The sequence below is a fragment of the Eulemur rufifrons genome, chromosome 6 (genome assembly GCF_041146395.1).
Source record: "Eulemur rufifrons isolate Redbay chromosome 6, OSU_ERuf_1, whole genome shotgun sequence".
NCBI classification, from domain to species: Eukaryota; Metazoa; Chordata; class Mammalia; order Primates; family Lemuridae; genus Eulemur; species Eulemur rufifrons.
Window position 1 is genome coordinate 20,622,820 of NC_090988.1, and position 288,358 is coordinate 20,911,177.

Here is a 288,358-nt window from a genome sequence, read left to right on the forward strand (position 1 = left end):
ATACATACTCTCCCAGAGGTTCCCAGAAGGACTGAACTCCAGTTGGCCCACATTAATTCACCCTGTTTTGGCTTTCTTTCCTTCTCTTTCTCACATCCCCATTCCCTCACCAGTGCTAAGTGGGATCCAAAGTAAAATACTCACACTCCAATTTTAGACACCACAAAAATTATATAATCAAGCAGTACTAATTTGTAAATCAGTAGAGGAGGAGAAGTGGGATGACAAAATACTATCAATTCAGAAGGCAGCAAGAATGGAGAGAAAAAGAAACAGACCTTTTAAGAATAAATAAAAAGCATAAAATGATAAGGTAATTGTTGGAGAAATAAAAACAGACAAAAATCAGAAAAATAGATAATGCTTGAACAGTAAGATTAATCAGCTTGATTTAATGGACACATACAATATACTGCACCCAATACCTACTGCTCTTACCTAAGGTTCAGTACTTGTCCCTGAGGCTGAATCAGTAAGAATGAAGAATGAAGACAAGTGGTTTGAGGAAAAGGAAAGAGAAATTTATTAATTTGCTGGCAAATAAGGAGGGTGACAGACTAGCATCTCAAAGACTGCCATCCTGCCTTTAAGCAGAGATACAGAGCTTTTTTAAGCAGGGTGGGTTTCTGTGGTTGGGCACAGATCTATGTGACCAGTGTCACATGTTGTGGCTTTGGGCTCTTGTTCAATTATAGTTGGTGGTTTTGGTGGACCTTGTGTTTCCAATGAACGTGATCGTGTGACCTTCGTCCAGACAATTCTGTAGAGCCATCTCCTGTGGTTTAAGATGCTAGAAAACAAACAGAAAAGAACATTTTTCTGCCCCTTTGATTACTGGCCTCAGGCAGGAATGCAGGTTTTAATTCCCAAAAAGATTGAGAGTTTTAAAAAAGCAAATCATAAAACATTTTGTCCTTTTTCAGACCTTTACCTCTGTTACACTGCTATGGTCTGAATGTCTGCATCCCCCGCACCAAATGCATATGTTGAAATCCTAACTCTCAGCATGATGGTAGTAGGAGGTGGGGATTTTGGAAGGTGATGAGGTCATGAGGGATGAGCCCTCATGAATGGGATTAGTGCTATTATAAAGTAGGCCCAAGGGAGCTCATTCTCCCCTTCTGTCATTTGAGGACACAGTGAGAAGGCATCATCTAGGAACAAGGAAATGGGCCCTCACCAGACACCAAATCTGCTGGTGCCCTGATCTTGTACTTTACATCCTCCAGAACTGTGGGAAACAAATCTGTTGTTTAGAAGCCATCCAGTTTATGGTATTTTGTTACAGCAACCTAAGGAGACTAAGACACCTACACATCTGTTTCAAGAACACATCAGCCATTAATAAATTACTATACATTAGCCTATAAAGCAAGCCTCAAAATATTTCAAAGGACTAAAACGAGATAGGGTATATATATATTTTTTGAGACAGAGTCTTGCTCTGTTGCCTGGGATAGAGTGTCATGGCAACAGCCTAGCTCACAGCAACCTCAAACTCCTGGGCTCAAGCCATCCTTTTGCTTTAGTCTCCAGAGTAACTGGGACTACAAGCACATACCACCGTGCCCAGCTAATTTTTTCAATTTTTGGTAGAGACAGGGTCTTGCTCTTGCTCAGTCCGGTCTTGAACTCTTGACCTCAAGTGATCTTCCCTCCTCCCAGACTGCTAGGATTATAGGCATGAGCCATGGTACCTGGCCTAGACCTAGGCAGTCTAACTCAAGAGCCTGGGTTTGTTTGTTTTTTTTAGTAGCTACACAAAATCAAGGTGAATTTATCCTAGGAATACAAGGTGATTTAACAGTCAAAGCAAAATAATATAAATCATCCTATTTACATATTAAAGTAGAAATACCTTCTAAACCATTCAATAGATACAGAAAAACAAAAGTTCAAATTCAGTATCTATTTACAATAAAAACAATTCTTGCAAAACTGGGAATAGAATATGACTTATTTAATCTGATAAAGATTATCTACAAGGCCAGGCATGGTAGCTCATGCCTGTAATCCTAGCACTCTAGGAGGCTGAGCCTGGAGGATCACTTGAGCTCAGGAGTTTGAGACCAGCCTGAGCAAGAGTGAAACCCCACCTTTACTAAACATAGAAAAATGAGCTGGTCGTGATGATGTACACTTGTATTCTATTCAGGGCAATGGAGTGAGACTCTGTCTGAGTTGGGGGGTGGGGAAGATGATCTACAGAAACCTCAACAAACATCATACTTAATGATGACCCATTTAAAAGCTTTCCCTTCAACTTGAGGACAGAGACAAGAATGCCAGTACTTATCAATTTTATTCAACAGTCTACTGGAGATACTGGACAGTACAGTAGGTGAAAGAGAAAAGAAAAATAGCTCAGAGCAAAATATCAGGCCCAGAGAGACTTGAGTATGGAAGGTCAGTCACACTCCAGCAACCCACACCCATGGTCGGGGCAATTGTTTAAAGTCATTTTATTCTTAATTAGTTGCCTCACCCATTATCTTCACATTCCTGGAATTTGTGACACAAAGAACAATGTATAGCCAATCAGTAGTTTATGTTATTTTAATGTAAATTATTGCTAAGCAATTTAGAAAGGATCTCTTCTTTTCCTTTAAAAACCTACTTGCAACTGCTGCTAATCCGAGTGTATAGTCAGGGCAACTTGAATCTGTATTCCTGGGTTGCAGTCCTCAAACTTGGCTCAAATAAACTGTCTACTTAAATTAAATTTGCCTCGGTTTTTTCCTTTAGGTCAGCAAAAATCAGAAAAAATATAAGAAAATGTAAGTATTGAAAAGCAAAAAGACAAAACTGTTATTACTAGCAGATAAAATGATAATATATATAGAAAATGTAAAATAATCCACAAAGAAATTACTAGAATGAACACAAAAGTTTAGCAAAATTCCCAAATACAAAATCAATATAAAAAATTAAAGTCATTTCTAAGCGGCAACAGTTATGAAATGAAATTTAAAACAGACTTTGACCACAATGGCATTAAAAAATATGAAGTACCTAGTAATAAATCCAGCAAAATATGTATAAGACATTAATGGAGAAAATAAAATTTTATCGAAAGACATTAAAGAAGACCTAAATAAATGGAGAAATATGCCACTTCATGTATTGGAGGACTCAACATGGTAAAGATGTCATTTCTCTCCAAATTGATTTATAGACTCAGTAAAATCCCAATTAAAATCCCAATAGTTTTTTTTGTGGAACTTGACAAGCTGGCTCTAAAATTTATATGGCAATGCTAAGGGCCAAGAAGAGCAACTCTTAAAGAAGAAAAATAAGGTGGAAGAACTTGCTCTACCATATATAAATACTTATTATAAAGCTATAGTAATTAAGACAGAGTAGTATTAGCAGTAGGATTGACAAATAGACTGATAGAACAGAGAGCCCATAAACAGATCCACACCTTTATGACCCTTTGATATATGACAGAGGTGATGCTTTAGATCAGTGAGGGGGGAAAGACAGACTTTCCAATAAATTTTGCTGAGATAGTTAAGTATCTGTAGGGAGAGACAAGGAATTAGAACCCCACCTCACACTACATAAAAATCAATTCGAGTCAATTAACAAACTAAATATGAAGGGTAAAACTCTAAAGATTTAGAAGGTAACATAGGAGAATATCCTCATGACTTTGGGGATAGAGAAGGATTTCTTAAACCAGATACAAAAGCCATTAATTGTAAATAAAAGATTCATAAATTTTCACGTTACTATTAAGGGTGTCTGTTCAGCCAAAGACACTTTAAGAGAGTGAAGAGACAATCTGCAGAGTGGGAAGAGATACTACAACATATAAAACTGACAAAGGACTGGGCCTCAGAATTTATAAAGAACTTTTGTGAATCAAAATGAATATAAAGCAAGCAGAACATCTGAACAGATCTTTTATAAGAAAGGAAATCCAAATGGCGAATAAACCTATGAAAAGATGCTTAATCTCATCAGTGAAATGCAAATTAAACCACAACGAGATACTTTCACACAACCATCAAAAACTGGCAAAGATAGCATCTGACCAGCACCATGGAACTTGACCAACAGATAGTCTCATGTATTTCTAACGGTGTAGAAATTGGTGCACCGTTATGGAAAACAGGCTGGCACTAACTGGTAGTTTGTCCCTTCCCTATGCCCAGCAATCACACGCCTCAATACATATCCAGAGAAAATCTGGCGCACATACACACATGTTTTGAGCAGCATTGTTCCAAACAGCCCCCAACCAGAAACAACCTCAAAGTCCAGCAACATTAGACAGCAATGACAATGAACAAATTATGGCTACAGGCATCAACATGGATGATTCTCCAAATGATGTAGCATGAAAGGAAGAATGCCACAAAGAAGAGCTACTTTTTCATTTCATTTATACCAATCCCAAAACACACTCAAATAAACTATATTATTCAAGGATGCATCAATAAGTAGAAAAACTGTAAAGAAAAACAAAGAGGCCGGGCACGGTGGCTCAGGCCTGCAATCCTAGCACTTTGGGAGGCCAATACCCCGAGGATTGTTTGAGGCCAGGAGTTCGAGATCAGCCTGAGCAATATAGGGAGACCCTATCTCTTCAAAAAATTAAAAAAAGAAAATTAGCCAGACATGGTTGAGTGCTCTTGTAGTCCCAGCTACCCACTCACTCGGGAGGCTGAGGGAGGAGGACCACTTGAGCCCAGGAGTTTGAAGTTGCTGTGGGCTGTGGTGATGCCACTGCACTCCAGCCTGGGCAACAGAGTGAGACCTTGTTTCAATAAAAAAAAAAAAGAGAAGAAAAAAACAAACAATGAAATGATTGCTTTAGACATGAGGATGAAACGCTTGCCTCTGGGTGAGGAGAGGGCGAGTCGTGCTCAGGCCAGAGGACGCAGGAGGAAGGAGGGTGCGTCTAAGATCCTGCAGTGTTAACAGGTGTCAGTTTTATATTAACCTTTAGACTAATGTTTAATGAACTTTTCTATACATAAAATATATCTCACAATTTTAAAAACATCCTGCAAGTCCAGCTACAATCATTCAAAACAAGCACAAATTTACGATCAAGGTTACCTGGTAATATAGGTCCTCCCAGGTTACCTCTCTGAGGCAGGACCCAGAGTGTTTCTTTTCACTCCGTTTTACCCGGTTCAACCCCTCAACAGTATTAAAGAATACACAGCTATCTCAACGAAAATGGGGCAAGGACGAGGGGGATGTTATAGAAACTGCTGCTCAAGCTTTCCCTCCACGCTTCTCTCTCCAATGCTGGAAGTCCTTCTGTGCTTCAGATAACATCAAGGTCTACTTTAGATCAGAGGGCCCCAGGACGCTGCAGAGATGACACAGACTCCTGCAGGCAGCCATCTCTCTTTTGACACTCCATGCCTTCTGCTTATCTCCAAGAAAGACACGTACCCCCAGGTACGCCACAGCAATTAGGAGTCTGCTCCCTTCACCTCTTCCTGCTGCCGTGGGGGGCGGGGGGTTCACTTATGTTGCTGGGAAGCATCTACTGAGCCTTCCCCTTGTTCTCTGCTCAAACCACGCCTTGTGCCAGCTGTGAGTCCCTAGGTCGGAATTCCAAGGCAGAGCCAAATTAAGAAACTCCTGGAGTTAGAGGAACCGGCAATTTGGGAGTCTTTCATGTGCTTGGTAATTAATAATAAATAAACAAAATTACAACCAAAATGATAACTCATCAAGTTTGATGTGGTCCCACAGAGTCTGGTCTAGATTTTAATGAATACATATGGTGAGTCCAGGGATGATTAATCGGAGCCTTAATTGCAAGGAGATAGGGAACCCTTTCTTGGAGTCCACAACCTCTCGGCCTCCCTCTTTTGTTAAGAGCCGTGGCTACCTGTGGGATAAAAAGGAAGCTGTTCCATCAGACCATGTGGGGGGGGGGGTCGGGGGAGTTTCACAGCCCACCCTCTCATAGAGCTTTGGGTTAAAAATCCATAGCCACAGTGATACTGATTCAGCCAGAAACTCCAGTTATCCAGTTACCTGGTTATCAACACTCACGTGTCTCAAATTTTTAAGCTGGCTACTGAATCCAGTGCTTGGGTTACAGAAAGCATTGAGAAGGATGCCAAAGACAGGAGGGAGAGGGAGGGTATAAGGTGGCAACCTGCTTGGCTAAAGGCAGAAGAGAGACAGGAGAAAAGAAATATTGAGGAGGGGATAGTTGAGGACCACTTGGACAAGGGATTCCTGAGCCTCAGTCCGGACCACTTTCCACGAGCCAGCCACAGGGCGTCCAGCCCCAGCCCACCCACCATGCATGGTTTGTGAACTGCAGGGAGAGAGCATCGGGGTAGCAGGGCCTTTAGCAAAGCTAGGTAGCAGCAGCCTTGCTGTGGCAGGTGGCCAGTCGCTGGAGATCAGCGTGTGCCCGGCAGATGTGATGCCAAAGCCCAGGAAGGCTGGAAATCAGAGTGGAGCCTTCCCAACACCCAGCTGGCAAATGCTGGAACCGTGAGTGGCTTCTGTGCTATTCCAATCATTTTGCTTTGTTTCCTTTCCTCCTTGGTTGATGCTCCTTTGTCACGTATTTACTTACAAAACTTACTGGAATCTGATTTAGGGCTATCTGCTCTGTTCTATTGATTTTTCCTTGCTTCCTACTAATTACCGTAATGGTGCAGTACCTATTTAGGACATCTGTCCTATCTCTACTAATGCTGTACAAATATGAGGATAATGGATTGCACTCTTTACTCCCTCTGTTTATTACCTATGTAAAAAGCAAATAGTTTTATGCTCTGAATAAAAGACGTTAGGACTAAGATCGGATCTTGCCAATTTCTTCCTCCTTTAGTGTTTTGTTTAGTTTTTGAAAAAGCATGGGGTCAGGTGGGTAAAAGAAAATGCTTATTAAATTGGAAAAAGAGCAGTGAAGGCTGTACATGGGCTTTTTACAAAATTGAGGATAGATGTAATAACCTCATGGAAATCAGATCCTGTAAAGGAAACCAAGCTTCAGGAGTAAAAAGTTGTGATTGTCAGTCTTCAATCTCTTGTCAGGAAACTTTTGAAGGGAACTAATAATCTGTATGGGGGAAATAAATTCATCCATTCAATTCTAATTTCTTTCTTCCCTTTTATTTTCCTCTCTCATTTCCCCTCCATGGGCAACATTCTGAGGTGTTTAGTGTATATTCTTGTTTCTATGTGTATCTGTGCACAATGTGCACTGCTGTTGTGCATGCATGTATTTTTATTTGCATCATTTGCAGTATGCTTTGAAGGCCCACTCACATTGCTGTGCACGTGTGTGGTTCATTCCTTCTTGCCGCTGCTTAGTTCTCTCTGATTTGTACTCCTTCATTTACAACCCACTCCCCCGTGATGGACACCCAGATTGCTTCCTACTCCCCAACACAATGATTCCATAGACATCCACATCTCCGTATAGACTGGTGCGAGGATTTCTATGGGGTGTTTTTCCCAGGAGCAGAACTGCTGAGTCATTTAATTTCAGTAAGAACCACCAGATTGTCCCCCGCAAGGCTATCCCCACCAGCAGAGCACGGGGTTTCCCATATCACCGCAACCCCTCCCACCAATTCTTAGAATGATCTACTTTACTTGTTTTCGCTAGTCTAATGAGAGTAAACGAAGTTGTACGCTTTTTAAAATTTTGCCTTTCTCTGATGAGTTTGATTACATCTAAACATGCATATCAGTGAGGTAAGCTAAGTGATGTAACAGCCCCCAAATCCCAGTGGCTTAACAAAATAAATGCTTATTTTTTGTTCACATCACAGATAAGGGTGATGGGGGGCGAGGGAGGGGAACTGCTCCAGGAGGTCATCCAGGCACTCAGACTTCTACCGTGTGGCTCTGCCATCAGCCAGGCCCCCAGAGCCCTCCAGTGGATTCTCCGCATCCAGCCAGGAGGGGAGGCGAGAGAGCCTGCATAGGAGAGTAGAAGGAGAGGCTCAAGGGCCCAGCTTAAGTAGGGCCATACACTGATCCATCCACATTCCTGGGGTCAGAACTCCATCACACGGCCTGAGGCTAGAGAGCTGAGAAATACAATCTACCTGTGTGCTAAAAAAAAAAAAAAAAAAAGTAAATTGGTGAAGAATTTAGACAATCTCTGCCACAAAATGCTCACTAAGGCTTCTGTAAATTTCCTGACCATATCCTTACTCCTTTTTGTCTCTGGACTTCTTCCTGTTGTTGTTGATTTGCAGTAGTTTCTTGTATATTCTAGAAGATACCAGTCTCCTGTTGGTTTTATCCGTCATAAATATTTCTTCCAATCTGTCTGCCTGATCACTTTGGATATGATGTTTTTAATCAATCAGGAACCTGATTCGTATGTAACCTGATTAATCAATTTTTAGCCTTATGGTTTTTGTTTTTGAAATTGTGTTTTTTATTTGTTTACACTCTTAACCTCTGGTTCCTCTTGAGTGTCCTCTGTATGGGGCGCAGGAATCTTTAGTCACGGTAACCTCCTGTGTCAATTTCCCATCGGTCCCCAGTTGGCAGAGAAGTTGCTTGTTTAGGCACCGGTAGGAAGGTTCTCCTGAGGACAAGACTCACCCTGAACCCAATTTCCCCACCTCCGCTTCTCTGTTTCAGCATCCAGTTTCCCCTTATCCTGTAGCACCTAGCCTAGAAAAACTCAGTTCCCCAGAGCTCTTACGGAAATGTACAAAACTGCTCAGGAAGCCTTTTCAACTGGCTGAAGAGAGGCAGGAGCCAGCTCACGGGGTGCGTGTCTATTAAAATGGTTGCAACATTAAAGTTTGTCAAACTGGAACTTTCTCAAATGCACTGGAATTTCTAATCACTCCCGTGTTATATCTTGACTTTGACCTCTTGCTCACACTCTCTGTCCCCTTGCTGGAAAAGCCCTCCCTCCCTTTAGTTGGCTAAACCCTTTTGTCTTTAAAACTCAGCTTGGGCGTTAATTCCAGGAAGTCTTCTCTGACCTCCCTCTGCCACACCCCCAGAGCTAGTTTAGCATACCTCTCTGCCTGCCCAATTCCATGAACATCTCTCTCACTAAACTTAGCACATTGTATGCAGTGGCCTTTGGTCCACCACAAGGTACATCGGTTGGAAGAGCCTGAGCTGACTCATCTTTTTGTTCCCATCTCTTGCATGGGACCCAACACACACATTGGCCTTAATTGCTATTGAGCGGATCTAATGAGCTCACTAGGCTCCATCCTGTGTACTCAGCCCTGCTGCCCCAGCTTCATGGGCCTTGGGGAGGTTTTAACTACAGCAGAGAGGGCTCGGAGAATTCCCCTCCAGGGCCGGCTGGTGTGCCTCTCCCCTGGTCTGTCATCCAGGCTACTTGAGCCTTGCTGGACCCTGGGCCAGCAGATCTGGGTTCGCTTTCCTGGGCCTTAGCTTCTGCCTATTGTACGAGGTTCAGTGAAGGTTGGGGTGCTCTGTGCTGGCTGCGGCCCTTCTCTTCCTGATTCCCCCCATTCGGTGGGCAGGATATACGGGAACAGGAACTCAGGCCGCAGGCAAAGGAGCAGTCAGCAGACAAGCAAGGAAGGAGGGAAGAGTCCTCCCGCCCCGCTGGCCCTGCAGCCCGCCAAGCTCAAGGCTCGGCTGCCCCCTTGTGCCCAGAGAGCGAAGGACGGCAAAGGAAACAATCCAAGGCAGGACGGGTCTGGTCTGCTGTCTTTGTGCCTCCTTCTCCGAAGGGCACGTCCACAACCAGAGACAGACCTCGGGGGAAGTAATGGGCAGTGACTAGCCCATTCCCAGGGGACAAGGCAGGTTGTCCTGCTGAATGCGTGAGTGCCTGGGACGCTCCTCTGGAAGCGAAAAGGGAAGAGCTTGAAAATCTACAAGGGGGTTCTCCAAGGGAGTCCTCCAGACAGGGTGTGGGACAGGCAGGGGAGCAGCTGCTGTCTGTCTGTAGATTCTGTTTCCAGAAGCTTCTCTGCTCCACTTTTGGAGAGCTCTGGTCCAGAAGGAGGGAGACTGGTGGGCTCGGCGCCCCTGCCCCAGGTGTTCCCTGCTCTCACGTCACCGTGTGTCTGTGAGAGTCCCAGCCCCTGATGTCCACCCCACCGCAGACTTGTGCACACGGCCCTCCCCGAACCCCTCTGTCACAGTTACTCTCCGTGGGGTCACCCTGTTGACTTCCTTCTTAGGGCTTCCCACACTCAGAAAGTATCCCCACCCTTATCCATCCACTCTTTCGTGTGCCTCACCTGCCCTTCCCAACTGGAAAGAGAGCAGGGCCTCGTCTGAGTGGTTCTCTGTGTCCCCAGGGTACAGAACAGGGCCTGGCACACAGCAGGCGCTCAGCACCCGTTTGCTGACCGAGGTCCCCAAACACACCCCAGGTCCACCCATGGCTCCCACACGGCTTCTTCTACCTGAAACGCCTTCGACACCCCAGCCTACGCCCACCTCACCGTCTGCTCTGCGACATGGTACTTACTGTCAGTCCTAACTCAGGTTAGAGCCTCCCTTACCTCCCCCCAAATAGGCATTTCTTTCTGTGTGCCCTCACCTGCTATAACACAGCTGCTGTTACTCTCTGCCAGCTCAGCAAGGGCAAGAATTGTGTCGTATTTACCCTCACATTCCTAGTGCCTGGCAGATGGCAGATGCTCCGTGAATATTTATTGGGGAACTCCGATTACCCCTGGAGGGGCTCTTGGAGCCCAGAGCCGGAGCTGCCTTCCTCACTTTGTCTCCGTCTGCTCTGGTGTAGGGAGCCCACCCTCCAGCCAAGCGAAACAGCACATCATTCACCCAGCATCTTCCTAAGGCCATGTTTTCAGCAGTACTGTTTCCTCCAGCGGAAATGCCTTTCCAACCATCAACCTCCCTTAAGATGCATCTTGGCTGCCACTTCTTCCATGAAGCTGTCCTTGGTTCCCTAGCAGGAACTAATCCCTCCCTCTTCTGTGTTTCCTGTCATTGCTTTGTATTAGAATTAGCAAATTCGACCTTGTGGTAGAGTCCCATGAATACTCAAAGGGGCTTAATAAAAGCATGTTGCTTGTTATTTCAGTGAATTGTAAATTCTTCATGGTCACTAGCCACAATCTAGACATGTCAGGATCACCCTATGTCCCCCGTTGAGGCCAGTAGCAATACCTATTCATAGGGGGCCCACAATGTGTGTGCTTGTTGTCTTGAGGATCAAAGGGGCCAATAGCCTCCCAATGTGAATGTCCGTGTCACTAACACCAGGACCTTAGAAGAACCTGCCCCAAGACACACACCCTAATTCTGGGTGGCCCAGGCTGGCCCAACCAACTTCATACAATGCCGTCCTGCCTAGAGCACCTGCCCTGAAAACCCTCCCACGTGCCTGCCCGCCTGTCCTTTGCCTTACACATTCCCTTTCCATCACAGCCGTCTGGCTACACACTCCTGTGTACACTTGGAGCTCTCCTTGCATGGGGAGTTAACGCTTAGCCTCTGGTGCCATCTGCTGCAAGCTTCTCCTGGTAGCCAACTCCTGATCTGATCCCAGCCCCCGGATTCAACCTCACCCATCACCCATGTGGTGACACCACTGATCCATCTAGCCCACCTCCTCTACCTGAGTCACCACACACATACACATGCACACACTCATATGTGCACACATGAATATACACAGACACACACACACACATATGAGGATTAGGCAAAGAGAGAGTTCTTGACATGACCAACATATTGCACCTTGTAGCATGGGGTAAAGGATAAAAATGAAACCACTGATATCTGCACTAAAGGAGGGAAGAGAGGCAGAATAGGCCCATGGGGTAGAATGTGGTCAAGGGCTTACGTGTTGCAACCATGTTTGACGTGAGGACTGGCCCTGGGCAAAGGTTCTGACACCCAGCGCAGTGCCCAGCTTTACGTAGCACTCAGCAAATATTTGTTGAATGAGTGGATCCTTTGCTTGCCCACCTGCCACCCCTATGGCAGTCACCCTGGGCAGTCCTCTGCCTGCCTGGAGCACTGGCCTGCTCTACTACACCAGGCTCTAATGCATTAACAGTGCCTCCTAAGGACAGTCCCCTGATCTTTGTATCCAAATGTCTTCAATGTTTCTTTTCTTTTCTTTTCTTTTCTTTTTGAGACAAGAATCTCGCTCTGTTGCCCGGGCTAGAGTGCCATGGCGTCAGCCTAGCTCACAGTAACCTCAAACTCCTGGGCTTAAGCGATTCTCCTGCCTCAGCCTCCCGAGTAGCTGGGACTACAGGCATGCGCCACCATGCCTGGCTGATTTTTTCTATATATACTTTTAGCTGTCCAGATCATTTCTTTCTATTTTTTTTAGTAGAGATGGGGTCTCGCTCTTGCTCAGGCTGGTCTCGAATTTCTGACTTTGATTGATCCTCCCACCTCGGCCTCCCAGAGTGCTAGGATTACAGGCGTGAGCCACCACGCCCGGCCTTCAATGTTTCTTGAAGTTCAGCAAACATAGTATGTTATTTCCCCTCTGGGTCTTGGCGGGTGAGATTTCCTGCTCTGCCCCACACACCCCCAGCCCCCTGTTCCTTCATCTGGCCCACTCTAGCTGTCATTTGTATCTCACTGGTGGGCTGCTACTTCTTTCCAAAAGTCTTCCCCAAGTGCTCCCTCCCTGCCCCAGACTGGGTTCGGTGGGTTGTGTTGGACCAAGAAAGAGGACAGCTTCTCCAGCTCTCCTTAGAACTACTTGTCCCATACATATAAATAAAGTCAGCCGGAACGCTTGCATACCACATCCCACCTGTAGTTATTTACCAAGTGCGTGAATAGTACACCTTCAGGGTCTCACAATAACCCTGGGGAGGAGTATTATTGTGATTTCCATTTCAGAGATGAGGAAACTGAGGCTCTGAGATGATAATGACCCACGCAAGGTCACAGAGCAAGTGAGCCAGTGAGCCAAAGATGAACATCCTTGTCTCCTGACACCAGAGCCTGTGTTCTTTTCATTCCACAGGGTGGGGCTGTAGTATCAGCAGGGGTGAGGACGGAGGGGGTGAATGAGCTCAGAAGTTGTATGGTGCCAAATTGCCTAAAATAGGAGATCGTGGGGGGCTCTACCCTCTTCTCCCCATGCAACACTGCGGAGCCCTCAAAATTAAGGGAAACACAGCTTTAATTCTCTGGTCCGGTTCTTTTTCCCTCACCCTGGGCCATTAGTGGAGTGTATCATAAACCTCTGTTTGAGCTAAACATTCCTATCTACCTGGCAATCATGTATAATAAGCCTCTAAAAGCATTTGCTAGTAAGGGTTCTAAGGAAAACTAAGTGGAGAGGAAAGCAAATGAGGTGGCAGAATGACAGTTGGGAGTCCCCCCTGCACGCCCCCAGCTCCTTCCCAGCCTGCCGCATCAGTCCCTTCTCTGGGCCACCAGGAAGAACATCCCTAGGTCATCTGAGTGGTCATCAAAGCTGCCCACTGAGCCTTCTCCAGCTCCTCAGTTTCCTGCAGGGCCACACACAGAAATTTCTCTTCCAGGAGCAGCACAGAGAACCTCTTGTCCCCCGCCATGTATCATGCTGGTCTCAAAGCCCCCGCTCAGCATCGTAGGGCCCCTGAGTCAGAGCAGGGTCCCAGGTGGCACAAGGCATCTCTCCAGGTGCTCAGGGTGAGGCGGGTAAGCTCGAGACACTGGGAGGAAAGGAAGCAGTCCGCCAGGGGCAGGACTGCGGGTTCCAGAGGCTGTTCTGCCCGAATGTCACATTTGAGCACCTGGCTGACGGTTCCCTTTAACTGCTCTTCCCTCTCAGCCCACTTGTCTCTGGAACGGAGGAAAGAGAAAAGTGGCCAGCCGGGTCATGCTGCCTCGTGGGACACATGTAACACTCCTGGCCATTCTCTGCCTCTCATACACACACTCCCAGGATATCAGAATATCAGGTCACCCGTTTTAGAGATGAAGAAACTGAGTCCCAGAGACAGAAGCAGCAATGACACCAGCTACTGGCAAGGTCAAGCCTACGGCCAGGTGACCCTGTGGTCAGTGCTCTTTCCACTTGGGGGCTCTCTCTCTGCAACGCATTCCTAGTGGTTAACCCTTCTTCCTCTGCCTGCTCCGTGGTCTAGAACAACTCAGGTAAGTGCAAGAAGAAATGGAATGTCCGCCTGGAATCAGCAGAACAGAACTGCAAAATGAGCTCAGTAGACTTTGTGGAGAACATCCAGTCTCACACTACCTTTGCCTCCCAGTGTCCCCAGCCACCAGTCCCCATTCACTCAGCCACCACGTTGTCACACACATTCTTCCCTCACTTGTGCCTGTGCTCAGGATACGAGGCTTATTCTTAGTAAGCTGTGAATAAAGACTAGCACTTAAAGGGTTACTCTTTCCAGTTCTTCTATAGTATTTTATAAAAATCATAGTCGTAAGCAAAAGGAATAAGGATTTAATGAACAACTTCCTGGTCTTCCCTAACTGAGGGTGGGGGATATTTGGGAGTGAAGATGCTACGGCGGACCTTGCTGTGCTCTGAAATTACACAGGTAAGGAAACTCTACTACACTTGCACGTAGGATTGGTCTAAATTCCATCCCCAACTCCAACCCCAGGGGTGGTTTCTCTGTGTTTCGCTGCTCCCAGTAGTGAAAGGTCACCGCATAAGACTCAGAAAGATTCCACAGGTTTGGAGTCAAAAGTCTGGAGGTTGTCATTGGAACAACAGGGACGCTGGCCAGGCAGGATAGGAGCCTGCCACAGACAACCGGCTGCCTCGTCCCGCCCGTTTGACATATGCTTGGTGTCAGGCTTTGGCATTTGGGACAGTTTCTTTCTGGCTCCAGGCCTGTCTCTAGCCATCTATTCTGTTCCCCCCTTTGCCCTTTAGAGGACTCACTCTTCCTCCTTTCTTCCTGCTGCTCCATGGACCCCTTCCTTCCTTAGTCTCTGTCTTCCTCGCCATGTCCACATGGGCGCCATTGGCAACTCTTGGTTCCGAGAGCTAAGCGAAGCTCCAGCATCCCGGAAGTGTTCCCTTTGAGCTTCACATGCATATTTCACCACTGGAGACCAGTCAAATGTCCCCAGAATCTTCTTCAGGTACTTTTTCAGCTCCGGGCGGTTCCTGTCCACATAGTCAGAGGCCGTGGTCTCCTGGACAGACTCACAGAGAGCTGCTAACGGAGGGCCCAGAGTCAAAGTCAGTCAGGTGTTTCCTGTCAGCCCACCTGTGTTAGAACAGGAGCATCTAAACTGTCAGTACCAAAGCATGGCTCTGAGGTCCACATTGCCCAAAAGGCTCTACTTTCTCTAAATCACTTACAGAGACTTGATTGTTTTGGCTGTAGGGAATTAACAGTTTGGGAATGCAGACTCTAAGATTCAGGATTTTGTGTGAACCAACGTCCTTTGGTGCCACTGCGCACAGTGCCCAGCACTGAGCATGACATGACGGTTTGGGCAGGAGGGGAGTGTTAGAAGCAGGAGAGTATGGCTGGGGGGACAATAAGCACAGAACCAGCTTTGTCATTTCAACTACAAGTTGACCACTGTAAACAAATTGTTCAGAGGTATCTGGTCACATTCCTGAGGACACTGGCTTTCCTATTCCAAGGACTCATCTCTGAAGTGCTCTATGACCTCTTTGAGATCATCTGTGAGATAGTCTCAAACATTTATTAAGCACCAGCTGTATTCCTAGAACGTTTCTCAGCAGTGTGAGGACTAAAAGGAGAATATTGGGCCTGCTCACAGAACCTTTGGTCTCTTATTCCTTACCTTGCCTTCTCTCCAGCCAGGGAGAGACTGGGTTGGCACAAAATAGCAGTATGGTTTGGACCCTGGCAAAGGGCTTCTGAGATAAACAACAAGGCAGTGAGGAGAGAAAACCAGCTGGACCCAGGGTTCCTGTTGTAATTTTTCTCCCAGCCCAGTCTCTAATCTATTGTTCAGTAAGAAGTACCTCTCTCACCTGGACCCATCTGCCTAAGCTAGAAGCTTTCACCATATGATCCCTGAGCTATAACCAGTTCTTAAATATCTTCAGATGGCAGAGCACCTGGAAGTCTTAGTCCTTTTTGTAGAGCACCAGGAAATAGCCGTCTCTTAAATTCTCATACACAAATTATGAACAATTTTGCAAGCAGGAAACATGCCACTGCCGAAGTCAGATACATATGCAATATAAAATCAGAATCACACACCTGCAGATCCAGGAAAAAACGAGCTATTGAATGTAGCGTGCTCATTTGCTCCTCGGTTCTGCCATTACTCTTGTTACTGAAAGCTGAACACTTGTCCTCAAGGCCACATCAGAAGAATGAGAACAAATGGTTTGAGGAGAAGAAAAGAGAAGTTTATTACTTTGCTGGCAAAGGAGGAAAATGGTAGACTCTTGTCTCAAAAAAATCCAAATTTTTCCCGAGCATAAGCAGAAATACAGAGCTTTTACAGGGAGGGCCCTCAGTTCTAGGTTATTGTCCTTGACCATTCTAAGGATGCTAATTGTCCCATCTCTGCCAAAGACAAAGCCTGTGACCCACCCCCACCACCTAGGAGGCCAGTGCCTGGCCTGGGATGGCTGAGCTGTCTCCTGTAACACAAAGAACAAAAGTCATTCCCCTGTCCCTCCCCGACCACCTGCCCGAGGCAGGGTTGCAGGCCAGGCCCATGTTCCCAAAAAGAGTGGGGGAAGTTTTAAAGAGATAGAAAATATTGTTGCCTTTCTTTTTTAAGGCCATTCCCTCTGTTACATATTCCCCACTCTCAATTTTACACTTCCATCTCTACGGGAGGAGGGGCGACTACTCTATTACCCTCTTCATTTGCTCCCTGTTTACTTGTTTTATCCATAGGGTACAGTGGCAGATAAGTTGAGGCAGGCATCAAAGTTTTAAGAAAATTTTATGGCAGAAAATTTTTAATTGGGAAAATTCTATCCATTGACTTATGTTTTTTTTTTTTTTTTTTCTTGTGTGAATCATGCAAAGATACCCATTATTTGATTTTTAGTGGTGTAGTCTGCCCAGTACTGCTCTTTCCCTTGGGGACACAGTGGTAATTCAGGCAGAACAGTGGCAGCCACCCTGCATTTGGAGGGAGGCTTCCTACTCTTGTGACACCCTTGCAGTTTCCTTTCCCCGGGGATAGGGAGAAGGTAAGCTCATACAGGACCATTTAAGGGCGCAGCTCTTAGACTTTATGGGAGCAGAAAATCTTGACCTCAGAAGCCTCAGAGACTTTGAGGGCCTCCCACCATGTACCATACATCAGGCATAACTAAAATCTTCCTGTAGGGCAGTTCCATACCCTCTGAAGGTCCAAAGTTTCTGTCAGTCTCCTAGTGGCCCTCCCCAATCCCCCTTCCTAAACCTGCCCCGGGACTGAGGGAGATTAGCACCTGATTTTAAGTTTGCATGCCACCCTGCCCTCCCACAAGCCCCCCTATCCCCAATCATTGTTGAAGGAGACCAGCATCTGGTTTGAAAGTGGCATTGCAATGCTTCCACGGGACATGGAGGGATTCATCTCACAAGCGATTACCTCCAAACTTGAAGTAGTCCAGGTAGGCTGTAGGCTCAAAATTCACCTGCAAGATGTCAGGTGTGTGGACTACTGGAGAGTAGTGGAGGGCAGTGAGTTTGTCCAGGAAGGAGCAAACCATCTGATCCCCTGGGCCCTCCTTGCCCGAGCTCAGGCTTAGTAACCTTCCCTCCACCCCCAGCTCCACCCCTAAACACCTGGATGAAGAATTGAACCTTCCTCTCCTAAGTATTCACCTGTCACAACCACCTCTCCCTCCTTCCAGTTCCTTCTCCAGCACAGACACCCCCACTCCCTCCCCCAGCCCCCAGGTTTTTCAGTGGCTTGGCTTATACAGAGGGGTTTCCAGTCTCTCCTGCCCCACTCTGTTGCAGTCTCTTCCGAGGGTTTTCAAACAATTTAAGCCCCATACCTAATTTTTAAACAAAATTGCCTGTGAACCCCCAGTAGCTATGAGTGATGATAACATGAAGATGCCTGGTTTTTAATCTTTAGCATTTTCTGAACCACACTCCCCCCGGCACAGCACTCTGGCTTCCGCCTCAGACCACTGAGTGGAGGCTGATGGTATTTCATAAAGTAGGGAACACGAGAAGAAGAGCATGTTTAGTTGAAGGGTGCAGAGGATGAAATGATGAGAAGTGATGAGTTTAATTGTGAGTATGCTTGGCTTGATGCTGAAAAATCAAATCTAACCCAGATACAGGCTAAAACTTGCAGAGAGCTCTGAGATGGAGCTACAGATGCTGTGAGATAAGTGTGCAAGAAATATTTGCTCTATAACTGCCCTGAATTTCTTCTTCAAGTTCCCATTCAAATGGGTAGCAGACATTAAATCTCAGTCATTTAGAGTCTCCCTTCACTGACGTGGGGGTGGGGGTACGTGGTGCCAGGCACGAGGGCTGGCATTTGTCCACATTGCTGACACCTGTTAATATGACACGTATAGTTTGGTCCCAGATCACACATTTTTAAAGGTTCTAACATCCCCTTTACCCAATCTCTAATATTTCTCTGTCTCTCCCCTATTTCCATTCCTCACTGTTATGGATTGAATCGTGCCTTCCTCTCCCTCTCCCAAATTCATATATTAAAGCCCTAAACCCCAAGATGACTAATGTATTTGGAGAGAGACCCTTTTTTAAAGGTAATTAAGGTCAAATGAGGTCATAAGGGTAGTGCCCTAATCCAACAGGACCGGTGCCCTTATAGAAGAGAGAGGTACTTGGGATGCACACACAAAGAAAAGGCCATGTGAGGACACAGCAGGAAGGCGGCCACCTGCAAGCCAAGGAGAGCAGCCTCAGGAGAAACCAACCCTGCCAGCACCTTGATCTTGGACTTCCAGCCTTTAGGTCAGTGACAAAATAAACATCTGTTGTTGAAGCCACCCAGTCTGTGGTCTTTCGTTATGGCAGCCCTAGCAAGCTCATGCACCCGCTTGGGAAATCATTCTCCCACTCTTCCTGATGCTCTGGGCTGTGAAACAACCATCAAACCATTTCTTTAGCTCCGGCACTATGTTGAGAGTAGGCACAGTCTGGCGTCTTGATACTTTCTAGGCCATACCCAGGAAAAGGGCAACAGATTTCTTTTGCTCACATGTTCCTAAATAAATGAGAATATCAATTACACAAAAATTTAATTAATAATAAAAATGTATTTAATTCATTCATTCAACTCTATCATATAAAAATAGAAAATATACCTTCTTTCCAAGCTGCCCATGGAATATTCACAAAAACTGACTGTGAAAGAAATTCTAAAAATTCTTCCAAAAAATAAAAAAATAAAATAAAAAAAAAAATAAAAATTCTTCCAAAGTAGAAATAATACAAAATATTCTTTAATGAAAGTAAAACAAAATGAATATTAATTGCAACCCTCCCCCCCAAAAAAGAAAACCAAAGAGACTCTACCACCTAGAAATTCTAAATTTTTTTCTTAAGCACTCTTGGATCAAAGAAGAAACAAAAAATATTAGAACCTATCCAGTATAAAAAATTCCTATACATAGAATGTACAGGACACAAATAAAGAAAAGGAAAATTCATGACCTTAAGTATTGATATTAATAAACATGAAAATTAATAAATAAGCATCCAAATCAAGAAGTTAAAAAAAAGGAATAAAGAAAGAATAACAAATACATTCAAAGAAAGCACAAGGACAAAATTGATAAAGATAAAACCAATGCTAATAAGTGAATGAGTAGTGAGTACAGAAGCCAGATTGTGGTGCTGGGGCGAGCTGGAGCTGAGAGGGGGCTGGGGAAGTGCAGACAGAGAATGCAAGCAACACTTCCAAAAGCTGGGCTGTGAACGGGAAGACATAGGGCAGCAGCTAAAAGTGGCTGAGCCTGTGATCGAGAGAAACACTAAATATTTTGACAGGAGAGGAAAAGGCGGTGACGGGTGACAATACATGTCAAATTTACAACGAATGAGTAGGAAACTGAGAGTTCACAGCTGAAAATGGTGTTTTCCCTGAAAATAATGAGGATGGAGGTACAAGTGTTGGAGATTCGTGGTGAAAACCTATGGCAAATGGAAGGCAAAGACTGTGGAAATACAGAATTATTAGGGTATTGTTGAAACTGTAGATAACTTGGCAGGAACTCGGGCTGCCCAGAAGTGTGATTTTCTCCAGCATGCTTAGTAGCCTGGGTGCAGGAGAAGAGAAGATGTTGGGTTGACGTAAGGTTGGGATTTTCCTGGCAAGTGGAACAGAAGTTAAATGGGCAACAAAGGTAGAAGAGATGGCCATCTATTCATTTATTCAAAATACATTCATGAAGCACCTATTCTGTAAGATGACAGGTTAATGTATAGGATCACAGAGTCTGCAGCTAACCTGCCTAGATGTAAAATCTAGCTCTACCATTTATACGATGTGTTCTTGAACAAGTTATTTAGTCTCTTTGTGCCTCAGTTTTTTTTTTTAATCTGTGAAAACATGAGGATAATAACCTACCTCTTAGATTTACTGAGAGGATTAAATGTGCTAATTCAAACAAAGAATTTAGAATAGAAATTTTGCTTCTGGTCATTACAGAGTATAATTGCTGGAATTGCATTTCACCATAAACAACTACAAAGCTGGACAAAACATGACACCATTGTTTGCAAGCCTGGACAATAGGCAGTGCAGGACCATAGTCCCTAAGAATGTAAGCTCCACGGTCACCAGCTCCCTGCCTGCGGACAACTTCCTGACTGCAGCACAGGAAGGCAAAACCCAAGCAGAGCCCAGCAGTCCCCCTGAGCTAAGGGGCAAAGACCAGCATTTGGAACTGCTCAAACACTGGGAGCTGTGGGGTGGATACCAGGGAGTAGGGAGTTACACAGGGGAGGACACAAAAGTCGATGTGTGAAGGTGCGTTCGTTTGCTAGGGCTGCTGTAACAGAGCCCCACAGACTGGGTGGCTTAAACAACCAAAATTCAGTGTCTCACAGTTCTGGAGGCTAGGAGTCTGAAATCAAGGTGTCGGCAGGGTTGGTTCCTTTTGAGGGCTGTGAGAGAGAATCTGCTCTATGCTTCTCCCCTCGCTTCTGATGGTTTTCTGGGAATTGTTGGCATTCCTTGGCGTGGAGATCTCTGATATCTGCCTTCATCTTCAGTTGGCGTTCTCCCTGTGTACGTGTCTCTATGTCCAAATTTCCCCTTTTTATAAGGAAACTAGTAGTATTGGATTAGGGCCCAACCTCAGGACCTCATTTTTAACTTAATTATCTTTGTAAAGATCCTATTTCCAAATAAAGGTCACATTCTGAAGTATCAAGGGTTAGGATTTCAACATATCTTTTTAGGGGAACACGATTCAACCCATAACAGGGGGTTCCCCATGGGGTGATTTGATCAAGAACTGAGCTGCACATGTACAGGTTGAGACTCTGTAGGACACTGGCTGTTGTAGAGTTGAGAGCAGAATGGAAATCCTCGAGGTGGAACAGTGCTGAGAGTTGTAGTTCCAGGCAGAGTGGAGAGATCTCATTATCTCAGCATGTGTGATCTCAGCATTCAGCAGAGACCTCCCCCACCCCCGCCAGAAAAAGATATGCTTTGGGAATAAGGATCATGTTCTAGAACAAAGAATATTTAGATCCACCCTAACAAAGCCTAAAACAGGGTCAAGGAAAGCCTCTAATAACTCCCTGCCAAAACAAAATGTGACACTCTTTAAAAGAGAATAACATAATCCAGACTCCTCACAATGTATTACTTGCAATACCTAGCCTACAATAAAAAATTACTAGGTATGTCAAGAAACAGGAAAATGTACCTATAAAAATAAAAATTATCAATGGAAACAGAGTCTGAGATGATCTAGACGTTGAAATTAGCAAACCAGGACTTTAAAGCAACTATCATGTATGTGTTCAAAAAGTTTTTTAAAAATATGTAATCTTAGTGAGCAGCAAACAAGGAACCTCAGCAGAGAAACGAAAACTTTTTTAAAGGGAATTCTGGACTGAAAATACAATGTCTGAAATGAAGAATTCACTGGATGGTTTTAACAGTAGATTGGAGATGGCACAAGTAAGAGTCCATGAACTTGAAGACAAAGCCATAGAAATTATCCAATCCAAAGAAGAAAAAGATAAAAGATTGAAACAAAATGAACAGAGCCTCAGCAACCTGTGGGACAATATAAAGCTGTCTGATATCTTTGTAATTAGAATCCCTGAAGGAAAGGAGAGAGAGAATGGGGCAGAAAAATGTATGAAGAAAAAATGGTCAAAACTTCCCCAAATTTGGTGAAACACATCAGCCCCAAGCAAAAGAAGTTCACACTCAGGCACGTCATAGTTAAACATCTGAAAATTGTGAAATCAGCCAGAGAAAAATGACATATTACATATAGAAAAACAATGACACAAATAGTTTTGGGGTTCTCATCAGAAACAGTGAAAGTCAGGAGATAATGGAGGACATCTTTAAAGCTCTAAACAAAATAAAACAAAACAAACAAAAAAGCTGTCAACTTAGAATTCCATATCCAGCAAGAAAAACAAAACAAAACAACAACAACAAAACCTTCATAAATGATAATGAAATGAAAACCTTTTCAGATAAATGAAAGCTGAGCAAATCTGTTACCAATAAACTTGCACTACAAGTAATAATAATAATAAAAGCTTTTTAGGCTAAATGATAATAATACCAGCTGGAAACTCAGATCTACAGGAAAGAATGAAGAACCCTAGAAATGGCTTATATTGCAAGTTCTAACTTTCCTTACCTGAACTTGCCTTCTACTTCCTTGATCACCTTTTCTTCCTCTGCAGCCTTAAATACATCCATTAGGAAATTTCTGTGTCCCAAGTCCTTAGAGATCCCAGAGGGCCACAGGAAGAATGGAGTGCTTGGGCCCAACAAAATTTTGCCTGCTCAAGTTACTTGTTTTCCTGCTCAGCAGCAAATTTATGAAGATTCTGAATCCACATTGTAGAGGAAAATTCAGCCCAGGTGAGCCAGACTAACAAGGTTATGATAAAGAATATTATGAGAGAAAGGAATTTTTTTTTAATGATCTCTGAAAGCTCTTCAAAATAGACTTCTGTGGAAGGCTTGGGCAAAGGAAAACTGGCTGAAAATGTCCCAGAACATTTTCCATGATGGGAGTCCAAGAGAAACTACTGGGGTGGAAGAAGCTATTTTTTATTTACTTCCAAAACAAAGTGCAATAAAAATTTTTATTTGAGTGTGTTTTATACCTTAAGTGGTAGTATAGTTGTACATGCATATAATGTATAAACAAATATTGAGGTACATATTCAAGATAATAATGAAAAGGGTACACAAACAAAAAAAGTTGGGAGATGACTGAGCCCAGAGGAATTGCAACTCTGCTGGCAGAAAATGTTTTCTAGGGACTCATACTGTTGGTGTATCCCACAGAAAATATGGTTTTAAAATACAGATTCTCAGGTACCATGCCCACAGTTTCTGATTCAGAAGGTCTGCATTAGGGAACCTGTTATGTGAATATATTTTTAAACAAGCAGAACTCCATGCTGTGCACCAAAACTCCATGAGCTTTGGTGCACATCTGGTGTGGGAGCCATGCAAATACAACGTATGGGGACTGACCCTCTCCTAACATGCTCCAAAGGATGCAAGATAAAGAAGGAATCTTGTGAACAAGTGGGAGGATTGTACAGATGTTCTGCCCAGCTGGGAGAGGCTGGACAAGGGACTAAAACAAGAGATACAATTAGCTGATCTCCGAAGTTCCTTTCAGCTGTCACATCAAGGACCCTGTAGAAGGGAGCAAGGCCACTGTTGATCTTATAGCTCCTGAGTGTCTCAGAGAAGTCAATAATGTCACCACTATATTGACCTCAAGTTGTGTCAACCAGATGACTCTGCTCCGTGAGGTCTCCTCAGACCACTTCCTCCTTTTCACCCCCACTACCCAACCCCATTTTCAGGCCCTCATCATCTCACAACTGAATAGTTAATAATAATCACTCCTTTCTACAGCAAGTCAACAGCATGGGGAAAATGAGACTTAAGAGAAATAACAAACTGATGCAGTGAGTGAGCCTGGTTTGGCTCCTAATTCATACAAATCAACTTTAAGAAGTTATGTTTGAGGCAATCAGGAAAATATGAATATGAACTGAATGATGATATCAAGGAATGGTTTCTAATTTTTAAAAGTGTATGAATGGCATTGAGGTTATATAAGAAAAATTTATTTTTAAAAATGCACACATTGAAGTATGTAGGGGTGAAATGACGTGATGTCTGGGATTTCCTTTAAAATACTTCAACAGAGATGAAGAAAAGAAAAGAGAAGTGACAGACACAAAAGGAAGGAAAGAAAGAATAGACGAAGCAAGTGTGGCAAAATCTTAACAATATTGAATCTGGGTGATGGGTATTATGTGGAGTTTATCCATTTTATCTCTCTGCTTTTATGTATCTTTGAAATTTTTTAATGAAAGTACATTTTCAACAAAGAACTAAAACAATGTCTGGAGTACAATGAGCAGTATGTAAGTATTGATATTTGTTGTCATAACTATTATGTGGCAAGCACAATTGATAACACCAAGGATATGGTAGCAAACAAAGCCAACAGAGTCCTGGCTCTGGCACAGCCCACATGTAGGGAGAATGGGACATGGACCATGACATGAAAACAAACAAACAACAAAAAAAGATAGTATCAGATGGCAGTAAATGCTATGAAAAACAATCTTTAGATGGGATGATGTCTTAGTCCATTTTCTGTTGCTGTGACTAAATACCACAGATTGGGTAGGTTATAAAAGAGTAAAGATTTATTTAGCTCATGGTTCTGGAGGCTGTGAAGTCCAAGAGCATGGCGCCAGCATCTGGTGAGGGCCTTCCTGTTGCATCATAGGATGGTGGGAGGCATCATATGGCAAGTCAGATCAAGCCAGCCAGAGAGAACTCTTTTTTATAATGAAACCACTGCTGAGATAACAAACCCACTCCCTTGATAACAGCCTAATCCATTCATGAAGGCGGAGGAATTGTTTCCAACACTTGAACTCTAAACCATAGCACATTCGTATAGACACATTCAAACCATAGCAGATGGTTAGGTAAGACCCCACGGAGAGGCAATATTTGAGCTGAGACCTGAATTATATGTGAAGGAGGTAGCTATGCAAAGACATGGTGGGTAGAGAGGGTGCAGAGAGTTCTTGGCAGAAGAAATAGCACATACAAAGGCCTGTCGTTTTCTGGGAACAGATGGATCAAAGTGAGGCTGGGAACAGGGGTGGAAGGAAAATAGAAGGAGATGGGTCGGAGAGGTAAACAGTGGCAAGATTATCCAGGGCCTTTGCTGGCAGCAAAAAGAGAGATACAGCTGGTTAGAAAAATGTAGCCCCATGATAGTCAGTAATAAAACATTTAAGAAAACTCTTGTCTGCAATAACTTGAAAGGTAGACCAAGCCAAGTATATGCTAAGCCTATACCTCTACGGGAAACAGTGGGGCAAGAACCAGAATAACAATAACATTAGTAAAAACAGATTTGACAATCGTGTCTAGGAAAGAACTGTAGGTATGGTTACTGGCATAAGGGGTAGATTGGAAGCAAATAGAACCAAAACCTGTTTTTGAAGAAATTGAATTGCCAAAAACCCATGAACCTGGCCTAATAGAGCCTTTGACTGTTGGAGGTTAAAACCACGCTCAGTCTCCCAAACTTGCCCATGTAGAAATCAGGCTGGTCATGAAAGCTTTGCAGTCCCGAGGGAGATCAGGACTCACTTCAGATGTGGCCAGGGCAGATAACAACAGTTAAGGAATAATCTCCTAGAGGCACACCCTAAAGCAACCAAAGTAGATGAGACACCAGTGGGGAGGATGTAGCTAGACAAGGTAAGAGGGTCAATGGACCATTCAGAGACTGTCTAATATCCAGAGCTGCAGCAGAGGAAGATGAAGGAGTCAGCCAAGAGATGGAGAAGAGCAGCTGGTGAGGTAGGGAAACCGGAAGTGTTTTCAAAAGGAGCCAGGAATGTAGAAAGCTGCGAGGAGATCAAGTAAGATGAAGCCACCCGTGGTACTGTGAAATATATGTTTGGCCTTCATCCCTGTCTCTTGGCGTACTACTTCCCAAATCCTTGGAATCTTCAAGGTGATAATGTCTTTTTGTGTGCTAAGGGGTTGACTGGGTGGGGACAACCCCCAGGTAGCTTCTGGATGGGGCTGGTCACAGGAAAGACAAGCCAGGGTTAGAGTTGGGACTTTCAGGCCCACCTCTCTAACCTCCAGGGAGAGGGGCTGAAGGTTGAGTCGATCACCAATGGCCAATGATTTAATCAATCGTGCCTTCATAAAAACCCAGGGGGACAAAGTTTGGAGGGCTTCAGGTTAGTTCAACACATAAAGGCTCCTGGAGGGTAGTGTGCCTGGGGACAGCATGGAAGCTCCATGCTCCTTCCCACATGCCTTGCCCTATGCATCTGTTTATCTACATCCTTTATAATATCCTTTATAATAAACCAGTAAACATAAGTGTTTCCCTGAGCTCTGTGAACTGCTCTTGTGAATTAGTAGAACCTGAGGAAGGGAATCCCAATTTATAACTGGTTGGTCAGGAGCACAGGTCGAATAACCTGGGCTTGCAATTGGCATCAGAAGTAGGGGGCAGTCTTGTGGGACTGAGCCCTCACCCATGGGATCTGACGCTATCTCCAGGTAGGTAGTGTTGGAATTCAGTTGAATTAGAAGGCACTCAGCTGGTGTCGGCTGCTGGAGGATAGCTTGCTTGGGGTGTCAGGAAAACCCCACACACCTGGTGTCAGAAGTCTCGTGTGACTGTGTTGTGAGAGGATAGCAGGAAGAAACTGAATGTGTTAATCCTATATTCTCAGATCAGCAAAGTAGCCATTGTATTTTGCAAGATGGAGCCACTAGTGACCTTGACAAGACAATTTTATTGGAGTCAAAGATAAAATTCAGATCGGAAACTGTTGTAAGCATAATGGAAGAAGACGGTGTCTATAAACAGTTGTCTCTATACTTTTGCTGTTCGAAGGAAAAGAGCAATATAGGTGGTAGCTGCAGGGGGCCAAGGGGCCAAGGAAAAGTTTGCTAAAATGAGAGATATGAGGGGAAAAATCAGTTGGGAGGGAGAAGAGGTAAGTGAAGGAGCAAAGAGCTGGGAAAGACAGAAAGGGTAAGACCCAGAGCCCAAGAGGAGGAGTTGACCTCTGATAGGATGACAGACACATCATCCACTAGAGACAGGAAGCCCACGTCACTCTGGGTCTCATTTTATGGGGCTTGTTGGCGGTAGGGATTTCGGATGGCTCCTGTCCCCTGAAGGCAAGCAGAGACCCAGGCAGGCAGGCAGGATGTGGGAGACCCGCGCTGGCGCTGTGACCTCTGTGTTATGTTGTTTTTGGTGCTCATTGTCTTGTTTTGTCCTTGAGACTTCAGAGAAATGTAACGTAAACGTTCCAGACTGGTCTCAGCTGTGCTGTGGAGAATACAGGGAAAGGTCACGTGCCCTTGCTTGGGATGGGGGTTAAGGATGCTACTGGGCAGGAGAGTTCTGAGAATGACCAGGCCAGTGGATGGAGCTCAAGAGGGCCCGTCTCCCACCTCCACTGCCCTCTGAGATGCCTTACCTTGCCCGTCAGACCAACTGCCATGCATGCATTTCCTCTTTCTCTCCACCCAGTGTCACTAGAGGCTCATTTATGCTGAAGACCACACTGATCAGCGTGGAAGAAGGAAAAAAGCAAAAGGCTGTTTCTTTAAAAAGGACTGACAGGTGATACAGAGCCAGGGGTATGTTCTTCTGTGAGGATCTTTACAGTTGGACAGAATCCTAGAGTCCTAGAAGTTTAGTGTTGGGAGGGGTCTTCCAAACCACATAGTTGCATCCATTTGAATGACAGGAGGTGCCCAGAGGCGAAGACAGAGGCAAATGGCCTGTCCCAAGATAATATCCAATCAAATCATCTGTAGACCCAAGAGTCCAAAGATTGGCTGGTCTACCAGCTCTCAGAGAACCAAGGTGTCTGTGGAGGGTTTAGGGCAAACATCAGGCTCACTCGGTGCGTTAGGACAGTTTTATTTAAAGGCAGGAACTGACTTCAGCAACTTTCCATTGTGGATTTTCTAGGCTCTCTGAAGATTCAGGACCTCAGGAAGTAAGGGTTTGTCCCTTCGTCGCTCAACCTCTTACTGTCACCTCTCAGGCACTCGGAGACCCAGAGCTGGGGGCTCTCTGGGCTCCTTCTACAACCCTTCCTTGGCCTGCCTGACCCTTTACCGGTAGCAAAGCTTCTGAGGAGTTGGACTGTACCTAAGGTTGATCTTCCTTCAGCGTGAGATGAGGCTTCATGGATCCCTGGGGTTGGGGCTGGCTGGCAGCAGCTGCTTCCGATTAAGCCTTTTAGGGCTGGGAGGAGTTGGATTTGACATGGCCAGTTGGTCGGTAGGAGCAAAGGGATCAAGATAGAAGTATTGACTCAGGAGGACTTCTGGAATGGCCAACTGAACTTCCCCCAAGTAGTTTAAAGCGTTTCTTCTCTGGCATAAATCTGGACCACACTCTCCCCTTACTCAGCCCTACCCCAACCCCGTAGAGCAGGGGACCCAACAGCACCAAGGTGGCTTTCAAGGGGATGCACAATCCCAGTTGCTTTCCAGCCGGCCTGAGCAGCAGAGGCACCTGCGGCCAGTGCCCGCTAGGTGGGGACAGAGCCCCGGCGATGCCAGCGGCAGCTGCGCTCACCCCAAATCCCCTTGCTCCTTCCTGGGTCCCGCTGCGTGGGCTCCTGGCCTGGAAATAAATGTCTAGGACACCAGCTCCCCTTCCAGGCCAGCCTGAGCCTGCCCCCACTTGTAAGTCCTGCTTTTACAGCACCGTAGTGTTTAGAAAGCTGATTCATGCGCCTTACTCTAGTCAGCTTTGCAATTGTCCTGAGGGTGGAGGGGCCAGGGACGGCTGTCCATGTTTTAGAGCGGAGGAGAGAGGGCCTCAGGGAGGCTTTGAGATGCAGTCAAGGTCACACAGTCACGGCAGAACCTTGACCGAGTCCCAGGTTCCTTCTGCCAAACCCCAGCTGCCTCCTCCTCAGTGACGCCCAGCACGGCCACCACCGAGCTATTTAGAATCCAAGTGGAGCCTGGGTGCTTGCGTCCCTGGGTCCATATGCCGCACCCTGAAGGTGCCCATCTGGTCTTCAGAATGCAGCTGTGCCCCAGGGCCAGGGCCCAGCCCTGCCTCAGGGGACTTGCGGGTGCTCAGAGAAGCAGGCAGGGACGGAAGCATGGCTGTAGGTACTCCTGCACCCCAGAGTGGGAGACCACATGGGAGCCGGCAGCTGGCCTCCACCCTCCAGCCTGCCCCAGGTGTGTGAGTGGTAGAGGCAAGTGGGGAGTTGGCGGTGAAGGTTTGACTTAGGTCTAACCTGGTAAAGGCTACTGACAATGAAGGAAAGGCTCTAGGCCCAAATTCTGGCCAAGCACGTGAATAAAGCAGAGAAAGCTGAGAGATGGCAGTTTTGATTTAACACGTGGAAGGGCTTCCCTCCTCATGGCCAGGGGTGGAAGCTGTGGGAACACACACCTGGACAGAGATTGTCAAACCTGGCCAGGTGGTGGCAGGGGAGGAGGCCACCTCCTTGACAGGCAGTGTGGCTGAGACACCAACTACCAGCTGCGAAGCCACAGCCTCAGTTTACTCATCTGTAGAATGAGGCCCATGCTCAGCACCGCACCCCCCAGGACTTGTGTTCTGCGAGTCCTGTGAGTGGAAGAGCCCCCTGGTTGGTGATCTGCCGTGTTGCGTCCTCCCTCGCTGTTGAGGAGTCAGAACGAGAGAAGGAGCCCCGTTGGGTCTGGGAGCAGGTATGAATGAAGGCAGTGATTTCTCAATGCTGTCTGGCCCGGGGACTCATCAGGGTGGCAGGTTTGGGGGCTCTGTGCCAGGCTGCGTCTCTGCACCTTGCCTCTCTGGGAGACGCAGGAGAACCCGGTGCAGCCCGCCGATGTACAGTTGGGAGTGGGCTGAAAGCAGCGTGGCTTTGCTATTAATGTAGTCAGTAAATAAATGAAGGAGGGCTTAAGCTTAGTGTACAGCAATCAGTTTAGAACTACAGGGTAATTAGCGCTGCAGGGGGCTGCAGGGCTGTGGAGTCAGGTTTAAATGAGCGAGTTCACTTTCACTGAGGCACCCCCTGGGGAGCAGAAAATGCAGCCAGAGAGGAGCCTGCCCTCCTGCCAGCCCATGAGGTGCAGGGGCTGGAAGTGGGTACTTGGGCGGAGCCTGGAACCGGCAGAGAGCTGGGGGACAGCCCTTCTCCCGTCGGTGTCTGCATGCACACTCCTCCAGCCTGGCAGTGCCCGGGCTGTCCCCACTCTAGGAAGTGCCACCGTCCTGTGCCTGCTGCTCCTTCTTCTGGCACGTGGCAAGCACAGTTCAGGTGGCTGTATGAACTGATACACGCACAGATGTGGGGACGCAGAGGCTCCCTGCCGAGCCTCTCACACGCTTGCACACGTGTCCGTGCATGTCCTGTGGAGGCGCCTGGGTGGGCGGGTGGTGTGTTCCTACTTGCCAGGTTTCACTCGCCCCTGACAAGGGCAGCCTCAGGCCCAGAGTGCTAAATGTTTCTCCCCTTCCCTCTTTCTCCCTCTCTTTCTTTCATCCGTTTATTCAACAAAGATTTACTGGGTGCCTACCGCATGCCAGACAGCTAGGGTCTGGGAATACGAAGATAGACACACAATTCCTGACCTCAAGGAACTTAAAGTATGGGAATGGTGACAGTTAAGAAAATGGGTAATTGAAGGGTACGACAGAGACTGCACAGAAGGGGCACCTCGTTCAGCCTCGGCAGGCCAGGGAAGGTTTCCCGAGAGAGGTTTGAGCTGAAACGTGAATGAGGAGAAGTTAGAGAGCCGGACAGAGGGGCGAGCGTGCACCTGTGCAGCTCCCAGAAGAGGAAACCACACGTGCAAAGGCCCACAGGGGAACAGAGCTCTGTGTTCCAGAACCATCTGTGGCCCAGTGGTTACAGCAGAGTTGAGGGTGGTCGGGGGCTCGAGAGTGATCCTGAGATGAGGCAGGGGCGGTGAGCAGGGGCTCTGTCACTGAAGGTCTTGTAAGCCTCGTTAAGAAGTTTGAATCTATCCAAAGAGTCGTGAAGAACTACCGGGGACTCTCCCCTGCTGCTAGTTGCAGAGCAGAGGACGGAACCAAGGGAGGGGCTGGCCAGAGGCAGAGCATCCGAGGTCAGTAACCTTCCTGGTGTCAGGGCAGCTAGGTGGGAAGGCCTGGCAGTGCTGGGTGGATGGAGATGGCCTTGGACTTGGCTTGCCACTTCCCTCTCCCCACCTGCCACAACTCGCTTGAGCTGCTAGCAAGGCTCTGCTGGCTCTGCGCCTCCACTTCCCACCGCTGGGCTGGCGGGAGGGAAGTCCCTCCAGAAACACGGGGAGGAGAGCTGCGAAGGCTGATGGGACCCAAGAGCTACCTGAACCTGAGCAGCCTCGGCCAAGAGCACCTGACAAGGGAGGCCACGCCTCGTGGGGAGCCCCCACTTAATGTTCCTGGGGCACGTCCTGTAGCCCCCCAGCGCATCACACCTTCCCAGCCCCTGCCCTGGCTGCCCGTCCCCTCCCCTGACCCCAGAAGCGTGCCCTGGTGGCGAGCCCTGTCCTGAAAGAGACTGCCCACCGTTGCCAGGGCCAGGGGGCGCAGGCGGCTGCTTGCCCTGGGGAGGGAGGCGGGGGTGGAGTCAGGCCCCGGGAGCATTCTCAGGCTGGCTGGGCCAGGGCCCCTTTCTCTCCATGAGATCATATCTGGGTCAAAGAGCACGTAAAGCCGGCAGGGCTGGCGGTCACACAAAGCCCATTCAGCCCAGCCCCTATTCACTCACCTCCTCTCCCCCAGAGCCCGGGCCGCCGCGACCCCAGCGCAGCGCCTAAGCCCCGGCTTTGATGTCCAAGAACAGAAAACGGCGATTAAATGTTGTTTTAAAGAGGGAGTGCTCGCTGCCCTCCCATCTGTCAGGAGAAAGCTGAGGCCTGAGGGAGGGGAAGGGGCTGGGGGATGGGTGGAGGGCAGCGTGTGTGTGTGTGTGTGTGTGTGTGTGTGTGTCTAGGGTGCGGGCGGAGAGAGAGGGTCGGATGGTGGCAGGGAGCGGAGGCAGCCACTCAGAATCAAAACAAATAGAATTTTGGGCAAGGATTGTTTTCCAAGACGAGAAATATGAGGAGAGGGACCATGACGGGGGACAGAGAAGCAAAAGAAAGCTTCAAGAGAAATGACAGGGGAGGTGAGGAAGGAGAGGAGACGAGTGGAAAGGAGAAGATTGGGGGAGAGGAAGAAAGACAGATGAGGAGGGAGAAATGAGGGGAGAAACAGAGAAGAGCAGAGAGTAAGGAGAGGAGACAGTGCAGAGAACCCAACTTCCTGCTGCTGGAGGCCAGTCTGCTGGTCTGTTCCTCTTCCTAGGAAAGTTGTCCTCGAAGTTAAGTGTAGCTGCAGGCGGTTCTCAGCTCAGCACCCCCCGGTTAGACAGACCCGGGTCTTGGGCCTTGTCCTCCGCCACCCCCGGCTGGCAGGCAGACCGGGCAGACTGCATGCGGGTGGGGACAGCACGCGGGTGATGGTTCCCAGGGACTCCCACTAATGCGGGAGGACAGCCCTGATGCTTGGCACAGGTTTGCCACACTGGAGTGACCCACTGCTGTGTCATGGCTTGTGTTCCCTAGATCTTGGTGAGGAGATGGACCATTTTGGTCAGAGACAGGCAGCTGGGATGGCCACAGGCAGAGGCGCTGAGCACCATGTCTAAGGTGGGGTGGAACCGTGGCTACGGATGCTCCATCCCCAGCCAGAGGGAGAGAGGGCTGCGGAAGAGGTGTTGGCCCAGGGACAGGGAGATGAGACCAGGGTTGGCAGGTACTGTGCCATGGAGCGTGGAAACCCTTTATTCTGTCCTTCTGTTCAGGATGACGCCAAGCTTGTGCCCCTGCCTCCCACCTGTGTCCTCCCTGCACAAGGCCAGCAGCTCCAACCTCCTTTCTCAACAGCTGTTGGCTGCCACAGACCCAGGGACCTTAATCTGGTGGGAAGCTTCTTGTTGAGAAATGTCTGAAGTTTGCTTAGTTGCTAGGAATAAGTTGAGTGTCTCTGTAAAGAGTTAAGAATAAACCTTGGGAGTCCAGGTCTTAGGAGATGTGGGTGTAAGTTCTCACCAGCTGTGTGACCCCGAGTGAGTTATCCCAACATGGCAAGTGGGTTCCGGCCCAGCGGCCTGCTAGCACGCCAGCTCCACGAGGGTAGGGGTCTGTCTGTTTTGCCCCTTGCTGTACTCCCACTGCCGACAGCAGTAACTGCTACGAGGTGGTCTGGATGAGTACATGGGCGAACACCCACTTGGCACGTCGTACCAAGAATCAAATGGTAATAATGTATTCAACAATTTTTTAAACTACGAAGTATTGGAAAAAATATGTTATTGAGTAGGTTTGTGCCTTGTAAATGTGGCCTAAAAGTGCCACATAAATAAGGCTGAATGTGTGTAACACAGAGCTTTCTCTTGCCCTGTCCTCAGACAGAAATGTCAGTTCCTCCACCACAACGCCCACCGAAGAAAAGGCAGAAAAGACAGAATACCTTAAAAAACAAAAGGGGGGACGCTTCAAGCCAGAGACAACTGAATTAACTTTATTCTCTTCTAACTGCAGATTCAAGGTATACAACTGAACATTGCTATTTTTCTTATGAGACTTATAAATAAAAATACAAAAAATGTTCACTACAAAAAAATCTACTGTTAGTAGGATGTAAAAAATATTCTCTTTGCTATAGAAGGCACAAACTTCACTTAGTGACACATGGAGAGAGAAAAAAACCTGCAGCAGTAAATTCATTTTTTTCTTTTTTTTTTTTTCTTTTTTTTAAATCTTGTCAGAAACACTGAAATTACAAAGAAACGCATCAATCTACACGAAACAAAGGCAGATGCGGAAAGCTGCAACCAGGACCGCACAACTTCGAGTGAACTGCTTCGGAACTAGAACAGATAGGACTGCCAAGCACGACTTTGGGGAGCAGGCTGGGGAGGGGCAGGAGGGGGGCACGAGGAGGGAGAGCGGGAGAGAGAAAGTGGAACGGACAGAAATGGGGGGAGGGGAGGGCAGGGCAGGGGGGAGAGGGAGAGAGAAGGAAAGGGGTGGTGGGGGGGGAGAGATTGATTTGTACAAAAAAGTAACCAGTAAAATTGAAGAAACAAAATTGGGCAACCTCCTAAAATTAGGCTAAGAGGAGGTGCTGAGGTAGACATCAACTAGAACATCGATGAATTAAAAACACTATTCTGTAATACAGAGCAATCCGACTGGCACTTGTGCTGTCACGACATAAGACAAGCCACAAAAACAAACAAATAACAAAACAAAACATAATACCCAAACCAAAAGGCTTAGTTTTGCTTGGTCCAGCAGGGCAGCAGGGCCCTCAGTGCTATAATTTACATACATATATATATATTTATCTTTATATATATGGGTCGGATGTCATGGTGCACCACCACGGCTTCTTAACCTTACGAAGATCATGCATAACACTATGTGAACAAATACTATGATACACACCGGGAGGCTGGTACCCTGTCTGCGAAGTGAGATGCCAAGGGCCCAGGGGGCTGCAGCTGCTGGCTGCCAGGCCTGCGCCCCCCCTTCTCCCCACCCCTTCCACCTGACCCAGCCTCCCTGGTTTTCCTGTGCCTCTCCTGGCCATCTCTGCCTTCTTGCTCTACCCATCCGTGCCACCGCACAGGACTAGTCCGGCTTTCTGTCCTTCCACGGAAATACCCAGGTAAGTGCCGCCACTCCAGCCAAGCCAGCAGAAGCTCCAGGAAGCGGGATCAGGTGGGAGGGGGCGAGAGGACTATAGAATAGGCCTAGGAAACATGATCAACAGACACCACTCTTCTTCTGCTTTTCTGTCTTACATCCTGGTGCTCCTCGTTTTCATCCTAGTCCGGCTTGCCAGGGAATTGGCCAAAAATCGGCACCCCGCCCCCAACCCCTCATGGACAGAGTCCAAAGGCCACCACAGCTCTGCTCACTTCCCCATACGGAGGTGAGCCGATGGCCCTCTCCCACCCACAGCAGTTGTACATAGCATCCAGAAAGGTACCATACACTTGTGAAAAATTGCAGCAGTTTTTTTTTTTTCTTTTTTCTTTTTTCTAAACACGGAAAAACTGTTCAGGCACAAAGATTAAACAAGCCCGCGTTGCATCCCTGGATTGTACTGAATCACTGGGTTCCCCAGCCCCCCTACCCACCCCTGTGCCCCAGATCTGCCTTCCCCATAATTCATGGCCTCCTCCTCCTCCAAAGCAGCCCAAAGCAGCAATGATATTTACTATTTTATATCTCTCTCTTGCTATATATATATATATCTCTATATATATTTGTCTATCCTATATACACATAGGATTTTAATGCTTTGAATGAGTGAAGGAGTGAACAGGGAAAGAGCACGAGTGAGGGGGCAATGTCACCGAAAGCATTAAGGGACGCACTTGTAGGAGCTGGACATGGGGAAGGGACTATTAACCAACGTGGACTTCCCAGGCTAGAGAAGCTTCGCTGTGCTGGATAAGGCAGTCGCAGGGAGGGTGGCCAGCGTCCCACAGCTAAAGGCAGCGAGGTGGCTGGAAGGAGCCAGATGGCAAAAGAGGGGAGTGACAATATTGAGCTCTCACCTGGGGAGAAAGCCACCTCCACCCTCCCACTGGCCCCACCCCTTTTACTCCAAAAACATCTAAAGCCTTCAGATACTTTTTCGCCTGCCCTCTGGCCATTGGGCCTTGCAAAAAAGGCCTTGGCAACTTTAGAATCTGTTTGCCTTTGTGGGTAGGAAGTTGGGGAAGAGGCATGTTAGACTGCATTTCAGAGTTTGCACGGAGAGCGGAGGGGACAGCACAGCCAGGTACAGAGGTATCCCCGTGCAGGTGACCTCAGAAGCCACACTCCCCTGAGCTCTCCCTCCCTCCCTCCCCGCATCTGCAGAGCCCCCAGGCTCGGGTGGGGCAGGCAGGGGCTGACTTAGTACCATCTAATGCTGCAACACCAGATTACGACAATACTGCATGATGTAACGCACACACGAAGCACACACGCATACACACGTACAGAGGGATATTTTGGTGGTGGCGGTGGTGGGTGAATATTTTTTGTCTTTTTTGTTTTTTTCCCTATTCACATTACAAAAGGAAAGGGCAAGGTTCTGCAGAACTGACGAAGGAACTAACAAATGTTACAAAAATATTACAATTTGTAAAGATCAGCTCAACCCTCTCAGCTTTTATGAATGGGGAGGAGGGACCCAGGCTGAGTGGGGAGGGCAGGGGAATGAGGGGGCCAGCTAGTGCTATGGAATAGCTTGATTTTTCTTTTCCTTCCCCACCCAGGTTGAATGACATCTTGCCGTTAAAAATACTGTTTTCTGGGATTGGCAGATCCCCTGAGGGCCAGCGAGTCCTCCCTTCTTCCCAGAGGAGGGGGAGGAAGCCATAGTGCATAACGATTCCTTACGGACTGCCCCTCCCCCACTCGGTTTCACTCCTTTCACATTATAGACATGGCAACTGTTCTAGTCACATGTTTCAAGTTTAACTTTTTTTTCCTTTCCAAGACACTACGTCGTTATTATAGTTGCAAAATAGCATCCTCCCTCTGTCATCATCCCTAATCGACAGTCCAGTGACACAGTCCCCCAATTCACATCCCCCCCAACATACAATTTTTAAGGCCTTCAGATTTGGTGGGTGAGATTGAAGGGGAGGGCAGGAGGGACAGGGCCGAGGGACAGGGGGGAAGTCACAGCAGCACCCATCCCTCCAGCTCCCCTCACTCCTCACAATCCTTCTCCCCAAAACCGCTTCCCTAAACCACTTTTTAAAACCTAAGATCGAAACGCAGCCACAACTTTCTCAGCGAGAGAAAGGAAAGAAACAAACAAAAAAAATAATAAAAACTCTTACACATAAAGCATGAGATGAAACGGAGGGCGCCCGTCCCAAAGCAAACACAGATATTGCAAATGTGCTTTCCAAAATTCAGGGGGAGGGTGGGGGAGCTTGGGGCAAGGACGGGGGAAGAGCAGCAGAGGCAGGCAGGGAACAAAGGAACGACTGGACAAACGTAAGAGGTAGCTTTTAGAAAAATAACACCCCCACCCAACACAACAGAATACAGGCTGATCGCCCCCTACCAGCTGTGAAGAGAGACCAGTTTTGGCAGTGACAATGCACAGCGCTGGGGCCGCACAGTTGCAAGGATCCGAGTAGCACATGCCCTCAAACTTGAACGACCAGCCTCATGGAAGAAAGGTGGCATTTTCTCCAGAGTGTTTTGGGCTGATCCGATGCTGGGCACAGGTGACTCCATGCCCCGGGCAGAGCCAACGGTGACTCCCGAGTGCCCCATGGGGACACTGAGGCCCCATGCACTATCCCTTCCCTGCCCACCTGCTCTGCCCTCCCGGCCCTCACATTCAGATCCTGAGTGTCAACTCCTCCTACACAGCTCCTTCTAGTCTCCAGGGGCACAGGGCGGCCCTGGCCAGCTGAAGTCTGTAAAAACTACTATTAACTTATACAAGAAACAGAATAGGACGCCCTCCCCATTCCTTTCACCCCCAACCAAAAAAGAGATACAGAGGTTAAAAAAGCTCATGAGGTCACAAAAAACTGAGGTAATTCAAGTACAATGTGCTAAAAGGGGACACAGAAAAGAAGCAAAACATAACACAAGGCCAAAGCGCTTTCAACTCCTCCTCCTCCTCCTCTTCCCTGCGGGCTGAGGGGCCCCGTGAGTCCGGAATTCCATGCTATTCTCTGGACCTGGGTTTTCCCCGCTGAGCTCACCCTGTCTGGGGTCCCCAGGGTGACTCAACATCCTGGGGCTCCCCTGGCCAGCTAGCCCTCCCCTGGGCAGGATGTCCCCTTCTCCAGGTGTAGGGCCCATCTGGAGACAGACATCCCCAACTGTCCCTTGGACCAGGAGCCCCTTCGTGGATTCCTTCTCCCAGGGACTGACGTAGGGCTGTGGGGGTTTCTGTTTGGAAGGATATTATATATTTAGCTGTTATGTTCTTCCATTTTGGAAGCAGCTCAGCAGGAATCTTGCCCATGACTGGGCTTGCCTAGGGCGGGGTGTACGATTTATTTAGTTTCGTGTCCTCAGAAGGCTAAGGGTGGGAGGGGCTCTGGAGTCCGACCCAGCTTTCCCACTGGGAAACTGGAGGGGGCCGCAGGGCTGGGAGCCCCCAGGACTTGGAGGACAGGAGCCAAGGGAAGGCTGGGAGCAAAGAGCTGGGGCAGAGAGCAGGAGCCATGAGGCTCTCGGCGGCCACAAGGGCACACCGAATGTGGCAGAGCAGAGGAAAGCAGCAGAGGGACTGAGCGGTGGGAAGAGAAAGACAGCCCTTCCCCCCGGAGTCTGCCCCCAGCGAACCAGAGCTGCCATGAGAGTGCCAACCGGTGACCCAGCCCGGCCGTCTGTAGGGGAGGCCCCTCCTGCTCCCCTCCGGTCACCTTCTGAGGGGGCAGGGGGAGGAGGGCGGGCAGGCAGAGGCTGGCTCTGGCCAGAGGATCTCTCGCCCACTGCCTAGCCCCCATCGCTGGACGTAAAAGGAGGGTTTGGGTAGAGGGAGGAGAAAAACATGCCACCATCTGAGTGAACAAAACCACCCCCACCCCAGAAAATCAGGCAAACCTCCAGCCAGGAAAGGAGGGTGGAGACCCCCAGGGAAGGGGCAGTGGCTTGGCATCCAGGTCGCCTGGAGCCCCAGAGAGAATCCAAGGCCAAACAGCTATCAGGTTTCCTTCTTTTTTTTTTTTTTCTTTTCCTTTTTTTTTCCCCCCACAGTCCTTCCTCGACTCCATCTCGCTCTAACTCTTCTTCCTTTGCTCCCCGTCCCTGCTCCAGGCCGGGCGCCCTTCACACATAGCACAGGTAGAGGTAAGTCTTCTCTATCCTCCAGTCGGGCGGGATCTCCTCGGGCTTGTGGCCCTTCATGTGCTTCTGCATGGAGGACAGGCTGGGGCAGTACTCCGTGCAGATGGTGCACTGGTAGGGCGAGGCGCCATTGTGCGTCCGCAGGTGCTTGATCATGGCCGAGTAGTCCCGGGAGCGCTGGTGGCACAGTTTACACTCAAAGGGCTTCTCACCTGGGGGAGGGGATAGCAGACAGTGAGGACAGGGAGGGGCACCACCCAAGGTGGCAGCCACCAGTCCCATGTGGCTGCTAACGAGGCCGGCACACTTTGATTTCATTGTAACTAATTTAAATAGCCACATGTAGCTAGTGGCTACCCAATTGTCCAGCGCAGCCCTAGCCCCTTGTCTTATCGTTGTTAATTCTCCCAAAGTCACGGTCTTCGCCCTTCCTAATTAAGGAATGAATGCCTGGGGGTGGGGGGCAAGGTCCCAGAAGCCCTTGGGGATGGCTCTTGAGGCCATAGTTCCATCCAGAGGGAGCAGATAGATGGAGACCTTTCAGGGATACAGATGGTGGGGATTGGGGTACCGGTAAATCCAAGGAACCTGGTCCTACCAACATGCTGCCTCTGGGGGTAGCTATCCACCCTGCTTAAGTGCTAGGACTTGCCCTGGACCCTTCCCCCCCCCCCATCCCCATCAGGGAGGCCCGAGGGACAAAGAACCTGAGAGTTTACAGCCACACCCTCGCCTGCTACCCCAACCTCCCCCCGGCTAGAGTGCCCTGGAGCTGAGCAGAGGATGTAAGGGAACCTTGTTCCAATACAGTAATTAACTGGCCAGCCATCTCGCCATCGATACTCCTCTGCACAGAGGCCCCAGCAAATAATGAAGTAATGAACAGCCAAAGTGATCTAACTATCGACCAGCTATTTACAATAGTCACTGCCAATGCATTTAATGATCCAACCACCAGGTCATATCCTCGACAAGGGGCCAGGGAAACCCCAGGGCTCTGGGAAATCCTCTGGGTCACAAAAGTTGTCTGCAATGAACACCCCATCCTCTCCTGGTGGGCCCAAGCTGGAGGCGAGAAAACAGAGCTGACAACACACAGCTCACTGCTCCCTCTGTCCGGCCCTCCCCTCCCACGGCAGCCAGCAGGACCTGCCTGAGGTCACCTCTCCCCTTTCCTCTGGACAGGACAGCCGTCTCCCCTGCTCAGGGGAGGCTCCTAGCTCACCAGGCTCCAGCACCTCTCATCCTCAGGAGGCCTTTCCAGTGTCTGCCTTCCCCCAACCAGCAGTGTGCTGGTAGTACGTGTTCAACAACTGACTCTCCAGAAAGCCCTGATTTGTAGCATTTGCCGACTGCCGTGTTGTGAATACTCCTACCGTGGCCAATGTTAAGTAACCCGGGTGATGTCACTGAACTTGAAGTTAGGACGAAATGTGCAAAATCAGCTTTCCCAAGCAAGTACAGGCCAGTTCCAAGACTCTACTGCCCGCAACATGGGAAATTCTGGAAGTCCCTTCCACTTGTTCTGTCCTCAGACCCCAGGGAAAACAGTTGCTCACATTTCTTTTATGTAAAAAAAATAATGTGAAGGCACTCTGAGACAGTCAAACATTATACATATGCAGGGGTTATTAAATATATCTGCTCCTCTAATCTCAGAACGAAACTCGATCTAACTTTACAATTTCCTGACCATCATGATAACCTAATTCAATGCACCCTAATTCTTACTCTAACCCTCGAGTAACATGCAAACCACCCTAACCTATACTTTCAGCTCATCAGGCCAACTTGACCCTAATTCAGTACTCACAAATAGTCATGAACTTGCACTTCTTCTCTGAACTATTGGGTATGGCTGCCTGGAGGGCTGGTCTGGGCTCACGGGAGAGTGTGCTGTGATTGATTAGCAATGTCTGCCTTGGCCTTGAGAAGCAGGTGGTAGCACTCAGGCCTTAATAGAACCTCTTCTACTCTGTGGTTCAGCCTTGGACCGTCCTCACTTGGGCTCCTCTGGAAGACCGACCCCCTGCACCCCACCCCACCGCACCCCACCCAGGTCCCAGAGCCAGCTGAGGTGCCCTCCCTGGCCCTCAGTACCTGTGTGCACCCTATAGTGCGTCTCCAGCTGGTGCTTGAGGCTGAACTTCTTGCCGCAGCCATTGCACTCGTAGGGTTTCTCGCCTGTGTGGATGCGTTTGTGGCTCTTAAGTGTGCTCTCGTCCCGGAAGCAGCTGCCACAGAACTCACACTCGTATGGGTGATCACCTGTGGACACAAGGGGCTGGATCAGGCCCTTGCCTCTCCCTGCCCCCTCTTCAGGGGACAGTAGGACACATTTGGTGCTTCAGGAGGATGACACTGCCTGTATCCACCACCTTCAAAGATGACTTAAGGGTCCACAGCCTCTGCGGGTCCCTGCAGCATAAACAGGTAGTACATGCACTCACACATGTCCCGACTTTACCGTGGCCCAGTGCCCATCTGTAGGCAAGGGCCAGTCCAGGGAAGAGAGCCCATGTGGTTCAGGAATGAACAGTAAGCAGTCCCCGGAAAGCAGCCCCCCATGAGGATAGAGCAGCCTTGGGACCTTACCCTCCTGATTCTCAAACTGCCTCTTCTCTCCTTCCTCTAGGTCAAGGGTAAATTCCAGCTTGACTCACCTACCTTCACAAAAAAAAATCTTTCCAATTTAGGGAACTTCTCATTGTCCCCCAAATATCTTCTGCTCTTTCCTTCCTCCACTGTTTTACACACTGTTTCCTCTGCTTGATTTCCTCTTTTCTCCCTGTTGAACTCGTAATCATACTTCAAAGCCCTGCTGAAATGTCACTCCTGTTTGGAAGTATCCCTTTACTCCCCCAGGTGGAATGAGTTACACTTCTTTCTCTGTCCTCACCAAAGAGAAGAAATGTCTAGCATTTTGTTCTTTTATTAGTAGCAGCAGTATTTTTACGGCACTTTCACATTCAGATGGCCCACATTTGCTGAGTGCTCACGACTCTGCTAAGAACTCCACACAGATCACATCACGTGATCATGGGAACAATCTTAAGGAAAGATACTACTCTCATTTTACAGATGAGAAAAATGAGATGCTTCAAGATGCTTCAACATCATCTCCAAGGTCAAACAGTGAGTAAGTAGTTAAGCTGGGATTCAAGTTCTGGTCTGGTTCCAGACTCTGGACCCTATATATTTATCAGATTGCTAATTGACACACTATACTCCATCTACTGGCATGCCGACCACACCCCTAGAATGAAAGCACCTCAAGGGTAAGAACTAAGCCTTATCCTTCCTTATAGCCTCAGTGCATCGCACAGTGATGGCCCAGATGGATACTCAGGAAATGTTGGGTGCAGGAAACTTGGGGAGAATTGCCTTTTCTTGGTCTGGAATCTAGGCCCATCAGCCTCCTTTTTGGGCATCTTGCTCTTAAATCCCCAGAGTGGGAGAAGTTGGGGTGTGTATTTACCCATCTTGCATTTTACACCCAAAGTGGGGGGCTTGGGGGATGAAAGGTGAAGACTCCAGCTACTTATTTATTACAGGAGTGAAGGCGCAGACAATAAAGATAGATTGATCACCCCAGACTTTGTTCATGAATATTTAAATATCGCTGATTCGTCTTGTCACTGTAATTACAATTTCTCTGGGCTGCATCTCCAACAACCACAGTTTATGGTAAAGAATGGCCCACTGTATTTCACTTGTCCCTCTGCAGATGTGCGGGGCTGCCAACCGTGTAATGTCCTCTGCATTTCATACATTTTCTTCAGCTGCTGAAGGTTTAAGTCATCCACAATGACCTACGTTTTTTCATTATCCCCATGTCAAACTGCGCTCGTGCCTGGGCATAAATTGTCCTTCTCGTTATAGACTCACATGCCTGCGCCCTCACTTCCTCTTTAAAATGATATTTTACTCTCTCCTCTCTCTCCCCTCCTCAGGCCGCTAACCAAACCTCCCCCTGCCCCCAAGGCAAGCCCCTGTACCCACATAAATTCTCATCTCTTCTGATGGCTTTGAAGGGTTTTGAAGGCTCTGTGGGGAGTGGATGTGCTGGGGTGTGTTCACTGGCTACTCCCTCATGGGTGAAGATTTGCAAGAAGCACAGAAGGCACGGGGGTGGGGCGGGACCTCCAGCGAGGAATCAGACTGGAGAGGCTCAGAGAGCAGAGCCATCCCCCGACCCCAGTGCACCCCAATCCATGGGGCACTGCCCTGGCTCACAGGCACGGCCAGTGAGTCCCGCACATGCAGATCTGGGGATGGACCGAGTCCTGGGGTTCTCTGCTGGGGAAATCCGCACCTGCCCGTCCTCACTGCCGGAGCCAGGGGGACTGCCTGGCCACCCAGCCCCATTAGAGCCAGGCGGAGTGGAGGTCCGTGCAGAGCTGGTACTAATTAGCTGTGTGTCTAACAGAGTGTGGGTCGGTCTGCGTGTGCATGTGCCCGAATGCCACTCTCTCTCCATGTGTCTGCACTCGTAGCCCCGGCTGGTCTGACATCCAACTCCCCCTCCTGACCAGATCAGCAACGATTACGACTTTAATCAAAGATTCAGTATCCTCATTAAGATATAAATAAATAAATAAAGCCAGGGCCACGTGAGACTTCAGCCGGAGCCGGTAATTAAAACGTACATCGGCAGCCGCCCAGCCGGGAGGGGAGGGCGGCGAGGGGGGGAGGTTGCCTGTGCCTTTCACCTCCAGGGGAGGGCCCTGAGAGTTTAAAAAACAAAGGGTTAAGACAGAGGGGTTTGTTTGATCAGTTTTTTATGAATTTAATTAGGAAGCGGATCACATGTTAAATGAGTTTAAATAGGAAATCTCCTGTGTCTGCCCAGGGAAAGGAATAAAAAGAACTTAGAAGAAAAAAGAAAGAAAGTCGCCAACCCACCCGGAGTTTTAGGCATGGTGAGCACCTGGCCTGAAACCCTCACCCCCGAGGGTTAATCGTGTCAGCGTTGCCATAATGTACACAAAACTGGCTGCAGAACTCAAAATCCAATTTGTGGTATGTTGATTAACTCTGTAGCCTCTTTAATGAGCTTGACATTAAGTGCAGGACAAACGAGACTAATTAGAGCCCCCTCCGGCCTGCACGGTGCACCTGTGACCCCCCAACCCCCAATCTGTCCTTACTTGGCGCTTTCCCTGGCTCTGGCCAAGCCCGGTATAGTCCTCCCCACCCTGGCCCCATCCCATCGGCTCCTCAGGCCCCTCCCTCCGGGCCCCTCCCTTCGGCACAGCTGAGAGTTTATTATATGATGAGCCGTGTGAATCAGGGATCCGTCAATGCCAAGAGCGCGGCTGGACTAACCTACCAAACACAGCTGCCGATGCTAAACACCCGGCCCCAGCAGCAAATGGGCCAAGAACAACGGAATATTAATGAGCCATTGTGTGGGGGGTGTGCACAGCCTGTGTATGGCTCGTGTGCACAGTGCCTCGCTGGTGTGAAAACCGATGGGTGTTGGTGTGTGTGCAGGGGCGGCGCACATGCTCCCTGTTGCCTAGAATAAGCGAGAGCTTCTCTCTGGCTCTGGAAATAGCCCCTCCCCACGGATCTGAGCCATGACTGACACGAGGGCATGTGACATTTACATATCTGAGCTCTTAGAAGGGAGCACAGGCAGAGCAGGGTGTATCCTGGGTGGATTTAGCAGGGTTGGGATTATTCAAGTCCAATGAAGCCAACTGATTTGACCCTGCCCTCTGGGACCTCACCCTGTCCCGTCCCAGCAGTTTTGAGTAGTTCTGAGCAAACCTGGTGGTGCTAAGGCAGGGGCACTGCCCTGGGCAGAACGGCGTCTGGAAGGGAGAGCCCAGGCAGGCTGCTTGGTGAGGATGCTACTGCCGGCAGACAGGCCAGCCCAGTCCACGGTAAGTGCAGCCCTTCCCTTGTTCACAGAGCCGGCCACCCATGCAAGGCCTGGCTGTACACTCAGTCTCTGAGCTGTGACGAGGCTCTCAAGAATGAGGAGAGAGAGGGGGGCCTACCATCCCTCTCTAAGGCACACAGAGGCTTTTATACTTTTATACCCTCTCCAACAGACACGAACACATACTCTGTTACATGCCCAGAGAGAGACCTGCCTTCCACAAACACAGCACAGAGCACACACAGGCAGAGACACCTCCAGACTCAGACATGGACACTCCTTTATCCTCAACAGTCAGCACAGCCTCAGTTTTGTCTTAGGGAAATGAAGGAATTTAAGTCATCCATTCCCCTACTAGGGGAAGACCTGGGGCTGCTGCAGGGAAGCAAATAGTTCTGGCCCCCAGGGACCAAGTGTCCCATCCCCCCAAACCTAGAGGGTGGTGGCAGGGAGTGGCCAGGACCTGGGCACCTGGCCAAGCCTCCTTGACTGATAACCCCTCTCTCACCCTAGCGTCTGAAACTGGCTGAGCAGGGGTATTTCACGGCTCATTGCTTGAATGTCCTCACTGTCTTCCCTCAACAAGGTTAAGGCCCAAGTGCAGGCCTCCCATTATTGCGGAGAAAGTGGGACCACTTCTTCAACACGCCCTTGAAAGCCCACAGCTGACCTCAGCAATGTGTGTGGACGGAGGGGTGGGGCAAGAGACCCAGCAGGTCCGTTTTTCTCAACATGCATTCTGGGTCCACCTGCATCCGAATCCCCTGGGAATACTTACTACCAATGCTGGGTCTGGACCCCATCCTGGACTCACAGGATCAAAGCTTCTGAGGATGAGACCCAGGAAGCTGCATTTTTAATGAGTGTCCTCTGTGCTGAGCATGGAAAGATTGCGAACCGCTGAGCCACAGGAGGGGATCGGGAGAAGAACTGTCAACATGTACCAGCACTACAGGAAGCCCCTCCGTGTTCAACCCTTGAGCAGAGAAGAGCTGGGGGCTGACTCAGCCTGGCACCCCCACATTGGAGGTAAATCAGATACTGGCTCCCAGAGCCCCCGATCCCCCCATCACCTGGACTGGCCTACCTGTGTGTGAGCGCAGGTGGCGTTTGAGGGCCGTGTGGCTGGGGAAGGTGCGGTTGCACTCGCTGCAGATGTAGCTGCGCACGCCCGCGTGGACCTCCATGTGCTGCTGCAGCGCACTCTGCGCCTGGAACCGCTTCCCACACAGCAGACAGAAGACAGCCATGTCTGTGCCTGCGGGAGACAGGAGAGGGGAGGCCTCAGGAGGGTGGAATCACGAGGCTGGTTCTCTGTTCACGCAGAGCACAGGCCAGCTTCGGGACTGACACCTCCAGGGCCTCATGTTCAGGGCCAAACCCAGAGGCAGCCTGGGCTAGGCAATGCCGACTGAGCACCCAGTAGGTGGTCCTGGTGCTGGACAAAATTGGCGTACGTCCTGCCCTTCTGGAACCTGAAGTCTAGTGGGAGAAAGACATTAATCAAACACATCACAACAGCAAGTGTAAACGTGCAACTGTCCGGGCGCCATGTGAGAGAAGGCAGGGTACTAAGGGCACGAATCAGAGGGACTTTGCAGAGTCTGGGGCAGGAGATGGGGAGCCAGCGTGGGCCCTGTGAGGCGTAACAGTAACACAGATAACATGGCCAGCGACTGTTCCAATATAACTAATACAAATAACTAATACAAATCCACAACTCCCTTCAGATGAGGAAACGGAGGCACACAGAGATTAAGTAACTCGTCCAAAGTTCCTAAGTGGCAGAGCTAGGATTCATACCCAGGCAGCCTGGATTTTAATCCTCTCCCAAGGCCAGCTATAGACGCTGTTCTTTTAACCAATTTTCCATTCACTGCAGCTCGAATCTGAAGGATCCATGTGTTCAATAAATATTATTTGGTACCTTCTACAAGTAGGACTCTCCTTTTGGCACTGGGGATATAGCCATGGAAGACCGAACAGAGTCCCTGCCTTTATCATCGAAGGGGGGATCCAGAAGACGGAAGAGTGTCTGTGAACACTCTGGGCTGGAAAGAAATGTGGCGGGTGGGGGGTCAGACAGAGGAAGGGCACCGCGTGGCTGGGGAGGCTAAGAGGAAGGCAGGCAGGGGCCAGGTCATGTGGGGTCTGCAAAACCATGTCAAGAGCTGTAGGTTTCATCCTAAGCCCAATGGGCAACTGTCAAAGGATTTTAAGCTAGTGAGTGATGTGTGATTTTCATTCCATTCTGTCCAGCTGTCCCCTGTGCTGATCAGCAGCATAGATGCCCCACAGGACCCCACAAATACAGGCTGCTCTGTTACCCGTCCCCTTCCAGCGCTGCTCTGGAGCCATAGCCTTTCTGGCTGCAGCACCCCATGAGGAAGTCGCTAACCTCTCGTGTGAGTCCTCACTGGCAGCTCGCTGACCACCATCGAGGACTCGGTTTCCCTAAATACGTCAGCCCCACCACAGGCTCATCTGTGTGCCTCTCTGTGCTGGCATCTGGGAATGTCCCCTATGTGAGGGACACAAGGGAAGGTGGACAGGCCTGGTGCCCGTCAACCCAGTCCGGAGTGTAGGGAGGGCCAGAGCTTTGACTGCTGGAAGCCGGGCCGCTCGGTGTGCAATTAGGGTGGAGGGCGGGGTGGAGAGAAGGGAAGGCATGAAGGATCTCGCTGCCTTCCTGGCCTACTGATGGAGATGGCAAGTGAGAGGTCTGGTCCCCGCCACCCCAGTCCTGCTCACGGCCAGCTTTGGATGGCACCTAGGGAAGGCACGGCCTGCCTCTCGCTTCCTCCACTCCTCTGCCCCTCACACCCGCCCGGTCCCCTCCCTTTGCAGACACTGACGTCCAGGCCCCTGGAGTCACGCCCTTCCCACCTGCAGTCGGGAAGGCTGAATCCGAGATGCTTCACCTGTCTTGTCAGCTCATTTAAAACTTGCAACCCTACAAGGCAGGCACTCCTATCCCCCTCTTACAAATGGGAAAACAGAGAGATTACATAACCTGCCTAAAGTCACACAGTTAGAGGCAGAGTTGGGATCTGCTTTGGTCTGTCTGATTTCAGAAACCACGGGACCGGGCCCAATTTTACCTCTGGGCCAGACACCTGTCTGTGCTTCCCTGAGAAGAGGCCCAGCAGGGACAGTACAGAGCACCAGTGCACCCAGCAATGGCTCAGGAAGCCTGGGCCAGGGGGAATGGATGGGAAGCTGGGGCTGGGTCACAAGGCACAGCTCTCTGAGGCCTTCCACCCCCTGCTGGGTGCCAACAAGATCTCTGGGAGGTATCGAGTGGGTGCTCGGCTCCCCTTGATGGAGGGGAACACACCAAGGGATGTGGTCTGCCCGCCTGGGCACATGCAGCACCCCAGGGCTGACGGGGAGAGTCCCTCAAGGTCTCGCCCCACTGGGCCAGCATGCACAGGAGTGGAGGCCAACTGCAACACGATCTGTGCACGGCAGTCCCCTCTGCTTCAACTTGAGGCCCCCAGCACTGATCCCCTCCCTGACCTTAACCCCCACCCCACGGAGAGCCCTAATTAGGCCAGGTGTTCAAACAGCTGCCTTAAATCAGTAAGAGGGAGCCAGCTGCCTGGGCAAGCCATGCCCTGTAAGAGCCAAGGCTTCCCCTTCCATGCGTCCACAGCACGGAAGGAACCTGGGTCAGAGGGAACGTGAATGGCACCCCTGCTAGGAACCCTACAGCACTCTGCCTTCCTGGTCTTCCCAAGGCCCCTCGAGGCTGCCCCACTACGCTGTCCCTACTTCTCAAGATGGCCTGAACCCACCTCATGTCCATTCAGCTGACTCACTGAACCGCTACCACATACGGCACTGAGCTAGGTGACCGGAGCCTGCTGAGACCGAGCACAGAAACTGGCTCCCAGACTAGCGGGGGATGCCGACAAGTCAGCAACCATCCAGAGGACAAGTCAGGGTGACTCCTAGAGAGCTCCAGAGAAGATTGTGAGTTAGGGTTTGAGAAAAAGAGAATCTGGGAAGCCGAGGACCAGAAGGTGGGCCACAATGGCCAGGCTAAGGCGACGCTGCAGGCACATTTCAGAGCAGGCAAGGACAGAGGACAGGCCCCTACCTGCTCTGGAGACAAGCTATAGAGGTGCTGGGGGTTGGGTCACACACGCTAGGTAGGACAGACTGACCCCATGCTACAGGCAGTGCAGTGCCATGAAAGGACAAGGGGTTGCTATGGTCCTAATGTTGGTGTTCCCTCACCCCCAATTCCTATGTTGAAATCCTAACCCCCAAGGTGATGGTGTTAGGAGGTGAGGCCTCTGGGAGTTGATTAGGTCATGAGGGTAAAGCCCTCATGAATGGGATTAGTGTCCTTACAAAAGAGACCCCAGAGAGCTTGCTAGCCCCTTCCACTACGTGAGGACACAGTGAGAAGTCAGCCGTCTGCAACCTGGAAGAGGACCCACACCAGAACCCCACCATGCTGGCACCCTGATCTCACATCTCCCGGCCTCCGAAACTGTGAGAAATAAATGTCTGTTGTTTAGAAACCACCCAGTCCCAGTCTATGGTGATGTGTCACAGCAGCCCAAACTGACTAAGACGGGTGGTGCTAGCGTGATCCAACCTGTATTTGAAGGCAGTGCCTCTGGGCACGAACACAGTGGCAAGTGGCTGGGAGCAGGGAGAGGGCTGATGGCTTCTGTGCTGTCACCAGGGAAGGGTGGCGACCAGACCAGGGCAGAGACTGTGAGGACAGGGGATGGGGTGGAGAGCCAAAATCTGGGAAGGCGAGACGACAGGACTCGGGCTTGGGCTAGAATGGGGAGAGTGTTCCACATAACGTCCCAGATGGCCGGGTCTGCACCTGGCCCACAGGCTGCAAGTCACACGCTCACCACCTGCAAAGGAAATGTGACGATGCCCCTACAATGGTCTATCTCCCTTTCCTGGGACATGCCACAGGTGCAGGGGCTCTCCCTGGTCACTTATCCACCCACCAGGGCTCACAGGGAAAGACCAAGGCTCTGAGGCTCTGCATCCACCTAATCCATTCTGCTTGGACACCAACAGCTGTGATGATGGAAAAGTATTGAAAAAAAAAAAAGAAGAAGAAGAAGAAGAAGAAGAAGAAAGAAAAAGAGGAAAGGGCGGGGGAGAAGTGGATGAGACACAAGCAAAGCCATTGGTGCATGTAAGTTAAAAATCTAGAGACTAGATTTGAGTTATTAAACAATTTGCTGCCGTTTCTGCCTAGCTGATTGTTCGCATGTATGATGAGTCAGGGCAGATTCTATTACACTGGGAGATTAAGCAAATAAATGCTAGCTTTTGGAAACACATTAAAATGTGGGACTATGGAAATAAAATTATCTAGAAAATTGTATTAGCAATTCATTAGCTGTAGTGAGATGTGTGGCAGGGCAAGGGGGCCCAGCAGCACTGGAACACTCTGCTCCCTTCAACGCCTGAGTTCTGCCTCCGCTATGGAGACACGTCAGGCTCGGTACCACCGGGGAGAAAGAGGAGTTCCAACCAGGTGAACAAGACCTTCGGAGATCACACGGTCAGCATGACGCAAGGGAAGAAAAAGAAGCATTGGGTCCCGGCTCTGCCACTTACTTGCCTTGTGACCCTGAGCAAGTCATTCAACTTCTCTGGATCCGAATTTGTTCCTCATTTGCCATGCTGCTTGCAGTTGTTGAGAACATCTCATGAGATACCCATGTAAAGAAGCTTTATTACTATCAAGTGATCACAGAGCCAATGCCTGCCCAAACAATGCCTTTGTCTGAATTAGAAAATCGTTTCTCTTCCTCTGGGCAGACACAGACCCTCACCTGGGCATACATTTTTGGAGAGCAAAGAGAGGGCTGCATTTCAGCCTCCATTTCCTCCTCAGCCGGGCATCCTCGTGCAGTGAACAACCTGGATCATGAATCACGGCAGCCCTGCACTATAATAAGCCCAAGTTGTTTTATTCACTCTGGGCTGCTGCTTCCAGGAAGCTGGTCCTAGCGAGGGTATCTTGGATGAGTTACACAACTTAGGACAACAAGAACACCATCTTCCTCTGAGCTCTCACTTTTGCAGCATGTAAAATCCTTTATTGCATTCATTTTTGCCATTCAGCTCTGCCTACTAGATTGTAAGCCTCCAAAGCAGAAACTATTCTATTCATCTTTCTATCCACCAACACATAGCATAGGGCCTGGTATCCAGTAGGAACTCAACAACTGCATGTTGCATTAAAAGATAAAAAAAAAGGAACTGTGGGACAATCTCAAAGGGTGGGGAGGGGCTTGGGGGAGTCATGGTACAGACAGAAAGCTAGGGCTGGGGAAAGCTCAGACCAAAGTCCACAAATGAAGCCACTACTGAGAGCATCCAACAAGATTCTCCTTGGAAATTAGTGATGCCAAGTGACCCAAGCAGCTGATTTCACTGGGGCTTCTTGTGTCCATGTGATGGGCTGGACAGGACTCCTTAGTTTCCCCTCCATGTCTGAGCTTTGCTTTGCTGCCCAGAAGCAAAGACCCAGACCACTGAAGGACCAGTTTTACTACATGATACAGTGAAACCGTCAGAAGACCCAGTTCTGGCCCAGGGGTGCAGCCCTTCATGGATCTGTTTTTCTGGGCAAAGCAGCTGCTGTCCTTGACCTCAGTGTCTTCATCTAGGAAACAGAATTCATGACCAACCTGCCCTTTCCAACACCAACTTCACAGTGCAGTTATGAGGCCACTGACAAATGTTTTTGAGTCTGTAAATCCTAGAAATGCATTGTTGTCTACCAATCTGTAAATTTCAACGTAAATCAGATATATAAATCAGCCTTGGCCCAAGAAAATAATTTCTCAGGTCAAAGAATTAGCACCTACTCTGCTCTTCTGAAAAATGAATGAGGAGCTCAGTCTTCGTCTGGACTCCCAGGGTTTCTGCCCAAAGGGAATTTGAACTAGGAAGAGGGAATGCATGTGGCAAGGATGAACTAGGAGTATGATTCTAGGCTATGTGGGCAGGGCCCATGCAAATATTATACCTGGGGCTACATTTGCATCGATTCTATCTCTGGAGAAGGTGACCCACACCAGACCCCCAACAGCAGTACAGCCAGTTTGGGCTGCAGGGCAGGTACGACTGAAAGACTTCCAATTTAAAACAAGTTTAATTTTAGCAAAAAATGGGAGAAAGCCAGGCCAGGGTGGAACAGCAGGCAGGAGGGGTGACAGAGATCTAGGGTGTTCATTTCACCCAGGTGACGACGGGGTCTGAAATTATGAGACACAAAAACCCTCATGTTTACACCTGTGCCATTTCCATACCAATTAGCTCTTTAATAGAAAGGAAGTAACAGGATCAGAGGGGTACACAGCTGGAGAAGATGTTCAGGTGCTACACCTTCTTGGAGCAAGGCTCTTATTATCTCCCGCTATAAGCAGTTTCTTAATCAAAGGAGCAGAGGGATCTAAATATACTCCGCTTTTTTTGGTAAGCAGGCTGGGACTGCTACGTGTGCACACGGACCACCATGGGCTTCTTACGTCCACTCCCACCCAACATCACCCAACAAAGGAAGAGCTGCCTCCTCTGCCACCCCGAGCAACTTCTCCCCCACAGAAAGAAATACCAAACTTAGGAGGGTGTGAAAACCTTGATTTAAACTAGGCACATGCCCCACCCACCACCCCACCCCCAAATCCCTCAGATATGTCTTTCTGCTCCCTCTGACATCCTAGCGGGATTGCTCTTTTCTAAGACATCATCTTCAGCCATGGGCAGCCTTCGTGACCACAGACCCAAAGCATCACTTAAACTGCTGCCTTTTCCAATCCCCTGTCCTCTCCTTCCTTTCCCCCAGGTCTGAAGAAGGTAGCAGAGCTGCATTATCCACTCTGCCAAGGGAAAGCAAAGACAGAGACCAGGAGCACAGGGCTGACTCACACCCCGGGCAGGAAAGGCTCTGTCTGCATCTTAAGAGGATAGAGGAGGCTGGTGGTGGAGTGAGATGAGGAGCAGAGAGAAAGGAACAAAAGCCCACCCAGGACATCTGCAGTGGTCTCTCCCTTTTGTCATTTCAAGGGATCTACTGGACAAAGGCCCAAGAGCCCCCTCTTTAGTTCCCGTCTGGTTTTCTCTTGGGTGTGAGTTGCAGGATCATTTGGGATGAGCTCCTGAACTCCCAGCCTTCCTCAGAAGCATAGCCATGTGGGCAATGAAGGCCCTGCCGGCCCAGCTTAAGGATGTGTCAACCCCCTGACCCCTGGGAATGTCAACTGCTGCCCAGTGGGAGACAAGCCCCACCATCCCCTTTCCTGCCTAAGACCCCTCTCCCAGTAGGGGTAGAATAGGCTGAGAAAACATCTTGGAAGGCTTACCTCAAACTAAATTAGCTTCAAGCTTGTGCATGGGTGGTTGTCTCCTGCAGAGAGTCACTCACTGCTGAGGCACTCAGTGACATCTTCTCAAACCAAACCAAGAGCCAAAAACCCCTAGTATCTATCCTTACTATCAATTTCAGCCTCGTCAATTTTAGGTCTCCTTATCCAGCACTTTCTACCTGTTTGTCCTTTCTTTCTTATCTTAGAATCATGGAAGACATTTATTCATCTATATAACCTTCCATTTCCACAAGGAAAAGGGGGAATATTATGGCCTCAATATCATTGGTCAAGGGAGCAGAAGTGTCCTCAATGAATAACAAAAAAGAGGAGGAGTTTGAGCAGCGGATTCAGATTTGTTTTAAAACTTGAGCAATGGATGGGTGAGTGATTAGATTTTCAAAATACACACACACACACACACACACACACACACACACAACTTTCAGTCTCTGGGGACCGTGGCTGCATCTTCAGGCAGCAGCAGCTAGCAGAGCTGGCTCTGGGAAAACCATGTATTTGTTCAGCAGTGGGCTGCAGACACAAGTGCATTTCATTACTCGGCACCTCCAGCTACAGTAAACAAATTTGTCAGCTCGCTAGCTCATTAAGGTGCGCCCTGGACACAGGGGATTTATTGAGACCTTCACAATAAAAGTAACATGAATGGATTTACTAATTTTGTCAATCAGTCCAACAAATGAGCCAAAGAGGGGGAGACACTGAGGGAGGGGGACAAGAAAAGGGGTGGAAAGGAAAGGAAAGAAGGTTTACCAGAAAAGGAGGAGGGAAGTTTGGTTTGCAAGAGAGAGAATAAACAGGTGAAGATGGGACCCGATCTGCACTTTGCTGCCTGGCTACAACCTCCTCACGCTCAATCCACCTCATATGCCAGGGCCGCCCAGTCAAGGGTGCAGGGGCCTCTGGCAGAAAAGGGGCCAAGGGCAAAGTAAATTGCAAGATGCCCAATCAAGTCCTGGTTAACGGGCAGTGCCACACCAATGGGAATGTGCTCCTCCTTTCCTCCCAACTTCGCAGCAGAGGGTGAACTAATGAATCAGAGGTCAGAAACCTCATTCGGGGAAGCAGCAGCCTCCAGCCACATCAGCAGATTAGCCGCTCTGCCGGCACCTCCCACCTGAGCCCGAAGCCCCTTCCTCTTGGCTTCAGTCCAGTCGCTGGACCCTTGAGGACATTCCACGATGAATTAGAACAACTACCCTAAGAACAGGGGAGAAAGGGAAAGGGAGTATGTGAGAGAGAGAGAGAGAGTGTGTGTGTGTGTGTGTGTGTGGTGGGGAGGTTTGGGGTGGAAAGTAAATCCGGAGAGGTATGCAGCCCTCTGGTCTGTAACTTTCAAAACGACAGCAGGACTGGGGCAAAGGTCACGGGGTTCGAGGCCTTAAGCACCTCCGCCAGCTGTGGCGGTGAAGCCCGGAGCCTGCAGGACGCCTGCCCGTATAAATCAGCGGTAAGCAGCACCCGCTGGGGGTGAGGACAATGGGCCCGCACGGGGGTGGGAGGCAGGACAATGGGACCCGGCCAGTGCGCAGGCCCGGAACAAATGTGCCCTGGCACCACGGGGGGCCCCCATTTGTGAAACTAATTGGCCCACGATTGAAAAATCTGACCAACTTCAGCAGCCCTGAGAGAAGGGCAGACGCAGTAGCCTAACCTAGCCCAGCCCAGGGGGTCTGACGCGGGAGCCTCTCTGGGGGCTTCCCGAGTTGGCAGAGAGCCTGTGAGATGGGACCAGTCTGGGAGAAGGACAGACTGTGGGGTGGGGCAGGGGGGATCACGCTCCCTTGAGGACCCTGTGCCCAGCTTCTACCCCAAGACCCAGAGAAGAACTCTCTGCCTCAGTTTCTCTGCACTGCTTGTTTGTAGGGATACAGCTCACGGGACAGAGACAGACACCTGTTCACTCTCTGGGTTCCTGAAGCCAAAGGGCTCTGTGCTTTCTTCCCTTGGGGGCAGGCGGGTCGCAAATGAACATAAAGCTGCAGTCAGTTCCTTCCTAAGTCCATCCTCCCTGGCATGTGTTTCGCATGAGGACTGTAAGAATCTTGGGTCCCCAGGTCTCTAACTCACCTGGTCTTGGGGGCTTCTGGAAAAGGAAGTGTGTGGAGGGAAGTCAGGATGGTGTGGGAAGGAGCGGGCCAGGATCATCATCCCAGCCTCATCCCTGTGCCTTCCCCTTTCCAGGGCTTTTCACTGCAGACTCCCCGTTGAAGAGGAACGGACAAGTGGAAAGCCCTAGAGACTTCAGCCAGAAGGCCTGTCCTCAAGTCCTGGCTCAGTGACTAACTCACTGTGCACTCTTCGGTAAGTTACTAGACCTCTCTGAGCCTCATCATTTCCTCATTGGTAAAATGAAGGGAGAAGTAAATGATTCTTAAAGGGTTTTCTTTCCACTCTAATACTCAGTGGTTTCAGGCCTACTGAAGAGCATGCTGGCAGACTGGACGGTCCTCTCTCCCACTGAGATGGACTTCAGGTTTTCTCTTTCAAAGTCTGACTTTACAGCCTTGTTTCATTTAAAGAGATTCTTTAGGCTTCTCTGGGAACCACATTCTAAGGCTGATAGAGGGACAGTCCCAGGCAAGGCAAAGCAAGGATCCAACACTGGCTGAGGACCTGCTAGGTGCCAATCTAGGGCCAACCTTTCTCCGGCAGCCCTGGAAGGTGGGGATTTCTAGGAAGATGGAGAAAGCAAGACTTGAGAAAACCTGCTAGGTCCTTCTTCTAAAGCCTACCAGCTGGCTGCTTGGGCCCTCCTAGAACTGGCCAAACACTGAGAGAGGCAGTTCTTGAGTAGCTGGTCTGAGGGGACCTAAAGCCTCTCTGTGCCAGGTGTGGGGGATGATGGGGTGGGGATGGGGGCACAGTGGCTTTCAGTGTCATGCCCTCAGTGATAGAGAAGACCTGTGTGCAACCCCACATAGAGGGCAAGTCAGAGAACTAGACCCTCTGAAGCCAGTGGTCTCATTTCCTTAGTGTGGTGCCCAACACATAGTAGGCACTTAAATTCTGGGCAGCATGTCCTGAGATTAACAGAGGGTGTGGAGCTTTCACCTGAAGATGAGACCCAGTTTCCTTAGTTGTACAACAAACTGTCCCTGGGTCTCTTTCATCTCTTGTATTCTTCAAGTGTATATACTACCTTTTCCATAGAGAGCCACTCTCTCCAGTTCCAGGCATTCCCCAAGTCACCCTGAGGCCCCTGGGGAGAAACTAGGGCCGAGGAGTGGGGTCTTTGGGGAAAAAAACAAACAAACCTCAACTGGGCTCATATGTAAACTTTCCAGTAGACACCAATGTATTACCGAGATGGGGAGGTGGAGGCCCAGACAGAAGAGGGGACAGAGAGGAGAGACCGAGGCAAGACAAAGGCCCAGAGAGACAGAATGGAGTGGGCAGGGGAGCAGGGGTTGGGTGAGACAGAAATTCAAAATAAAATGAAATACGGATTGTTTCAGAGACATTTAAATGTCTCGCAAACACTGGGCAACGAAAAGAAAAACTACCCCGTATAAATAAACAAAACAACACAAAAAGAGAGGATGTATTCATTTTACTGACATTTTAATGGCTTCTCTCCTTCCCCCCCCAGAAGATGATTACAAATTAAGCAGCATTTAAATGCTTTTTACTGTCAACAATTAAAAGGAGGGCTGTGGGCCTGAGAGCGTGGCGGCCATTCATTCCCACGGTAACCGGCTATCAGGCACTGCGAGGCCTTCCCTACTGTACCACACACAATGGCCAAAGAGGGGAAAGTGAGGATCCTGTTAATTTTGCAGGACATTCAAAAGCAAATTAAAATATAAAAAGCTCCTGGCACAGAGATAGACACTAACAGCAAGAGCAGAGCAGGTCGAGCTCATGGAGTTAAAGTCTGAGCAACAGAAGAGTTTAAGTGCAGTCTGATTACACCTCTTTCAGGGCTCCTTGCATTGGTTTCATGCACTTATTGTGCGTGCATGTGTGTGTGTGTGTGTGTGTGTGTATGCATGTGCACATGTGCATGCGTGCATAGTGCAGGCAGGACCAAGGGCAGAGGCTGCTTCGCTCTCCTAGGGACAGAGGAATAAGCAATTCAGTGAGCCCAAGAGCTCTGAGCCAGACCCCAGAACCAGCCAGGGCGTGGGGAGAGGATACACCAGCTGCCCTAACCTGGGCTTCAACCAGAGGGCTGAACCCCTAACCTTCACCTCCCCAGTATCTGCACCGCGGCCTTCTCCGCTGGACCACAGGTAGAAACCAGATGATCCTGATTTCACTCTGTTCGGAGGAAAAGATCTCATGCCAGGTGGACCAAAAGAACACATTTAATTCTTCAAAAATTCATTTTTTTTCCACTGTTCGAACTATCGTTACCAATTCATGCCCAATGCCTTGCCTGCCCCGGCCCAATACCACCCATAGACACGTCTTTCTGAAAGGCTAAAACACCGTCTGTGTTGGGTCCCAGTACATTCTGGTGCTAGAATTCTCTTTTAGCCAACTCAGTATGGTGTCTAGGAATCCATATCCTCCCAGGTACCTTTTAAAATAAGGGAATAATGAAAACTCAACCCCAGAATAAAGGGAAGGAAAAGAAAAAGGTTAAAAAAAGGAAAGAAGTAGGAGGTGGAGGGAGCATGGGATGTGGCTACCAATTTCCTTTCCAGTTCTCCGGAGAGCGAGACGGGGAGTGCGGAAGTGAGCTGGCTACCAGGTGGAGGGCGAGAGGCTGGGTTTAGAAGCAGCCGGGTACATTTCTGTGCTGTAAAGTTTAATATGCAGGAGGGATGACAGAGAAATAAAAAAGACACGTCCCCTTTAAAAGGAAATATAATTTACAGTGTGCAGCCAGGCGGCCCATAGTTTCAATCTCGTTTACTATAGAGAAAACTCTGCTAGCTGTTCTCTATCCCACAAATCCGATTTAATCAGACAAGCCAGCCAGCGTGGCTTGGAGTAAAAACGGATAATTAGTAAACAGAGAGCTACTCCAGTGCTTCATTGGCATTCGAGTTGGGCTACTGTGTCGCATTTAAAATGCAGTCTGATGAAGTTTACAAAATCAAACCATTTGTTACTCCTATTGAAGAGGCTTCAGGCCACTTGCAATTAAATTGGAATTAGTGCTCAGAATGAGACACAGCAAATTCATACTAAAAAGGGATCTGACTTTGAGACATTTGACTTCACTTCAACAGTTTTGTGTGTGTGGGTGTGGGTGTGGGTGTGGGTGTTACTAAAAGACTCCTCACTCACCCCGACTCTGCAGGGCTCCCCGACTCAGTGAGCCTGCCCCCCACAACGTGCTCCTCTCTGGGCTGGCTGCAGGGGTGGGGGCACTGGGGGAGGGGAGGGACAGCTGACACCAGGGCGCCTGCCGGGCCCTGTATTCACACCAGGAAGATACTGTACTAGGGAAAATGTGTCCACAAAGGACCATATGGCTCCCTTCTGCATGGAGCCCTTGGACAAGGGGGTGGAAGGGGGCGGGGGAAGCTGCCAGAAGGCACACTTCTAGGGGGCACTGGCCCCACCCACCTCAGACAGCAGGCTGGCGGCCCGGGAGAGGGGGGCACCTTTCCCGTTGGCTGGGCTCGTGATGCCCTGTGCTCATCAGCACGCCCCCAGCCCCACGCACTGCCCCTCCAGGTAAAAAAGGGGGCAAACTCTTGTCCAGGCAGGGCTTCTTAAACTGGAGCCCATGGAACCCCCAAGCTGTCCACGGATAGAATACAGGAGGTCGGTGAACTTGGAGGGAAAAAATGACATCTTTATTTTCACCAACCTCCAACTGAAATCCAGCAGCTCCTTCGACTGGGAATATAAGCAACAAACCAGTCGTATCAGCGATACTTGTAACTACTTGGTCACTGACAGATATTGCAGAAATTTTCACACTACATTGGAAATGTTGCAGTTATCTCAAAATATCACTTATGCAAACCACTCCTGCAAAAATATGGTGGTTACTCAATCACAGCTTGCTCTTGTCAGTTAATGAGATAACAAAGAATCACACATATTGCTATATGGCTTTTTAAAAAATATTTTGATATATGTATTTCAAGTTTCCATCCTAATCCTATGTGTTACTTTACGCATTTATAGACATTACTCTGAGAAAGGACTCAGAGGCTTCACCAGACTTGTCCAAGGAGTCCACGGCACAGAAAGGTTAAGAATCCCTTGTCTAGGGGCTGGGGGGAAGAGGAGTGGGGAGTTATTGTTTAATGGGTGCAGAGTTTCAGTTTTACAGGATGATAGAAGAGTTCTAGAGAATGGAGCGTGGCCACGGTTGTGCAATAGTGTGCATGTATTTAATGCCACTGAACTGCGCTGTTAAAAATGGCAAATTTTATGTTATATATATTTTACCAAAATTAAAAAATAGAAAATGAATCCCTGGTCTGAAGCTAACTGTTCACTTCTAACCCTTCTGCTGCCTGGAAGTATCTAGACCAAAACCCAGTTTTGTTCCTTCTAACTTTTTCACCTGCAAGGGAGGACAGAACCGCATTCTCAGCCTCCCAGGAAGCGGGGAGCGGGGGTCCCGCAGGAGGGCCCGGCTCAGTCCCCGGCTCCGACACCCATGAGACTCAGTGAGCCTACGTTTGAGGTTTGCTGCCCACCAGCATGAAAGCTGCTGGAGAGCAGCGCCCTCCCTTCTCCTGTACACCGCAGCATCTCCTGGCCCTGACAGGTGTTCAATTTTTACTGGATGGAGAGAAGGTCAAACAGGTGGATGAAGGACCAAACAAATGAATTTGATCTCTCTGGACTTCAACTCATCTGTGAAATAAAGGGGGTCGCTTTGTGATCCTACAGTCCTACGGGGCTCCACCTACTCAACAGCCTCCCCCATCTACTGGGCACACAGTCCCCGCAGCATGTGGAGCCTAGGAGGTAGACAGTGGGTGTGTGCACACAGGTCGGGGACACCTGATGTGGAACCCTGGGGGTGACAGGCCACTGCCCTCGCAGGGCCCAGGACTTTCCTGTGGATGTCTGGGATGGCCCTGCCCCAGCCACTAAACATGAGTCCTCCCTACTGCTGTCCTTGGAGGAGTCCAGTGGGTTCACCAGGCCTTCTCCACATCCACATTGAGAGGAGATAGGCTGGTGGTGATAATGGCGGGCCAGACAACGGTAAATTATAGGCCTACTGAGTAGGCAAGCCGGGAGAGGGGCCAGAGAGGCCTGAGGGCTTTTATGTGGCATGTGACAGTTTTGTTTTTTTTTTTAATTTTTAAAATTTTCTTTGCTGTGAGACAGGGTCTCTCTTGCTCTGTTGCCCAGGTTAGAGTGCAGTGGTGTGATCATAGCTCACTACAACCTCAAACTCCTGGCCTCAAGCGATCCTCCAGCCTCAGCCACCCAACATGCTGGGATTATAGGCATGAGCCACCACACCCGGTGGCAATGGTTTTTAAAGCCTGGAGAGGAGACTGTCCTTTTTGCTATTCTATTCAGAGAGGGTGGGAGAGAAATCTGATTATGGCCAAGAAAAACTAAAACAGGAGACCACACTGTTCACCAGCCCTTCCCATTACCTCCAAATCTGGAACTACCCTCCTCCTCCCCAGCAGGTTGCCCTCCTGAGTCACTAAATCTGTCCCATGGAAAGGAGACAGAGTGTCTGGTGGGCACCTGCCTGGGCATTGAGCCACATGAGGTGGTGGGCATGCTCCTCGGACAAGCAGTGGGCAACGTGGTCCTCCCCTCCCTCACCCGCGCACGCTCAGACACCCACCCCCCGACATTCTGAAGGAAGGTCTGGAAAGAAACCCCAGCAGCTGACACTAAAAGGGAAATGCAAAGTGAAATGTCACTTAGTGGTTAGGGGTTCTTCTTTCCTCCTGTGGGTTTTGTTTCCTAAGTAGCTCCCCTTTCAGTGCCTTCTCTGCAGTTTCCGGGCTGTCCCCTGACAGGACTGGAGCCTGGGGTTGGCCCCAGAGCAGATGAAGACCCTAAAGCTGGCGCTCCCATGCCAACGGTCAGGCTGCCCAGCACCCTGGCCATCAACTGCCGTCTGGAGAAACACCTTTCTTTGTTCCTCCCATCCAAGACCAGCATCGCTTGATTGCCAAATCTTCCTGTTCCTTCCTTCTTCCTTCCAAGGATCGTCCATTTCCCTCTATTTCCCCTGGCAGACAGTGTGGAGAGCGGCTTTAACACCCCTCACTCAGTTACTCGCTCATTCACACACCCTGCATTTCTTGGGTTCCAATTCTGTGCAGTCATCACACCCTGAGGATATAGTGCTAAGAAAACATTCCTTACCCCCAAGCAACTTGCAGTCTGAGAGGTGCAGAGCAAAGAGCCTGGCTATCAAGCAAGACCAAACCTGAGTTTAAATTCTGGCTCTACCATTTATTTGCTAGCTACACAATCAAATACACATTACCTACCATCCCTGGGTCATAGTTTCCTCATCTGGATTAGAGCTGTAATACCCACTATGCAAGGTTGCTGGGAGGATCAGAGATAATACATGAAAAGTGTCTATCACAGTGACACATGGTAGGGGGTCGAGAACTGGATTGAGTATGGTTTAGAACACGGACCCAGTGGGCTGGGTGAGGGGTGTAGGGTGCAGGTACGTAAGTCAGCGGACTGTGGTGTTTTAACTCAGGTACTGATAGGGTTTGAATGTGTCCCTAAAGTTCATGTGTTAGAAATTTCATCCCCAATGCAGTGGTGCTGGGAGGTGGGGCATAATGAGGTGTTTGGGTCATGGGGCCTCTGCCCTCACGAGCGGATTAATGCCATTCTCCCGGAAATGGGTTCCTTATAAAAGGACGAGTTTTGCCCCCTCTTGCATATTCATTCTCATTCTCTCTCTCTCTCTCTGTCTCTCTCCCCCTCTTGCCTTCTATCATGAGATGATGCCGCAAGAAGGCCCTCACAAGATGCTGGCACCTTCATCTTGGGACTTCCCAGCCTCCAGAACTGCAAGGAAATAAATTTCTGTTCCCATATTACCCACTCTCAGGTACTCTGTTACAGCAGCACAAATGGACTAAGACAGGTACCATGAACTGTACTTAGGCCACCTCCAGGAGGTGCTTATAGAGAACACTCCATGCCTTGCATCACCAGAAGAGCTGCACCTCTAAAGTGTTAAATGCAAACCTCCTTCTCACCCTTCAAGTTCTCCCATCCAGTTACTCCCACCAGGACTATTCTTTGATCTTCTAACATCTCCCTAGCTTACCTTTCCTTCCCTTCTTTCTCATTTAGTCCACACTTCAGGGCCCCTGGTCCAACTACCCACTGACCCCCTGGCCAATTCCTGAACCCCCTTGTCAGCTGCCCTTCCACTGCACTCAGCCTGCCACACCCTGACCTTGGATCAGTCTAACTGATCCTCTCCCCACTCCCAGAGCTGCCTACACATACTGCCTCTGCCTCCCACGTGCTCACTGACTCCTCTGCCCACTGTAATCTCATTCCTGCTTCCCCCATTCCACTAAGACCAAAGCTGTTCTCCTTTGATAAACAATGACTCCCGTGTCACTAAATCCAACAGACATTTTCTAGTCTTCCTCTTAGGCAGCTTCTCAGCAGCATTTAAAACTGACTACTTTTTCCTTTTTGAAACTTCTTCCTTTAGCTTCCATGACACCACACCCTCCTGCTCTCCCTCCTATTTCTTCCAGGGACTCCTTCTCACTCTCCAGCATGGCTCAGGATTGTTCTAGAGGGGCAGAATATGTTGGGGTTCCTGTGGATTCTATTCCGGGCTCTCCTGTCATTCAATACACTCTTGTTATGTAAACTCACCCACCTTCAGGGCTTCAGCGATCATCTATATGTTGATGACTCCAAAATGCACATGTCTGGTGAGTCTCTCTCTTCTGAGTTCCAGACACAGCTGTATGCCCAAATGGCTCCTGGGTACCCCTGGCCCCCAACCTTTGGATGTCACTGTGCCTCGCTATGGAACATCAAATTGTTCATTATCCCTACAATGACAGCCAAAGAGCTGTTTCTCCTCTGTTCCCTATTTCAGTAAAGAACTCCACCATCACCCGATTACCCAAGGAAGAAAAGCGGGCATCGTCCTGCAATCCTCTCTCTCTCACCTCTAATAACAGGTCGATTATACGATTTGTTTAGTCTTCTAGTTGTTTAGTCTTCTAGTATCTTTTTGTCCATTTTTTTAATCCACCCCCATTACAACAACACTGGTTCAAACTACCGTACTTCCTGCCCAGAGGTTGGCAATATCATCCTAACTCATCTCCCTGCCTTTAGTTTAACCCCTCAAACCCAGTCACAGCCGTGCAAAGGAACTTTTCTACTAATCTGACGTCACTCCCCTGAGTTAAGAGACCCTTTAATGGCTCCCTATTGTCCCCAGACAAAGGCAAAATGACTTAAAATGGTTTTCAGGGGCCTTTCACCATTCAATGCCCATTTACGGCTCCAACCTCAGGACTCAGCTCTCCTCCCCACTCCCACCCCCAGGTCCGTGAACTTGTCTGGACGTTGGCCCATGCCGACTGTCAGCCTGGCACTCTTCCCTTTGTCCCCATTACCCCCACCTCGACTTCTCATCCTTCAGATGACAGCTTAGATGACACCAACTCCAGGAGGCCTCCCCAACTCTGTCCAAGTGGAAGGTCCCTCATGTGTGCTCTTATAACATCCTAGGCCCCCAATACAACAACATTTATCCTCTATATGACTTGTTGACTTTCTTATCTGTCTTCCCAGGAAGCATGAGACCCATGAGGACAGGGACTCTGTTTCTCTGTTGTGCTCACCACTGTATTCCCAGAGTCTGATATACTACTGGGTACACTATGGGTGTTCAGTAAATATTTACTGAATGGGTTAATGTACAAATGAACACATTAAAAAAATAACCAATTAGTATCTGTGTGGGCTTGAGCCAGAGTCTCTGGAAAGTTATAATTTCCAGAGCCCAAGTCATTAATATTTGACTCTTACCAACCTCAAGTAAACACACCTTCTTACCCTCCCCAGCCACCTACTCCCCAGCCCAGATTCCCTGTGCGTTGCAGGCGTCTGAGCCTCTGTGTTCCGTGTCTGTTGGGCATACACTCACATTTATAGGTATCACGAGTAGCACATAGGCTTTCATGTGCTTGGTTTCTCCTCCCAGCCAGAACCCTCTACACCCAGGCAACGGGCTCCCCCAAAATCGCACTCTTAGTAGGTTCTCACCCCTCTCGGATGGTGGTATGTATGATACACTGTTCTGAGATTCGATCTGCATAGCAGATGGGAATCCCTTAAAATAGGGCTGCTAATGGAAATGCCAAAAGTCATGTCACTAACACACACAGAAACTGTGACCTCCAACACCATCCTGCTCGGAAAATAAAGATTGATTTGTGTTTTGAAAGAGTTGAGCAGGCTTTTGTCAGATTTGAGTTGCTCTCCACCCTGGCCAAAGGCCCCAGATTTTTGTGCATCTAGAGATGACCTGTCAGCAGTAAACACAGAGCCAGGTGTCCCTGAAAGCAAATGTGACAATGCAGGCAGCCCCCGGGGCCAAGGATCCCCGGTGCTGGCCATATCCATTCAGCTTCCCTCCTCTGCCCAGACTCTTGGCTCACTCCTACCTCCTGATCCCTCCACCTCTCAAGTTCAAAGAATGGGTAAAAACGAGAAGAATAAGCAGTGCTTATGCAATCATCTTATGCCTCTTTCCTAACTTTTCTTGAGGGTGGGGGGTTGGAGACTTTCAGGCCAGTACAAGAGGCCTGAGAATTAGATAACACAGACGGCACTTTCTATTCATCCAGGTTAGAGTAACTGCGGGTTTGGAGGATTTGGACAAAGGTCATTGAAAGGAGTGGATTTGAAGAACCTTCAAAAGGTTCCCATATGAGCCTAGAGGGAAGTTCTGTGAGGTTTTCAAAGCCTCTGGGATCAGTGGGAACGGCAAGAATGAAAGACTCGGTCATTCCAAAGACACTTACGTCAAGAATGGTTCTACACTCCCCTCACCAGGACTCACTGGCTTCACTGGTATTTTCTCTGCAGGGAACAGCAGGGTCAACCCTAGACGGAGACCATGTGGTCACAGCTATTTTTCATAACATGGGTCTCCTCGGAGCACGTACCCGTCCTTTATTCCCGCGGCTCCTCCATTCTCCAAACGCCCCCAGGACATCCGTTCCACCCGCCCTTCTCTTTTCCTCCCTCCCCTGTGTCATTCTCAAGAAACGGCCCTGAGGAGAATTCAAGATCTCAAATTTGAGTGGGAGAGAAACGGCCCCCAACCCACCCAACTCTGGCACGGTGGCAGCCCGAGTCTTCAGTCTCCCGACGCACTCACAGGTGGTGGAAAACCAGGTGCTGAGAGAGAATCCCCGCAACGTTTTCTAACTCAACTGCATCTAGGCCTGAGGTGCCTTCACCTACCTCCACTGCCATTTGCCTAACATGCACTTAATTTTAAATCGTAAGACATGGCAACTGAGGCAATCTCTGAACAGGCAGGATCTGGCTTGATCCTCCAACGGAGAAGGCCCCGCGCTGCGAGGTGGGCCGGGCTGCATGAGCAGTCGCACTCAGACTGCACAGGAAGGCTGCCTCGGGATGCGGGGACGGAGCCTTCATATTAATTAACATCTTCATAGGAAGAAAAGTCTCTCCAGGGAGTACCTGTTGGATTATTCCCATTCACTCAGTGATACTGCTGCCTGGCTGCTCCCTACCCTCACTCCTGAGGAGCCCAGACGGATTCTGTAAAGGAAAAGGACACAGTACGGCCTCTCAGTGGACGCGGCGGGGTCGGAGGGGAGAGGACAGGCTGTTCTGTGGCACATCGCCCTCTGTGCTAGAAGAACTGCCACAAAGTGTGTGATGCTCATGTATATTCTGCATCCTGTGAATGCCGGCAAATCTCCAACCAGGGCAACCGGGGAAGACAGCCCCCTGGAAATTTTTACGACACACCGTCCTGCTTCAAAGCTCGATGATCTGTGTTGTGTCCCGAGTATAAAGGACCTGCACGACCCTAAACTCGAGGCTGTGGAGAGTGTCCCTGGCCCCTGCTCATTCAGTCCTCATAACCGACCCCAGATGGCAGCCGAGTGAGGATATTTACTTATGTGCAAATTAATCCATTAATTCATTAATGGGGGGGTGGATGCTACCCCAAGGCAATAGAAAAAATAAGAATGTTGCTAGAACTTTCCTTTGCTAGAACTTTCCTCCGCTTACATCTATTAGGCACCTCCTATGAACCAGCCCCTATGCTAGGTGAGGTCTGGGGATACGCTGATGACGCAGACGGTCGCAGGACCGGCCCTGGGAGGGCTCCGGTCTACTGAAGGAGACGAGGTTCAATGATGACTACAGCACTTACAAACTCTCAGCGTTGGAACCTAAGGCTGAGACAGGATCGGGCTCCAGGGCAAAAGCCTCCCTACGCCCGTGCCGCTCAGCATTCACACCCATCCACCCTCCCGTGAGACTGGGAGGCCAGAACACGACACATTTACACACACTCACATGCGTGCATGTGCACACGCCGTCCCCGTCCCAACACCCACCGTGGCGGGCTGAATGGCTGCTATTCAGGGCCAGGGGCCTGGGCTACGTCATTGTAGAACAGCAGGCAAGCAGTTGCTCCGACTTCCTTGTACTGGAAGCCCGCTTCTGCCTGAGCTGATTTATTCCAAGGACCATCTGGGCCAGAGAACAATGTGCTCTCCTATCTGAATGACCGGCCGTATTAGTCATACCCTCTTAACTCGACCCCTCCGTCCCCTAATCTTCACACTATCCTTCATTCCCTTTGACGGAGGCCAAGGACCGGGCTCCCTTTCTCACCTCTCCCTAGGCCGGAGAGGTTCGTCCGGGACAAAGAGCTCTGGCCTCATGCCTGTGGGTCCAGCAGTCAAACCCGGACAGGCGATGTGAAAGGGACCTGCCGCGTCCCCCCGGCCCTCCCGGCCCCACGGCCTTGTCTGGACATGGGGGTGAGCTCACCCTCACAGTCTCACCCCAGGCTCTCCAGGGCTCCCAGGCTCCAGGCTCAAGGCAGTTTGGGGCCAAAAAGCTCTCCTTAAACTAGCCCACACCACCCTGACAGCCATGTGCTGCCAGCACTTCCGAGGGCGGCTTGTATGATGCCGTCATGTTCTTCCTCACGGTTGCCTTAAATTGTCCTCTGACTGTTTAACAAGGAGCATATCTTTTTTTTTTTCTTTTAAAGCCACAGTTCCCCCAGAGCAGGGGAGAAAAATGACCTACTTTTATCTCCCTCACAGCCCAGGACATAGGCAGGCCCAGAGTCACAGCTTGATTTTGTAGTAAGAATGAATGACTCCAACACAGAAACCCTAAATCTTCCCACTGGAATAAAGAGCCTAAGACGCTGCTCCACCCCACCCCCCTGCACCCTACCTGAAGGCCCGGCATCTCTGCGATGGGAACAAGCCGGCCACCTGCTCGGACCCCGCGCGCGCGCGCACACAGTGCAGGCCCCTGACAGCATCACACTCCTGCTCAGAAAATTCCTTTTTGGAATTTAACGTGGATGCTACAACTCGCTGCTTATGCTGATGCTTGTGAACTGCAGTGTTCTGTTTTGTTTGTTTGTTTTTTGGTTTGTTTGGGTTTTTTTGTTTTTGTGTTTAACGAGAAAGGGTGATGAAAAAGGGAATTCCTGCCCATGGGGATGTGCTGGTGGTCAACGCTTCCTTCCCCACCCTGTTGTGGGAACACAACGCACACACACGCACATGCATGCACACGTGCAGGCACTCACACGCGTGCGCACCCACACGCCCACACGCACGGCTCCCACTTTATGTCTTGCCTCGTGCCAAGACAGAATTGATGGTGATGAGCAAAGAAGACAGGAAAAAATTCAAGTGGACGATTAGCTGGGTAGGGTTTATGGCAACAGGCAACAAACTCACTCATTGCATGTTTTGCAGAATATAAAAGCGCTGAAACATTTTAATTTTAAATTCTTATCATTGAATTTACTGCTTTTCTCTCGCAATGATTTGTGTTGCTTTTTAATTTTTACAGTCTCTACAGAAGCCAGATGCTACTGCCTAAGGACAAAATAATAAAAACCTACTGCAGTCATGAGTTACAGAACAAAAAAGAAACAAGCAGTTGACAGAAGTTAATATCTCAATTTAACAGTGCTGCTTTGCTAATGATCCTTTGATATGTGTTTATTTAGAAAGGTCTGATCTTGACCTTGAAGGCAAACTCAACCACAAAGTCTTTATGAGAAAAGAAAAAGACTTTATTTATAGATTGGCTTTATGTCAATCACTTCGGCAGCTGGTCCCAAAGTGCCAAGCCACCGGAGGGGAGGCGTAGAGGGAGAGCGGCACACACGTCCCAAGTGGAGTGTTCATCTCGGGGTCAGCATGGGAGAGGTGAAGTGGAAGAGGGGTTTCAGGGCTCGTAAGGCCCAAATGGAGCAGGGGCCAGGGGCCCAGTTCTCTGCTTCCTTCGGAAGGAATCAGGGTGCTTGGATTCCCTCGACAATGAGACAGAACCAAGCGTAAATAAACCTCAGGAAAGAGACACACATGCAAAGGGATGGTATATGGGGAAACAGGACCAACAAGAAGCGTTCACCTGGGCTTTCAGGAAGGTCCGTTGTAGCAGGACAGGTCCTTCTCTAAGAACTTTCTAAGAACAAGCTGGAAGACTGACCATCCAATCCCCCTGGAAGCAGGAGGGCAGACCTGTAATCCCTTAAGGCCTCACCAGATCTGACATTGTTCTTTAGCCTCTCAACCTCTTCTCTCCTACCCCAGGGCCAGAGCCCTGTTCCAGGGAGAGCCCTGGGATTTGAGAATGCCAGGAGCTGGGCAGGGAGGCGGCTCCTCACCCCGGAGAGCCCCATCTGTCTGCAGGAATCCCTGCACCAGGCCATGCCTGAGGCTCCTCTGGCGAGAAGCCCTCTGCACCTGAGCTCCCAGGTTTCCTGCCTTCTCCTTCCAGGAGGCCTAAGGAGCTGGCTGGAGGAGGCGCTTCTCTGCTGAGCAGTGCCTTTGCCCCCCTCTCCACCCTGCTACGTTTTGCCCTTGACCCAGAAGGCTTCGTGCCCCACCATCTGCCCCAGGTGGACTCTACTCTCATGGTCTCGGTGACCACCATGAAACCAGTAACTCAGAGGCCTCCAGCCTGGACTTCACTTCTGAGCGCAAAATCCATAGATCCAACTGCCCCCTGGATGTTCCGCAGGCATCTTATATTCAATGTGTCCAGGCCTGAGACCTGCATATTCGCCTCTCAAACCTGCTCCTCTTCCTGGATCTCCATCTCAGTTGCTAGCACTAACACCCTCCTGGTCACCCACGCTAGGTGCCCGGGCATCACCTGGAAGGCCTCTGTGTCCCCTCACCTGCACATCCCAATACGGCTAATTCTCTGTCATCTAAGTACTCCCCTTTGTGCCCCTTCCTCCTCATTCCAGACAGGCACCGGCTTGGCCCAAGCCACCAGCATCCCTCACCAGGATTGCCACAAAAGCTAAACAAGCTCGCCTCCCTCTGATCTACCCTGCACACCACCACCAGGTGTGGCCTCGCGGAAATTTATCTGATCTCGTAACTTCCTTCTTAAAGGCTTCCGGGAGCTCCATGTCACCTGTGGATAAAATTGAGGCTCCCAAACATGGCCTAACAAGATATCTATGGCCTGGGCCTTCCTGCACCTCCCACCCCCTCTGCCACAGTCTTTCTCAGACAGGACACTTAAGCTACGGCACCACCGTTCCCAAACACACACAGTTTCGTTTCTTCTGCCTCTCTCCCTTCATCCTGGCTCATTTCTACTTCTGCTTTAGAATTTGATGGTGTCTTCTCTAGAAAGCCTTATCTGTCCCCTGGGTGCCCACTGTGCACCCTTCCTCTAGGTCCAACAGTATCCCATGTACAAATGTCTCCATCCCTGCACTCTGCATTCTGCATCGTAATTGCCCATTTATGTGTCTGTCTTCCCTACAATTCTTGAGTCCCTTGAATCAGGAGACTGGGTTTAGTCATCTTTCTAAATCCAGCATTTAAGCACATAGTAGATTATGCAAGAAATGTTGAATCGATGAGTGGCAAGCTATCTTGGTTCCTCTGAAAATAATAGGGCGTCGGGGGTCACTGAGTGACATGCCAACTCAGTGAGAATCTGGCAGGGGAGGCTTCTTGTTTCCCCCCATCTCCAGCCTTCCGAAAGCCGAGAGAAATGTGTGTGTGTGTGTGTGTGTGTGTGTGTGTGCTGTGGCGGCCTTCAGTGTAGATGTTTTTAGGCTGATATCACTAAGTCTGCCAGTCTGAGCCCCAAAGCAGCTGGGTGGCCGTTCCCCTGCAAAAGGTCATCAGGCTCCAAATGCCAGGCTAGAGCAGTAGTCCCTGTCACACAGCCTACCTCTGACCAAAGATAAGAGCCAAGTCAGCGTCCCTGTTGACTCTGACAGCAATTCATAGCCTGGTGACGGTGGGACAAGGGAGAAGGAGGCCCACCAGCCAGTCTGAGCACAAGGCCAGCACAGGCAAGACTAGGATCACAGGAGACAAATGTCCCAGCCCAACCCCCCCCCACCCCCCCACCCCCCCACACCCCCTGGCTCTGCTAGGAAATAATCAGCACCCAGATCAGGGACGTTTGTGCGTTTGTCCCTGCCCACCGGATACACCAAAGCTTCAGACTTCACAGGTGCCGTGTGCCAGAGAGGGGGAGCAAGGGAAGAGAGGGAGGGAGGGTCTCTGTCTGTCTCCTCACAGCCTGGCAGCCCCATGGAAAGGTTCCCCGGGCTGGAGGGCCTGTTCTCACTCAAGATAAGAGGGAAGAAGTGGTAACAATGGAAACCACAACCTTATCTCGGCCTCCTTCATCAGGGCTCCCACATCCCAGCCCGGGCTGCTCTGTTCTCGGGCTTCCCTTACCAAAAGCCCTTCCATTCTGGGCAGGGACCACGGGCAGCACACCGGCTACTGAGTCCAGCCTCCTGCCTCTGACTATTCCAGATGGGAGCAGCCACCCTTTCTTAAGAAGTATTCACAGATAATGCTTGAATCTTAGAGCCAACATCTACTACTTTTAAGATTTGTAATCACAAAACAATTCAAATTAAACTTTCAAAGTACAAAAAAAAAAAGAGAAAAAAATGTAAAATGATAAGGGCATGTGTATGTGCTCGCTTACGATAGAGGCAGCTCTAGAGATGGACACTCATCAGTCTCTCCTACCATCATCTTTTCAGCTCTGGAAGTTCTCACCAATGTCTAACCTAAGTTGGTGCTGTTGCTTCTACTTCTTCTTTTCTTCCTTTTTTTTTTCTTTTTCCAAAGCTCTCTGCCTCTCATTATAGGGTAAAGATAAGTGGACTCTTTGTCTTAGTTTCTATTCTCTTCCCTAGCACACCAGGCAGCCTCTAGGTAGAATCAATACCCTCTACCAGAGAGACACCATATCTTTCCCCTGCCTTTCTTGGTAAGAGCCAATTCTGAGGGCAGAGTGCAGTCGCTCATGCCTGTAATCCTAGCACTTTGGGAGGCCAAGGCAGGAGGATCACTTAGGGCTAGAGTTTCAAGACTAGCCTTAGCAATATAGCATAAAAATGTAAAAATTAGCCAGGCATGGTGGTGCACGCCTGTAATCCCAGCTACTCGGGAGGCTAGACAGGAGGATCACTTGAGCCCCGGAGTTTGAGGTTGTAGTGAGCTATGATGATGTCACTGCATTACAGACTGGGCAACAGAGCAAGACCCTCTGTCTCTTAAAAAAAAAAAAAAAAAAAAAAAAGCCAATTCTGAGATGCAGGCCAGGTGACTCTTCTCAGTCCCCCAGAGTGAGGAGCCTAAGCCTCATCCTCAACCAGAGTACACAGCAGAGGAGGGAACAACAGAACCCCGGGCCCTTCAAGAGAAGCAAGTGACTTCTAAACAAGTTATTTTACTGCAGGCAGCCAGCGGAGGTCCAGACTGAGTTATGCGTCCTTTGTGTTGAACAACTACTAGTTATCAGGTAAGTCATAAAGCAACATTCATAAAATTAGATTCACCACTTGTTTTTATAGCACTCATTAAGGGACATAAAAGACAATTCTTTTCAGCATTTTGGTGCTGAATTATAAATTCAATTAACTGGACACAGTTACCCTCATAGATCCAGAAATCCTTATATCAAAGAGGCAACTCCCAAGTAGGAGCAGAAAAGAAGAGGAAAGCCCTTCCTCCGAGATCCAGGCTCCCACGCCAACCGGGGAGTCTCTGCAGTCCCCGCTCACGCCTGCTGCTCCCCTTCACTCTGCCTTTTTCTCTGCTCTGGGAAAGGAAAAGAATTTTGAAGTTAGGGGACCAAAAAACCCCTGCAGGCTTTGAATCCTTCAGCAAGATATAGAACCTCTCTTCAGCTTCAGTTTACTCTGGGGGTAGTAGTAGCCACAGGGCTGTTGTAAGAGTTAAATGCGACATAAATAATATAACTAGCTGAGCACCTGGTAAGCACACAAGGTAGATGGTTATTAATAACATTTTTGTAAAACTTAAATTCAGTCCAAGTCCCACCTCCCCCACTAAATCTTTCTTAGTGGTTTCATAGCACTTATCGGACATCTAATGTGTACCAGGCCCTGAGTTAGGTCCTGGGGTGGTGAGATGAATACACCACTGTCCCCTTACTAAGGGGGTCAGGGGATGAGACTACATTCTGTGTCCTTGTTCACACATTCCTCCTCTAAATTCCTCTCCATGCACCGCCCGGGCTGGCATCTGATTATACAGAGACCTTTCGGTGGTCTCTGGCTGATTTATATATGTCTATATACAGTGTCTGCCCTGCAAATTTATGTTAGAATTGTGGGAAAAGACAAAGCGAAACGTGAGCACTGGTAGCAGAAAGCTCTGAGTTCCAGCCCAGCTTCACAACTTAAAGAGGCAGAGCAGTGAAGGAGTTTAAGTGTGAACTCTACAGTTATTCACTGTGGATCAAATCCTACTCCGCCACTTACTACTGCTGTGTGACCTTGGGCAAGTTACTTAACTCCTCTGTGCCTGTTTCATCCTCTGTAAAACCAGGATAACAACGATACCTGTCTCATACGAGTTTTAGGTGGATTCAAGGAGATGAGATGTTTAAAATACTTAGTACTACTCAGCTTAAAGCAAATATTCCATAAATATTAGCTATGATGGTTAATAGATATATGCTCCAGGGAAGGCTGCTCACGTCTGGCCCTAGTCTTCCTCATTGGACACGAGAATGTTCACCTCGAAAAGCTGATCCGAGGACTAAATAAAATAGTCTAAGGCAAGCACCAGCCCAGTGCATGGCCCTCGGTGACTTCGGTGAGAATTCAGTCAACGCTGGTTTCTCCTCTCAGGAGCAAGAAGCAGATCTCACACAATTTTCACACCTTCCTCACAGTGGTGACCCATCAGTCCAAATTAGCATTCACTAATTTAACTCGAATGGGAATGGAGGGAATAGAAAGCAACGAGGATTTCTAAAGCTATTCTTTGAAAGACAATTCTTTGTATTGCATTTTTAAATGAAGGGGTGGTGGGATGGGGAGGACAGACAACAGGGGTGTGGGAACACGAGTTCCCTGCAAGCCTGCAGACAACTAACTCCAGGCGAATAATGTCTCTGTCCAGGTTCCCACTGTGGTCCCACGAGCAGAGAGCAACGGGCAGAGCATCTCATCGAGGCCTCGCTTCACCAAAAGCCTGGGTGAGACTTAAGAGGGACACAGTGGAGCAGCACCCTAGACTGAGGTGTCCTGGTCAGTCACAGCTCTAGAAGGTTCCCTGTGGGCATAAAGAGGACACAAGAGAGACTAGGTTCCACGGCTGGGCCACTCCTGAGCTACAGCAGGAAGAAATTAAATCAACCGGTTAGAAGGACACCCAGACCATCAGAGTGACGAGGGTTTGGGGCGGGGTACTGGCATTTTCTATCACTCAGAGGACAGGGAGCCTCCCCCTCTGCAGATTTTTAGGAAAGGGACATACAGCAATTCCTCTGGGACATGTGAGCACAGATTGTCCACTCAGAGGCAGGGGGAGATGAGCCGGTGGTCTCTCAGGGGCGCTTCTAGCCCAAGGAATCTACCAGTGGTTCCCAAGCCTCCAGTATCCAGGACTGAAAAACAGTGACGGTGACGTTACATTTATCTGCACTTGGCATCCGAAGCGTCAGGAAACAACTCTGCATGCTAAGGGGGCACTAGGAATAAGGAGGGTGAGATCCCAGTGCCTGGCCCTGTCACCGTGCAGCTGTGCGGACACGCGCCGAGTCACTTCACCTGCCGAGGTGTCTTCATCTGTAACAGGAAAAAGTCAGACCAAAGAATACCCAAGTCTCTTTCTAAATTTTTACGGCTCCGTTACGGGAGAAGGACGACCTTTTTCCTTCCTGCTTTTGCGAGCAGGGTCTACACCAGACAGCGAGTGGAAGGGAACTCCAGGGAACTTTGAAGATGTCTGGGGGAGGGGGAGAGGCACAACAAAACCCCTCACTTTCTTTCTTTCTTTCTTTTTTTTTTTTTTTTGAAAGTCACTCCCAGCTTCTTGGGACACAAAAGTATCTGTTAAGGTAAGTTAAACCTTCTCAAGATGAATTTTCCTGCTACTTTTAATTAAAAGTTCTTTAGAATTAAAAGAACACTATTCAGAAAAGGTTTAAAAAAAAATTTCATTGACACTCCCCCCCCCCACCCCCTCCCCCTTTTCCCAAGGAAAAGAAAAAGCTGTTTTGTGCACAGCTCACCCGGCCCACACTGTACAAAAGGAGGTGGGCTGGCGGCAAGACACATGAGATGACCCCTTGACCCCGGACCGCTGACAAGTCCTCAATGGCATAAATACCAGATAATCAATCACATGCCAGGAGGGCGAGTCCCCCTGCCCTCGCCCCGGCGTTGGGGTTTATGAGAGATGCACTGTAAATAGACACTGGCTTCTTAAAAGAGGCCCCCTCGGCATTCCAGGGACCGTTGTAATCTTGAGCCAGGCCTGGCCAGACCTGGACCATCTCGTTTTACAGCTTTCATCGCAAGCTTATAAAGCGCTTTGCCCTTCCAATCCCTGGCCGCAGGCTGGACTTCCTGGTATGAAATGAAGTCAAACCTCCCCCCGACCCCCACCCCCATCCAAACGGGGACTCTGAAAATCACTGCAGAGAAGTCCAGGGTGGAGGACAAGTAGCGAGGGGGCCACGGGAGGGAATGGCAGGGGTGGGGCCTGTGGGGCAGGAGCCAGCCAGGACCTGGGGAGGTGATAAAGCGGCAATAGAGATGACACTGGTGACAATGATGATGACTGTGATAACAGCGCTTAATATTCGCTTAACACTTAGTGCCATACACCCTTCTAAGCACATGGCATATATCCTGTTATCTATCCTCAAAAATACCTCTGGGAGGTAGGCATTATTACTGTCATGCCCATTTTACAGATGAGGAAGCTGGGGCTCAGAGTACAAATAACCTGTCCCCAGGCCACAAAGGCAGTAAATGACAGGGAGCATGAGATTTAAACTCAGGGAAATGACTCAGGTCTAGATACACCTCCACTGCACCCCACAAATCTATGTATTTCTGCCTGGAAGGGAAAGAGGTTGGAAATCAGTATTTTTAGTCACAAAGCAGCTGAGTAGACGGAGGCATTAAAGACAGCGGTGAATGTGGGTGTAAATATCAATGTATCATCTGAACAGAGTCAAATCTCCAAGATAGCCAGAAACTCAGCTAGTTTCAGAGGAGAAAGAGATTTTAGATCCAAGCCACAAATTGGTGCAAGATTCTCATCTCTGTCCTTTAACCCACCTTGGACCCCATGAGCCCTGGCAGTGAACACCAGGCCTAGAACGTCTCTAAGGCAACGATGGCCTTTGAAACCTTTGCTCTTGCTCTGAAGAAGTTTAACCAAGATCCTAAACTTGCCCCGGCAAACACAGAAGTGGGGGTGGGGAGAGGAAGACAGAATCTCTTGGTAACTAATTTTGATAATGCTTTTGTTTCAGGCTCAAAGGTTAAATATGGCCACACTAATCCACTTCTTCCAAAATCAAAGCACAAGAGAGATTTTTCTGTAGCTTAGCAAGAGGGCTTTTTCTCATTGCTGGAGAAATGGTACTGACCCAGCCCACTGAGTGGGGCGCCTGGCTGTTGGAGACACAGACACTTATGTTCATTTGGACAGAACATCCCAGCTCCTGGCTGCAGGGTCAGAGTTATTTATTAAGACCAAAGTGAAAGGAATGCAAAGAGGCACTTTAAAAATTTAATAGTCCCTCTTTTCTACCCCACCTGCTTTTGAATTAATGCTTCCTGAAATGTCCTAGACAGGAGACGGGAGGAGTAAATGCTTGGGAGCCCCATGCTCAGAAACTATACGAACCTCACACACACACACACACACACATACACACAGCACTGTAAGAGAAACCATTAATAATCAAACTGTACAGTGCAGAGTGTTTGCAGAGGGCAAAGTACTCCCATACATATTATTTCATTTGCTCTTCACAGCAGGCCCATTAGGCAAGTGGCTTTTTTGACCCTCTTCTACCAATGAGGAAAGCAAGCCTCTAAAAGGATAAGTGACTCTCTCGGAGTCCTGCTCCTAATAAGCAGCAGCACCGGGGCTAGAAATGTCTTTGTTCCTGGGACTGTGTCCCTGTGACTGCAGCAGACATACAGAAAGGCGTCCTCCATGAAGCAATATGGGACACCCCTGACAAACATGAGACCCATGACAGGGAGGCAAGAGGAATTCCGGGTCAGAAACGTCTCTCTTGCACCCATTTGCCCGAGGCTTACCCCCAGGTGGGGGCGCTCCTGAACTGGCAGGTGAGGGAGGGGTGAATGGTGGACAACTGGGGAAGCTGCCTGGGGGGCCCGAAATTGAGGAGACCCCTCCCTGCCTACAGCTCTGACCGAGAGCTAACTCCCCTCCTCCTTAACGGAATCCCCCTCCCTAGTTGGGGGAACAGTCACCACCCCGAGGCAGAGAGGAGATCTCCCGAGGGAGGCAGTCGCCTTGCAAGAAATGATTGTCCAAGTGTCAACAACCTGCTGCTTCCCAGAGCCTCGGGGTCAGAGGCCAGGAGGGAGCACAATGGCTTTCTGGAGCTGAAGGGTCCGGGCAGAGGGGCCTCTGGGGATCTCCGGAATGCGGGAGGCTCTGAATCCAGCACTGGAGTCTCCCGTCTTGCCCTTTTATAGCCTTCCTCCCTCTGCAAATCCCAGACACCACTAACCTCGAAAACAGGAGCTCAAGAAAGGAAGGGGATTAGTAACCGCCTGCATACCCATGCACACACACAAAGCCTTCGTCCACGGGAGATGGCGAGCAAACCCTTCACCGTGCTCACAAAGTACGTTTGCCCTAAAGCAGTTTGAGCACCTCCTCCTCCTGCCTTCGCCCATCGGGTTGGACGCCCACCCTGTCTGCCCCCATGGTGCGTGCCACTCTGGGCACGCCTCTGTCCCTGCCCTCTTCTCGTCTGCCTGCTCCTGGAGGGCGGGAGAGGCAAGTTATCTTTGGATGTGGGCACCTGCAGCGGATGGTGCTCAGATCACGTTGGAGGAATGAGGCAAGGAATCTGAGTTTGGGGAATCTCTTCCTCCTGAAACTTTCTGCACACCTGGGGTTATGTATCTAGAATCGTTTGCACACGGGATCTGTCTCACCAGCCCCTTCAGATGACACCGAGTTGAAACTTCTAGGATGCTTCTGCTCCTAACTTCTGCCCACCACCTGACACTGAATACTTAATTACCGAATGGACCAGCCTGCTTCCCTCATTATTTCTCTATTGTTCAAAACATTAGAGTGGTTAACTTGCTCTTGTACGGCATCCGATGTACGTGCAGGGGCAGAGCACGGGAGGGGCAAGAAAAGAAGCCACGGGAAGAAAAGGGCCTGGAAGAGCGGGGATGGGCATGTGGGAGTACATCAGCGTCGCAGGACACCCTGAAGCCAGGAGGAGACATCACGACGACCACTTACAAAGACGCTAACTTGGTCTAAGATCATTTTGGTCCTCACTCACGCCTTTCCTTGAGGTGCACAGGGCAGGTACGGTGTCTTAAACGTTTCAGACAAGGAACGTGAGACTTGCAAAAGTGAATGATTTGTCCAAGGACACACAGCAGGCAAGTGATGAACACAAATGTGAATCCGGACAAGAACAGATCTTTCACTCCTGCGTCTGATCAGGAAGCTCCCTTTTCTGGTTTTGGTTAGCCACACAACAAATATTTATCAAGTAATATCTGTACTAACACAGTAGAAGGGTCAAGGGACCCAAGGATGGTTCAGACATCACCCTAACTCACAGCCTAGCAAGATGGCCAAGGGCTGCAACTGGGCTGTCTAGGAGGGAGCGGGTGTGGGAAGGGTGTCACAGTGAAGGACATGGCTGAGCTGAGAAGACATACGCCAGGCAGACAAGGCACGCGAGAGTGTGGGAGTTAGAGGGAGATGCATGGAGGAGAAAAACTGCAAGGACAGTCTGGGAAACTCTAAGTAGCTCAGTGTAAGTGCGTCGTAGTAGGGGATGGCAAAAGATGAGGCCCAAGACTCTGACTGGGACCAACTTTCTGGGCCATTGGTGGAGTTTCATCTCATCCTATCCAGAGATTTTCAGCCTTGGTTACACATGACAGTCTCCTGGGAGAGAAACTTACCATGTCTGGGCCCCACGCTAGAGATTTTGATTCAACCAGGTTGAGATGGGAGCCGTTGCTTGATATATTTTTTAATAAAGTTCCTTGAAATGATTTCAAGTGGCTGGGGTAAGAAGACAATTAGGATCCTTTGAAGGATAAGAGTTGGAGATGCAAGAGCAGGTGTGCATTTTAGATGCTAGGGCCATCTTTACCTTGGATATAGTACATGAAGCCACGTCCCAAAACTCTGGGCTGTCTCTATCAACTCTGCATCCACCTCTCCACTGCCACCAACATCTGAGAGAAGTGGGGCAGTCTTTCAAAGACAACAGTGCATGCCACCATCCTTGAGTTTTAAGTCATGAACCTCTCACCTGGGGTCCTTTCCCAGTGCCAGCTGCCTTCCAAGCTGCAGCCCGTCTAACCGAGGGCCTCTGAGAGATCAGGCAGAGAAGTGACATGCAGAAGTGCTGTGTGCAGGAGCCATGGCTTTCTGTCCACAGCAGAAAGGATTTCAGGCAGACAAAGGGATGGGGAACAATACAAACATCGCCCCTCAATTCCTAGAGCATGTGTCACATTCAAATTGCTTTGTTTTGTGAATTTTCTTTTTAGCTATGTGTGTGTTTTCCTCCCTAGCACAGTTAGCTTTCTGAAGGCAGGGTCTGGGCATGACTTTTCTACTTTGAAAAAGTGCATGAAGTGCTTAGAACAGCACAGCTGGTAGGCAAAGCGGGGTCTGAGAACTCCAGGGCTTCAGCACAGGGCTTGTTCTGGGGGCCCCTTGGGCCCACACAGGGCCTGGTGCAGACCCTGACTCACGGATTGCCAAGGAGGGCTGCCTGGGACGGAATCTCCTACTCTGGAGATCTCCAGGAAGAAGGAAGGGGATTCCTTACTGGAGACAGCACAGAGTTGTGGGTGTACTGAGGCAAGGAGGAGTGGTCCGAGACCAGGCATTCCTGCCTTCTGGCCCACAAAAATCTCTCTAACTTGCTGCATGATACTGGGAAAATTACAGACCCCCTCTGAGGCTCAGGATCATGCTTCCTAGTGCCCCTTGCTCTACTTCTGAAGTCTAGGAGTCTACAGGTTTTAGAATTCTAGGAACTCTTATCAGCCTCTCCCAGGTGAATACACCCAACACCGGGCTCCGTATACGTAAATGGTAGTTCCAGGCTCTACTCTTGGAGATGCGGGGTGTGGCAGTGTGACTCCCTGCTGGATGAGGCAAGTCCTCTGGGTAGCAGCCAGGCCCCCTCCTAACATCCAGGAGCTTAAGATGGGGAGCCCAGCAAGTATTCAACATCAGCCCATCCAAGCTGGAGAGCCGGATGAGGTCAGCGGCCAAGCCCTTGCCTTCTGGACCACCTCTCTGGAGACAGGGGATCGCAAAAGAGAAAAACACCTGATGCTCATTCATTTGTCAAAAGCCTCAAGTGTGCTCCCCAGAGGAGAGAAGTCAGAGAGACTCCAGGGCCCAAGGGGCAGGTTTCAGATGCCAAGGCTCCCCCCTTGTCAATTCCTGTAACTAAAATGAATATGGAAAAGATAATTACCTTTAAAACATACTTAATACTTGAACACATTATCTCTACCTGCAGAAAAAGAATGTTATCTGATGGGATCTTCCCCATAAGCTTAATCAAATTGCTATCTTAAAACTCTCTGGAGTCCTGTGAAACAGTAATAGAAAATCTGAGGCAGAGGCTGGCAGCATTTTGTATTTGTTTGGTTGAGGGGAATGTGCATCCTATCTGACAACGGGCACTTAGAGACAAAGTCATTTCCAATCTGTAATGGATCTTCTCCTAGAGGGGGCAGGGAACGTTTCATCTGACCCAAACATGCAATCCCTCTGTTAGGTAACTTTTCCTAGTAGTCGGAGAAGAAAATCCCAAAAGAAAAGCCTTTTCCCTAACACCTGCTTGGGGCTCGTTGTCAACTCTAGGAAGTCGTGCCTAGTTGGGCCTGGGACACGTTAATGTATGCAGATGCTTAATTTGTTACTTAACTCTGGGTTTGAACTTAGCAAATGAATTGACGCCTCCATTTTTCTCGGTCTGCCCAGCCCCTGGGCAGTGCCATTCATTAAGTTAGTGGAAAAGGTAAATTACCTGCCCAAATCCTGCCCAGGGTGAGTGGGCCTTTGCAAGGCTAGAGAAAGCCAAGGGGAGACAGTTTCTAAGAAGATTGAATGTGGGGACTGGATATGTTCCCAGCATCTCAAGCTTGCCGGGAATGGCCAAGTAAACAACTGCTGCAAAACTGCTTGGCCAGCCCAGTTTATCTTGTTGACAGAAGCAGCAATAGGTAAGAGGTGATAATGTGCTGTGTCTCTGTTAGCCGCCCCTTCTCCTGCCTGCAGTCCCTGAAAGGTCCTTTGGACGTGGGGGTCTGGTCCTCCAGTGCACAAGTAAGGAACATCAGGGCTTACAGAAAAAAATGAATGGGTGTAGGAAAGAACACCAGGAAACCACTAAAATGATCATCAAGATACAGGTTTGTTGGCAGGCAAGCAACAGATTACAAAGCAGCACGCATGGTATCACCCCATATGTGATTAAAAGAAAAACGGAATAAAGATGGTGGGACTGCGGGGGACATATTTCCTTTGTTTACATGTATCTTCTAATTCCCCCACGCTAAACATGTATTCACGGTATGATTCTTTTCTTAAAATGGGGCGCCTGGGTCAATACTGTCTGTGTCCTGCCTCTGGCAAGAGTGACTCCTCCCAGGCCAGATGAGGGTTGGCTTTTCTTCTTGAGATCTACACAGAAGGCAACTGTCTAGTCTCCTCCCGACTTTGTGGATGTCAGACTCATGACCTGCCAGCTCCCAGTCCTGACCTGATTCAAAATGGAGAAATGGGGAGGGCAAGGAGGCATCCCTGGGCCTTCCCTACTCCCTGCTGCTTCTGGTGAATAGAACGATCCAAAGGTGTCCCAGTCTCCTGCATTGTCTGAATGGTCACTGTCATGCAAAGTGCTACCTGTCAACACAGCCCTGTGATGCAGCAGGTATAGGAGAATGCGCTGAGTCTGTAAAAACCAACAACACGCCTGGGAGTTGCTTTTTAATTTAATTGAAATAAAATTCACATCCCATAAAATTCATCCTTTTAATAGTTTAATGTATTCACAAAGCTGTACAACCATCACCACCCCTATCTAATTCCAAAATATTTTCATCACTCCCAAAAAGAACCCCATACTCATTAATAATCACCCCCACCCTCTTCTTCCCTCATCCCCCTGGCAACTACTAACCTATTCTCTGATTAGACAGATTTCCCTATTCTGAACATTTCACATAAATGGAATCATACAATATGTGGCCTTTTATGCCTGGCCTCCTTCATTTAGCATGATGTGTTGGAGGTTCATCCATGTTATAACATGTACCAGAAGTTCATTCTTCTTTATGGCCAAATCACAGTCCACCGTATGGATATACATTTTGTGAATCCATTCATCAGTTGGTGGACATTTGGTGACTTTCCACTTTTTGGCTATTGTGAATAATGCCACTATGAACATTCATGTGTAAGTTTTTGTGTGGATACATGTTTTTAATTATCTTGGGTTGGAATCTGTTTTTTAAAAATAAATTGTTATTGTCATTTGTCTCTCTTCCACATTAAAAACAAAAATGGTACAGGATATTTAAAAGATAGTTAAAACAATCTGAGACGTCCAACTACTTGGGTTCCAGGTAAGTGGTAGCTGCCTGTCCTTGCCACCCCCTGATCTCACACACACAGTGTCACTCCGTCCCCTCCCCCTCCGCCCTGGGCTCTGCGGTTCTCACACCCTTAGCCCCAGACTCACCAGCCCAGTTCTTCCTCTGAGCAAGAATCTGCCCTGTAGCATATGAAATATTTAAGCTGCTTTTCTAAATATATACATTACTTAGCCTACAGTCTATAAAATATTTATATTGTTTTTCCCTCCCACCCCCAAATATCTGCATTATTTACAGTACAGTTGGGGAAACATTAACCTGTGTTTTTTGACTTGCGCATTTTGTTCCTATTCCCTTGTGTCATTAGGATACACACAAGCTGTGAGGGGCGACAGTGAGAGTTCGCTTGTCCAAGTCACTGAGCAGACCCTGGGATGCAGGCGATAACACAGTGTCCAAAAGCCAGATAGACAGAACTGCAGTCACACCTGTGACCCTCGGGGACAAACACTCCATTGTTTCCAGAGGGCATTTTGGTATTCCCAGTTCAGTGCCCTGTTATCGTTGATATTAAATTGCTCCCCCCAAATCTCCCAGATGGGGAGTTACCCCTGCTTCCAGCTGAGCTCATTCTTATTTGTCCCTGGCCTCTGTCACCCCTCCGAGCGTGACCTCAGTCCTCACATGGGTACAATGAAAAGCTGTCTTGCTACTCACTTCCTCACTCCCCTAGTGAACAGGACCACAGGCCTGCCCTCTGAGCCCAGTCCCAGTGTGCTGAGCTCATCTCGCAGTTATCTGTCCTAACAGTGGGAAACTGAGGCACCTGCCAGTGTGGAGGAGATATTAATGTCCCCGAGCTCTCTTAACACCCATCTACTGGTACTTTTTAGGAGTCCTCCTCCATAGAAAGAGTAATACCCAGAGGTGACATTTTTCTTATTTATAAAATGACTTTAATTTTTAAAGTTATACAAATGGTATATGCCTGTAAATCATAATTATTATTACTCAAAAATAAAGCAGGAAGTAAAACACACTTTGCCCTCTAATTCCATTTCTAAAGACAATCACTGTCAAAAGGTATAGTGCCTCATAGAATCTTCCAGGAGGGGTTCTGTACTCCTATTAAATGGGATCACACTTCATAACCTGTTGTCTCTAACCAGCTTTTATCACACAAAACATCACGGACATCTTTCCATGTCAGGTACCATAATTAGTAGATGCCTGATCTTTAGACATTTAGGTCATTCTCAATGCTTTGGAATTACAAATAATGTTGCAACCAGCATCCCTAAGCAAAGTTTAAAAATTGGTCTTTGGTACAAAAAGGCAAAAGTTGGGGATGAAACACCAAGGGTTTTTGAGCATTTGCCACAATGTCTCAGGGGTCGGCCGACAGCAGGCCTGACTGCCACGGTGGCTGGTGGTTGAGAGACGCTTCCTGGGCTTGGCAGGGAGCAACTCTGGGCCCATCCCTTCAACTCACACCTCCTTAACTTAGACACCTCCGATGAAATGCCAAGTGTGAAATCAACTGTCTCATCTCCGGGTTGTCTAACTCAGGAGAGGTTGTCTCTTCCTCCTCCTCCTCCTCCTCCTCCTCCTCCCCCACCTCCACCCCCTTGGGTACCTCTACTTACCCTGCCTCTGTTTTGAATCTCTAAAATAATGTGACAAGTTAATGATGGCACAATTATCGAAATGTTTAACAGACATGTTATCTAAGTGAGTCGGATTGAGATTCCATCCTGCTGACAATAAACATCGATGGTGGAGCAGAAAGCGATAGGCAAATTATAGCAAACCCTGCAATTTCAATGCTATTAAATTTGGAGGAATAACAGCCTTGAGGCCTGTAAACTCTGAATAAAATAGGCCCTTGTGTTTGTCCAACTATTAAATCAAAATGCTACCAACATCCTAGAAAAAACAAGGCGATTTATGGCCTTTCAAGTTTCAGTTACACATTGGTTTTTATTAACTCCTTTCTGTCATCGGGCAGCGGGGTGTCACGAAGGAGAAGGGTGGGAAGTCAGGGAGGAAAGGCAGGAGCGGATGGTGGTGGGGACGGGGACCAGGGAGAACAGGGGCACACAGGGAGGCACGTGGAAACCGGGGACCGGGGCTGAGGCTGATTGATGATCAGGACTCAGACGCAGGGACACCTCCGAACAGCAGGAGCGATGAGCACCCGGAAACCCCATCACATTCCCCCCTGGGAACACCAGTCTGGACCCCCAGTCCTGCCCCTGAATGAGTCATGTCACTGAAACCTTTCAGAGCCTGTGGCTCCTCCTCAGGGACACAGAAAGTTGAAACCCACCTCTTTGTGGTGTTATGATGACTATATCGGATAATACATAAAAAGCAATGGTGCCGGGCACAGACCAAGCTCTGAATAATACAGGGCGTCCCCAAAGTTGCCATACATAGGGAAAAATGGGAAATTATAGCTAAATGTACCTTTATTTATACAATATTACAAAATTTCTCCTTTGTATGGAGACTTTTGGGACACCCTGTCCTCAAAGATCCGAGTCCATCATTCCCCTCGAGTTTCTAGAATAGTCTTTAGAAGGCAAAAGATCTTCATCTTTAATCCCTTCTTCAGACACAGTGGGTATTTAATACGTTGTTATTGAATAAGCTACTAAATAAAGTGAAGCAAATGCTTGTCCACTGGTGAGGGACAGACACTGTAGACCTCCAAAAGTAGCAGCAGTGGGCAGCTACTGCTCACGGCATATGTCGTTCTGCATTCGGTCCCTGGGCTGAGTACTTTACAAGGATTATTTTAGTTAGTCCTTACAACCACCACTGATTATTAATCATGGTTTACAAATGTGAAAAACTAGGGCTAAGAAAAATGTAGATGATCAACACAAGATGAGGATCTTAGGCTGTCCTTGGAACCACAGAACCCTCAAAACAACAATTTTTCTTGCCCAATTCCCATACCCCACATTTAACAGAGGCAGAGAAACAAAGCAGTTTGTCCCATGTTATAAAGCAAGTCCACGGCAGAGCCAGGACAAGAACCTAGTTCTCCTTTCTCCTAAGTCATCCCTGGTTCCAAACACCCTGCTGCCTCCCCTCCAGCCCCACCAATGATATTCAGCACCATTTCCGCTATGGGGAGGGGTGCAGGGCAGGGACCACAGGGATCATGTATGTCCTGCTCACTGTTGTATCCCTATCCCAGGGCCCAGCATAAATGTCTGGCATAAAATGGACACTGGAGATGTCTGTTGAGTGAATGAGCTTCAACCTTTTCTGATCCAAACCCGCCTTGGGTCAATTCTCCTGCTCCGAGTCCCCAAATAGCCAAACACCACGGATCCCCTCAAGACACTGTCCGAAGCAGCAATGCTTCACATAAAAAGTACTGGGGTGACGAACAAGCAGAGCACAAAGGACTTTTGGGGCAGTGAAATTACTCTGTACGATACTACAATGAATGGTGAATACGTGTCATTATACATTTGTCCAAACCCACAGAACGTACAACACCAAGAGAGAACCCTCGTGTACACTATGGACTTCGGATGATAATGACGTGTCAGCGTAAGGTCATTGCTTGTAACAAATGAACCACTGTGGTGTGGGATGGTGATGGTGGGGGAGCCTGTGTGTGTAGTACGAGGACAGAGAGTATATGGGAACTCCCTGTACTTTCCATTCAATTTTGCTACAAGCCTAAAATTACTCTAAAGATAAAAGTTATTAATTAAAAAATAAAATTTAATAATTAAAAAATTGCATTAGAGACCCCTCCAGAAGGTGGCCAGAGAGGCCCTGCGAGCCACCAGGGGGCACACTGGAGGAGAAGGGTGGCTGGTCTGGGCCCGCAGGTGACGGCGTGGTTGTCCCTCCCCGCTCCGCAGCAAGCAGCTCCCACAGAGCCGAGAGCCCTGTGCTTGGGAAATAAAACTCTATATTAGGCATCAAACACGCCTTTATAGTAACAGCGTGAAATGAGGTCAAGAGTAAATCCATGCTGGGCACTGACTGTACAAACAGCAGCACATGACTCTCCCTGCCGAAGTGCCTATGACGCTCCGCGGCCCGGCGCGAGCTCAAGCTTTCTCAGGTTAAGCTTCCTGGCACGCCGTGTGAAACGCTATACAAATCACCTCTGATATTTATAAAAGTCAAATGCTATTATGCTTTCAATGGGGAGGTCATGCCAAACTGCATGGAGTCCGCGTGTCCCTCTGATGACTCACTGTCCTGTCCCCCCACCCCCAGACCCCAAACCCTAGGCAAGGGTTTGAGCCTCTTTCTTTCTTTTCTTTTTTTTTTCCCATGTAAACTTTTAGGTAGCTTAAGTTATTTCTCATCATCTGGCTCCTCTCCCACCTCCTCTGGGGCCAGGCACTGGGAACAGCTGCTAGTTTTCCTATTGCCGTAGGACCAGACCAGCCACCCCGACACGAACTCCTTGGTGTCCAGCTCTGCCCCTCGTGCCAGGACCAGGGCAGGAGAGGAACAAGGCTGGCGGCCACCCAGAGGGAAGGAATGTCGCTGCTCACCATTTTAAATCCTCTGCCCCACCTGCTACTACCGCCAGCCCGCTCATGGTCATCTGCCATGGAGAGTCCTCCAAACAAGGACTCCATTTTCTATCCTGAAGTTCAGAGCCAGAGACTGTCCCTGATGCTTTTTCCAGGCATCATTAACATATCGGGAGTGAGAGAGGAGCCAGCATGAGCAGGTAGTCAACACCAAGGTTGGAAATACAGTTCTGCACCTTCAAAGGAGGTGGTCACACAGTGGCAGAGTGTTTGAGAATGTATGTATGTGTGTGTGTCTCCTTGCTGCTTCCTCCTTTGAGTGTCCCAGCAAGATGCCTCCTAGCGGCCTCCACGCTGAAGCAGAGAGGACTCTTTGGGCAGGGTTCCCTCCAAAGCCCGATCCCTGCTAGAAGGCAAGAACAGAGCCCGCAGCGCAGGCCCATGGCTGCCAGGTATGTTAGCTGTTTCTGGACTGCAAGACTCTCTTGCAGCCAACGCGGACTGGATGAGAACCAGCATCTCAAGATTTACATCTGGTTGAATGGCTTCCCCTGTGACACAGGAATGTGGAAACTAAGCAATTTTTTCTAGGCCAGTAAAAGAAAGTACTTATTTTGTACTCAGAGTGGAGAGAACCTTGGGCTGAAAATAAGAACTTGCAGGTCTTAATTCTAGTTTGGCTTGTTTGTTCCTCACTGACCCCCTTTTTCAAATATGGGCACTGATCCTCTGGCCTGCACATTAGAGTCCATGCCCAGCACCCATGGGGACAAGGTTAAACAAGGGTTCTGGGGTGCAGGATACTGAGGCACAAATTCTAGCTCTGCTCTGGACCGTCTGAACTTTCTGGGTCTCAGTTTTCTACAGCACAGACTAGGGAGGAAAAAATGTCTGCATTTTAGAACTATAGTAAAGACTTAATAAAATCGTAACTCCAAAGTATCCAGTAGAGTACAGCTATTGAATTATGTGTACCTAAGGCAAGTTCAATCTACTTGTTCATTTCCTTCACAGCACTGCAACCTTTAGGAAGGCAGGGACCAAGTTTTGCTCACCATTACATATTGGTTCCAAATGTATCTGACACACAGTAGGTACTTAATAACTTAGGGAATAAGTAAATAGTGGAATGATGGGATAAACCAGCTGCATAGACTATTCTGGTCCAAAGCAAACTTGAATCATTAACCTGGCAGATCTGGTAGAGCAGGTCGGGGGCTGGAGGAGAGAACTGCATTGCCCTGGGGCAACTCTAGGGTCTAGTTCAACCTAGGACCCTGAACCTGTGGCAGGTTCCCAGTTCCAGAACTCCTAAATGTAGGAATGACCTTGGCCATCTTTTGTTTGCCTCTCTGCCTCTTTTCCTTACCAGGGGAAAGGTGGGATGAGAGGGAAGGTGCTACTTGAAGAAGGCAAGAGATCCAGACTTTCTAGGTTCCTGGTGGTAGCAGACATGGGCCAGGACCCTAGCAGGATTCAGTATTCCTGAGCCTTTGAGAGCACCAGCCACTGAGGCCTCCTCTAAGATGCAGCAGAGCACGTGCCCGGTGTTCCTAAAGGCTGGTGTGCCTGCTTAGTCCTGATCCCAGCTCTGCAGCCTGTCCGGCCTAGGTTTACATAGTACTTGTTTACATGTTGGCAGGGTGTGGTTCCTCTGGGCAGCTTTGGGCATTCCAGTCCCCAAAGCCTTAAGATCTATCAAATCTGCTCCATGAGACTGCTCAAAGTGTGCAACTTCATTCTGCCCTCACTCCTCTCCACTGCACTGAGGGGGCCCCAGGGGCTGTTAGCTTGACGGGCACATTGCAAACATCCTCTTGGCCAAAGGACATAGTCAGGGACCCTAAAAGATCCCACCTCCATCTTGGAAAAATGGCTGCATTCTCACTTTTCCTGTCCCTCCACTACCATCACCATAGACTTGGCCCTTCCCCTCTCATCTACCCAGTGGGGAAATTTGTGCTCTCCAAGGCCTCTGAGGAAGACTGTGATGTAATAATGGTAACTCCCATCTCCATTTCCTGAGAGCTTACTCCATACAAGTCCTATGCTGAGTGCTTCACATGGATTATCAAATTAAGTTCTCACAATACCCCTTACACAATAGATACAAAAGGCACCATTATTGTCGTGACGTTACAAGGAGGAAATCAAGGCTCAGAGAAGTTAAGCAATCTGCCCGTGATCATAAAACTTGCAAGTGGAATTTGAATCAAGACACCAGATCCCAAGTTCTGGCTCGCTATGCATCAAATACCCCGAACTTTACACTCTGACTTCAGGCTCCTTGGGGTTCCTCTTCCCTGCGGTCTGAGGTCTGGGACACAAACGTGAGCCACCCTGTTAGAGTCCAAACTTGCATAGTGTGTAATGCCCTCTAAAGACCATCCTATCCACTTCCCTGCCTGCAGGCAGGTTCATGCTCCCCAAGCATACATTTGCATATCCACCTCTCCCTGCTCCTTGTCTCGCTCAGTCTCTCTACCTGGCCTGCACAGACCAGCCCTGGCCCCAACTCCCCAGATTCAGATCACAAGTAGGTGGCTGCCCTGAGTTCCCTACATGTGCACTAAAGGAGTTGAAGGTTCCTACAGGTCACCTGGACGGCCTCCCCACTGAGACCTCCCGTCTTCTCTTGAAGACATGCTGAAGACTCTCCCAGCCCCCTACCCTTGAGCTCAGCAGCCAAAATATCTCCCTGCCCTCCAATTAACACCACCCAATCCTGTCTGCTGCCCCCAGGCCTGTTCAAGTCCCAAACACGGATGTACAGTGGCTTGAACAACATTATGATTTGTAAAACCTACTCCTAATTAGTTTGACTTTGAATAAAGAGGGTAATTATTTTTAAATTTATTAACTGCTGCCTGGCCGGAGAAGTTTCCAGATCAAATGACATGGAGAAGCTATTTCTGTTCAGTGATGCAGCAATTTATATTACTGATCGGTCATTAAAACCTCTGGCACAAAACCACTTGTGTTTCCTGAGCCAAGATAGTGTCCGTGTGTCAAATTTCAAACCCAGAGTATAAATTAAGCCATTAATGGTATTTATCAGTTTATCTGGACTTAAAGAACTACTTACTAATTTAAGACGCTCCAGATATAGAAGCTAGGTGGTACACTGGGTGTGCATGTGAGTGTGTATGTGCACGCATGTGTGTTTTCTCGCTTTTATTTTACTGAACAGTGTAAAAAAAATTCTGATGTGTAAATGAAGTACGAGCATCTCGGGAGCTGCCTAGCTGTTAATTCCTCACTGCTCTGCAACCCAAACATTTTGGAAGCAGCAGTGTTTTGCAATATGTATTTGTCATAATATAAAAGGTGTAAAATGATCTCTGTTTATCTCCTCAAAGTCTTCGCTGTACCAAAACAGAAAACTGAAATGTGACAACAAAGCCTGAGCCCAGCCCAATCACAAGCACGGACTCCCTGAGCACCAACATGAACCACCAAGATCTTGAGGGGAGGAGGTCATGGAGGGGGGCACACATACCAGCACGGAAAATCAGGCTAAGTGAGGTCAAAAGCGTGAGACGTGAAGATGCCATTCGTTCGGCTAGACTGGAATTGGAAATACTTTCTACTAAATTCATTTTTCAGTTTCAAGAACACCTGTAAGACACCATAATCACCGAGCCTGTGCAATGCCACGAGTGAGCTCCATTGACTCCCCGCATGGCAGCCTTGGGCATGAAACTCCCAGACCTAATCTGACTCGGGGAAATTGTATCCTATCCCAGGAGGAGGCTGTGGGCATCAGGGTATTGGGGCTTCTTAGTTCAATGGGTCACAGGGATCCAAAAGAGCCCTGTACGGGATGGGGCCATGAGCTAATGGGTCTCTAAGCAGGCTCATCTGTTGAATGGGTACAATAGAGAAAAATGTTTTATAAACTAAGGTAGCAAACATATCAAGTAGCATTAGCATTATGTTTACTCTCCTCAGGGTCTCCATTCCTTCTCCTTTTCAGGGCTCCTGCTCTCCTGTCAGCTCCCTGATGATACCTGGCACCCCATTTGGCTTTTCCCACTCTAATAGCTCGGCAGAATTTTCAGCATTCCCTATAATCAGGCCTCTCCCTTCCTCCTGGGTCCCCTTTCCCAGAACAGAGATGGCCAATAGATTTCAGACTGTGTTCTTTCGTTGATCCTTAGAGAAGCTGAGAGTCCACCTGGGTTCAGCAGGAAGCAGAGCTATGAGGGATGAACGAGCCCGGCCACTGATCAGAACGAGTCACTAGTGTCACACAGGCCACTTCTCGCCAGTCCTATCCTGAGGGTGAGGCTGCACAATGGAAGGAGGCAGCTGATGCTCTTCGCTTGCCCGTAGCCCACACTCAGGCTGGCAGGGAGCCTCTTTCAAAGCATCCACCTTGGTCTCTCGTCCCTAATTTGGATGCATTTTTTCCATTCCTTGCCCTCTGGAGAGCTCCATCTTTATTGAGCAAGCACCAGCCACTTTTTACCTCCACATCAGTAGGGGGCACTAGGTAGCTGACCTCTCTCCGGTGAAGCCTCCTCCTCCGGCAGAGGAGCCCCATCCACAAGGTCTCCAGGGAAAAACAAAGGACCCGGACCACCATCCCCAGCTTTTTTCAAGAACAAGGCGCATGCCTGTGTTGGTCACCCTGCATCCCCAGCATGCACCAGGCACAGAGGAGGTGCTCTGGCCGTCTCTGGGTCTGCCTGGGAACAGCCCAGCTGCTCATCCCTCAGGGACTCAGCTTCTTCCCCTGCCCCTGGCTGAGAGGGCAGCTTGCTCTCCGCTGCCGCACATTTAATCCGGGCGGATGGAGTTAAGCTGCTGAGCAAAGCTGCCTCATGGCTCAGTGTCTTCCGCCCCCCAGATTAGAATTCTCAGAGTGGGATTCTCAGTCACGTGTGGCCCGGCAGTAAGAAAATGGCTGTGACCCTGGGAGACCTGGTCTTCCCATGGCTTTCATGGCAACAAAATCTTAAACCGGGGGAAAATAACCTAACCAAGTTACCTTCTCTATAACCGAGCAGGGGAGACGCTGACTGCAATGACAGCTCACCTATAAAGCTCTCCTCCCATTATGGCAGCACAGGGCAGCGCCAGGCCAAAGCCCCTGATAACCAGTGTTAGGAGGCATGTTTTCCACCAAAGAGAGGCAGCTTTTGAGAGGAAGGACAAGAACTTATAAATATTGATGACAATAATTATAACAGCAGCTGACTGGTCTTCCTTCTTCCACACCAGTTGCCAGTGGTAGCTTGTTTCCAAAGATGGCTGCCATCCATTCCTCTTTCCCTACAGGTTTCTGTCACTCCCCCACGGAGAAGGGGAGTCTAGCCTTCCACGACCTTCAATCTGTGGCTGACCTGTGACTATGTGAGCAATAAAACATGGTGGAAGTAATGCTGTGTGTTTCCAGCCTAGCTCTTCAGAGGGCTGGCAGTTTCTGCTTCCTGGCTCTTGAAGCCCTGAGCTGTTATCTATCAAGTACAGGCTATTCTGCTGTAGAGATGGGCCATATACTAAGAGTCAGATATTGGAATGAAGAAGCCACCTTGGACATCTAGCCCAGTTGAGTTTTCAGATGACACCAGCCCCAGCCACTACTTGATGACCACCACATGAGAGAGCCCAAGTGAAAACCGCCCAGCTGAGCCCAGTCAACCCACAGGACTGTCAGAGAAAATAACACTTTGTTGCTTTAAGCTACTGTTGGAGTGGGTTGGTACGCAGCAACTGACAGCTGAAACTCCTTGTGGTCAATTCTCAGCACATGAGCCAGAGTACTCTTTTAAACACGTAAATCATTTAATGTCATTTTCCCCGCTCAAAACCCTCTAATGGACTACTCTTTCCCCTTCTGTATAAATGTGTGTGTGCGCCTGTAGATATGTATATATAAATATAGACGTATATTATATCTTAGTAAAGCTGTGTGTGCACACGCATGCATCTGTGTGTATACAGTCATGTGTCATTTAGCCGTGGGGATATGTTCTGAGAAACGTGTCATTAGGTGATTTTGCCTTGTTAAATTGGTCACAGGAATGCAAAAGGGCCTTGCCCAGGACAGGGCCATGAGCTGCATGATCTCTAAACAGGCTCACCCTGAACTGTTCAGTGCACGCACCCATGGACAACACTCAATGTGCAGGCAGCTGGGCAACAGTGGAAAAAGCACTCATGTTGGAGTCAGGCCAAGTCCCAGCTCTCTACTCCTAGTGGGGAGCTTCTCTAGGCTACAGCATAGAATGTCCTTCCATAAACCTGGATGGTACAGCCTACTACACACCTAGATGACATGGTATAGCCTATTGCTCCTGGACTACACACCTGCTCAGCATGTTACTGTGTGAATACATTGGGTTGTTTCCATTTTTTGGTGAGTATGAATAATGCTGCCACAAACATTCATGTACAAGTTTTTGTGTGCACACGTTCTCAATTCTCTTGGGTATATGCCTAGGAAAGAAACTGCTGTCACATGGTAACTCTGTTTAACCTTCTGAGGAACTGCAAGACTGTTTTCCAAAGTGGCTATACCACTTGACACTCCTACCAGTAGAGTAGGAGGGTTCTGATTCTTCCACATCCTTGATAACATTTGTTACTATCTGTATTTTTTATGGCAACCACATTTTAGTGGTGTGTAGTATCTCACTGTGGTTTTGATTTGCATCTCCCTGAAGGCTAATGGTGTCGAGTATCTTTTCATTTGCTCATTGGCTAGCTGCCTATCTTTGGAGACAGGTCTGTTTAGATCGTTTGCTCATTCTTTGATTATCTGTATTTTTAATTGTAAGAGCTCTTTTTATTTCTAGCAGTAAGTTCCTTATCAGACATGTGATTTGCAAATATTTTCTCTCCCTCCAAAGGACTCTTAGCACTTGCAGAATAAAATCCAGATGCCTCTCTAGGGCTGAGAGACCCATCTCATCCTGTCTTCATCCCCCCACCCCCCATACATCACTGGCCTCTCAGGCCATGCTGCTCTGCATGCTGGTCCTTAAACATGTCAGGCTAGACTCAGCCTCAGGGCTTTTGCAAGTGCTTATTCCCTCTGCTTAGTCTTCCTAGAAACCTCCCTCGCTTTAAGACTCTGCTTAGATATCACCTTCTCAAAGAGGTCTTCCTTGACCATTTGACCACAACATCACTTCTCTCCCTATCATTCCCTACCCCTTATCCTGCTTTATTTTTTCTTAGTGGCAGTCATCAATATCATGTATAACCTGACATTGTATCATACACTTATTTGCCGATATCGTTCCTCAGTTAGAATCTCAGTTCCACGATGAGGGGCAGGAATGTTGTCTGTGTCATACATCACTAGATCTTAAATGCCCAAATAGTGCCGGGTACATTGTAAGAATTCAATAAATTTCTATTAAATTAAATATACCCACAACTACTTATTGAATGCTTACTGTGAGTCAAACACCCCATGAAGCACTTCAATTAAAATACTTTATTTAATTCCCACAATAACCCTATGCTATGAAGTAGATCCTATTATTACTCTACTTTTCTAACAGATGAGAATGCTAAACTAAGAGAGTTTAAATAATTTATCCACGGCCCTCCAAATGGGAAATGGCAGTGTCAGGGTTAACCCAGGCAGTCTAAGCTCTGAACTACAAGGCTCTACCACACCTGTCCCCTCTATTGACTCTGGCAAGTCACCTTCCCTCCTTCTAGCCTCAGTTTCCTCATCCATGGGGGTATCTTCCTACCTTACGGTGTTACTGTAAGACTGGCCAACCAGGATCAGGTGAAGCACTTAAAACAGTGTCCCCCACGTGGGGGCACTCAGTAAGTGTGGGCTGTTGTGATGATGGTGACAATGCTGATTGTAACAATGAGATGACTTTGATCCTGTGAAATCAACACTCTGAAGTCAGATAAAGCTGTATCATTGTTAATTAACATTGTTCAAATGCATCCTTGTGCACAGACTGACTTCTTTTAGACGGTGCCTCAGCTCTTGCAGAGGGAGGCCCAGCCCATTCTGGCCACACGAGGGTTTCATCAGATGGGGTACGAGAGATTTCCTGACCGAGGGAAGGGGATGCTTAGATAACATCACACACTTTCTAAGGCCTCAATAGGAGCATACTCAATACCTCCACGAAGATGGGATCTCAGCGTCCTGTTAGAGACAGAGATCTCGGCCCAATCCAGGACAGTTGTTCTTATGGGGCGATGTCATACTTGTAAATTCCTACCCAGCCACCCCAGAGGCAGCAGTAGCGGAACATGGCAGAAGCCCATCCCCGCTGACGGCTCCCCCAGGAAATGACAGGGTATCACGTTTGCTAAAAAGAGGTCAACACCCAGCTAGTTCCTATCCCCGTGCTATCACACTGTGCCAAACCTGGAGAAGGAGCGCCAAGGTCAGCTCACCTGTATGGGTCTGCCTGTGTGTCTCCAGGGCATCCTCCTTCGAAAACTGGGCACCGCACTGATCACAGACGAAGGCTTTGGCACCCGCTAAAAGAAAGGAGAGGCAGTTACCATTAGAGCAATGGTTCATCGGCGGTGGGGAGTACCGGGCCAAAATTGCACAGGGGGACACTCGGGGAGGGGGCTGGACACCTGTGAAGATCCTCAGTGAGGGATAACCCACGGCCCGAGAGGTCAGCTCAGACCCTCCTCCAAGAGGTGACCACACACCCGACTGAGTTCCAAATGCCTCATCCAGGGAGCTCCCAGAGAGAAGGAACACAATCCGAATGACCAAGATAAACAGAGGTGGGCTACGCGTGAGACGTCCTGAGAAGGGAAGGGCTAGCTCCAGGTGAGGGACGGATAGGAGCAAATGACACCACCAGGGAAACGTGCCCTGCTGCCTAAATGGTACTTTAGGGGAAAGCAGGAATTGCTGACCTAGTTCTACCTGGCTATCCACAGGGACCTCCGACTCACTATGTCCCAAACTAAACTCATCGTCTACCCCCACCCGCTGCCTGCAGCCGACCACTTAAACCCCCGAACGACCCTCCAGTGCCTTGAGAATGAAGTCCCAACTCCTTACCAAGACTCACAAAGCATGTCTTGGCGTGCTCGTCCTTTCTGCTTCAGCTCTCACCCCTCACCCCTCACCCCTGCTCCCTTCTCCCCAGCCACACCAAACTCCGCAGGCTCCCAGGGGAGCCTCACTGCCAGGTCTCTGCACACTCTCCTGCACATCCCCTGCCTCTGACACTCCTCCCCTGCTCCCCTGGCCACTGTGCGATGGCTGCAGCTCCCAGTCATCATTTATGCGTCAGCTACTATACCTGCACACCCCGGCCGGGGGAGGCGACCCTTCCTTATGCTCCCACAGCATCCTGCATGTTCCAGCTCTTGGCCCTGGCCACGCTCCAGTCTAAATGCCCACAGACCCATCTCTCTCTCCCACCACACAGTAAGCTCCCTGACAGAGGGACCACATTCTCTCGCACGCAGCTGCCTCTGTCTGACACATGGTGGGAGCCTATTACTACCCATATTTGTGGAATAAACAAAATTCATTCAGTGCAACTCAATTTAATAAACTTTTTTACAACCATGATTTATAAGGCTCAAAGTGGCAATGGCACCACGTCAAGATGAAACAGTACTTTTTATCCCTGGCTAATCATCTTCGAGGCTCTAATATGTTATCTGGTCCAGGGGGTCATCTGTCACAAGCCCTGGCATTTTCCCTTCAAGATGTCTTCTAGATGCATCTCTTTCACTGAATTGTGATAATCACTGCCCCGTCCAGGCCCTTGTGGCATCACACCCAGAACACTGCGGGACTCAGGGATGGCTTCCACACCGCCAGCCACCCTCTGATCCACTCAACAGACACAGGTTCCTTGAAGGCCACTTGATTCCTCAATGCTTCCTGACTGAAGAAGATGCAATGGCGGCTGGGCGCGGTGGCTCACGCCTGTAATCCTAGCACTCTGGGAGGCCGAGGCGGGAGGATCGCTCGAGGTCAGGAGTTGAGACCAGCCTGAGCAAGAGTGAGACTCTGTCTCTACTAAAAACAGAAAGAAATTATATGGACAACTAAAAATATATATAGAAAAAATTAGCCAGGCATGGTGGTGCATGCCTATAATCTCAGCTACTCAGGAGGCTGAGGCAGGAGGATCGCTTGAGCCCAGGAGTTTGAGGTTGCTGTGAGCTAGGCTGATGCCACGGCACTCTAGCCCGGGCAACAGAGCGAGACTCTGTCTCAAAAAAAAAAAAAAAAGAAGACGCAATGGCTGACAACTTGTACTGATTCTAAATCCCTCCACTTGGCTCCATTCCATTCTCAGGACTAGAGTTCGTGGACACTAAGCCCTCCAGCCCCTCGGTGCTCTGCCCTTTACAACCCATCACTGCATTCTGTTCTTTTCAACATGTCTTAGCACTTCTGTAAGTACACCTGTGTTTTAGTTTTGCATTAGAGGCTCATAAGAGCCAGAACTATTTCTCACACATACATGCAGCCCACACTGCCATTTTCAAAGCACCTTGGATTTCCTGAGGCTTTAATATATACCAGGCATGATATTGAGTGCTTAATATATATTGTAGCATTCATCCTAATAGCAGCCAGTTGTAATATACACTATTACCCCCATTTAGCGGATGAGTAAACTCAAGCTCAGAGAGGTTAAGTGCTTTGCCCAATGTTACCAGCGGGTAATAGTAGAAGTGGATTCAAACCCAGATGGCCTGACTTCAGAACCTTCACTCTTAATCCCTGGACCCTTCAGCCTCCCTAGGGTTCCATCTGCAAAGATGCTTCATGGATAAGACCCCATGGTGGGGTCTGGGTTCCCTTCTCTCAACTCAAAAAAAATGAAAATTCAATTTTCCCATTTTACACGCCAGGGTTTTGTGTGAAATTGTATTTGGAAAAATGGTTCCATTACTTTTAAAAAGTTTGAAAAACAACTCAAAACGCAAGCTGTACCAGCACAGACTTAAACACCCATGAACAGTTCTTGCCAGTGAAGAGCATGAGGAGCCTGCAGTAGGTCGAGACTGTGTGGTCCCAGGTGGGCGCTGACCTGGTCTACCACCCCGACACCCGCATTCCTACTGATGCGCAAGATACACTCCAGCAAGTGCTCAGTAAGTGTGAGCTGACTGACTGAATAAATGAGTGGCAAAGTACTCCAGGGAAGATATGAAGTCACTCTGAAAGTAAATATAGTCATTTGTCTTAGATGGCTGGGGTGGAATCTCTCCTGGAGGCAGGGAGAATGCCATGATGACCTCTGGCTGTCCCTTCCAGCTGCAGGGCGTCCTCACGCCAAGCACCTGGTACATGGCTTATAGAGCTTTGAAGAAAGGGCCAAGAAAATTTCTATCAGGGATGACAGCAAAGCAGTCACAATATGTGTTCACGGAGGCGACAGCCAAGACCCCTGTTCACTCATTTACACTGGAAATGCAGAAAGAACCTCAAAGAGCAGAAGGGACCCCAACAGAGAGGCCGGGGCTGGGTGGAGCCACGGCTCCCTCACAACCAGAAACCCCCCCCACATCCCATCAAAATCATTAGCCATCAGTGGTTTTCTGTGGCTCTGTAAGGGATCCGATTTTAATTACATCTCTTCCTTTGGTTCTGTCCGTTCTCATGCTCCCTAGTGGAGAACGGGGGAGCGGAGGCCCGAGGAGGGATGTCCAGGCCAGGAGGCAGGGTGCCCTGTGGCTCGCCACCACGCCAGAGCCCGCGGCTGGCTTGCAAGGGATGTGGCGCGGCGGGTTCTCAGAAAACAGCCGTCACCGTGGGCTGCGGCAACTTCTCGCTTTAATGACTGAGAAGCAGAGAGAAAGGAAGGAGAGCAGGTAGGGAATCAAGGCCGGATGTGTGCCACCAGATGAGCGCAGATGGAGATAAAGCAGGAGCACACGTGATCGAGCAGAGGCTGCTGGCGCGGCCCAAGCCTGACCACAGCCGCTTGCCTTCAAAGCCCCACCACGTCCCCACCTCGCGGAAGTCACGAAACTGAGCTGGGTGAGAGGCCCCTGTCCTCAGTGAGTCTGGGTCAGACTCCTCGTCACACACGGACCCCACCGACGCCGGCTCTGTGGCCCGTCCCCACTCATGAAGCCTCTGTCCTCCTCCCATCACCACCCAGACAGGCTCTGGCCACCCGCCGCAACTCTCCAGGGTGAGCCAAGGAGCAAAGACAGGCCATTCCACGGACACATCAGCCGAGCAGAGTGAGACAGACGAAATCCTCCCTCCCAAGGAGGCTTGTGCCTTTAAATTGTCTCGGTAATGGCTGGCTCACAGGCAGAAATATTTGGCAGCCCTGAAATTAAAAGTGATAAATTTCCTCGCCAAGCTTTGATCGATAATAGAGGCCTCATCTGTTAATCAATAAGACAGTCTCTGCCTGTTTACTGTGCATATGTTGTTCGCTGCTGCCTTCAGTATGATGTCAGGTTTGCATTCAAAGCAACTCAAGTGTGTATAAACCACATGGCTATTCCCAAAATGCATTACGGTGACATCATTCAGCCACTAATACATTTATAAAGCATCAATGGGAGGGGGAAGAGGGAGGGAAGGAGGTCATGCCAGATGAACACAACGGGTGCATATGGGCCTAGCAGCAGCATTTACCCCCGGCAAAATTTCCTGGGCTCATGCTGGAGCGAGGAGAACTCCAGGGACACAGCTCAGGAATGGCCATGACCCGCCATATCCTTCCCACACACAGGGTCTGGTTTTGGGACATCCATTAAGTATAAGCCAAAAGGTAGATTATAGTAAATAAACAAAGAGACGAAATCCCTGCCCTCATGGAGCTTACATTCAAGAGGGGAAGGCAGATTTTCAAAAAGCAAGTAAATATAAAATAGGCCAGGTGGTGGTGAGTGATAAAAAGAGAAATAAATGAAGTGAAGAGAGATGGAGCTGCCAGGGGCTGCCCTTTGATACGGGCTGGGCAGGGAAGACCTCCCTGACGAGCTGACGCCTGCGTGGAGAATGAAGACAGCGAGGCCGTAGGAAGCACGGCCACCGTGTGGGATGCCCACGCCAGGGACAGGAAGAGCACGAGGCCAGCTACACAGAACAGAGTCGGGGAGGGCAGAGTGGGAGACATGACAAGGGACAGATTTCGGGGAGGGAAATTAAACAGCAGAGGGACAACGGCAGACGATAAAGGGGGCTAGACCTTCGCTCTTCTCTGTAGCAACCACAGATCCGAGTGAACCAAAGGAAGAGACCAGCAGGATCTAGAGTTGGGAGAACTGGGTCCCAAGCCTGACTCAGCCACTCACTGCTGTGGACGTCACACAAGTCATCACACCTTGATGAACCCATTCCCCCATCTGTAAAATGGGAACGACCATCACTGTCCGCCTCCCAGAGGCTGCTGTGAGGACTGAAGGAGGTAACAGACAGTAATGAAGGCAAAACTCCTTGTTACTCACAAAGCACTCTGCAAATACAAATGCTTATTGATGCTATTTATACCTCAGGAGGCAGTGCAGTGTGGTTAAGAGCTCAGGACTTGGGTCAGACAGATCGGAGTTCAGATCCCAGATGAGCCGGGTCCCTCAGAGGGTTGTGAAAAGGTGGGTAAAGTGCTCCGCCGTATCAGGTAGGTGGACATATGGAACCAATAAGCAGCAACTACCATTATCACCAGTCATGATGCCGTTAAAGAAAGAGCTCCCTTTGTGCAATTAAGGGATGATTGATTTTACTGGAATTGGATGTACAGTTATTTGGAGGCCATTTATCTTGTGTAAAGTTGAGTCTCACACTTATAAAGACATATTGCACCACATGCATGCACACACACACATGTGCACGCTCACACATGTCCATGTACTCCTTCCCCGTCTCTCCAATTTAAAGGTGAGCGAGTGTTTTGTTGAGAGGAGCAGAGAAATCTGTCATAGAACCAACATGTCAGTATCAGCAGCTATCCACTAACCTGCCTCTTAAATCTTCCCTGGACGAGCCTCAGGAGCCCCGTTCAATTGTCCTGTGTTTCTGGGCTCTTCCCTGCCTTCCCCAGCAGATCGTAAGCTCCGTGAGAGCAGGCTCATATCTCTCTTGGGCTCTATCGTATCCCTGACACCTTGCATCATGCCTAGCATGTAGTTTGTGCCCCTTAAATGCTTGCTAACAAAGAAAACGTTAGGCAGGTTCCTGTGTGCAGAACTGGACTGGGAAGGAGACAGTGGCCATTCGGGGCACTGCCAGGCTGTCCCCTAGGGGGTGGCAGAGTCCTTATTCTACACACTCTGAGTTCTCTACTGCCCCTTTTTGAAAACTCAAGGACATGGTCTCTGGCTGGGTCTCAGGCAGTTCGGAGGAGGAGAAAGGAAAGGTTAGGAAGCGGGGCTGTCAGCTTCCTTTGGAGCAAGACCTCCCTCTCTTCAGCCCATCTGCTCACACCGCAGCTGCCCAGCGCGCTCAGCCCAGCAGCAAACACACGGCCCCTCCCTCCAGTACACTCAGTGAGCCTCCTGTCCCCAGGCAGGCCCTTGACTGGCAGGCAGTGATCTGCTGGGTGACTCTCTGCCCCTGCCAGGCACTGAGTCTATCTGAGATTCAATGTACCCAACTGTTAAAGAGACAGGCAGGGAGACAAAGACATCCTTGCCCCCTCCAGCCTCCCGGGGATCCTACACTTGGGGCTTCAGGATGTTCTAAGCACTACCCGGGAGTGGGGAGGTGCCTGACCATTTGGGGTTTCCCAGACCTGTACTTTTCTCCCTGACTTCCTGATACCTGCGAAGGTATGACAGGGCTAGAGGAAGGAGGCAGGTTCCAAGCAACTTAAAGGCTGGTGGAAAGGGAGGATGCATGTGCCAGAGCCCGCACGGAGGCCGCTCTGTGTGAGTGCCAAGGATCACCCCGACTCACAGGAACAAAGTGGGGACCAGCCAGGAAAACACTTTCCAAAACATACAAGCTCCCTGTAGCTGCCCTCTCACCCCTGCTCCCTGCCTCTGGCCTCTCCCCCTTGGCAAAGCACAGAGCCTCCCTCCCCACTCGCCTTCCTAACCAGAGATGGGGCTGGGGGCCTGGGCATCGGGAAGGGAGCTGCTGAATGCAATCAGATGTGGGGTGGTGTCTCCCTGGAGGACATAAGGCAGAAGCCAATGAGAGAAGGAAAAAAATTCAAAATCCCTCCCTCTCCCAAACTTCCCCCACTCCCCTGCTAATAAGAAGGGAGAGGAAAAAAAAAAAAAAAAAAGAACCACTGAAAAAATACGTAATGTTTGCCAGCATCTAATGTTGAGTGGTGTGTCCTTTTTTAAAAAAATTCCTTGAGATTTTAAAATAAACATCTTGAATGTTCTGATGAGATATGCACGCCTGCTTACATAAGGAAGTACAGAGTGTACCAAAACAGCAGACCCAAAAAAAGCATAGGCTGTCAGAACAATGAGTACAGACGCAGGGCATTTTACAACAGGCCACGGTGTACAGTTTTATTTACAGTACCTCTTATCAGAGAGAGAACAGTACACTGGCTGCCAATTCCAAAGGCCGGCACTGCGTGTTCTTTCCCTCAAGGAGATGTGTACTCCCCGAGAGGGGCTGGGAGGCATGCTCTCTCTCTCTCTGCCTCTCTCCTTTATCAACAAAACAAAAAACTAATAAGAAGCCAGAGTTTCTGTAAGGCACACAGACTCAGGGAAGAGGGGACAAGGAGAGCAGGTGGGCAGATGCTGGCTGAATGGAAAACCACCAGCCCTGCCGACTGGCTCAGGGTATGGTTCCAGGGGACTGCAGCTGGCGACCTGGTGGGGAACGGTCCTCGGAGCCTGGTCTCACTACTGCTTGGGAGGGTGAAGGAACCGGTGACACGGGGCTCCAAAGCAGAGGCAGGGCTCAGAAAGCCACCAGGAAAGTCGTGCAGGGCTGAGCAACATCTGGGATTGAGGATGGCTGGTTTTCACATCTCCAGAAGTCAGTTTCCCACTAAGGACCTGGTAAATGGCTAACATCTCATGTTTGGCTATGTATCTACTCTGTTCAAGACAAGACCTTGGACTGGGTCAAGAGGAAGTGCTGAGGCATCTGTACATCTGAGAGAACGTTTCTTATCCTACACCGTAAACGTCATACAACTGGGAGGCTGCATGGTGCCCTGGTGCCCTTGGTTTTACTGGGATCCTGCAGCCCCACTCTCATGTCCCACGGAGAGAACACAGGTCTACCTTGTCCCTGTCCCTGCAACTCAACTCTCAGCCAGAGAGACTTGGAAAGCTCCTCTGTTGCCACTTGTAGCCCCAGCAGGTAATCCAGCAGGCTTAGAAGCACTGTCCACAGCCAGTACACACACACACACACACACACACACACACTATAAAGCTGCATGGCGAAGTAGTTCAGAACACTCTCTGGAATCAGACAAACCCAGGTTCAAGTCCCAGTTCTATCATTTATGCCCTGGACATGCAAATTATCTTTTCTAGGTCTGTTTCTTCACCTAGAAAAATTGGGCTCACGGTGTTTACGTCACAGGGTGGGCTGAGTGATGATTAATTTAAATAAGATATGTGAAGTCTTTAACACCATGCCTGGCATACAGTAACTGCTCAATAAATGCTAGTTGTCATTAACATCAACATCGTTATTGCCATTATTTTATCCCCTGATGTCAATATATGAGACACACAAACATCAAATGCATGCAAAAGCAAATTTTCTTACCACCCCAGCAAGACACAAAGAGAAAAAGAAGGGAGAAATGATGCATGCTCCGGCCAAGTCTTCATTCAGCAGACTTTCTCCAGGGAGTGGAAGATAAAGGCGAGGATGCTAATCATTGGGCACCTCTCCCCCAGGAAATCCCCATACAAACCAACAACATACAAGTAAAGACAGGTCAGATCACTCTTCCCCAGAGGGGACCAAGGACATGGCACCTCCATAGTCAGCTCCTGTCCTCACTCACGGTTAGTTTTTAATGGCATTATTACCTTCCTACTACCTACCCAGAAGGTAACCAAGGAGTGCAAACCAGTTTAAGGTGAATTGTTTTAAATAAAAATGCAACTAGGATGGTAAGTTCATTGCAGATTAAAAACAATACAAATCCCCCTGAAGTCTAAGAGCACCGATTTGGGGGCTCACCTCACCACTGTCTCTAACCACCTTCCTCCCCTGGCAACTTCCACGACTGGGCAATCAAGGTATGGTTGGCATCAGCACAAGAGCACAAAACTCTCTCTTACCATAGGAATGTCAGCCCTGCTGTGATGCAACAGACTTCCTTCCAGACACTCCTTGTCAACTGGGAGATCTCCTCGAGGTTAACAGTCCTACGGGGGCTAGTGACCAGACATGGCTTTGGGGTTCTTCCACTCATTGGTGGTACAGTTCCAGCAGCAACTTTGTAGCCTCACTTCCCTCCTTAAAGTGGGGTTGTCAATTCTCACAAGATAGTTGAAACAAGAACCTACATGAAGTACCTGGCACATACACAGTAGGTGCTCAAGTCACAGTCATTATTAGGATTAAAGAATAATTTCACTTCACCAAGCTGATGAGCTCCAGGAGGCCATCGCCTGGCCAGAGCCTCCAGGAACACCATCCCATAATACTGCTAGTCCTGCAGCTCCTGGGAGAAGGCCCGACTGCAATGAGTAAACGTAGTAGGTGAGACACTACATTCTCCAGGGCTCGTACATGCACGACATTCCACTCTTTGGGATGGGGAATGGGTGCACACCCTTAGGTGAGCAGGGAATATAACTGGCTCAAGGGGGTTCTGCTGCCCAAAACACCCAAGATTTCCCAAAGTACCAGGAGAAACTGACTCAGGGTCCCAAGTGTCACTGCCCGAGCTGTGTGACCCTCACTGAATCCTTTCATCTCTCCATCTGTAAATGACAAGTTTTAAACTCAGACACCTTTAAGAGGGAAGAAAAGATGAACAGGTGTTGTGTGAGAAGAAGCCGGAAGCGCACTTTAACTGTGGCTGTAAAGGGCGCTCAAATGCTCACAACCCATGGCGCTGGGAAGGCGCTGGGGGGACCAGGCTAGGGCTGGGCTCCCCGGTTCAGCCAGCAAAATCCTTCAAAGGGGAACACTGTGCTCTATCGGGCAGGCGAAATGGAACAGAGAGTCCAGACGCCGGGAGAATCATTAGCCAGAGTCAGATGGAGCCAATTAGGCTGTGTCAGAGGCTGACCCCTGAGTTCCAGAACACCTGGGCTTTCAGGTGTTCACAGTCTTGTTTTGTTTAAGGGAGATAGCATTGCAATCCTGGCATTTGCAAGAGGCTGGGTAAAAAAACCAGAGAAATAAGACTGGGGATTTCTGCCGTGACTTTATGGGATATATCCTCAATCCCTGGACACCAACGAGCGCCTTCCTCCCAGGGCCACAGTTGGGGATTCTCAAGTGAGAGGTTCATGATGAAAAGAGGGGCTTCTGTTGGTACCAACCAGCCCCAAAGCTTGGCTGACTGCCCAAGTCATCGGCCTCCTCCTTTCGTCCTCAATTGCCCTGTGCCTTTCTTGTGAAGCAACTTCAGAGTGCTCCGTCCACAGGCCTGCACCCTAATAGTGGGGGACTATACGCATGCAGGCATGCAATGTGCATGCGTGTACACACACACACACACACACACACACCCCTCTCCCCAGGGGAAGATTCACAACGTTGCCTGGGCAGTGGAAAAAAGAAAACCAAGACCCCTCCAGAGGTGGTGGCCAGGATCAAACTGCCTACCCGATACATTTCAGGCTGATACCTGCCACCACTCTGGTCCTCCAACATCCCCTGATGCTCTTTCCAATTAAATTTTCACTTGACATATTTTCCGAGGGAAGAGAAGGCAGCGTTCCTCAGCCTTGATGGCATTCCAGTCCTCCCTCATTTCTCACTGACTGAAGAGTATGCTGAGTCCTCTCACAACGTCTGAATCTCTTCAGGATCTCTGTATTGATAATTCCTTCATTTCCTGTCTTCCCAGAATCCCCTGTTCTCTCCCAACTCCTAGCATCTTTCTCCAACGCCACTTGCAACTGTCTTTGTGAAGTGTGTGTGTATTCTGTTTTTAAGTTAAAACACCCTTAGATAATCAAACATCATCACACGAAGCCTTTCAGAAGGCTTCAGATGCTGTCACAAGTGTGATAACCATTGCACCCTTCAAGAAAGCAGTTTGCAGAGCTGTGCATACAAGTATCTGTTCGCTATTCCCTTGGCTGTGAGCTGTATGCCCTGCAAATGGGAGCTTCTCTTCTGGAAACTTCACCAAGAAGCGGTATCACAGCCCTCCCAGACGCCCAGACCAGGCTGCAGGGAAGAGGCAGGGTTCAGTCTGGACAGGAGCCTGCCTGAGCAGGACCCCTGCTATGCTCCCATCATAGATGGTCTAGGAGGAAGAATCTAGGCTTTGAATGTGGACAGATTTGAGATTTTAGCTCAGCTACCTGCTAGCTACATCAGGGGCATCAGCAGGTTAGCCTCTCTGAGCCTTGGTTTACTCACCTGCTAAAGGGATGATGAAACATCCCCCCCCCATCCTAAAAACAGGACTTTCAAGTTGCACAATCCCAGGGACACAACTCACTCAAAAAAGGGGCCACAAGCTGCAAAATGACACCACCTTCTCTCCTTCCAGGGATCCCAGGGGTCCTGCCAGGGCTACCCTTCAATGAGAAACAACAATGCTGCTACTGCAGCAATGACAATGATCACAATAAAAATATTAATAACTCACATGTATTGCCCATTTATTTCGACACAGGCATTGTGCTAACTACTTTACATGCAATATACCCTTTAATCCTCCCAACAACTCTAAGATCATCCCCCATTTTGTAGATGTGAAAACAGGTTGAAAAAGCCTAGTTCATTTGCCCAAGGTCTCATAACTAGTAAGGGTCAAAAACTCTCCACCACGCTGGCAGCATGGAAAGCCCACCTACCCAGAAAGGCCTTTGATCATATAGAAGATTTAAGAGTAAGAAGTTCATATTAAGGGGGATATTAAAAGGCCCCAAAGGCAGTGCACTCAAGTTCTCTGCTATCCACACTCTCACCTGCCCCTTGGAATAAGGAGATCTTTCCCACAGACTCCAAGGCCAACCTCCTCTTCTCTGAGCCCCTTCCCCATTAAGAAGAACCCTCACCTCCTGGTCCGGGAGTGTGACACCACTGTCCATCAGAGAGAGCCTGGACTGGGAGGCAGCAGCACGAGGGTCTAGATCCGGCTCTGCTGTGGACTTCAGTGAATTCTAAGATCCTGCTTTGCTTGGCCTCAGTTTCTCCAACTGTAAAATGGACACCAAGTTCCTAGCCCCTCTTTGACACCTAAAGCTATTGTAACGAGGAATGAGTTCAAAAACAGGAAATTGTGTAGGGCTTTATAGAGGAAAACGTACAACCAATCTTTAAGACTGACTTTCAAAACTCCAATTAGGCATACCCCTCAATGTTGAGTCCCTTCTCAGGCACTCCTGTTGACTGCTAAGCAAGCAAGATGTTCTATCATAAAAAACAATCAATTGTATTCACTTACAGTAGAGAAATGGACTCTCACATGTCACGTGCTGCCTCACATGAACGACAGCAATCTACAAAGACTGAAATAGACAAGGTTTCTTGGTCAACCTTCAGTTCACCAAAAAGTCCTTTTATTACACCTTCTCTGAGCATCCTAGTTAATCAACGTTTCCAGGGCAGACCCTCCCTCTTGGCTCTGAGTCTCTTTACTTCCCCACTTCTCTTGAATGTGCCCCTTATAACCTGCCCTTTCCTCGCTGCTCAAACTGGGCCTGCTTCCCCCATAACAGCAAGTAAATTCAATTAGTCTGAGGTTAAGTATGTAAATTTTAGGCCCAGGTATTCACCCTAGACTACAAAGTTGTCAGTTACTTTAAATTCATTAATACACACATGCACGTGCCTGCACACACACCAGGGGTGTCTTCAAACCAAGAGAGAGGCAATCAATCCACTGCTTTCACGGTGACCCTGCTCTCAATGACAGCAGGGGAAAAAGGCCCCACCTGGCCTACCACCCAGCACCCACATCTCAGACCCAGCCCAAGGGACTACCACCCTCCCCCTTCCTTGAGCCCCTCAGTGGCACCTCGAGGCTTCCAGTCTCTCCAGGCCTGCTGTGGCTTTCAGAAAACAGAGCATGTCTATTTTTAGCCCTTCTCAGCCCAATAATACTCCCCAACACCCATTCAGCTTAATCACTTTATTGAGGACAAGAAGCGGGCTCTCTGGCCCGGGTGCTTCTGATGTGAGGAAGTAGTAAAATGTTCAAACTGGTTAAAAATGACACTCATTGGCTTGCCTTTGGTGTTTCTGAAACCTTAATTGTGGCTCAGGCCGTGGATCTAAAGAACCTTGCAGGTTTCAGAGACTTGCTCCTTACCCCCTGCACCATAATTGAGGTGTTACATTACAACTGCGGCACTGACATTTGCAGGCTCAAAATTCAGAAGGCTTAAGACGCCACACTTTTCAAAGCAGAAATATTGCCTGTCACACTTAATGCCCATTCTTAATCTGAACCATCTCCCCACCACAAAACAAAACAAAACGCGCCTTTTCTGGCTCACCCCATGCCAAAGGTCCAGGTGGGGTAACTATTTCCCATGTCAAGCCCCTGGCATTATTAAAGTGCTTCTGACAACCGAGATGACATGGAATTGCTGCTTGAAAACAGGAAGGTTTGTTTGGTGTAATTAGAGGACCTGTGAATTTGGTGTGTGCAGAAAATAGACTGTTGGCATCTCTTCTGCATGCACCTTTGAGACTGTGACTTCCAAAGCTTTAGGGTGAGCGGCTTGCAAGCACGCAATATGCACCACGTGAACTGTGGGTTGGGAGAAGTGGGCAGCCTGGAAAGGGAACAGAAACATTGTTGCCTCAGAGGTTAAGATTAGGGGCTGCAGGGTCAGGCAGCCCTGGGATTACAGCCCAACTCTGCTTCTTACTTGCTGGGTGATCTGGGGCAAGTAAACTCAGTCTCCTCATCTGTGAAATGGTCATGTAGCACCAGCTTCAAATGGGTCTTGTGAGGCTCAAATGAGATACTGAAGTAAAGCAACCTGGCACGGTACCTGGCACCTGTGGCCCTCAGTAAATGTCAGCTGCCATTATCACTGTCATCTTTGGTTTCTTCCTTTCTACCATGGGCTCCTTCTAAGATAAAGCGTTTAGTCTCTGTCTCTTCAACCTTGCCCAGGACAAAAAGGGAATTTGGGGACTAGCGTGACTAACCGCAGCCAGTTGTGTGCAGTCTTAGGACATTCTTGGACATGTGGTGGGGAGCTCCTACAGACTCAAAGTGGCTGGATGGAGCCCGGCCCATGGCAGGAGCCTTCAGGGGATGACTTCTCGGGTCCCATCCAGGCAAGCAAGTGACAGCCGCGTCCAAGAGACTCACCCAGCTGAGGCTCTTCTACATTCCCGGACATCCCCTGCTGCTCCTTTCTCCCTTCCTTTCCTTCCCAGGCAAGGTGCTTGGAGCACCTTCAAGAGTTTCCTGCTCTTCAGAAGGCGGAGGTGGAATGCCTCATTAACTTCCCTAGCTAATTTTACAATTTAACCAAACACCACACTCCCGCTTCGATTCAGCCAGCCTCTGACTGTGACAAACTTTTATAACTGTGAGACGGAGGAAGACAACGGTCCAGGCCAGAGACCAAAGAGAAGGTCCTAAAAACTAAAGTGGAAGATGGAGAACAGAGGAAAAAAAGGGGGGTTGCTTTAAAACAAACAAACAAAAAAACCCGAGTTCTATCTATGCTCACAGAGCAGAATTCTAGGCTGTGCAGGGCCGAGCAGTGAGGGAGGAAAGCCATGCTGGCCTGTGGTGTCAGAAAGATGGAGTGCTCCTGTGACAATGACTCTTCCTGTCACCTCGGGGGGCCGGGGGCTATATCGGGAAGCACAGTTACATGCTGTCCTCTGAGGGGCATGATTCAATGTTGATGGGCAGCAGGCCAGAGGCCAGACAGGGCCACCCAGAGGACATGTTCAGCTTGGCAAGGCCCCATGGCCCCTTCCGAAAGGCACTGAAAGGCCCTTCCCAGCCCACTGAGCTGGCTCCTACCTCCCGATTAAGGTTCTGGATGGGGGCGGAGTGCAGTGGGAGGATGGCATGTCTAAAAAAATATCATCATCAAGAATCCCGTGGGATAGAAAAGACCCCTGGGGGTTGCCATATCAGTCCTATATATACAGGCCAGCACCTCTCTCAGCCAGGACGGACAGACCCCTAGTAGAGACAGAGCATCACTCCAGCCCTGTTACTGGAGTCAGGCCCTGCTCTGAGTGCATAGGTAAGTAATGCAGACATCACCCTGTGACTCTCCTGGCTCCTTGGTCAGCTCCAAAGCTTGCACCTGTCCTCTCTTGCACCTGTCCTATATTCCAGAGCATCTGCTTCCAGACCCCAAACTCTGATCAGTGCAAAACTGCCCCCCGCCCCCAGCACGGCTCTCTCAGATATGCTGGGTTGGCCCCAACGAAGGGGCCAGAAGATCTGGGCTGCCCAGGCAGGAGTCCCCAAGGAATAGCAGCCTCCTAAAAGATCTGGTCTCCAGGCCTTTGTCTATCCTGGGTTCATATTCGCGAAGGCAGCCGAGGAAGGGTGACTCCAGCAAATCAAAAGTTCCAGGGAGTTCTCTCTTTACCCGGAGTTACCTTGTTACCGAAAACGACTGTGGCCTTGCATAATTACTCCAACAAAATGCAGCCGCCAATGAGCTCCCTGTGCTCAATTAGCTTATAATAGTCAGTGAGAGAGTGCCGAGGTTTAATCCAGCTACCCCAGAAGACTTTTTATCCCAACTACCTAATGAAAAGTTTAGAATTTGCTTTTCTTCCCCCCCCCCTTTTCCCTGGCAAGTGAAAGAATTCCAATCAAAACGGGACTGGTAGGGGGAAGGAGGAGGGAGCGTGCTAACTACTGGGGAAAAGTCTAGAAGAGATGTCTTTGTCGGGTGGAATCCTGGAGAGAGCCAACAAAAGGAGCCCCTAATACAGAAGCACCCGCCTCTCCCTCCCCCGGCTTCCACCTGTGAGCACAGCAAGCTCTGTCTCCACTAAAGGCACACGCAGGGCCTCACCCACGTGGGCTGAGAAGGTGGGCTGGGCCCCTGGATGCCTCCGCCTGCGACAGTCCCCACAGTTCCTCCATTTGCCCTCCAGGGTGGCCAAGTCTGTCCTCGACCTCACCAAGGGGCAGCTCTTCGCAGCTCTGTTTTCTCAACCTGGGTTTCACGGAACTCTGGGTGGCCATAATGTATTTTTGAGTCTGTCAAGTCCTACAGGAGAAATTCACAATATTATGGGTCTGCACTCAATTTTAAACTTCATTTTCTCCTATGTGTTTGTTTTATGGGTATCTCAAAACGGAGGGACCACTTCAAGTGGCAGCTTTTCATTTTTAATGCAGTGTTTCTCAACCTGCAGGCCAGGGAGGGTCACGACAATCTCAGGGAAGTGAGGGCTCTCAAGTGCAAGAAACCGCCTCTGAACCTCTTCCCCACGGCTGCGGGCAGAGCAGGATGGGGAGGTGGAGAGAGGCCTGCCTGGCTGATGCCAGCTCACAGAAGTCCTTCCTTCTTCTTGTCCAGAAAAGTAGGTGCACTCCGACCACAAAGCTCCTTCTGGATAGTCCCACAGGTCACATCAAAATCCCAGGAACCTCCTTCCTGAAGCCTTTCCTCCCCACCCTGGTCCCTGGGAGCTTCTCCCTGCTCTCAACTCCTGCAGGACTCACTTTTTCCCCTTGTAGGGACAACAAGCACACCCAGCCTTGTACAACACCTTCCCTTGCCAGAGGGCTCGTGTCATCCTCTCAGCCAAACCACCCACCAGCTTCTTGCAGACAAGGACATCGGCTTCAACTCCTCTGTCTGCTCTGCCAAGCTCTGCACACCACACCACTGGCCCTCAGTTCGGTGGCTAACTGATGAACTAATTCGTGAACGGTTTCCCACCAAAAGAGGGCTACACGTGTGACCCACAGTAGTCACCGAGGCTTCTCTGCTGCTCAGCCTTCACCATCTGGTTCCCATTTGGCTGAGGTTTCACTCCCCAGAGAAGGCTCCAGCATCCCGAGCGTGTGCCTGGGGAAGATGAGGTTGTCAGAGAACAGACGTAACAAGCCTCACGCCAAGTGGTCCAGCTTCACTGGACACGATCTGAAAGGTCAGGGAGGCTGCGATCTTCCTGATATGTCACACTCCAGGATGCTGAAAGTCTAAGGAGCTGGTAACAGCCCGTGTGGTCACACCTCCCACGTTTCTAGGCTGCAGCTCAGGTTCAGCTGCCCCTTTCACTCTGACCCAGCATCACAGGGGGCCTCCCCCAGAAGCTGAGCACCCAGCTGGGTCACATGCAATTGGGACCACAGGCAGCTCTCCTCCTGCCTCTCCTCTCTGCGTGGCCTGGTGGTGGGGAGGAGGATTGAGGGGCCTGACACAGCTAAGCTCCTCCTGACCCACAGACCCTCCCGCAATGCCCGCAGAGCCACCCTACCCAAGCCCTACAAGGCGATGCCAAGAAGTAATAGCCACAACTCAGCAACCCCTGAACACATGCTCCCCTGGCAGAGCAGGAAGAGGCTAATAAGCCACACCTGCTCCTGGTGGCCCAGGTGCAAGGCACTCAAGCAGCAGCCAATTACCGTGCCACCCTTCCCACCCCCAGGACCCCTGGGGCAGGGCCTTCCTGGTGTCAGCTCCCCGGTTTCTGAGACGTTGGTTAGCTCTACAAACAGAAGAGCAGGCATTCGGGCACTGAAACGGCACCAGGCCAGGGGCCAGGTACGGCAGTGAAGGACACTAGAAAAGCAAGACACAGGGTGGGAGGAGAGAGACAGAGACCTGGATTTGAATCTAGCTCTGCCACTCCCTAGCTGTCTGATCTTAGGCAAGTGACTTTGATCTTTAAACCTTAGAGTCCTTATCTGCAAAAGACAATCAGTATATCTACCTTCCAAGGTTAAGGTTAAGAGTAAGTGAGTTCATGTATGCAGAACAGCAAGCACTGTGCCTGAAGACAGCAGGCCTTCAATGAATGTTGTCTTTCTCTCCTTTCTGCTTCCCTACCGTCCACCCCGCGCCATTCTTTTCTCCAGCAGATTCTTCCTGCGAGCCTGCGATGTGCACGGGAGCAGCTACTGATAAGGTCCCTGCCTCCTTGTGCTCTGTCCAGACTGCTGACTCTCAGGGCTGGAAGGGGGCAGGGGAGCACCCTGGGTCTATTCCCCACCGTGTGCCCAGCCACAAGCACGCCCATCCACTTCTTTCTTTATTAAAAAAAACGACTGAGTTATAGCCACCGTGCAGGTCACTAAACGAGGTAGCATAGGGGATGGAAAAATAAATCACATGTTCTCAAGAAGCTTACAGTCTAGTAAGCGAAAAAGGACGAGCAAATAAACAGCTACGTAACAAAGAAGGTGACAGGTGCCATAAGAGGGATAGATAAATGGCTGAGAGCAATCAGATGGGGGCGGCCTCTCATCCTGCCCAGACAGACGCATCCTACGGCTGAGTCGGCTGACTTTTCAAAAGAGAAGAGAAAAAGGAACGCTTGCTGGTCTGGCACCGTGCCCAGCACGCGAAACAGGCAGGATCTATTTAAAACAACTAGAGGCAGGTTAGATCCTTTTCTGGCAATTCCCAAAACTCCTGGAGCTGAGAGGGTAACCAGATAGAACCAATACTGTCAAAATCCTGGAGATTTAAAAAAAAAAAAAAATTCATTTAGCTGTTGCCGGGATGATAAAAGAATCTTGCCATTCAAAGGGAGGGTCCACACTCAGAGGAGGGAGAGGCTGGTGGGCGAGGAGGAGGGGACTGGGGAGACAGGGGAACGCCCCACAAATATGGATCAGGGTTAGGGGAAAAAAAACCAGACGGCCAAGGACATTTATGCATTGTAGTTGCTTTACTACCTAATTAATTCAGTAATTTCAAAAACAATTTTATTTATGTTCCATTTACCACATCAAAGGTGAAAAAAATCCTACGGATGCTAAAATAATACCTCAAGGCATCTATTTTTAATCAGTTAAAAAAAAAGAGGGGGTGGGGGGTAGGGGCAGAGTTTTAAAAAAATAAAAAAACTAGCCCTGGTTTCTATACAATCTCTCCCGGGCAGACCACCAACCCTCAGAGAGAGAGAGAGAGAGAGAGAGAGAGAGGGAGAGAGAGAGAGAGCTGGAGAACACAGCCAAGCCCTCTCTGAGAGCCTTCCTGGCTGCTGAAAACCGAGCTTGTCAAAAAAAAACAAATCCATAATGGCCCGAGGCTCCTCTCCAATCTATTTTCTGCTCAGCTGGTTTTAAATGAAGTTATTATGAGTCATTAAAACACCCGCAAGCCAGTGGAAGTCAGCCAATTACAATTTTAAATTTAGCCTGTTCTCTGCCCCATTCTCTTGTTTTCTTCCTTTGCCCACAGAATGCTGCTGCTGTTATTTTTTCCCTCCCTTCCTTTACCCAAAGTGGAAGAGACAGTTATGAAAATGCATAGTATTGCACGGAACGCAGAATCATTCATATGAAACTCAAATTATTAAATTAAAAAAAATGCAAACTTCTGCCCCCCTCCAAAGTCAACCCAAGTCTCGCCTCAGCCCACTGAATTCCTTGGAAACTCCAGTCTGTGCCCTAAAGGTCACAGGGCTATTTTTAAAATGAAAAGGTTCTTCAGTGGGGTCTCGCAGAGAAACAGTCACATTCATCACACAGAATCAACACGATGAGGGCTGAATCCAAGAAGGGGAAACACACCACCACCATCTGAGGATTAATAACAAACAACGAAGTTGAAATTCAAAGGTAAAGCAGGCTTCGCAATCAAGCATGAATGTCGGTGGAAGTCACTAGATATGATGAGCTCATTTAGTTTTTAAATCTTCAAGGTAATGGTCTGTGCGGGCCCATTACAGCAAAGGAACAAATTTGAGTGTTTCATGTAAACGCTTCTTCTCAATCCTTTTTTTTCTCACGCTTGCACACACAAACACACACATGCACACGGTGTTCTCATTAGGACCCAGCTCCTTATTTCTGGGACTGTAACTGCAGCTTTTGCATAGCGTCCAACAGGTAAGGACCCTCCCACCCCAAGAACTGTCCGATCTTACTATCCCCACCAACCCCGATTAACATAGGGGTCTGCAAGCTCCAAAGAACAGACCTCAGACCTCTGCATACATTTCCCATCAGCTCCAAGCCCCCTCTCCCAGACACACGCAGACACACCCACCCACCATGAGAGGACCACTGTTCTGCCCCGCCAGACTTGCAATTCTAGTGCCCCAGGGTTGCAGGAGAACCAAAACCACAGACCTAGGCAGTTGGCACGCCTGGGAGAGGGGAGGATGTTAGGACATTTTGTTGAGAGTCACCGAAGGGCAGTATGGAGGCTGAGATGCTACCAAGAGTATCTACCTGATGTCTCTGGGTGAGGTGGAACTCAGGGTCCATCCCTACCAACCTGCTCAATGAGAAGAGAGTTTGAAACCCCAAAAGGCTTCCAGGCTCACTGTGACCAGCAATAGTTTACCAAATACAGTAAGACTGGGCCTGACCCCTGTAGACACAAATCTGAGGCCTGCAATTCACAGCTTCCCCATGCTCTGAGGGTGCCCAGGGCTGGGCTGATGTCACCTTCCTGTCCTCAGCCCTGAGTCTCCCCACTCAGTAGCTCATGGGGCCCCCAAACAGCAACCCCTCACAGAGACTCACCGAGGCCTGTTCTCCCTAAAGTCACAAAGCTGAAGTTTCAGGCCTCTCCCTGGTGCTGGCCCCGTCCATGGAAGGGGCTCTAACACTTGATACTCATAATGTCTTTCTGAAAGAGGACATCCAAAATTACATAAGCTTCAGGTCCCGCCAAATCCAGATCTGCCCTAGTACTACAAACACTTTAATAACGGGATATTTATTTATGCAACACATACTTACCAGCTCACAATACTTTTACACACCAGGCACTTTGCCAGCCATGGGTATGTGAGGGTGTCTGGTGGGCTCTGCACTCAGGTGTACGGTGCAGACTCGGGTGAGCACAGTCCCAGCACCACGGCACTTTGGGTAGCACAGTCCAATAAGGGCTTTGAAAGCCCAACCCTGCTCATCAACTTGCCCATCCTCAACACAACTGAAAATAGAAAAACACCCAGAGGCCTCAGAAAAGCAGGAGCCAAGCCAGAGAAGCCCCACTCTGGCCTCTGAGAGGCGAGAGACAAGAGCACACAAGGCTCCAGGTACTGGGAGCCTGCTACAGTCACTGGCTCGAGTCCTCCCCACGCCTCTGGGCCAGAGTGACATTTTGTTCCCCACTCCAACTGCTGCCCAACTTCCAAGCTAAGAACTTTGTGTGGGGTGAGGGGGACAGAGACAGGGAGAGGGAGACAGAGAGACAGGGAGAGGCAGAGACAAAGAGACAGAGAGAAGACCAACCAAGACAGATGGAGACAAAGACAGAGGAAGACATAAGAAGGAAGACAGAACATACACAGGATTGTCAGGAAGAGGCTGAGGCTGACACAGACACGAGGACAGGGACAAAGAGATGAAGTGGGATGAAAGAAGGCTGGGGAGACATGGACAGAGAGGAGGAGAGCAAAGCTGCAAAACAGATACCTGCTGCCACTGAGACCCGGGGAGAGAGGGCCAAGGACAGGGGCCTGCAATAGTGAGACAGATGGGCGACGTGGAATGGGACCCCTTGGGCACAGCCTGGTTAGAGGGCTGGGGGACAGGGCCAAGGGGACAAGAAAGCAATGGAAGGCCTCCTCAGCACCTGTCTAAGCAGAGCACGTGTCTGGGAAGCCAAACGAAGACGCAAAGGCCTTGGACGTGAGAAATGGTGCCTCTGGGTCTATCCCATGCAAACATCCCTATGTGACAACCCGTCATCCATTCATCCTCAGACAAAAACAAGGGCCGGCAAAGCAGCCCAGAGCTTAAGAAGCATGCAAGGAGCAAGGAAGAGGAAAAGAGAGAATGTGAGAGTAAACAGCAGACAGACAGATGTCCCAGCATCCGTCCCTCTGGGGCACTATTCATTTCCTAATAGGAATGTCATCATCTAGCTGTGCAACATCATGTGGTGGTACGAAAGGGGACATATGTGGAAGAAACCACCCCATTTTGAGACAGAAAAATCGGAGACAGAGAGAGACAGAGAGAGAGAGAGGGAGGGAGGAAGGTTATTACATAATTTCCACTTTCTTTCCTCCACCCTTAAAGTAATGTTCTATCTGACAGGCTCCTCTCTGAGGGGGGAAAAATGACAAATCCAATCCAAAATTCAACAGCCTGTGTTCTGTTCGGAGAGCACACAGTGTACTGTACAGCCCATAAAACTCCAAACAGCCTCCAGACACTGCCGCAATCGTCCTCCATCAAAACACTTTGTCTTGCATACAAAAATAAGATACAGCGCTGAACAGAATACAAAATCAGCCCATTACAGTACAGGGAGACTGCTACTTAGCAACCAGGGGGCTCTAAAGCCTCGATGCTCTACAGGAAGCAAAATCTGTCGAGCCTGTTGGGCAAATGATAAACATTAGCAGTATTAAAAAACACAAAAGCCATGTAAATGGATAGACATAATGTGGAAACGAATTTATAGAATAAATTGGGATGGGGGACTTGTGGGGTGGGAGAGGGGCTGGGATCCGGAGATGGAACGAGCTTCCCCAACCCCTGCTAAGGCACCATATGGAGACAGAGACATGTGTATTTGGGGGGAGGGACATGTGAACCCCCTCTTCACACACAGGGGCTGTAGGTGAAGGGCTGGGAGAGAAGTGGTGGAAACACTGTTTAATACAATGACCTGCAATGAACTTTCTGAACTTTCTCGGTTCAGCTGGCCTGACGTGCAATCTTCAGGGCCAGGGCACCCAGGCCCACACGTCCAGCAGCCTCGAGGTGGACAGATACGGGGGCTTTATCGGCCGTGCAGCCGGCATCATTGCACCCAGCACCGTTGCAGAACCTGACACTTGCTGTAAACAAAATCCCTGGCCAGAAAAAAACAAAAACAACCCCGACGACAAAACCAAAAACACCCCATCTGGGCTGGAAAATCAGTATATTTCATCAGGTAAAGGGGAAAAATCCTCTGGCTGTGAATCAGCAGCAGGGTTTCGGATCCCAGCCAAAACAGGAGCTAAAAAGCAAAACCATATTCTTCTGGTCTCAGTTTAGGCTCTTGAGGCAGAAAGCGAGAAGGGGTGGGGGGTAGGGGTGGGGGGTAGCGAGGAAGGGGGGCAAGGAGAAGGGGAGAGGAAAGAAATGTATTTTTCATCAGCCAGTGTATAATTTATAAACAGCATTAAACAGTTTTTGTTTTCTTTTTCCTCTCTCCCGTGTATGGGCTTGGACGGCAGTCAAGCCTGCATTAATTTCTGCTTTGGGTACAGTGTGTTCTTGGAGGCGCATCTGCAAGCGATCATAAACTCTCTGGAATGCTGGCAGAACATCCAGACCTGCCGGCAGGCCAGTGACGACACCACTCTGGGAAAAAGTTCGGGAAGCAGGCCAAATTCAGAGTAGGGAGAGAGAGAGAGAAAGAGAAGTGTGTTTGAGAGAGAGCTGGGGGAAAGCGGCCTCCCTTCACCCTTTCCTGGCTCTGCCCCCCATCACCCGAGTGGGCCGAAGGGAGCGCAGTCCGGCCTCTGAGCCACCCCCGTCTGATCTTCTCCATTCTCTCAACCTAAAATCTCAGGGGTGCCCACCTCCTAAGGCACACGGAGGGAGTTAAAGGAGCTGAGGAAAGTTTCTTCTTGGTCATCTCTTGGTTTTACCCTGATGGCAAAAAGCTAAGCAGGAGCAGGGAAAGCTGGCACTGGCCGGAGAGTGGGCAGAGAGTAGATGCATTGGCCGTGGGCTCTCACTTTCCTGGGCAGCCCCCAATGCCTTGCTCTGAGCAGATACCTAATCTGGGAAGAAGGAAGCTGCAAGGTGAGCAGTTACAGGTCCTGAGAAGCCATCTTTGGACCCGAAGGCACCTCTCCGATTGTCAGCATGCAGACAGCCTTATGCCATCTCCTTGCAGTCCCTGGGAACCTGGCAGCTACCTTGCTTCCCCCACCTTCTCTGTCTTTGAGAAGAAGAATCCTCAAACCTAAAGCCCAAAATAGAAAAAAATAAACAAAAAGGAACAAGGAGAACCCATAGATCTTTGCCATCCTGTAATGTTTTTTTCTTCTATCTGATCACGATAGGGAAAAGCATAAGAGAACCAATCAGGCAGACCCCTCCAGCCCTTGTCCTGTCGGACAGATGACCCAGGTCCCAGATGATTCGCCCTGGCCACCCCATGCTGCTGCTGAAATTGGAAAATCTATGGGCCAAAGCCCACATTCTTTCCCCTGGGCTCCGACTCTGGGGAAGAGCCTGGTCGCAGGGGAGGTTTCCCAATAGCCACGGGCTCACAATGCCTGCACTAGGGCAAGGGAGGGGTGAGTGGAGGGCACCCGCCCCTGGCAGCACGGACTTCTAAAGAGGGACTGCGTGGCCCTAACCAGTGTAGGAGGCACAGGCCTGTTGACGCTGCAGCCACACCTCAGCGTAGACCGCTGGTCTTGATGTTCTCCAAGGAGCCTCATTCATCCTATGTTCCAGCCTAGTCTACAGTGAAAAGCCCAGCAGTCCCTTCTATTTCACTCCTTTACTCAATCCTCTACTGGCTTTCCAGTGCTTTGGGGAGAACGCAACTCCTTTTGCCACTCAAGGCTTTCCACGATCTTGACCCATCCCTCCCTTCTAAACCCTGCACTCCCATCCTCTATCCTCCGCACATCCAGCCTACACCGCCTGGCCGCACTGCCCATCCCATAGGTGGCTTGGGCTCCCCCACCAAGTCCTTTCAGAATGCTGTTCTACCATCCTCTGGCAGGACACCCTCCTCCTCCAAATTTCTCCTAGAACTCTTTCTTGACACTTTGCACACACTACCATCTTGCATCATGATTTTACAATCATACTCAACTCCCCTACTAGACTTACGCTCCTTGAGGGCAGGGATGCTGGAGCAGTCTTCACTGCTAAGTGCACAGAGCCTGACACACAATTAATGCTTATTAAACATCCTCTGGTTCCAAAAATGAACAACGCTCCCAGAATAGGAGCTGGCCATATAAACACGCAAACCCCTAATAGTATTCAGCCGAGTCAAAAATAGGGGCAAGCAGTTCTAGGCATGCTTGCGTATAATCCACCCGTGCATCAAGCCAAGAGGAGGGAAATTACTGCCTAATGGGAACACTTACACTGGCCAATCTCAGAACCAGCTTGAGTCACTGCCTGAGTCTGTGGTCTCTGCATGGACAACCAGAGCTAGGAATCATGTCTTACGTTAGAACAAGGAGAGGCAGAGACGGCAGATCCATAGGTGCTTCAGCGCCGTATCTCCCCAAGGGACTGGGCAGCAAAGGGTGGTGAGGGAGCTTCAGAGTCACCACGGGACACAGGTGGGGCTGGGGGGATTCTTCTCCTGCTCACCGTCACAATCCTACACCCAAGCTTCGCCCCCTATCCCGCAGGGCCAGCTTTGCAGAGCCGTGGAGGCTGTCTCTCTCTCTCCATCCCAAGCCCCGTTCCCAATACTCAAGAACCCCTCTGACCCCAAAAACCACCTGTGAGAATGCCGGGCCTGGCCAGATCATCTCATTAATTAACGAGTTAGGACGGGTTATTGTTGGTTAACTTAAACTTATTGTTATCATCAGGTATATCTCATAAACACTCGATTAGTTAACACATTCAAATTGAAATAAAAACTTCAATTAAACTGAGCATTCACTACTACCATTTAGGGTCTTTAAAAAAAAAAAAAAAAAACAACCAAAAAAGGAAAGTAAGAGAAAGAGAAGGCACTGCCTCTCAGAAGGGCCTCCTACAGGGCAAACTTCTAATTAAACAAATTGTCAATTTCAACACAATGAAAACTGATTTAGGAGGGTAAATTTAGTATTCTAGTCACTGAAAATAAGACCCACATTGTCGGTCTCCTACAGGCTGATTCCATCCGATGGGGAAAGGAAGAGGAGAGGAGGAAGACGAGGAGAGACGGGAGGAAAAGCTGCGAAGGAAGAACACGCTGGAGCACTTTCTTCCTTTCAGCAGTGACATCTCCGTGGAATGCGAGGCAGCCTATTCTAAAGCATGGGAGAAACTCTTTTCTTGCCTCCTCCTTCACCCCACCCCTAGCAGATTAGAAAAAAATTAATCGTGTATGATGACAAACTTGGCTCGGCACTCACTGTACATACTGTACCCACAAGTCTGGCTCCCCGCCAGGCCTGGCCCCGCGCCAGAACTACAATAACAAACACAGGCAACGCCAGCCAAGAGGGGGTGGGGGCAGCCAGCGCTCCGAGCTCGCCAGGAAGCCCGAGCACCAAGCACCGTTCAGCTCCGCTGAGCAGAAGAAAACAGCAGGAATGTGCCTGCACCAGGGCAGGGACGTGCAGGGGAGCAAGCACGACCCCTGCCCGGACCCCGCGCTCGCTTCTCCGCAGCCTGCCCCTTTTTAAAAAATAGTCCCAAGGGTTCTTCCAGGCCCTGTGCTGCTGCTCCAACCCTCGACGATCTTCTGTAAAATGGGTGTGCACGACACACCCAGAGCGTCCATTCTCGTGGTCGGCTCCCTGCACGCAGCCTTCAAAACAGGACAGCAGGAAAATCTCATGTCATCTCATGAAACGTCTCTTCTAAAACATCACATGGCTCTGTTACCAGGCATCTAGGGGCAGGCATCAGAGCATGTCAAACCACCCCTGGAATCTGCCAGAAGACCTGGCACCCCCAGCCCAGCCCAACCCTCTGACCCCAACTCCCCAATAAGGCCAGGTCACTCCAGACGCCCCCGTGGCTGTCACTGTTTAACAGGGGGACAAACAATTCAGGAAGTAGTATAACCTCACTAAACTCTCTGTGTTATTTTCAAGACATCCCAGTGCAGGGGTGAGAAGTATGCAGAGCAATAGAAAGCAAAAATAGAGAACACAAATACCAGACTCCGAAGGCCATGAGCTATCTGCAAGGGTAAACTGAAACACTGTCAGGACTCATCGTACCTGCCCTATCACCAAATCCTCCTTTACAGGGATATTGGCAAGTGACTAACAGAGGGACAAATGATTTGACACAATCAGCCTTCGGTGTGCAATAAGACAGTAATGGAAAGGGAAAACTAGGAAAACAGGACCCAACTCCCAAAACCCTGGAGCACCCACATAAGAGCAGGGGACCTGGAAGTGGCATCTTGGGCAGGACCGAAGTGTACTTCCCTGGGGAACCACGGGCCCCACAGAGGAGGCTGTGCAAAGTCACTGTCTTGTCTGAACTGGGGGCCTGGGCTGACCGGAAAGTGTGTAAGCAGCCCCCCTCCTCTCTGCCACTCCCAGCAGCCCCACCAACACTCCTGACATGTGATTCGCAGCAGAGATGGTGGCTCTCACTCACATTTAGTCACACTGCCTGCAGGAGGGGTACAGTATGGGCCAGCAGGCTCCTGGCTGCCCCCCCAGTGAGCCGCTCAGACACAAACAGTTCCTGCTGCAGGAGGGACCAGATAGGAGAGTGGAGTTTCCTTAAGTCGTCTGTCAGCTTCCCAGGCTACACTCATTCATGTAACAAATACTCGTTGGCTCCAATAATGTGCCAGGCAGTGTGCTAGACATCAAAGGGACAGATCCTGTCCCCAGGCAGCTTATAATCTATTAGAGAAACAGAGGAGAAAGGAAATTACATTTACCGTGAGCCTGTTGTGTGTCAGGCACAGTACTAAGTCTCCAACATGAGCCTCACAACTTCTCTGAGATAGGGTTAAATATTTTCACTTTACAGATTAAGGATACTGATGCTCAAAGAGCTTATAATAATATTTCGTGCCCAAGTTACATCATCAGGAGGTGGGTGCCCAAATTCTTCCCATCATGTCATCCTGCCTCCCAAGTAGAGGCAATAAGGGACGTCTATAAATAAACATAATACAGAAGAAAAGACTGTGCCCAAAGACACTTCAAATAAGGAAATATGGGCAGCCAGAAGATGGCATGATTGCTTCCAGCTGGAGGTGGGGGACAGGTGAGGATGGCATCGTGGAAGGGACCTTGGAAGATCTGCGAAGATGGGAAAAGTGTTATTCCGAGCAGATAAAATGGGTGAACAAAGCCACAAAGCTCCGAAAGCAATGAGCACTGAAGCAAAGCCTGGCTAGAGCAGTGGTCTCAAGGGGAGAGTAGAGAGAAAGGATGCTACTGCCACTGAGTTACAGAGAGGGACAAGGAGACTTCAACAACTGGCTGAAAAGAGCATTGCCCCCATCGTAAGTGTCCCATGACACACAGGTGTCTGGGGCAGGGAGCAAAAAACAGACGCCCCACACTTTGCTCTTGGGGTAGGAGAGGGGCGGCCAAACAAGTGGGCAGACAGTTCTCAAAACCACTCATTGAACCTGAAACAACGTACAAAGCTAAAAAGAAACAAGAAGATAAAATGTGTGTGTCATTAAAACAGAAGAGTAAGCGCACATGAGTGCGGAGCAGACGCCAAACACAGAAACGCCTGGACTCAGGGCTCTGGACGAGGTGAGACAGGTGGGCGGGGTGAGGACGGTTCACCCTCACGGAGCCAGGGTGAGGGTGCAGAGGCCCGACAGGAAGGAAGAGCGGAACACACAAAGACGTGGGGACAGAACAGACACGCCGAGACCCACAGCTGCCTGGTGTGGGCAGATCCCTGGCTGTGGAGCAGAGCAGAATAGGAAGTGGGAAGGAGGCATGGTACTGTAGGAAGGGCCACGCAGGCCACGGGGAGTGGTCACATCCAACACAGCACACAGCCACAGGGCCCTGCAGCAGGGCAGTGGTGCGCTGACACACACAAAGCCACCGAAGAGCAATTCCACAACCACACGCACTCACGACAGGCTGGAGGGGAAACCAATGCAAAAGGCCAGCCAAGCAGGAAGCCTCTGAGTAAGTGGGAGGGGGCTGCTCCCCAGGGACAAAAGCCTGGGAAATAGAGAAAAGGAAGGAAGGCGCAAGCAGAAACCACTGACACTTATTAATTGCCAACTGTATGCCAGGGGCTTGCTTTGAATGCCTTTAACATATATTCTGTCACCTAACTATCAAAAAAAAAAAATTTATGTAAGTTAGCAACACCTCACTTATCAGATATAGAAACTGGGATTTGCAAGATAAACGTGGCCAAGGTCACACAGCACACATCACAAACAGGATTTGAACCTTCGCTGGCCCAACCCCAAAGCCCAGGCTCATTTCACAAAGGCTCAACTGCCTGCAGGGCCAGTTGCTCGAGGCAACATGGGGAAAGAAAAGGCAGGCTGTATGAGGGAGAGCAGGACCAAATGAGAAGACAGCTCTCTCCTCTCCCCTGAAAAGTGATTCCAAGGTCAAAGGCAAAGGAATTAGAGGGAAGAGAGTACGTCCTGGCAGGGAAGTGCTGAGGCCTCTACAACTGAAGGCAGCAACCTCTCGGCCTCAAAGCCTCAGCATCAGACCTGCTGGATCCTTCCCTCCACGAAGAACACCTGGGCACGATGAGTGGCAGGTGCTTCTCCCCTTTGCACGCCTCGTGGGGCAGAGCAGCTTTGCCCAAACATGAGCAAAATTACCAGCAGCCGCACAGTCGACCTCACTAGAATTGGATAAAATTAACTTGCAAAAGACAGCACGCTGTAACTAGCTTTGTGTTCCAACCTTTCTATATCTATTTAATTAAAGGCTCCTGTATAATGTGAACCCAATAGTCGGATTCATTAGACAGCGAGAACTTAATTTCACAACTGTTTTGCTAATGAAACTGCAGTCTACTTTGGAAGGTAGATCACACAGGGCACTAGGCACCAACGATGCCCAGGGAAACCCAGGAGAGCTTGAGGGTGGGTTTAGCCAGGTGGTCACACTGTCAGGATGGATCTTCTGCTCCACGAACCTGGAGGGAGAATCCATGGGACAAGGTGCATCAAGGCCCCAGCAGGCAGTGGTGCCATACAGACCACAGCAAGCCCTGAATGAGGGGGTGACAGTGGGCAGGAGGTGGTTGCCTGTACCCCAATGGGGCATCAGGGTGTCCTCACCTACCTGAATGAGCCAGTAAGTGCATTCTCAGCCGCAAACTATCCAGGAACCGCTTCCCGCAGAGCTCACACCCGTACGTCTTCATCCCACTGTGCAGCTTCCTGTAGGAGAAAGGAAAAGAGTTTGCTGCTGCTCTGGCTGGACAGGAAGGCAGGCCCACCCCCACCTGGGGGATTTGCAGCCATCCCTCTGGCAGGGGACAGGAGGCAGGGAGAGGAAGGGCAATGACAGAGACACACCCCTGAGTCCCCAGAAAGCCTAAGTCGCCCCGTGTGCCCAGGGACTGCTGCCAATGAAGCACCCATTCCTGGCCTTGTGTACAAGACAGAAAAACAGGGCACTTCCTACTGCTTTACCACTGGCACATAGACCAAGGTAAGAAATCAGAACCAACTTCAGAGGGAGGAAGGAAGAAGCACCCAGGACAGTCAGACAGACATAATGCTCACTGTCACATTAGCACAGCCCATATATGGAGACCTCCAGCCTCTGTTTACCTCGGTGACAGCACTGTCGTCACTGTGCTAAGTCTAACACACCTGTTTTACTCAGGAGGGCTGCACCTGCATCTTTTCCCTCTCCTGTCTCCAACGCCCACCATGGTGACTGGCACAGAGGAGGCTCTGAATAAGCTTATGAATGAACTGATGCCTTATGGACACAAGATGCGTCTCTCTCTGGCATCCAGATGTTCTTGGAATTGCAGTGACCCCCAACATGCACACCCTTCCCTTAAGGCCCCCTAAAGAAGTATCTTCCCTCTATGTCTTGCCTTGACAGAAAGAAGAGTGTGAAGAACCCAGATAACATCATTGCATAAACAAGTCGTAGTGGTCAGGCCTGGCTCTCCAAAGTGCTTTCACACACATCATCTCTGCCCTCACTACAATTCTGGGAGGTGGGTTGGGCATGTGTTATCGCCCCTGGGAAGACCTGGTAAGAACTGGTCACAGGCCCAGCCTGCCAGAGTGCTCTGATCCCAACTCCCAACCAGGACATTTCCAGCCAGACCCCTGGCTCAGTCACCAGCCAGCGAGGGAGCTGGTGAGACGCAGGGAGCCGGCTGGGCCAGAGGGAGCTGAGCACTGGGGGAGGCTCCGAGCTGCCGGCCAGCCGGTAACGCTGACGTCCCCCCACCCACACTCCTGCTGTCAGGTCCAGGATCCAGCCTCCACCTCTGCCCCAGTCTCTGTGCCTTCCCCACAACCTCCCCAGGGGCCTGGCCCTAAGGAACAGGGCAGGCAGTGGCAGCCAGAGGCAGGATCTGCAGGCGGTGGGGCAGGCGGGAGAGAACATGAAGCCCTCTCAGAGCCAACCACCTCTCGCATCAGAATGTTGACATGTTAAGACCGTGGTAAAAGGCTCGAGAGCATGTACTGATGTCAGATAAAACTGCAAGCGGGGAGAGGGAGTAGGACACACGCATGCCAGCAGCCCCCCAACCTGGGCTGCAGTGCCCAGATCATGACAATGAAACTGGGCCACCCACGGCCACCACCTTCCAAATCCCAGGCTGAGAACCCAGCCATGTGTCAAAACCATGCGGTGCCCCCAGGTGAGCCTCCTGAGCGCCGCAATCTGCAGGCCCCCATGGCATGAGGACAGCATATGGTGTCCGGTGTGTGGCCTTCTGATAGAGATCACACACAGTTCCCTTTGCAGGACTCTTTCCCAATCACATTGTTTTGTTTGTTTGCTTTCCCTTTATTCCCTTGCCAAAGTCAAATGATTTCTCAATCACAAACACACGCACACACACACCCTCATCCATGACACTGTAGGGCAGCCCATCCCCCTCCGTGTTATTTCACTCCTAGCCATGGCTGGTCTACCCAAATTGAGAAATATTAACAGTACAGAACATTTTAACTGAATATTCTTAACTCTAAATATATTTCACAATGCTGGGCACTGAGACATGTCCTAATAGCATTGTGGGCAGAGTATATTTTTAAATATGTACCTAGGTATGGGAGTGCACATGAGCGCATGCACACGATAGCAGAGTAGGCCTATCACTTGCCCAGGCATGATAGCTATTTGCTTTTCTAAGAGATGTTCTACCGAGTGGCAAAGCTCTAATCACAAGTGGTTCAGCAGGTGAACTTCTCACGCATAATCCTGGTAAGGTCTGGTGGATGGCAATGTATGGCTTTCAGTGTGATTTATTTTCACCCTTTTCTTTCTTGGTGATTTGTTAGCTCCCAGGGGTACCTACCTCTCAGGGGCAGCTGTTAGGAGGAACAGGAGGACAAACACCCATTTAGACTTATTTTCCAAAAGGGCTCTAGAGTGACCAGTCTTCAGATTTTGGAAGCCACCACCATGGTAAACTCCTCTCTTGGGTTCCCATCTCTTCTCTCTGAGGCTTCCAGTTGAAATTCTTCACCCCGATAAACATTCTTTGGGTAATACCATTGCCTTTTCTCTAGATGTGAATGGATTTGCCTAGCAGTTGGTGGAAGTGGCTTTTTTTTTCTTGGTTAACTAGATTGGCTTGGTATGAAAGGTGATGAGTGCTTGCCCTTTTACCATGGAGGGAGCAGAAAACGGGGAAGAATGCCCAGCAAGCATCCAGAAGACCTGGATCCTCAGCCTGACTCAGCTATTAACTTGCTAAGACCTTGCACAAGGCATGCTATCCCAATCTCCCTGCATTTGCTCACCTGCAAAGTGATGTGGATGCTATCTAGTATTTTGCGTGGAGACGAAATTGTATTATTCAAATGTCTTACCCATATCCTTTCACCTGGCCTCTAAGGTGTTCCTCAGAGGGGCACTATTCTTCTTCTCCCTGAGCCATGTCCCACCTGTTACTGCCCACTGTGATGTCCTCTGACACCTAGGCCGTCAGGCTAGGATAGATAGCCCAAGCAAAACTCTAGACCCAATCCCAGCAATCTACTCATTTTAAAATCTTCTAATCCAGGTGATCTGACTTTTCTCCTTTACTTACTTGCTACTTATCTTTCAGTGAAAGAAACTTCCAGAACTTACCACCAGCTTTTCCTCAGAACCACTCTGTTGTCATGCATTTCCCAGTCCTCAGAGACACAGGTGGCCTATCCTATTCAATCCTCAGGGTAAGGACAATGCCCTGCAGCTGACCCACTAACTCAGTGCCCCACACAGGTTACCAGACATGAATATGGCGTCCAAGTGATTCCACACATAGTACAGGGACAAAGGTCTTACCCCACTGGCAGAGAGACCTGGGCAAGCACAAAGTTCAGAAGAGAAAAACAGAACAATTTCACAGGCCTGGGAGTTCAACAGAGCCCAGCACTGGTTTGCTTATATCTTTAATTCTTGTCCATATACCAAGGGACATACCAAGAGAAGAATGTCACAACGGGCAGGCTTCTCCCAATACAAAGAAAAAGGAAATGTCTGGGAATGTGAGTGCATTCGAGAGACGTGGCTACCAGCAGACTCTCTGGGGCACAGTCCACAGAATGGCCAATGTGGAAATAGAATTCCAACTGGTTTCTGGAGCAAAAGTCCAAGTTTTTATGAACTCACGTTCTATCCCTCTTTAGACCACAGCCTCCCACCGCTGCCGCCACCACATTATGCAACCGCAAAGCACTTAGATCAAAATGGAAATTCTATCCACCTCCTTCTTCCTTACCACACGCACTCACGTCTTCCCCCGTCTGGTCCTGTCTTGTCGTAAGGTCTCACAGCACATGGCCATTTGGGAACATCAGCCTCTACTGTGACATAGGCAAGGAAGACAGCTGGGGACATTTTGGCACCTTTTTGTGTACTGCCTTGGGTGATGATGGAGTTTTCACACCCTCTTCTCTGAGAGAAGCCACACGGATGAGCACCATTTCGAAAGTAACCTGGTTCTAGCACAGCCCGGGCACTTACATCCTGCCCTCAGTGAAGAATCCACCCCCGCCCTATGCCCCAGGTCCTAACCATCCACTCTTGAGGAGCAGACTAAAGATCCCCCCAGCTCTTAGAGGCCACCTACCGCAGACCACACCTGGGCCATTAGGTGAACTGACCTTGTGTATAACAGATTTTCACTTATGTCCAAAAAGACAGAAAATAAATTGACCTCTAACAGGTTTCCATCTATATTCTCAAGAAAGCTGAGTCATTATGAGAAATTAGAGCTACACAAACCTGAACCTTTTAACAAGTAACTGAAGAGAAGGATCCATTTCTTCTCACTGATTCTCAACCACACAACTCTCACCAAGCTAGCAAGACACAAGTCATCATCTGAACCGTTTCTGTGCTATTAATACTTCAAGTCTGAAAATCCATAAAGATTCCCTCTAGCTTAGAGTGCAAACTCTGTAATGGCAGAAGCCAGCACACAAAACTCCTGTCCTCTCTTGAGCAGGGCCTGGACAGTCGGCACTGGCAGACCGCTGTCCCCCATGAGGGGTGCCTTCAGGAAGCTCTGCTAATGCTCTCAGGCTCTAAAGCAACAACTGACTCCTAAGCGTGGTAGTAAGAGATGCTGCTGCTGGCCTTGCTCACCTTTCCAAGTTGAAACAGAACTGAGAGAGGGAGAGCTTATGTACTTTAGAAATGGGCTTACTCTTCCTCCTTAGACACTTAAGTTCAAAAATGTACTTTCAATATCCATTTACCTTTAACTCAAATGACAAGAGAAAGGTCAAACAGTCAATGGCATTCGGTGCTCTAATTTTGAAAGGAAGGGATGAATAAAAAGTTAGTAGGCTATCAGGAATTCCTCCCAAAAGCAACTTCCATGGAGATCGCAGGGTGTTTCCATATTTGGTCCAATCTCCTGTACTTTCTATGTGTCTTCTTGTGGGAAGGGAATTCTCTGAACCAGGCCTTTTCTACTGGAGGCCTCCACCCTAAGCCAGAGCATGTTATTCACGGGGCATCTGGGACACTCAGAGGAAATGTTCCCTACTCTCTAAGGGTGACAGCATATCTTCCCAAGGAATTTCCCTTAATGCCACCAACAGTGCCACATTCCAGGCTGGGTAGGTCATTAGCCACACCCAGTGTCATTCTCCTCACTTATTTTCTAGGAATATTAAGTCCACCATTCAAGACTAAATCACTGAAAAGTTCCTCAAAACTATAAGCTCCTTGGGGGCAGGAAGCATGTCTTTATCTCTGCCTTCAATGCCCTCAGCACAGCTCCAGGCAATCAGAGCAGATATGCAAGAAGCTCTTGCTAGTGAAGCAATCTCCAACCACCCTAAGGAAAAGAATCCCTGACCACTAAAGTCCAGCCCTAGAACTGCCCGGAATCAGAGAGGAGGCCTGGTATACCTAGGGGAGAAAACCAAGGGACAGTTCTAATCTTGGCTGGGAAATGGGTCACTTTCATTTTCTCAAGGCATAAGGGAAATTATCCTTTTAACCAGTTTTTTTTAAATGTTGAGATTAGACAGTCATTTGACAAGCTGTGAATGCTTAGCGGGTATTACCACAAATTATCCTTCTAGCAATAGAGTTCGTTGCTCCCTGACTAGTCAATATTAATAAACATTACCGAATGCTTTTACAACACAATTTATTTTTTAATACAGCTCTTTATGTATGCCATAAAGTAAATATACCAATAAAAGCCAAGGATTTCAAAAAACAGATTTAAAAAAAAAAACAAGAACTAACCGAGTGCTAGTTAACGCCTTCCGTGCTGCAGGTTTGGGGGTTACACAGCAGGATCTAGACCATAGAGCTATGGGAAATGCTGGCCATTTGGTTGTTCTGGAGCCTTTTGAAAGGAGGGGGAGGAAATGCCAAAGAAGCCATGTTTTCTCAAGAATCAGCTAGATAACAAGTGTGGTATGTTGACCATATAGATAAATACAAAGATACAGATATATAGATAGAGGGCTGGGGGCAGAAGACCTGGTTTTCACAGCAGCCCTGCCGATATGCATCAAATGACCTTGGCCAAACCACTCTGTCTCTCTAGATTTCACCTGACACCTTTGCAACACAATGAAGGGTTGAGCTAGATGATTTCTCAGGTTGTTTCCAATCAGGTTTACAAAACTGAAAGGCTGTGGGGCTGACATGGGTCTGTGCCAGCTGGACTGTATCTCCACCAGGAAGGATCCAAACCAGATTCGTTCCCTCAGTCTCATCCTTGAGCCCAGAACACAGTAGAGGCTCAGTGCATTTCTGTTGAATGAATGAACAAACAAGAAAGGGCATTTGGAAAGATAAATGGAGAGGTGGCAAAACCCACCCTCTCTATGCATGCACACACACCCACACCCCGCCCGCCACGCACACCAGTACAAGAACAGCTGTCCCTACTGTCCAAAAGAGAAGCCCTCAGTGGGGTTCTCAGAGAGAAAGCCATGCATTCCGTCTGGGCCTGAGATGAAGGCCAACCTGGAGCTGACCAAAGAGTGGAAGGAACTGTCCCACGCCTTGAAAATATGAGGAAGGACAATGGCATTTCCCACGGCAGTAACCACACCAGTACGGTACTTTCAGATAAGGCTGCCCGTGAGTGTAAAAATACTAAAACACTATGTCAGAAATGACAAAGGGACATGCTAATCTCCCTGCAGCAACTGCTCAAAGAAGGATCTTCATGGCCGCTGAGCACCAGGAGGCCTGGGCTTCTGGCTGTTACGTAACCGGTCCTTTGTTTTAAAATACTGATTTCTCCTAAGTCATTTATTTGAAATATCTCTATCAACAAATTTCACCAAGAACAAAAGTTTTTCATTTGTGCACAGGGCTATAGGATGATCTTATCACACACAATCTCATACAGTCTCTTTCAACCAGGTCTTAGCGTGCTTATCTGCGAGGTTCCTGGTAGCCAAATATGATTGAAATGTTCTATTTATGCTCACTGGATTAAGGAGATGTTGCAAAACGGCACAAAAACCTGGCAGATGTAAGCAAGGTATTACAGCCCGGGCAGTTAAGATCTGAGGGGAAGGGATCAATACACACTTTTGTAGTTTTCTTTCTTTCTTTTTCTTTTGAGAGACCAGAAAAGTTGTGCTTTTAGAAAAGGGAAGAGGAAAAATAGTAAAACGCCTTAAGATTTATAGCTTCTCTGAGCTTTTTCCAAACCCAAAACAGGGCATCATGATGCATGCTTGATGATGTCAGCCCAAGGGAAACAAAAATAAATCTAAAATATTTTCTCCAGATCTTAAAAGGCCCTATAAGGGAATTAAACTATGGTTATGGATGAACAGGGGTTTTGTTTTTTCTCTCTGCCCCATACAAGGCTTTAACTAGCACAAACAGCCCATTTCTGAGAAAATAGTTTTCAAAAAGCTGCAGACTCTTCCTCTATCCCCCTGTTTTGCCAGGGTATGCGGAGGAAACGTCTTTGTCTCTTGGTTATGTAGGCTCATTTTTACACGTTTCCTCTTTAGCCAGGAAGCCAAAACGCTACCTTGAAATCCCACGAACCAGTCACGGAAACTCAGAGATTGTCGAGAAAAACTGACGTTTATTAAGGGCCTAAGAAGAAAAGTTCCTTGGGAATTAAGCCATTCTGAAAATCTTTTTAATGCATATTGCCTCATTCTTTCTGCTTTAGTACACTGAAAATTAAATTACTTTTCTATGAGGATTATGAGCTTGAGAGCCATCGCTCTAAACATCAATTATGAACACACAAGATAAGAGATCGAGCAGATTACCTGTATGGATACCAAATCACATTGTAAAAGTCATTGTCATTTTAATGACGGAAAAAAGGCAAAATCCAAATAGATATTCGCTTTTTTACTGGTTCTTTTTTCCTTTCTTCTAGAAAAAATCCAAAAAAGAAAATCTAGGCAACCGAGGTTTTATCATAATGAAGCTAATGCAATTATATATCTTGTCGGATGTTGAAAGGTCTTCCTGAGGATCAGCTCAACCACCCTGTGGCTGGGATAGAGAGTGCAGTCCCCATTTTGTGGATGGGGAAACTGAGGCTACATGACTGACTTTCCCACATAAGCAGGCAGACGTCTCCAGACTTCTCACCTTGGGATCTACCTTTACATTCCCCCCTAAGCCACAGTCTTTCCCTGAAAGAGGCAGGAAAACCACAGCCAGAAAGGAGTCACTGAGAGTGGGTCCAGGATTTACCCGATCTCATCAGATAGAAGCAAGAAGAGAGGGGCCTCTAAGAAAAGAGGTAAATTGAACGATGGTCCCCAGAGTCCAAGGACAGGCCAGGGTCACAGGGACTTTATAACCTCCTACAGTGAAAGCATGCTGATTCATCCCCTACTGCTACTCACCCTGTACCTGTTAAGCACCTACTATGTGCCAGATTGCAGGAAAGTCAGACTGCACTTGGACCACAGCTCATCTAGGTAGGTTGTCCAGCAACACAATTTTCCATTATTGCGCTTTGTTGATTTCCTTTATAGCACTTAACACAATTTGCAGTTATATATTGGTTTTTTTATTAGTAGTCTTTATCTCTACTAGACTGTAAGCTACATTAAGGCAGAAACCATCACTGTGTCCTCAGGATCCAGCAGAGTGCATGGTACAGAGCATTCAATACATTTTTCTAAAGAGCTTTATTGAGATATTATCCACTTACAAAATTTACCCCTTTAAAGTATATCATTCAGTAGTTTTTAGTATATTCACAGAACTGTGCAACTATCCCCACTGCCTAATTCCAGAATATTTTCTTTCATCACCCTAAAAAGAAACCCAGTACCCATTAGCAGTCACTCCCCATTCCCCTCCACCCCTAGCCTCTGGCAACCACTAATCTACCATCTTCCTTTACAGATATACCTATTTTGAACATTACATAAAATGGAATCATACAACATGCACCCTTTGAGGTCTGACTTCTTTCACGTAGCATAATGTTTTCAAGCTTCATTCGTATTGTAGCTTGTCTTAGTACCTCATTCCTTTTAATTGTGGAATAATATTCCATTGTATGGATATACCGCATTTTGTTTACCCATTCACCAGTTGATGGATATTTGGTTGTTTCAACCTTTTGGCTATTATTTATAATAAAATAAATAAATAATAATATCATAGCTGCTATGATCATTTGTGTATAAGTTTTATCATGGACATATGTTTTCACTTCTCTTTAATATATACCTAGGAGTGGAACTTCTGGCTCACATGGTACCTCTCTGTTTTAACCTTTTAAGGAACTACCAGACTGTTTTCCAAAGCAGCTGCCCCATTTTACATTCCTCTCAGCAGTGTACGAGGTTTCCGATTCCTCAATACATTTTTAGATTAAGTGAATAAATGAATCAACATTCCTGCTGCTATAAAATCCCCCAAAGAAGGGGGATACGGTTCTGAAGCTCCTTTGGTAAACTAGCATCTTCATCTGCAGCCATGACAGGCGACACTCATGTTTAACAGAAACCACAAAGAATGCTGTTTATATTTAGGTCATTTGAGAGACAGAATCAAATGAAAAATGAAGGGGGGGAAAAAAAAACCACCAGACAGCTCGAAGTAGGTACTACTATCACATATATGATTTCAACCCATACTCTCCACCCCTTGTGCACACGCAATAATTTAATCACTCATATGCCTTGAACAGATTTAGTTAAAAATATGAGAGGGATTCCAGCGTGACTGACGCTGAGTTTGATTTGGTCAGCAGTGAGGAGAGCATGCTTTGACAGCCCTGCTGTCTCTGATGGGAAGTGTGAAAATATACTCAATAATACTTAAAACAAAAAAATAAACAAGCAGAAATACCCCAGGCAAACTCCAGGAGGGGGACCCACGGTGCTAGGACCTGCTGAGAAGATGGGAGATCCAAGAGCACGGGCTTCTCTTCCTGCACCTGGTAGAGAGGCAGGGTGGCCCGGAGTTGGCTGCAGCCCGGAGCCCTGTTAAGGGTTCCCCAAACTTCTTTTTTTTCTTCCCTTTTCTTCCTTTATAAAAGATGGCAGCCATATTCCTTTCTGTACAGACTCCTTGCAAAGAACAAACAAACAAAGGCTGGGACAGAGCAAGGCCCTTTGCAAGCTGCAGGTAATTAAAACGGCCTGTAAATGCCCCAGCAGAAAGCACTTCAAAGAGACAGTAATTCCAGCAATGGCCAGTCAAGACTGTGGTGTAAAAATTATGAGTTTTCCCAACGGGGAGCTTTGTGTGAAAAGGACAGGGGTTGGTGGCAGGAGGAGGGTGAGCCACACAGAGGGGGTTTACAATTGGTGTCCATGCCCAGTGTGCATGGGGCTGTGTGTGTGTGTATGTGTCAAACACGCAGGCCAGAGAAAGGGGCTTGTGTGCATGTGTGTGTAAGAGCACACATTTATCAACTCCGAGACGGTCCAAGCGTGTGGGCACGGAGATAAAAGGAAAAATAAAATAAAAGCAACAAATACGAACCCTCTTCCCCGCTGGGCCTCGTTTTCATGGGGGAGAAGTACCAGGCAGCCTGCACGCTCCTCTGGTTCCTAAGTTGCAAGACTGCCAAGCATGCAGGAAATGCATAATAGCCACGACTCTGGGCCCCACGAGCTGCCGAGGCCAAGCAGCAGCTCTCTGGATGTGCCCACACTTTGGGCCTCACGGCACAGCATGTAATAGTCAACAACATACTGCAAGCTACGTTATCTTGAAACAGAGAATAAAGAAAAGAGATGGATTCTTCACCTTGACTCTGACCATATGTGCCGAGTCCCCCGTGCCACCTGCCTTGGTGCCCTGTGTTTAGATGATGCAGTGACTGGTCCATGGCGTGAAGGAGAAGAGAGGCTACAGCCTCGGCGCACAAGGACTCTGGCTCCACTTTTATAAGCACGACACGGAAAACCCAAACTAACTGACACACACCAAATGCTCAAACCCAAACTGACCACAACATTGCACATCTTGAAAAAGAAAACAAACAAAAAACAAACAGGCCTATCACTAGAGGCTTTTTTGTATTTTATTGTATTCTCCCTGCAGGGACCTGATACTTCCAAAGGGACATTTTGCCAGGCAGGAGGGCTAGTCCCATTCCCAGGAGGGCTTCCCCTGTTCCTCCCGCCCCTCCATCCCCAAGACGATCCTCCACTTTACCCCCGTCTTTTGCATGTGTTCAGCTGTTGCATGAATGGCACTGGGTGCATCCACCTGCTTCTCTGTCTCTGCAGCTAGATGGGACATGAAGTCAGAGGTCTGTCCCTTTCTGTCTGTATCCTCAAGTGTAGCAAAGGGCAGGGCACTCAGGTGTGCCCAAGAAACATGGTGTGAGAGGGAGGATGATGCCCAGTGCGTCTCAGCCGTACTGAGGTAATAAATGAATCAGGACCCAGACGGGGTAGAGAATATTGCTTAGAGCCTGGTACCCAACTGCTCCTCACCCTCATCAGTCAGCGAGCATCCGTCCTGTCCAGAAGCCTCCGAGCCTTACAGGGAAGGTGGGAACCAGCCCATGCTCACCAAGGCGGCAGAGAAACCAACACGGCCGGGGGTTTTATTTCCCCATAAACAAAATCCTGCTCTGCCTCCCTCGCAGCCCCACTCACTAACTCCCCCCTGACATTGCTGGCTTTAAGCCCACACATAAAAATGTCCTTTACTATTTTTATTTAATGAGCTTTCATTTTTCCTCCCCCTTTTTGTAAATGAGAAAGGCAAGCCCACCTCCTAACGGGGATGGGGGAGAGGAAGCAGAGTGGAATCTTTTTTAAATGGGCCATAACTTCAGCAAAAGCTTTCTCCTCGACAGTCCTCCCAGCTCCCCCTCCCCACGTCCCCCTGCTCCTCCATCCTCCCTGCATCCTCCCTTCCCACCATTCAAAACAAGATGCATGGATTTTGGACATTTGATTACTTTTAAGTATATATTTTTCCCTCAAATAGACTGAATACAATGGTTAGGAAATGTGACAGAAAACTATTCTGAGCCATTTATTGCCTTAATACCCACCTTTGTCCAACAGGCAGTTTTGACAACAGCGATAAATTCCAAATTTATGTCAACAGAGCATATGTTGAACACCTCATTTCTGAGCTAAAGCGGCATGCTGCCCTATAAATCACCGTTCTGTTTGAAATGAAAGTAGATTACAGGCCTGTGTTATTGAGCAGTTAGAGCTATAGTCATATAAATCAGAACTTTTAACTCTAGGCAATCCGTTGTGCAATTAACTAAAGGGTACTTTGTCATTTCAAGGCTTGTGCACAGACTTGGCAGGGCACAGAGCTACTGGGAAAGGGGATGGGAAGAAAAAAAAGTTTTCAGGCAATAGGAAGGTTGCCGACTACAGCCTGCACCATACCCCACAATGTCTAACCCCCGACCACCACCACCACAAGAACATGCCAGAACTGCACACTGGCAAAGGCACCCTCATGGTCAGCATATGCCGCAAAGACAACACCACACTGACCATTTGTCACCAAATCACCTCTAGGAGGCTGAGTGCCTCCTCATTCATTTATTAAGCATTTCCTGAGCAAAAGCCTTGTGCATAACATTGTCTTAGGTGCTAAGATGACGCCAGAGACATGAGAACTAATAATAGTAATACAAATAACATTTAGATGACGTTGACAATGAAGAATAATTAGAAGACTCCATTTATACAAGACATATTTGAGCACTATTTGGTGCATTTTCATGCATTATCTCATTCAATCCTCAGGACAATGCAATGAAGCAGGTATCACTGCTATTTGTTTTGCGGAGAAGAAAACTGAGGCATAAGGAATCAGCAACTCACTCATGGTCATTAAGCTTGTAAGTGGCAGAGCCTGATACAACTAATTGGTAGAGTGAAAAGTTTAAGAACTTAGACTCTCATGACAGCCCTGTTTGCAAATTCCAGATCTAAAACATACTAGCTCTGAAGCTTTGGTATTCTCTAGGTCTCAAGTTTTCTCATCTGTCAAGTGGGTTAATAATATTGTTATCTCAGAGGGTAGATAAATGAGACTGTGCCTGTCATATGACTTAGCATGGCACTGAGAGCATAATGCATTGAATGAAAGTTAGACAGCATAGGCTGAAGAAGAATAAAGATAGAGCCCTGTTCCCTGGCCAGTCCATAACCGAGCTGGATGAAGCGACAGAGCTGGCAAGAGAGACAGAGAAAGAATCCTAAAAGGAGAATGTGGCGATGTGACCACTGTCAAGGGTGCACTGAAGAGGAGCAGATCCATAGTGGGTGCTGTCACTGGAGATGGCTTGAGGACATGGTGAGACTGAGCCAGTCCTTTCAAGGGCATTGTAAGCTCCAAAGGACTCTATCTACCCATGGGAGGGAATATTAAGAATGGAAAAGCCTTGTATGAGGGAGAGAGCTCCATGTGACGGAGGCATCACGTGCACCAAGACTTGGCATTAGGGCTCAGCAAGTCATGTTGGACAGACAAGCCTTCGGGAGATGGAGTTTCCAAGTCATGCTGGAGAAGCGGCAGGTGGGGAGGAAGGTGGAGATAAGCTTGCAGAGGTGGTGGCGTGGGCCAGACGATGCAGAGTCCCAAGAAAGAGGCTGAGGACTTTGGTCTCGGTGCTGCAGGCACTGAGCAGCCACCAAAACCCTTCTCTGAACAATGGAGCTGGCTGGGAGTGGAGGCTCAGTGCGGGCAGGGATCACAGAAGGAGAGAGACAGAGAGAAGTGCCCAGATTCTACACTGAGGAGGAGATATTTCCAAAAACAGTAGTTAGGTCAGCTTTCCAGAGCAAAATGCCAACACAGTATCATGGCCATGCATCTGCAGAATGCTTCTATTCCCTAAGAAGGTGCAAGAAAAGAAAGATTGGAACAAACCACCTACCTCTGTCTACTCCCTGTCACAGGTGCCTAGCTCCATAGTAGGGGACCCCAAAGAGCTGTTGCTGCTGTTTGTTACCTCCATCCAGTTACACATGCCACCGTTGACTAATCGGAATGCAGATGGCAGCAAGAACGTGCAGCACAGGAGCTACACTTCATCCCCTCCGGCACCCAGGCTGGCTACCAACTCCACGTGGCTGGAGAGCAGGGATACTCAAGTATCCCTTCTCTCTCACGAGCCTGGACAGGTTGAAAATCAATTAGGCACTTATCTGGCATAGTGAAAGATACAACAAAAGCATAAGACGACAAGCTGCCCGCCTAAAGCTTTAGTTGAAGACAGACGACAATACACAAACTAATAGCAACCAGTACTTACTCTTACCCTCGAACGTCAGGTCCTGAGTACAATGACAACACCCAGCGTGAGTGGGAATCCAAACTCAGGCCTCCCTGAGGAGGTGGGCTCAAGACCGGACTCAGGAGATACCAAGGATGTGGCAGGCAGGGAAGAGGAGAAGACATTTCAGAGGAGGGTAAAACAGGCACAAAGCAGCACGATCATGAACAAGGAAGAGGTAGCCAACCCAGGGGTAGGCCAAGGAGAGCCAATGTGGGCACTGTGAGGTGGTATAAATGGGTTCAGACCAGAAAGCTACTGCGGGAGGAGGTGGGGCTGAGAAGCAGAGAGGGAGGCATCGCTCGTTCCTGACCTAGGAGGGAAGGGGGACATGAGACTTGTGTAGTTCGAGAGCAGAGGTCTGACATGCTCTAGGAGCCCTCAGAGGATACACTTCCTATGGTGACGTGTGGCACTACAGAACATCTGGCCTTGGACGCTGGCCAGACGCTTGCTCCTCCAACCTCCTCCACAGCCTCCCGTTCACGGAGAAGTGGATTCTTTGCAGGAATATCAGGGTGACAGGACTTCCTGCCAGTCACTCTGTGTTTGGTCGCTTGCCAGGGCACTCTGTCTTGCTGCACAGTTGGATGCCAGCAAAGCAAGAAAATGCTTCAAAAACCAGCACCCTGCATGAGAATCCCCTACTACACGTACACGTGGCCACGCGGGCACGTACCCACACACACCATCTCTCGCCATCTGTCTGAGAAAACTGCTGGTCTCTGGAGGGGGGGAGACAAGGAAAACCTCTTAGAGATATTTGTTTAATATCTGAGCAGTGGGGGAGCAGATGAAGTATGCAAGTTTCATTTAGAAAATCATCAAGGAACTATTATAGTAAAATGAGGCTTCCAGTTTCCAAATAAAGCTGAAACAATCACACTGAACAAACTGGCGGAGCTGGCGGACGAAGAAGCAGGAAGGAAGTACGATAAAAATAATAGCTGGAGGAAAATAGGAAGTCACGAGATGCCAGGGAATTAGAGGCAGCCCTCATCCCCTTTGGGGCCGGGGATCAGCTTGACCAATCAGTGGCGAGAAATCACAAATCAAAAGGGACCGACTGGAGAGGGTCTCCTTCAGTCTTTCGAAGTGCTGTCCCATGTTCCAGTGATTCTGCCGTTTCTACACATCTCAAGACTTTCCTCATAGAAATCCTCACAAAATCACTTCCAGAGGAGGAAGAGGCCAGTGTCTGCCTCTTTTTAAGATAGAAAACTGGGTGGGGGGACAGGTAAGGAGGGAAATAACAGGAGTAAGTAACCCCGGTAAGAGGAAGGGGGTGGGGAGTGGTCATTTCATTCACTCAAAGTCGACACAAATGTACTGCCTGCTAAACGCAAGGCATGGTGTTGGCCACTGCGGAGAGGTTCACAGAAATGCAGTACACGGCTGCACCCTCACGGAGCTTACAGTCAAGCAGGGACACAGACGTATGTGTGTAAAAGACTACAAAAGCATGCACGCTAATAACACGCAACAAGAACAAGGGTGACGTCACCATGATGGATGAAGAGTATTAAAAGTTTAGAATGTAGACTCCAAGCAACCAAAGTAGGAAACAGCCATTCTCTGTGTAGGTGGTTGCCATCTGCAACACCACAGCCACCTCCACACCCCTGTGCATCCCTCCTGCGGCTCTCACATCCTCTCCTGGCCTCCATCACAAAATGCTAAGTCTCCCAAGCTTGAAATACCGATCTCACCCACTCCTCGATCACATGGTCTGTTTTTCTCCAAAATGGCAGCCCCCAGGGTTAAAACCCGTAGCCAGCCCTAAGAGTCGCCTCCTGCCCTTCCAGGCCGCTTGCCTTTCTCTCCAGCTTGGGGGATGGAGGCCTGGGGGTGGGTCTGCCAACAGCTCCCTGCACCCTTTTCCCCTGTCCCTGAGGGCCTACAGGCCATGCCTCGCTCACTGCCTTCTTTGGGAGCCACCAGAAGAGCAGCGCTTGCCTGAGTAGTTTTCTCACCGCCATGCAGAGCACAGGGTGACATGCTCAGTGCAGCCAGGCAGCACCTTCCTCAACTCTGCCCCATTCCCTGGGGGAGGAGGGAGACCCCATCAGGGTCCCAGAAAGCCCCTGCCTCCAATGGGGTGGTTCTCCGTTGCCACTGCTACACTGCTTCCTCCAGAGAATCCACCCTGTCCTCTCTGCCCAACGAGAAAGGCATGGTCAACCTTAATGAAATCAACTATAATAGAGTGTGCAGGGAACTTCATCTCCCTTCCCGAAGACACAATCTAATTCACGTGCTAATTGTCTTGCTGGAAGCCTCCGGGCCTCTCTCCACAGCAGGCTGGAAGGATCTGAAAGTGTCATGGCCTGGAAATCCTTGAGTCTGGTCATATAAATACTTAATTGCCATCTGAACATCCATGTGGTATCACTTTGGTCTACCTAACAAGTGCGGGGCCAAGTCCCCTCTCCAGTGAGGCTGAGCAGCTGTTGTCTTTCTCGTTCACTCTTCACTCCCCTTTCCTTCCCAAGACACTTCCATCGTGGAGAGCTCTTCCTCAGGAGAGCTGGGGAGAGGGCCGTGGTGTGAGGGGGCAGGTATGAGAGGGAGGAGAGATGGCTTCTTTAATCGGCTGCTGGCTGTGACCTTAATCATGACAATGAGGTTTAGTTTCTCTTTTGGTAGAGATAAGAGAATAGCCGACTTCAAACAACAGAGAATGGCTGGTCTCCTGAACAATGTACCCCAAAGGTCACCGCTGCATGCAGGAAACAAGAGAAGACACAGATGCAATGTCTGTTTCCATAATGGTTTAACCTTCTAAGAATCAGAGGACTGAGAGAGCCTGAGAGGTTCCTGGGCCTTCTATGCATCCAGGAATAAATGTACACAAGTATTCCATACAGATCTCCTAGATTATTTTTAAAGACCTCCAGAAAAGAAATGCCACATAGAACATAGGAGAGTTGTGGGGATCTGCGGGGGCAGAAGAATAGGACAGTAAGTGTGAATATAGAACATGTTACCTAGGAAAGAGAGCTAAGTCATAAACCCCAGAGGTAGCAGAATATGACCTGCAAGGGGCCTGATGCCCTTTAGTTAAAACTACGCTTGAAGCTTAAAAATGAAATGGAAACGTCCAAGACAAAGTCATCCTCAGCAGAAACATGCTCAGGTTCCATGATGGGGAGAGGGTCTTCCTATCCTTATTCCATCATGACAGCCCATAAGACTTTCCTAAGGAGGTGGAGTGCCCCATGGAGGGACTCACAAGTTAGCCTTCTTAATACCCCAGTCACAGTGCCCTGTGCCCTTCTGGAGCACTGGAATGTACAGATCCCACTGGCATGAGCTACCTGGACACGTGCACATGGGTGTGGTCTCAACCCCCGAGGGAAGGAATTACAGCATGTACGTATCCTCGCATCTTCCATGGGATCTGGCACAACTCTGGAGACTGAATGAATCACTCAATACTGGTGGTTTATCTGATTCTAAATCAATAATCCCACCTATGGATTATCCAGGTCCCAGAACCAGGGAATTGCTGAATCCTAGCTTTGGAATTAACCTGAAAGGTATTTATTGAAAAGCACACAGCGGCGTCTATCATCCAATAGGCACTTAATAAAAGCTTTCCCCTTTCTTCTCTCTCTGGTTCCATTTCTTTTATCCATTATCATCATTTTTTAAAAAAATGACTTCACAGATGGGGCGGATGAGTTAAAATATGAGTAAGGAGCAATAATGAAGCTTTTAGAACATTTGAGGATTTTCAATTCTTCGAGCCTTACCACTATCTCCCACCTAACAACTTGGTGGTCACAGGAACCCTAAATTTCAACTGTGTTAAATGCCCTAACTAGGTTGATTCTGGATATAAAGTGCTATGCCCAATTTCTCCAGCGAGCCACTGACAGACCCCATTCTCATGTATTAAAAATAATAAATAACCCTTTCCTCACCTTCTCAACTTAAGAGACAAGTGAGCCCCAATGCATACAATACCAAAAGCCCTCTGTTCTCCACCTTGCCTCTTGCTACCACTGAGCTTGAAGACCAAAAAGTAGAAAAGGAGGAAAAAAAGAATAGGAGAGAAAGACCCAGTACAAAGCTGTAGTGCAGAAATTCAGCTCTGTTTGGCAGTAATGCAACTAGAGATCCAATCGAAGCCGGTGGGGGGTTGCAAATCACTTTTTCCCTCTACCTACTCTGGTGCCAAGACAGACACCAGGGCCAGAGCAGAAGGCAAACGCAGTGAAACTGTTGAGTTCCCAGAGTCCTACTAAATTAAGTGCGGAGCCCATATTCAGAGGATGTTCAGCATTTTTCACAGCCCCACCCTTGCTGAGAAAAACTGTCCTGAACCAGTGCTGAGACACAACCAGCTGTGCTCCTGCCTGTGTGACTCAGAAGCCACACTTCACACCTGCTGTCCTCTCCACTCTAGGGTTTTCTGGACCCTGGTAAAAAGCCTAGGCCACTCAGCCCATCTCCGCAGGAGACATAAATATTTCACCAGCCTGTGGGGGCCTCTGAGGAGAGCCGCGTGGCTAGTTCCCTGCGGATATTCTTTGACAAGGTGATCTGGCCACCAGCCTGGTCTATGGTGCTGCTGTAGTTAGGATACATTCCTGCAGGCCAGCTGAACACCTGTGCCAGGATGCCCCTGCACGGCCCCGGGAGCAATCTCCATGGACGCTGACCTGCCGGGAGACCCATTTTCTCTGCCTTAAGTCCCGGACCTGGAAAGCGAGGGTCAAGACCACTGAGGCCCCACTTTCCTGTCTTACACGTGGGGTCACCGAAGGGACCCCAGTTAGAGGGCCCGAGAGGGAAATCCCATCAACCCCGATGGCTGCTCTGGACAAGGACTTCAGTGAAAAGCTCAAGCCTTAAAAGGGAAAATCTCTTTTGGGGCCTGTGGGACCTCAAACTCACCTGTTGCTTTTTTAATTCTAAGATCAGAGTGGACTCTGGAGAGGTTGGGCCACCTCTTCCCAGGGGCTACCGAGGGCTCAGGAAAAAAGGACGTGGCAGAAGAGGCAGAGACCTCCGAGTGCAGGGCCCACTGGGCACTGTGCCAGCAGGCTTCTCCTGGGCTGAGCAGCGCCACGAGGTGCCAGAGGGCTGGGGCAGGCCGGGGAGCCACCAACTTCTTTGGTTTAGGGCGTTAATGAGGATTGAAAACTGCACCCCACAGGTTTTGTAAATGGGCCCATCCACCAAGGGAACCTGGACACCTCGGCGAGGCAGGACAGCGGGGGAATTGTGAAGAAGGGAGGAGAGAGATGGACGGGCAGCAATTTCGATTTTGGTGAGATCTGGAAGGTTACCAGCCCTGTGAGTAGCTGCACTATAAAAAGAGTCAGACACTAAGTATTTCCTTTCCCATAAAATATTCATTGCCGCATGGAAGAGCCAAGAAGCCGAAACCTCAAGCATTTCTAACTTTGTACTGCAGTAATAACAGAGTTTTATGGAACCTTCTGATTGTGCTTACACCAGGCTATAAATATACTTGCATCTATGAGAAAGGAGGGGAGACACATCTAGCCCCTCTCAGCGACGGTATTGAACTGAGAAAGACCCCAGGTACACCCACAACTCCACTTAGCATTTCAGCGAGCAAACAGCAGATGGAGTGATCTGTGATAACCGTTCTTCAAGGAGTGCCTGCCTGCGGAAAAGCTCCGGATCCTCTCCCAAGCAATGCTTGGGATGTACTCAAAAACCTGGTTTATAAATGGTATTGCTATTGCTTAACAGTGTAACAATGTCCAGAGTACTCGGTATTTACTCAGCTCTTGGCAATTTACGGAGTGCTTTCCCATTGCTTCATCTCGAAAACAAGCCCGCAAAGGGGGCAGCGTGGGTGCTGTTGTTTCTACCAGACTCAGGGAGGGTAAGCAACTTATCCAAGGGCACACAGCTTTTAGGCAGCAGAACCAGGCCAAGAACCTCATCCCTCTTGTGACACCTCCAGGCTTCTTTTGCTGCCACCACCCTTACTAAGAGACACTGTAAGGCAAGACACCAAAGCACAACTTGAGAGATGAATGGTGCCTGGACTGCATGGCTGCCCTTTGTGAGTGATTTGAAAAATCCGTCAGTCTTGCAGGGGCAGTTTGTTCTTTTTTAGTTTACGTGAAATCATGAGCCCCTGCCAGAGGTTAGCATGATTGGTAATCTGCACGTTAAACCAAGTGTCGAATGTTCTAACTACTCATATGCATTCACCAGACACACAGACAGACATACAGACTTCATTTAACTTCACAGTGTTCTAGACATAAAGGGTGTGGGTTAATAAAATAGTGTGTAACAGTTCTAGAACATTTGACACTGAAGTTTCATTTGAGATTAAATTCAAAAGCAAAGGCTTTCCTTTACTGTCAGGAAGGAGGTCCTTCTGTCTTCCTAACGCCCCTCCTTCCAAGCAGTGAGATTCTGTGTAACAGGCTTTTTCAGTGTGTGAGTCCATTGATTTCCAATGAGATTCTCAAAGAAAGAGAGTCAAAGATGCGGAGTAGGAAACTTGGGGTCGCTTGCCCTTATATCTACCTATCAGACCAGACCAGACCAGACAGATCCTGCCAAAGAATCACTTAGGGCCATTCAAAACCAAATAACATGTGTACATATTCTGAAAGCATTTTTAAGTGTGTCATTGCCAGATTGTCTCTGACCTGCAGTAAGTACAAAAAATGTTTGCATCATCAGAAAGTTCTGAGAGGTCTCTGAGAATTTAGTCTGAGCTTCAAAGAAAAAAGGGGGTGAGCTACATCCCCTCTCTGGGATTGGTTATTCTTCCTGGGATTGTTTATTCTAGCAGTTAGAATCTAGTTCAACTTAAAGCTAGTGTGGCCCTCACGGCTTTTAATGGCCCTAAATGATTCAATGAATTTGGGCATTCACTGGAGGGCCATCTGGGGACAGGCCTGCCTATATGCAAACTGGCAGGCTTCCCTATTTGTTCTGTGGAACAATAAACATCAATGAATTAGAAGCTTCAATTATTCAGAACATTTCTAGCACCTGACTCTTAAAAAAAAAAAAAACAGACCAGTGAAAACAAAAGATTTTTTTGTGTAAGAATTTAGTAAAAATTTTTGGACAGAAATTTTAAAAGATATGTCGTAGGACAAGGTTTCTCAACCTCAGCCCTAGCCCTATTGGAGTCTTGGACCAAATAATTCTTTCTTTTTTGTGGTTTCTTTTTCTTTTTTTTTTTTTTTTTGAGACAGGGTCCCTGTGCAGGCTAAAGTGCAGTGGCATCACAATAGCTCACAGCAACCTCAAACTCCTGGGCTCAAGCAATCCTCCTGCCTCAGCCTCCCAAGTAGCTAGGACTACAGGCACGTGTCACCACACCCAGCTAATTTTTCTATTTTTTTGTAGCGATGGGGTCTCATTATGTTACCCAGGCTAGTCTCAAACTCCAGGCCTCAAGTGATCCTCCCGCCTCAGCTGCCCAAAGTGCTGGGATTATAGGTGTGAACCACCGTGCCTGGCCCCAAATAATTCTTTGTGGTGGGGTAGGGGAGCAGGAAGGGTGTTCATTATATCTGTCCTATAGAAATATCCCCAGCCTCTACCCACTACATATCAGTAACAACTCCCTCCGTTGTGACAACAAAAAATGTCTCCAGACATTGTCAAATGTGCCCTGGAAAACAAAACTGTCCCCAGCTGAGACTACCATCTAAAAGTAAACATTAATCCAAGCCCGTGCTATACCTTCCATACGCCATTGTGCAATCACAAATGATAACCAAAACATTAGCCCTCATGTGCCGTAAGGTTATGAAACAGCAAAGGATGCAATTACTTCACTACCTTGTACCTACAAAGTAGGAACATATCCTACTCTGCTTTGCAAAGCATTTCAGCAGAGCTTTTGACCAAAAGGATTTTTCAGTTAAGCCTCAATTAGCCAGAAAATGTAATGAATGACCACAGCTACATCCCCAAATATTCCGGTTAACTGTGTTTCATTCTCTTTACGTACACACACACACAGCATCACCTTAAGCTATGCTTACTTAGCCTCATAAAAAGATTCAACCATCAGCTCAACTATCAGGTGAAAGCATCTATTTTATTTAGGAGCGGTTGGGAGAGGGAAATTAGGAAAGCAACTGCAGAAGAGATAAAATGAAGTTTTGATCACCTCCCTGGATACTGTCCTTTTGGGGGTCCACAGCTCACTAAGAAAAGCTACCACAAGCTTGGATACGGCTGCCTCCCCACATTCACAGCCAACCCATAGACATGGCTCCTATAGATGTTTATATGCGTGTGCTTGCAAGCACACATACTGATCCACGCCTAGCCACCAATGCTGACACACAGGAATGATATGCCATCAAGCACATCCCCATCACGCCTTTGGGGCACAGCCTCGGTCCTAGAGTCACAAGAGCCACACCTCAAATGACTGGAATATGAAAGTGCAAGTGGCCAGGGGGAGGGCCACTCCCCAGCCAAGACCCCCATGCTGCTGGGTGAACATGGGCCTCCAACATGGCTGGGGAGTTTTTCAGCTCCCTCCAGCGACAACATAGCTGGGGGGGGGGGGGTTTCAGAGACATGCTGTCCCCAAAGCCCTAGGCAGTCACTGGCGTGGCACAGTCCTCTCAGGGGCCAGGGCACACCCTTGCAACATTTGCTCTTTCCTCCCACAAAGAGAGTGTGGCCTACAAAGCAAGGAGGCTTCTCTCCCCAGCTACCAAGAAACTTTTCATAAGTGAAAGGAAAACAAAGCCTGCTCTTCCCTAGGCATCCCGGCTCTCTCTCTGACTATCATTAAGAGACCCTTGATTTCCACACACACCTTGCTCGTCCAAGGAAATCAATATGAAAATCAATTCATCCACTGATATATTTTATCAAGATACATGTGGCAATGCCACATTTCATTTACAGTTCCGCACTCAGGGAAGCCAAGGTCACTGGATGGAAAGCGGGCTGCAGGAAGGAGGGAGGGGGAGAAGCCCATATTCTGTGCTGCCTGCAAATAGAAAAGTGAATGAAATAGGAACAGAGATAGAAAAGGGAGCCCGGGGAGGCAACAATTACTGTATGTAGGAGGCGCAGTGTCGCTCCAGCTTGCCAGCTTGTTTAAATGGGAAATAGTGGGTAGATTTAAAATTCTAAGTTATTTTTCCCTCTGACCATGGCAAACGAAAAACGGTTTCACGAGCGTGCCGGTCAGTAGAATATAAAATATTTTTGAGCAGGAAATGAAGAGGGAGGAAGAAACAAGGGGTAAGGCGGGGCGGAGGGCGGGAGAGACCAGACGGGATCCGGCCAAGACAAAGAATGAAAGGGAACGGGCAGGTGGGCCAAGGAGCACGTGCTGGGAGCCAGCGTCAGGCAGGAAGCAAATGGGAATTTCAACGAGCCTCAGGGAGGAAAATTATGATATCTGCATGGCTGCGAAGGGGCATATTTTTAGTAAATTTGAAAGTGATTTGCCACACACGGCACCATCCCACTCAGAGGGTTCTCCGCCGGCTCCGGTGGCTGCACCGTGGATCAAATGTCCTCAGTAATTGCAGAGTCACTGCTACCCTCTCACCTCAAAACAGAGCAGATTAAAATAGCATGAACAGCTATAATAATAGGTTTGGGATTCAGCTTTTTACAGCCAGAAAAATGCTTATGGAAATAAGGATTTTGCTGACTATTTTCAAAGTGAAAGAAAGGAGAGGAAAAGTAGCCACTGGAGCTAGCACCACTGTACCTGGTGCTGAACGGGCCCTGGGCTGCCGTGCGCCACTCATCCAGACCCAGGGTAAAGATGAAGGTGGCCGGACAGATTCTGGGCACCCGAATGCACACCGGGCCCTGCCCTCTGCTCCCTCCTCAGGCCGGGCCGCACTAGGGGAGGCCTATCTCCATCCCTTCCCTTCGTGCCCCAGGGTTCGAGGGGTCCTGCAGACTCCATTTATCCGTGGTGTTTGCAGTGGTCTCCTCCACACCCCGGGCTGTCCCAGTGCCCCAGGACAGGCAGCCCAGGTGGATACATAGCACACGGGGGTGGGGCAGATGACAGGCAGGGGGCTCACCTCTGGGGAAGGCACACTGCCTGCTCTAACTTAGACCCCTTCTACATCAGGCTGGCCTTTCATTGGCCAGAACCCAAAACTAGACGCCACTTGTCTTTGAGGACCCGAACTTCATTTTACAAGATCGTAAGTTTCCTCCTAACACACCCAGGATGACAAGCACAGCTAACGCTCACGAAGGGCTTACTGTGTGCCAGGCACTAGTGAGCGTTCCATTGGCATCACATCACTGCATCCTCATAACTCACCCTGGGAGGTGGTGGCTGTTTTTACCCCCCACTTTGCAGGCAAGAAAAATAAGGGTCAGATGTTTAACTAATCTGCCTAAGATCCTACAGCTAGAAGTGTCAGAGCTGGGATTCAAACCCCGGACGATCTGACTCTAGAGGCTGAGATCTCCACCCCACCCGCACTGTGTCCACGGGGACAGCACCCCCTGCACCCTTCACGTGGCCACTGCAGAAGCATGATCTCCCCAGGCTTTCCTAAGGAAGGCACACAGCGCTGGTGGCTTCTCCCACCCCGCTGCAGCAGTGGGCATGGTACTAAAGCCAGGGGCCAGATAGGGTGCTAGCAAGGGCACAGGAGACCAAGTTCCCGAAGAGGGACAAAGATGCTCCAGAGTCCTACCAAAACTTAGCATGAAAAGCTTAAATCCAGACAAGTGTAACTCTCAGCCCTGTGTCCCTCCCACTGGACTTTTATTAACTTGCTGCAAGATGCCAGTGATACAGTCAAGTCGGGAGGTTGGGGACGGAAGGGGGACTTCTCTATTCACAGTGCCCACACTCCCAAGGAGGAGACACCGAGATTCTGCAACGCCATCCCAAGACACAGGCTGAGCTGTGCTGTCCAGGGCTCAAGATTTATCACGTAACCCAAAGCCCCAACCCGGGACTGCCGAGGGAGCAGAGATGGCCTCTGATGGGGCCAGAGATGGGCACGGCCGTGGGCCGGCCGAGGGGATGGAGGAGGCCCCTCTCTGAGCTCTCCTGGCTCCTCGGCCCACAAGAACCCCGTTCTGAGATCCCCTTTCCGGTCCTCCCCTCCTCCAATTCTTGGCACAACTCCTGCCCCCCCACCCACCCACACACACCAGAGGGGCAGAGCATTCTTAGCAGCAGAAGCAGCCATTTAACAGGGTGTGTGTGCATGTGTGTGTGTACTGGGATGTGAGGGGCATCAAACTGTTGCAGTGGTTCTCTAACTTCAGTGCACATGAGAATTAACTGGGGAGCTTATTTAATGCAGATTTCTGTGCCTGCTCCAGGAATTCTGATTCTGGCCCATCCATGTGAGCTGCGGAACTTTAACATGTGTCCCACGGGATTCTAATGCAAGTGGCTCAGCGGGTCACTTTGAGAACCCCTTGATGTACAGGTTGCACTGGAAGAGAAGAAACATCTAGGACAGGGATTCTCAGGAGAGGAGCTGTGCCAGGAGGGCAGATCCCACATGAAGGGCTTTGCAAATGCACACGTGTGCCCCTCCTACCCCCATCCCGAGATGAAGGGAAAACACTGCTACTGTCCTTGCCAGGCTCCGTGATCCCAGGGGAACGGTTGAGCTGGGGGAGGGGGGGGTGTGCAAAAGCCGGGGCAGGCTAACCCCAGGGCCTGAGGCTGGGTCCGGAGCCAGCACTCCCCAGCCTCTGCTTGGCTGGAAGCAGCAAGGACAAGGTCCCGGCCTTCAGGATACTACTGACAACCTGCTGAGGGAGAAGGCAGGGAACACCACAAGCTCATCTCAACAAGTGCAGTTTTGTCGGGCAGAGACTCCATCGTGGAGTGGACAGGGAGGTGGAGAGGTCAGGGTGGCCCCTCACAGGTCAAGGAGCTCACTGGGTCCTCAGGCCAGGAGTGGCTTCCCTTCCAAGGTCATAGGACCTGGAATGCTAGTTTCAGCCAAGGACACACAGAGCCTCCCTCCTGTTTGTGAAAGTCACCAGTGTTACTACAGCCAGGTCCCTAACCCCACCCTTGATGAAGACAGTGCCAGGGCCACTCTCAGTGACAATACTCAGCTCCCTCAAAACAGATGTGAGGAGCCTCGCTGCCTTCTCTGTTCTAGACCACTTGGCCCCAGCTTCTTTGGGGTCAGATTTCCTGGGACTACCCTCAGAGGCCCCGGTTGAATAGGGGGAACCTACATTCCCCCATGGCCACTACCGCCCCAACAACCTGACATGTCACGGAGGCGGGAATGAAGCCAGAAGAGGCAGCTGCCAGGAAAACTCTGCATGGATAATGAGACAGGGAGGAGGGCTCATAAGGTTCCTATTTTGTGGTTCTCTTCTAGATACTGTATTTCAGCACAGAGCGGCAGATTCACCTCGTTTTAAGACCAGATGGGGCAGAGCTGGCACTAGATAAAAGCATTATCCATGCCTGGGCAGAAGGGACGGATTCCAATGAGAGATCACAGAAGCAAAAGGCTCAGTGCTGGAAAGAGCCTTAAAAATGGCAGAACCTATGGGTGCAGCTTGTTCCAACCCTTCCTCCCAGGAGCACACATTTAGCGGGGCGGGAGGCCGTGGGGATGATGAAGAGCTTGCTTCTCAACGTACTCCAGACCTCTCCTCTTACAAATCAGGACCCGTGAGTCCCGAGAGTTTGAGTGTACAAACCCAGATCTTGTTCCGAATGGCAGTGGTATTTTCACCTCTCCATGAGAAGGCTGCTTTGCATATTATAGAGTGAATTTCCATTATGGGGGTCAAGTTTGACCCTGAAAGGCCTTATGTGGCTGTCCAAAGCAAACGGAGTCTGAAAGAAGGTGGCACTCCTGCGACAAGCGGCACTCTGGACTCCCTCCAGCCAGCCAGGCTCTGCCCGAGAGGGAAAACCAAAACGGGCCAGGCGGGCACTCACTGGCTAGGGCAGGACAAAGGGAAGAGGCCTTTCACTTTCTATTTTCCTGCAACCATCTCCTCCTTGTGACGGAAACAGACGCCCCTTCTGCAGATTTGATGGAAAACAAAGTCCTACGAGGAAAGACAAAGATGAAAACGAGTGACCTGGTGGGGGAAATGTGCGGGAATCCTGGCCCCGCCGTTGGATAATTAGACAATCTTGGGCCACTGCGCAACTCCTCTGGGCCACAGCTTCCTCACCTCACCCGGAAAAGGATAGTATCACCCACCTCCGACCTCAAAAGGCAGTTCTACGGTGACATGAAATCAGGAAAGAAACCAGTGGGGCAAAATGTTAAAAACTGGTAAACTCAAAATTGGTAAAGGTAATAGGAGAGCACTCTGTATTATTTTTGAAACTTTTCAGCAAGTCAGAAATTAATTCATAAAAACAAAACACACATCCACTTCCCTAGAGGACAGTTGAAATAGAGGAGGGATATTGTTAACTCCTTATATATATCTTTGTATGGCTTTTCACATGTTAAAATGAGTGTGCATTACTGTTGGCATTTTTTTTTTTTTTTTTTAAATTTCAGCAAAACTATAAAGGAAAACTGGTAGATGGGGGAGGTAAGGATCTGGGATCTGTGTCTGGCCCAGAGAAGAGGGTCAGTCCGGGTGAGTGTCACCTCCCCCTCATCCCTCAGCCGGCTCCCTTGCACTGAGAGAGTGAGCATGTGCATGAATGTTTCCTCCCCCCCCCCCCCCCAGCCACAGTGCAAGCTCCTGCGGTCAACAGACCTCTTCTCTCTTCTTGCTCATGAGCCCACCTTCTCCGCAGCCCCCTTGGGGCTACACTCTGCACTTGGTGGTCATTCAATACCTGTGTCCCAGTGACAATGAGGGAGAGTGAGAGGTTGGAACAGCTGTACCCTGCACAGCCTTTAGGACAGAGAGATTTTCATCAGCCTGGCTTGGCTTAGCTGTCCCCTTCTGGTACGTGCATCTCAGGTTTCAGGGATGTGGCCGAGAGGGGCTGATGTGCCAGTGGACAAAACGGTGAGGCCTTCTCAGTGCCACATGCCCAAGGGGTTAACGTTTGGGATTTTTTTTTTTTTCCTCTTCCGCCAACCCCTTTCCAAATGACCGGCCTTAATCCCAGAGCTTAGCAAGGGTGGAATTCCAGAACACCTAAGTCTGGACCGTGTTGGGTAGGGGGTTGGAAGAGAGGCAGGGAGAGATGCTAAGAGAGAGGAGAGGGTGGGAGAAGCACTTGGGATAAATCTGAGACTTCTGTTGCATGCCGTGGCCTTTTCAGTCTTCACAGAGCCACGAGCACACAGCCACCCAGAGCCCACCTTCGTCTCACAACCCCTGGTGTAAGTGCTGGTGACACTGATGTATTAATAAATAAAGATGGCTATTTGCTCCCCAGGTTACCCTGACCCCACAGCGATGGGCCTTGCATCACACTTATGGGGTCTGGTGAATTGAGCGAACATGACATGGGTGTCCCAAGAGTCACAGAGAGGATCGAGCCGGACGTCACTCCCCCTCACCCCTGGCCATCTCCCCAAAGCAAAGTGACCTTAAAGGCAGAATACATCTGCTGAAACCCTGTTGAGATTATTCATATGTTTTGATTCCTAATTCAGAAATAATAAGTGGTTCATGGGTTCCAAGTTTAAAAATATATTCATCATCTGGTCTCCATTGCAGCGTGCATCCCACTGGCACGGGAGGACACCCCGCAAAAGCCTCCCTGGGGCAGCCTGGTGCCTACATATCCCTGTGCCCACAGGTGACAGGATTGTGTGGCTACACGGGTCCTCTTTCCATTTTATTAAAAACCCTATTTTAAGGCCACTGTCATGAAGAGTGACTTAATTCCTCTGGAACACAGAGCTAAGAGGCAACCTGTAAATCTGGCTCTTTCTTGACTGTTTCTCAGAAAGTGTAAGAAATGGGAATTTCGACTCAATTTCAAACTCCATGTGTAAACTGACACACAGAGTAGCTCATTACGATTTGGCAACAGCCAACAGGAATCCAAGGCCATCCTCAAACATTCCTTTTCCAGAAAGTCCTCTCCATTTTTATATACTTATACACACACACACACACACGTATATATGTATATGCCTGTACATATGTGTATATATGTACACACCTATGTATGTACATACATACATACAAACACACAGTACAGCTACTCACCCCAAGTGAGATGTGTTTGAGTTCAACAATGAGCTTCGGATTCTAATCTGTCATACGGCACTTTTTTGGCAGCGTGTTCAGCTTTCTTATCTGGTCTCCTCCTGGGGGGTCCAATGAGCCCCCTTCCAATCCACAAGGCCCCAGAGTGGATCCCAGAAGCCATGTTATACTATAGAACTGCTATGGACTGAACTGTGTCCCTCTGAAATTAGTATGTTGAAGCTCTAACCCCAATGTGACCATATTTGAAGATAGGACCTATAAGAAGGTAATTAAGGTTAAATGATGTCCTAAGGGTAGGGCTCTAATCTGAGAGGATTAGCGTCCTTACAAGAAAGACCCCAGAGAGCTAGCACTCGCGCGCGGCGCGCGCGCGCTCTCTCTCTCTCTCTCTCTCTCTCTCTGCCAGGTGAGGGTGCAGCGAGAAGGCGGCCATCAGCAAACCAGGAAGAGAGCCCTCATCAGACACCAAATCTGCCACCACCTTGATCTTGGATTTCCCAGCCTCAAGAACCGTGAGAAATACATTTCGGTTGTTTCAGCCACCGCCCGTCTGCGGTATTTTGTTGTGACAGCCTGAACAAACTAAGACAACAACCCTCACCACAAAGCCTCCGGTGAGGAATTGGCCCAGGGTAGACAGCTATCCAAGCGGCATCAGACAGATTGTCTCTCTTCTAGAATCTGGGATACACACAGGGAAAGCTGAATCAAGCCTGGTCATATGTAAACCCGGGAGTTCTGGGGTGGTCATTTTTAGACTCACTCTATGGTCTGCAGAAAGATGAAAATGAAACTAGGTGCACAGACTGAATAAGGATAAGAAGGAGCAAGAGAATGCTGCCCAAGCTTCTGACAGCTAGTTCTTAGTTCCATGCATTGCCTTTCAAAGGTGGGGCTACATTCCTGCCCTTGGGCTCCATGAAACACCCCCATATTATAACCACAAATCCTCATTTGGCTTAAGCTGGCACAAAATTGGTTATTTTACTTACAACTAAAAGAGCCCTAACCAATATATAGTAACACATACTTTGTGATCATTAAGAGCCAAGGCAGTGCCTTCTCCCTGTTTATTAGCCACCCTATCCCCACGGCAAATGTCCGTACTCTAAAGAGACCAAATGACAAACATCCATTGAATTGAAACCAACAGGTGCATCTGCCAAAGAACACTCCACAAGCCAAACACAGCCCAATGCAAGCTTCAGACAAAAATCAGTTTTAAGCAACATGTACTCCTTTCCTGGGCCATAGATCTATTACAGATTCTAAGGATGCCATGTTTTTCCCTTCTATATGCCTCACACACAGGACGTGCATTCAGGAAGTGAAGAATAAAAGGCCGTTTCCATTTTTGATCCCACCCTCTCTGCCAACCATACCAGGCACACATCTGCTAGAATAAATGGTTGCTATAGAAATCACCATTTTTGGAACAGGCAAACTCAGTGTCTATGAAGAATACAGCCATTTCAGTCCTCAGTGAAATCTGTGGACTCGGGGCTCAGGAAGTGTCTTAGAGGAAAGCCAGCACCTTGCAACCAAGCTTGCTAAAGACGGGGTCATGACACCTCACGTGTCAGAGAATCCATCTCGACAGTCCAAAATGAGGAGATGCCAATAGGAACAAAGCTTGTGCTAAAGGACTCTGCCTTGGAAGTAGAGTCAAAATTTGTAGATGTCTCTGAAATGCTACACAGTTGCGAGTATAATATAGTGGGCAAAGCTTTGGGATATGGGATCAGACAGTCCTGATTTCAAATTCTGGTTCTACCACTTGAAGACTGTGTAACCCAGGCTGGGTGCAGTGGCTCATGCCTGTAATCCCAGCACTTCAGGGAGCTGAGGAGGGAGGATCGCTTGAAGCCAGGAGTTTGAGACCAGCCTGGGTGACATAGTGAGACCAGTCTCCTTAAAATCACAAGCAGTATTAGCCAAGTGTGGTGGCGCATGCCTGTAGTCCCACTGAGCTATGATCACACAACTGCACTCCAGCCTGGGTAACAGAGTGAGACCTTGTCTCTTACAAAAAAAAAAAAAAAGAAAGAAAGAACTGGGTAACTCTATGCAAATTACTGACCCACTCTGTGTTTCCATTTCCTACCTAACCTGTAAAAGGTCCCTGTGTCATAGGATTGTTGGAATGATTAAATGGGATCAAGTATGTGAGCATTCCACTGATGGCAGCCATCTGAGCAGTATTGTTACTTAATAACCATGGTCCTGGCCAGCATCAAGAACCTGACCTGGGAATAGCTAACTAAGACAAAGAACAGAGCCATGGATTTTGTGTTTTGATTTGGTAAGAAAACGACCTCCCCATTTTACTGGCAGCCCAATCAAGCACTGGACTCCCACTCTGGAGCCGAGCAGCTGGACGGCTGGTGCTCCCACACAGGCATTTGGAAGCCGAGGTGCCCTGGAGCTGGCTCACACCATTGTGCACATCTCTTCCCAACTCTGCTTTCAGCGACTTCACACTGGCAGCTTGAACCTAGCCATAATGGCAGTATTTACACCATGGAAATCAGCAAACACTACCAATCCTGCTGGAGGATTAGTTGTTAGACATCTCCTAGCACATCAACAGAAGAATTTCGTCATCAGGAAAAGTGGGATCTGAAAAACATTGAATTCATAAGATTCTGTTCAATTCTATGGTTTTTCTAAACATGAGTCAGGCAGTATTTCCCAGGAACTACAACTGGGCATTTCTAATTGGCCCTCTAGTTTTCTTTCCAACCATTTAACGATAGAGATGGGCTCCCCAATTAGGTGCTGCCAAAGGGGGCACCACCTTGGAGAGACCAGGCTGCAAAGCTTCCCCGGAGAGAGGAAGAAGAGTCCTGAAAGTTGAAGAGAGACAAGGCCCCAGTATCCACACTGCCCTTCCCTTCCTCCCTTTTCTGGCTCAGCTCCCAGTGCTTCACCCCAACTCCAGGCCAGTCACCTTCACCCCAATGTACAGATGCTAACAAAGGCCCTCTGCTCCTTCCGCAGGCCCTGACTCAGTGCCTAGCATGACACTGCCACCCTTTAGAGTTTGCCATCAGGTTAAATAAATAAAGCATCCAAAGAGATGCCAAGAAAGCATACAAGAGGAACTTAAACTCAGTGGTTGCCAGGCATGAATTTGGAGCAGGGACCAAGAGGGAGAGGAATTGAAGAAAGTGAGATAGATTAGAAGATAAACTGTCTCTTATTTCACAGAATAGCAATTTAGAGATACAAAGAGAATTCAGTTTTAAAGGATGAGCTACAGGATGGACTGAAGAAAAGGTGTGAAACAGAAGAGGAAGTTCAAAATGAGCAATGCTATAAGGAGCCACAACGACGTCTGGTGGAAGGGGAAAGCCCCTCTGTTCCCCCCATAACATCAGGATGTTTTGGCTCTGCCTTGAGAGTGCAGAGAAAACCTCAGGAACGGAGGCCTGGGGAGTTTGGGGGTGGCTCCAACAGCCTCTTTGGTCCCTGGGAAAGTACAGGACACTCTATGACCCCAGGTAACCAACTTCCAAGTGATTCAATGTAGTGTCCCACCTCCACTCCCCTTACAGAGTCCCCCCTGGAAAGGCCTCGAGAGGCCATCTAGCTCATCCCACAACCTCCAAACAAGACTCTCCACTCTCCAACTGTGCCCACAGGACTCTGTTCTTCTTGTAATCATTAGAGAAGACTCTGCAATCTTTCTCCAAGAAATCCCTCCTCTAAAGAAAGGTGTTTCTCACTCCAAAGTGACACTCACTGGCAGGGAATGCTAGAAGGAGGCAGCATGTTATGGCAGTAGGAGAAATCGGGGCATCAGTCAAGATCCCAGCTCCACTGCATCCTAGCTGTGTGATACCAGGCAAGGAACTTAACTACTCTGAGCTTCAATTTATCATCTGTACTCTGATTTAATTATACTGCAAAGTTGTTGTGAGGACTAACTAAACTCTAGCTTTTAAAGCATCTAAGACAGGGACTGCCATCTTACAGGTCTTGTTGTTGTTGTTAAAACCCACACTCCCCATCACTGCAGAGACCCCAACAGAAGTTTTCTATCGGTCCAGGTGAGACCAGGAGTGCTCCACCATGCTTTCCAACTCTAAACTTCTGTGATCCCACACCCCATACATAAAAACACAGCACAAAACCAAAGTTCTCTCTGTCTAGCTGACAGTGCTGTGCATTGCTGAGAACAGCAGTGGATGCTGCACTCTAGTACTCCAAGTGTGAAACCCAACAGGCAAGACCGGGTTATCAAAGGGGAAGGCGGTGGTAGAGCGAACCTGCACATGCACATACACACACACACACACACACACACACAACTCATACTCATACACGGTACCCCCTAAATTCTTAGTAACCCCAACTCACTGTTGGAGCCATCTGTGCATCCTCTACTCCTTGCTGCTGCAATCCAGAGTTTGTTACTTTGAGATATGGAAAACCATGAAAGCCAGAGTGCTGTGTCTCATCACAGAGACATGCCTCCCTCCTTTTATTAGAGCATGATTCTCTTCTTAACCCCTCTCTCAAGGCTAATTCTACCTGATCTCCTAGGGGTGCGAGGGGAGAAATGGAATGTGAAGCAGAAGGCCCAGGTTCTGGTCACTTTGTCTCCCTTGGCCTAAGGCTCCTCAAGTAAGATGACTAACAGTGTCATCCAGGTACTAAGGTACACTAACAGTGTCATCCAGGTACTAAGATCCCATGGTACACATTTGAGAATCAGTCAAGACAAGAAAGAAAAAAGGAAAGAAAAGAAAGAAAAGAAGAAAGGAAGGAAAAAAGTAAGGAAGGAAGAAAGAAAGTCCTTCTCAAGATTACTCAGTAAATAAATAAATAAATAAATCCTTCCCAATACCCTAGCCCATTTTCTTTACATCCTGTAGATTCTATAAAGTAATAAAATATGCAATACATTCAACACACTAATTTCAGACACACACACACACCTGGGGTCCCATGATAAAGTCAGTTGTGTCTATACAACCAAGGATTAAAATTTGATAGAGTCACGATTTCATCAGTCACTAACTACAAAGGATTAATTAGGAGTGAGGGAAGAGCTCATGGCTCGGGAATCCAGACCTAAGGAAAACATCTATCTCTGCTCTCCAGATGCCAGCACATATAGGAATAAAGGTCTTTGATGAAAATACTTCACATTATTCAGAGGACTTCAAAAATATTGGGGTTTTGTCATGGAATTAAGATACCTCTGATTCTTGTTTATTCTAAAAGATCATCAGCTGTCAATGAATACAACTGAATTAGTATACTGACAACTTCCGCTTGTCAAACTATCTCTCCTTCAAGCCCCATTGCAAATACACAGACTATCTCTACATTGTTTTTCCAAGATCCTCTCAAACCCATGTCCAAAACAGGAACTTAAGTATCTTTCCACCCAGAACTTCTTCTATATTCCCACCATCCACTAGCCATCCAAGCCAAAAGCTCAGGAGTCTCTCTCCACTCCTTCTGCAACCTCCCCCCACGCACTAACAAAACCTGTCCATGTACCCCAACAGTCTACCCTGGCCTCTCCACCTGCTTTGCTACTGTCGTTAAGTCAGCCTGCATTCCCTCACACTCTACTGGCTCCTAAGTGGTGCGCCTACTAACTCCAGGCTGACTCCTACATATCCACTCTCAATGCCACAGTCAGAGTGCTCCTTCTAAGACATACTTCCTATTATTTCACTCCCCTGATTAAAATCTTTCTTACATGGCCTGTTAGGAAAATGTCTGAAAAAAAAAAAAAAAGAATAAAATCCTTCTTACAGAATGAAGTCCACTTCCCTCTGCTGCCCAAGCAAGACCTTTATCATAGGCTCAGCCTCACCACCAGCCACCACCTCTACCCACCTCCTTATACACCTCAAGCTCCACTGAAACCAAATGGCCCTCAGCTCTCTGCTCCCTCCTCCCCCGGGCCTTTGCACATGCTCTTTCTTCCACCTGGAATGCCCTTCCCTGTTATCTAACCAGTGATGTTCATCTCATCTTTTAAAATCTTGCTTAAATGTCACCTTCTCAGCAAAGTCTCATCTGCAGCCTCTCCCAAAGCACAATCAATTGCTGCTTCACCTCCACTTCCTCTACACTTTGTTCTTCATTTCACCACCACTGGTCTGGTACTACAATGCACGGTTGTGTGTGTGTCTGCCTCCCCTGCTAGCTTGTTAGATTCCTGGGGATAAGGACCAAGTCTGGGTTTCTGTATCTCCACTGTCTGGTATACAGTAGGACTCAAGCAATACTCGCTGAATAAATAAGTCAGATGTGATCATGCCCCTTTTAGAGCTTCCTTTTTCCAGTTGTCTTAGGGAACATGTGTTAGCCTACCTTTCATTACAGGCATTTGTGTACTAGTTCTAACTTCAAATTAAGATCTAGGAAAAGGATTATGCCTCACCATTACTTCTCCAACAGAGCCAAACACATCTAGTAGTATTCAGTAAATATTTGATGAGTTGAATAAAGTGAGTTCAAAGCTGCTCCCCAGTGGAGACCTAGCTTTAAGGGAAAAAAAAAAAAAAGCCACAATGCTCAATCACCTACTTTGGAGGCCCTGAGAGGTTTCCAAATGCCCTAATATCCATCTCCTGAGCCGAGGGTTACGGGAGGTCAGATTCCAACCTGAGCATGAGGAGAAGTTCGGCAAAGCTGAAAGGGAGACTGTGCCATTTCAGGTCAGTGGCTCTCCAAGCATTAATGTCCCTATCACCCCTCCCTTCCCCTAGACTGTCCATTAAACACACTTAAACACATGCACCCACACTCTCATTTCTTTCCTCTAGAGCTTTCTGCCCCCAATTTCAGCAAACCTTGAAGCTGGGAGTCAGAAGCAAAAATTTTCTTGCAAATAAAAGAAGACAACATAAACTCATCTCCAGTACCTATTTCCAGTGGTTTTGATTCCCTGCTTCAGGGACGAGGTGAGGAGGGGTTGTGGCTGGCTGCCCACCGCTCTGAATGAACCTGCGAAGCCCGGGGCGCCGTCCCCCAGAGTCAACATGTGAACACATGATGCACTCGAGGAGCCAGCGTGGATACCCCTTCTGCAGAGCAGGGGCAGCCTCCTGCCTCTCCGTCCTTCTCCCCTCCCTTCCTCTGGGAAAGATAAATTAGCGGGCTGTCAGCGGAGGACAGCCAAAGCAGTTGTGTTTCTGTAAAGGGGCAGTGGAAGTGTCTTTGATTAATGAAACCTTAATACGCGGCTGTTAGACAACCTCTCTTCAGCAGCTCTGAAGGAAGACAGAGCCCTTCAGACAAGCTCCAAAGAGAAGGGGGGAAAACCTGGTGCGCACCCTGCACCCCACCGGGAGACGTCCTTGGCAAGCACAGGCCCGGGAAGAGGGGCGGCTTCGGGGACTCCTGCTCTAGGGGGAGGAATGTGCTGGGACCCATTTCTCTCCCCTGGAAGAATGTGGGACTCTCGCCTGTGCACTAAAACCAACACCTGCGGATGTGCTAAGAGTCCTCTTGAAGTCCCAACAATAGACATCAAAGCTGATGTTTGGAAGTTGAGATAACAAGGAAAGGGAGTTAAAAAAAAAAATAGGAGGGAGGAGGGAAACAACACCAACAAAAAGTCCGTCTCACCTTTGACCTCTGGAAAGGCAACAGACCAAACACTTTAAACTGTGCTGGAAGATGCACTCCCTCCCTGCTCTGGTCACATCCACACAAAAGCAATGGTTCTTTTCTCTAGAAGGTCTTTCCCAAATATGGTAATGAAAGGTTTCAGCTCCTCAGGTAAGGGTAGAGAAATTGAAAGAGGTATATATACAGGTTTGCAGCAAAATTCCACCCTGACACAGCCCTCTCCTACCTCCCTCTCAATAAAAGAAGAAAGGGAAGAAAGAAAGGAAATCAGTGACCCCAAAATCTTTATTTCTGTGCTCCATCAGTGTAGAATGACCTACAGGACTGCTATGAAAATCAGCACGGGACTGGAACATTCCAGGAACACATTAACTTCCACTCTGATCTCTGTCCCGTGTATTGAAAAGTATGTTCTGTTCCTGGACAAAACTTCGATAAGAACTTTTTTATAAACACTATGGCTTAAATCATCTCCTGCTCCTTCGATAGAGCTGAGGCTGGGACTCAGTAGTAAAGACAAAGATCAACCATGTGGGAGAACAGAAAGACATTTTTTAAATACTTCAGAGGTTCAGAAGGACTAAAAAATGATGTAACAAACCAGGTACGCTGAAGCCCCCTGTGTGGCCCTCCCCAATCCAGGTTCCCCTTCCATCCTCCTCATCCCAAAGTAACTTTTCTTGTAAATTTCCTACCTCTAGGCTTTATCCATTATTCTGTCAACAAACATTCATTGGTCCCCCACTTTGTGGCACACATTCTGCCAAAGGTCAGGGACACATACTCTAGAAATCATCTCCAATTAGAATATCAAATTATTCTAGGCCCCAGTATTTCTACATAGTTCCTGAAAATATATCATGGAGATAGAAATCCTACTATTTCTACTGAATCACTTGGGGGTTATAAGAAAGCCCATGGGGGTGAGTTTTTGGGGTAGCAATTTTATCCCTTTCACTCACTACTCCCACTAGTAAACCAGCTTTCTAACAGAAAATGAGTGGGAGGTTAGTAGTCCTGTGTACTTAAACTTGGCTAACCTAGCTAATATTGATTGCACAACTTTTTCTTGAATGACTAATTGAATGCATGACTAAATGAATACACAAATTAAAGAATGAATGCCAGGTTTCAGTTCAAGACTAACTGGATGAATAGACAGCTAACTTAAGACTGCCCCGATAACCTCCATAGACTTGATTCTGAAAAAGACAGCCCCAACCAGATTAATTTAGGAAGAGGAAAAGACAGAATGAGTAATCAAAATAGAATGAGGAATAACATAGAAGGGTCATTTACAGAATGTCTGTATTTTTTTTTTCTGAGACAAGGTCTCACTCTGTGGCCCAGGCTAGAGTGCAGTGGCGTCATCATAGCTCACTGCAACCTCAAACTCCTGGGCTCAAGCCATCCTCCTGCCTCAGCCTCCCGAGTAGCTGGGACTACAGGTGTGCGCCACCATGCCCAGCTAATTTTGTATTATTTTAACCCTTCTTCCTGAACAAATTTTCTAAATCCCAAACTATAGAACAGCTTCACAAGGGCAAAGATCATGACTTATTTCTCTCTGTCCTACAACACCTCACTCAAAGCAAAACACTTGTCAAGTATTCAATACGTATCTGTTGAATAGACTGCCACAAATTCATGTTTGAGAAACCCTCATAATTAGAGGGTTTTTAGACTGAGAATATCCTAAAATCAATGCTAGCAGCTGTGGAATTCTGCCCTGGTTCTCTCCCCTTCGTTCTTCCCCAAATTCCAACCAGTTTCTAAGTCAATACTTCAAACTAATTTATGCCAAATTCTTACAGTGTTGAAATTCAAAGCCCCAAACATCTCTTCTGAAGCATGGACCAGTCTCAGAAGAGTGTATAGGAGAAAAGAATGGATGAGAGTTGATGTGTTTGGTAAATTACTTACATACTTATAAATGGTTACTATACCCTGACTGCTAAAAACAGTGTAGAAATCAAAGACGGATGAGATAGAAGACAGGGCCTTTGCTGTGAAGTGACTTTCTAAGGAGGAAGATTAGACATGCAGAAGTGAATCTGCCATAAGCCAGAAAGAAACGGATACCTTGAGAGGGAAAAACGAAGTGTGTGAAAGAGTGATGGTCTTATGGAGCCTGCATTTCATCCAGGTGTTAACGACTGGGTAGAACTAGGATAAAACACAGGGTAGGGGGCTGCCTTCTGGACAGGCAACTCTTAGGAAGGGTCTCTTCGAATACGGAAATCCTTATGCTGCAAATGCATGCTAAAAGCACTAGGACAGTATTCCCCTTAAAGAGAGAAGGTCCTCAGAAGACAGTGGCCCTCTTTATAGGGGGAAAAAAAACCAACTCTTTAACATCATTCATTCTCACCATTCTCTTCTCTTTCCCTCTCTCCCCCTTCTATCTTTCTACCTATCTCCATCTCTCTCTCTATCTGAATACTCTTTCGGAATTCAAATTCTAAAATGTGACCATCAGATTAGAGGCTTTATACCATCCATGCTACAGATATCACTGTGACATTTTTTAGTTAAATAAATAATAAAAATGTTCCATGATAAAAGAAACCATCATCAAAATTGTAGGACATGTGGTAGACTGGAAAAAATTCTTGCTGTGCCTGTGACAGAGGAAGGATTAATATTTATGATTTATATAGAAAGAGAATCAACCCATGTATAAGGAAAAGGCAAGAACCCAATAGAAAATCATGCAAAACATTTTAAATTTTGGATGTAGTCACATGCATCCATATTTTCCTCTATGTCCTTTGGGTTTTGTATGTGACCTTTTAAACATCTATTTTATTATTTAAACTATATACCCGCCCCCCAAAAAAAATCTGATAAATGAACACAAGAGAAAAACTACTTCTTTATTGAAATGGGTCTGGAAGCCTCGAAAAAGAACAGGGTCTAAAGAAAAGGGGAAGAATGTGTTTCAACAGTAGCCAAGCAAAACACTCGAGATAAATAAATTCAGGATTCTGGCATCTGCGGACCCAGAAAAACTAGACTCCAGATTAACCTAATTAGGAAAACCACCCACAACAAAGCAACAGCACCAGGAGAGGGAGAGGGAAGCAGAGTGAGTGGAAGACTGAAGCATCGTCAGAACAGAGGTGTCAGCATCGCGTGTGCAGCTCCCAAAGGAACTCGCAGCCCTTCGTAGGACACGGTGGTCTCTGTGTCTCATTCATAATGTTTGTCTTGGCTGAGGTTCTAAACCACAAAGACATCTGTACAGAAGGAAGCAACTGATTTCAGTGAAATCATTCTGGAAACTTTTAACGTACTCAGAGTCATTTCATGAGAGGACAATGCAGTTAATGTTCCTCACTGGAAGGACAGCTTTGTGGTTAGGAGCCGAGCAGTTTTTCTCTCTCCCTCTTGGTTTGGAGGAGGTGGGGGGAGAGAGAGAGAGATAGAAGGGCGATTTCAGAAATGCAGGGGAGAAAGAGATAAACAATTTAAGGAGCACAGCCAATTATATAGGTTGGCTTTAATTTTGAAACTAGTGCTTAAATACCAAGGGTATTGCCTTTAGCTCTCTGGAAACTACAGTGTAATTAGGTTCACTCAACTTAACTTAAAACATGCCCAGTCATTAAAATTTTTCTTGATCCAGCCAAGTTATCTCTCTCTCTCTTTCACACACACACATCCCAGATCTCTAAGCCAAAAGTACATCGTGTCCCCAAGAAACAGCAAAAATATGCCACTGCTTTTCAGAAACCATGTTCATGTTTCGTGACCTTCCTTAAAGACAATGTTCTCACGATTAATTAATTTATGAATAGTTTTCCCCCCAACATGCACAACAGGTTCCATGCAAATTCTTGAGCTTTTAAATTATACTGTTAATGAAAGCAAATAAAGGCAGTTAAAAGGCAATTTGCTCAATTGGTGTTAATATTTAAGCACAGCATGTGTATAAACAAGATCACAGAATTCAGTTTTTACCAAGAAAACTTTAACCCAACTTCGTTTCCAAAAGATCAAACACGTTACCCAGAATCTTCTTTCCCTCTACCCTTTAGCATCAGGTAATGAGGCTTTTTTATTAAGTAAATATTTCACATTAACCTCATCAGTTTCTATCACTTAGAAATTCCAATCTATAAAATCAAATCAGCTTAATCATGTTTAGATTAGATCCTGCATCCTGAAGGCAAAACTAAACTGTTTACATCCTCCCGCTCCTTGGCACATTCAAGCACCAAGACTCAGAAACATCGGAATAGAAAGGTCCTCTCACCACCTTCCTACTCCTGTGGCCTCCCCTCGTTGCCTGAGGCTCCTTCTTTGAATCTACATCAGCGAAACCAACATACCAGTCCCGGCATCCCTGCAAAGTCTTTTAAATTAGCCTCACAGAAAAGCCCTGAAAGTTTATTAGCTGGGCAAAAGTTGTTGCTGTGGCTTTCCCTAGAGTGTTCCTAGAGTCCCCTATGAGAGAAAAAACTGTCCAGGTCAGAGTAATAGCACGTAACTTCCCCCTGGTGACCCCAGATTACTGCTTTGCAGGTCTGTGCACAGGCTGCCACACAAGATCGCTTTATGCCCAACCTTCCACCTTGGATCTGGGAGAAACGCTCAGAGTCTCCAAGAAAGCCTGTGACCCTCAAAGGGACAGGAGAAAGGGGTGGGGACACAGTGGAAAGGGTCAGCTTCTCCATGACACTGAGGGTCCCCCACCAAGAGCCCCGAATACACCCCAGCATGCATGTAATTCCCCCATGTTCTTCACGCCCCTTCTCTGAGAGTCTAGTTCCCTCAAAACATGGAGTTTCAAAGTATTACGACATTAAACAGGATGCCAAAGGCCTTCAAAGTAGTTGAATTGGTGGGCTCCTTCCAGAAGTCCTCATGTGCCCCCTCGCTCCTTCCTCCAGCCACACCTCAGTTTCCCTCGCCACTCTACACAGCTGGTCAGCCAAACTGCGATTTCCAAACTTTCCCTGAACATATCTCACTGCCTGAGAGAACCCAGTCCCCTAAGACAGCCAGCCCAGGCTGCACCCTGAAGCCAGTTCTCTGTCGGGACCTGCCTGGGGCGCCACTGGGACAACGGCCCCTGGTCATCTCTTTCTCTGGATTCAATCCCTAAATCTCTCCCCTCCCCTAACCCTTCCCTTCCTTTCTCCCCCCACCCCCAAGTCACTCATCCTCCGAACCTTTTCTATTCAATTAAGGGGACTGGCCTCAGCAAGGATGTTTGCATTAGGCTCACTTCCAGGCCATAACCCGTCCTGAGGGAACACATTCTTGATCAGGGCAATGGAAAAAACTATGCGAAACATCTGGTCCTCTCTGTGCTCCCCAACTCCGGCCCCAAGGAGCTCCATCAGTCTCCAGCTCTCACCAAGGGTGAGTGGCACCAGGGCCCGGAGGGCAGAGCCTGGCTGCAAGGATCTAAGATGCCAAGGAAAGGCATAGATGCTTTTAGTCTGGCCAAAGACCTGGCGAAGCCAAAGATGTCACACCTCAAGGCAGGATGATCCAATCTCACTGACCACAGACCAGCTATCACTTCTGAGGAACCAGCATTTTCCAGAAGAGCAGTGAAGCCAGCTAGTGCTGGGACAAAGTTCCTTATTAGGTGGAGAGCTACGGAAACTCCACCATGAACTCCGCTAGAAGAAGAAACAGACATCTCAAGGATGGGACATGCCCATCCTCTTCTTCCTCCACCTGACTACCCCCAAAGCCTCCCCTCCCACTGTGCCACGTCTCAGCTCAATTAAGCCTGTCATGGGTTAGGACCACAAATCTGCACCATCCTCACCCCCAAAATGGGACTGACCCACTAATGAAGCAAATACCGGAGGTAGACATAACCGCAGTTCAGTGATGCCAGTTCCAGCCGGGCACCCTAATCTGCCCATCAACACAGAGGCCAGCCTAGCCCAACATCCACAGAGAAAATCCAAGAAGGTATTAAGAGGACAGGCTAAGCAATTAAACAAAGTTGAGTTTGATTTCCAGCTACTCAACTTAAAAGCATGGGCTAAATATCTAACTAACCTCTTTGAACTTCTCGTCTGCACAGATGAGGTTTCTCATCTGTAATACCAGGATGCCAAAGGCCTGTTGTGCGGACTGAGGGAGGTCACGTGTGCCATCGCTGAGCTCAGAGGCTGGCACGCTGGAGGTGTGCTGGACGCACAGTAGCCACCTCCCCCACGTCTGCGGAAGGAGGCAACCATCCCCACCATGGAGCCTCATCAAGCCCTACTGGCAATTTCCTAATAGCTTAGGTGTCTCTTAGAGAACTGAGTGGGAAAGGGGAAGGTGGAGAGGAAAGGAAGGAGACGAGCTCAAAGGCTCACCGCGATGTTAGAGAGACCTCCTTCCAGAACAAGAAGGCAGAGAACTGTCACCGAGGAGACCGAGGAATAAGCACATGGCCATCAATTCCACTCTAAAAATCGGATACTGTGACGGCCGCTGCAATCATAGAGGTTGGCTCACAGATTCACGCTGGGCTTTTTAAAAAAGGAAAAAGACATGAAAAAGGATTTTTTAGATGCTGGAAATGATAGGTGGTCCAGCTTCTGCACCAAAAGACTTGGGAGCAGCTTTCTAATGGCTGGAAATGTTTTGCACACTCAGCTGCTCTCTGTGCCCTCTTTTGTCAGGGCCTGGGGTCTCAGAGCTAATGCTGGCTCCAAAAGACCATCTGGGGCTGCCGTCTTGCACACAGAAGTTTAAATAGCTCGATGAATGAACACAGGAATTAATGAATGATAAAGCCGTATGGTCCCCGTCATTCTCTCCTCTCTCAGGCAGCATTCAAACCCTTGCAGCGACTTCTACAATGAATGCTTCCTAAGTACAAACTAATAATAATAATAATGATGATGATAAAGGTGGGAGGTGGAAAAGGAATCGCATTACAAGGAAGGCAGGAGCTGAGACCCAAATCTCCCACCCTATTCTCTCTTCACTCTAGGTTAATTTGAAAATCTCTCTCCTCAAATAAAACACAAAACAAAAAAGTGTTGCACCTCACACCGTCTCCAAGCTCCACCGCTCTCAGCCCAACTCTGTTCCCTTTTGAAAAACATTTGTCTCCAGGGTCATTTTTACCAACACATTACATAATCAGGAGTATATAATTCTCCCAAGATGCACATGTATTATACATACCCACATCACACAGACGAGAAAAAGTCAGGGTTTCACACCCACCTTGGGAAAAAAAGATAATCTTTTAGTCACTTTTAGTAGCTATACAATTGTTCTTCCGGAGTGGAAATTTTAACACCGCAATCACTCTGGTAGGCTCAGAAATCACACTATGTGGAGAGGAGACATCACGGGAGAAAGGGACCCTTTGAAAAATGACCTGCAGAGAGGAACTCTTGGTCGAGTTGCTGGATTTGTTCACTTTACACGACCAGCGTTTCATCACCAGAGAGGCCAGAACACAAGAAAACAGGTTTAATCTGAGACTTGGGAGAGTTAAATTAGTTTTAAATGCGAAGTGTTTTATAGTGCCCACTACAAGGTCTATAAAGTTCTCTGGACACCATCAAAAACAAAACCGGAGCAGACTTCAAGGCAGGTGGGTGAAGCTCACGCCTCCCTCGAGCCTGGGAAGGGATCTCATTCAGGCTATGCCCCTTGTTGACAGTGTGGCCTTGGGCAAGTCACTGGTCCCCCTGGGATTGCATTCCCTTATCTCACCTAGAAAATCAAAGTGGTCACCAGGTCCCGGCCACCTTACCACTGGGATGGCCATAACAGGTATTAGGGTTGTTTTTCTCAGGGGTGTATGTATGTGCATACATCTCCATCTGCATCCTGCCCCTCCCCAGGTCCAACTGGTGAAGATAAAACTTGTCAAAACTAATGTAATGTGCTTTCAAAAAAAAAAAAAAAACTATCCCAGCTACTCAGGAGGCTGAGGCAGGAGGATCATTTGAGCCCAGGAATCAGAGGCTGAACTCAGCTATGATCACACCACTGCACTCCAACCCTGGTGACAGAGCAAGACCCTGTCTCAAAAACAAAGACAAAAACCTCATCTAGCAGGGACTGAGCTACGAGGGCTAGTATGAAGTGCAAAAGTCTGGGATCAGAGGAACCTCCATTATGAAAGAAGAAAGGACCAAAGACATGGAGAATTCACAACATTTTTGGAAGTGGTAAGGGAGTAAGAAGGAATGAGAAAGAGCTAGATCTCTTTTTCATCAGAAAAGAGAAGCTGGTGATATCACAGACCAACGTATAGTATATGTAGGCTTCTTCTGCTGAAAGGAAACCAGAGCCAAGTGTTGAGGTCTTAACTTTCTTTTTAATTGTCCCACAGAATCCATCGTGATGATGTTTCCTAAAAGGCAGCAACAGGAGTAGGGGCCACAGTAACCACCGAAGAGCGTTAAATATATAGGCATAAAATGGGTGGGGGGTAAAGGGATGAGTAGCCCCCTCCTCCCAGAAGCCACAGAGCACTTGACACAGCTGTCCCACCGCTGACAGTACTTGCTCAGCAAGAAGGGGGGCAAGGAGACACCACCCAGACCAACAGTTTTCTCCTAACACCCCTCCCCTCTGAAAGGTTAGTACAGACTGGAGGGGTGGGGGACGAAGGAGGGGGAGAGTGAGAGGATACACAAACATTATGCAATATCAGAATGCTACTTTTATTTTAAAAGCCATCATGTGTAAAGCATTAGTGTTTTTGAAATTGCATTCTTGAGTTAATTAAATGGACAATCTTTTATACATAAAAGTGAAAGAAAGCAATTAACAGCTAAATGAAGAAAAACCACTTTCCCCTGGTGATCTGGGCTACCCCAATCCCTTTGTATTAGCATCGAGCCAAGACAAGGATCTCCCCAGAACCACTGTCCAAATGTCTCTTTTATGGCACCCTCGGTGACAGTTTGAGAAGTATTTGTCTTCCTTCTAAGTTTACCTATGAGACTGCTAGGATGAAGGGAGGAGGCGAGAACAGCAGGGGGAGGGAGGGACAGGGAGAAAAGTTCATTTAAGCAGTTTATAAACAAACAAGGGAACCCAGAGAGAGGCCAGATCTTGGTCTTAAATGGAACTAAAATAGATACCTCACCCCTTTTTTTTTTGGCCCCTCCACCAAAAAACAGCCCCACCCAGTATGTCACCCGAGAGAATTAATTCAGAGTTTCGGGAGGCCAGCCAGCCTCAGCTTACAGGCTTGTTGCAAGAAACAGAGAAGTACATACAGATTACAACAAGAGAAACTAGGTTAGTTATCAGGAGGAACTTCCCAGATGTACTGCTATGTCCACCTAACAGGTGTCAAATCAAATGGTCTAAATTTTTGCAAATGTGCCTTCTACAGGTGAGTGGGTGGCTATGGGTAAAGTTGCTATACTGCTCTGCAAAACAGGTCAGGCAAAGGCAAGTACCACCGCTAGGGTGGCAGCCAACAGTAATGACATACTCCCCTTCTGATGCCCAAATGGACTTAATCCTTACTCAGAGTGGATGCAATTATTCTAACACCTACGTGAATGCCCAGATGACAAGAGATACCACCTTTCTCTTTGATATCAGCAAAAAGCAAAGCATGAATTGGGCAATGTCCACTCAACAGATGGTTTTCCAGTGGAAACATGATGCAGAAGCTAAAAAGACATTCCCTGTTTTGCAGGCTGCGTCCCAGGGTGAGTGGCTCCCAGGCCACACGACCTCCTATCTTTTGGCTTCTTGGAGGCGCATCCCTTCAACAAATCTGACAGTTATCCCAGAGAGATCTTGGAGAAAGCACAGCAAACCACACAAAACAGTACCAATCCACCCTCCCCTCCCCCTGGTAATACTAAGCCTCCTAGAGCTGTGGTCCCCAACCTTTTTGGCACCAGGGACTGGGTTCACGGAAGACAATTTTTCCACGGACAAGGCCTGGGGATGTGCATGGGGAGGGGCAGAGGTCAGGCAGCGATGTGTGGCCCGGCTGGTAACGGGCCACAGACTGGTACTGGGCCGAGGCCAGGGGTCTGGGGACCACAGTTCTGGAGGAACCAGTGTTGACTGCTGGCTGCTCCAGGGAACCTTTCTTTCCTTTCTTGCTATAGAAAAAGAGGTAGGCGGAAGAAAAGGCAAAGCAGAGATGGCCTGGTCCGCATAGAATGAGAAATATTTAAATCTTGGGTGTGCAAATGAAGGCTGCAATCTTTCACCGGCATCTTTCACCAGGGAACTCTGGTCCTTCCCAGGCGAGTAGGCAACGTCGACAGGCTCGCACACGCTTGTTACCTACAGTTACGTTACACCACTCCCTGTGCTAGTGCTATCCTTTCTGCCTTCGAGGTAGGAACTATACACTACTGTGAGACTGAATAGCAGAACATGGCTCATTCCCCACTTTCTACACCATGCTCAGGCTGGGGTCAAACAGAAAATCCAAACTCCTACATAATCCAAATACATCATTGTACCAAAGAGCCTCACGTTGCTGTACAGGTACCTAATTCGGTTTCTACTCACTTCCCTACTTCACCCTCAGCAAATGAGCTCAACATTGGCACCTTGGCCAAAATGCTGGTCTGGGAGGAAGGGAGGAGGATGAGAAGACAGACGAAACTGGTGTGGATAACCCACAACTGCGATTATTCAGCCTACACATAAGAAAGAATAGTTTGTTAAATTTCTCTTTGATTCCCCGGGCTCCAAACCCACACGCTAGGGTCAGGGAGAGGTGTTCAGTGAGCCACCGACGCCACCGCGGCCCCCACACCTCCTTTCTAGATAGAAGGCCCGACGTTGTTTGCTCCAGCCAAGCCTCCCTCCGCTCTGTGGTTGATTTCGTCTTGGGCCCCAGCTCATTAAAGGAATTCAGGATGGGTTAAACGTTACCTCTATCTCCACCCCGCATCTCCTAAACCATCTGATAAGCGCTAGAGAAAACATCCTGTGTGCAGAGGTTTAGATGCTGATGCAGGGTGGGGGAGCACCAGAGACCCTGGGGGCCACGAGGAGTTACTCCGAGAGACGGGGGCCTACTCCTTGGAAAGTTCAGAGAAAGCAAAGAGAAGAAAGATTCCACCGGCTGTTACATGTGGTTACACAACACAAATGCAGGTAGACTTTATAGCTCAAAGTTAAGAAAACAACAAGCAAAACGTCTTTAGTCCTAGCAGACGGTACACACTAAAAAAATATGAAAAAAAAAAAAAAAAGCATGTTTAAGCAGAATGTTCGACCAACTGGCAGTGCTGGTGCAGTCCACTCTTTCTGTGCCATTTACCCATTGTGAAGTCAAACTTGCTTTGGTCTCAGGCAGGTGGGACGGGGGGATCTACCTTCTGTCTATCTTAACTCCCCCCGACCCACAGTCCATGCCTGTCCCTCCTTTTCGCAACACAGAGCCGGCCCTAAAGGCAGGAGAACGCTTCTCATGGCCACTAGGCTCTCTCAGCTCTTACAGTTGAACTTTAATAACCACAGTGTTGTGGTTCAAAGCAGAAATAATTATCTATGCAATGAAGTGCCATTTTACAGACCTTCCATATCAGCATCACTGATACAGTAATGTTTGCCTTCAAACAAGGTCTTTTAATGTGTCCAGCAGCTGAGAAGAGCAAGATATAATGGTTTGGAAGGGCACCCACATTTGATTACATCGGTTAATTCGGGCACATGCAAAGAAAGAGCTTCAGCTGGCGCTGCCATCCCTCCCCCGCGCACGAGTGGCACTGGGGACTACTAAGCATGCTGGCCAGCATCAAAGGCTTCAAAGCCCAAAAAGCAAGCCACACAAGAAGCTCTAGGATTGGCCTGTTCTCTGGAATTGCCCTAGGCTCTCCTGCCTATAAAATTCTCCAGGCACCCAATAAATAATTAAATGACTGTTCAGTTCTTACTAAACCACACCTCAGGATTATACGGCCAACCTCTGGGCTATCAGCAAAAAGCATCCCTCTTCCTACAGACGCCAAAATCATTCCAGAAACACTGGTCCAAGTATTTCCCAATAGGTTCACTTCCCAGAAAGAGGGGGCGGGGGACTCACCTGAAAAGAAAGGAAAATCTGAACAAACTGATTCTACCTTTTCCCTCTAACCACTGTTGCTGCTGCTGTGATGGATGAGAAGAGTGATGATGAATGACAAACCTTTCTCCTGAAAACCCCACAGTGAAAAATTCACCAGGGATCTCGAGGATGGTCCATGCATAAAAAGGCAAGAGCGTGTTAGGAATAGCAGCGCAGCAGCCTCAGTCTCCACTGAGATTTAAACCCAAATTCGACTGCCAACAACTCACCAGCACCTTAGAGCCACAATAAGAAAACCTTCCCAAAGCATTTTTTAAGGATTTTTTTTTCCCCTCGAAACAGAAATAGCAACTGGGAGCGAGTCTGCAGGGCAAAGCAGCGGAGGCTCATGGCTCAGAGGTCTGTGAATCAGGATGTCCCAGCCATCATTGGTATGTTCCCTGCCAACCCTAACATGTTCCGACAAGAGCAGGACACACACCACCAAACCAAACGAAAGAGGCCTTCGCTGCTGGGGCCAGAAGGCAAAGGCAAACTTGACTGTCCCAGAGACTTGTGTTCCCCAGAGCAGCACCCAATTCGATAAAGAAATTAAAAGCCACTGGCAAAACTTTCCTTACCCCTCCCCATCTCGGGTATCACCAGTTCCTTTTCACCATCACAACATACACAAAAATAAGCAATAAATATTATATGGATTTATCTCCATTTGTGCAATGACATGAAAAATACAAAGAAATAAAAATCAGGTCTTCTGCTCTCAAGAAGAGAAAGGAGGATGAGGGAACTGACATTCACTGGGACTCCAACCACAGCCAGGGGAGCTACATGTGTTTCTTGCCTGATCGTCACAATAACCTTTAAGTTAGGCAGCACCATTCCCATTCTGCAGGAGAAGAAACTGAGCCTCAGAATGTGTAAGTGAGGTGTCTAAGGATGCACAGTTTAAAAAGTGGCCAAGCTCTCCATCGAGGGCTGTCATGACGCCAAAATTCAGGCTCTTTCTACCAAACGACACCATGGTGCTTTCATCAGTCACTAAGGTTTCTATCAAACCCCTCAAAAAAAAAAAAAAATCTGGTTAAATAAATAAATAAATCAGTCCTCTGTGGTCCCAAAGAACTGCAGTGCTGGAGAACAGAGGAAGGGCCAGATCATAACTGAGTGAGTATTCTGAATTCCTTTACAGGAGGTCACTGTCCAAGAAAACAAACAAAACAAAAACCCAGCTTGCAATGTTCTCGGCCATAAGCTCCCTCCGGACCCCCGAGACGCAGGTCCACATGAGCATCTCCTCATTGCAAAGGACCCTCAAACCCATCACCACCCTGGGGATCTGTCTGGATTCCCCAGCAGGCATTAAGTTTTGGGAAAGCAGTTAAATCCCTGATCTTTACAAGTGAGGAATCTGATGGTCGTCATCTGGCCCCGGTCTAAGTTCATAATTATCCCAGTCTTATAAAAGGTTAATAATTTCCTGATAATTTCAAAGAGCCCATCAGAAAGGTCAGAATCACGTCAGTCCTCAGTACTGTTCAACTATTAAAAATCTCCTAAAAAACCCTAAAATTAACTAAAAGGGTCCTCATAGAGTTTTATCTTCTTCCATCTGTGCCCGAGTAAACTCAAGAGGAAAGGGGTCCGTTTGCCAGCACCCCAAATCCCCACCCTGCTCTATGCTCGTACTCCCCTGAGACAGACAAGGAAATACTTATTTGAATCAGTCTTGGTTTAAATGCTTCTGTCATCCAACCAAGCCAGGACTACAAAAACTAAACGAAATATTAAATACATTCTAGTCCTCTCAAAATAAGTAAACTCCCAGGCCTACTACATTACTGGGGAGTAGGATGTGTAGAGGGTGGTAAGGAAAGAATACTTTTGCTTCAATCTCCAGATCACGACACAGCCCTTCAACCCCCGGTGCAGACCCAGCCTCAGTTTCCCTGGGTTTGAACTGGTATAAGCCAAACTCACCGAGCCCTCCTACCTCCAGCTACCTTCATACAATTTTAAGAGTCACCTTGGGCAGAACATGAGCACAGCGAGATGACTAGACAAGCCATTTACCATCACATGAAAAATAGAAAGCAAAGAGACATTTTGCCACTCTTGATTAAGGAGAACCTGTCAATCTGGGTTAAAAAATAAACAAACAAACAAAAAAATCATATCTCAGAATACATTAGTGTCACCAAGAGATCAGGTGCCCAGTCCACGGGAATCCCAGCGCAGGGCAGCAACTCAGGCCTCTCGGGAGCCCTATAAGGGAGCTCATGTTTCTTTTAAAATCTTTGACTCACTTTTTGGCAAAACAAAGCGAGCTGACTGTTTACATGTAAGTCCATCGCAAGTCACAGAACACAAACTGGGCTGGAGAAAGCTGAATACTTCTCAGAAAGGCACGGAAACACTACTAGGAAGGCGTGTGTCACTGGCACCCACAAGTACATCAGAACGGAATAGGTTTTACACCCTGACATCCACTCGCTCTAGAGCAACGTGTGTGGAAATGCATTTTTTTCTAACAAATCTCTCGGACAAGAAAAGAAGTCTTTTCATCGCTGTTTTCCAAAATGAAAGGCCAAGTGAAGAATCAGGCTGTCTCCCTACTCTCTCCAAAGCTGACTACCCCACACCCTGCCCTCTCACACTCCAATACACACACACACACACTCGTGTGCACACATACACTCCACACACCGTTTTGCTCACGTGAGTTGATATTGCACAGCTTTAAGAACCATTGACTCACCAGCAGGCTAAGTCATGAGACTATAGTATCACCCATTGGTTAAACTAAAACCCCATGGAGACTTTTAACATTAGGTTAAAATGCTTATTTCCCAGCAGCTGCTGTTTCTCGTTACTTTTGTTTGTTTGTTTGTTTTTATTTTGGGAAAAGCATGGATCAGGGAAGATCAGGAGGTTGGAGAAAATGAAACTAGAATAAGCCAGGTACCAAGAGAGGAAACAAAAACCTACACAGTATCCATACGTCCTTATTATAAACTACATACTCCTTCTTTTAACTGGCCACATCGTAAGCATTATAAAATAGATTTATGATACACACACACACACACACATATATTCAGAGTATCAGAGTATCTATCGCTCCTCCTCATGGGGAAACAAACAAAAAAAAAGATCCCAGGCTGTGAGACCACTGTTTAGAAGTGTAATTCCATACTTAGAAAAACTAAAATCAATATCGGTTGTAGCACCTCTCTCTCCCCCAATAAGATCACGGTTGTTTTAGAAGGATACAAGCTCCTGAAATGCAGCCTTAACAAACAGAACATTGCTCAACTGTTCTAGAGGCAGGTGTCATAAACAAGCAGCCACATGGCAAACATATTGATTTCCCAGCCCTTATCTCACAGCAACCAGTGCTCAGTTACCAGGCTACTTTAATATGTAATTTACTGCAGGGAAAGGAGAACAGAGCTGAGGATGTCTGAAATATTTACTGTAGGGTTCGGCAGTGCCATAGAGGCTTGCAAGCAAATATGAAGAATTCTGGCTTGGAAACCACAAACGATCATTAGCATCTCCAAACTGTGGAATGAGAAGACCCTCTCCCCATCCTTTTTACCCTAGTCAAGAACCCCTTATTCTGGCACTATTGACTTGAGCAACTATGTTTCTGCTATGAAAATCCAGCTCACCGCTGCCTTATTTAAATACAGATGCTTAATTTCTGCCAAAACAGTCCGAGGAAATTACCTCCATCTATTACGTGTGTTAAATTGGACTCTTCTCCTGCTTCTCGGCCCACCTGACTCAAGATAAAAATAAAGAGGACAGGGAGGTTAGTATTTCAAAGGCTTCTGTGCTGGTTTCTGCAAAACTCATGATAATGTCAGGAGCTAGTGTTTTGTGTTTTGTTTTTCTTTTTTTTTAAATTTAAGTCAGACTTTTTATATATCCCAAGCTGCAAAACACCAAAAAAGATCCAACACTAATTAAAAGCAATCAATGTATAGTTACATTAAGTGGGAAAGAAGCTCCGTGTCTGGCGTTAAAGGTTGTAAGTTTAAAATAAACCTAGAAATGCCAAACTTAAGCTTTTTCAGATCTGTGCCAGGGCGCCCACACGCCTGGTACTATATATATGGCGAGCTCCATACCTTCACGCGCGGGCCATTAAACCTTCAGAAGCACAGAACGAGGCTGCTGGCTGGGACGCCACCACGGGGGCAGAGGAAACTTCCATTTCCAGAACTTATATTTTCATCTTGAGACTGACTTATTTGGGCATAGATTCTCACTTTGAGTTTCCTTCGGAGTTTTCACATTTTCATGTGAATAAAAACTAAACAAAGAGGAAGGGAAGAGGAGCAGAAGAAAGTTCTGTTTGAAAGCTCACAAAATCTCTGGCTACCTTTGCAACCAGCTGCAGGGAAGTGAAGCGCATCACAAATCACAAATACAAGGCCTCCAGACACCCGACCGCAGAGGTAGACCACGTCTAAAAACGTAAACACCTCCTCCATAATTTTCAGAAATTTTGCAAACCTAGATTGAACTTTATTCCTCACTAAAACCTCCCTCTATCAAAAAGCCATGAACATTCTTTAATTACTGAAGCACAAACAAAAAAAATCAGAGTGGAAGATTTTCCTCAAACTTTGCTCTGGAAAGAGGTCAACTAGAAAAAGTCTCAGAGCCAAAAGAGGGGACACTTTTCTAGAATCACAGGAGGAATAAAAACACAGAGCCTCAACAGTAATCATACCGCTCGAGAACACCTAATAAAAATAACTTCAGCTAATAACAATAATGAGGGTTAAAGGGCAATGCTAAATTGATGACTGATACTCAAGACTACAGACAAGGTGTTTTAAAAATGTGCTTCATACAGGCACAGGTGCCTCATATAAATGGAATCATATAGTATTTGTCCTGTCGTGACAGGCTTATTTCACTTAGCATGATGTCCTCGAGGGTCATCCATGTTGTAGCATGTGTCAGAATGTCCTTCCTTTTTAAGGCTGAATAATATACCGTTGTATGTATATCGTATTTTGACTACTCATCCATGGATCAATGCACAGTTGAGCTGTTTCCACCTTTTGGCTACTTTGAATAATGCCGCTACGAACATGGGTGTACAAACATTAACATGTGCTCGAGTTCCCGCTTTTGATTCTTTGGGGTATGCTCACAAAATATACTTCTGTTCATTTGTGCTTTGGTATCCAACACTCCCATCAGAACCAAAACCAGAAAAAAGACAGAATTAGATTAAAAAAGTCAACAATGTTGCTGAAGTGGAAAGCCATGCAGAGGGTCTGTACTCACAAAAGTTACCGCTGCCATGTGGTGGGGACTTTGGGCTGAAACCCCTCGTGCTTCCTTGCTTGATGGAGGGGAGAGTTTTGAACTCAACACTAGAACTGCTCTTTAATAAAGGATTCCTAGGGTACAAGGAATGCGGCTGACCAGTTTAATAAATAATCTCGATATGCTCTTACTGCCTGGCACCTTTGGGAGACAACAGCGTTAAAAACATAGGCATATTTTTTGACACAACCTTATTTAAACCTGCTGGGGACTGGCTGTACCAGGCAGCACGTGAAACCAAGCACGCTGACACTTCAGGACATACAAACATGCCGAGACCTCAGACATCTATTCTCCCCTCTCTCAACAGCTTAGTAACTTCAAATGCCAAGATGAAATTTGTGTGTATCTCTTTAAGATAGGCATATTTCAGAGGTTTATGTCTTACCACAAATCAGAAATAATAGATAAGCCAAAACCTCCAAATTTTAATGAAAGCTAAAACCACATCCAGCTCTCCAATATCCAAAGCCTGGCAAAGTATTTCAGAAGCTCCACTGGAGATAAAAACTAGCTACAGGGAAAAGGCAATTTTAGGTTCCTCGAAGGGAAGTCTGGAGCTTTGATATTAAAATGTCCCTGGGTTTCTCAGACCATGAGGAATTTACTTTTTCATAGAATAAACTTTTCCCTTATACCCCTTTTTTTAAATACAGTGTCTTAAGTAGATCTTTTGGAATTTACAAGATAAATACTGGTAATTTGATTCTTATCTTCTCTAAATCCAATTCTAAGCCAATTTTGTGTAAAGGACACTAATTATAGCCTACAGGGAGAGAAAAGGTAACCTATCAGAGAGAATACACTTGAAACATTTAAAAGGCTAGGAGACCCTGAAAAGTTAAATAGATTTCAAATCTGTTGGAGTAAGAATAATAATTAGTTAAATGGAAATTATTCTCCAAGCCTGGTCTGCTTCCCATGGGTCCTGCAGAGCCTTGTCAACGAGGCGACGTGCTGAGGCCAAGGGGACCTGGGGTTGACTCTCTCCCCCAGGCCTGAGACTTGAAGTTGCTTGAAAAAGACCCAGCTTTGGTGAATCAAACTACAAGGAAGAGGGTGGGAGAAGCAGATCTTCATGCAAAGGGCTCGATTCTGCCTGGTCCGCGGGTCCCTTTCTCCTGGCTGCACGTCTACGTATAAGGAATTGGTTACATAAGATGCTGTGCTTTTCCAAGCTAAACCCTAAAGATCGCAATGACTGAGACTTCAGGGCGCGTGCATATGCGCCTTCATTCCTCACCACTCCTACCTCTTTGTGCTATTTTTCTTGGCCTTGGTCACAAGAGACAGTCATGCTAAAAGAGTGCCATAAACCCCATCTGATGTTTCCAGGCAGCTCTGTGGATGCCAGAATACGCAGACAGGCCCCCCACTTTTCTGTTGTGGACCAGAGACCTGAGCCTGGGGCTGTGGATCCTGGGGGGGCTTCTGGGCTAATGGAGCCCACAAGCTGGTTGAGGGATCAGCAAAACAGACCCCACAGGCCTTGGCCTTTGGAAACTCAACGAACTGATAGCTAGAAACATCTCACCAGGACAACTGTCAGTTCAGGACCACTCCAACCATGGAAACCTCCTTGGGCCAGGAACCTCATGCATCTGATTGAGGGACAAGCAGGTTTGAGATCCAGCCCCATCCAGTTCACCAAGTCATCGGTCCTGGTTTAGAGCCACAGACTCCCGTAAGAAGGGCGCCTTTTCTAACGCCCACAAAAGCACTGTGTGGACCCCCAGCAACTGTCCTGGAGCCCACACAGAAACTTCCTGAGCAGCTATGGTCTCTTTTTGGAGGCCACCCCCTCCTTCCTCTTGCATGCACACTCAAGTTTCCCACTGAGCCCTAGAAGTTGGGCCACCCAAACAGCAGAGCACAGCAATCCACGAGGGTGCCCCATGCCCTTCATCAGCTAGGAGAGGAAGCCTTTCTGAGTGGCCTGTCCCAATATCCCCATGCTGAGATGAACCAACATCTCAGACTAGATGTGGACTAATTTGGTTCTTGTTTTACTGAAAAACCCAAACAAAAATATTTTTTTTTTTTTTTTTTTTTTTTTTTTTTTGAGACAGAGTCTCACTCTGTTGCCCAGGCTAGAGTGAGTGCCGTGGCGTTAGCCTAGCTCACAGCAACCTCAAACTCCTGAGCTCAAGCGATCCTCCTGCCTCAGCCTCCCGAGTAGCTGGGACTACAGGCATGCACCACCATGCCCGGCTAATTTTTTCTATATATATTTTTAGCTGTCCATATAATTTTTTTCTATTTTTAGTAGAGATGGGGTCTCACTCTTGCTCAGGCTGGTCTCGAACTCCTGAGCTCAAACGATCCGCCCACCTCGGCCTCCCAGAGTGCTAGGATTACAGGCGTGAGCCACCGCGCCCGGCCAACAAAAATATTTTTAAGGGCCTATACTGAAGAGCTTAACCAAAGGAGGGCTCAAAGTCTGAACCAATGACACTGTCACTATTCCAGATACATGAATATATAAAGAAGAAATGTCCATTGGCCATTCAATTTAGGCCCACCCAGAACCAATCCTTGCAATATGACATATTGTCCCAAAGAGCTGGTGTGATGCCTCTTCTAGAAACCATCTAAGAGATAGACACGGGGGTAAGTGGCAGAAATAAAGTTTTCCGCTTTTCTTTCCAGATTAGGCCTTCTGAGAAACCAGGCAGCAAGTAAATCAGTGCTGGCTAAAAGAGAAAACTTGCTTGACTGTGTCTTTCCAATCTTTCTTCTATGGGCTCCAGCTGCTTCTAGATGCAGGACACAGAAGTGGCCTGAGAGATGAGGATGTGGGGAAGAGATTTTCTGAGGCTAGTTCTTGTGCAACCTTCCGGGCCAGGGCTCCACCATCTCCATCCAGGCCACTTGCTCAGGTCCTCTCTGGTGCTCTTTCGCGTCTAGCATCTTGCCCTTTCTTCACTGCCTCTCTGGAAGACCAGCAAAGACAACAGAGGGGACAGTCCCCTTGGGAGGAGGTGCAGTCGTGAGTGCAGCGGAGGGAGAGAGGAGAGCCCAGGGACAAAAGGCTGAAAGGAAGCCCAGTCCTTCTATAGCTAGGAGGCAGCCGGTCCAGTGCACTTGCTCACCTCCCCACGACACAGACCACCCAGAATTCCTGAGACAGCCCACGGCTCTCTGGGATAGACTCGAATTTAACCAGTCTGTGCCACTGCTCAACTGTGGCCCTGATTTCTGCTTCTGAAAATATGGTCCCAAAGATATAACGAAAAGGCACAGCACAGGCAAAAACATCTGGGGCCTGAACACCCATCTGGACTCAGCTCCAGGAAGTCAGGTGGGTTGATGAAGACAGCACTGTCAGGCTTGTCCAAGGTGACCAATGTAGGGCAGGCACTGGTGGCTTTTATGTCGCCTTTAAGAGGGCAGATTTTGGGGTGTCACATAGTATGTGTGTGTTTTCATATACTCTACAACCACAAACTTTTATCCTTTGAATGTTCTTCTGGAAAATTTCTCTTCCTTTGATCACATCATGGAGACCAGAGGGTGACAAACACAAAGAGCCCCCAAGAGCCAGGAAGGGTGGAGCAAGATCAGACTCATAAAAGGACGGTGGTCTGGTCAGTCTGAAAGCAGAGAGCCCCGTGCAAGCTGCCCCATGTGTTATCTGCCCTCGTCCTCACAGCCTCCACCTGGCCCATTTTAGAGATGTGCAAACTAAGGCCCAGCAAGATAACACAAGGAGTAGTGGAATCAAGAAATGGAAGGTCCAACGAACAAAGAACTCACAGAAGTCGATCGCTGCCCGTTCATCTACACTTTGGAGAGAGAAGAATGAGAGAAGGAGAGAGGGGTCTCCTCTAGTTTTTGTCCCCAGCCCCGGCACTGCTGTGAGGACAACTGGATCATCAGGACAGCGTGAGTGAGAACGGAATCATTCGCCCCCAGGTAGTAAGAGGATTAGGACAGCGTGTCCCCACCCCAACCCCAGACCACAAAATTGGTTTTAAGGAGCAGCTTGGAGCTGTCTAAACACGCCCTCGCTCACAATCCTAGAGGCGGCCCCTGCACTCGCTCACCCCTGCTTCTCCCCTAAGCCAAACTGCCAATGACAAAAAGCCCCTTCAGTGCTCTGGGTGCCCCCACCTTTGTAGCCAGCCCTGGAAGGCCTGAATGCACAAACACAGTGCCCTTTTACCGCAGCCGCTCAGGGCTCCTGTTTCACTGGGGCCGTGAAAGAGAGTACTGTAAATAAAAGGGGCCTGTTTGACCTGCCCCTCCGGCCGGGACCTCCTTCCCCTCTACTGTAACACAGCTGCTGGCCCACACGGCCCACGCCTACGGGGCACCCGGACAAAAGGGTGAGGCCGGGCTGGCCTAAGGGTGTCAGCGAGGAGGGGTGCACAGGCCTGGTCAGTCCCAGTGACTCACAGGCATCTGAGCGCTTGTTTGAATGGTTACAGGGAAAATCATGCCCGAATACCACTGCTTGACTGGTTTAGGAGAGGGGGAGGGGAGGCCATTTGGTTTTGTTCTCTTTGTCCAGCCAACTGGACAAAAACAAGGGGAAGGGGAGTGGGCTGGGAGACTGGAACCCACCCTCGGCCACCACCTGCAGAGGACACTGTCCCGGGAAGGACAGGGAGCCAACAGGAACTGTCTCATATATTTAAAAAAGAAAGTGGAAGGAAAGAAGGAAGGGAGGGAGGAAGAAAGGAAGGAAGAAAAGATTGGGGAAAAGAAAGAAAAAGAAAGCACGAGAAAGGGCAGAAGTGGCAACCAAGCTCACCAGTATAGAGAAAATACGAGCCAAAGCCCCGGGGCTCAGCCATGACCACGAGGCACCGGCACTTGTAGCAGTGGCCGTCCACGGGCGGAGCTGAGAGTTCATGGCGGGGAGCAGGGGGGCAGGGAAGACATGAGAACACAGGGAAAGTTCTTTATCAAGGGTCCGCTGCATTAGCCTCAGCAGCCGGCCTGCTACCAGGCTATCCGGCCCTTGAACCCTCCCCCTACACCCACTGCGAGTTTTACTAGTACCAGCCTAGGTCAAGGGGCAGGGGTGGGGAAGGATGAAAGCTGAAACTCGGAAGAGAACATAAATAAGCAGAACCAATAAAGCCATATACATGTTTCTTAAAATTTCTCGTAAAGACAAAACGCTACAGGAAAAAAGCCGCAGGAACACACGGAGAGTTTGGTGGCGATAGTGAGTATCTTCCAGGAGAGGGGCAGCAGGGACGCCACAGGGCACAGCCCCACCCCGGCCAGGAAGGCAGAGCGGGGTTTCGGGTCTCTCAGCACAGCAGCCCGGGGCCTGCCCACACAGCGCCCGATGGAATGAGATATGCTTTTCACTTGGCTCTCGCTTACCCAGAGCTCAGCCTAGCCCCAGACAAGGCCTGAGCCACACAGATCCTCCGAAACCATCTTCTCACCACCGGAAAGGCCAGGCATTTTTATGGCAGGGTGGGGTGGGGGTGGGAGGTGGCAGAGGGAAGACAGGGCTTGGCTAGGCCAGGTATTCCTGTCCCACTTCCTACACCACCAACAGTCTCCCAGAGTTGGCCAGGCGAGGCCTCAACTCAGAGATCCAGAAGTTCAAGAGACAGCCCTGTCTTCCCCCATCTCCCCACACGGGGACCCTAGGAATAAAAGGACATTCCCCGACACTCTCAGGCCTCAGATACCTACATGACAAGAATGGCCTCACCCCACAGAACATGCACCTCACTAGCTGAGGCAAGACCCCTCCCCTAGCCACCCACAGCACACCCTGGCAGATCACGGGCAGCCACATGTAATGAGGATTACAAGGCACTGTGGATCAGCCACTCTGCCACTGTGGGCCTCAGCTACTTGTCCATAAAATGGGCATGAGAACAATAATGCTACTTGGCTTCCCTGAGAGCCGTGAGCTGAACTAGATGACCTCTTAATGTCCCTTCTGGATCTAAGATCTTAATTATAGAACAGTCTCAGCAGCAGCGAACAAGAACAGCCAAGTGACCCAGAATCAGCCGCTTCCTGCCCCGAGCCTGGCTGGCTGCCCCCAGCAGGCCCCAAGCAGTGTTACAGACCCACACCTGCTATCTGGGCACCTACGAAACCTCTGGACTTTCACACGGCAAACACCTTGGGATTTCTCTGCAGAGTCTAGAGGAGGAGCAGTCAGGCCTCCTGGCCCCCTCTCACCTCTGTTTCCAACTCATACCTGTACCAGGTTCACAAATTCTGGAGGGAACACTTAGCACTTTGAGAAGTGCCGATGCAAAAAGACGATTCCCCAGTGGGTACTTTAGAACTACTGCCAGGTCATTATCCCCTCAGCCTCCTCGCCACAGCAGCCTCTGTCTCCCGCTGTCCAGGCCCAAGTTAAAGAGGGGAAGATTTCCAGGCAGCCTGGAGAGGACTGATACCCCGGTCTTTGGGATCAGAGGTCCCCTGTACAATCCCACCCATTGAACTCACCGTGGATCATTACCCTGTGCTGTCTGCAGGGTTGGGCTCTGCAGTAGAGAGCAGAAAAGGTCAGTGCCTGCCCTCAAAGCTCTCCCAATCTTACTGAAGAGAGGGCATGAAAAATAAACACAGTGGTGTAACTGGGTTAACCAAACCAGCAGGTGTAAATGAGAAGTGCCCGCCTGCTAAAGATAATACATCTACCTCTCCCTCCAGATCCACTCTTCCCAGGAAATCATCCACAGGAAAGGCCCCACTACAAGCCGGAAACACTCCCCCAGATCCCTGCCTGCCACTCCCAGCAGAGCTTTCCATGAAGGCTCTCCCTGAAGGGCTGCTTCTTATTGGAATGGGGTCCAGTCTGGTGGTGCTGGGTGGGGGTGCGGGAGGACCAGGAAATGGCAGGCAGGCCCCAGTTGCAGGGGCTCATGGTCCTTGTCCCCAGCTCCTGCTCACTGTTACCCTGTGGGTAACACATATGCTGCAGAGTGTTCATACCTATGCCCAGGTACACACTGGGTGTGGTGTGTTCATACCTACGCCCAGGTACACACTGGGTGTGGTGTGTTCATACCTACGCCAAGGTACACACTGGGTGTGGTGTGTTCATACTATGCCCAGGTACATACAGGCTGCGTTGTGTTTATACTTATGCCCAGGTACACAGAGGCTGCGGTGCATTCGTTCCTACACCTGCACAGTAAGGCTTTGTATGGGACCCAGGCCGCCTCCCTTCACACAGACTTCACACTCCCCCAGCCCCGCCTGGCCTGTTCCTGCCACGATAAAGGTGCCAATGAGGACAAGTTTTCCAACAATTAAAAAAACGAAAAGAAGAGAAAAGAAACGGCTCCAGAACAAAGATGGTTCTGCTCTGACGACACCTAAGCCTGGCACCCCTTACTCCTGGCAGGCACCCCCTTACTCCCAGCGTTGCCTCGGCAGTTAACCCTTCACTGTGCTGCAGACATTCAGAAAACTCAGCCACAAGCTTCAGAGTAACACCCCATCCATCAGACAACCTCCAGCTCCCTGAGCCAGCAAAATTTATGGAACCCCTATCGTGTCCGGGTTTCCAGACCCTGAGCGGGGGGGAGCAGGGGAGGGACAGCTGTGTGAATGAACAGGACTCCAGATCCTACCCCGAAAAGCATGGGGTTTCTTAGGGGAGAGATGAACAGGAGTATCAACGATAAAAGATGAGGTCTTATCTACACGCTTTCAGCAGGTGAGTCCAAAGGAGGGACGTATGATTTCCAGCAGGAAGCCACGGGGAGGAACACTCAGGAAAGGATGCTCGAGGGAGAAGCATTTGTGCTTGAGCTCGAAAGAGCCCGAGAGATGTGGCCCTGCCGTGATGAGCGGGGGCAGGACACGGCAAGTGAAGGAAAGAATGAGAGATCCATTCCGTGGCCACACGGACTGAGCCGCACATGTGGGGGAGGGGATGAAAGGCTGTCGCACAGATGTGAAAAAGAGGGTCCCTGCCTCGGGGGTGTCCATCCTCAGGTATACGCTGAGAAAGGGAGGGGCACGGAACTGTCACTGGAATCTAGGGTCCTCGCTGGCTTTGAACGCCAGGCTAAGAATTCCCTAGTTTCTTCTCTCGAACAGGTAATGGGGAGCGGCTGCAGGTTTGGGGGCAGGGCCGTCAGAGCTGTGTGTGGAGGGACGTGGGGGAGCCACGGTGGGGGGCGCGGCAGGAAGGCTGGCCAGGAGACCAGGACAACCACCTGGCTGAGTGAGGTGAGGAAATTCCTGGAGAGGCAACGGCAGATGGCCAAGGAAAGGCGGGGGCCACAGACGACACCAAGTTTGCAGTCAGAGGCCTGGGAAGAGGGCAGAGCCTCTGGCAGAAGATGAGGACGCAGAAGATTCCAGAGGGACAGTGTTGAACCAGCCCACACACACCATGTTCTAGTTCCTGGCAGGACTGGTGTGACCAGCAGGCATCTGGAAAGGAATGTGCGGAACACAAGAAAAGACAAAAAAAATAAATAAATAAATAAATAAAATAACTAGAGATAGAGATCTGGAAGTCATCCACAGAGAGGTGCTTGCAGAAACTGCCAGACTGCCAAGAAAGAAACTACAGGGAGAGGAGAAATGCCAAGGTCACCTTCTTCGGAAGCACCTACATCCTGGCTGAGAGGGTCACCTTCAGCCTCAACTGACAACCCACTACCTTTCCCATGAGAGGAGAAACCTCGAGCATTTTCCAGATGAGGAAATGGACTCTGGAGCCAAAGTATTTGCTGCTTAAAAAAGGGCAACGTCAGCATTCAAACTCAGATCCTGTGGAGTTCCATCGACCAGACGGCACTGCCCCTAGGGAGGGAGTTCCAGGAAATACCATGGAAATGGAGAGGGGGACAGGCAGGGGCCAGGGGATCCACAGAGCCAATGCTGGAGTCCAGGAAGGTACGCTGCTTTTGAGAACGAGGAGCAACCTTTGAAAGAACAATGTCAACACGGTTGAGGAGCTCTTAGAGCAAATGAACCCACCTCAGGGGTGGTTGTGAGGACAAAATGTGTCAATGCGAGTCAAATGCTCGGTCCATAGTAAATGCTCAATTAGCTGTTATTTACTGAGTGCCTACCACGTGCTCAGCATGGTGTCAGCAGGTAGAGCAGGCAAAGAGGATACACCGCGATCGCTATCCCAAACTTATGTTTTAGTTGGGAGGACAAAACACACACAAAAGCACCTTCATCCAAATCCTGCTCTGCTGGACACTGCCTGACTCCTCTGAGACTCATGGCTGAGACTGCACTGTGCTGTGTGGTGTTTGCAAAGGACAGAGCATGAATGTGAAAAAGGACAGGTATGCACTGGCCGAATGTCCCATCCAAGTCGCTCACCAGTGGGCTCTGCAGGGCAGTTCTCTCTCCCAAGGTGAGACGTGGACCGTGGGCTGGAGTTTACCAGGGGTAAGAAGTTCAGAAAAACAGCGAGCACTCAACCCAGGCTACACCGCCACCACCACCCAATGCTCCGAGAAGGCTGGAGACAACAGATTCTGAGCAGCCACATGGTCTCATCTTCCCCCAGGTTTGTCTTCTATTAAAATCCCAATTATCCAGCCCCCTACACCAGCGAAGCCTTGCAAACGCCCACAGTGCTAGCATGACATTCAGAGTATTCTATGACCTGGCCCCAATCCACTTTCCCCGCCTCATCTCCCACCCTAAACCATGCCCGTCCCCCATTCCAGCACACTACTTTGCACACAGCAACCCCTACTCATACACTGCCGCACCTTTGCTCACCTCCTACCTAGAAATGTCACCCCCACCTCTACTTGTCCAAAGCCTCACCATCTTCCAAGAACTGGCCAAATACCACCTCCTCCATGAAGCCCTTCTGAATCTTCAATTAGAATCATCCAATTCTTCTCCTCTGCTCCCACTGTACCTCACTTATATAATAATTGAGCATGTAGTCTGATACACGCAGAGTCATGTATATGTATTTATATGTATATGTGTGCGTGTGTGTGTATGAGTGTCATTTCTGTTTCACTGTGAGCTCTAATAAGGATTTATTTATATCTCTGCACTACCTCCACAAGCACTTAGCAACCATCCAGTACATAGTAGGTGCTCAATAATTGTTTTTTGAATTGACCATCCATGGCTAAAGCCTTACTGTTCTGGGAACTTCTTCAAACCATGGGTGGCAATACACTATTGATCTTTGTTAACATTTTTAAATGAAATAGCATAGACAGAAGAGAAGATACCAGAGCATATAGAAAAGGTAAATAGTTTTGCTGAAGCTTTGGTTGGAGGTGTGTTTGGATGTGCCCTGGGTTGGGGTGGAAAACGTAAGCTTGCTGTGGGACACAGCCCCCCTTATAGGATAAACCACCAGGTTAAAAAAAAAAAAAAAAAAAAAAACAGGTTATCAGAGATATCGTCAGAAACACAACTTCTGAAGAATTCCTGAGGAGGTCATTACAAACTCTGTTCGGTTGCCACCTACCACAGCTTCAGAACAGAATCATCATGATCAGTTTTTGGAATCTGGACAAGAGTTCTCAATCATGGAACATTCCACAGGTCCCCTAGTCTCTGCTTACAAGGCCCAGGGCTCCAAGGTAGGCAGATTTGTAATCAGCTTTATGACTGAAAAGGGGATGTAGGACTTAACCCTTTGTTAACCTGATTATGTGCCTGAGCAGCAGTTAATCTAAACATTGATTGTATTTTTTTTTTCTTTTTTCCGAGACAGAGTCTTGCTCTGTTACCCAGGCTAGAGTGCCATGGCATCAGCCTAGCTCACAGCAACCTCAAACTCCTGGGCTCGAGCAATCCTCCTGCCTCAGCCTCCCGAGTAGCTGGGACTACGGGCATGCGCCACCATGCCCGGCTAATTTTTTCTGTTTTTAGTATAGACAGAGTCTCGCTCTTGCTCAGGCTGGCCTAGAACTCTTGACCTCAAGTGATCCTCTGGCCTCGGCCTCCCAGAGTGTTAGGATTACAGGCATGAGCCACCGTGCCTGGCCTACATAGACCGTATTTTAAACCCAGAAAGCAACATTCCTAGATGACTCAGAGTGGCGAAGCTTCCTCCCAGGATTGCTAACTTGGAGCCCCATTTGGAGAAGGGTGTCTGATCCCCTGATCCTGGCACCTCCTCCTTCTCACCACCTCCCATCAACCCCTGCCCCCTTACCTGCTACCTGGGAATCATACAGCCAGCCACAGATCTCTAAATTAGTTCAAAAGCCTCCTTCCTCAGGAGCTCCTATCCCTCTAAATAATGAATTTCTCAGCTCTAATTAATACAAGGAAAGGGATGATATACATGGTTCTGTTGCTTTAAGTTAGAGCTAGTTAGACACCTTGAGGGAAGAGCAGCCTCTAGCTAAAGGGTTAGATAAGCTAAAAATCAATATAAGCTACCACCTCCGAATCTTTTAAATCACCACCTTCCCTCCCTAGACCATCCCTGAGCCAGACCCCTACAGTGGGCATGGAGCAATCTCCAAACCCGAAATGACTACCCACTCAAGCTAATGGTAAAAAAGAGATCACTCCCCTACTCCTGCCAAAAAACAAAAAAATAAAATAAAGTAACTGCAGCCTATGAGAGCAACCAGCCAGCCAAGAACAAGGAAAATAACCTGAGAGCGTGCAATGGGAACAACAAGAGGGAGACACTCAGTGGTTATATTAGTAGAAGCATAACATCTTAAACAATGGAGGTGAGAGCCTGGTTCTTCTACAAACTGGTCAAAGCCCTTTGATTATGTCACTGAATATAGTCACCCTGATGTGATGAGATCAAACGATGATATAAGATTTATAAACCTGGAAGTATCTAAGAGAGGGTTATGAGAATGATGAGAACTAAAATGATCATATCAGACAAACCACTGCCTAAATAGGGAAAGCATGTAGTTAACTTACAGATATCACCAGGGCTATGGCCCAGAGTCTCGGTGACCCCACAGAGCAGAATTACTTGTTGGGGGGCAGGATTCAGAATGCTCTGAAAATGGAATGAGCTGCTCAAAGAATAGTTACATCCCTCTCCTGGGGGGTCCACGGAGAAGCTGGGTGGCACAGAACACATGAGAGCCTCAGGAGGGGGCTGGCCTCAACAGTTCCTTCCAGCCCATCTCCCACCGCAGTAGAACAGGGCAATCCCAGGAACCAGGGTCCCGTTTTTAGTCACCCCTAAAAGGGCAGGGCACAGTGCTAGGGCTCACCTATTCAACTGATAGGGTTGTGGGCAGCCAGGAAAGATGAAAGAAGGCAGACAAATATACATGTTCCACCACAGCTCCCTGGAAGCAGCCACTGGGACAAGAGAAAAGTGGGTGTGCCCCCTTTTCAAGCCAGAGTCCCCAAAACCAATTTCTTAAAGCTCGCCTCCAGGGACCGGTAGATTTCAAGCAGGAAAGCAGGATGTGTATATACGCCTGCTGAAGTTTCACTTACATTTAGGAACTGTTTGTTTTATTTTGTTTTGGGTTAAGGGAGGTAGGTGCCAAGCAAGACTGTCCCCCTTTCAGCTTCTCTTTTCTAAAAAAGACAGAGAAAAGAGAAAAACAAAACAACCAAACACCCGTAGCCCAAGGCCATGCTGTGCTGTGGGCGGCCTACATGAGCTTCCTTTATCCAACCACAAAAAGGCATCAGTGGAACCAGCGAGGGGCCCTGGAACAGCGTCTCCAAGCCCAGCCTGCTCCTCCGTTGAGGTTAGCAGTTACCCAGGGGCCAGGAGCCACTTGGGCAAACAGCCCATGCCCCTCGTTACACAACGTCGGGGCCCTTATCTCCCCGTGCCACTGTCGGTTTGCAGACATTGCGTAGTGCTACAACCACAGCCGAGGCTGGCCCGCAGGAGATAGCTGTCGCTGCCTGCTATCAGGGAGGCAAGAGGGGAGACCGGGTTTCTATTAAAAGAGAGTCAGAGAGACGGGTAACAGTCCGCAGGACCAGCTTCATAGTGTCACTTCCTTTGATCCTGACGGCTGAAGCCTCCTCTCCCCAGCCCCCCTCTCCCAGCACCCTCTGCCCACCAAGAAGAGGTTGCAACGATCCATTTCATGTCCTTTCATCAAATCTTGGTGGAGTGCCAGGTACAAGACACAGGGGAGAGGTCTCCTTAGGGGCTGACGATCACCCTGTAAACTCCTTTGCAGACCGCTCTTGAGGGCAGGAAAGGAGCAGGGTGCAGTCGGATGCGACTTCAGTATGAAGCGCTCCAGGCACATTTATTGAGCAGCTACACTGTTCCAGGCACCGTGCAGGGTGTGTTAAGTACATTACCTGAAATCCTCACAATACACTATAACCACACCGTAGGGATGAGGACGCCACAGTTCACAGTGCTTTATGGCCAAGATCACAGTTTGCAAGTGGCAGCATGAGATTCTGGGCTCAGGTCTGCTGGGCTTCAAGCCCACGTTCTCTCCACTCCTCCACGCTGCCACCTTCTCTACTCCCTAGCCCTGCGGTTACAGCACCTGAAGCTGACCCCAGCCTGCCATTCCAGTGTGAATCACCCTGATTCCTGCCACAGGAAGTTATTCCTGGTTCTCTCCCCTGGCCCTGACCACAATTTTCCTTCTTTACGTCCCCGTCTTCAAATCCTACTTATCCTTTAATATCCCATGCATGTGCTACTTTATCCAGGATCCTAGCACTTGTCGTAATTGCCATCACACAGTTATTTGCAGGACAGCCAGCTAAGTATCCTTCCCCCGGTTAGGAGAGCCGCACGGGGGCCAGGGCCTTGTCAGTCTTGCTCATCGCTGTATCCTCAGGGCCTACCCCAGCCTAGCACACAGTAAGTGTTCAACAGAGTTTTAAAATTAAAAATGAATCACTCCCAATAGAAGTCAGTTCAGCCCTGAATATAGACATATATATCTACACTTTCTACTCTCTATCATGGTTATCAACATATATACATTTTAACTTCCCTGTTCAAATTACAAGCTCCTCAAGGGAAAATCCCGTGTCTTATTAATCTTTGTATCTCAAAACCTCTAGCACAGGGCATCGCCTGTAAATCTTAAGGACTCAATGTACATTAGTCTGCTCAGGCTGAGCAGCAGAAAGGTTAGGGAGAGCCTCCCCGAAGAGGCAAGTCACCATGCCAGAAACCACCCGGCACCTGTCATAGACAAAGATTTGAGTCAGATTCTAGTCCTGCCTCTTCCTTGATAGAAGTGGGGAGCAGACCTGGGCAGTCACAGGCAGGTTTGTGAAGCACGAATGAAAGTAGGCTAGGAGTGAGAGATACGGGCTCTGCTCCTGGTTTTGCCACTAGCTTGCTGTGTGACCTTGGGCAAATCACAGAACCTCTCTGGGCCTCCATTTATTCCTCCCTAAAAGAAATAAATGATCTTAATGGCCCTTCCAGCTCTAACACTCTGTGATTCCTGGATACCTTGAGAGTCCACACCTGCCAAGCAGGTAGAGAACTGTGCATGCCTTCCTTCACAGGTGGCAAGAGAGGAGATGGAGACACTCAGATGACCCCTCTGCACTATTCCTCAACTTTCCAAAAGTGAACCACCAACCCTTAGCTTCAGAATAAGTCAGTCCCTTTCGTTAACAAGAACGACAAACATGATATGAATATGGATCTGAGGTAAACAAAAGGGAGAAAACAGGCATTGAAATGGATTTTCAATAAATAACTTCCCTCTAGTCAAACCTGAATTTTTTCCCACATATATATACTTTCACAGATCCCATTTGGGAGCATTCAAATTAGCACAACCTGGCCTTAAATACTGTGCAAAACACATAGTAAGCATTTTGCTTTTATTTATGTCATCAATGGTTTCAATGGGAATGACTCATCCTTCCTCTTTAACACTCTGTTCTAATATGGTTTACTATAAATAATGCAGAGAGAGAGAAGGAGAGAGAGAGAGAGAGAGAGGCTGAGCACAGGGCCCCTGTGCAGCTGGGTCACAAAAGAGCCAAGCCCAACAGCCAAGCCTAAGGTAAATCTCAGCTCAGTGGATGGGCGAGGGATGGTTAATGGAGAAGAAAAGCAAACATTCCTCCCTCCACGATCCAAGTGTTCGGGCAAGTAATGTTGTTCGGAAAGGGGGAAAATACAAGCTGAGTACGTGCCAGGTAACAGGCTAGCACTGGAACACACAAGCTCCTTTAACCTTCCAGAGCCTTCCAAAGAGATACAGTCAGGATTCAAACTCAGGCCGCTGGGCCTCCCATGTATGTGTCCTCTCTCGTGGGGTGTATGGGTCAAAACTCAATCCATTCCTTCCAACCCTAAGCAACATCTGCTTGTGATGGTCCCAGTTTTTTAACAACAGAAGTGCCTTCCAGGAGCCCCAAAACTCACAGGAGGCCAAACCACAAATGCAGAAACATTACAGCAATAAGAGGCGTCTTCCCCAGGCCCGGCCAATCTGTGGCAGCGACTCCTTCCTCACTGGGATTCCAGCCACGGGAGCTGGACATCACAAGCCCCTTGGCCTTGTCCACTTCCCACCTGAGAAGCGCGGCCAACACTCACAGCAGAGCCGACGAGCCCTCCCCGCACGTCCCTTCCAGAATCTGCCTGCAGACGCAGACACTGTTGCCCGATGGTGCCCACGATATTCACCAGATTTGTCAATGGATTATTTTAGCCATTTCCAAAAGTCAAACCCACCCTCCCAAAAGACAAGGCGAAAGAATGGGGCACAGACTTCGGGAAGGATTCCAAAATAAGATTTCCAAAATGTGTGGGGCCGTGGCAGCACGGAAGGATCAAGTAATCATTTATTAGATGTGCAGCTTCTTTACGACAGCAGCAGCACTTCGCAAATGGAGACCTTTATATTCACGATGCGCTTTCATTATTCACCTATTATTTCACCTGCTGGCTGCTAGCACAGGGTTAGTACTATCATCAATTTGGCAGTGCCCAAAACAAAAGATTTTACTGGTTCCTTTCATAGTTTCTCCCCTGGGCCACAAGAGCTTTATAGCACAATAGTACCTGTTTTACTCAGCACCTCCACTGTGCTTTATACATGTTTTATCCTCATAACCACGGACAAGGTGGTCATTTTTTACAAGATAAGGAAACAGGGACTCAGAGAAGCTAAGCAACTTGCCCAAGACATATAGTTAGTAAGTTCTGGAGCCTGGGTTTTCATCCAGAGTGCCTTGCCCTAAAGCCCGTGTTCCTCCCTTCCCTGCACACTGTCTGTAGAAAACACCACTTCCACCAGCTCCCAGAAAGTCTCTTTCTTGAGTGAGGAACCGCCTCCCCTCCGCCCCTCGACCCTCAACTCCTGGGCCGTATTTCATTATCTTTGGCATCTCATGGACTTTGCGCTAGCTGTTTCAACTTCCCAGTGAGTCTAGCCCAGGAGATGCCCCTGCTCTAAATAGCACCCTCCACGATCTGCAAACAGTGCAAGGACATCAAAACAAAGCTATCAGCTAGGGTCCCAGCTTTAGCAGCTAGTCCAAACTCTTTTGTTTGATTCTCAGACAGCTTGTTGATGAGGTGATGGGGTCAGAAGTTTTCTTTTCACCTGGCTTCTTCCAGAAGAAACGGCCAAGTCGGGGCAGGTAGAAAAAGTCCACTCATTGGAGATTTCAGATTCACACAGTTTTCGCAAGCACCCATTTACTTACCAGCCAACAACTTGCAGGGGTGGGAGAGGGGTAAGGGAGAACTAAAGCAGCAAAGATTACCTCCGCCCTTTCCCCTCACTCAGTGAAATGTTCTCAGAGACCGTGCATATCCACACGAAGGAGGGGAGAAGTCAGTGAGGGCAGGAAGCTGATAACTGTGTCATAAAGGCAGTTGCTGCATTCAAGGAGATACCTGTTTTCTTTCATCGGGTTCTTTCACACTTCTCCACCTCCACCTGAAAGAGGGTCCTGTCTCCCCACCTGTTCCCTCCTTGCTCACACACCACCCCTCACCCTGACCCCAACAGTTTATCTTTGCATATTGGAAAAACTGGCATTTATCAAGTAATCTGTTCCTCATAGGTTGTTAAACAGACCACAGGGGTTATCAGCGGAGCTGATACAGGAAGATAAACAGCAACCTCTTATGCAAATAGCACTAAGAATGTGGGACTGGCCATGGTACAAAAGCAGAATTTAGGAGAACATGAATCTTAACACTTTTTTTTCAACCGCAACCCTGGAAACCCCACAGGAGCTTGGAGAAGATTCTCTGGGTGGGTTTTCCCCTCCCATTCTTGCAGGGAAGAGCAGGTGTGCCTGTAGATCGAGGCTGCTTTGCAAGAAGAGTGGTGGCTTCACATCTGACTGGACAACTCCTTTCTGGGCCACAGGCTTCTCCTCGAAACAGCTATTTATTTCACTTTTTCTAAGATGTCAGACCCACTGGAATGCATGTTGTCCAGGTTGAGGGGGTATAGGCTAACTGAGAGAAAGAGAAGGTGTTCTCCAAGGTAAGAGTGAAGGTCAGAGGGCAGCAGGGAAAAATCCACAGAAGACCGTGAGTTCTGGGTGCCAAGAAGCAACCCACGTGACCCGGAGATGCTCTGCAGATCTGCCTTTGCAGAGAAAGAGGCGGACAGCAACCTGGGGTCCAGGTGGCATCTTTTCAAACCCTTTTCATTATTTTAAGGGCTAACTCACATCAAGAACCAAGAGGAGAGTGGCTCCCAGTGACAAAAGAATGGCACTCAGAAGGACAGAGCAAGCTGTTTATCACACCGGGCTGCGGGCTGGGGAGGGGGGAAATGGGAGCAGAATGACAGAATCCAGGGCCGGCCAGAATGAAAGACTGAATGGAATAGGCTAATTTACACAGGAAGTGAGCACTTACCAGACCCTTCATCTCAACACACAAAACCCTCGGCCATATCTGGAAGCAATTACATCCAGTTAACATGATCTGCTTGCCACTAAAATTAACTGCAAACAGAAATATTTTTCACTTTTGCAACAAGGGATGCCAAGGTTTGGCCTCTTCTCCCCCCAGCCATTGAATCTGGCTGCTGGGGAATATTTAGCAGCTACTCAACTCAAAAAAAAAAAAAAAACTACTCTTGCAGCGATCTGGACACAGAAAGTAAAATAGTGGATAATTACGAAGGGGGGAAGCAGGGGAGAGGTGGCCGAGAAAACCACTGTGCTAGAAATTGAAGAAAGGGGCCAGGCACACGGGCCCTATGTGGGTCTGCAGCCCTTACAAGTCCAGTCTGGTTTTCCACACTCAACTTCAAGGAAAGAAAAATGTTTTTAGAGTCACTCGATTTAGCAGCCGCTTCACATTGTTTTTAGGTACCATCTTTATCCCTTCTGCCAAGGGGGCGGGGGTGGGGTGGGGGGGATGCAGGGAGGTAGACTCGCAAATGTTAGCGGATCCTTAATTTAGCAGATCATTTAGGGGACAACTGTCACGATTTAACTTTTGCATTGAACACTTCCAATCCCTACTCTACAAACGCCTTCGAAGCAGCTTTCGCCGGCTCTAAGCGGGGCAAGAGCTGCTTTTAATTTGAGACGTACGCAGTTGTCCCATGGAAAGTGAAGAGAAGCCTACGAGGAGGTGAGAATGTGCCTCTGTGCGTGTTCGTGCCCAGAAATAAGCCGCTGTCACGCTCTCCAAGACTCCAGGTCCAGCGGCCCCCAACTCAAGCTGACCATTCTTGTCCTTTGGTTGTGTACCCAACCCTGCGATCAGATAAGAACTTATTTTTATTTTTCCTTGAACTGCTGTCAACGAAGCCATAAATGCCGGAGACAGATGGACAGATTTGTTTTAAAGTGCCCGAGGAGGCGTCATCTCCAACCCCTTCCCCCACCAGCCCCTCTTTTCTGGGCCAGACTCGGGCAAGCTTTCCCCGAAAGTGCAGTTCACTCCTTTGTCACCAGGGGCCTTTAAAACGGCAGAGACAACCACGGCAGCAAAAGTAACGCATCCATTCGCCAGACAACTCACAAACATCTTTTCTCAACAAGAGTCAGGCAAAAGCTCCCCTCAAGAATGAGGTCAAACACTGCTGTTCTCTGCAAAAGCCACACTTAGAAACATCGCTCGTGGGGAAAACATATTGTACACATAGGGCCATTCCGGAAAAAAAAAGAAAAAAAAATAACAATACTCGTGGGGGGAACAAAAGAAAAAAACAATTTAAGTAGCCTTTTCTTTAAGGACTTTGGGCTACGATGGAGGGAACATGGTATTGACATATTAGAAGGCAAAAAAAAGCATTGTGCCATTCTTCTTAATGTTTTAAAATTTAATTTTACAATGATAAAAAAATTAAAGAAGTACACACATCCTTTCGGATACACAATCTGAGAGCATACCACCGGCTATATATTCTGTGTGCGTTATCCTACTTAACACTAAAACAACTCTATGAATTACAAGTTATTAATTTCATCTCACAGATGTGGAAGCGAGTCGTTAGGAATCTGTCCATGGTCACACAGCTTCTAAGAGACAGAGGACGAAGTCAAACCCAGGTTTGATTCCAGACACAATGCCCTCCACCTTCCCACCATTCTGTAGCCAATAAAAACTATAGGAAATTTAGGTGCTATAGGAATGCAAAAGAAAAAAGGAAAAAGAACAAGAATCATCCCCTGAAATCCCCCTTCGAAGACAGAGCCCCTGTTAGCACGTGGGGGTCTCCCCTTCCCCTCGACTCCACACACACACACACACACACACACTTCGCTCTGTACCCGCACAGCCGTCCAGGCATGGAAACGGTTAAGTCGCCCTCACTGCATAAATCAAAAGTTCAAGGCTGCAACATACCACAATGATTCCCTCTTTACATATGACAAGAACCAGAGAGGGGCTGAAATCCCAAGCATCCTGCGCGGGGTCTCCCTGGCCCGCACAGGTTATGCCGCCAGGGTCAGGGCCGCGGACCTTTAGCGGCAACATTCATTTCCTGAACAGGACAAGTTCTCCTGACCGTAAAGCTAATAGGAACTTCCTCGCACGGTGAGCTCGGCTGACAGGGCTACTTGTCACTGGCCACGCAGGAGGAGAGTGCTGGTTCCCATTAGTGGGTTATGATGCCAGGTGCTACTAATAAGGTACATCGGCAAGAAACAAGAGCCTGCTAAGTTGTCTCTCCAACTCTGGAAGTAATCAGCCTGGGCTTCGGGGCTGGGTCGGGGGGGCCTTCTTTAAAGAGATGGGTGGGGACGGTGGGGGTTCTGCTACAGTAGACTCCTGCAGCATCTAACCTGCTAAGCGGCTTAAATAAATAAATTTCCAACAATCCCTCCACATTTCCCCCAGCTGCCATAAAAGACTCCCCCAAATTAACACTAATAACGTTCCCCCAGCACTCCAGGCCTGACGGATCACCCTGAGGGCCATTATGGTCGGCCACATCTGCTTCTCACTATGGCAAGGAGAGTTGTGCCAACAGGCCTAATGGCATTAAGATCACAACGTTCAGCTAATCCACTTAGAGAGCCACACCGGGCAAGGGTGGCAGGGGGCTCGGCGGCTCCCTTGTCAAGCTGGGGTCACAGGAGAAGCGGGAAGTCGGGAGGTGGCCTCACACTGAAGTCCCTGCTGTGTGCTTTGGGTTACAAGTTATCTCATTTAATATATGTTTTTAAAACCACACTGAGAGGTAGGGGCTAACCTCACTCCACAGAAGAAAGACACTGATGGTTCACGGAGGTTAAGTCATTTGCCCAAATTCGCAACGTAGCGCTAGCATTCAAACCCAAGCCTACCAGACGTCAGTCTTTGTACTTCCGCTCTAGGACCCTGTCTCCCACAAAGACAATGGCTGATGAAGCCGTTTGTCTTGTTTTTAGCATGCCTGGTGGTTCATGTGCATGTATATGTCTTTACTTCTTATTTCTGGGGGATCCAAAAGTCCCTTAAGAGGGGAGAACTCTAAAAACCACTTCAACTGACCAAGAATTGCTCCTGTTCATCAAAACATCTGTGACTGAGTCTTTTAATAACTTTCTCCATCGTGCCCCACTGTTTTCAGGAAGTTCTTTCTCTTACCTAACTTGGATCCTGCCTACTGCAGTGTTCCACACAATCTGTTCACAATGAAGAAAAGCAGGTCTTAAGGACAGAGTTGAAAGTGAGCTAGGAATTTAGAATTAAGCAGGGCTTTTCGAGTTTTCAGCCAAAGTTTCCACGCTGCCAGTAAAGTACCGGGTCCCCTCCTTGCAGCTGCAGAGATAAGCCTCACGTAGGCAAAACCCAACCATAGCTTTTCCAGACTGAGCCAGCATACTAAGGACACCGGGGCTTTTAAGGGGAAACAGTAGAAAGGGGGATTTCTGATTATGTTGGCTGGAAATTAACAGCATGGGATTTTTATTTTTGTAAATGGGTTTCTTTTTTTTCTCCCTCTTTCTGTTTTTCAAGTCAGCATAAAAGGCCTCTGTCACTAGACACTGGTCTCGTTCTGTGTGGGTAAGAGATGACGTAGTGGTCCTTGGACCCATGTGGCCTGGGCCCCCAAAGAGATGAGCACTTTGCAATGAGCAGCACCCTACGTTCCTCCTCTCGAGAAGCCACGGGAGGAAACGAAGAGGCCAGAGCTGGTGAAGCAATGAGCCTCCTGGTCACCCAGCTGCAGGGAACACGGAGCCAGAAGACCTGGGAACAGATCCTGGCACCACCCTCGACTGCTTTACCACCTCTCAGGCTTTCCTCGGCCCATCAGGGAATGTGACACTATAATAATGATACCCGCCTTAAAGGGCATCTACAGGGTTTGTGGAGACACTGGCTGCGAATGCACTTAGCACGGAACCTGACATGTAGCACCACTCAAAATGATGCTCGTTGAGTCCACTCTTAGAAGCACCCTGCACTGCGGGCAGGCAAGGGAAGGAGCTCTGGGACGCCCAACGCCCACAAGTTCAGCCCCGACTTCCTTTAAGATAGCATGTGTGTTCTTCATCTCTGCTGAGACCATGGTGATTTCCACGCCTGGTCACGTGCACGGGCAACAGGACACTGCATCGGTGAGCCGCCTCTGCATTTGGACCCGATAGCAGTGGAGTGCAGCCCAGCTAAATTTAAACAAGAACTGGAATGACTCACCAGGCCTCAGGTCAATGGGACAAAGAGTACCCTGGCCACCGTGGTACAAGAGATCAGCTTCTCTGGGAAGATGCAAGTGCACACTGTGTCTCAGCCCCAAACACGTGGCACCGGAGGCAGTTTTACCTCGCTGTGTGAATTGACGCCCTATGTTAAAGAACAGTCTCCGGGAGAAAGCAGCATCTGCACCAACATGATTGTATTTTTTTCCCTGCATGCTAACATGACCTACTTCACAACAATGACAATAAAAATACAATAGCAAACACTTATGGAGCACTTACTCTGTGCCACCATTCCTTGCATGGGATAAATATTTACTGATTAATCCTTATAACAACCCAGTGAAGTAGGTACTGTTATTATTCCCATTTCACAACTGAGCAAACAGGCACAGAGAGGTTAAGTAACATAATCACAGTCACACAGTAAGCAGTGAAATCAGGATTCTGACCCGGATAGTCAAAATGCACATTTACTACCTGTAAAATGTGGGGTGGGAGATGGAGGGGGCCTACTGTGGCAAATTTTTCTTTCTACCCAAATAACTACCATAAATTCAGAGCTTTTACTACACTCAGCCAAAACAGAACTTGACTAAGAAAACCTTTCGTTATCATGGAAAATCCAGGAATCTTCTAATGAGCAAACTGAGGCACACCTGTATTCATTTAATAAGATTCTTAAGTCTTGGGCTTCTAGCTGGATTTGTTTTAAATTCATTAATAAAAATAAATTAAAGTGATTGGAAATGTTTCTCACTGAATTAGTAGGAAATCAAAGAGCTGTGAATGGAATTTGATTTTAACGGTTTAGGATAATCACTATTTTAAAGATTCATAGTAGTTTTCCTAGAACAAGCAGGAGGAAAAAGTGTTGCTAAACTATAGCTTTCTCCCTCCCAGCAATTAGCAGCTCCATCCAATAGTGACAGCAAATTAAAATGGAACTTCTCACTGAGATGAAAGGGCAGGCAACTCTCCTCCATTGAAAATAAAATAAAAGAAATCATCTTCAAAAGTTCCAAGGGCTCAGTCTAGATCCCAGATGGCTCAGTAACCCTAAGCAGGTTAAAGTATTAAAAAACAAAATCAGAGCAGACAGAATCGAATCAAACTCACCCCCTATTTAGCTGGCTGAACTGCCAAACCAAATTCCAAAACACAGCAAAATTCAATTAACCACAAGGACTTCACCAAGATACAAGTAAGTGCACAAAGGGTAAAAGAATTTCGAAAAGAGCTCAACAATCCGGAAAAAGCTCATCCAAGTGCCTAGTTTTAAAAATGAAGAAATTGAAGCTCAGGGTGAAAAAATGATGTCAATGGTGACAGAGCTGAAAAACGCAGAGCTGGGTCTTGAGCCCCGGCTTCCACGCGGGCTGGTTGCACTACCACGAAGCCTTCTGCCATCTTCCTGGCTTCCCAACCACAACCTCTCCAAAAGACCAGATTTCCAGGAGCCCAAGAGGTTATAAACCTAAGTCATTCATCACCCCCGAAAGGATACTTCCTGGAAATAGAAATGGATTCAAAAAGAATTTGGGCAAATCTGTGAATGACAGAGCAGCCATAAATAGCTACTAAAAGAAGCTGGTATACACCTGACCTTTAAGATTGACGTCAAGGAAGATGGTTGTAGCCTCCAACAGTGGTATCTTAGGCATAGTGTTGGCAACCAAAGACTAGGTCAGATGGATCTGACCCAGAAGAGCAATGCCCATGTTCTTATATGGCCTGGTGCAGTGCACCCAGGACCGTGAATTAGAAGGCGAGCTGAGTGCCTGGCTCTACCCATTTATAGCTGTGTGACCATAAGCAAGTCACTTATTCGCTCCAAATCGAATCATCCTCATCTGTCAATCAGGGCCAATAATGGCCCATAATCCCTCATCCAAAACCCTCGGGTGCTTCAGAAATCAGAATTGTTCAGATTTTAGAAAGGTACTCTAGTGCCTATAGTGTTTAACAGCCCAGGCAGAGTCTAGGGCAGCACTCTGTAATCAAACACATTAATATTTTTGCAGCAAAACATATGAATATTCAAAATAAGCAGGATAAATATAGCCTCACGTCAGTTCAATTCAGGTTTTGCCACTAAATGAGTTCGCTGCAAACTTACAAAAAGCCTTTTAGTTTTCAGAGCTTTTCAGACTTCATTATCACAGATATGGCATTATGGACCTGTACCCCCTTAGGGAAGGCTGTGAAGGGAAGAGAGATAAAGTCATTAAAGGTGCTTTGCAAAGAAGAAAGCGCTGCAACTGATAAAAGGCATTATTAATATTATTGCTGTGGCTATCATTATTCCACAGAATACACTTTTCTGAATAGAATTTAGTTTGATAGCAGAGGTGCCTGGCAGAATGATGAAAGGGAACCAAGAGTGACTTAAACCAAGGTCAACGCCTGTTGGCCCTCTATATGGTCAACCACTAGCAACAGAGCAGCTGGTCATCTGAGAGGGACCAGGCAAAGGGCCAGGCAGACCTCTGACATCTCGGCCACATGGCTCTGCACCCTAGAGCTGGCCCCAAGGAGCCTCTGGGAAGCGCTGCACACATGAGCCCAGGGAGCTGGCTGAGACCATGCTGTGTGGTTCCTGAGCATCCCTTCAAGACCCAGGCAGAAGCTGCCACTGTGTCTGTGCAGGACACTAACTGCAGCCAATCTAAGAGCTCATCTGCATGAGATCCAGAGGCTCCTGGGGGACTAAACCTCACTCTGCTTCTGTCGCACTAAATTCAGAACATATTAAGACCAGTCTGTATGAACCCAGGGAGACTAAGGGCTATAAACGGAGACTATGTTCAGACTTAAGTCGACCATACTATTCCCTGCAATCTTATCACCTATGTATAGAACTCTGAGTATGACAAGGTGCACGTGGCCCTGCTGAGCTGGGTCCCAGACCACGTCCAGACAAGTCTACATGCACAACTGCTCCAGCCTTTCAGAAACAGAAAGAAAAACATAAGAGTCCAGTCTTCCAGAAGCCTCAGATGAACCTTCCTCCCTCAGACATGATCCTCTGTCATCTTCCCCCTTCCACTGGGGAAGATTTTGGGGTCCAGAGCTTCTCCTTCACCTGCCTGGGGAATGCTGCTGATCCATCAGCTCTTCTCACTGTTCTGACTTCCTTCTGGTTCCTTTAGGTAAGTAAGCCCCGTCTGATCGACTCAACTGGTGTCTTTGTCTGGTCTTCCCATCGCTCCGTGACTACATTTCACATTGCTTTTATAGCTTGCATGTGCTGCAGGGACCAGGATCCACGACTTCACTAAGGTTCATTCTCACTATCTGTTTAGCCAATAGGTTCTCGCTCACTCCATACCAGCTTGGGATCAAGGCACGGGATTCCATAACAAACCCCCCTGCCTGCCTCATTTCCCAGCAGTTTGCCCTAACATCCTCTCCATTCCCTTCTGTCCTCCAAGAAGAAAAGCAAGAATAACTGCTGGGTACTTCATCTTCACCAACACTCTGGCCTATGGTCTTAAAAATAAACCTTGTAGGCCAGGCACAGTGGCTCACGCCTGTAATCCTAATAACACTCTGGGAGGCCAAGGTGGGTGGATCGTTTGAGCTCAGGAGTTCCAGACTAGCCTGAGCAAGAGCGAGACCCCGTCTCTACTAAAAATAGAAACAAATTATATGGACAACTAAAAATATATATAGAAAAAAATTAGCTGGGCATGGTGGCGCATGCCTGTAGTCCCAGCTACTCAGGAGGCTGAGGCAGGAGGATTGCTTGAGCCCAGGAGTTTGAGGTTGCTGTGAGCTAGGCTGACGCCACTGCACTCTAGCCTGGGCAACAGAATGCGACTCTGTCTCAAAAAAAAATAAAAATAAAAAAAAAATAAACCTTGTAGCCTGTTATTTCATCATGGTCATCACTGTTACATTTCTACCCAATTCTACAGCTTCATGGCATCAAAATCTTTCCCTCTGATTTTTTTTCTTGCCTTTTTGTTTGTGCTGGCAGTGATGTTTTTTCTTCTATCAGAGCATTTCTCAGACTGCTGATGGGTTGGGTGGGTAAGAGGTGGGGGGAGACAGAGAACAGTAGGAAATAGAGAAGTAGTCCATTAATCCTAGAGCTTCAAGGGTAAGGCAGACAAAAAAAGCCACCCACAAAGTATACCTAGCCGGGAGCTGAGGGGCTGCCATTCAGAGTAAGGGCCAAACACACGGTGGACTATTTACTCCCTGCCACCATCCTTTTTTTTAGACAGTGTCTCACTCTGTCGCCGAGGCTGGAGCACAGTGGCGAGATCACAGCTCACTGCAGGCTCGATCTCCTGGGATCAAATGATCCTCCGGCCTCAGCCTCCCGAGTAGCTGGGACTACAGGTATGAGACACCATACCCAGCTAATTTTTTAATGTTTTTGTAGAGATGAGGTCTCACCATGTTGCCCAGGCTGGTCTCAAACTCCTGGGCTCAAACAGTCTTTCCGCCTCAGCCTCCCACAGTGCTGGGATTACAGGCGTGAGCCACCGTGCCTAGCTCTCCCCTTCTTGATTTCTTTAGACCCCCCACAGCTTCCCACCGAAGGTGCTGCCTTGGCTGTAGCGTATGGGGCTGCAGCAGCTGCTTTCCACTCTCAGTCATTCTCCCGGCCAGCAGCCCACAGCGTGATGCCAAGGATTCCAGGCCCAACAGCTCACCATCACACGCCCGCGAGGACACGGACATTCTCTGTGCCACCTCAGAGCCAACACAACCCTGGTGGACACTACACACTAGAACTCAGAGCCAACGGGACCACGCAGCGAGGAGACCTAACCAGGATGAGGGACAGAGGGTCAGCTCTACATCTTGGTGGTGACTATGTACCAGTCCAGCGCTGGTGATTTCTGGATTTTACTTCATTAATTCAGCACCAACCCTGTTGGCTGTCTCCATTCTAAGAAGTGAGTAAAACAAGGCTCAGAAAGGTTAAATAACTCTCACAGGCTCTGTGGAATATAACAGGGCCAATCCTCCATCCTTCCCCAGAGGAATGAGGTTCTCACTGAATGGGAACTTGGAACTCCCAAGGAATGTAATATCTTTGGTGGCCCTCTTGGGTAAAGAAAAGTAACTGGGACCCAACAAGAGCCAGAAAAAAAATTACTTTCCACCATACCCCATTTCTCATAACACGTAGCTGAAATAATTCACATCCGCAGAAGTTGATAAATCTATCTGGTCAAGTTTGGGGAGGGGGTTTCCTCTTTAGGAAAGTTTGAGCAAAAACAAACAAAGCCTCCGTCTATTTCTGAGCAGTACAAACATCGAGACGACACACCTTGGTGGCGGTTATTTTTCGCACCCACCGGGAAAAAAAAAAATCGGCTGCATTTAGCTCTGCGGCACTTTCCACAAGGTAAGTCTCAGAGCTGCCGATGAGGCTATGTCAGAGCAGGTTCCGGCGTGATCAGACTGACTTCTAGATGCCTCCACCCCACCCCCACCTCTCTCACTCACATCCCCCGAACCTGAATGAGCCACAGAAGAATGGCGGTAGGAGCGCGTGCCAAAGTGGAAAGTCCACCCAAGATCAGCAAAACAGCAGGCCAGAGGGTGTGCATGGAAATGCTGCCATTGATGACAACAGAAAACTGGATTTGTTGACACCATTCATCTGGCCCAGGGACCAGAGGAAAAATGACCGGCATATAGTTTATGACAGAAGCAGGAAGAAAACCCAAGGCCACCACTGAGTCTCTTTGTTATTTACTCTGGTTCTGATAAGCAAGCTTCAAAACCCTCTGTACCGTAGACGCGATCCTCTTCAACACTAAGTGACTCTGAGAGGCAGCAAAGTACAAGAGTAAGGTTAAGACCTGAATTTGAATCTTACTCTGCCTCTTACTGTTTATGCGACCCTAGAAAAGGGACTTTATACCTGGGTCTCAGTATCGTCCTATGTAAAAGAAGGACATTACCTACCTCATCGGGCTGTTGTAATGAAAATGCAACTCCGTGTAAAGCGCTTAGTACTGAACCAAGCATGTCATAAGAGCTCAATCAATGGCTACTTCACAGAGGAGGAAACGCAAGCCAGCAGAAGCCAATGCTAGCCCGAAGCAGCATTTAATTCAATGTGATCAGAGATGGGATAAGAATGAGACTTTACAGGCTGCAAGACCAAGACTCTCATACCCACCGTTCCCCCTTGAATTTAAATCAACTCCTGTATTTGCAGGATCAGAGAGTGAGAAGGGAGAGGGAGCAACAAGATGAACGTTCACCAAGCATGACGTCTGGAACCTGCAGCTGCTCTGTGGCCTAAGCAGCCTCCAGCCCCTCCCACCCTCCTGAGCTGCAGATGAGGATGGCCTGCCTTTGCAAGTGGGAACCTGGGGCCCTGAAACCTGGCAGTGTGGCCAGATCCAGGCCACGGGAGACCCTCATCCTGAACCCCACTGCCTCCTCTCCACATTATCAATCACTCCAGGCAAAGAAGCATAGACCCAACAGCAGAAAAAACAAACAGCAAAAAGAGAGGGAAGGGCCTATCAAGAAGCTGGCCCCGGTGCTTTTTGGAAAGACCCTGAGCCCCCACACTATACTCTGAAAAATGTGCACCCCCCCACAAGGACTTCAGAAGAAGTGTTTTTTTTTTTTTTTTCAAACAGTAAGGAAGACAGGAGAGCCAGGCCCCCGGCTCGGGAGCAGCCTAAGTGTGAAGGAAAGGTGTCCAGTGAGGGGCTGGGGCAGGGCCTACCTGTGCTGCTCCACGGCCTCATTATCGGGAAGCTCGACCCCACACACGCTGCACTGCTCCCCGAGGGTCCGGCTCTCTGACTTCATGCCCACAGCCAGCTCACCCAGCTTGCTGAACAGCTCCCTCTGGATGAAGCCCTGGGGCAGCAGACCCCCGTAGGTGCTGAAGTCCATGGACACGGCCAAGGCAGGCTGGACGTGGAGGCCAGAGGACACTGAAGATGGCATGCTCAACACGGCGTCAGCCTTGTGGTTGGGCAACACCGAGTAGATGCCCAGGTGTTTCTCAGCTGCGGGTGCTGGGTGCTCAGGTCGGCCAGCGGGGCCCTGGCCAGCCTCCGCTGGGGGTGGCAGCTGCTCGGCACTCTCCTCTCGCCCATAGTGCAGCTCCCTAGCACTGGTGATGACGCTGCTTCGAGTAGGGGTCCCGGGCCCCTCTTTGCCCCTTTCCTCGACCTTGTCCCCCATCCCTCCTGAGATGCTGGACTCGGCTGCCCCAGGGCTGTCCTGGCAGGGCACCTCATCCACCTGCATCATCTCCGTCTTCACTTCAGCCACCCCAGGGTGCCGCCCGCCCCCAGCCAGAGTTGGCTCCTCGGGCCCTGCAGGTGGCTGAAGAGTTCCCTGCAGGAGGGACTGTCCTATGGTCATCAAACTGTCCACTGCAGCCTTGGTGGGACTCATGGCTGAAAGACCAAAGGAGGTGGAGACTGAAGGGCTCTGGTCCACCATGGGCCCAGGGAGGCTCTGTCCAGCCACACTGGCATACCCACTCTCCTCGCTGGAATGCTTCGAGATGAAGATGTTCTTGAGGTACCGGGCCTTGCGGTCCTCTTCTTCCTCGGCCCCGCCATCGGCCATGGTAGCCTCTGTGTCATTGTCATCTGAGGCCTGGATGGTCTCCAGGATCTTCAGGCACTGCTCCTCCAGGTATTCGATCTCCAGGATCTCGGCCGCATACAGCAGGTCATCCAGGTCCTCTGCCTTGGCTTGCAGCGTGGCCGTGTACGCATATTCCAGAATCTGCTGGAAGGTCTTTGGCGAGAGGAAGTCCAGAGTATAGTGCTGACTGTTGCGGTGGAAGAGGATCTCAAACATCTTGCTGGTGCAGGCCAGCACCGTCCGGTGAGCATGGAACTCCTGGCTGTCCACCATGATGACCACATCGCACAGAGTCCCGGCCAGTCGCATCTGGTTGGCCTTGCACAGCAGCCCCGTGGGGTGGCTGGGGTTCTGCAGCTGGATCATGCCCATCTTCGTCAGATCCATGGTGCTCCCCTCGGCTCAGGCATGAGGCTCTCTTTCCTTCTGGGCTCTGCGTGGCGGGGCAGGGTGGGCTTTCTGGGCCAAGGAAGAGGGCTGGAGGATACAGGGTGGGAAGAGGTGAAAGAGACAAAAGAACAAAAGGCAGACTCATTAGTGTCCCTAAAAGTAAAACTTCAAACACTACAACATGCCCCCCTAGTCCCCACCACCAAGACCCCAGCAAGAGAGTCTCAGAAATTTTAATGGAAGGGGCTTCCTAGAAATCTACCAATCTGCCTTTACAAGCCCAGGAATGAAGAAAGTAAAGAGGAGCTTCTGCCTCAGCATTTGCCTGATTCACCACTCTATAACACCTGTCGGACAAAGTGAAATGAAAATTGCAGTAAGTCCTCTGAGTCCTGAGCCTCCTCTATGTCTGAGAGTAGGGGCTTCCCATGCAAGGCCAACGTTCATTATGAGAGGTGCCAGCACGTACTTAAAATTAACAAGGCTTCAACCCTTTCCTTTAGTCAACTTCACTCTCAACCCCTGGACAGCAAACCTCTTCAAAACAAAGTTTTTCTTAACTCTGCCTCACTGTGGTGGCCCAGGAGCAGAGTCAAACCTAGCTGGGACTAGCAGCCTGGAGCCATGGCCCACAGAAATCTACAGGCAAGGGGCTCTTCTCCCCCGGGGGCCACCTCTCACCATCAGCCTGGGCCTCTGTCCTTCCGCTCCTCTCAGGGTTGCACAGCACTGACAAACCCATGCTTGTCTCCTCTTTGGGCACTAGCAAGAACACACACACATAACTCACACACTAACTTGGGTCAGTTCCACCCACAGGTGCCTCAAAGTTATCGGATATGTAATCCAAAATCTGGATCTGTGTGTGTGCGTGCACCAGCCAGAGTGTGTGTCAACACACATGCACAGGTTTATATAAGATGCTGCGCTTACCCTTCTGCCCACAGTGCCCAGTGGACAGGAGGATCTAAAAAATGAAAGACGATGGATCATGGAGAGAGGTCATAGGAAATATGCTCCCCTACAGCCAGGAGTGCTCTTGCAGGGCTGGGCACATAAACTCTAAGTGTGTCCCACAGGCTCCAAGGAGTGGGCAAGTCCTGTGACCATGAGCAGCAAGTGATGCTGGACATGGCTCAGAGGTGCTAAAAGTGACACTGGCACCAGCATCTACGGTGTGAGTTACAACCCGTAGGAAGGGAAACCAGGGCTAGGAGACAAAGGCGTCTCCCAGAGCCTGTTCGGAATCAACGATGGGCTCCTGGACCCGAACCCCGAACCCCGCTCGCTCGAGGAGTTTTAGAAAGACCTCACAGGCGCAGGAGCCTCCCAGCCTCTGCCTTGCTGCGGCCAACACTGCAGCGAATGAACTGCGAGCGGAGAAGAGAAAGGTCTCTCCCTCACCCCTCAAACACTGCTGCCTCCACCCCGAAAAGGAGCCCTATAGGCTCCAGAGCCACAAACCTCAAGCAGAAAAGGTTAACAGGACGGCTGGTCAAGATGCCCTGCTGCCCACCCCAGGGTGGGGACCGAGGCCGTCAAAGGTGGGACGACCATTCAGCCACGCCTCACCGCCGTGTGCTTTCCCGCAGACATCGGGGTTTCGGAGAACCGGGAGGGAGCAGCCGAAAGAATGGAAGCTTGGCTACCTGAATTCCTTCCCCCAAAACAAGCTCTCTGGGTCCTGAGGGAAATCAGGATGCCCTCGGTCAGCCGTCTCCCCACCCGCCGCTCGGCGCCCGCGATCCGGCCGGCGCTGGCTGCAGCGTCCAGCCCGGCGGCGCGGGGAAAAGCCGGCGCTAACCCGCCCGGACTCCGGGGATCGATGGCGCTCTCACACGCCCCCACGTCCCAGCGACCCCCACAGAGACTTGGAGACGACTTCAGCAAACTTGGGGAAGCAACTTTTCCCGGGGAGCCAGACTCCTGAAAGAAAGGCAGCCGAGCTAGGGAAGAGGGAAAGCGAAAGAGACGCGGACCGAAGAAGGCGAGAGTCCGGGCGGGCAGGGCTCCGCGGCGAGGAGGCGGACCCGCCCCGCGGCGACGGGGAAGCACAAAAGCCCCGCAGCGAGTTAGGGGAGGAAAGGCGAGAAGGGGTCGGCTGGCCCTCCCTCTTCGACCTAGGGCCGTGACCCCCGGGGAGCGACCGGCAGGGTCTCGGGCGTCTGGCCAGCGGCGCCGACTGCGGGCGTGCCTAGCCTGGGCACGTTGCGAGTGTCCCAGGGAGGTGGCGAGCGAGACGGTGCCGAGCGCGTCTGTGCGTCCAGTGGTTCCGCGGGCCGGCGGGATCGTGCGCATTTCGAGCGCGTGCGGTAGTGTGCAAGGGGCTGCGCGAGCGAGCCGCGGGCGCGCCGCGGTGGGAAAGGCATCCCGAACGCATCAGGTGCAGAGCCGGGGCACCCACCGAGGGCGGCCGGAGCGCACCGCGAGCTCCGGCGCCACAGCCGGTCCCACCGAAAGCCGAGGAGGACCCGGAGCGCTGGAGACCCTGCGGAGCTTCCTTCCCTCCCCCCAAAAAGGAGATCAAGTCCAATCAAGAAAAAAGAACCCACCACGTTTTTTCAAAGAGAAACAAAACCCAAGCGAGTCCCAGTCCTGCGCCCCTGTGCCCCTCCGCCCCCAGATGCACTCGTCAGCTCCTCCGATTCTAGCTTCCCAGCCGGCCGGTGAATAAACACAAAAATAAATAAACCAAAATCCTATCTCGTGCCCGCGCACAGGTCCGCATACATAAGAGCACCCACTGGCTCTCGGCTCTGCCACCGGCCCCTGGCGGTACAAAGCCTCCCGATCTCCGACCCTCGGCTCGCGCCCTCAACCCCGGCAGCCCGCTCTGCCCCCCACCTCTCACCCCGACCGTGCCTTGGAGAGGAAGGGCTGGGGAGGCAGCTGCACCCAAGCTGACAGCCGGGGCTCCCCCTTCTAGGCGACCCCTCAACCGGCAGCAGCGACGACGGTTGCAGCAGCAAGAAGGGAACACGCCAAATGAAATAAGGCACAAGCCCAGTGGCCGAGTGGCCGAAGCGAGCGCGCGCTCCGCAGACCTTTCCAGCCCCGGGGCGCCCCGGCGCGCGGCGCTCGCTGGGCGGTGCGCCTTTCCCCGGCCCCCCACTCACCGCTGCCGAGCCGGGCACTGTGGGGTGGGTGTGCGTGCCTGTTGGGGGGTGTGTGCCTGTGTCGGGGAGGGGTGTTGCTGGGGAACTGTTGCTCTCCGTATCACGGCGGCAGCGGCGGCATCGCCGGGCAGTTCGCAGTACCCGCTCTCATCGCCCTCAACTCCTCTCTGCTGCGAGGTTAGCAAATCACCACCGGCTGCTGCGCCTCCGCCGCGTCCCACGTCAACGCCGAGCCCCCTCCCCTGCGAGGCCCCGGCGCCTCTCCATCTTTAGTGCTGGCGGCCGAGCCCGGCTCCCTGCCCACAGCTGCCCCCCTTTCCTCCCCCCTCCCGCGCCGTCCCCGGGCTCAGCCCGCCCACCACCCCGCACTGGCCGAGCCCGCGCGCGCTCCCCGCCCCACCCCTCCCTTCCTCTCCCCTCCCCTCCTGTCCCCGCGCTCAGCGCTCCGGGCTTCGCCTGACATCTAGCTGCTGCTGGGGCGCCGGCCGCCGCGCTCTCCGGCCGAGCGGAGAGGAAAGACGGAGCTAGTGGAGAGGAGTGCAAGGGACTCCGAGTCCTTAATGGGAGCACTGAGGGTGAGGGGCGAGGAGCAGCCCCCACCGCACTCCCAGATTTTTAATTTCCACTGGACACGGGTTTTGTCCTCCGCCCCGTTGCTCCAAACGCAGAGTTTTGTGCCCGGTTCCAATGTTTGCCCCCGATTCAGTGCACGTCATCTCGCCTTTCACTTTTTTCCGGACTCAGGGTTGCATCCCCAGTTGCCGCGACATCGGTTTTATTATAAAAGGTCGCTTTCACAGCCCAAGCCCAGGCCTTTCATCCTCCCGGCTTGAGCACACGCATTTCAAGAACTCTCCGGGTGCGGAGTTCCAAGGCCCTGGTGAACCAGGTGCCAGAGGGTCTGCGGAGATCTATCGTCGAGGGGAGACGCCCCGTTTTAGCTGTTGTGATTGCTGGAGGCCAAGGTCGAGTCCTGGGAGAAACTTTTCTCTCGAGCATCCCCTCAGATCTGCCCCCCAACTACCTGGACGGAAAGAGTTCCCAAGAACTGCTCCAGCTCACAGCCTTCAAGGAGCAAGGGGAAGCTTGGAAAAGTTGAGGGCCCCTCAAAAGTGCGTGTTCCTCTCAACTGGCCGCCCCACTTTAGAAGGTAGAGTTGAGATCTGTAACCCGGGGTAAAGCACCCAAAGAAAATTAGCCCTTCCTCTGGCTGCAGAAAGTTCCCCTCTTCCCTTTTCCTTGGAGCCAGACAAAGGTAAGGGACAAGAGGTAAGAAGTCTCTTCAGGGGACCTCTGATTCAAGTCCAGGAGCGTTGGAGTGGGAGGTGGGGATGACGGAGAGTGCCATCAGGGGGTCTTAGGACGGTCAGCCTGGAAGTCATGCGGTTGTAGCAACACCGGCCTTCAGTCTGCGTGTTCTGTCCGAGACTCGCAGGTGAGCCAAAGGTTTTCCACGGGACCCACACAGAATCACATCTCCGTGCGTACCTCTGGCACTGCCCCAGACTGAAAGTCAGGCCCCAAGAGCTGTAGGGTCATGGACGGGGGCAGAACTCCCATCTGGCTGCTGAAGGCCAGGTAGCAGAGTTTACACATCGGAACTGACCCGGCTTCACAAAAGCTGCTCACACGGTATCCCAAGGACAGACCATTCCATCTCAGCAAGAATCACTGCTGTCTCCTGCTAGCAGGGCAAGTGCTCAGACCAGCAGGAGTCTGCAGAGAGGAGAAGACAGGGCAGGGCAGGGGAGCACACTTGGAAGTGAAGGAAGGGATCAGTTAGCCTCAGATAACGGTGGATACAGCCTCATCAAACCAAGAAGGGGAGGGGAAGCCAGTCCCTGGGTATTCATTTGATTAACAATACCGAGCAATCCCTATTTAGAGACTATCTATTTTTCTTCCTAAGCCTGTGCACCCTGTAAGAAAACAAAGACTTAAAGAAAGTTATGAAAGAACCGGTCTGCACTGATAGCAAGAGTGGAGGGATGTAAGGAGGGGAGAAAAGACCCTCTTAAGGCCTCACCAGGGAAATAGACGAAAGAATCATTAAACTTGTTGAGCTTCTGCCTAGACGGCTTCCGCCTAGCTGTCCACATCCACCTACCGGCCTCTCTCTAGTGCGGTAGTAGAAGTAGCACACAATTAACCCCTGATCCTAATCTCCTATTAATCCTCAAATCAGAGAAAGAGAGAATCTCTGGAAACAATGGGAGAGAAAGAACAATCCTCCATGGTCCTGGCCTTCCCCACCCCCACTCCATATTCACTCTATGTGAAAATCTCCCTTGCTTCATAAACTCTGCCCATTAAAAAGCCCAGCCCTTGTTAGTAAGTGTTAAAGAGAGATTAATGCCTGAATTTAAGAGGTGGGGAAGGTAACAAAAAGGAAGAAGGCAGGCGAGACTGTGGGCTGAGTGCCAGCGTTGGGCTCCAAGCATTTCCACTTAGCGCTGAAGGCTGGCTGCACAGCAGTTTGATAAGGTTTATTGGGCCCAGATAAAGCAGCAGCAGCTCCCCCACCAAAACTGGCACCATTTATAGCCAGAGCTATGTCCTTGGGTCCTGGAAAGGCTGATGACAGTCCTCAGTTCAGAGATTTCACATGGTAGTACCTAAAAACAAGCAGGTTGGAAAATTGCAAGAGAAGACTCTCTCATTCTCTCTCTCTCTTTCTCAAACGTTCATGTGTTTATAGTGATTTTTCTTTTACTTTTTTTCTTGAAAGTTCTAGTAAGGGAGACTGTAGTATCAGTTCTCCTAAAAATACAAGAGACCTCAGTCTTAGGGGGAGTTCGTGCCAGAGACAGGAAAATAGATGTGTTGGCTTTTGGATGGAATTCCATTGCTAAATCTTCTTATTCCCTCATCTCCCCCTTTAACCAAGTACCAACTCAATCTGAGCACAGTCTATGCATCTTAACACATTACCTGTATTGTTTTATTTAATCCTCATAACAGGGCTATTAATGCAGGTGCTACTATTTTCCCCATTTCTGCAAACATGAAAACTGAGGCTTAGAGAGATGAAGTGCCTTACTCAAGATAGTAGATCTATTTGACATCAGGGCTGAGACTTTAAGTCAGACCATCTAACTGCAAAGCTCGTGCTCTCTACTTCTAGATCAGACAGTCTCTAGTGGGATAGATCAAGAAAACAAGGACTTTTAATTTTCCTTCTCCTCTTACTCCACTGAGGCCAAGGGCTAAGCGGCAGCCAGCTAAACTGAAAACCAAACGTTCTCCGCTTGACCAGCAGGTAAACAGACCTAGATCCCCCAGCCTCTCTACACTTTCCCTCCTTCCCCAGAATCTCAGGCAGAAATTGGGAAAGGAGTTTTGAATAACAATAAAACTTCCACTAAACGGACACTCAGGAGGATATAGTGGCATTTGGAGTATTCTGATTGAGTGTGAATGGAATATTGCAACTCTTTTTGTTCCAACTCCTCATTTGGAAAATATGTTTAAAATTCTGAAATTTAAAAGTAAACTTTCCTATCATGATAAGTAAATCAAGGATCCCTACCTTTTGGGGAGAAGCAGCTACTTTGCATTTTCCTAAAACCTCAGGAGAAGTGGAGAATGAGGCATGTTCAGGGAGAGGGGCCGGCCATGAAGCCCGAGTGGAAAGGAGTGGTTCCCGGTGCAGCTGAGAACTCCAGGTTGCCACTGGGGGATGCACCAGGGCACCAGATCTTTGCCCACAGGGGAAGACACAGCACACCTAGTGTGTCCTTTTCTGGAGTCACAGGATTTTACAATCTTACAATCCTTCATTCCAGTCATCTACTCTATAGATGCAGGTAATATGAACAATTATGAAGAGGAGAACTTACCCCTGCATGTGGTGGGGTATGCATATGTTGACTTTTTTTTTAATTTTAATTCTTTCACAGCACTTCCTTGGATGCCCCCTCCCCCCCAAAAAAAGAGCAGAGTGGGAAATAATCAGATGATATGTGTGTTCTGGTTAGTTGAGGCCCAGAAAACCGAAGAAAAAGATGGTTTCTTTGATTAGTTGCCATCATCCCTCTTTCCCCTGCGGAGACCTAGTTAGTGGTGTTTACAAACTTGGGCTTTTCTCTAGCAGGTGCCAAGTATGCCCTTCCTTTCACGTGTAGGGCAGAGAGTGACTTCTCAAAGGGGAAGGAAGGGGGAATTTTTTTTTTAGCTGTTGAGGTCCCTGGGTCACTGTGACCCCAAGATCTTCATGATCGAGGAAGAGAAAGCTTTTTCTTCTTTCTTTCTATCTCCCCAGCATATTGCAAATGGTGTTGAGACCTAATGTTGTCAACTCAGATAGCAAATCTGAGTTGTTATTAGTGCAAAGATGCCCTAAGGGGGTAGGCAGTGTGGATGAGATCTGCAACGGATGTTATGGGGAAGTGTGTTTATAATTATAATGGGATTTAATGTACACTGGGACCAGATGATGGCAGCCATTTAAAAAAGAGATGCTTAATAAGAGAGGTCCCTTAATGACAGGCAGCAGGGCTCAGGTTATTATGGAAGAAGCACAGTGTTTCACTGGGTGTCACAAACCATGTGCCAGGTTTTATGGGGTTCCTAACAAAGCTTTGGGTGAACATAGCAACCATTGCTGTCAGCTATTGGGCATAATGTTTTAATGTTGTTGTCTTTGAAAGGGGCGGATGCGCTAGAGAAAGGCATTTTCTCCCTTTCAGATACACATCTACACATAAGCACAAACACGTAGGCCCCAGGCCAACATTGAATAGTTTTTGGTGTTTCTGGAAATCTGCTTTGTTCTGCAAAAGATGGCCTCAATTTCAAAACTAAAATTTTGTAGCCATGGAGGGGTGCGTTTTCCATGCAGCATGCATGAGATGAAGCAGCATGACTGCCATTACGGGTAATGGGAGTCCCACAGCTAAATCCCCAGCACCATGCTGAAAATTAACCCCCATGTCCTCGTGGGGAGACAGGGGCTTTTTGAGCACTCTGGTGTTTCTTTGTTGGGGGGCCAGGAAAAGTATGCAACATTTTCTTACGCTGTTTAACTTTAAACAGCTGACTGCTTAATTTCTGAGTTAACATCATGGATTTCAGGCCACTGCTGCTGTCTTCCAACAGGAGAGCCACAGTTATGGACAAAGCCTGAAGGGCACACAGGGGAAGGTCATGCTCCTTGGAGACACCACAGTCCAGAAATACAACTCCGTGTCCTCTACCAAGCTGCAGTACTCCTTTTTTTCCTCTCCTGATGTGAAAGAAGTGTATGAAAACTTTGCTCAGCTAATACAGGACTCACCTATGGTTATGGCATGGTCTGTTCACAAAACATGAAGTGCCAACCCTAGAGTCCTCAAAGCAGAATATTTCATTTATCCTGACCAAGAAAAAAGGCAAGAAATAGATAAGTAGACACTCAACTTCCGGTCACACAGTCTCGGAAGCTGAATTTCTGAAGAAGCTGCTCTTCAAACAGCAGTGATAGGTCAGGGGTACCCAAGACACAGGATGAAATTATTTTACTCAGTGACAGGTCATTTATGCCAGGTACATTAAAATTGTTGTAGCAAGACAAACGCTGATATCCTGTGGAGTGGAATTCCAAATTGGTATGAGTTTTTAAGATAAAATGGAAGACTGTCTTGTGCTTCTCCATTGAGAAAAGCTCACAGCCTTCCCCGCGGGGCCGAGCGAGTGGGAGACGGGGATGCCCTGTGCGCGAGGGCTGCGGTGGGCTCTGAGCCAGACGCCTGGACTCTGCCTCCCTTGCCAGGCCGGGTCCATTTGTCTCTTTCGGAAGTCACTGCTGGATCTTTGATGTCATCTTCTCCACCCCACCCTGCAGTCATAACTAATTTCTCCCTTCTCCATAAGTCCCTTAGCACTGTTTGAACATTTACCACCATCTGCCTTCTGAGTTATGTGCCTTCTGACCACCCCTCCACTATGAGTGCCTGAACGGCAAGGCCTCGGTCATGTTCAATGTGATATTTCCACTCCCAGCCCCCAGAGCGTAGCACACTGTCAAGCAGAGTTGATGTAAATGTGGATGAACTAATTGAATGTAGGCAGGATTAATGAATTAATGAACAAATGAATATAGGCACCAAATGTTTTAGGAATTTGGGAGTGGGGGGGCCATTCTGTATTCAAACATTTAGGGAAGGATTCTTTGTGCTATAGGGTTTTCACCAAACCTCGAAAGATGAATGGGCTATGGGTAAGGGTTGAGGATATCTTTGAATTTAGTTGTATATAGATCATTGAGGGTATAACTGGGTTCTATTTCAGTTGATATCTTCCCCAGGAGCCTAGAATCAAGCTTTTCACAATATCCTAGGAGTTTTAATAAATCTTTATTAAACCACATTGAATTGAAATGAAATGAATTGATTTTAATCATATTGCTCAGTATTCCCACAATGGCCTCGTCATCCCAACCCCAGTTCACGGCGGAGATGAGAGCGTCTGGTCTCCTGCTAGGGACCCCAGTGGGTGGTAGGGCTGCTGGCTGAATCCAGCACTAGCATGTGAGACATGCACGAGGTACAAGTGCTGACAGGTTCACTCAGCTATTACTGGGTGTGGCAGAGACTGGCTAGCTGCTCCCCAGACTTCTTCCTGAGTACACCCTGGACTACACTTTCTAGCTTACCTTGCAGTTAGGTGCAGCCCATGTGATTGACCTCTGGCCAGTGGATTGTGCCACTTCCAGGACTGGCCCATAAAAACCCCCACATGAAAAAAAGAAAAAAAAAAAAAACCCCACATGGAACCCTCCATTTCCTTTCTCTTTCTGCAACTTGGACCTCACGAACATATAGCTATCTCGGAAGCTGAGTCATGAAGATGGCAAAGCCAAGGTAAATGGAGCCTAGATCCTGAATCATAGCTTGGAGAAGAGCTGCCTGCCTCCCAAGAACATCAATTTTGGGCTTTATTCAAGTAAGAAATAAACTTTTGATGTCCTGAGTAGGGTTGCCAAATTAAATAAATAAATTCAAATGTTAAATTTGAATTTCAGATAAACAATGAATCATTTTTTAGTATAAATATGCCCCAAATATTGCATGGAATGTAGTTACACTAAAAAAAAAATTGTTTATCTGAAATTCAAATGTAAATGTAGCTTTTTTTAGCTAAATATGGAAACCCTAGTTTTTAGCTATTGTATATCTTGGAGTTTGTCTATTATAGTAGTTGGCATTACCTTAATTAATACACCTGGTTTCATTTGTCAGAAGCAGCAGGACCACAGCACCTGAGCTGAGATTCCACCTGGGACAATAAGATGCCTCCAGGTCTCCTTGATGCTGAGATTATGCATGGAGCACCCTGTGTGGACAGGGCCTAGGAGAAAATGGGGAGAGAGATCCTGACAGCTTCGAGTTTACCCTTTTTCTTTCTTTTTTTAATTTAAAAAAATTTAGGGCACACAAGTGTTTTTTGTTACATGGATGAATTGTATAGTGCTGGAGTCAGGACTTTCAGCATATCCATCCCCAGAACAGTGTGCCTTGTACCTGATATGTAGATTTTTGTCCCTAACCCCCTTCCACTATCCCCACTCCTTAGTTTTCAATGTCCGTTACAGCACTTTATGACCATATATATAACTTGTTTAGCTCCCACTCATAAGTGAGGGCATGTGGCATTTGTTCTTCCATTCCTGAGATACTTCACTTAGGATAATGGTCTCCAGTTCCAACCAAGTTGCTGCAGAAAACATTATTTCAGTCCTTTTTACGACTCAGTAGTACTCCATGGTATAAATATATGCCACATTTTCTTTATCCACTCATCAGTTCATGGACACTTAGGTTGATTCCATATCTTTGCAATTGTGAATTGTGCTTTGATAAACATTTGGGTGTATGTGTTGTTTTATAAAGTGAATTCTTTTCCTTTGGGTAGATACTCAGTAGTGGTATTGCTGGATTGAATGGTAGGTCTACTTTTAGTTCTTTGAGGAATCTCCACACCGGTTTCCATAGAGGTTGTACTAGTCTGCATTCCCACCAACAGTGTATACGTGTTCCTTTTTTACTGCATCTCCACCAGCATCTACGGTTATTTTTTGACTTTTTAATACTGGCCATTCTGACAGGGGTAAGGTGGTATCTCATTGTGGGGGTTTTTATTGTTTTTTTGAGACAGGGTCTCATTTTGTCGCTCAAGCTAGAGTGCAGTGGCATCATCATAGCTTACTGCAACCTCAACCTCCTGGGCTCAAGCAATCCTCCTGCCTCCTCCTTCCAATAAGTAGGGACTACAGGTGCCATAGCACCACACCAGCTATTTTTCTATTTTTTTGTAGAGACAAGGTCTCACTAAGTTGCTCAGGCTGGTCTCAAACTCCTGGCCTCAAGCAATCTCCCTGCCTCAGCCTCCCCAAGTACTGGGATTATAGATGTGAACCATCCCACCAGGCCTCATTGTGGTTTCAATTTGCATTTCTCTGATGATTAGTGATGTTGAGCATTTTTTCAAATGTTCGTTGGCCATTTGTCTATCTTCTTTTGAAAACAATCTGTTCATGTCTTTTGCCTACTTTTGATGGGGTTATTTGCTTTTTTCTTGCTGATTTGTTCTTGTTTTTTGTAGATTCCAGATATTAGTCCTTTGCCAAATGTATAGTTTGCAAAGATTTTCTCCCATTCTATGGGTTGTCTACTTACTCTGTTGATTATTTCCTTTGCTGTGCAGAAACTTTTCAATTTAATTAAGTCTACTTTATTTATTTTTGTTGTTGCTGTATTTGCTTTTGGGGTCTTAGTCATAAATTCTTTTCCTAGACCAATGTCTAGAGAGTTTTTCCTACATTTCCTTCTAGAATTTTTACAGTTTCAGGTCTTACATTTAAGTCTTTAATCCATCTTGAGTTAATTTTTGTAGATGGTGAGAGAGAGGGACCCAGTTTCATTCTTGTGCACGTGGCTATCCAGTTTTCCCAGCACCATTTATTGAATAGAGCTTCCTTTCTCTAGCGTATGCTTTTGTCTGCTTTGTCAAAACTGGTCATAGGTGGTATATGGCTTTATTTCTGGGTTAGTTTACCCTTTTTCCTATGGGCCTTTTTTTTCCAGACTCTTCAACCATATTGTGAGTTCTTTGGGTGCTAGGATGGGGACAGAGAGGAAGGTCTCATAATGTTGGATGGACCTATCCAAGACCTTGATCAAGCCAATGATTGTCTCATGAAAATTCTTTGTACCATAAATACCCAGGTAGCATAAAGGCTGCGCTTGGGCTCTGCTTTAGTCCAGTGGGTCTCTATTTAATCCTATGTCCACCACCCCAGGTCCCGGTGATATCAGGAAAATTACTTAAGCTCTCTGAGTTGCAGTGTGCTCAAGCTGAGGACAACAATGGTACCCACTTCACCAACGTCCCTGTGAAGATGCACAAGGGGTGATTGGTCCACAATGAAGGATCTGAAAATGTTAGATATTATTAGCAATAATGCAGGTACTCTTTCTTTCCACCCTGCTCCTACAAAATGCCTTATTATAAATATTTGGGGTAAGGCCTTGTGATAGATTAATTTTAAATCTCTTTAAAAGGGTGAAGCATGACCTGTGATTCTTGGCTTCTAATTGTAGCTGAGCACAGCTGTTTGTGGCCTTATTCTCCCAGTCTCGTCCCGTTTATTCTGTCAGGAGAGGGCAAACAGGCAAATGGAGAGCGAGGCAGGGTGTGCAGGGGGTGGTGTTAATTTTCACCTCATAGCATGACATATTTATTAGTGTGTACGTACGTTAAGCGCGGCAGCCTGGTTTCCTTGAGTTAAATAGCAGTCATGCCCAACTGGCTCTCCATGTACCATTACTCCAAGTGATTGAGCCAATTTCTCCCTCTGCCATGAGTTTAAGTTGTAAACCTCTCAGCCAGACAGGGAGGCAATGATGGGCTGCCTGTTGTGATTATTATTAACCTTTAGCATTACACTCACAAGACCAGGGGGGTCTGTGAAGAAGCCCAGGGTAAGACAGGCATGGACCGCAGGCTCCCATCCACCCACCTGAGCCCAGTCTGCATCTCTTTCACGAGAAAGGCAAGCACGTCAGTGTTCACTTTGGCCTTGCAAAGAGGGTCGAGCCCACCAGTCTGGGGGGAGAGATTGCTTGTGCTGGGGGAACAGAGAAATGTGCCATTTGGCGGGAAATTAGAAGCGGCATTGAGGTACAGTTGGAAAAGTGGCCTTGTATGGATGCCTCCGTGTTCAGAAATCATTGGCCAGCCATAATGTTTTTCTCTTTGCCATATATTTATCAGCCAGACACTGAGTTATCCGGCTGAAACTTGCAGGGACAATGACTACCACCTGGTTGTTAGCAGGGTGACCAGGACCAGGTATGTTTAGCATCACTACACTGGGGCCAGGCTGGCTGCAGGGACAAGAGAAAGTGTGAAAGAAGCTCTCCATCCCCGATCCACAGCCCTCCATCGCTTTCCCTCTTCCAATCTGTATTTCTTTTTTTCTTCAAGGAACCAAACTTCTTCCTTGTTAATTAATCATGAATTGGCAGGGATGACAGCTCCCTGAATGTGGGCAGCTTGTTTTGCTTTTCTGAACAGTTTGGTCTCTGCAAAAATCTCTGAGAAGAAAAAAGTCCAGCTCTCATCTCTGGGGTGTTCATCTTGCTTCTTTTTTAAAAATCCAAGTGTAGCTATAGGCTGGCACTGGGTGAAGTCTGCAATCAAAGGAAAAAGGACCCCTGCCCTCCGGAAGGTTATAGTCTAATAGGCAAGACTGAACTCAGGAAGGGCAGGTAGTGGGAGGCTATGTGTTATTGCTTGTTTTCCACAATAAAAGGGGGTGAGGGAGGGGGAACAAGCACCACACAGAACCTGCTTGCAATAAACATAACAGAGTAACCAAAGCAGCCAGAATCTGATTTTTCCATTTCCTATGATCTTGCTGGGCTCCTTCCTACGGTCTCTTGGAGAGGCCCCTGCCAACAGGATGATACACTCTGTAGCTTACGTGGAATGAATATGGATTTGATCGGCTAAAACAAATTTAAGCCATGCCTTCAGTCTATTTGCCATGACATTTATGGAATACTGCTCAGGAGGCAATAACCACGCCTCACGCATGCTTAGGACTTACTCGGCGCCAGGCACTGGCTCCTGACACGCATCATATCCTTTACTGTTTCAGATAATCCCATGAGCACTGTTGTTATTCCCATTTTACAGCTGAAGAAACTGAGGCAGAGGGAGAAAGAAACCTTCCTGAGGCCACACAGCTAGCGGGCAGCCAGCTCCCACAGACTCCACACTTGAACCACTTACCCTTGTGCTTCCTCTTGGGATTAATTTCCATTCCTGGTGGCAGAGGCATTTGGTCCTTCAGCAATAGAAGGGACGGGGACAGAAGGAAGCAGATTTGTAAACCATTGAGCTTTTCAGATCCAGTCCCCACAGCATCAGAAGCCGGGGGCAGGGGGGGCGGTTCTGTTTCCCAGAGGTTGAACACTGGGACCCCTGCCAGCTTGCTGGGGGGCAAGAGTACAGATCTGTACCTGGCTTTCCCTGCAGCCTGAGTTTGCTCACAGTTCTCTGCAAATGAAGAGGAAAAATTTATGTACCAGCCTAACCCATTGGGGAAGCAGTAGAGGGAAAGGCGGGCAGGAGCTTTCCCATCCTTCGTAGTGACAGAACGTGGGGAGAGTGTCCATGGTGCTGTGTAACATTGCAGGAGGCAGGAGCAGTGAGCCCAGGTCCTGGAAGGAAGTAGTTAGAGGCCCTGGACAGGTTGGTAGTAAGGAGACGGTACATTCCGATCTTTTTCTTTCCTCCAGGTTGAGGAGAGGAAAGGAGGTAGTGGGTTAATATGGAAAATGAATAGGCTAGTAAAGCTGTTACATTTATTTCTAGATGAGGACCCATCAGGCATTCATGCCCATGCATATGCATTCTATAGGACTAGATGGTAAGGCAGTTCACTTTTCCATAAGCATTTAGGAGTTTGCCCTCTTCAAGTCGGTCGCCCCCTTCAAAATGCCTGATAGACTCTTAAAACCAAAAGGGACTTAAAATATCATGTAATCCAACCTCACTATTTTAAAGGAGAAGAAGAACAGAGAGGTGGTACAACATTCCCAAAGCCATCTGACCAATTACAGTAAGATCCTGAGACCAGAGACCATTTGAGGCCATCACGAGGATGTCATTGAAGCCACTCAGCCATTCTTGGAGAGCTTTTGGAATTGTCTTTCAACTACGTAGCATTAATCTTTTGAAAGTCTTCAGTCATGGCATATCTTGCCCATAGAGGGAAGATTTGATTTTTAAAACTAGCACCAATAGCTCAAGAGGGTGATGAAGCTGGGTAATAAAATTTAAGGTCACAAACAAGTGGGGTTGGGGAGCAGTAAAGCTGAAAGTCTCCTGTGGCTCATAACCCAGCAATAACAGCAACAGAGTTCTAAGAATTGTATCATCTTTATCAATGTGAAATATATTTTTTCTCAGCTTGTAATCTACATTTGGAGATGTATATTATCTCTATATATCTATTTATCTATATATACATAAGCATAAATATGCATACACATATGTATGCATAGTGAATCTGACATATTAGTTTAAAATTGATCCTGTTACGTGATAGCTATGATTCCTATATGCACAATCCAAGAATGTGTTCCCTTGGAGGTTAGTGATGGTGACGATTCTTAGGAGAGCCAGTGTACCCTGTCAGCGCCTAGGCTTTGGAATCATACTAATGTGCATATCCTGCCCAACCTTTTCTTTTTAAAGCAATCACTGCCGGGGTAGGTGGCTCACACCTATAATCCCAGCACTTTGGGAGGCTAAAATGGGAGGATTGGTTGAGGCCAGGGGGTTGAGACCAGCTTGGACAACATAATGAGACCCTGTCTCTACGAAAAGTTTTAAAAATTAGCAGCGCGTGGTGGTACATGCCTGTAGTCCTAGCTACTCGGGAGGCAGAGGCAGAAGAATCGTTTGAACCCAGGAGTTTGAGGCTGCAGTGACCGGTGATCAGCCCACTGCACTGCAGCCTGGGTGACAGAGTAAGACCCTGTCTCTGAAACATGAAAATAAATTTTAAAAAATTAAAAATTTAAAAATCAAAAAATCAAAGCTGTCACTTGTGCCCTGTGTGAAAGAAACAAATAGGTTAAGCTTACATATGATTCCAGTGTTTTATATGTTAGATTTCAGGACAACAAAACAAAACAAAACAAAAATCCTCTCTCACTCCCTCACCCATGTCTAAAAATAAAATGCCAAAAATATTGCCAGGAAGAGAAATTTGGTGAAAAGCACGAAAGATCATGAATTGACTACAGTCTACTGCAAGGCATGGGTTTCTCTGGCTTATTGAAGCTTCGTTCAGTAGAAACTCTCAGTCATCAGAGATTTTCTTTCAAGGAAAATCATTCAAATAAACTACATCAATATTTGACTGTGTGGAGGCTCTTTTCAAAGAAAGAATATCTGCTCTTTCCAGAAAAATGAGTTCCCTTTATTCAGTTTACTGCCTGGTGAGTACCTTCAGTAACAAGGGGAAAAAAAATAATGAAGGGGTGGTAATTTTTTCCTCCCCCAACATCTTTTTGGAATGTTCTGGAATGTTTACATATTGCTTTTCCATCAGGCAGATTGGAGAAAGCATGGCAAAATGATAAGAACATTAAATTTCCATTCAGAAGAGGTGGACTCAAGACCCGCTCTGCCAAACAATTCATGTGTAACCCTGGGCAAATCACTTAACGTCTCTGTGCTTCAATTTTTCCCTCTGTAAAACTGGAGACATTGTATGGAAAAAGATTTTACTATTTTAAAGTACTTGCTCAGTTCTTTGAGAGGAGCCCTAAGACCTGTGTCTAATTTACCATTTGACCTTGAGTAAGTTAATTCCTCTCCTGGGGGGCCTCAGGTTCCTTGTGGATAATTTGAAGATGTTGAATTAGTTTTGTGGGTTTTTTTTAAAAATTTTCAATAGATTTAGAGGTTACAAGTGTTTTTTGTTACATGGATGAATTGTATAGTGCTGAAATCAGGGCTTTCAGTACCCGTCACCGGAATAGTGTATCCGATAGGTAGATTTTTGTCTCTCTCCCCCCTCCCACCCTCCTGCCTTCTTAGTTTTCAATGTCCATTACACCACTTTATGACCATATATATCCCTCGTTTAGCTCCCACTTATAAATGAGAACATTTGGTATTTGTTTTTCCATTCCTGAGATATTTCACTTAGGATAATGGTCTCCAGTTCCACCCAAGTTGCTGCAAAAGACATTATTTCATTCCTTTTTATGGTTCAGTAGTACTCTATCGCATATGTACACACACCTCATTTTCTTTATCCACTCATCAGTTGATGGACACTTAGGTTGATTCCATATCTTTGCAATTGCGAATTGTGCTATGACAAACATTTGGGTGCAGATATCATTTTTATAAAATGACTTGTTTTCCTTTAGGTAGCTACCCAGTAGTGAGATTGCTGTATTGAATGGTAGGTCTACTTTTAGTTCTTTGAGGAATCTCCATACTGTTTTCCATAGAGATTGTACTAGTTTACTTTCCCACAAACAGTGTGTAAGTGTTCCCTTTTTACTGCATCTGTGCCAGCATCTATTATTTTTTGACTTTTTAATAATGGCCATTCTGACAGGGGTAAGGTGGTATCTCATTGTGGTTTTAATTTTCATTTCCCTGATGATTAATGATGTTGAGCGTTTTTTCATATTTTTTAGCCCTTTGTCTTCTTTTCAAAAAAATCTGTTCATGACTTTTGACCACTTTTTCATGGGGTTATTTGCTTTTTTTTGCTGATTTGTTTGAGTTCTTTGTAGATTCTGGATATTAGCCCTTTGTTGGATATATAGCTTGAGAATAATTTTCTCCCATTCTATAGGTTGTCTATTTACTCTGTTGATTATTTCCTTTGTTGTGCAGAAACTTTTTGGTTTAATTAAGTTCCATTTATTTATTTTTTGTTGTTGCTATATTTGCTTTTGAGGTCTTAGTCATAAATTCTTTGCCTAGGCCAATGTCCAGAAGAATTTTTCCTCCATTTTCATAGGACATCCTATCCCCAGTGTATGTTTTTGTTTGCTTTGTTGAAAATCAGTAGGTTGTAGCTATATGGTTTTATTTCTGTGCTCTCTGTTCTGTTCTGTTTGTTTATGTGTCCACATTTATACCAGTACCATGCTGTTTTGGTTACTATAAACTTGGAGTATAATTTGAAGTCAGGTAATGTGATGCCTCTGGATTTATTCTTTTTGCTTAGGATTTCTTTGGCTTTTGTGCTCTTTTTTCATTCTATATAAAGTTTAGGATTATTTTTTATAAATCTGTGAAAAATGACATTAGTATTTGGATGAGAATTGTCTTGAATCTGTAAATCACTTTGGGCAGTATGGAAATTTTAACAATGTTGATTCTTCCAATCCATGAGCATCACATTTTACCATTTGTTTGTGTCATCTGTGATTTCTTTCATCAGTATTTTGTAGTTCTTCTTGTAGAGATCTTTCAATTCCTTGGTTAAGTATATTCCTAGGTGTTTTATTTTCTTGGCAGCTATTCTAAATGGTCTTGAGTTCTTGATTTGACTCTCAGCTTCATTGTTATTTGTATATAGAAATACTACTGATTTGTGTACATTGATTTTGTAACCTGAGTCTTTACTGAATTTATCTATCAATTCTAGAAGTCTTTTGGTGGAGTGTTTAAGGTTTTCTAGATGTAAGATCATATCACTGGCAAACAGCGATAGTTTGACCTCCTCTTTCCCAATCTGGATGCCCTGTATTTCTTTTTCTTGCCTGATTGCTCTGGCTAGGACTTCCATTACCATGTTGAATAGAAGTGGTGACAGTGGACACCATTGTCTTGTTCCAGTTCTTAGGGGGAATGCTTTCCACTTTTCCCCATTCAGTATGGTGTTGGCTGTGTGTTTGTCACATATGGCTTTTATTATTTTGAGATATGTTCCTTCTATGCCTCATTTGTTAAGGGTTTTTGTCATGAAATGGTGCTGGATTTTATCAAATGCTTTTTCTGCATCTATTAAAATGACCAAATGATTTTTGGTTTTAATGTTGTTATGTGGTGAATCATATTTATTGATTTGCATATGTTGAACCATCCTTGCATCCCTGGGATGAAACCGATTTGATTAGGGTAAATTATCTTTTTGTATACTTTTGGATTTGGTTTCCTAGTACTTTGTTGAGGATTTTTACATCTATGTTCATGAGGGATATTGGTCTGTAGTTTTCTTTTTTTGTTGTATCTTTTCCTGGCTCTGGTATCAGGGTGATACTGGCTTCATTCAAAGAGTTTGGGAGGATTCCGTCCTTCTCAATGTTATGGACCAGTTTCAGTAGGATAGGTGCCAGTTCTTCTTTGTAGGTCTGGTAGAATTCTGCTGTGAATCCATCTGGTCTGGGACTTTCTTTTTAGTTGGGAGATTTTTTACTATTGTTTCAGTCTCACTACTTGTTATTGGTCTGTTCATGATTTCTATTTCTTCCTGATTCAAGCTTGGGAGGTTGTGTATTTCCAGAAATTTATCCATTTCCTCTAGATTTCCTAGTTTGTGTGTGTAGAGGTTTTCATGATATTTTGTATTTCTTTGGTATCAGTTGTAATGTCTCCCTTTTCTTGAACTAGTTTTATCACCAAGCCTGCTCTACCTGTAAAATTCTATAATTCTCTGTGAACTTGATCAGATACACTGAAATTAGGTGCTGGCACTTCTGAGGGAGAGAAGATATGATGTGTTTAAAGGTATCACAACTTTGTTTAAAGGTATCACAAAGTTATCACAACTTTGACTCCCATCATGAGGGAACCCAGGTACTAGGAGCTCTCCACACACTGGCACAGGCAAAATGAGACGGAGAGTGAGATCAAACTGGGCTTCAACTTGGGGCAGGAAATGCTAAAATGCTTCTGCCAATGATGGCTCTCTGTGGCTCTAGAAAGGAAAGGAAATATCAGTGGTGAAGCGTGGGCAGGTCATAGAGGAAGAAGTAGATGAAGGCATGGTAGCTATAGTTAAGGAGGGTATAGCTGTGACCCAAATAAGGTCCTTGGTATAGAGAGGGGGTGAAGAATTAGAGATAGGCCAGGCGCGGTGGCTCACGCCTGTAATCCTAGCACTCTGGGAGGCCAAGGCGGGCGGATCGTTTGAGTTCAGGAGTTCAAGACCAGCCTGAGCAAGAGCGAGACCCCGTCTCTACTAAAAAAATAGAAAGAAATTAGTTGGACAGCTAAAAATATATATAGAAAAAATTAGCCGGGCATGGTAGTGCATGCCTGTAGTCCCAGCTACTTGGGAGGCTGAGGCAGGAGGATCGCTTGAGCCCAGGAGTTTGAGGTTGCTGTGAGCTAGGCTGATGCCACGGCACTCTAGCCTGGGCAACAGAGTGAGACTGTCTCAAAAAAAAAAAAAAAAAAAAGAATTAGAGATAGAGATAGATACAGATGTGCTACTTTAAAGCAGGTCTAGAAACACAGGTGTTCCTCCCTTGTTCAGAAATCATGCCCAAACACCATACACCTGACTCAGAGTAGACCCTATAACTAAAGGCTGATAGTTCCCACCTCAGGGCCTTTGCATTTGCTGCCCCGACCAACTGCAAATCTCTCCCTCCAGCACACAAAACTCTTGTATCTACTGATCCTTTCCCTCAAGATCTCAACTGAAACAGCACTTCCTCAGAAGCTCCTCCCTACCACTGCCCTGTCTGGGCAGCCTCCTGCCCTCTTGGGACCTCTGACCTTCTTGATTGTTTTCATAGCACTTGTTACCACCAGAAATGGTTTCCTTTGTTTATATGACTGCTTGTTTATTTCCTGGCTCCCCTGCCTGGAGCTTCCCTGGAGCTCTCCTCTAGTTAATGTAAGCTTCATGAGGGCAGAGGGCTGGACTCTTTGATCCATTTTGCGGTACCTCCAGCACCAGGACAATGCTTCCATAGTAGGCTCATAATAAATATTTGTTCAAAGAATGAAAGAACAAAACAAGAAATGTGCTATTTTTTTTCTCTCCCCAGGAAGACTTTTGAACAAACAGGCAGCATGTTCCTGAGAATGCAGGATTCAGGCCCAAATAATTAACAGCCGGGGAAGCGAGAGGAGTATGTCCTGCCACAGGCTCTGAGGTTGCGATGCCATTTGCATGCTGCAGTTGTTTTCACTGATACTGCTACCTAACGAAACCTCCTCATGCATCTTTATGTCCCTTCTCTTTAAGGGTATGCCAGCCAAGAAGGCAAAATGAGTGATAATGCCTGAAATTTGTATGGCACTGTACCCAGTACTTGTGCATAACGGTATCTCATTTTACCCTTTTATAAATGAGGAAACCCAAGCTCATAAGCCTATGCAACTTGACTGAGATCATAGAGTTGGGACTTGGATCCAGGTCTGCCGTCAATGTCAGTGCTCTTGCCTTCGCTTTTAAACATTCTACAAATGAATACAGGCTTGCTGGCTCCCTGTGAAGAGGTCACAGCTGGGCCTCCTATAGATGGGGCAGGTAATATGAACCATGTTGGCAGCGCCAGGACTAGGATGAGGCAAGCAAGGAGGCTAGGATGCAAGATTTAAGGAGGTATCACTCTTGGGGCGCTTGCAAGATTCTAAGAGTGATGCCTCCTTAAATTTTGTACGAAACAACCACACTGGCCTCACCCAGTCCTGGCCCTGCTCAGTGGAGTTTTCTGCAAGCTCTCTGGCCTTTTCTGTCATATCATCTGATACTTCTTTGTCTAGAAATAGCATTAAAATTGCCAGAGGGTGAATTGATCTTGGGGGAGGACTTGGCCCACTTTGCCAGCTTGTTTCTAGCCACTTCTTAGCAACCTCCAAATGGCCACTGGAATTATTTTTCTAAAGAACAGATCTGTTACTCCCCTACTGAAAACTCTTTAATAGCCCTTCTCATGGCCTACATTTAAAAAAAGAAAAAAAAAAAAGCCCAAACTACTTGGCATGACCTTAAGACCTTTACAAATTGGCACCATTCTCCAACCCCAGTGAACCACTCCCTGCTGCCTGAACATGTCATGCGTTATTATGCTTCCACGGCTTTGGACAGACCGTGCCTTCTAGCCGAGGTACCCTTCTCTGTCTGTCTAAGCCAAAATCATTTCTCCTTCAGACTCCTTCAAAGTCCAAGGTCATCTGTGCCCAGCACACTGCCTTGCCTTCAGAGGGTCCTGAGAACATTTGGGCAGATAGATGGGAGGAAGAGAAAAGTTCCAAATTAGAAGTGCAAAGATGCTGGGACTTTTGCAGCATCTCAGATGCCAGATTTCCTTGGACACATTGCCACCAAGCAGGTAAAGAGGAGGATGGTGAATGCAGTCGGCAGAGAAGAGGAGAGATGAGTGCTAAGTCCTTGCATGTACATATACATGTATATTGGGATATGGCCGGACCAATACACAGCCAGACCAGATTGTAAGGTCCCCTTTCCTCGTTAGTTCTGGAAAGTCCACACATGTGCCAATGGACTTTCAAGGGCTGGAAGATACCACATCTGGCTGATGCTGTGGTGACCTGCCCCGCCCTTGTCCTTTGGTTTCCTCTTTGCCAATACTGTCTCAGAAATTGGGGAAAATCTGATGCGAACCCAGCTCACCACCAGCAGCCAGATCTAGGAGGTTAATGCTAGGCGTAGGGTTGGGATCCTAACAAGCCTGCTAGCCAGGGCCTCCCCAGGCTCCTGCCCTACATTCCCTGCACGAAAGAGGGGTGGGCAGTTATTTTTAGTGCTCAGCCTGGGCAGTGCTAACTTTATAGCCTGGCTAAGTGTGAGTCAGCCTTTGAACTAACTTGTTTATACAGTATTTTCTTATGACAGTGTGGGTCCTAGTTGTTCGTAATGAAATGAAACCAGGTTACCAAGTACCCTGGGACCTCCCCATCTGCCCAGGGCCTATTTTTAGACTTTGCCCTTTGGCATTCAGGCTTCCCGAGCTACTGCAGGGGTCAGGGATGTGTGACTGGTTTGCAGCTCTAACACGATGCTCTACAGAGCCCAGCCTTCTGGTGACTCTGCTCTTCCTTGCTTTTTGCCATCTATTTGTTTTCCCTCCTCTTCTGTGTTTAACTTTTCTGTCGTCTTTGCATGATCTTGAGAATCCAGCCAAAGTCAGGCTGACATTTTGGCCCAGTCTCCCCAAGGAGCTCACATCTGAGATCTTTATTCCTGGAAAGAAAGTTTATGTATGTATTGGGTCAGGAGAGGCCTCAGAGAAGAAAGAAGACTAGGCATGAATGCTGTGACGATATCGGAATAATAAGTAATAATGATGCCTACATTTGCAGAGTACTAACTACGTAGTAACTGTGCTGAGTGATTTTTCATGCTTTTTCTCATTGAACCTCACAACATTCCTAGAAGATGAATATGACTGCTATATACCCATTTTAAAGATGCGTTTTTGCTATGGTCTCAATGTTTGTGTCCACGCTCCCCATATTTTTATGTTGAATCCTAACTTCCAAGATGATGGTATTAGGAGGTGGGGACCACTGGGAGGTGATTAGGCCATGAGCCAAGAGCCGTCATGGGTAGGATTAGTGCCCTTATAAAAGAGACCCCAAAGAGCTGACTTGCCCCTTCCACCCTGTGAGGCCACAAGGAGAAGGCACCATCTATGAACCAGGAAATGCGCCCTCACCAGACTCGAAATCTGCCAGACCCTTGATCCTGGACTTCTCAGCGTCTAGACCTATGAGAAATAAATGTTTGTTGCTTATAAGTCACGCAGTTTATGGTATTCTGTTATGTCAGCCCAAATGGATGAAGATATTAATAGTATTATACCAATTTCCGAATGAAAATGTAGGCTCAGAGAGTTACATTTCATAGTTTAGGCTCAAACAGCTAGTAAATGGGGCTGATGTCCGGGTTGGTCTTACAGCTGGACCAGGCTGGTACTACTATTTGGGTGCCCCTGAGCAAGTCACGTCATCTCTCTGAGCCTCAGTTATTACAAAATCTATTACATCTATTCCAAAAAAAAAAAACAAAGAGAGTCTTACTTTACAAGATAGTTGGAATGTTTGCATGGGATAAGGAATGTGAAGTGCTATGCAAGTGTTAGTAATTATCCTTATGAAATCTGAAACCCCGTGAGATCTGAGAAAGAACAGAATAATAAAAAACACTGCGAATTTATTTCACATATAAAAATGATTTATATGTTTCCTTGGTTTGATTTGAAGTTCTATCTTCTATTTTAAAAGATTATCATCCTTTGCAACCCAGGCTCTTTGGATATACTACAGGACTTTATGCTCTTCAAAAGATGGTTTTAATTTGAGCCTCATGCCTAACTTGGTAGTTAGGTAGGACAGATACATTATTCCCATTATGCAGACAAGAAAACGGACACAATAAGTGGCTGTCAGGAGGTTGCTCAGAGCTGGGTCCCTGACATCTATTCTGTCCTCTTTGCATTCCTTCATGTTTCTATCGTTGGAACCTGGGCAGGTGACAGTGTGTATAGATTGGCAGGGCTGTGGGCTGGGGGAGGCTGTGGTGGTGAGTATGGTGGTAGTGGATCCCAGGCGCTCCCTGAAGAGCCCCAGCTTATCAGAATGTGCATATGCCTCTCATTAAACACCAGTTATATAAAACTGTATAAGATGTGAGCTGTGCTTAACTACTTGTCATGTTATTTTGTTGTCATTTAAATAAATGTTTTCAAACATTTCAGTTTTGTCAGTTTCTCTTTGCATTTTGGAATCAATGCAATTTGTCAGGTGTCAAGCAGTTTCGTAGACCTTTGTTGGGCCTAAGCACTCTGTCTAGAATGCCCGGGCAGAATAATAAGAGGCTGTTACCTTTTATTGAGTTTTGAGCTTGAGCTTTGGAGTTTTGGGCAGACAGATCTGAGTTTAAATCCTATCTCCGCCACTTACTAGCTGTGTGTCCTGGGCAAATTGTTTAAACTTTCTGTGTCCCGTCTGTCAAATGGAGCTAGTAGTATGTATGTGTGGTACTTTTCAAAGTTGGTATGAGTTTTAATATAATGTATGTAAAGGTGCCTAGTCCAATGTCTGGAATGTATTATAGTAAATGCTCAATAATGTAGCTATTTTTTATTATAGTCTTTTTTTTTTTCTTTTTTTGCTCTGATCTAGTTGGGCTCATGGAGAGGGCTCCCTACCATCTCCAGAAAGGGCAGCCTTTTTGACAGTGTCTTTGTGAGAAGGAAGAATGAGCCGTAGAACTCACCATGATCCATGTCTCTTTGGAGTGGTTATGAAGAGGATTTTTATGGAAATCCAGGCAGCAGCCAGGTGGGGTTAACAGAGGTTAAACTCTAGGTCCTCAGACCCCTCTCTCCACTGGCCATCCTTCATCCCTTTGCTCTATTAAGGGCCAGAACCACATCCACAAGGGCCCCAATTTCAGTCCCCAAGTCAGGTTTCAGGACCCCCCCCCCTCCCCGCCCCATCCCATAGTAGGATGTGAACCACAATGTTTGCCCGGCCCCAGCAGCTGGGCTTGGTAAGAAGAACCGAAGAAAGGAGTAGCATAAAATAGGGGCAAGGAGCAAAGAGAGAAGCTGAGGTGTTGGGAGAGAGCCCTCCTGGCCTGGGGGCTGGGGGCAGTGAGCTGACTCACAGCTCACAAGCACTGCAGCCCCTGTGGGAGCATCAAGCCCCACCCTGGCCTGTCTCCCTGGACCAGGACTGGCATCAGGCCTGGAAAAAGAGCCCAGCCAGGAGTTGGGGGTGAGGGAGGCTCATTCCCACTGACAACTTCAAAATCCTCAGAGGCACTTGTTAAAAATGCAAGTTCCTGAACCCCACCCTAAACCTACCCAATCACTGTCTGGGGGTGGGAGTAGAGGGTTGGGGTTTAATAAATTTCTCCCAAACATTTTCAATTTAAGAACGGGGCACCTGTGGAGTTGAGCAGAGAAGTGCTTGGAAAAGTTTCTCTATGGGTTGATTTTAAATATTATGCCAGTTAGAGTCCAGACAAGATTGACAACAAACATTTTGGTTTGATAAACGTTTATTTTGTACCTACGATGTGCCAGGAACTTATTCTACCAGCACGCAGCTGGCAGTCAGAGGGAAAGGCGGTCTCCGTACAAAGGAAGCCCGAGCCTGTGTTGTGGGCAGGGCTCGAAGGCAGATGTGCGATGCGCCGAGGAGCTGTCCGGCAGCCAGAACCGGAACCACGAAGGAAGAACCCAGACTTGACCAGGGAGGCCTTCGCATTTTTCATTTTTGAGGCCCGGGATTTGCAGAGGTAGAGTAAGCCCTCTTTTCATTTCTCTTGAACTGAAATGTGGGGAAGCCTCCGTCCTGTCTTCCCCTTGACGTTACTCCTGTTGAAGATGATGAAGGAAGATCGAACCACTGGTCCGCTTCTGTTTGCTCCTCTGAAATGCAGGCTCGGGCTGCTGTGTGTGCCACATCTTGGCCAAAGTAAAGGAACTTTCTGTCTTACCCTTCTCCAGCAAAAACAGCAGTGAGTCAAAATAAACAAGCTTTGGAATCCCAAGCCTGGCTCCTCCTACAGAAAAGAGAAAATATTTCTTTTATGTTCACGGGGCCCCCGGTGCACGCCCACCCACCCGCGCACAGAGCCGGACAGTGACCAGGTCAGAAAATCCTGGTAGGAGAGGCGCTCGCGGCGGGAGGCAGGATTGTGGGGCTTTCATCGGAGATGCTTTTTTAAAATCTTCTAAGTGAAGTTGACTTTCTGTGGCTCGCAGGCCTGATCCCGCCAGCAGGCCGTCTCCGCCCCCTCGCGGTGTCCCCTCTCCGGCCAGGGCCGAGCGGGCGCCTGACCCCCGTCCGCGGGAGGCCAGAAAGGGAGGAGGAGGCCGGACGGTTCCGCCGAGAGCCAGAGCCGGAGCCAGAGCCGGAGCCGGCGCGGCCGCTTCCTCCGAGCCCTGCTGACCTCTAGTGGTCACCAGGCAGAACTGAACCGGGCGCTGGAGCTCCTGGTCCGCGGGTCTCAACCCTGGTTTGCACGCTAGAGACACCTGGGAGCTTTGAAAACTACCACCGTCCAGGCCCCACCGCAGCCGTCTGTTCTGCATGAAGTCGGAATCGCCGCGAGACCTCGGCATGGGTCTCTTTATTAACGCTCCCAGAAAACTCGAATGTGCAGCCAGGACTGAGAGCCGCTGGTCTAAAGCGGGCATTTGCTCGCCTCCAGTGCGGGTGTGTGCCAGCGCAGGTGGCTGCGATGTCAGCGTCTGCATATGGCTGAATGTGTCTGTCCTTGGTCAAGGGTGTCCCTGCATCCGGTGTGTGGACGGACACCAGCGTGGGCTTTGTGCCTGCCGGACAGCAGGTGTGTGATGCTGGTGTCTGGCCACAGGGTGGGTCCCCACGCCTGCATCGGTGGCTACATGGGGTGAGTGAGCTGGGGTGGGATGCATACTCTTGGCACAGACTCAGGAAGTAAAGAGCCCTATCAAACACGTCTTCTGCTCTTACGAGTTAAAGATGGTTTACAGCCCCCTTCACCTATACAGAGTTCACACTCTTTGCTATTGGGAAGTTCTTCCTGTTATCTCACCTCAGTCCCCTCTCAAGAGGAGAAACGTCTAGACTGAGAAAACGCCAGCTTGCCCAACAGCTCTGGTAGCAGCCATACAAACATCGAGTCCGGCCTGGAGCTACGTGCCCAAGGCTGCCTGGCGTGGCTGGGCTGTCTTCAGTCTCACCACTCCACCGGGCCCTGGATGAAAAAAAATGGGTTGGAAGGCAGCAGAGCCAGTGCTGGCACAATTAAATTAATTTCCAGCAGCTGCACGGGATTAAAATTACCCACTTCTCCTCTATGGTCTCTGTCTAATGTTCCTGCAAACGACCTCCTGGTACTCTGCTTCTCCTCGCTTCCCTTCCTCCTGGTCACAGCCTTTGGGCTATTCACTTCTGATTGCGTTGCCAAACCCAGTTGCCCTTCCTCCCCCTGGGCTTGGCTGGAGGGCAAAGTCCTGGTGAGACCCCTCTACCCCAGGTCTGACTGGCCTCGCCCTCCCTGTCCCAACTTCCTAAGGAAGCTGGGCAGGGACACTTTCAGGGGGCAGTGTGACCCTCAAGAGTGGGGCAGTCTGGTGCCTCAGCCCTCATGGAGGTCCCATGGGAATGGAGCCTGACACCCCCCATGCCTGTCCTTCCAGGAAACAGAGCAAAGGCAATCCCTTGTGGCAGGGCGAGCACCAGAGTTAGAGTCCAAGGATGTGGGCTCAGATGCTGTGCTGCTGTCACTAGCTCCTCTCCTCTCTGAGCTTCAGTCTCACCTTCTGTAAATAGAAAAGAGAATCTCTACCTTACAGGTTGTTGTGCAAACTAAATGAGATAATATATGGAAATATGTATATATCATATAGGTATAATAGCTAGCTAGCTAGATAATAGAACCTGGCCCATGGTAGATGATCATATGTATTAATAATGTTAACGACTATAGTAATACCTAGCATTTATTCAGTGCACATACAGGTTGATGTTTTGAGCTTTTCGTGTATTATTTGATTTAATCATTGCAGCAATGTTCAGGGTAGATCCTTTTATTATCCCCATTCACAAATGGGAAAAATGAGGCAGAGAAGAGGGCTACTAGGAAACATGTCCGAAGACAGTTCTTTGGTGGTAGACCGGCAAAGTGAGCTCTGGGAATCCGATTATATGCCCTCAAAGAGTAAAGAATATATCACTGCACTGTGCACACACTTAGGTACAGTATTTGCTTGTGCGGGCCCCCCCCCCTCCGCCATCTTTGCATATTATCACTGCATAACCCAGGCCCTACACCCTTCCTCCTACAAGAATTTCCCCAGGGGAGTCCCCTCTTAGGAGAAGCACACAGAAGCAAACCACCCAGAAAAGTAGCAGGAAGGGAAACCAGATGCCTCTGGCCTCTGGGACAGAGGGAAAGAGTCCCAAGGAACTACCTGGGCCGACTGGGTGGGGCAGTCCATCACCCACTCCTCAAATTGTGAAGCAGTCTCGTGAGAATCGAAACAGGCTTTCCTCTGACACTGTCCTTGCCCAGATTAGCCTGTTTCTTAGGGACTCTGGGCCCAGCAGATCAGACATGAGGGGCAGCCCCCCTCCCCCACGTTCCTGTAGTCAGCTCATCTCCAAAGCCTCATCCGCCGATTCCAGCGGTGAAGCCTGATCCTCTCTGTGCTTTGCTTATAATTGAGACTTCATGGAATTTAATTTTGAATTCTCCTCTGCTGCACTCTGTTCCCTTCCTCACTGTCTGCTGAGTGGAGTGGGGGCTGGAGAGTTAGACTAGGGACAGGCTTCTGCCCTTTGCCAGCTTTGTGGTGGTGGCCTCATCACCTCCTTCTCTGGTCGTCTCTCGGGTCTCGTCTGGCCTGATATTCTGAGTCTCTGATTCCAATCAGGACCCAACAGCACTAGCCACCTCGGCTTGAGGGAGGGGCTGTGTGCAGGGGAGGGCATTGCAGTTGTGAGCCCCAGATGACACATGGCACCAGGGAGAAAATGATGTGGGGATGGGAGCAAATGTCACCCTGGCACTGTCCCTGCCCAGATGGCTTGACCTCAGGGTCAGAATCAGGACTTTGGATGATATGGTGTGGTTGTGGGGTTGGGAGCCATCCACCCTCCCAAGTGCCTCAAAGGGAAAAAAGGAAACTTTGGAGCAAGGAAAAGAAATGGTCCAACAGGGCCTCTCCTAGTCACAGCTATCCCCTGCATGGTACTTGCGTGGTGCCAGCTACTGTCCTGGGCCTTTAGAGAGACCAGTTCATTGAGTCCTTGGAACACTGCTATGAAAGTAGGTACTACTATTATCCTCATTTTACAGATGAAGACACTGAGCCCTAAAAATGTACACAGCTTAGTAACTGGTAACACTAGGATTAGAAACTAGGGAGTCTTGCTCTAGGGTTTATAATTTTAACCATTATGTTATGTGACTTTCCAAAGAGAGTTTCCATCCAGGCCTAAGGAGTCATTTGAGAAAAGATAAATCACAAAGTACTTTCTGGAAGCTGCACTGGAATGTTTCATGTTGCCCCAAGGCAAATGCCTTGCACTTCTACATCCAGAGGACAAGGAACAGGGAGACGCTTTGTCCTCTTGAGATGGCTTTCTCAAATTGGCCCTTTGAGGTGCGTCTCTCCAGTCCTCCTGAGGCCTTGTCTTCCTGCCCTGACCGCCCCCATCCCCACCCTCCGCAATGGGAAAACTGGCAAGGCCTGGGCAGCAGCAGAATGTGTCTGCTCCGCACAGGGCAACACTGGCACATGCATCACTTCACAATTTCTGCTGAAAACACCAGCTGAAGACAGAACAGGGAGACGAAGGCTGGAGGCGGACTGGAGCCAAGCAGGCAGCCAGGGCAGGGGCGCTGAGCTGCGATGGACTCCGGCGCAAGTGAATCATGGGAGAATCCCAAGCGCAGCCCTCACCCCGTCAGCAGCTCAGCCCCAAGCCTGGGGGTAGTGCCGGCTGAGGTTGGCCTCATGCCCCAGAAGCAGAGAAGTAAGAAGGGAAAGGTGAAAGTGAAAACAACCCCAAAAGAGAGCGGGGAGGAAGATGAGTGAAAGTCCCAGCTGATGCAAATATTGACATAACCATTATGAGGGTAAATAAAATTCCCATTTATGTTATGCAAGTGCTCTATTCTTTGAATACTTCTGTCTTGAGGAATTTTTTATTTCGCCATAGAAGAAAAATGTTTTCATATTCTCTCCCGCTGCTCAGACCCGGAACCCAGCGAGGCCGCGTGCCCCCGAGAGCCGTGATATTATTTGTTAACATTTTTATGATGCCAAATGGTCTGTAGGAGAACGGGCGCCATTCTTTAGCTGGGAAACCATATGGCACGACGAGTAATAAATAAGGTATTGTGATAGTTAATGAACCTAATTGCCAGCAAAGGCTTTAATACAGAGACTGTGCTGCTGAGAATTTAGCACCACATTAGGGATGCTGCGGAGCTCCCCTGACTTCTGAGGCTTAATTTAAGTTCTATATTGCAAACTCCAGAAAATAATTCCAAACCCTCCTGCTGGAAAAGCAACCTGCTGGTAGACTGTGATTATACCGAATTACTAAAATCGCAATCAATTTTATACACACAGTTAACCCTTGCCAGGAAGTACTCCCAGAGAGGAGAGGGATCAAGATTGTAGCCCTTTCTATTAATACTGGGCTCTGGACTGAGCAGGAAAATATGAGTCGGAAAGGTGTGGCGCCCAGAGGAGAGGACCAAGCCAGGGGACATTGTTAAGCAAAGAGAGGACGCAGGGGAGATGCTGATAGAAGATCTGAGCATAGTTATAGCCCATTGGACTTCTCTAGTCCTCCGAGGTCCCCTTCACTGTGGGACAAGAAGACAGAAGGTCTTGGAGAGAGGGGTCTATGCTCACCCACCACTTCCAGCAGCAGGAAGCCCTGGCAGGGAAAGGAACTAAGCCATTGCTGCTATTATTCCATAAGTCAAGGTTATTAACTAGAGAAGATCAAATCGCGGCAGTCAAATAACCTTGCACTGTGTAAAATGTAAATGCCGAACAGCTGCCACTGAACTTTCAATGGTGTCTGGAAGGTTCCCTGGGTGAGAGAAGCACACCGCAATGCCAGGGGGAAAGGCATGTCTTCCCCCGTCATTGTTGGAGCTTGCAGCAGGCCGTGCTCACCCCCCAGCCCTGGCCAAACGGAGGGGAATGGTCGGTTGTAGGAAGGGAGCTCCTGCGAGCAGGGCAAGGCAGGTGTGAGAGGAGAGAATGCTTCAGGGCTGTGGCTCTCCCCAAAAGGTGCCAGGCCCAGGGCACATCTCATCCGTCAGGCCACCTCCCATGGCAATGCCCCAGGATTTGGCTTGGAGAGCTCAGCAATTTCCTTTCCAGAAGAGTACCCCAAAAGAGGTGGGAAACCCCATTTGGTGCTCCCTGTGCTAAACTTTCTTGCATTTAGTGAGGGGTGAGCGGGGCAGGTTGAGAGGTGGGAGAGAACATTGGAAATTGGGGCTCTTCACTTAAATCAAGAAGACAATGCAAGAAGCTCAGGCTGGAGAATCCAGCAAAGCCAAAAACGTACAGAAAGGGAGTTCGGAACGGCATTGAGACCAGGTGGGAGGCAGAGGCAGGTATAGCTGAGCCTTAAATGCCAAAACAAGGGTCTGGAAGGTCACTGAGACCAAGTTAGAGGCAGAGGCAGATATAGAAGAGGGGTCTGGCCCAAGATGTGAGACCTTCCAAGGGATGACCATGTGTGGCCAAGTGGCTCCTTCCCAGGAAGCTAGGACAAAGCCCCTTTTCCGCTGTGGGTGAGGGCGTGTTCAGTTTCATCTGGAGAATAGGGATCTTGGGTAGACTCTGGAGTCCCAGCAGTAAGGTTTGTAGGAGAAAGGTCTCATGAGCGTGGCACCGAGACATTCTCTATATACAGCAGAGGCTGAGGCTTCGGGGTGGGATGGAGGATGAGGCATTGCTATAGATATCAAGCTTCTTGAAGGCAGGAAAGCTGTCTGATCTTAGCAGCCAGCCTGTACACCCTCAGGAACGTGAATGAAATGGACATTAGGAGAGTACACTTCACAGGTGACCAGGAGAGGACGCGCCTGCGTCAATGCAGCTTACCAGGCAGTCACTGCGGTGACAGCTCCTCCAGGCAGAGCTGGTAGACATAGGATCACCATGGTCTGGTAGAGGGGGAAGGGGCCAGCCTCCCGTTCAGCCTCACTCTTGGGACAGGACCATCTCTGCTGCTCTGGGCTTGTCTCGAGGCTGTGGTGGTTGCCACTGCTTTGGTCCTGAAGTGGATGCTGTCAGCTGCCTTGTTCATAAGCCCTGCCACCAGAGCCCAGTGACAGGAGAAGCTGAGACCCCCAAAGGTTTTTCCAGCCCCTGCCTATGGGAGTAGGGACGAGGAGGAAGGGCCATAAGACCCCCACATGGCCCTCTAACGCTGTTGGAGCTTCAGAATCAATTGGGGAGTTCTTGAAAAACGCAGATGCAGGGACCCAACCCCCAGAGGCTCTGATCCAGAAGATCCGAGATGTGCCTCTCCGTGGAGAACTCTTTCCCTTGGCAGTTCCACACCTAGTCCTCACTCTAACTTCCCCCTCTGCCCCAGACTGTGGAAGGAGAAATACCTACTACACTCTCCCTGGTAAGCAATTGAGGGAGATTCTCACAGAGATTCTGCTTAAACTGCAAGCAAGATGTAGAGGCAAAAGGAAGATGTTCTTAACTGCAGCGTGGTTAAACCCTGGGTCAGGGGCACAAGTAAAGTTGTTGAATTTCCACCTCTGGAGGCCTTTCCAGGTTACACAGATACACATCTGGAAGCAGAAGGTTGAACCAAATGACCCTTAGATCTTTAGCTTTTATGACCCTTAGATCTTTAGCTTTTGTAACCTTGTAAGTAGTTCCACATTTTATAGATGAGGAAAATAAATGCCAGAAAGTTTCCATGACTCTCAGAAGGAACTGACTAGAACCTGTGTCGTTATTCTAAGAATGTTCTCTTTCTAGAACATTTTGCATCTTTTTTCTTCAAGTTGAATAATCTGGGCATTGAAAGAATAAAACAAGAGCCAGGGAAATTCCAGGATCTGTGTTCAAACATTGGATGTACGGGGACAGAGGGACCCTTGAGGAGGTTTCCAGTCTCCACACAGCAGCTTGTAAGGTGCTACAGGAGCCTGTCATCTGGTTGGAGGCAGTTTTACAGAAATGGCAAAGCCATATAATAAATGTGCAAGTTAATTGGTGTTGGGGAGGGGGGTCTGGAATGAAGGACCTAATCAGACAACGCTTCCTAGAAAGGGACTCAAGGCAGTAACCATCTACTGTTCGCTGTGAGCCGATCATCCTGCTCTGCGCTAAAGCTTTTGGGGAATTCAAGAAAGGTAGAAGATGTGCCCGCCCACAGGGAGCGTTTGGTCTAGTTGGAGAAGCAACAGTCACATAAGGGGGCTGGAAGACACAGTCACTGTGGTCTCCTAGCGATCCCTCACTTTCTCGAGGTTCTGAGAAGTGGGGAAAGTTGGACCAATTTGGACCAAGACTCCTTGTGGCAAATGGGACTCTCTGGGGACCTGGGCCAAAAGACCAGAGGCACTGGGTCAAGGGCTGCTTTCCCAAGGTCAAGTGTGTTGAGGTCAGGCTGGACGCAGGCTCCTGAGCTGGCTCCTCCACACCCCCGGGCTTGTGGCTGAGCCAGTGGCCTCCCAGACCCCAGCTCTTCCTCTTGCCACAGGAGATGGTGGGAACCCACCGTGGACTCGGAGCCCTGTCAAATTGGCCAAGTGATGTGATGAAGAGCCTCCAAGTGTCGATTCAATACTGTATATAAATACACTTTACAATCACAAAGAAGGCTTTCTGCTCAGAGGAGACCATTGGAATATTTTATAGTGATGCAGATCAAGTGAAAAGAAGGAGAATAAATAAAAGGGAAGATAATTATTTGATGGAGTTCTTTTAGGATATGCCACAGCAGGGAATACTTAGAAAGAATACATATTACTAGACAGACACAGCTATTCACGCATCAGACTAACCTATAAATTGTCAGACGCAAGAATGAGCGGAAAGGAACGGGAGAGATTTGGGTGCCCATCGCGCCATTAGCACCGGGTTGCGCACTCCACCTTGCTCGCAGCGGCTCTGCGCCAGCCACAGCACAGTCCCGCAGAAGGGAGACGCCGCCTAATAAATGTCTCTGGAAAATTACGACTGTACTGCTACAGTAAAAAGATGGCGCCGTTTATCTCCGCGCCATCTGCACAGGCTCATTTGTTGCTCCCGAGGCAGCCCACACGCACCCAGCAAGTTTGCAACTCTCCGACACTTGGAGTGTTTGCTTCACAAGCATGCTGTGGGGCTTGGGATGCAAACTTCTCTCCCGGTTCCTCGAGGTCAGCAGGAGAGAAGCTGGGAGAGGCCTGCAGCTGGACCTCCTGGTGGGCACAAGCCACCCGCGGGGATCTGGCATCAGACCTCAACTTCAGGGTAAGGACCAGGAGCCTGGAATCCTCATGCAGCTGAAAAGGAATATGAGAGATCATTCATTGTTCATCCGTTCATTCAACAAACAATATGGAATATATGCTATGTGCCAGACACTGTGATGGAGATGACGCATACCTGCATAGCTTGCTTGTACTTCCTGCAGGTTCCTATTCAAACGCCATCTTTTCAAGGAGGCCTTCCCTGGGCCCACTTCTCTAAAACTGCAACAATGGCCTTTTTATAGCAGATGCGATCCTGCTCTGCCAATATCCCCTCAGATCCCTTTGCCATTTTCATGCGCACACACTCCCAGTGTGTGTTCACTCTCAGTAGCCAGCACCTGTGGCCCTCTGTAGACAGGCTGCCTTCAGCTGCTGGAATGTACTTTGCTGGAAGTGCCTGGGAATGTATAATATAACCCAACTCCCATCCACCCAACCAATCACTGATGCGTACAAACCTATCAACACTCCAGCTCTCTTGCCTCCAATGGCTACGACACTGTCATGCATTTGGTGTTGTCGAAACATAAAATATTGAGGAGGGGGTAGACAGTTATACAACTAGCAATATGTAAATGCCGCATTGCACAGGGTCTATGGGCTTTTGGAGTGTGTGCATTGAGCTCATTCCAGAGACAGGGCTAGAGATGGCATTGCTGAAAGCCAGCAGCTGAAAGGGACAAGGTGTGGTGGGATGAAGCCATCGTCCCTGCTCTGACCCGTCTATTTTCCCATCCACCTGGAAAACACGGGCTGCTTTGGCATCTCTTGTAGTCTCTGCAGAGCAGCACCCAGACCATAAACACCACGTGACTGAGATGGCTTAATATTCTTCCCTTCTCTTCTTTGGTAGGCTTCCCCTGCAGATGCTGAAATAAAAACCTCTCTCCGTTCCCCCTGCCTTTCCCCCTTTTCCCTCCACACTCAGCCTGAGAACCTCGACTTCCTGGATGCAAACCCACCTTCGTGCCTTCAAGAGAGAGAAGCACTGTTCTTTCTGTGATGTGCAGCAGCCCCTGCGAGACTTTGCGCTGGGCCCCATTTGAACTAGCTATGCCACTGATGGAGAGAGCTGACACTGGGGAAACGGGGGACAGATGATGAAGCTTAGTCGGGCTTTTTTCAGCACTCGCAGAGCCAGTGACGGCCCATCAGGGGAGAGGCCTAATCAGGGCTGCAGGAGGGCGCAGGATGAACTAGCCGAGCCCTGCAGAGGCAGGAAGTCCAGTGAAAGTGACTAAGGTCTGGGCAATGATGCTCCACCGGGACACCGGGGAGAGGAACTGGATAGGGAAGAGCCAGCAGCTATTCGGGATGTTTAATTAACAGAATTTGGTGACTGATTGGATGTTCACAAGGGGGGAGGTTAAATCTGGGAGGAGAGCAGATTTGGGTGGAAGGAGCAATGAAGGACAAACAGTGAGAAGGAGAAAAGGGCAGAGAGGAGGGTCAAAGCGATACCAGAAGGACGACAGAATGACAGACACCGAGAGAGAAGGAAAAGGAGAGTCGACAAGACTCTTAGGGAGACTATTAACTTATTTGGAACTCATTTTAGATTTACAGAAACATTAAAAAAGTAGTGCAGAGAATTCCCACGTACCACTCACCTGGCTTGCCCTGAAGTTCGCATCTCACATAACCATAGCTCAGTTATGCAAACCGGGACGTTAACATTGGGGCGATTCCATTACTCGACTACAGACTTTATTCTAATCTCACCAGCTTTCTAGTGAGAACTGGAGAGGGAGAAACAAAAACCCAGAGAATCAGAGAGGGAGAACAAGGTTAGACAAAAGTCCCCAAGTCCCCCCTCCTAGGAGCAAGTTTACAGAGTTGACCCTTCGGAGCCTGAGGGCTACCTTTTTAGCACATGCCATTTATTGGGTACCTCATACATGGCTAGTTAATGAATGAGTGGACTCGAGTGCTCCCGGCACAGAAGCAAAGGCATTGCAATGAGTGTCCATGTACAACCAACCCACTGTCCTTTGTCTTCTCTAAGCTCCGTAGCATCCGGGATCTGCAGGCTACACCAACAGACCTTTCCAAGAGAGCTTCTGCTAACGATGGGTTCTCAGCTCCATCCTCCGGGGAGAGGTTTCTCTATTAAGGCTTTGCTGAGCCTGTTGTCTTAAATCCTCCTCTGGGGCACAGTGGTGGCAGCCAGGATCTCTACCCAGCTACCTTGGAATTTATAATTTAGGGGCCTAGGAGAAAGTTTATCACTGTCCTACAGGAAGGAAAGGAGGCTTTTTACCCATCAGGGGGGTCTTGAGCAGCCTTGTCCCATTAATATAGATAGTAACCAGGCAGCCTAGGGATGGGGGGACCATGAATCACCAGGAGGTTCATTAACTCCCTCTGGGCCTGTCCAGCTCTGAGGGAAGGCAGCCCCAGAAGAGAGCAGGTGTGGAAATAGCAATTCAACCGAGGCTCACCACACCCCTTCTCAGGCCAACTCCAAAAGCCTATAAAATGCCCCATGGCCAAGCCAGCCCACTTCTGGAACAATGACAGGCTCAAAGTCTTTTTAACAAGGCCCTTTTCTGTGGGTCTTTATTGCCTTAAGGGAGACAAAGCTGCTATTTTGTCCTCTCCTGACTTCCTTATTTGTACTCCTAGTGGCAGACCCTGGTGTTTCTTAAAGGCCAACAGTAACCCTTAAGGGGTGGTGCCCGAGGAAGGCGAAGACAAAACTTTGACTAGCAGCAGATAGCAGGGCAAAGCCATGACAGGTTCCAGCACCAAACGACCAGTGATTCCAGGCCAGTGTAGATTGCCCTTGTTGGAGTTCCTAGGCCGTCTGAGAACAGACGTGCGTGTGTGTGTGTGTGTGTGTGTGTGCGTGCGTGCTTACAGAATGGGGAAGGGGAGGGACTGGGAACATCCCTTAGTTGAGAGGTATTTAGGCAAATTTGGATACAATTGCATCTCACACACCTCCAGGCACCAGGAGTGGGCCATGCAGGGTCCCCTCTCCTATCCTTTGAGGACCTTCCCACAGCTCCTCGTCTATTCAGAGATATTAATAACTCTGATCTCTCTCCCAAATGGTAGAGAGATGTATGGGAGTAACAGACAAGAAAGAATCAATGACCTGAAACAGCTTTTTTCGTTTTTCATGCTAGTATATTTGATTCAACCCCCCAAAATAATGGAAGAAATCACCTGTTGGTCAACTTTCATCTTTTTCCCTATAACAAGAGTAAGAATTAGCTGGCTCATATTGGAACAGAAAGAATTCAATTTAGCCATAGTGCCCGGAACAGTGTCTGGCACATAGCAAGTGCTCAAAAGTATATGTTAACTCAACACATGAACAGGTAGTAGATGTAGGAGAAGCCTTTAGTAGCTTGTTGTGGAAAGAGCTTTGGATTAAAGAGAATCGAGTTCAAATTCTGGACCTGCTGCTTCTCGTGTGCCCTTGGGGAAGTCCCTTGACTTCTGTCCGCCTCAGTTTCCCCACGTATGCAAACAAGATGACGAGCTCCCCGCTGGAGTGCTCTGGTGAGGATTGCGTAGGTAGCGGGTGTCCTAAGCAGCATGCACAACTCCGTGTCTGGCTGAGGTAGATAACAGATAGTAGCTACTTTTATGATTGTTGTTCATAGTTGGAAGCACTCAAGCTGAGAAGGTTCTGGAGAACATTAGCCAAGAAGGCAGATCTAGGGTTACTTGGGGACAGTCCTGCCCGGAGGCTGGATGGACACTTAAGGTGAAGACCTAAGGCCCAAGTGTTTCCTAATGCTTGGGGAGAGCATAAAATAAGCAGATATGTCACCTGGTCTTCCAGGAAACGTGGGGTCTGCAGCCCACCAGTGTGCACACAACCGCCCCCGTCTCTCTTCCTCTCTTCCTTCCTCTCTTTCTCATAAACATCTAAAGACAATCCCATGGGCCACTCCCAGGCTCAGCAGTCACTCAGCTACCGGTGCAGCTTCTTTGGTGAGGAAGGTGGTTTGTCTTCAGTGCTGGAACACACTTTTCTTCCCAAGTTACCAGCCTGTAGTACCCTAGAGGGCAGGAAGTGTGTTTGACTATTGCTGGACCCCTGCACACAGTGGGTGGCTAATAAACACTTGTTGACAATAAAGATGAGAAACGAGGGTGTTTCGACAGAAAGGCAGGCCAGAGGGGAGGCCGTGGCAGGCTGCGTTAGGTACCGTGCGGTCTGGAAGCAGTGACGGGGAAAGGAGGCCTTTCTACCTGGTTACACCTCACAGCCACAGGGGTTTTCAGGAGTGGGTGACCATTGGCACCAAAGCCAACTAAATAATTGTCTGCAGCATTTCACATTTGCCATCACACCTCTCCTCACCCTCCTCTCCTCCCATCTTCTGTCTCCCACTCCCTGTGTTTCCCTTCTGTTTCTCTTTCCTTCCAGCCTGAGGCTTAGGAGGACTGTTAGGGGCACCTGCTCACTCAGTGTCTCTGATGGTTGCTGACGTAGGTCTGGCTTTAGAATCCCTCAAGATCCGAACCAGAGGAGAGCCCTCCCTGCTCCACGGAGTGGGTGTAGGGGCTGAAGTGTGGCGTCCACCCTGGACCCTCCGCCCCGAGTGCAGCCCCACTGCAGAGCACCTTGTGTGGCAACGTGTGGTGCCAGGTACGTTCACATGCTGTCATCTCATTTAATGCAGCAACGCTGAAAAACATATTTTTCTCCCCATTTCCCAGATGATGAAAAGTCAGCCTCAGACAAGGGAAGTGGCTGAAGGCCGTGCTCTGGAACCTGGGCGTGCATGAGACTCACCCCGAGGGCTGATTGAAACAGAGTGCAGGGCTCGCTCCAGTGTGAGTTTCGGATTCAGGGGGTCTGGGCTGGAACCTGGTAACTGGCATTTCAACCAGCTCCTAAATGATGCAGATGCTGCTGCTCAGGGACCAGACTTTGAGGACCACTGACTTCAGGGGGCCGGGCTGGCAAGTGGGAGGCCAGCAATTGGAATTTTGAGGCTTTTGATCCCAAATCTGGTGTTCATTCCCCTCCTCCATGATCGCTATCCATGCTCTGAAATCTATCCATCTGGGCGTCTGGAAGTTGTGCGGATGGGCGGGGTCTCCCGGAAATCTGCAAGGCCCCTGGGAGACGGGGTAGAGCAAGCAGCCGGTGCTCAGGGCTCCAGCGCCGGGGAAAAGGTCTGAGGATGGAGACCCCAGTCACAAGCCTGACCCACTGGCCCCTAGAGCGTCTTTTACAGGGTGTTTTATGGGGGAGTTTTCAGTGCCAGCATCAGGGCGGGCTGAGGAGCTCAGCCCTGCCAGAGTAAACAGCAGCCTGCTCGGCGGTGGCGTGGCCAAGGCAGGACAGTTTTAAATTGCTACTGTATTGAATTGTTAACCAAGTTACTCCATTGGTTGTGGAAATGGGGAACGGGGGAGGCAGGTGAGCTCAGGAAGGAGCTGTGAGACTGTATTTCTCTCCATTTGGGGCTCACTGGGGATTCGGTGCAGAGCAGCCCCTCGGGGCTCAGCGCTGGAGTTTATGTCAAGCCCTGTGCTTGATGGGTTCAAGGCTTGTGCCTCCCGGTTAGTGGGACCCAGGAGGCTGGGGAACCCAGCTGCTCCTGGCACTCATCTCGCCATCCCTGCAGGCGGGGACTGACTTTGACCTTTGTGGGTCCTGAAATAGAAGCTGGAGCTAGCATGCAGCACCATAAAGCTTCTTGGCAGACACACACTGCTACCTGGCTCTTCAGGGCCTCCTGCTAGCTAGCATAGCCTCTCCAGAACAATGCCCGGAGGCAGGGGGATGGCCACAGAGGCCCTGCCTGCCTGAAATGCCAAGGATCTCGTGTCTCTGCCAAGCTCATTGTTCAAAAGTGAAGGCAGGTATGTTTTTCCCCTGAAATCTGGGCATATTCCAGACATCCATCCATCTTTGCCTGTTTTTTCCCTGCGATAAGCCTCTAAAAGGAATCCAAGACTACTGCCTCTGAGCAATTTAATCCAACTCAATGGGCAGAACATGGGACTGAGGAAACTATCCCTAGAGGGCATGGTAGTAATAATAATTATTGCTGTCACTCATTCAGGGCATCTAGGTGCTGAGCACTGTTCACGCATTGCTTCATTTAGTCATCTCAATAAACAATGACTTGAGTACTGCTGTTATCTCCCTTTTATTGATGGGAAAACTGAGGCACTGAGGGGTTGAGTAACTTGGCCAAGACCACACAGTCAGAGTGAGTGAGCCAGGATTCGAACCCGGCTGGTTCAGCCCCAGGGTATGCACCCCTGACCTCTCCTCTACACTGCAGCCCACCCCTCTCACCTGCCCCTGCAGCTGCCTGGGCTGGCTTAGGAACTCCCAACCACGTACTCTCCACTTAAGTGGCCTTGGTCACTGGTGTTCACGTGGCATCTAGAATTATGCTACTTTACAGGAGATGAAATGGCAAGAAGATGACAGTGATGCCAGAGGGCTCCTAGAGAGGACTGGAGGACAGGGCTGTGACCCTGGAGACTGAGATGTAGCCAAAAGTGCCAGGACTTGGAATCAGATGACAACCTAGCTCCCCAGCCTACTGCTGGAGTGACCATGGGCAAGTTACTTGACCATTTTGGGTCTTCGTTTCCTCATATATAAAATGGAGATAAATACCTATATGAATTGTGTCTCCCCAAAATTCAGATCTTGAAGCTTTGTCTGTCCATGTTAGGTTAGGATTGAGAGAAAGACCAGGTGCAGATGCCACTTGGGTTAATCAAGCTGCGTTTTCTTATTTACAGACTGGGAAGGAAGCCAGCTGATTCAGGACGCACAGCAGAGACGCCAACAGCCCAGGACAGTGCAAGGGAAGACTTCTTAGTAAATGAGGGTCACATTAGGATTTCTGGAAGCCTGAATCCCTTCCAAAGACATACCTAGGTTTGTAAGCCTGAAGCTCATGAAGAGCCCTCTTTAAGAAAAATAATAAAATTAGGAATACCCAACTGGGTACAAAGTGAATATTTATTTATATTGAGAAAAGAAATCAGAGCAAATTACACAGTTTAAAAAGCTAGGAGATAACAGCAAAGATTCATCTGTCCGGGGCCTTGGAAGAGACCAGTGCGAGTGAGGGGTCCTGACGCTCAGCTGCTGGTACATCTGCTTCCACTTAGGTGCGTAAACACATACCCATCCCTAAACACCAGGCTGGAGCTTCCGGCACATGACCTGCACAGCGTTCTGCCAGAGACCCCTCACCTGGGGGTCATTGAGTGTGTGATCATCTCAGAGTATGTGCATCTCAGCATACAGTTCGTACGCAGTACACTAAGGTATAATCAAATCCTGACTGAGACTCCAGTGCAGCCTGGTCACGCACATTCCTGAGCTGTGTGCATGGAACTGGAACAAGTTATCCCGCGCAGGCTCCGAGTCAGGCTGTTGAGCCCTTAGACCAGCTCTGGGGCCTGTCCTGTGCAGGCATTCCAGGCAGGAGAAATAGCTTGTGCAAACTCCTGAAGGGGAGAGGTGGCCAGGCCCTTTTGAAGAACTGCTGGTAGTTCAGCGAGGCTGGGGTTTATGCACGTGGGCGGAGGTAAGAGAAGGACATGGGGTAGGGACTAGTCATGAAGGAATTTGTACAGATGCTAAAGAGTTTGGGCTTTATCACGGAGGCAATGGGACGTCATCAAAGGAAGCTAGACGTGTAAGAGGCATATTTGGATTATGTTTTGGAAAGATCACTCTATAAGCAGTGTGCAAGGTCAAGGTAGCTTAGTAAGGCAGGGAGACCATTCGGGAGGCTACTGTGGCAATCCAAGTGTATCAGTCGGGGTTCTCCAGGGAAACAGAACCAATAGTTGGAGAGCTGGAAACCCGGGACAGTCAATGGCATGGTTGCAGTCCAAGTCCAAAGGCCGGAGAACCAGGAGAGCTCATGGTGTAAGTTCCAGTCTGAAAGCCAGCAGGTTCGAGATCAAGGAAGACCCAATATTTCAGTTCAAGTCCAAAGGCTGGAAAAAATGGATGTCCCAGCTCACAGCAGTCAGGCAGGAGGAGTTCCCTCTTATTTGAGAGAGGGTCAGCCTTGTTGTTCTACTCAGGCCTTCAACTGATTGGATGAGGCTCAACCACGTTGGGGAGGACAACCTGCTTTACTCAGTCTACGGATTCAAATGTTAATCTCATCCAGAAACACTCTCAAGGAGTTTGACCAACATATCTGGGCACCATGTGGCCCAGTCAAGGTGACACATAAAATTAACCATCACTCCAAGGGAGAAATGATAATGGCTCAAATGAGCACAGTGGCCACAGCAATACAATAATTATAGGTTAGAAAATTGTCAACAAATCAAACAGGAGTTGGTGATGAATTAATTTTGAAAGATGAAGGAGAGAGTCTATGGTAACACGTGGATTTTGGTTTGGGGAGACGAAGTAAAAGATGGTTCTTTTTACTGTGACAGTGTCATTTCGTTGTCCCTTAGTCTCCGCAGTTGATGGGAACAAGTACTATCACCTTAACAGTGAAATATCAATTTTACTAACTCCCCAAGAAATCCTGGCATCTTCACCCACATAGCTGAGTCATTACTGAGTGATGCCACCCTTGCAGAACTGAGATCCTGCCAAGCTAGAGATGCACTGTGCCTGTCTTCTCATAGGCATCAGTCAAGCATGGCTTGGCCCCAGGTGTGCAGAAACTGCAGGTAGTGTGGGTGGTGCCATGTGGCCACCTGCTGGGAGGTCAGAAGGAGAATACTCCCTCTCCTCTGGCTATGAGGCTGTCGTAGTGACCTTCAGCTCCTCCCTAGGAGCCCCTGTTCCCAGGGTACAACCTGCCATCCACTAGGTTCTGGGGCTTCTCCAAACCAGCTGCCTTGCAGCACCTAGATCCCTGCCCTCCTCTGACTGCCAGGCACTGATGTTGGATGTACCTCATCGTACCAGTATTCCTTTATGATGAAGTCTCTCCCAGAGGCACAGAAAGTCTTATCATTTGGCATCTGCCAGCTACCCCCACTCTCCCACCCTTTCCAGTGCATCTGACATGCTATTTATGCCTGGAATCCAAATGGAAATATTTGAAGTTTCTGTCTCCACACGCAAATGATCCTCAGCCTTGTGTGTCAGTTCACCTAAACAGATACTTGAAGACCCAAGTATTGTGTAAATCTTGGTATGTGTGTGTTTTGTTTTGTTTTGATCTGGTGTTCTGTTTGCTTACTCTTGTTGTGGTTGTTTACTTTGTTTTGTTTTGGATCTCAGGTACAGAGAGCTGAGTTAAACATAATGTCACCTCTGTAATATCTGTGCAAGATCTCCCTCTTATTTCTTTTTTTCTCTTATTTCCTTACCTATAGTGACCATATATTTATCATACAAACAAGAGCACTTTTGAGAAGAAAAGTAGGCACTTTTTAAAAAAAACATTTGTTTATTTACTTTTTTAGAGACAGGGTCTCTCTTTGTTGCCCAGGCTGGAGCACAGTGGCATGACCATAGCTCACTGCAGCCTCAAACTCCTGGGCTCAAGCGATCCTCTCGCGTCGGCCTCCCACAGTGCTGGGATCACAGGTGTGAGCCACTGAGCCCAGCTGAGAAAAGGAGTCGCTGTAATGATTATTTTGCTGGGACCATAGGTGGAAACCAGGCCTGCCACTGCCATCTGGACATATGGTCACCCTGCTCAGACTGTACATCTGTTTTTGTGTCCCTTCTAAGAAGCCATTCTATTTTAATTTGTGTGTGTGTTTTGCATTTATATATTCTTATAAAATCTGTGTTTTTGCCTTATGTGCATGCATTTTAAATACATATTAAATGAATTTAATTAACACAATGACATTTTGTTATAGCTCTACTGTTGTTTCTTACCTTTTCCACTCAGCTCTGTTCATGTTTGTATCTAATCTGTTGCTTCAGATGGATGCATAGTGCTCCATGGTTGTGCAGGCGCCACAGGCATCCATTGACCACCTGGGTGATGGGCACCCAGACGCCCCAGCCTCAGCCCTCGCAGGTCACACCGTAGCGATTCTCCTCCTTCAGGGAACCTCTAGGACTGGAGTTCAAAGTGCTTTGGGATCTCGGGAGCAGAATTGCTGACTTCTCGTGTGAGCAAATAGTGCCACACTGCTCCCCAGAATGTGCCTACCTGCTTGCCACTGGCATGTACATTCCTGCCCTAGCCCAGCTGGGTCACCCAGGACAGAGAAGGCTGAGAATAAAAACCACAGGAACACCAGCATTTGGGGAGGGAACAAAGGGAGTAAATAGGATGATGCAGACTGAGAAAAGAGGGGCCATAAAGGCAGGAGGAGAACCAAGAACGCCTGCAGCAAGGTGAGACAGTGCTAGCAGTGGTGATGCGGACCTCCAGGTCTGAGTCCCACACACCTGAGTTGAACCTCTGCTCCGCCACCATCTGGTTATGTGACTTTAAATGTCTTATCTACACTCGGGCTTGATTTCCTCACAAGTAAATTTGTATACCATGAGTCCCTCCCTTGGCAGGTTGTAACTTAGTTCTGAATCCAGAACATGAAAACACCCAGTAAATATGAGGTATTTTATTCTCTAATGGCTTTTCTTGCAAGCACTTATCAGAGTTTGTGGTTATATTGTCATTTGTATGATTATTTGATTATTATCTGTACATCCCACTAAGCGATATGCCCCCTCGGGACAGAGACCTTGTCGATTCGCTCACCATTTCATCCCTGGCACCCAGCACAGTGCCTGGCACATGGCACACACAGTCCCTATTCATGGAATTAGTTCCCCCATGAAAGCAACATACAGAGGATAATTTTGGATTGTGGTGAGTGTTACGAAGGAAAAGACAGCCCGAGGTGTTAGAAAATAACTGCGATAAGGGAAGAATGTAGATGGATCTGTCAGGGGAGGCTTCTCTGAGGAGGGGACATAAACTGAGAGAGGAAGACAGAGAACCGACCACTCACAAGGAGAGTTAAGGGAAGAGCCTTCCAGGCAGAAGGACATCACGTTTGAGGCCCTGAGGCTGAAAAGGACATGGCACATCATGAGAAGTCAATGAGGGATCTTAATCAGGAAGGTAATAAAATAAATAGAAACAGAGAGAATAGTTGGGAGGCTCTTGCAGATGGAAGATGACGGTGGCTTGAACTTAGTGGTGAAGAGGTGGAAAAGAGTAGGTGGGTTTGGAATGCATTTTGGACATAGAAGACAGGACATCCTGAATGATTAGGTGATGGGAAATATATCAATCAAGGTTGACAGGCAATTCTGTGAGTGGTATTGCCATTTACCGGAATGGGGAAACTAGGGAAGAAATAGGGTTGGTGGTAGAGTGGGGAGATTGGGACTAGAAAGCTGAGATTTCAACACTCCAAGGTTGAGATGACTATGAGATCACTCTAGGGAGATATTGAATAAGTGGTTAGAGAGATAAGTCTGAGACTAAGTGGGAGTGGTCCTGATGTATTTGGTGTCATCAGCACCTAAATGGTGTATAAAGTCATGGGATGGAATCCAATAAACTCCCAGAGTAATGAAGTGTCAATAGAGTTGATAAGAAGGTCCAACACAGAGCCTCGGGCTCTTCACAGTTGGAGGAGGGACCACAGGGAGACGGAGAAGGTGTGGCCAGTGGGATGGAGGAACCAGGAGGGCAAGGAGTCAGGGCAGGCAGGAGAGAGAAGGAGGGAGTGGTAAACGGGCAAATCCTGCTCAGAAGTCACAGAGAGTAGAATAGAGAAAAGAGGCCTTTGCAATTGGCATTGGGAAGGTTGCTGGTAAGTTTTTTAAATTACTCATAGAAAAAACACAGGTTTATTGAGATACAATTCACATACCACAAAATTCACCCATTTCCAGTGTACAAAAACAGTGGTTTTCAGTATATTCACAGAGCTGTGCAACCATTGCCACAATCCAATTTTAGATGATTTTCATCACCCTAAAAAGAAACCTTGTATTCATTAGCAGTCGTTCCCTCTTCCCCTCCCCACCCTCTCCCCAATCCCAGGTACAGGTGGCCACTAATCTACAGATTTGCGTATTCTGGACATTTTGTATAAATGGAATCTTACAATATATGGCCTTTTGTGTCTGGCATCTGTCACTGAGTATGATGTTGTCAAGTCTGTCCATGCCATAGCATGTATCCATACTCCATTCCTTTTCGTGGCTGAGCAATATTCCTAGTTTTATTTATCCATGTATCAGTTGATGGAAATTGGAGTTGTTTCCAGTTATGAATAATATGAGCTGTTAAGGATAATTCTGCTGGGAACATTTGTATACAATTGTTTCTGTGGACATATCTTTTCATTTCTCTTACAGGTATACCTACAGTCGAATTGTTAGGTCATACAGTAAATCTATGTTTAACATTTTGAGAAACTGTCAAATTGTTTCCAAAGAGGGTGCACCATTTTTACACCCCAACAGCAATGTGTAAGGATTCCAATTTCTCTGCATCCTCACGATCACTTGTTATTGTCTGCCTTCTGGATTTTAGCCATCCTAACGGGTGTGAATAGTATCTCACTGTGGTTTTTGATTTGCATTTCCCTAATGAGTAATGACGCTGAACATCTTTCCATGCACTTACGGCCCATTTGTCTGTGGCTACTAGTAAATTTGACAAGGACAGTTTCCTGGAGCAATGGGCATGGAGGAAAGACGATGTAAAAGGAAGAACTGAAAGTGAAGAAGTAGGAAAAGTAAAATTAACAGCTATTTTGAGTTTCCCTTTGCAGCAGTTTCCAGGGACCTTCTTTGTTTTTCTGTTTTCTGAGAAATAGGAGACACTAGAATCTGTTTCTGAGAATGATCCAGCAGACACGGTTGCTTGACGACGCAGAGGAGATGGGAAATAGCTACAGGGCAAATCCCTGAGAAGGCGGCGAGGGCAGGACTCGGAGCATGAGCAATGGGGTTGCCTTGAAAGGACTCCTTCGTGTTAACCTGTGCGACTCTGGGCACAGGTGCTGGCCCATCTGTGGACTTGGTGGCGGGAAGACGAAGGGTTCGTTTCTGACGGTTCCTATTTTGCCAGTGAACTAAAGGACAAAGTCATCAACCAAAAAGCAGAGTGGGACAGGTGCGGAAGGTTTGCAAAAAGGGGGCAAATAATAAAATAATTATTTGGAGAGTAAGAAAGAGGTTTGCCAGTGCGTGTTGAGTGCTCATGTGGTTTGAGGCTGTGAAATTATAGTAAATCCCGTCACCTCAGTTTGATTTTCTGCAAGAACATTCAACTATCAAGATGCAGGAACAGAAAATGTAGATAATTGGACTCAGCCAGGGATGCGGCTTCGCAGGTGAGTGCAGTAGAGAGGGACCCTGCCGGCCAGAGAGCCGAGGACGTGGATAAAGCAGTAACTATAACAATGACCATGGCAGTGGCTCTCAAGGTGTGATGCCCAGGCCACCTGCAGCAGCATCCAGCCACTTGTAAGGTATGTAATTTGGGGGACCCCCCAGAACTACATGAGAGGACTGCAGGGGAGACTGTGTCCTCCCTGAGGACAGGAGTGAGGATATTGCGGAGCTGGCTGGTTACAGATGGGAAGCTCCAGAGGAGAGATGAAGTCAAGTATCTATATATGTTTGGCATTTATTTCTGGATTTTCTGTTTGGTTCCATTGGTATATTTATCTGTACTTGCTTGTGGTTATGTAAAAAGTCTTGATAAGCAATGATGCAAAATCTTCCAATTTTGTTATTCCTACAAGATGTTCTTGGCTTTTAGCATTTTGATATGAATGCATTAAAATATAATAATATAATAAGGGCTGAGCACAGTGGCTTGCACCTGTAGTCCCAGCTACTTAGGAGTCAGAGGCAGGAGAATCACTTGAGACCAGGAACTTGAGACCAGCCTGGACAACATAGTAAGACCCTATCTCTAAAAAAATAAAAATATAATAATTAGCCATGTGTGGTGGTTTGCCCCTGTAGTCCCAGCTACTTGGGAGGGTGAGGTGGGAGGATCACTTGAGCCAAGGAGTTCATGACCAGCCTGAGTGATAGCAAGAATCCACCTCAAAAAAAAATTCCAACCGGCGTCAGGACTGCCAGGAGTGCTGGTTAAGACACAGTTGCTCGGCTCCACCCCCAGAGCTTCCAGTTCAGTAGGTCTGGAGTGAGACCTGAGAACAGAAGTGTCAGGCAAGAAGAAAGTCAGAATGAAGTGATGTCACGGGAGCCACGGAAAAGAGATTTGGGACAGTGTGGCCAACACTGGTAATGTCACACAGAGGGCTAAGAAGGTGGGCTGGAAAATGCCCATTAGATTGGACAACGAGGAAGTCTTTACTGATCTTAACAAGAGCAGTTTTATTTTGAAAACAAGACATGGGAACAATTACAACAAAATACAGCGTTATTTGTACATCATTATCTGCTACTGATGCCAAGTGCCGGAGCTAATTCCGAGGGTGGGGACTGGTTCTCTTGGAACCCAGGGGGTGAGATGATTAAGAGGAAGCAATGGGGTTTTCTCTGCTGAGCAGTAGGATGAGTTTGCTGAGACAGAACTCGGCGTTCAAAGGCAGCCATATCCTGAGTCCCAGGTAACAGACAAGACTGTGGGGGAAACGTTTGTACAACCTCGTCTATTTGCTGGTCCACATGTCGTCTCCACATATGTTCAGATACATCTACTTACATCCATCCCGGCTCACTCTCTGTTACACACATTTATTATCTGGCTTCATGTATATAGTTATACGGGCAAATCCAGGTTCTCCCACTTGCTACTGGAATACTTCTTTCTCTCTCTCTCTTTTTTTTCTTTTGAGACAGGCTCTCACTCTGTCACCCGGGCTAGAGTGCAGTGGCGTGATCATAGCTCACAGTAACCTCAAACTCCCAGGCTCAAGTGAGCCTCCTGCCTCAGCCTCCTGAGGAGCTGGGACTATAGGTGTGTACTATCATGCCTGGCTAAATTTGGATTTGTTGTAAAGATAGGGTCTTGCTCTTGCTCAGGCTGGTCTCGAACTCCTCGGCTCAAGAAATCCTCCCACCTTGGCCTCCCAAAGTGCCAGGACTATGGGCATGAGCCACCATGCCCAGCTGGAATACTTCTCTTGACCTCCACTTTGCAACCATAGAGACCATAGAAACCATAATTGTACCTCTCATAGAGTTGTGAGGATTAAGTGAAATCGTGTGTATAAATAAAGGTGTGTATGTTAGATAATTGTTATTTTGTCTACACATCCATTACTCTTTCCACACATAACATTGCCAGCTAATTAGCAATTAATTCCCAAGTGTTGGATGACAAGTTTAAAAGTACATTTATAGTGACCGACATCTAGACCGACGTCTATACCTAGAGATCCATACACCTTTGCTTTCAGCATTACCTATAGACATTTACACACCTCTTCTACCTGTCTGTGTCTTTCTAACAACCATCTACACAGACAATATGTAGACACAGAGTCTCTGACAGCAACACTCACACACGCAACATCTTCTCCTTAGGTAAATGAGAGGTGCTCTATTCCAAATCCGAGGAGGATCGAATGCCAAGATAGGATTAAATGTGCAAGGATTTTATTAGGGGAAAAGCCTGTGGGGGAAGTGGGGAGGGAGCCAAGGGAGGCTGGGAGAGCTGTCAGACTACCAGGCAAGGCTGACATGAGTGAGGGAGGGAGGGAGGGTTGGGCGGAATCTTCCTAGACGGCCATGCAGCATGAGGAAGGCTTGGCAAGGCTGTCGGGGAGTCATCCAGCCCCTCAGCTGTGGGAGGAGTTCCCTTTGTCCCAGGAACGGGCCTCTCTTCGTACCCCTGCCCCACTCAGTCACTGGCAGGAGCAGCCCATGGGAGGCGTGGCCTTGGCACAGAAGCCGCCGTGGGCTGCCGTAGGTTCAGAGCGGAGGCTGGAGTCCTTGATAAATTACACTTGCCGCAGCAGGGGACCCAGGGGAGGTGCATTCTCATGGCCACCCTATGAGATGCCATCCAGTTTTGTGTTTGACCCAAATACTCCAGATTAAAAAATAGAACATCAATTCAAACCTGGGGGTCTGTGTGGTCCTCCCTGCCACCATGGCTATTCTACATGGTGCCTCTGCTCAGACTGTCCCTTAGGCTGGTGCCTCGGGGAGGCCAGAGCAGTGGCTGCCCACGAGCTTAGTTTGTGCTCCGCCCCAGGCACACCTTGGGGAGCTCTGGCTAAGCTTACGCGGCTGCTCCTCGGCTACTTTCAGGGAAGATTTCCCTACCCAAGGAGGGGAGAAGCCAGGACTCTCTTGGCCAGTGTCTGCGGGGACACAAACCTCAGGTCGGGCACAGGGTGAGTGGGGAGCACCCTGTCCGGGATTCCCCACCGTGTCTCCCTCTCCCGGGGGTCCACGGCCTGCTGCACGGCAGGGCTGCTGGTCCAGCCCTGATCAGAGGACGGGGGATCGAGGGGCTCCGTGTGAATCCCCTCGTGCTCCAAGGCCGAGGCCCGCTGACGAAATCGTAGAGAGCCACGGTGGGCAGAGCCAGCACTGTACAGCTGAAAGTCTTATTTATGGGGAAGATACATCTGCAGAGGGAGCAGTAAACTGCGAAGCAAAGTATGAAGGTTGGCAGCAAATGCTGTAAAGTTTTACATTCCTGAAAACTGGGGATAAAAGATATAACCATTTAAAACAAAGTGGATAAAAGGGGCTTCCACACGATTGTAAAACAGCCTTACAATAGTTAATTGCTAGTTTCTTATTACAACAGAGAGTCAAAATGGCCTTTAAAGAACCCGGAGTTGGAAAGTAAAGGGAGGGAGAGAGGAGGACAGGAGGGAATGACCTGCTAGAAAGAAGAGTCAGGCCCAGGTTCCAAGTGTTCTCAGAACAGGGGCCACCATCATTCCTGCAGGCCTGCCCTGTCCCCAGTCCTGAGGGCTGGCTGCTGCCCAGATCCGTCCTGCACGTTCCCAGTCACTGTCTGCCACAAGGCGAGGGGACAAGACACTTCACCTGCCTGGGCTGCAGCCCCTTCTTCTGTTGAACAAAAGGCTGCAGGGTCATTCCCCAGGCCCTTCCAGCTCCAATCCTCGTCAGCACTGTTCACTCAGTGCCTCCATAGTCCAGGCACTGGGCTAGGGAGGTGGGGGTGGGGCTGGGGATTAGGATTCTGAGAATAGTAGGGCAGACAGACACTTTAACAGATCGCTGGAATGCCTCGTAGTAAATCATAGAACAGAAGCATGTGTATGATGGATACCCAGAGGGGGAGACACTAAGACTTCACAGTGGAGATGAAATCTTAGTTGGGTCTTGTAGGTTGAGTAGGGACTTATCAGAATGACATGCTAGGTAGAGGGAACAGCATGTATAAAGGCACATAATGAAAGCTTCCTAAGTGGCACAACTCCAGGGGCTCCACTCACATCAGAGTCTGTGTAAATAGTGTCCTCGGTGTTGTGCAGTGCACAACCTATGCAACCTGACACAGCAGCACTCTAAAGTTGGGCCTACAGTTGCATGCAGCAGATGGTGAGGCTGATCCAACATCCTAGCATACACCACAGCAGACCTTCAGGGGAGGACTTCTAACCCACCCCTATTTCCCACCATCTCTCTGACATCAGGCTACTTAGTGGGACTGCTGCTTACATATGGCCTGGCCCCAGGGGGATTTCTGTTTCACTCCCAAATTCTGGGGAACCCCAGGGAGTCAGGAAGCTCTGGAGAAATCCAAATCTATTTCCCCCATTAGCAAAAACAATTGTACTTTCTCTTTACTCTGCAGGGGAGGTATAGGTTTCTCCTCTACAAATGGGATTATTATTGACAAATAGACTTTTAAGGCAATGGTTTATCTGGGGATCCCTTGTCAATCCAGCCCTGCCTAGCCAACTTGCAAGCTCATGGGGAATGTCCCTGCTGCGGCAGCACCCTCCACACTGCACCCAGCCCCTACCCCACCCCACATACGAGAACATCTCCTGGCTAAGAGTGGAGGGAGTTGCCAGACCATGTCCCTCTGGTGGTGGGGGTGGGGAGCCCTCGGAGCCCCTCTGTGCCTGGGTGAGGGCTCCTGACCCTCCCAGTGACTGCTTCCTGCTCCAGAATCAGCCCATCCTTCTTCCCTGGGGAGGGGAGGGCAGAGGCCGGAGAAGTCTCCTCCTAGCTCTGCTGAGGACATGCGGCATTTGACCTTCGACCCCAACAGGAAATCCTTCTGACCTCAGAGGTGGACCTCAGGAGGAAAGCCATGACCCCACAGTGGACAAAGGGCCATGCTGAGGCCTCTCCCCACCTCCCCTGGCCGGAGATCCCTTGACTCTAGGGGGCAGGTCAAAGAATCTGCAGGGATTGGAAGCTCACAGCCAAACAGCCGGGGCCTGGGGCTCAGTGGAGGAAGGGGGCTGGGGAGACCTAAGGAGGTGGGTGACTGAGCACCTTGCTTGCCCGGACAGCCGCACTTTACAGCCTGGTGTCCACGAGCAATTATCAACAGCACCTCCCTTTCCGGACAGAAATGCCCTGGTTTGGATGACAGATTTTACTGTCATCCTAACAGACAAATGGCTTCCACAGGACCCGTGCTACCACCCCCCTTCGTTAATTCTACGCCATGCCAGGCACAGTGTCCAGCCCTGATGGAGCCCTGAGTAAAACCTGGTGAAGTCCCTGGTGCAGGGGCTCGCGATTTTGGCAGACACAGCCCCTAACCAGCCAGAGCACAATGTGGAAGTTCCGGGGGAAAGCGATCCATTTTCTTAAAGAGTCTCAGAGAAAGTTCCCTGAGGAAGTGACTTCAGGGCCTTCTAGTGGCCACTCAGTCTCCTCAAGGCCATCTCCGACCCCCACCCAGTGCCCACTTTATTGCCTCCACTCCCTGCTCCCTACCCAAACTGGCAGTGACAGTGACAGCTAAGGAGTGGTTTTCCCTCTGCATGTCCCATGTCCTATGTCCCTGTCCCCCACCACAGTTCCTTTATGGATTCGCTCACTAAATGCAAGGTATGGGCTTTATGTCAGACACTGTGTGAGCAGTGGGTGGGGGTGAGAAATATAATACCTGCCTCCAGGACCTACAGGCCGGGGGCCGGGACAAATGCTAAACACATCATGCAACAATAGACACGTGAAGCACAATCACTGTGGGAGTGAAGGCCTTGGGAGGGGTTGAGAGAGCACACACTGGGCGAGGAGAAGGTAGGAGGAGGAATGCGCTACACACTCCCGTTCAGGAGACTTTTAGGAGTGAACCCCCAGTGGGAACGTAAAGCCCAATGACAAGCCCGTGTGGATTTGAGTTTCATTAGTGAGAAGCAGAAAAATGAGTCCTTGGGTGAAAAGGGCAGGGGGGTGGATGTGTCAGCCAGAGCTGGTGCCTGATCCCATCGTTAGGTGTCACCTAGGTGGAAAGGCAGGATTTCCTGCACCTGCAGCAGGGAAGGTCTCTCGAGGTTATCCCATTCATCTCCCGCCTCTCCGCACTGTCTTGGACGAGGAAGATGGATCAAGAGAAGGGGTGTCTCTTTTAAAGGCTTCTGGGGGAATGATTCTACACCTCATGCTGTGGTTAACACCTCTTGCCCCAAGGAGCCCTTACTACCTTCTAATCCCTCTCCCCCCAGGAAGATGAGCAGACCTGGGGGTGGGCATGGGGGAGGGGAAGGACAGAAGCACCCCTGGGCCTGACCTCTGTCTCCTGCCCAGAGTCCTTGCCTCACAATGCTGCTTTTCTCTATCCTTCCCCTAAGCTTATAAAGTAGCTCCATATTCGTCACCATAGAGCCGCTGCACAAATGAACATTGCATAATAGAAAGTATCATTTCTTTTATAGTTTTAGTTAAATGGGTCTGTGATGGACCATACCTCGACTTTGCCGTGCAGGAGGCTTCTAGATCTATGCATGAGAGCAATCATAAGACCATAGTTAAAATTTATCAACCATTTTTACCTTGTGCCAGACCATCTACTTGTATTGCCTCTTTTAATCTCACGACAGTCCACAAGGTAGGTGCTTTTATTATGTCGATTTTACAGATGAGGAAACGGAGAGGCCGAGAAGTTATGCAAGATCTCGCAGACTAACAGGCAGCGTGATGGGCTCCCCAAAGACATCCAATCCCCAGCCCCCAGAACCTGCGGTAGGTTATATTACAAGATAAAAGGGACTTTGCAGGTGTGATTAATTTAAGAATCTTGAGATGAGGAGATTATTTTAGATTAGCCAGGTGGGCCCCTATCATCGCAAAGGTTTTTCTAAAGGAAAGAGGGAGTCGGACAGTTGCAGAAGGATGTGGGGCAGAGCAAAGCTCGACTGCGAGAGAGAGTGATCTGAAGGTGCTTTGCTCTTGGCTTTGAAGATGTCGAAAGGGGCTATGAGCCAGGGACACGGGCGGCTCCAGAACATGGAAAAGGCGAGGAAACACATCTCCCCTGGCAACCCACCTTGGACTTCTGCCCTCCAGAACTGTAAGATAATAAATTTGCACTTTAAGTTAATGACTTGTTACAGCAGTGGCAGGAAACTGGTACACACAGCTAGCAGGTGGCAACAGCAAAGTCACGGGAGTTGCCATGGGATGGGTAAAGAAATCACGTCACTGAAACCCTAGTTAGGACCAGCTTCCTCCAGCCCTTGCCCCGGAGCTCCTGGAGGAGTGAGCATCTCCCCATGTCCTGCCCCCGCTAACCACTGCCCCCCTTCCCCAGCTCTGCCCTGGGCAGCACCTCACTCCCCTGCTCTCCTCGGATCTTCGAGGAGCATCTCAAAGCCAGTGTGGGCTGGGCTGGTCTGGGGCCTTAGAGACATGCGCAGGAGAGTCTGGAAGGCAGAGTCCTCCATGGGCCTTGTATGGATGGGTTTGGGGTAGAACCGCTTTCTTGGCCATCAGTCAGTATCTTCCTCGCATGAGCAGAAAGGGGGAAACTGGGGCAAGCTGCTCAGTGTGAGGCCCAGGCCCGAGCACACGTGCAGGAGGCTTCGTTCCTCAGGGATCAGCCTGGGCACGGGGACGTGTCGGGGCAGGTGGCTGTGGGCCAGGCAGCTTCTGCCAGAGCATCAGAACAGGGCACAAAGCACGCTGGAACATGAGCCTTAGCACTGGCCCAAACGGCTGGCCTTGAAGGAAGGGGGCTTCAAAGGCCCCGGGAGAGGAATGGGGGCGCTATTTCGGGTCGGGGTACGGAAGGGGGCAGTGAAATGTTTCCTAAAGGCCCCTCCATAGAACTTCTGGACTTTGCTGCCACCTTGTGGACAGCATCTAGAAGGCAGGGTTGTGGCTGCCCTTGGCCAAAGATGGACACCCCACTGTGGCCCTGAGGACACATAGTTCTTTCCCAGTGGGGGTTCTTCCAGGCACGTGGAAGTGAATTCCCGGGCTCCCAGTCTCAGCTGTCATAGTCATGATGTGACTCTCTGCCAAGAGTTTAGTTCTCTTTGCAGAGACACAGGGACACACGAGTGGCATTGCCTGGGAGAGACCCGGAATCAGGATGGGCCACCGAAAGTGGGCCGGTACCCCGGACACCTGGCCAGAGCAGGAACTCAAAGCTGTGGCATTAGGGAATAACTCTGTGCCAAGAAGCTCTGAGTGTGCAGGGGTGAAGGAGACGGGTAGCGATGGGGGAAAGGGAGCCGGCAGGTACAGGACGCAGAGGTCTGCGTTCATCCTGGTGGGGGCAGGAACTTTAACCCCTCCGGCTTTGTGGTGCATGACCAGCTCATTTCACCCTGCCCATCTCTAAATGGGGACAAGAAGGATAAAGGCCTCTTCTCTACTGTCCCCTAGGAGCGATTCTCACCCATTCAGAATGGGATGTGAACCGTCAGAGAAGGACTGATATGCTGCTAGACGTCCCTCCAGCACAGTCTCCTGATTTCCGGGGCTTTTGCCCCACATTGAGAGCACGGTGCCCCACACCACTTATCAGCCAGGTACTAATATGATGGTCCCCATTTTACAGGTGAGACGATGAAGCACAGAGGAGTTAAGTGCTTGTCTGAGGTTTCACAGCTAGCGTGTGCTGAGGACAAATTTCAAATTTGGGGTCTCTCACTCCACATAGTAACTTATATTGTCCTCAATAAATACATTGCACAAAAGGAATGGGAGTGGCCAGGCTTCAGGTGTGCCAGCCCTAGGCTTCCTCCCAACTAGAGCTCTGATGGGAAATTGAGACAGATCTCTCCTCCCTCGTCTGCCCCTTCCCAACCTAGATAGATAAAGTTCTCCTTTTAAAGGCTTCTAGGAAATGAGATTCTATTCCTTCCCTTTCCAACTCCCAATCTAACTCATATTAGGAATAGCAGCATCAGAAAGTTCTTCCTACAGTCTAACCTCCACACTTCCAGACAGAAGAGAGAGAGGGGATGTGGAGCAGGCTTCTATTTCAGAGAGGGGTATTCTTGGTCCCTAAAACGAGGGTTTAATTCTCTAACCATGACAGTCAGGGCTGGCCAATCACCAGCCTCAATGGGATAGCTTAAATTATAGAGGACCAAGTTAGAAAAAAGAAAAAAAATTGCCCAACTCCCAGCACTGGTACTGCAGCTGATAATTAATTATCTGCTGTCTGTGCGCGTTGGTAGGACTCCCCCGGCTGCTCGCTGGCCAGGGTGTGTGGTGTGGCCAGGGGAGGCAGCCAGTCCGTTGGTGTCAGGTCAGGACAGCCGTGTGGGGACCATGCAGACCCTTCTCGACTTCACCCCCCTCCTTTCCACCCCTCCACTCCCCTCCAATCGAGGAAGGAGCTGCCCTCTCTTGCCCACCACCCCTCCCCAAGCCCTCCGGAGGGAGGAGAGAGGGAGTGATTAGCACGGGGCATTGTCCCCGGATAATGGGCCCCAGCTGCTGCATGAAAGAAGCAACAAAGCGCCTGGCGGCTCCGCTTGCATTATCCCCTCGTTAAATCTCTGTTATTAGATTAGATTCAAAATGTATTGATTCAGAGGCTGGGGGAGGGAGGCGAATCTGGCTGGCGAATGCTGAACCACACCTCTCTGCAAGCTCTTCCTCTTCCTCCTTCACCCAACCAGGCAACTTTTCTTCCTCGGTATTCTCTTAAGGAAACCTCCCCTAAGCCCATATCCTGGCCTCTGAGCTCAGCCACTCTGCCTGGACCACTGGGTGTCTGTCTGCTCCCTGGAGGCATCCCTGAGACCCCTGCGCTCAGGTTTCCTTAGAAGGAAAGGCAGCCCCCTTCCGAGATGGCTTTGGAGCAGTGCGGGTCATGAACTCACTCATGGAGGGGCAGAGGAGTTCTGGCTGGGCACTCTCAACACCTTTGATGGAATCTTTTTAGTAGAAATGACAGCTTTGGAAAGCAGGGTGGGTGGGAAAAGGAGATGAGAACTGGAAGTATTTGTGGGGAATAGAGAAGACTGCAGGAGAGGAGGGGAGGGGAGGAAGAGAATCGCCAAGCTTCTCAGAAGCACCTATGAAGACATAAGCACCTCTGGTTTTCTCTCCCTGCTCAGGAAAGCATGAGAGGTGATGAGCGGAAGTGGCAAGAGGAGGGGAGGAAGCAGGTTCTGGGGGATATAACAAGTGGGAGGGAAATTCTGGGTGTTCTCACACCCTAGATGTACCGAAGGTCTCCTTGGGAGAAGGCCAAGATCGGTATGGATGGGCACGAGTTAGTGCACTGGGGCATCCTCTGGCCTTGGGCCTCAGTTTCCCATCCCTGGGCAGCACAGCCCAGATGCTAGATCAATGTGCTGATTGGATGTAGCTACTGGAGCAGAAGATGTTACATGTGGCGGCTCATTCTCGAGGTGGTTAATTGGCTGCCTCGATGCTGGGCTCTGTTGCTCCATTGATTGTGGGTGAAGGGCGGGTGGGGGAGGTGGAGGATCAATAGCGTGATTAGTGTCTTACTAGCTCTTTGGTTGGACACTTCGCCAATAGCCACCCATTTACTGACCAGTGGTGCATTCGCAGTGCCAGACTGTCCACCTTTCTATCCCTCTGGCCTGAGACATGAGACTCACCTGCAGCATGGCTGGCCCAAGCAAGTCCTAGTGGAATGGGGTCGCTTTGGGTCCTGGGACAAGGCTCCAATGTATGGGCTGCAGGGGCCATCCTGAGAGAGGAGTGATGAACAATCCCCTCCTCTAGCCCAGTCTCTACTCAGCAGGAGGCAACAGTTGTGAGAGGGCCCAATCCCCAGCCCCCAAATCTCTTGCTTTTTGCTGGAAGACCCTGATCCCTACCCATCAAGAAAACAAAAATAAAAATAACTAATGCCTGATCACTAACATCAAAAGTACATATGCCTGGGAGGGAGATAGCAGATGAAACCTCATTCTCAGTTCTCCTTAGGAACAATGAGCCAGTTAGATAGTATTTAGTGGGTTATTTCTGAATACTGGGGAATCTGGGGTGAGAAGCAGCTGAGAGAAGCTGAACTATATAAGCCCCTTCCTCAGCTTCTAAGCTCTTTCAGACATGAATCTTCCAAGGTTCCATGGTTCTGCCCTCTACCCAGTCTCCTAGATGGTTTTTGAACTAGAATTGCAGAGTTTGGGGTCAGGGAAATGTATAGTTTCTGGTGTCTCATACTGTAGAGTTTCTTATATTAACAATTGGCTTGGAACAACTGTGGAGACAGTGAAAATGTTAGAACTCATCCCAGATATCCGTTTTGTGCCCATTCCCTTTAGGCTGGCAGTATTAATCCCTCTCCACCATGCCTTCCGCAGAGTGACAGGCAGCGCAAGATAGGGGAGGGATAAGGCTGCGATGGGACTGCGAGAACCAGAGAAAGCATCATTCACACATTGTGGACCCTAAGACAGGTCACCCTTGGGGGTGTCTTGCATTCTTTTTCTCTGAATGCTTGTTAGGTGGATGAAACAATGGAGTTGGGGCGTTCCTTAGCTCACCTTAAGCCCTGATGTCTGGGAGAGGGAGCCAGGATATGAGACACAAGATCAAAGATCATTCCTCTAACTGCCTCCCTCATGGTCCTGCTTTCTGGTGGATGCACCGGGGGCTGACTGCTGACAGTTTCCAAAGGAGATAAGTAAATCCAAGCCTTGGCTATCTTGGTATTTTCCAAACACCAAACCCACTGGTGCTGACCGTGGTGCTGAAGTTCTTGTCCTTTCCCAAACCCCCATCCCCATTGTGAGATACTCTTGCAGGGAGAGAGCTTGCTTCCAGCTGCACTGAGAGATCATGAGCCTAGAATAGTAACAGGACTTCATAGATCCTTCCAGCATCTTTCAAGGGGGCTGCAGAACTCAGCTTTCTCCTCCCTCCTCTCATTGCTGAGTGTTCATTGTCCTGACCCTCATATCGTAAATCCTACCTCCTACTCATTCTTCTTCATAACAGCTACCATTTGGTCACCTCCAAGGTCCCTGGGGCAGAAAGCACCAAACAGGTGAACCTACAGATAATTCCCAAACCTCGTTTCTACCAGTAACTTTAAGCCTCTTCGTCTGCCCATCTAATCTTTTCCCAAAGCTGCTGGCAAAGGCTCGAGAAGAGAGTTTAGGGCTTCATGACAATGTGTTGCCCCCACCTACCCAACCTTCTATGGAGAATGGTATTCAGGGAAGTGGCCACAGGTGAGGTGAAGAAGGAGACATAGGGGTTGGACAAACCTAGTGCAGAGTTGTCAGGCCCTACTGCAGTAGAGAGTTGGTTTTGCCTTCAACCTAAAAACAAAATAGGGGGATGAGCAGAGTTCCAAAGTGCCTTACTCAAAGAAGGGACCGTGGGGAAACTTAGGCTTGATACATAGATAAGTAGAGTGAAGTTCAGGAGTGCTCAGGTTTCTCCTGATCTAAGACAGAATGTTTTAAAGTCATAATGAGCAGTTGGGTGGGAAGAGGATGGAAGGGTCTCGAACATTAAGTTTTGGGGGGAAGGGTTCAAACGCTGGTTCAGGATTGCTGAGTTGACTTGGCATTGGAAATGGAATGGGACTGTATCTGTGTTTTGAAGATGTCCCTGGTATCTCTTGGGCCCTGAAGGACCTAGGCAGAAATCCTCTGTCCTCATCCTAACCAGCCTCATACCTTCCTCCCCTGCTGGACTGTACCCACTCAAGAATAATGCCAGATGGACCAGAGCGTGACCAGGGTGACACTGTAGGCCAGCACCACCATCAGGTAGATGCGGAAGAGCAGCTTGTCCAGCACAGAGCCCACCTGCAGCCAGTCCCGGGCCACCTCTCGGATCTCATCCCGCTTCTCCAGGAAGTGCCGGATGGAGGACAGTTCCTGCAGCAGCCCACGCACGGCCAGTGAGGCCTCTCTTGGGGGTGGGGGAGGGCTGCATCTGCCCCTCGGGGTCTTCTCCAAGTCCAGGGATCTTCCCAAATGGCCGCAGTGGTTTCCCATGGCTGAAAGAAGGGCAGAGCTTTGGCAAGGGAGAGCCAGCGGGATGGTCTGAACATTGTCACTTATGTTTCTACAGCCTGCAGAAAGTTTCGTTAGGAACAACTTCAGACATAAAAAGTATAGAGAGGAACTCACATATTTGCAAACCCACCATCCAACTTAAACAAATTTAAAAAGGCAATATGATTGAGGATCCCTGTGTATCCTTCCTTAGTCACAACCTCCACCCCTTCCCCAGATCACCAATATCATGAAGTTCTCCTTCCTGTGTGTTTTTTCAACCTATGGGCTTTCCCCAGCAATCTGACATCCATTATTTTATTTGAGCCTCACAGTAGCCACATGAGAGAGGTAGAGTAGGAGAGATCACTGTTCCCACTTGCTATATGATAGTGCTGACCATGGAGAGAGGCTAAGTGACTAGCCCTTGGTCACGTAGTTGGAGCATCATTTAATGCCAAGGCCTAGGAATCTGGACCCCCTACTCCACTGCTCTCCTGCTATGTCTTCTTGCCTCAGAAGGGGGTGGCTGTCTGGATGGCACTGCTGTGATCTCCATGACTCTGAGTCCTGGACCAGAAAATACACCTTCAGGCATGGCTACCATAAAAATTAGCTTTAGGCCAGCGGGATGGTTTTAGATGAACCAAAAGTCTCATGTAAAAAGCCTGGCCCTGCCCACGAGGAAGGATGAAAGGGAGTGAGAGGAGAGGAGTGCTTAAGAACAGGAGTTTAGGTTCAGATGGGTTCAAAGCATGGTTCCACCAGTTCCTGGCTCTGTGGTTTAGGACAAGCTATTTAACCTCTCTATGCCTCTGCTTCCTCATTTGAAAGAATGAGAATCCTATTGGGCTGTCATGAGTATTACATGTGACAATGCACAGAAAGTGCTTTGCACATGCCTGGCACAAACTGCTCAATGGATAACCCAACAAACCAACCACTACCACCACCACTAACAACAACAATGGTAGCTGTAGCAATTCTTTAGGAGGCGTGAGCCCCACATTTAGTGTCTTCCTGAGCTCCTGTCTCTCTGCCTCATATTGAAAATCTAAGGAACCTGGTCTTTGAGCTATTAAGAATGAGAGAGTTTTAGAAATCCCAGCTGCAGCATTTAACCATGTGAGGCAAAAAGGCCTATAATTGCCCAAGGGGCATCCATTTGACCTCACTCATGGCTCCGTCTCAGAAAAAGGCCAGTCTCAGGCCAGAGGGCTCAGCTTCTGACATGCTCAGCCTCTGGGACTCCTACCCGCTCTGGCCATACCCAGGTTGATGAGAGGTTGTGAAAATGAAGACCGGGTCAGGATTGACAGCTTTGGCGGAAGTCTGCCCCCTCCCAATTAGGCTGGGCATGGACACCGCATGCAGGACAGCACCCAGTTCCCAGGCCCTGCCCAGCCGCCTTGGCCAGCCACGCCCTCCAGAGACTGCCAACCGCGTCCTGCATCCAGGCCAGAAGTGGCCCCTCTGTGGGGGACTCTCCCCTTCTCTCTCTCACCTGAACAATCATCGGTCTTGGTGGCTTGGGAGGCGGCTGGGGGCCTGTGGGAAGTCGACTGCTCCCTGAGGCAAGGCAGCCGGGCGATCCTCTCCAGCACCAGGTGCCGTAGCCAGGCAGGCACGGGCTGCTGCAGGTCTTGTTTGTGCACCAGCCGCACAATGAAGATGGTCTCGGCCAAGCTTATCACCAGCAGCGCCATGCACACCACAAAGTAGACACCTGTGTGCCCCGGGGTGGGGGGAAAGACACACACAGGAGGTGGGAGGGGGCCGGTTTCTCCCCAGCCTGAGCTCTTCCTTCAGAAGAGGCCTTACCGATGAGGGGAGTGCCGATGGCAGTGGCCGGCAGCGTGTCGGACACAATGATCAGGAAGACAGAGTAGCCCAGGAGGAGCGTGATCTTGAAGGAGACCCTCTCGCCGCTGTCTGGGGGCAGGTAGAAGCCCATGATGTCCATGACCATGAGGAAGATACTGGGCAGCAGCAGGCCGACCACGTAGAATAGAGGCCGCCGGCGGATGACCACCTGGGACCAGGAGAGGAGCTTGTAGGAAGCCTGGGGCGGACAGGCTGTGCCCCCAAGAGCCACCCTCAACCCAGACCCCCTTGCTTCATGGAGCTTCCAGCTCGGATTTCTCAGAGAAGGAAATGGACAGACCCCGTGTCCTGCCTCCCAATCCAGGCTTGTGGCTGTTCAGGATAAGTAAGGGACATTCAGCCTAGTTTCCCCATCTACTTGGCTGAAGTTCCAGGGGAGGGGTGTGACCCCGGGGTTGAAAGGGGGCTATGGAAGTCCTTCCCAATAGCCTCCTTAAGTCCACCTCGGTGTGAGGGTCTGGGGGCTTTATTCTCCATTTTACCACAGCCACCCCCACTCACATAGAACTTCATTTCTGCGTAGCAGTCACTGCTCTCCATACTGAACTCCTGAAACCGGGTCAGCACTGCCAGCAACTCCCACTCTCCCTGGTTCATGAAGACGCTCTTGTCTGACTTCACCTTTTCTGGTGAGCGCCACAGGGAGACGTTGATGTCCTGGACTGAGAGAAAAGGAAGCAACCCAGCTTGGCATCGAGCGCCGGGAGCCTGCCAGACCCTGCGATGGCGGGACGCGAGTGCGCAGCCACCCGGGGAGGCGGGGGCCAGACGGCTGGACCTCGAGCCTCGGTTTCCTCAGCTATGAAATGAGGCAGCACTACGCATCCTACCTATCTCCCAGGGCTGTGGTGAGGGCAAATGAAGTCTTGGCTGAAAACACACGGCACAGTGCAGAGAAACATACAACCCCTTCCTTAGAAAGCCTCCCCCCTCCCACACACACATACACACACCCCTTCCAAACACCTTTCTAGGCTCCCCCATTAGAATTACCCATTTCAGAAATAAACAAAAGTCAACAGACTTCACCCTTGCCTTGATGAAACTGCCTGTCTTTAAAAGTTAGTAAAATAAGCCAAATCCATACTTAAAGAACAGAAGTTCTACCTACACTAGAGAAATATGCACCAGGAAGGACAAGAGTGCCTCTTGCAGCAGAATATTGGAAAAGATGTAAATATCCATCAATCAGGAAAATGCTTAATAGCTATGGTGCATCCAAAATCACGAGATATAGGCTGGACGCAGTGGCTCACGCCTGCAGTCCCAGCTCCTCGGGAGGCCGAGGCAGGAGGATCGCTTGAGCCCAGGAGTCTGAGGTTGCTGTGAGCTAGACTGACGCCACGGCACTCTAGCCCAGGTGACAGAGCAAGGCTCTGTCTCAGATAAATAAATAATAGTCTATAGCAGTTAAATTTATGAAGAAGATCTAAATATGCACTAACTTAGAAAAGTGTTCAAGAGCTGTTGTTGAGCAAAAAGAATCAAGTAACAGTATATGTTAGTATATAAAATATGATACATTTATGTAAAATAAAAACTTAGAAAACAATTTCCATGCATTTTCCATAGATGTGTATGTGTGTGTCTATATGCACACATGCATGTGTGGATATAAACTCATAGAGAAGGATCTGGAAGGATATACTGTACTATATGAAGCTTATACTGACAAAAGTGGTGAACTCTTATCGTAGGGAGTTGTTGGAAAAGAGTTTGAGAGATTGAGGGTAGAGGTCAAAGGAGGCTTTAGCCTTATCTGTAGTTCGGCTTTTGGTCAAGGAAGTTATGTATCACTATCAGAATTTAAGTTTAATGTCATGAATAAGTCAGAACAGGAATGGAAGATGCTCTCTTGCAGCAGGGTGGTGCACACTGCTCTGGCCCTCCAGTGAGCACCTAGCGTTCATCCACCCGGTAAAATTTGCTGAGGACCTTTCTTTGTGTCAGGAAGTGAACCAAGAATTTAACAGTGGGCAACAAATCATGTCCCTGCCTGCTCTTAAGTTTATATCTAAGGCCGGGCACAGTGGCTCATGCCTGTAATCCTAGCACTCTGGGAGGCCGAGGCGGATGGATTGCCCAAGGTCAGGAGTTCGAACCCAGCCTGAGCAAGAGTGAGACCCCCGTCTCTACTAAAAATAGAAAGACATTATTTGGACAGTTAAAAATATATATAGAAAAAATTAGCCGGGCATGGTGGCACATGCCTGTAGTCCCAGCTACCCGGGAGGCTGAGGCAGGAGGATCGCTTGAGCCCAGGAGTTTGAGGTTGCTGTGAGCTAAGCTGAGGCCACGGCACTCTAGCCCAGGCAACAGAGTAAGACTCTGTCTCAAAAAAAAAAAAAAAAAAAAAAGTTTATATCTAGGAGGGAAGTAGACATTGAGCAAGTGCTTACAGGGGTGGTAGAGATGAGGAGAGCAGGGTGTGGTAAGGTTAGGCAACAGGGATAGCTTAGCCTGGGGGATAACAGGGGAAACTGAGGAACTGACACTTAGGCTGTGGCCAGAGGGGTGAGTCGAGAGGTTGGCCGGGCTCGGTTGCTGGGGAGAGGGAGGAGGGCGGCGAAGTAGCCCAGGAGAGGAAACAGCACGTAGTAAAGAGAAAGAACAAGGGGTTCTGGGGCTAGAAGTCAAGGCAGCTGGGCAGGAGGGGAGCCAGGGCAGCGTGCAGCAGCTGAGGGTGGAGTGGTAGCAAGGGACAGCCAGCCCACGGATTTGGATTGTGTCCCAGGACTGCCAGGAAGCCATTGAGGGTTTTAAGTGACTTGGTCAGATTTGCATTTTAATAAGATCTCACTGGCTGCTGTGAGGAGCATGAATTGGCGGGGGACAACAGTGAATGGGGCAGACCAGGGAGGAGACTGATGCAGAAACCCGGGCAGGAGATGGGGGCGGCTTGGCTGGGGGTGAGGAGAAGCGAGTGGATTGGAGAGACATTTAGTGCCAGATCTTGTTTGCGATATTGGAAAAGAATTGTCCTTCACTGGGCATCCTGCAGTCAGTTCACACTGTCTCATCAAATCCTTATGACAATGGAAACAGGCAGCGAGGGCAGAATATTCTCCCCATGTGGAGGATGAGGAAGCAGAGGCTCAGAACATTAAGAAGGTCAGTGGTGAGTAAGTTGGATAAGGGAGAAGGCATCCCAGGGAATGCTCCTTGCCTGGGTGTCCCTGGGGCCCCAAACCTCCACCCCTCACCCCCAGAAGCCCACATACTCACTGGTGTGCAGCCAGCTGGTGAAGGTCAGCGAGCAGTTCTGCACGTCAAAGGGGAAGTTGTAGATGTCCAGGCTACACGCGGTCACCACCTGGAGGGGCTTGTAGTTCTGGACCTCGCCGTGATGCTGAACATACACGTATGGGATATTTGGAGACTTCCCCACGTCCACGCTGGCCAGGGAAGAGGGATCAGTTTGGGGGCACAAGAGGCAGGTGGAGCCCTGGGAGGCTGAAGATCTCTGAGCAACCCAGTAGAGAAAGAAATTCGGGGAGGCCACAGGCAGCAGGACAACATGGACAGTTTTGTCTGGCTTTGGTTTTTCCAACCTTCCTGTCTCGGGCTTCCTGACCTGCCATTGTCAAGGCTACTTTCCAAGCAGGAAAAGGCATTTCTGCTTTTTTCTCCTGGTCACAGAAGTCAGGGGGGAAAGATCCATGGACCCAAAAGCCACAGGTGGCGGGGAGCTTGCCCAGCTGCCCCTGCACCGCTGCCCCCGGCCAGGCAGAGCTTGGCTCCCAGGATCACCAGCCCTGCGGGGACAAGTGGGCTTGAGGGGGAGAAAAGAACCTCATGTTCCATCCTGACTCTGGCTTGTCTTTGTTTTCCACCCCCAGAAATCCTTTGAAATGAGAATAATCCTCTCTGAAGGAAAAGGAGCTAGAGAAATCATGGGCGAAAATTGGGGAAGCCAGAAAAGTCCCCCAAGACTTCATCCCACTCTCTTGGCTGCTCTGGGACGTGTAGGCCCTCCCGAGGGACTGCTGTGTGCCAGGGTGGGCAGAGCCTGGGGTCCGAAGCCTCCATGCTTCAGTGGGATCAGGCTGAGACACGAGAAGTCAAGACTAAGGCGACTTCACTGTTGAAACTGGAGATCTGGCCAGAAATGGATTTCCCAGAGCCCCTCCAGCCTGAGCTATGCAGGGTATGGGAGTGGGGTCAAGGCCAACCGCCTCCCTTGGGAAAACGTCAGTGGCACCCTGGAGCTGGGCAATGCAGTGGGTGTGGGTGGAGGGCTCTGGCTCCACTTGTCACCTTCCCTTTTGCATCCACCTCCCCAGCCACTTCCTTGCCCTTGAATCCGGAAGCCCAGCTCGTGCACCCGGAATGAACCTGCAGGACAGGGAGAAGGTATGTGGGCTGTGGCCAAATGGAACACCTTTTGGCCGCTGGGAATAAAGGCTTCCTGGACCCACTTTGTATTGGAGGAGCAATTTGTGGCCTGTCAGGCACATGTGTGACTTGGGAGGTTTGAACACATCCTCCAGCTCCAAATCTCCCCTGTGCCCAGGAGCAGTGGCCACCATCAGTGCTCTATTCCCTTTAGAAACATTACTGTCTTCTCTAAAAATGCAGCTGTCCCCATTAGGCTCTTATAACCCAGTGTGAGTTCATTCACTGGCTTCTTTCTCCATGACAGGGGCCCTTGGACGAAGTACAGAGCTTCAACATCAGGCACAGAAAGAGAGGAGTTTTTAAAAAGAAAAATAAAGGAAGAAAAATGACAAAGACTTTGGGGAGTGTGGGCTCCAGCCAACTTTACCTATGGTCTGCCAGTCTGGTGGGACGTCTCAAAGGCAGCAGCAGCAGCGATCTTGTCTCCCAGCCCCCAAGCCACCCAGCCACCCAGCATCGATGACAGTACTCACAACTCGTTGATGAGAATGTCTGGGACCCAGATGCTGTCCGTGGGGATGGACAACTTGGTGATGTTGTCAAAGTCCTCAGGGTTCCACTGGAGAAACTCATCAGTCCAGTGCTAGGGGAGGGGCAGGAGGGGTCATGTGCAGCACAGGGGTCATGGGCAGCCCTCTCCATCTTGGGGGAGGGTCGCCTGCACCTCTGGCAGACTTCACCCTCGGTGCCTAGCCAGGAGGAAGGCATCTTCCTGGGAAAAGCTGGGTGTCATGGCACCCACATCCCTCAGCATTAACTGAGTCCCCCACCTCTGTACTCACGCTCTCCCTACGGGCCTAGCAACACGGTGGATGCAGCCTCTCCCAGGGAGGGCGTTTGGTCATTTCTAGTGTTATGGGTCCCCCAGACATCACTGAGGGATCTCTGACAAATAACCTCGTGGGTTGTGGCTCAGACCTATGTGAATGGGGATAATAACATCTACTTCGTAGGGTAGAGGTGGCTATTAAGTTTCGATCCACTCTCAGGCCAGAATGGTTGGTCTAAAATTCAAATTTTATCATGTCACTCTCTTGCTTGAAGTTCTTCAATGGTGCCCCATTGGCCTTAGGATAAAGTTAAACCTCACGGCCAACAAAGGTGTATATAACCTGTCCTCCACCGTCTCTCTAGCCTCAGGTTTTAGCCATGCCTCTGTGGATTCTACACATATGGAGTGCAGAACCATCCAAACCTGCACATCTCTGCATCCTCTGCTCCCTCTCTTCAGCCACTCTAGCTTCCCCTGCTGCCCTGACTTCTTCCCCACAACCCCAGCGGCTGCCAGAGCAGGGCCCTCCTGCAGGCAGCAGGCTTCACTGTGTGCCTGCCCTTCCCTGCCAGCATGAAGCCAGAGCTCCTGCCAAGGCCTGAGTCCGCACGCCGGTGCCTGACTCGTGCCCGTCAGAAGCTGGAAGAGAGGAAAAACGGCTGAGGATGTGAGGGCTAAGTGGATGGAACGAACCATCCTGTTTCAATCACTCAATTTGGTTGTTGTCCAATTTGCCTTAATAGGAGGAAGAACTGTCTAGCAATTAGAGCTGTTTGCAAGTGAAGTGGCTGCCTTGTGGGTTCCCTGGCACTAGAGGTGTTCCTGCAAGAGAGGCTGGACAAGTATTGGTTTGGGATGCTGTGAAGAACTTTGGAAATCAGAGGGGGCTTGGAGGATTTCTCCTCCACTGATCTTTAAGCTTCCATCCACCCCCAGTCCTGAGATGGGAACATTCCGGATTCCTGGATCTCCCACTGAGACTACCTCTGAACCTCTCCCCTCATCTTCCCCCACCAAGGCCGCTGAGATTCTCAACTCCCTCATATGGAGAAACCCTTCCAGGGAGGAGCAGTCCCATCCCAGGAAACCGGGGCGGGGGAGGGGCTGGCCTGCTCACCTGTCGGTACCAGATGTAGGTGGTCAGGACCTGATTCTTCTCATCCTGGGAAAGGAAAGTGAGCTCAGACAGGTGGCCCTGCAGGCTGGGGGGCCGCCCTGCAGGCTGGGGGTCCACCCTGCACACACCCCCCCCAAAAGGAGCTGCTTCGTTGTGCCTCTACTTCCTTGGAAGGTAAGAGCGAAGCAAGGGGCCTGGGTGGGGGAGTGGATAAGCTGGAGCTGCCTGGCCAGCCAGGAAAGGTTGGGCTTTTACCAGGAAAGAGATGATGATTGTTTCTTTTTCAAGTTCAAATATATATATGCATATATATTATACATACTCTCTATTATTTCCTATTGTGTTATGTGTTACACACACACACACACACACACACACACACGCACGCACATCTATACAGCCTGCCTCGGTATGAAATCAAGAAGTACAAAGCCACATAGAGTGAGAAATTCATTGCTCCCCCATCTCCCCCATCCAGTTCCCAGTTTCCCTCCCTGCAGCCCCACAGTAACCAGTATATTGTTTCTGCCCAGAGATGTTCTGAACGCAGTGACTTCATTCTGTATCAAGGCAGCTTTACGGTGACTGTGACGGAGACTGTGAAGTCAGGTCCGCCCACCCCGCCCCAGCACAGTGCCACTGCGTCTCTGCAATTGCCTCTTGTTTAATTAATTGATTAATTAAGTGATCTGTTGGTTGATTCTTCAACAACCATTTAATGACACTGCCATGTACCAGGGACGTGTGTACGCCACTGAGAACACAGAGATGAATAGGACAGTCTTAACCCCACATAGAGCGATGGCTGCCCTCACGCAACGGACGAAGACCCACACACAGGAAGTGACCCACTGGCTGTAGGGGTGCAGGAGAGGCAGCCACACAGGCAACCCCAGGTTTCTGGTGTGGGCAGCTGTGCAGATGGTGCTGCCACCCATTGTCAGCTGTGGTGCCAGACCTTAGGTACTACGGGTTCTCGGAGGACCACTTTGCTTCCCAGGGAGTGACTTGGTCTCACGTGGCCACCTTCCACCCCGAAAAGGTTCCCCTGTGAGAGGGGCAGCTCAGAGCCGAGTGCTCACCACGCTCAGGATGGCATAGACAATGACGTCAATGGACACGGTGGTTGGCTTCCTCCAGTCCCACACGGGTCGCACCCCCTTCTTGTAGTTGGCCAGGAGGTGATCCGACAGCCTCAGCAGAGCGGGCCTGCTGCTGTTCCGGCCCTGGAGGCCCCCCCTCCGCCTGGCTGGGAAGGAGAGCGGTTCAGTGTGGACACCAGAGCCCCAGGCCTTCCCCCACTTCCCTTGCCCTGGTTTGCAAGCTATTAAAAGGAATGTGTCCCCACTGTGTCCTCCTCATAAATCCCTACATACTACCACAGACTAAAATTCTCACCACTGGAGCATTTTGTCTGCAGAGATTCCCACCGAAATCCAAGTGAATGGCCTCCTAGAAGAAACCTGTTCTCCCATTTACATCAGAGCAGGTATCTGGCCCATAAGCGAAGGTGAAAGGAGACACGTGAGCTTTGAAGGAGGCTGAGGGCTGAGAAAGGTGGAGAGTAGGGGGGTCCTGGGGAGCAAAAGGGAAGCTGGCTGTTACTGGGTGACACTAGAAGGTGAGAGGCGTGCAAGAAACTGTGACCCCAGGTGCACAATTTCCAAGCTTAACAGTCTGCATCAGGGTTGTCCTCAGCTGAGGTCAGATCTCAGCATCTGCACAGATCACTGTCTCTTTGACCCCAGCCTGCAACTGGGGAAGAAAGAAGGAAGGGTGGACATCTGGGGAAAACAGACATTGTCTCTCCCTCCTGCTCTCTCTCCACCCCAAATGAGCCCCTCCCGCTCTCTCCATGCACATACAGGCTATGGAGGAGGGGTTTGCAGGAGGGCTGCTCTATGGGCAGACTAGATGGGGTTGGGAGGAGGATTAGGGTGAGATGTGGAGGGAGCAAGGAGAAACCAAACTGCCCCCAGGGCAGGAGGCCTGCAGGGACAAAGTCCTGATGAAGAAGCCAACTCCTAGGCCCTAGTCCTATTCTACGCAGATTTTCGTGTGCACCTCAGTGTTCCCTCTGGGGACAGTAGGAACACCTTCTGAAGGGAAGCATGAACTATGAAGGTGAAAGTGCACGGGGCGGGGAAGGGGGTACACATTCGAGGCCCACGGTACAGGTGGCAAAGAGGAGCTGGGACTGGCAGGGTAGACCTGGGTCCTTCACAGACCAGGTGCCAGCAGGCCGGGCTCTCGCTAAGCAAGGCTGCCCCTTCTCTCACCCTGTGTGCAACCTGCACAGCAGATCAGTGCTACGAATTCCCTCTCACCCCCTGAGCCCTCATAAGGTTTAGGCTTCCTTTAGGGCAGAGAAGAGCATAGAGAGAGGGAAGGCAAGAGACTGTGTTTTTAAGTGCCTCCTTTGGAATAACATCAGTTAATGCAGTCTTCATTTTGACCTAAGAGCAGTGCACCAGAGTCGCTGTTTACAGACAAGGATGTCCAGGGCTCAGAAGGGTGAGTGCCGTGCCCTACAAGTGCACGAACTGAGATTCAAGTCCAGAATCTTGGACTTGTGTCTTCGCTACATTGGCGACAGCCCAGATTCTATTGACTGGGACTCTGACCGGCGTGGAGAGAGCCAGACTGTCGCTGCAGGCCTCGGAGCAAAGGACCACTGCTGGGAGGACAGAGCTTCTCCCCAGCTTGTGTTTGCCTAACCCACTCAGCATCCCCAAATGACAGCTCCTCTCGCCCACAGCCCTGCACATCTGTCCAGTCCCCAGATGGCATCCTTACAGTTGTGCCCCAGCGTGCTCCAACCCGGCTCTGTAGGGAGTGAATCCTTCCAAAAGAGAAGGAACAAGGTCTGCAGCAAAAGGAAACAGACTCCTTGTATTCAAGGGAGTCAGGACAGGATGGGGGTGAGGAATGCAGGGAGAAGTTTGGCATTACTGGATTTTAAGTTCTGGAGGGGAACTTGAAGAAATGCAGGCCCAGAGAGCCCACACAACAAAACCAGCAAACTCGAGGCCAGATGACAAGATTAGTTCTGGTCCGCACTCTGCTGCCAACGAGCTGTATGCATTACTCTCCCTCCCTGGACCAGGCATTCCCATTTATAACAGGAAGCGGTAGACCAAATGAGCTCAGAAGTCCCTTGCAGCTGCCATTCAATGAATTTAGGGGCAGGGCAAAGAGAAGAGGAGTCCTTTTCCTGGCGCCTGCCTGTATTTCTGAAACGCTGCGAGGCTGCTCCTCAGCTCCCCTCGTTGCAAGCCCTGCTCTCGCCCCAGTACTCAACTTACCCAACTTTGTAGCTCAAAATGCTCTCAGTTCATATGTGGTAGGATAACTGATTTTCCTGCGAATGCATCACTCCCAACCCTCCTTACCTAAACCCTCTGAGGATGGAGGCATCCCCTACCCCACCTGCCCAGAGGGCCAGCCGAGTCCTGCTGTGTCCCGAAGCCGCTTACCTTCTCCCTGTGCCAGCAGCGTGGGGAGGAGCAGGGTGAGCAGCGCCTGCCGGGCCCACAGCAGCATGGCGAGCTTCCCGCGTGGGAGTGCCTCCGAGTGGCTGCTCAGGGTGAGCCCCGCCAAGGGCCAGCCTGCCCGCCCGCTGCCAACTTCATGTCCCAGCCAGCCTGCCTCTCCGGGTCGCTGCCTGTACCTTCTGAGGCTGGAGGCTCACACTCCCTGGGCCACCAGGGTTGGGAAGCTGCCAGGTTTTCCAGCAATCAAACCCTTGGGCTGGATCAGGTTTCGGGCTGGAGGAAGGAGGAGGGAACGGCTGAGAGGGCAGCCCGCCCTGGCTGATGTCATATGGCGGGAGCTCAGTCCACCCATTCAGCCAGGTGGCTTGGCCACGTTTCCCCTGAGGAGTGAACTGGGGACAGGGGCTGCAGGGACCCTGGAGCAGGGGTGCAGCCTGTCTGCTGGGAGGTGCACCAGGGCGCTGCTTTCATTCCTGTCCCTTGGCAAGTGTGTTTCAGCGGCACTGGGCTGGGGCGGGGGAGGGTGACTCAGGCAGCAGCCAGAGGGCCAGTCTCTTACTTTTCAGGGTGACATAGTGCTCCTAGCCAAGCAGGTGACTGGGAACCTCTGCAGACATAGGAAAGGTACCCGCGGTCGCCACAGGTCTGCCTTTTTGTCGTCATCTAAATAGTCATACTTAATAGTAAGATAAATATTAAAAATAGTGAAACATATATGGTTAAAAATATATTTTATGCATTTTACTATACATAGTATTAAATAAATATGTGTAGTAAAAATAACAGTAATACATGCTTATTATAGAAAATATAAAGAAAATTTTAAATCATCCATAAGCTTACTGCCCAGAGACAGCCACTGTTAATATTTTGTTATGTATTCTTCTATACTTTCCTTCTATAATATGTATGCAATGAAGTAAAGATACCACACATACAATTTTGTATCCTCTTTCCTTTTTTTTTTTTTTTTGCTTAGTATCATTTTATAAGCATTTTCAATATCTTCCTTTTAAATGTGGCTCTCTTGAAAGAAGTGTTTCCTTTCTCTTTGTAAATTAAACAGATAAGTAGCTACCCCTCAGGTACTCAACTGTGTGCCCCTAAAGTTGCCTGAGAAAAGAATTGCTGTGAGTTTCTATTTGGAGGAGTCCTACCCCCGTTCACCGCCTGGGTAAATGTGAACTTTTCTACCTCGACTGTGTCAAAGGCAAAATGCACCTGTATCAGTCATGGCAAGCTTCAACTACAAAACAATTTATTCCTTTTAATTTCTTTTCCAGTTGAATCTAAGTGTGGAATAGGCTGGGAACACTAGGAAGGAAGAATTCTCTGAATTGTAGTTAAGTTTCAAAAAAGAGGAACCCCCTTGGTCAGGGCTGAGTCCTTTTCAGTTCTTATTTATGCACATCACGCAATCTGCATGTCGCATTGAGCCATTTGTTGATGGAGTCCCTTCATATGTCCAGCAGCCAAGGTTTGGCTCTGGAATGTTCAGTCAAGTTCAGGGAGCTTGGGCTACGCTCCTCTTAAGTCACTCGCTTGATTGCTGCACAATCCAGGAAAACAAGGAAAATCAGCTCCAAGAATTTCTTTTAGGGGCATGGAAATGAGGACAAGTGGTAGAATAGGGGGCCTTAAACATCTAGAGAATTTATGGAGCCAGACCTCCCCAGGATGAGTGTTCTCAGACCCCAGGTTTGACACAAGACAAGGCAAGACAAGAAGAACCAAGTGCCTCCACCAAGCTCAGAGGCAGCACTGTGGACTCTTGATGCATCTTTGAACCCAACAAAGATTCTTAGGCTCCTGCTCTCCTCCACTTGTGACCATTGCCGCTCAGAAATCTGCTGCAAATTTCTAGAGGACTTTCTCCTCTTATTTATGTGCCTTGTGAAATCTGTATATAGCATTACACTGTCCTTTCATGGGGTTCTTTCATATGGCCATAAGCTAGCCAGGGTCCAGCCTTTAGCAGTAACAAGCCCGTTGGGGTTACCATCATAATCATTTCATCAGTAAGGAACAAGCAGACATTGAATTACCCCCTTCCCCCACACCCTAACCACTATCCCCAAATACCCCATCTTGTACTCTGTGGGGTACTTGTGTGTCTCCGGTGTTAATTGGGCCCATTCCCGCAACAGAGCCAAGCGATTTGGAGACAGAGCCAGGAAGAAGCATTAGGAACTGAACTCTTTCTGCAAGCAGTAGCACCAGCGCAGAAGGAAAAATGGCAAGAAGAAGTAGAAGGTAAAACAATATAAAAGAGGTTGGGAGGAGAAGTAGTAAATAAAAGGATAGAAGAAAAGGAGGATGAGACAAGGGGAAAGACAGGTAAGAAACCAAGGAGGAAAAGGAAGAAGGAAGCCAAGGAAGAAAGGAAAGGAAAAGAAAGAGGAAAATGGAACAAGAAAAGGGAGAGGAGGAGGAAGGATAGAGGAGGCTGAGCTATGCACCCAAGATGTCTGAGGGGGGCTCTCCCTCCCCACCACGGTAGTCTGAAAGTGGGTGCTCCACACTGTGGAGTGGGGTGCCAGCCATGGTGTGTGTGCAAGAAAGCTTGGAGATCCTGTCCCACGGTCCCTGAGCCTTCTTTCTGCATTGAGCCCCTGGAATCCTCTGAGACTGGCCAATTGGGTTAGGGAGGAAAGAGGATGTCCTCTGTACAGCGCGTGATTAGGGAATTAGCTGCTTAGGTAACAGGATTAGAGGGAGCCGGGCAGGCCGCGGCCGGCCGGGATGGAGCTGTATTGCCCGCGCGCCCCTCCAATGGAGCGGCAATCAAGTTCCCCCCGAAGAAATTTCCTGTTAATGGATTTGATGGCACAACAGACAGAAGGAAGCTGGAGTCATGTGGCCAGTGGCAGGGTGTAAATTGCCTCGGATGAAACTGTGGAGTTACTTTTGCCCCTTTTAAACAAGATAAGAATTAGTGCGAGGCCTTGATGAACTTGCCTTGGCCGGTGGGGACGAGGGAAGGGCAGAGACCTGGCTAATCTGATTCCTGCGCTCTGCCTGCAGACGGCCAGGCTCCTCCCTGGGAGTGGAGGCAGACACGCAGATGGCAGCGAGCCAGTCTGGGTAATGAAAAGCTCTGAGACTGCAGGACCCACAGGCCTGGGCCTTCCCTGCGTGTCCAGCGGCTCAAGCGCCGCGGGGACGGGGAGGAGGACCGTGCTCCCACGTGGGCCTGAGCCTCCCACGCTTGGATGGGAGCTGTCGCCACTGTCCGACCCATTGTTGCTTTTCTTGCTGCCATTTTCCAGGTTAAAACACAGAGCCCAGAGAGCCCCCACGACCTGCCTTAATTCCCACGCTAATTACCGATGGAACTGAGATCTTCCAGACTCCTGACTCCAGCCTCGTCCATTACAGCAGTGTTTCCCATCTTCTGCAGTAAAATTTTACTAGTCTGTAAAACTTTTACCACCAAAGAGCCTGACCTTTTAAAACCTATAAACTTACCAAAACTCTGCAACCTGTAGTAACATCTGGCCCCACTAGGGGCCCACCTGCTGGGGAAGGGCTGGGGAGATGCATGGCTTGTCATCACTGTGCTAAATGGAGATGTGTCCTCATCTTCCCCCATCACCTTGGGGACAGAGCTCTATGGAGCTCCTTTTGTTGGACTCGTAGGTGTGGCACTTGCTCACACAGTGTCCCTACAGGACCCAGCTCTCTCCATGCTGGGGGGCAGATAGGGAGGACAGACAGGAGCACCTTTTCCAACACTGTTTCCGGGGACCTGACACATCCTGGCATGGTGGCTGGAAGATTTATGGGCTGTCTACTCATGGAGAGGATGGAAACCAGCAGGATAGGAAAATGCCTCGCTCAATTTTCGTCGGTCTTCTGCCTGAAGAGGCAGCAGTGGCCTTTATAGGGAGGAGAGAGGCACAGCAGTGTCATCAACAGAGGAGGGTCTCTTCCTTCCTGGTCTCCTTTCCTTGATGTCCTATCATGTGTGACTCTGACCTTTTCTCCACCAAGGCCCTGGGTCCTTGGAATGGCCCCGTTCTACATCACCCCACCAACAGTGGCCACCATTTATCAAGCATATACTATGTGCCAAGCACTGTGCTCAACTCTTATGTAATCTTTGTTTCCTATGAAGAAGGTATTATTATTATGCCCATACTGCTGATGAAAATATTGAGATGAAGAGCTGTTAAGCAACCTGTGCAGAGTTACATAGCTAATAAGAGGAGGGTGTGGCACTAGGTCTTAATAGACTCGAACCCCTGGGCTCTTAACCACCTAATGGCACCGAAGGCCACAGTATCCTCTCAGATGGAGACCCAGGCCCACTAGACTCCAGCTCCTACACCCCTCCCTCCCATAATCCTGGAACAGATGGGGGTCCCACTCCTGGCTTGATTCCTCTTGTTGAAAGGGCTGGATCTACCTGAGTCTGTTAATTAAAGATATTTTTGTTGAAGAGTATCCTAAGGATATATGATAACTTAGACCATGAAGTTTACAATTTTCCCCAGTACAAAGTGGGTCTTCACAGTAAATTTGGCCTGGTGGCCTCTGTAGCGCCTCTTCGTGGTGTGGAAGTGATGCTAGAGTTTTGGGGGTGTGCTATTATTCTGTTGGGTCTGGAGGCCTGGGGTGAGGCTTCATTTGAAGGGTTGGACTATTTCTTGTCTCCTGTCACATGGGAAAGAGGCATTTTCTAGACCTCCTACCAGATAAGTTGGAAATCCTGAAGTTTTGGCACAGTGGGGCTTTTTTTTCTCTCAATATTGACCCCAAGAGGTCAAGATGACTGAGAGGTTGTCCTAGGAGGTGGATATGTATATGCCACCTTCTACATGGAGACAGGCAAGGAATAGGAATTAAGAAACCCAAGCAAGGGGCCTGGGATGTTGTGCCTTAATTGGGACCCTACAAAGCTATTTCAGGACACTGGAAAATGATGCACAGGTCTAGAAGAACTGAGACCCCCTAGGCATGACAAGTTCATAGTTCACACCCCTTTTGCTTACTTCCCCATCCATTCCCTTCACTTGTGTTCATATTGGCATTTCCAACCTTCATCCTCCACACTGAGGGGAAGAGAAGGAAGGGCACTTTGTCCCTGTTAGGCCAGTGTGGTGGTGGCAACAACTGCGGGAGAGAGAGAAGTACCAGAGGAGGTGGAAACCCAAGGGACGGCATAGGGCTGCATGTTCCTGCTCCACCTGGCCGGGGATCTTCCTGGTGCTAAACTCGGGGGATTTGGGGGCTTGCTTTCATGGGGAGGTGGCAGTCCTTCTCACAGCCATCAGGGAGTCCTGGGCATGAGACATGGCAGAACGAGCAAGGTCCTGTCCTTCCTTCTTCCCCTTCCCCTCTTTTCTGGCTCGAAAGGAAGGTCTCACTCCAGTTAGTACAGGTATCCAAGAAGGAGATGTTCTAACCTCCTGAGTGTGTATCCTTCCTAGAAGATGAAACTTCCCTCTACTCCTTTCCCCAAATCTCCACCAACTTCTAGCTTTTTCGTCTCCTTGAGGGTGGAAGCTTTCTTCTGTGCCCCAAACGACACAGCCAACTCTAGGGTGCTCTCCAGGGTGGGTCACCCTGAGGAGTCCATCTAGAATTATTGATAACAAGCTGGTTGCAAAGGCTGGGCCTTAATGGTGTTAACCGTGGGTCATTAGCCCATCTGGTCACCCCAGAGCGGGACCTGGGAGCAAAGGTCATTTGCCTTAGAATTCTCTCTAACTCAAGAGAATTAATAAATTCTCCAAGGAGGAAGGAAGGGACAAGAAAGGCCTCCTTATTCCCAGTGAGTGGCCATTCATCCATCTGGCCACCCAGAACTGGACCTAGGGCGGAGGGCGGTGGGGCTTATATTTCTCTCTTACGTGAATTCTAATTTCTAAGGCGGAAGGGACTGGAGCGGTCATCTCACCCATCCCCTTGCTTCTGGGAAGGATACAGGCTTAATGCTTGTTATTAGTATTTTCTGAGAAATTTTCAGAGACTTCAAAAACCCCTTGGGATTCCAAAACAAAGTTTCTTCTAATATCTAACTTTAATTGCACTTGGTCCATTTTGAATCATTTCCTTTTGTCCTGTAGAAATCCGCGCCATCTCCAATCCATCCTTTCCACAGTCTCTGCAAAGTGGTGGAAACACAGGGGTGGAGAAGAAAACAGAGGCAGA

The 288,358-nt window shown here is 48.8% G+C and overlaps 2 protein-coding genes across 3 annotated transcripts; both read right to left on the reverse strand.

Moving 5' to 3' along the window:
• Window positions 1-33,724: 33,724 nt before the first annotated feature.
• On the reverse strand, window positions 33,725-212,633 carry ZBTB16 (zinc finger and BTB domain containing 16). Of its 2 annotated transcripts, none has more exons than XM_069470886.1 (7): window positions 212,325-212,633; window positions 207,938-209,295; window positions 125,114-125,211; window positions 95,431-95,517; window positions 45,924-46,094; window positions 41,047-41,214; window positions 33,725-39,158 (listed from the first exon to the last, which is right to left on the reverse strand). In XM_069470886.1, the coding sequence occupies exons 2-7, from the start codon at window positions 209,203-209,205 to the stop codon at window positions 38,929-38,931; spliced, it is 2,022 nt and encodes a 673-aa protein (XP_069326987.1). In that variant the 5' UTR covers window positions 209,206-209,295; window positions 212,325-212,633; the 3' UTR covers window positions 33,725-38,928. The 2 variants fall into 2 exon arrangements, with proteins under 2 accessions (XP_069326987.1, XP_069326988.1); XM_069470887.1 differs by having other exon boundaries at window positions 210,858-212,633.
• A 57,049-nt stretch (window positions 212,634-269,682) lies between these two features.
• HTR3A (5-hydroxytryptamine receptor 3A) lies at window positions 269,683-282,472 on the reverse strand. Its single transcript, XM_069468898.1, has 9 exons — window positions 282,185-282,472; window positions 279,791-279,957; window positions 278,709-278,753; window positions 277,293-277,402; window positions 275,647-275,816; window positions 272,923-273,083; window positions 272,359-272,569; window positions 272,042-272,263; window positions 269,683-270,539 (listed from the first exon to the last, which is right to left on the reverse strand). Exons 1-9 carry the CDS (start codon window positions 282,249-282,251, stop codon window positions 270,241-270,243), a joined length of 1,452 nt encoding a protein of 483 aa, XP_069324999.1. The 5' UTR covers window positions 282,252-282,472; the 3' UTR covers window positions 269,683-270,240.
• Window positions 282,473-288,358: the final 5,886 nt, after the last annotated feature.

Coding starts and splice junctions, on each gene's coding strand:
- ZBTB16 (XM_069470886.1), bottom strand. CDS start 209,205: ATGGATCTGACGAAGATGGGCATGATCCAGCTGCAGAACCCCAGCCAC. Junction 46,095..95,430: donor ACACAGGCAGACCCATACAG/GTGAGCTGACCT, acceptor TGTCTCCCGCAG/GCACAGACATGGCTGTCTTC. Junction 39,159..41,046: donor GCACTATAGGGTGCACACAG/GTACTGAGGGCC, acceptor CCCCTCCCCCAG/GTGAGAAGCCCTTTGAGTGT.
- HTR3A (XM_069468898.1), bottom strand. CDS start 282,251: ATGCTGCTGTGGGCCCGGCAGGCGCTGCTCACCCTGCTCCTCCCCACG. Junction 278,754..279,790: donor TCTATGCCATCCTGAGCGTG/GTGAGCACTCGG, acceptor TTCCTTTCCCAG/GATGAGAAGAATCAGGTCCT. Junction 275,817..277,292: donor GACATTCTCATCAACGAGTT/GTGAGTACTGTC, acceptor TTCCCTGGCCAG/CGTGGACGTGGGGAAGTCTC.